At 39.8% G+C, this 265,903-nt stretch overlaps 2 protein-coding genes, 2 non-coding genes and 4 pseudogenes across 9 annotated transcripts; 3 read left to right on the forward strand and 5 right to left on the reverse strand.

The window, feature by feature from the left end:
* Positions 1-14,549: 14,549 nt before the first annotated feature.
* LOC142442413 (small ribosomal subunit protein uS11-like) lies at positions 14,550-16,071 on the forward strand (annotated as a pseudogene).
* Positions 16,072-22,090: 6,019 nt separating this feature from the next.
* LOC142444022 (U6 spliceosomal RNA) lies at positions 22,091-22,194 on the reverse strand. Its single transcript, XR_012783713.1, has one exon. It is a non-coding gene; the product is annotated as a U6 spliceosomal RNA (small nuclear RNA).
* A 7,316-nt stretch (positions 22,195-29,510) lies between these two features.
* On the reverse strand, positions 29,511-35,158 carry LOC142442840 (melanoma antigen preferentially expressed in tumors pseudogene; annotated as a pseudogene).
* On the forward strand, positions 34,887-193,346 carry ANKRD17 (ankyrin repeat domain 17). 5 transcript variants are annotated; one of them, XM_075544211.1, is made up of 34 exons: positions 34,887-35,820; positions 103,993-104,146; positions 112,549-112,705; positions 115,592-115,739; positions 115,914-116,061; positions 117,003-117,236; positions 120,260-120,354; positions 122,904-123,141; positions 124,674-124,865; positions 125,193-125,302; positions 128,073-128,160; positions 130,175-130,302; positions 130,542-130,685; positions 130,895-130,997; positions 132,466-133,218; positions 137,314-137,462; positions 141,730-141,841; positions 141,973-142,118; positions 142,725-142,867; positions 143,339-143,552; positions 144,459-144,634; positions 145,497-145,659; positions 151,628-151,723; positions 155,393-155,509; positions 165,997-166,168; positions 167,679-168,126; positions 168,942-169,097; positions 170,133-170,282; positions 171,670-173,303; positions 177,644-177,841; positions 189,981-190,229; positions 190,689-190,867; positions 191,620-191,784; positions 192,508-193,346. In XM_075544211.1, the coding sequence occupies exons 1-34, from the start codon at positions 35,419-35,421 to the stop codon at positions 192,565-192,567; spliced, it is 7,821 nt and encodes a 2,606-aa protein (XP_075400326.1). In that variant the 5' UTR covers positions 34,887-35,418; the 3' UTR covers positions 192,568-193,346. The 5 variants fall into 5 exon arrangements, with proteins under 5 accessions (XP_075400326.1, XP_075400325.1, XP_075400328.1 ...); XM_075544210.1 differs by having other exon boundaries at positions 34,905-35,820; positions 137,317-137,462; XM_075544212.1 differs by lacking the exon at positions 34,887-35,820 and adding an exon at positions 67,843-67,961.
* On the reverse strand, positions 139,939-139,990 carry LOC142444051 (U7 small nuclear RNA; annotated as a pseudogene).
* Positions 152,783-153,697, reverse strand: LOC142443624 (non-selective voltage-gated ion channel VDAC1 pseudogene; annotated as a pseudogene).
* A 6,806-nt stretch (positions 193,347-200,152) lies between the features above and the next one.
* On the forward strand, positions 200,153-216,212 carry COX18 (cytochrome c oxidase assembly factor COX18). Of its 2 annotated transcripts, none has more exons than XM_075544215.1 (6): positions 200,153-200,554; positions 203,756-203,856; positions 205,675-205,838; positions 206,717-206,838; positions 208,274-208,381; positions 211,930-216,212. In XM_075544215.1, the coding sequence occupies exons 1-6, from the start codon at positions 200,213-200,215 to the stop codon at positions 212,101-212,103; spliced, it is 1,011 nt and encodes a 336-aa protein (XP_075400330.1). In that variant the 5' UTR covers positions 200,153-200,212; the 3' UTR covers positions 212,104-216,212. The 2 variants fall into 2 exon arrangements, with proteins under 2 accessions (XP_075400330.1, XP_075400331.1); XM_075544216.1 differs by lacking the exon at positions 200,153-200,554 and adding an exon at positions 200,638-200,854 and having other exon boundaries at positions 203,752-203,856.
* On the reverse strand, positions 215,815-215,926 carry LOC142443963 (U5 spliceosomal RNA). Its single transcript, XR_012783660.1, has one exon. It is a non-coding gene; the product is annotated as a U5 spliceosomal RNA (small nuclear RNA).
* Positions 216,213-265,903: the final 49,691 nt, after the last annotated feature.

Below are 265,903 nucleotides of genomic sequence, written 5' to 3' on the forward strand. Positions count from 1 at the left end.
CAGTCCTCTGTGTATAAGAAAGCCATCTTAGAAGCAGAGAAAGAGAATTCCAGGGACCAAGTGAATGAGACAGCAGAGGCCATGCCACAGTCTTGGGAGTCCAGGAGAGAGAGAGAGAGAGAGAGAGAGAGAGAGAGAGAGAGAGAGAGAGAGAGAGAGAGAGAGAGAGAGAGAGAGAGAGAGAGAGAGATTCCAGGGACCACGTGAATGAGACAGCAGAGGCCACACCACAGTCTTGGGAGTCCAGAAATACCAAAGCCCTGGTGATGAGACCAGAGGTAGAGAGACTGTGAGGCTGTGGTAGGCTTCTTTGGGGCCCATGGAACAAAACAGAGGCCAGGGACCACATGAATCAGAGTCTAGAGGATCAGAAAGACACAGCTGCCGTCTGAGGAGAGGTGGTGCTTTGCAGCAAAGACTACCCGTAATGTTGTGTGATCCTGAATTGTGGTAGCCTAATAAACTCCCGTAATCATGACTATTGTCTGTGAGTTGTGTGTGGCTGTTACAATGGGTTGTGGAACCTAGCAGAGAAGTGCTGTGTGAGGAATGGTTGTGTCAAAACAGAGAAGAAGAGGAATGGAGGGTGGAGGCAGGGCTGATTTCTGCCTTTTGGCAATAGGCCATGGGCTGCCTTTTGGAGACGGATGCATCTTCCTTTTGGAGCCCAAAGAGGCAAGATGTGGTCTCCATATCATTTGCACAGATCTATCTATCTCTCTATATATATTTATGAATTTTTAAAGTATACACTACCAATATGTATAGTCGATATACATCAATATATCTGTTTTGAAATTGGAAATGGCTCTTTATGGGGACTGTGCAGGCAATGTGCTAGAAGACTGACAGGAAGAAAGAGCATGCGGAGCTGAATTGGAAAGGGGTTCAGGGGGCCAGGCTGGAAGTACTGTTTTCTTTAGGCAAGTAATGTGTTTGCTTTACCTGTTGTCTCCTCCACCCCCAAACAGCACACCTCTCTATTTTCCTTTGTTGCTGTAGGTACATTATAGTTGTGAAATAATGTACATGGAAAATTTGTATGTAAAAAAATAGGGTAGTGACAGCTAAGTCTTAAGCAATGGCAAAAGGAAAAAGAAGCACATTAACTATTTTAAGGAAGACCTTGAACATAAAATTGATAGATTTGATTATTGACTAGAGACGAAGGATCATATTCACATTTCTGGTGGGCACATGTCCTGAGTTAAGAAATCTTAAAGGAGAACCTATGTTTTCAGAGACTAAGAGTTTCATTTTAAAGAAACTTCAATGTAAAGTTTGAGATCACGGAGAGACCTACGGAATAGGCAGTCAGCTACATGGCTTTGAAGATCAAAGGCGATCGCTCTGCTGGAGGGATTTGCTTTGGAATTATTAGGTTCCAGGTAGCAAATTCAAACTATGCAACTAGAAGAGATAATTAGAACGAGAAGAGAGGAAAGCCTGGGATCAGACTATGAAGAACTTTGATATTAAAATATCAGGCTGATCAATATGAGCCAGTGAAAGGAGTTGTATTCATTTCCTAAGACTACAATGACAAAATACCACAAATTAGGTGGCTTTAAACAATAACAATGCACTGTTTTACAATTATAGAGGCATTGTCTAAGGTCTCTGGTTGTTGGCCATCTTGACTCCTTCTGAGGCGTGGAAGAAGGATCTGTTTCATAGCTCTGACCTGGTTTCTGGTCGCTCCATACGTGCTTTGTCCTGCAGCTGCAGCACCACATGCCTTCCTGTCTCTGAATATCTTCTCTTTTCTAAGGAGTCCAATCATATATAAGATTCCAGCCACCATGCTCCCACTGCAACGTACATTTCTGGGGACACAGCTCAACTTACAACAGGAAGTTAAAAGAGGATTCCAGGTGAAAAAGCAGTATAACAGGGAATTAAAGGGAAGAGTAATTTCAAGCGTTGTCAACAATGTCAAGCAAACTGAGGATAGAGAAGTAGTTCCTGGATTTATTAATTAGAAATAGTTGGTGACCTTTGTAGAAGTTTCAGATGAGAAGTGAGTGCAAGATGAAGAAACAAAAGAATAGGAGAAAAATGGGCATGGGATAAGTCAGCATTTGTGCCCACCCCCCAAAACAAACAAACAAGAAAAGCGCAGTGGCATCTTGTAGATTCTGATTTATAACTGGAAGGGATATAACTGAAGGAGCTTTTCTTTCTTTCTTTTAAGATGACAAAGCTCCACGCTGTGTTTTAAGCTGTTCCGAAGAGCAACCAGAGAGAGAGGGATTATGACATAAAACAACAACAGAAAGAGGAACTCACAGTATGTTTCCTGAAAGGGCAGAAAGGACACTAGTGAATGGGTAGAGAGAACTTGAGCTTGGATAAAAGAAAAGAGGTAGCTGGAAATGGGACTGAGTAAGATGAGAGAAAGAGAGAGATAAGTGTCATAATGTTGAGTCCCTAACTAACTGCTTAGACTTGTTCATGAAATTAGGTTCCTGAACACATTAGACAAAAGGTTGGTCTGAACTTACCCCGTGGTGCTGATGACTTGCTTCCATAAAGGTCAGAGCAGAGAAACCAAATGAAGCAGTTACAATGTGTGACCATGGAATCTCCATGAGTTCGAATCAACTTGGTGCTGCGGTTTTCTGTTTACAGAATCAGAGCTTAGCCGTTGCCAGGCCACAAGGACAGGTCCAAGTTGGAGGTGCAAGAAGAGTGGAGAAGGAATGAAGTTATCTTTAAGTGAAATAGTTTTCAAAGGACTTGCCCATAGGATGGTTGAACCTTTGGGTTACTGTGAATACTTCTGCAATAAACCTTGCTATCTGAAACGTTTTACACTCTCAAATATTTTGGGGATTTACCTATGAACTGGAAATGAATTGCTGTCACATGGGAGTTCTAAAGAAGCCCTGTCTGCACAATTTTTAAGCACTGGGGTCACAAACTCAAAGTCAGTAGTTAGAACACACAACTCTGAGAAATAAATATGCGACAGCTTTCTTCTGTAGAGTATCATCTTGACAATCTTATGGGTAGTTCTACTCTGTTTCATAGAGGCGTCATAAGTTCGCATTAACTGGACAGCAACAGGTATGGTACATATATGTATATATATACATACAAGGGAGTACCCCACAAAAAGCAGATTTTTTTTACAAAACAACCTTATCATTTTCATAGTACTCTCCATTACACTTAGTACATTTGTCAAACCAATTCTATTCTTGGAAACGTTTCTCAAACTCATCTGTTTGGATGGCTGACAGCACCTTCCTCATTTTTTTCTTCACCTCTTTGTCATCAAATCCCTGTCCTTTTGTGTCCCGCTTTATTCACAGAAACAAAAAGAAGTCGCACAGAGCGAGGTCAGGTGCTTGGAGTAAGAGAGTTATCCTGCTTTTTGCCAAAAACTGGCGCACTGAGATGGCTGTTTGAGTAGGTCCATGTCGTCGTGGCAAAACCAATCCTTCCTCTGCCACAAGTCAGGCCTTTTATATTGCACACTGTTAGGCAATCTTTTCAGAAACTCTAAATAGAAAGCTTGCTTAACAGTCTGACCTGGTGGAATGAACTCCAGATGCACTATTGCCCTTTTATCCAGGGTTTTCTTGAATACATATATAAAACTGTCACACTATTTTCCACAATAGTTGTACTTTGTATTCTCACCAACAGTAGACAAAGGTTACCATTTCCCCACATCCTTGCCAATATTTGTTGGTTTCTGTTTTGTTTTTTAACTTACTTGTCTTAGTGGAAATGAAATGATATCTTATTTGGGTTTTAATTTGCCTTTCTCTGACTAATGATGTTGAATATTTTTCATGTGTCCAGTGGCTATTTGAATGTCTTCTACGTAAAATATTCAAGTCCTTTGCCCATTTTATGACAGGGTTATGTCTATATGAGCAAAACATTCCATTCTTGTAAGGCCCAATTTATTTATTTTCCTTGCTGCTTCTGCTTTTATTATTATATTAGATAATTCATTCTTGAAAGCTAGCTCTGACAATGTTGCTTCTGCTTGTTTTTCTAAGAAATGTTTGCTTTTAGTTTACATATTAAGTCTTTAGCCCACTTTGGATTGTTTTCTGTGTTAGGTATGATGTATGAAGCACAGTTTTCCTACATGTGGAAATCTACATGCAGAAGCAGATGGAAATCCAAATTTCCTAGCAGCATTTATGGAGGAAACTTCATTTTCCATAGAATGAACTTAACCCTTGTCAAAAATCAATTGGCTATAAATGTGTGTATGTTTATTTCTGTATTCTTAACTCCAGTATGTTGGTCTATGTATCTACTGTTATATCGGTACCACAATGTTTTATTATTGTAACTGGATGACCAACCCACTACCATAAAGTAGATTTCAGCTCATAGTGACTCTATCGATATAACGTCCAAGATGTTACAAGAGTTGACAGCAGAATCTTTCGTCCTCGAAGCAGCTGGTAGATGTGAATTATCAACCTATGTTTACACCATACCCCACCAAGTTGCCTTCTGTAGACGGATTGTTGTTGAGGTGCTGTCCTGGATACGGTTTCAATTCATAGCAGCCCTATTTGCAAAAGACTAAAACACTGCCCCTCCTGTACCATCCCCATTGTTTCTTTGAGCCCACTGCTGCAGCTCTATCGCTGGCAGGCTGCACCGTTTTCTTTTCTTTCTTTTTAACAATTTATTGGGGCTCATACAACTCTTATCACAGTTCATACATATACATACATCAATTGTATAAAGCACATCTGTACAGTCTTTGCCCTAATCATTTTTTTTCTCCTCTTTTCTTTTTTTACATTTTATTAGGGACTCATACAACTCTTATCACAATCCATACATATACATACATCAATTGTATAAAGCACATCCATACATTTCCTGCCCCACTCATTCTCAAAGCATTTGCTCTCCACTTAAGCCCCTTGCATCAGGTCCTCTTTTTTTTTTTCCCCTCCCTCCTGCACCGTTTTCTTTCTTTCTTTTTTTATTAATCATCTTACTGGAGCGCTCTTACAAATCATATGACAATCCGTCATTCAATGGTATTAAACACACTTATACAGATGTTGCCATCAACATGTGCTTTCTACTTGAGCCCTTGGTATCATTCCCACTCCATTCTTGTGAATCCTTGATCAATTACATATTATTGTTGTTATTTTGTGTCTTACACGCGTTCCATTGTCTCCCTTCACCCACATTTCTGCTATCCGTCCCCTTAGGGAGTGGGCTATAGATCCAACCTTGTGATGGGGTCCCTCTTTCTCCCTCTTCCCTTCCCCCACCCCACACCCTCATGATATCGCTACTCCCACTACGTTCCTGAGGGTTTTAGCTGTCCTGAATTCCATGTGTCCAGATCTCTTATCTGTACCAATGTGTGTACTCCAGTCTAGCCGGATTTGTAAGGTAGTATTGGGTCATGGCAGTGGGGGCGGGGAGGAGGAAACATTCAGGAACTAGAGGAATGCTTATGTATTTTGCATCCTGGTTGAAATGTCCTTTCCTTGTAACTCTTTTGGGCAGTGAGTGGGGGAATGGCTGATTGTCTAAAGATGGGCTTTGGGTATCCACTCCAATCCCCCTCATTCACATGATATAATTACTTGTTTGGGATCTTTTGATACTTGAAACCTAATCTCATGATTACACAGGCCGGTGTGCTTCTTCCATGTGGGCTTATTTGCTTCCCTGCTACATGGAGTGTGCATCTTTTTCAATGACCTTCTATTCTACCAAATACGGTGTGCTTTTCTAGAGACTTGTCTCTCCTGATTACAGTGCCAAAATACTTAAGACAAAAGTCTCACCACCCTAGCTTTGTTAGATCTCTCAGGGGGAGAGATAGAGCTCTGTCCTTGGCACAGCATGAGAAAGAATTCACGCTGAAGCCTTTTTTTGTGATCCAAATTAGTTTTATGAGAGTTAGAAGTTTCAGGTTTACACAGGCGCCCACAGGGCTCCTCAGGAACGTGCAACCTGCCTGGAAACTGCTCGCAAAGTCATGTGGTCAACACCAGGCTCCTGCCTTTTCAAACAACCCCTGGTCGACCCCATGGGCTAAATTGAACTGGGTGGGCCAATCCAGGTGCAGCGCCCACCCATGCATACCTGGTGGGGAAACCTGAACCTCTGAGCATGTGCAGTGCGCCACTCCTTTGTTTCCGTAGCTTGGCCCTCGGGGCATGCGTTATGGACGCCTCAGCACCTATGCTAGACTACTTAACAGCTTCTAAAGGGCAATCAGTCTGTACTACCTCTAGGACATATTTGTTCTTTATGACAGTTTGTGGTACTTCCAATACTTTTTGCCAACCCTAAAATTTAGATGCATAGGAGCCCCAGTGTCATAGCGATTAACACATGAGGCTGCTAACTGTAAAGTCAGCAATTCAAAACCACCAGCCACTTCTCAGGAGAAAGATGAGACTTTCTATTCCTGTAAGAAGTGACAGATGGTCTCAGAAACCCACAGGGGCATTTCTGTCCTATTGAGTTGCTGTGAATCAGAATTGACTCAGTGGCAGTGAGTTATTTTGTTTGTTTTGAGTTAATTCTCAGGTCTTCCTTATTCACTGTCCAGCTTCCTCATGCATACATGATGCTTGAAAATACCATGGCTTGGACTTAAGTAGAGAGCAAATGGTTTGAGAATGATGAGGGCAGTAAATGTACAAATGTGCTTTATACAATTGATGTATGGATTGTGATAAGAGTTGTATAACCCCCTAATTAAATGATTTAAAAAGAAAATACCATAGCTTGATTCTGGTGCACTGTGTTGTCTAGAGATACAAATCCAGTGACATTTACATATGTTTAAGAAAGAACTTTATCTTCTTTTTTTATTTTGTTTAAAAAAAGATAAACAAGTGGCCATCTAGCTCAGAAGCAACTAGCACACATGGAAGAAACACACCAGCCTGTGTGACCATGAGCTGTCGAAGGGATCAGGTATCAAGCATCAAGGAACAAAAAATCATATCATTGTGAAATACGGGTGAGGCAGAGTGGAGACTCAAAGCCCATTGGTAACCAACCAGACACCCCTGACTGAAGGGTTGTGGGAGGAGATGAGCCAGTCAGGTGCAGGGTAGCAATGATGAAACATATAACTTTCCTCTAGTTCTTAAATGTTTCCTCCACCCCCCCACTATCATGTTCCCAATTCTACCTTACAAATCTGGCTAGACCAGAGGGTGTGCACAGGTACAGATAGCAACTGGAAACACAGGGAATCCAGGACAGATGGCTCCTTCAGGGCCAGTGGTGAGAGTGGCAAAGCCTGGAGGGCGGAGAGAATGTGGGGTAGGAAGGGGGAACTGATTACAAGAATCTATGTATAACCTCCTCCCTGGGGGATGGACAGCAGAGAAGAAGGCAGGGGGGGGGATGTCAGACAGTGTAATATATAATAAAATAATAATTATTTATGAATGATGAAGGGTTCATGAGGTAGGAGGTAGTGGGGAGGGAGGGGGAAATGAGCAGCAGATATTAAGGCCTCAAGTAGAAGGCAAATGTTTTGAGAATGATGATGGCAACAAATGTACATATATTCTTGACACAATTGATAATGTATGGATTGTGATAAGAATTGTACGAACCCCCAATAAAATGATTTTTTTTAAAGAGCTTTATATCAAGAAGTAATTATATATAAAGAAACTATCCCAGCCCCACTCAACTCAAGTCGCTCTTGAGACTCACACAGCCTCTTCAATAATGCAGAGTGAAGGAAATTCACAGGCGGGTGGATGCAGAGTTGTGTGGATCCCTGCACAGTGGAAACAAGGCAGGGCTCAGGCTGCTCTCAGGGTCAGGGCAGAGTCCCAGCAAGCAGAAAGGAAAAAGGGGGAGAGAGAGAAGTTTCTAGTTCTCACATTTTTATGTCAAGGAGTTATCAAGCTGTGACTTGATTGACAAGTTAGACTCCACCCTCAGCCAGGAATGTCTAGTTGACATAAAATCATCTAACCTATCATATGCAGCTTAATACTTAAAATGACATCTTTGCTCTCTAATATTTTAAATCAGTGGTTCTCAACCTTCCTAATGCTGCAACCCTTTAATACAGTTCCTCACGTTGTGGTGGCCCCCAACCACAAAATTATTTTCATTGTTACTTCACAACTGTAATTTTGCTACTTTTATGTAATGTAAATATCTGATAGGCAGGATGTATTTTCATTGTTACAAATTGAACATAATTAAAGCATAGTGATGAATCATAAAAGCAATATGTAATTATATATTGTGAAATATTTATTTCTAATGACAAGTAAGTGACATTTTGTCTTGTAGCCTGGGTAACAGTCTTCACGCCGGGTACTCATATGTGAGCATATGTGCATGTGGGCAGACCCGCCTGGAGACGGGTAGAGGAGCGGTGTTCTCATTTCCAAAGACCATTGGAAATATGTGTTTTCTGATGTTCTTAGGTGACCCCTGTGAAAGGGTCATTCAACCCCCAAAGGGGTTGCGACCCACATGAAAACTGCTGCTTTAAATAGATCTTGTGCAATAAAATTTGCGAAATGCAATATGCCATTTGACTTCTTGACAGCTGCTTCCATGAGCTTTGCTTGTGGAACAAAGTAGAATGAAATTCTTGACATGTTCAATTATTTCTCCATATATCACGATGCTCTAGTGACGAGGATTTGGTTTTCTTTACATTGGGTTGTAATCTAGACTGTATTCATTACATGCTTCATGTCTTCTTTGCTTTCAGCAAGCACGGTTTTGTCATTTGTGTAAGTCTGTTAATAAGCCTTCTTCCAAACACCAGCCTGTGTGATCGCGTGGTCCCGAAGGGATCAGTTATCAGGCATCAAAGAACAAAAAATCATATCATTGGCTGCACACCTCCATGATACGATTGCCGAAGACAAACGGGTACATAAGCAAATGTGGCGAAGAAAGCTGATGGTGCCCGGCTATCGAAAGAGATAGTGTCTGGGGTCTTAAAGGCTTAAAGGTGAACAAGCGGCCATCTAGCTCAGAAGCAAAAAAGCCCACATGGAAGAAGCACACCAGCCTGTGTGATCACGAGGTGCCAAAGGGACCAGGTATAAGGCATCATGCAAAAAAAATTATATATATATGTGTGTGTGTGTACATGTGTATATATATATATATATATATATATATATATATATATATATATATATATATACACACCATAGTGAATGAAGGGGGAAGTGCAGAGAGTGGAGACCCAAGGTCCATTTATCGGCCACTGAAGATCCCCTCATAGAAGGGTTTAGGAGAGGAGATGGGTCAGTCAGGGTGCGATGTAGTACCGATGAAGAACACAGCTTTCTCCCAGATCCTGGATGCTTCCTCCCAACTACCATGATCTGAATTCTACCTTGCAGGACTGGATAGGGCAGAGGTTGTACACTGGTGCATATGGGGGCTGGAGGCACAGGGAATCCAGGATGGACGATACCTTCAGGACCAGGGGTGTGAGGGGTGATACTGGGAGAGTAGAGGGTGAGTGGGTTCGGAAGGGGGAACTGATTACAAGGATCCACATGTGACCTCCTCCCTGGGAGATGGACGGCATAGAAGGGGGGAAGGGAGACTCCCGATAGGGCAAGATATGACAAAATAACAATCTATAAATTATCAAGGGCTCATGAAGGAGGGGGGAGCGGGGAGGGAGGGGAAAAAAAGAGGACCTGATGCAAAGGGCTTAAGTGGAGAACAAATGCTTTGAAAATGGTTAGGGCAAAGACTGTAAAGATATGCTTTATACAATTGATGTATGTATATGTATGGATTGTGATAAGAGTTGTATGAGCCCCTAATAAAATGTAATAAAAAGAAAAGAAAGAAAATGAAAAAAAAATAAGCCTTCTTCCAATACTGATGCTGCATTCTTCATCTAATTCAGCTTCTTCGACTATTTACTCACTGTACAGATTGAATAAATATTATAAAAATATAAACTAGGGTGCACACCTTTTCTGATTTTAAACCCTACAAAATCTTCTTGTACTTTTTGAACAGTTCCCTCTTGATCTATGCACAGGTTCTGTGCATAGTACAGTTAAGTGCTCTGGGATCCCCATGTTTTGCAATGTAAATACGTGCTTTGTTATGACCTACCCTGTTGAATACCTTTGCACAGTCTATAAGACACAAGGAAACATCTCTCTGGTATTCTCTGCTTTCAGACAAGATCTAGCTGACCTAAGTAGTAATATCCTTCATTCCGCATCATCTTGAGAGCCTATTTAGAATTTCTGGTAGTTCCATGTTGATGTGTTTTTGCAAACCTTTATGAATTATCTTAAGAAAAGGTGCACGTGGTATTACTCACTAATTTTCACATTCTATTGGGTCACCTATCTTTGGGATGTGTGCCAATATGGATCTCTTCCAGTCAGTTGTCAGGTACTGTCTTCTAAATTTGTTGACAGAGACTAGTGGGTCTTTCCAGTGCTGGATCGGTTGACATTGGTGTCCTGCTGATTCTTGTAGCTTTGTTTTCCAGTCATGCCTTCAGTGCAGCTTGCATCTCTTCCTTTGACACCACAGATTTAAAAAAAGAACTGTCATATGCCACCTTTTGAAATGGTTAAATGGTGACTCTTTTTTGTACAGTGACTCTATATTGCTTCAGTCTTCTTTGGATGCGTCCTGGATTCAATATTTCACCTATGCTCATGTTGTTAGGTGCCGTCTAGTTAATTCTGACGTATAGAAACCCTGTGGGCATAGGAAGTTACCCATTGGACTGAAAATTTCAGGGTGAACAGTTTAAATCCACCCTCAGCTCCTCAGTAGAAAGGTGAGGCTTTATATTTCCATAATGATTTACAGACCCAGAAACCTACAAGGGCAGTTCGACTTTGTCATAAAGGGTTACTCTAAGTCAGAACCACGTCAATGGAAATGAGTTTGAGTTTCTGAAATGCTGCCTGATTCTGTGCCATTCTCATAATTTTTGTTTATGGAGGTTATTTATTTTTACCTGTGGTTTTTTTAATTAAAAGATTCATTTTGGAGGGCTCTTACAGGTCTTATAACAACCCATACATCAATCGTATCAAGCATATTTGTACATATGTTGCCATCATTCTCTTCTAACCATTTACTTTCTATTGGGACCTTGATATCAGCACCTCTCCCCCCCGCCCACTTCGTGACCCATTGATAAATGATAAATTATTGCTTTCATCTCTTACCCCGACTTCTGTCTCCCTTCCCCTACAGTTTCTGTCGTTCGTCCCCCTGGGTGAGGGGTAGGGTGGTTATGTGTCGATCATTGCTATCGGTGTCCCCTTCTTCCCCTCCTGTCCCCACCTTCCCCCTGCCCTCCTGGTATTGCTACTCCTTCATGAATCCTTGATGATTTAGAAATTATTATTATTTTGTCATATTTTACACTGTCTGATGTCTCCCTTCACCCACTTTTCTGTTGTCCATCACCCACGGAGGAGGTTATATGTAGATCCAAGTAATTGGTTCCCCCTTTCCACCCCACCTTCCCTCCACACTCCCAGTATCACCACTCTCACCACTGGTCCTGAAGGGATCATCTGTCCTGGATTCTCTGTGTTTCTGGTTCCTATCTGTTCCAGTGTACATCCTCTGGCCTAGCTGGATTTGTAAGGTAGAATTGGGATCATGATAGTCGAGTAGGGGGGGTTGCAGTGGGGGGAGAGGAAGCATTTAAGAACTAGAGGAAAGTTGTGTGTTTCATCGTTGCTACACTGCACCCTGACTAACTCATCTCCCCACGACCTTTCTGTAAGGAGATGTCCAGTTATCTACAGATGGGTCTTGGGTCCCCAATCTGCACTCCCCTTCATTCACAATGATTTGATTTTTTTGTTCTTTGATGCTTCATATCTGATCCCATTGATACCTCGTGATCACACAGGCTGGTGTCCTTCTTCCATGTGGGCTTTGTTGCTTCCCTGCTAGATAGCCACTTGTTTACCTTCAAGTCTTTAAGACCCTAGAGGCTACATCTTTTGAATTCCAGGCACCATCAGCTTTCTTCACCACATTTGCCTATGCACCTGCTTTGTCTTTAGTGATTGTGTGGGGAAGGTGAGCATCTTGGAATGCCAATTAAATAGAAAAAAGTGTTCTTGCATTGAGGCTGTACTTGAGTGAATGCCCAATATCCATCTTCTACTTTTCTATTAAACTGATAAATATATGCACATAGATCTATTTCCCCATAACCATATATAAATATATTTACACATGTACACACCTGTATTTAGACCTCTATAGATGTCCCTCACTGATCCATGGCCCTATGAGGGACAACACTGGAGACACGGTGTCGGGTTTGACCCGGGTTGACCCTACCACACCGAGGCAAAACACTAAAGGTGTAAAGCAGAGCGGCGTGGGGAGCAGAGGTCCCAAGGGAGTGCCAAGGATAGACTTTGAGGATAGGGCATGGCACCCCATCAGACTCGACTAGAGGACACCCCTAGAGGTCAACAAACAGACCTTGAACTATTTACAAGTTTTTCTTTTTAAAATTATTTATTTATTTTGTCATTGTTTTTTTGTTATCGTCATCATTTTGCTTTCTTTTGTCGCTTTGATTTTGCTCTGTCTTGTTTTTTGTGTGTGTGCATATTATATCTCTGCAGGTCTATCTAGATAAGATAGGCTGGATGAACAGTCTGGAGGAGAAAAGGAGACCAATGGTTCCAGGGGAACATGGGAGAAGGGGAGCTGGGGGTAAGGAGGTGCTGTAGACCAACCCAGGGACAAGAGAATAATAAGTGATCCAAAATCAGTGGCAAGGAGGATGTGAGAGGCCTGGTAGGGATTGATGAAGGGCAATGTAACTGAGAGAAATTACTGAAACACAAATGAAGGCTGAGCATGATAGTGGGACAAAAGGAAATAGAGGAAAGAACTAGGAGGCAAAGGCTATTTATAGAGGTCTGAATATTGACTGTATATTCTTAAGAGAAAACAGCTTATGATTTTCTTGTGGTTTGTCTCATCAGACATATTGGGGTTATGTTTGCTTCATAGAATAAATTAGGTATTTTTCCATATTTCCCTATCTTTTAGAAGAGTGGAGGGAGGAAAAAAATGAACTGATATTAAGGGCTCAAGCAGAAAGCATATGTTTTGAGAATGATGAGGGCAACAAATGTACAAATGTGCTTGACACAATGGATGTATGTATGGATTGTGATAAGAATTATATGAGCCCCCAATAAAATGATTTTTTTAAAGAAAGAAATATTTCACAACATATAACAAATATTTACAGTTTTGGAATCCCACAGGAGTAGTTTTACTCTGTCTTATAGGATCACTATGAATCAGAATTGACTCAATAGCAGTGCAGCAATTTGTCAGTAAATACTACCTAAACTTAAGTGCTTTAAATACTACATGACACTCTTAAATTGTCCCAGTTTAGACTAAATTATATAGTCACTTTAGTCACTAGTATAACATTTGCAGAGCCATTCCATTACAGCCCCTTCATTCTCAGACTTAAATATTCTAGATATTAGGGGGGAGGGGAGCATCAGAATCATAGAAGATAAGATTTCCCAACTCATATTTTGCATACTTGATCATGGCACCATGTCATGCCATAGCTTGACAATTCAGTAATTACATGGATGATATAAATCAATGATTGCATGTTGCTAGTATGTTGCCTTAGTTCACTTACATAAAAGTGAGTGCTTCGGTCAGATGCAATGTTCTGTGAGGTTCGTGATGCTGAACAAGGCATTCCACAACTATAGCAGGCAAGAAATACATATAGCCCTACAGTAGTTATTTACTCTTTGAGGTCAAATTGATGCCACCTTCATGATAACTCAAACCACTGCCATTGAGCTAGTTGACAGGCCCATCAGGGTTCCTACTTCTGTATTGGAAGAGGTCTAATGCAATTGACCTGACATGGGATGTCTGGCTGGTCCCCTGATTTATGGTGATACTGCAAGAGTTCTGCAGCTGACAGATTGGGTTCTCAGCTATAATAGTAGAGAGATCAGTCTGCAGACAAGAAATTGTGTTCTGAAATCATACATAACATGATATCTCTGACATCATGATCCTTTGTTTAATAGCCATTGATCTGTCACTGAAAAGCATTGGTCAACTGGTAATTACAGGAGCGGTCATGTTTGCCCACATACTGATATGATAGTCTTCTCAGAGATGGTCCTTTTCTTTAGCGTTTGGGAGAGACACAATTGTCCTCACACTCTGAAATCATTCAGGAGGTCTGCTCACATATGACTTCCCCAAACTTACCAAAATCTTGAACATTATTTTTCCCAAGTCCTTGTCCATCAAGTCTGAACATTAATCCACAATGCACCATAAGTGGCTTTGTCCCACCAAGCAAATTGGAAATAAGATATACAAATCTTGTGCCTTGGGAGGATTTCTCCTCCTACATGCATTTCAGTACACGTCTGCAATGAGATAATGGTACAGTAGTTTGCTTCTGGCGCAGACGGACTCAGATGCCAGATTTATCTGCAAATCAGGCATGGCATGGCATTTTTAGTGCCTAATCAACTGGTGATAGAGAATTCATCATGAGCTCATTTCATATCCTACTATCATTAGGACCAACTGGAGTCTCTGGCAAAGATGAGGTAAGTTAATTAGTGATCAACTACAGAATTAGACCCATCCAGTGATGCTGTTGAAGGGAAGTCCTGCCAGTCTGCTTCTGTAAAGATTATTGTTGTTATGAGTCAATTCTGACTCATAATGACCCAACACAACAGAATAGAACTGAGTTCCCTAGCCTGGAATTTTCATGGGAGTGGATCACTGAGTCTCTTCCTTCTTTAGGGAATCTTTGAGTTCAAACTTCAGACCTTACTGTTAGCAGCCACGTGTAACTATTACATCACCAAGACTCCTTCTTAATCATCGTCTAGGAAATGTCTACTTTGAAACACATAGGATTGGCAAGCCACTTGTCAGCAAAGGGTTTTGATATTGGATTGAAGTCCCTAGGTGGGACAAATTGTTAACCTACTCAGCTGTTAACCGCAAATTGGAGCGCTGAGTCCACGCACATATTCAGAAGAAGAAAGGTCTGGCCCTCAATCAGTGATGACTCTTTGTAGCACAGTTCTATTCCAACATAAATGGCACTGTCATGAGTTGGATCAACGAGACAGCAAGAAATGGGGAGCTGATACCAGGGCCTCAAGTGAGAAGAGAATGCTTTGACAATGATGGTGGCGGCATATGTGCAAATGTGCTTGACACATTGGATGAATGTATGGATTGTAATAAGAGATGTAAAAGCCCTCAATAAAAGTATTAAGAGAAAATAGAAGACCTTGTGGAACATTATAAGAGCTGTAATAGGCCTCAATAAAATTATTTTTTTAAGATCAACTTTATTAAATTTTCCATGTATTACTTCCAAGTAATATTAGAGTGCTTTGGGTATATACAACCTTATAGCTTGTTGGATTAGATCAAGCATAGTTTATAATGGCCTGCCAAAATCTTATGTCCTTAAATTCTCAAGGTAATGTCTCTCTCAGAGCCTGGAAGACAAGTGAAGAATTTCTTCTCAAAAGGAGCGCTTAAAGGCGGTTGATTCAGCTTTTTCCGGTGGGAGTCTAGAGGAGACGCGCAGACGTGGCGCCTCGCAAGGGGAAGGCAAAGAAGGGAGAGCAGGTCATCGCCTCGGCCCTCAGGTGCTGAAGGAGAGAATGGCTTTGGTGTCTGCCACATTTTTGCCTCCTTCAACGACACTTTTGTCCATGTCACTGACCTCTCTGGCAAGGAAACCATCTGTCGAGTGACGGGTGGGATGAAGGTGAAGGCTGATCAAGTTGAATCGTCACCCTACGCCTCCAGGTTGGCTGCCCAGGATGTGGCCCAGAGGTGCAAGGAGCTGGGCATCACGGCCCTACACATCAAACTCCGAGCCACTGCAGGAAACTGGACCAAGACCCCTGGCCCTGGGGCCCAGTCTGCGCTCCGAGCCCTTGCCCGCTCAGGGATGAAGATGGGCGGATTGAGGATGTCACCCCCAGCCCCTCCGACAGCACTCGCAGGAAGGGAGGTCGCCGTGGTCGCCGGCTGTGAACGGGACTCCTCAAATTATTTTCTGTCAATTAATTACCTTCGAGTAAAAAAAAAAAAAGGCAGTTGATTCAACATTCTGGATTACTTTGTGATCTTCTTATTGGGACCTGCCACCGGCTTCAATTAGCATTGAAGCATTGGTATATCATAGCAACTTCATCACATCAATGATCAAGCAAGCCTACTGACAAGCCAACTTAAACCAGTCTCTTCCTTTGAGGTTACTTAAGTAAAGCTGTTAATTTGCATTAAATAGATTACAGTAACACTTCTACATGTGATATATGTTCCTTACAAAATTAAAAAAAAAACTTATCAAGTGTTATTTGGTGCCCCGGTGGCACTGTTGGGTAAACATTGGACTGCTAACCACAATCCTTGGTTCAAATCCATCAGCCGCTCTGAGGGAGAAAAATGAGGTTGTCTGCACCCATAAAGATGTGTAGCTTCAGAAACCCTTGGCCACTAGAAATCACAATCAGCAACATGGTAGTGGGTTGGTATTCTGTGATGCTTGAGAACAACCGATCCGCAGAAATTTCTTTGAGGTCAGATTTACTTGGATTTTCATTAAAATATTTAACCCACTCTCTGAAACTTAGTTCTATGAGTATATCATCAACTAGCTGGGCAGTTTGTTGTTCTGTGTGGTTATGAAATGGTAAGATGGTAAAGCTTTCTGAAGATTTTAGCAACCCTGAGCGTCAGAGCTGAAATGGATCATTGAAAATATGTTCGTGTTCCCATGAGATAAAAGCAAACACCTTCTGAGTCCCTCTTCTGGGCAACATAGACACAAACAAAGCTCTTGCTAGATTCGTAGCCATATTCTAAGTGCTAGCAAGTGGGTTGATTGGCTTGATTAAAGAGACTACAGCTGGATTGGCAGCTGTTACTAGAGTCAGTATCTGATCGTATCTATAGTAACATACTATTGTTCCCAAAGACTCATCTGTTTTAAACTCGGTCAAAGGGAACAGACAAAGCAGAAAGGAAAGCAATCCGGACCACTGCCATTGTCAAGTCTTTCACGGCAGCACTAATTTCTGCAGTGTCCCCAGGCGCACAGCACTACTTTTGCTTTACTAATTTTTTAGGGAAGAGTAGCCACAGAGACTTCCACCTGACCCTTCCAGTTATAGACATCCTTGTTCCACGGTTATGAGAGCAGCACAGGCAGGGCAACAATGCACGAGTGAACGGAGAGAGAACGAGAGAATGGGTTTATGAGCCATTAAGAGGCAGACTCTGGCCAAGCCTTCATTTATCGGCTGGCAGCCATAAACAACCATTCTTACTGGTGGATGGCAATGGCATTCTGAGTTCTTGGAGTTCAAATATGCCACAAACCAATGATCAATACCTTTCCCCAGGACATAGATACAATATTGGTTTTAACTATTGATCAGTAACAAATGACTTCAATTTTCAGTGGTTTACTACAATCATGTACTATCGGTTACACACTTATGGATCAGTTGAGCTATACTGGGTTAAATAGGTTAGATCAACATATCCAAATGCCATATGTGTTACTATCAAAAGTCAAGAGACTCACCAGGTTGCCCTTTTTCTTTACTTGTAGTGGGTGAAAGGACATACCTGGATAGATCTATTGATTTTATCTGCCCACACTATATCAAACAGTGTTCCACTGCAACCATAATGTTTTCAGGATCTAATTCCTTACATGTGTACCACCTAGTCCTTCTTCATAATCCAGGGCCCTGGTAGTGCAATGGTTACTCACTGGACTGTAACTGCCAGGTCAGTAGTACAAAAGCATCTGGTGCTCAGTGCGGGGAAGACCAGGCTTTCTACTATGATGAAGAGTTACAGTCTTAGAGACCCACAGGGATGGCTTTGCACTGTACGATAGAGTTGCTGTGAGTATAACCCATTCAATGCAGAGAGCCTTAGATTGAAAGCTCCACTGAAATCTGTCCCCCAAGGGAGGGAGGCCTTGCTGGTATTTCAAATACTATAGCATAGCTTCCAGCGTCAGATCCAACTACTTCGGCATGAAAAATTCTCAGGTTGTGGATAAGCCTTGGGCAATCTGCAAATTCAACCTTCACTGTAGTTCTGCAATTTGAAAAGACCAGACTCTGCATATTATTTTAAGTTATGATTTCCTAAAGGTGCCAAGAGCTTCTTCCAGGCAACTACGGAAGTTCCCTGATTCTCTGACCAGGTCTGGAGTCTAGTTCTAAAAATCCTCAGTTGTCATCTTCTTTATGTAAGCTATTGGGGGGAGGGGCTGGTGGTGGTGGCGGTGGTGGACATAATTAGAAGCGCACAGCTCACTCCATAAACCTTAAATTCCTCATTCGCACCATAGCCACATGATTGGCAAAATGAGTCCTATCCTCCGATGCTAGAAAGCATTCTATTTCTCTAAACCCTCCCAGGTCAGATAAGCAAGGACACATTGTCATTTTCTTTAGAAGATGTTGTCTGTGGCCTGCAAGTACTGATCTACTGGTGGGCTTAAACTGCACACACTAGAATTTACTCTAGTTTAAGCAGAAAGGATTCTGTTACAGGGCATTAAATGGTGAAAAGAATCGAAGAATGCACGGAATGGCTTTAAGTGAGTTTCCAGAATCAATGCTCAGAGCCACACCTCAGAACTGAGCCACCAGAGGAGCGCTTGCTCTTGCCAAGACCAGGAAAATGACCGTCAGATTTCAGTTGTAGCTAGAACATGTGCCTCCAACAACCATTTCATCTTTGTTGCTAGTGTTTGCGTGAAAAACCATGCCACCTCTACTACAAGTCTATGTTTCAGAGATTTCTACCCAAACCTGTACCAGTAAAATGGATATCTCCCACATCATGCCAGGCTTTTGTGTCTTACATCTGATCAAAAGGAATTCATATCAAATAAAGCTGGACTCATAGAAGCAGCCAAGCTCGAAATAGAAGTTTTTAGGTTTGCACTATCTTGGTGGCATAGTGGTTACTCGTTGGACTGCAATCTGCCTGTTTGATAGTTTGAAACCACCAGCAGCCCTGTGGGAGAAAGACTGGACTTTCTACTTAGTCTTGGAAACTCACAGGGAGTCATTATGAGGCAGCTACAGTGAGCTTTGGTTTGGAGTTTCTAGATAGGAAGGCACACTTGTAAGCAGTAGTGGCCTTCCGCTCCTCTGCTTGAATTGTGTGTCCCCCTGGGTACTACTTGCATGCCTGTAGCATCGAAACCTACAAGCCTCCACCGATGGGTACCAAAACCAACTCACGGCCATCGAGTCAATGCAGACTCATAGTGACCGAGGGTAGAACTGCCGCTCAGAGTTTTGGAGACTGTAACTCTTTACGACAGTAGAAAGCCCCCATCTTTGTCCTGCAGCTGATGGTTTCCAGCTGCAGGTCCCAGCACAATCAGAGGTACGATTCAGGTGATTCCTACAGGTTGCTTAGAACCAATACCTAGTCTTTTGTTGAGCTTTATGAACCTATTGTTAAAATGGCACTCGTAATCAGGGTTCTCCCCACACAACAGCATATTCTAAGTGCCTTTAGTAATGTTCATACTATTCATAAGTATAAAAAACAATCCTTATAATATTTATTTGTTTCATAAAATTTGGTATACCTTTGATGAGGCACTACATTTTTATTGCGTTGTGTTTGTTCTTCAGCAAAGAAACATAGACCGTAAAGAGACAAAGTGCCAGACAACGAGATGGTGGCACACCGCCATTCTTTTCAGCTTTCTGTCATGCTCCAAGATCCCATGAGCTATGAGGACTGAATTATGCAATCCCTGAAAGTGTTCAAAGAGCTAAAATTATTATCAGCACAGTTGCTATTAGTTCAGCAGAAGCAGAAAGAGGTTTTTGTCAGTGGCAAAATTACAACTATAAAGTAGCAATGAAAATAATTTTATGGGAGGGAGGGGGGAAAAAAAGAGGACCTGATGCAAAGGGCTTAAGTGGAGAGCGAATGCTTTGAGAATGATTGGGGCAGGGAATGTATGGATGTGCTTCATACAATTGATGTATGTATATGTATGGATTGTGATAAGAGTTGTGTGAGTCCCTAATAGAATGTAAAAAAGAAAATGATGAGGACAATGAATGTACAGATGTGCTTTACACAATTGATGTATGTATGCATTGTGATAAACATTGTATGAGCCCCTAATAAAATGTTTTAAAAAAAGAAAGAAAATAATTTTATGGTTGGGGGGGCACCACAACATGAGGAACTCTATTAAAGGGTTGCGGCATTAGGAAGGTTGAGAACCGCTGCCTTAAACCCTTTCAATCAGGACACAGCCTAATGACGTCTCCTTGGCGATGTGGCCTATTGATAAGAAATGCTATGGAGGACTGATCTCTTGCTCCTCTCCTTCCGTCTTGCTTGGATCCTGCTTGCTTGGCTGCTTTGACTGGCCACCATTGCGACCCGCCTATCCTGGGAGCTGTTAGTACCCTGTCCAGTTTTTTCTACTGACTTTGCAGGCATTAAACTCTGCACCTACGAGACCATAATCTCCCAGCCGCTTGATTCGTCTTCCTGCTTCATTGGCCAGCAGCTGCAATGGTCTGGAGGGGGCTCCAGCTAGCATCTGACCCATAGACTTGAGTATATATATAGTTTGTTTCTCAAGAAAGCTCAGCCTAACACAGTTGGGTTTTCCAGAGAAGCAATACCAGTTACATATACACATAAGAAAGAACTTTATATCAAGAGAAAGGCCCCTACTCCACAGATTGACCAGCCCCGTCTAGCTCAAGTGTGGGGGTCAGATGCTAAACTGGAGTCCCATTTAAACCCAAGCAGATCCTGAGGCTGGGAAGCAGAAAGTAAGATGAACCTGATTGGCAAGAAGATGAAGTAGGAAGACCACAGTTGATAGATGCAGAAGCATAGGGACTGGTCAGACGATAGGCTGGGCTGGCTCCTAGGGTCAGTAAGTGTTATGGCGTACAAAGCACTGGCGGTAGATGCAAAGATGCAGCATCCACTAGCAAGGAGAGAGAGAGTGTTCTCCACAGCATCTATTTCTATATATGAACTAAGCCACACTCTCAGGGAGACATCATCTGAGACCTGAATAAGGGGTTGCTATGCTACACAGGACAGCCTGGGGTTTATGTTCAGTACTTCTAAGGATCTGGGCCCAGCCAAGTTGACACAAAACCTAATTATCGAGTATGTTGAGCATATCTGTTCATGTCCTATGTCTATTTTAAAAAATTGGATTTTTGTCTGTTTGTTGTTGAGGTGTTGACGTGTTCAGTAAATTGTAGCACTTTGTCCCTTGTCAACTCTGCTATCGCAAACTTTATTCCCGGCTGTAGGGTCTCTCTATTCTTTTGGAGAACTATTTTGATGAGTATAAGTGTTTAGTTTTCTGGAGGTTCCAGCTGTCTGATGTATCTTCTGCTGTTTGGAAATTTGCAGTTATAGATGACATACTACTTATACCATTAATTATAGCTTCTACGTTTTCCTCATGCTTTTTATTTCATGATCATTAAAGTTTTAGACGCTACATTTAGGTCTTTGATCCATACGGAGCTGGTTTTTGTATACAGTGCCAAGTATGAATCCTGTTTCACTTTTCCGCAAATAGATATCCCGTTTGGCCAACACTACTAGTTAAAGAGACGATCTTTTCACCATTTAATGGATTTAAGCTCTTTGTTGAAGATCAGCTGTCCACAAGTAGATTAATTTACTTCTGGGTTCTCACTTCCCTCCCAGTGATCTGTGCGTCTGTTATTATACCAATACTAGACTGTTCTGACGATCATGGATGCACAGGAGGCTCTGAGGGCAACAAGTGTGAGGTCGACTACTTGGTTCTTCAATCACTGTTGTGGCTGCAGTGTTACACATCTATATCACAGTGGGGAGTACTGGCATTTTCAGGGTGAAGTCTTCCCATGAGCATGGTATGTTCTTCTATTTATTCAGGGCTCACTGGTATGTTGCAGTAATTTTTGTAGTTTTCTTTGTGTAAGTCTTTTACTTACCTACGTTGGTTTATTCTTTTTTTAAAAAAAATAGAGAGCGCTTCATGAATTTGGTGTCGTCCTTGTGGAGGGGCCATGCTAATCTTCTCTGTATCATCCCATCTTTTTTTTCTTTTAATGTGCTGCCTAAGTGAGCACAAGCATTGGTTTATTCGTGAGGACTTCATCTTTCCAAGAGATGTTCCAAAGGCTCATCTGAAAAGCAAAAATTTCAGGAAAACTCACATATCACTATTGGAGGAGTTTACTTTACTTTTGGTGGTCCAAACAAACAAGGATAAATGACCAAACTAATTAACACAAAATGCAATGGTAAATTGTGGGTGGGTTTTTTTATTTTTGTAGTCACTAAGAGTACAGGCACTTGTTATTTGTAGATTATTCTTAGCATATTTTCAACCCCTGGCTTTCTATTATTATTTTTTCTTCCATTTTTTCCACACCTAGTAGTACACTTAGAAAAATCATACTGATTTTAATTTGAGCTTAATTAAACTGTAAGTGGTGAGATATATTTTTGAGCAGAAGAAAATCCAACCATAAAGATAAATTTATTATCCAAATGATATAACCTGATTGTGAATTATTTATGCAGCAACTTTGTACTACTGAAGTGGTCAATAGTTCATTATTAGTTATTCTAGGCTGCCAACTCCTTTGCCCTCAGCTTATCCATCTCTTTCTTGGCTCTGCTTCCAGAACAAAGGACTGAAAAAAATATTAAATAACACAGAAGGGCTAGTGTGTCTTTGTTACCTATTAACGAATAGATTATTGATAATAGAATATGTGAAAGATGATAGAAACTAAATTAAGACAATGTCTGTGGGGGCAAAGATAAGGAAGTGATTACTTATAGATATATGAATGAACCTAGAACAAACAAAATTTGCTAAGTGTGGATCTATTTAGGTTGGATATAAAAGTTAAAAAAAAACATTAGCGAGGGTGGGGTGGAAAGGGGGAACTGATTACAAGGATCTACATATAACCTCCTCTGGGGGATGGACAACAGAAAAGTGGGTGAAGGGAGACATTGGGCAGTGTAAGACATGACAAAATAATAATACTTTATAAATTATCAAGGGTTCGTGAGAGGGGGAGGGAGGGAAATAATGAGGAACTGATACCAAGGGCTCAAGTAGCAAGCAAATGTTTTGAGAATGATGATGGCAACAAATGTACAAATGTGCTTGACACAATGGATGTATGTATGGATTGTGATGAGTTGCACATGCCCCCAATAAAATTATTTTTAAAAATAAAATAAAACTTCCCTACTAAAAAACAAAAACATTAGCATTAAAATTGTGATTGAATTGGTCATCCTGAAGATCCTGGGTGTAAGACAGTAGATTGTTAGCTTAACAATGGTAACTGGAAATTAGATTTTTAGGGAGAATATATCAAAGTGGTGTTGCTACATGCCTCTGACTCATAGATACTATAAGCTGTAGTATCATAGACACAGAACAAAATCAGTGCCCAGTCCTGTGCCATCCTGACAGGTGTTATGCTTGAGCCCACCCTTATAACCACTGTGTCAATCTCTCTTGTCCTGACAAACCATGCTTTCTTCTAAGGAACATTCTGGCTATACTTGGTTCAAGAGAGAGCTGTGTGTTCTTTTGGCAGTCCGTGATATTTTCCATCTTTTTTTGTCAACACCATAATTCAAATGTGTTGATTCTTCTTTGGTCTTCCTTGTTCATTGTCCAACTTTCACCTGTATATGAGGCAATTGAAAATATGTGGGTTGGATCAGGTGCACATTTGTCCTGAAAGTAACATCCTTGTTATTCAACACTTTAAAGATGATGGTACAACAGATTTACACAATGCGATGTGTACTTTGATCTCTTGACTGCTGCTTTTACGAGCATTGATCGTCAAGGGAAACTTCAACCCTTTCTGCATTTGTCATGATGTGACCTATTGGTCCAGTTGTGAGGACTCTGGTCTTCTTTACACGGAGTCACAATCCATACTGAAGGCTGTAATCCTGGGTCTCCATCAGCAAGCATTTCTTATTTTTTTCTTTTTAAATCATTTTATTGGGTCTCTTACATCTCTTATAACAATCCAATCATCAATTGTATCAAGCACATTTGTACATATGTTGCCATCATCCTTTCCAAAACATTTTTTTCCTACTTGAGCTCTTGGTATCAGCTCCTCATTTTCCCCTCCCTCCCCATATTTCCACCCTCTTGAACCCTTGATAACTTATAAATTAATATTATTTTCATATTTTATACCGACTGGTTTCCTTTCCCCCATGGTTTCTGTTGTTCATCCCCCTCGGGAGGGTGGTTATGTGTTGATGATTGGGATCGGTTCCCCCTTCCTCCCCTCCTCTCCCCATCTTCACCCTGCCCTCGTGGTTTCACTGTTTCCATGGATGTTCCTGGATTCCGTGTAGATGCTGTATCTTGTAGCAGTCAGGAACCATAGGCTTTCTTCACATGAGCGTATGCTCCCGTTTGGTCTTCAGTGATAGTGCTGGGAAGGTGAGCATCGCATCACAGAACGCCAGATTATTAGAACAAAGTGTTCTTTCCTTGAGGGAGGACATGAATAGAGGCCCCATGTCTGTCTGCTATCCTAATGCTTCACCTATAAATATATGTATGTAGACCTATATCCCTATCATTATATTAATATATTTACTTATGTATTTTATACCTCTATAAAGGTCTTTTGCCTCTGAGTTCTTCCCTCTTTCCTTTGGTCCCACTATCATGTCTGACCTTCATTCAGCTCTCTGTACTTCTTCCAGGCTATATTACACTTGATCGAACCCAACTAGACATTGTACGTCCTCCTCGCCATCAATTCTAGATCTCTTGTTGCCTTGTCCCTGGTTTTGTTGTCTCCCCACTCTCTTTCACCCACCTCCTCCTCTACTCTGTCCTGACAGGAACCATCGGTGCTGTTGTTTTCTACTAGGGATTGTTTCTCCTGCCCATATTATGTAGACATGAAAAAAAAACCCAAAAGATTAAAACAAAAAAATAGCCTACGAGTATTCTGGGTCTGTCTGCTGATTCTCAATATATATTTGTGTAAGGAGTAAATTACATTAGGAATGATGGTGCACACAATTAGTGGTATATACAAGGAATGAAGAGCTTAAGGGCGCCCTAGTTGATAAGGTCCTTGGTCAATTAGTTTGGTGGTTTGGTTCCTGGAAAGCTCCCCTCCATTTTTCACTTGCCAACACTAGAGGATACTGGAATCATAAATCTTTGTTGACAAAGATGGTGTTTCTGTTAGTATAATTCTTAGTTGACTGCTGGTCACTTTGCATTTCAATAACTATAGTTTGGAAACCGAAAAAAAATGACTTCTTTACTCCCTCAATGTAAGAACCACTTGGTTCTATTAAACTGGAATTCCAAGATGCTCACTTTCCTGATAAGACTGCTGAAGACACATGGGTGCATAAGCAAATATGGTGAAGAAAGCTGATGGTGCCCAGCTATTAAAAGATATAGTGTCTGGGGTCTTAAAGGTTTGAAGATAAACAAGCGGCCATCTAGCTGAGAGGCAACCAAGCCCACATGGAAGAAGCACACCAGCCTGTGTGATCACGAGGCATCGAAGGGATCAGGTTTCAGGCATCAAAGAAGGAAAAAAATCATATTATTGTGTCCTCGCCTTCCTGATACAATCGCTGAGGACAAATGGGGGCATAAGCAAGTATGGTGAAGAAAGCTGATGGTGCCAGCTATCAAAAGATATAGCGTCTGTGGTCTTAAAGGCCTGAAGGTAAGCAAGCAGCCATCTAGCACAGAAGCAACAAAACCCACATAAAAGAAGCACACTAGCCTGCGTGATCACGAAGTGTTGAAAGGATCAGGTATCTAGCATCAAGGAACAAAAATCACATCATTTTGAATGAGGTGGAGTGTACAGTGGGGATCCAACGGCCATTTGTGGGCAACTGGACATCCACTTACAGAAGGGTAGTGGGGAGGAGATGAGCTGGTCAGGGTGCAATGTAGCAACAATGAAACATACAACTTTCCTCTAGTTCTTAAATGCTCACCCCCACCACACACCCACTATCATGATCCAGTTGCTCCTTACAAATCTGGCTAGACCAGAGGATGTACACTGGTACAGATGGGAACTGGAAACACAGAGAATACAAGATAGATGAACCCCTCAGGATCAGTGGTGATACCAGGAGGGTAGAGTGAAGGTGGGGTAGAAAGGGGGAACCGATTACAGTGATCTATATATAATCCACTCTCTGGAGGTTGGACAACAGAAAAGTGGGTGAAGAGAAACGCTGAATAGTCTAAGCTATGGCAAAATAATAATGACTTGTAAATTATTCAGGGTCGATGAAAGAGGGAGGAATGGGAAGGGAGGGGAAAAATGAGGAGCTGATGCCAGGGGCTCAAGTGGAAAGTAAATGTTTTGAGAATGATGAGGGAAACAAATGTGCAAATGTGCTTGATACAATGGGTGGATGGATGGATTGTGAGAAGTGTTGTACTAGCCCCCAATAAAATGATTTAAAAAATGATTTGTAAATCTGTTTTCTGCCCCTTAGCAGTGGGTTGCGATATAGTGTCTAGGCTCTGCCCCAAACAAACATGTGTTTCTATTTTAGCCTTTGTAGCCACGATTTTAAGAAATGAGTATGAGGGCGACGCTGCCGGATCATCTCTTTCCCCTTCTTTCAATTTGTGTATAAGTGGTGGTTGTTGGTGTCAGGTGCTCTCAGGTTGGGTCCAGCCTTAAGAACTACCAGGCACTGCCTGGTTCCAGCCGTCTTTACAATTGTTGTCGTGTGTGAGCCCATTGTTGCAGCCACCGTGTCCAGCCGTCTCCTTGAGGGCCTTCATCTTTTTCATGCTTCTGTACTGTACAAAGCATCATGTCCTTCCCCAGGAACTGGTCTCCACTGACAACAGGTCTGAAGTCGTAAAGACTAAGTCTTGCCATCCTTGCTTTTAAGGAGCACTCCATGTATCTGTGGCTGAAATGCCCATGATTGACAGAATTTAATCTATTATCTCAGTGTGGTCAAAGGTTCTTCTCTCAGAACCTGTGAATAGTGTCTTTTTCTCAAGAGCTTTCTCCATCCAATTCATGAACTTATACCAAAGCTTCTGCCATGCACTTCCCTCACTCTGTATGGCAGAGGGGGGAGGGGGAAAGTCCCAGGAAAGCAATTAGACTTTTATACTACAAGCCATATTTAAGTCCCTCTTAAGGGAATATTTCTGTAACAACTTTTTCCCTGTACTCTGGTTGTGTTCTGGCTCAAACAGCATTCTCTTCATTTTCATTTAGGTTCTCATATTCAGTGCACTGGCCACACGGAATTCACAGACTATATTCAGGATTAAAGGGTTTATTAAGGAAGTTAACAAGTTGCAATGCAGGTGGAAAATGCTCAGGATATAGTTATTGAGTCAGGATATGTTCTACAATCCTTCGGGGCTGCTAATAAATTCCCAAAGGCCATGCCACTCCATTCTAAGTCTCAACATGAAGGCATTCAACTCAAGTTCGATGGTCAGTGACACCCCTCCCGAATTAAATGCCCAGAGGCACCCCACTCCAGGAAGCCGCAAACTGAAGGCACACAGCGCCACTTCCTTGGGTCAGTGAGCCAACCCCCCCACCCCTCCAATTAAATGTCCAGAGGCACCTCACTCCACGGAAGCCAGCCTACTGGCTTGTGCAAGGAGCATGTAAAGCTGTTTTACTTGATGTGTGGCCTGGGGAGCCCACCACTGACTCATGCTCTGATTCAGGCTTCTCCTCTCCTCTTGCCACCGTGGTTTCCTAGATCACAGTTCACTGTACAGGAACCCTGGAGTACAGAGGACCAGTTCCTTTCCTGGCTCTTGCTGATAGTGAGAACCTTCTTGTCCCCAAAGGGTTCCTTTTTATAACCAAACAGGATAGCAATTCAGTGAAGCCTGTTAACAAGGATACAGGTGAATCCTATCAGTGTCTTCTCCCACCTTGTTACCCAGATCCATGCAGGAAAAAAGGTCATTTGGTGGGAGCTACAGAGACATTGGCTAGAAGAAACATAATAAGTAATTCACTGCCCCTGCAATGGTGAGACGGCCTGAACATCTCTGCTTAAACGCAATCTGCTGTCATTTTAACTTGCTACTAGCTTCCCATGTTACACAGACTTCCAAGCGGGGGAAAGGGAACAAGCTGCAAGCTCCTCCTGTTTTCAGATCCCTAAATATTCTAGCAGTTTCTATCCCTTACCCCTTGGGGATTCAGCCCTGAGGAGAGAACCAGGAAATTTCACTCAATTCATGAGCTATGAGTTTGGCAGTAGTTTTGTTTTTGAAGTTTTTCCTCCTCTTGTAAGAGAATGTGTCTGTTTTCCTATAATAATTTATTTTCAGGCAGGTTCTGTCACACAGTGAGAAAAGGTCAAAGGCAATTTGTCTTTGCTTATAATTCCAGAGTCTGTGTCACTTTCTCCATACTTGGCATTAAGCTGTTAACTGCCAGGTCAGCTGTTTAAACCCACCAGGAGCTCTGAAGACGATGTTGTTTTCTGCTTCCAGAAAGACTTACAGCCTCAGAAACATTAAGGATCAGCTCTACTCTGCCTGCAGGGTCACTCACTATGTGTCAGGATCCACTTGATGGCAGTGAATTTGGTTTTGGAGTTTTGTTTTCCATACTGCTGGCTAAAACTGAGAATGGCATTGATGCCATGACTTTGTTAACCTGTCCATATACCTGAACCCCATTACTGTGACTGGGGAGTAAGGGTCCTTTGTGGCCTAGCAAATTATGGTAAGGTAATGAATGGATAGCTGCAGCAAGAGGAAGGGGTCAGGGCCATTTAGTTAGGATAGACCCTCAGACCCCAGGGCCTTAACTCTAAAGAATGCAGGTGTACTCCACAGGTGTACCTAATCTGCATTTTAAAAAAAATCAGTACTTCCAGCTTCTGGCTTCCCTAGCACAGACAGATCTTTCCAGGTTGCAGTGGAGAGGAGAGAGCTTGGAGGACTGCTCATGTAGTTTTTACAGGTCAGATCTGGATTAGAAGCCCATCACATTTCATATTCCCCTGGTTAGGACTTAATGGAGACATCTAACTGGTCCCCCTATTTGCAAAGGAGAATCGGGAATCGAGTCATACTCTGTGCCCAGGAAGAAGAATCTCATCTGCAAGAATACACTATTCTGGCCATTAAATATTTTCCCTCTTCCCACACATATAACTCATTCTACCCAAGAGAGACAATAGAAAATTCCATCTCCTCACTGGATCAGGCTAAAAGTTATGGATTTGGAAGCAGTGTGCAATTGTCTTGGTTAGATCCAGGTGCAACCTACAAACACAAAGTGTCTCTATTACTATTCCCTGAAGGAGTCCTGGTGGTGTAGGGAGTTACAGACTGGACTGTAAACCACAAGGTCAGCAATTCAAATCCACAAGCTGCACTGAAGGAGAAAGGACAATTTCTGCTCCCTTAGACTTAAACCCATGGAAACCAAAGGATCAGTTCTACTCTCTTCTATAGGGTGGCTATGGACCAGAATGAGTTTTGGGGTGGGGAGCTGTTCTCTTCAAACCCAATGGCACATTAAAGGCAAGATAGCTTTAATATTCACTCCCTCATGGGAGTGATAAATGACTGACACTAAGCATTACTGATTCATAATAATGATAAAATACCGAGCATCTGAAAAGTGGAGGAAGTGTTGATGGGATCTCAATTCAACTCTTTATCAGGAACACCTTTGTCCATTATTCTGAATGGCGCGATCGATACCAACCTCTGAAATGTTCTTATTTGTTTATTTTTCTCCATGACCACATCATGTGTATTAGGAAGCTTATTTTACACTCAATTTTCTATATATTAAAACTTGGGTGCCTAACAGTTGTTTTAATATGTGAATAAAGATATTTCACCTTGTCTCATGGTTTGTGTACTAATAAAATTTCTTACATTTCCGACATATTTGTTTCTAGTAAAAATACCCCAAACTCTTGTAAATTTGATGTCTGATTTACTTCCTTGTTTCATGCCAGTTTCCTTCAAAATGTATTTTGGCCACCTTGAAGCCACCTGAAATAAATGAACTTGGATCTAATATTTGTTGCTGTATTAAATCATAAAGGGAACTGTATTCAGGTCTCCTCGTTTCAGTTTTACTGTTCATGTCTAGAAATTCAGCTTTTTCAATTCTTCCACATACACGTCCCTGTATACTTTCTAGTCCCTCTATTTCTGCCAATCCTTTCCTGAGTGTATTACTAACTTGTAAAACCTTCTTAAAGGTAAAATGCAAACGGCAACAAAATACCACTTGGCTATTTTCAAGCATTTCCTTGGCACTTCCCTTATCAACAGATATGTGGTCTCCTTGTCAGTAATCTTAGGTGACAGAGTTACCAATTACTTTGTCCCCAGTATGCAGTTTTCTTTGTTTTTTTGTTTCCCTACCACTCAATTTCCAGAGAAGTTACAGTCGTTCTCTCTCTTTTTTTTTTTTTTTTGCTTTGGAAACAGACGTTTATTGTCCCCTATTGCAAGTGGTAGGAAGCAGAAGTGCAGGGCACAGTGATGGGCAGTGGGTTTCTCTCAGAAGGCGGGGGAAGGTCTTGCTGGGATGCCACTCCAGGAGCCTGCAGTACTAGAAGACCTCCACTTTTCCTGACCTCTCTGTTACGTCCTTCTTGCATGTGCCCCGGGCAGGGGCCTTGGTTTATATGGATACGCTGTGCTCTTGGCTGTTGGATCTTGATGGGGATCCCCATGGCCCTTGCCTGATGGTTGATTGGCCTTTGCATCCCTTGTCGACTATGGATGGAAGGCAACCAAGGGTGGACTTCAGTCATGCAGGTCACATCAGATATATTCTTTAAGACATGCCCCCAACGTCCCTCTTATTCCTAGCAAACATGACCTAATCCTCAGGGACCCAACCAGAACCTCAAGGATATAGGAAATACTAGTCTTTCAAAAATGGCACTTAGATACAGAAGCCAAAGGTAGGGCTGAATTGACCAAGAAGAAGCTTGTGGCATTAACTGTCCAGATGAACACAGATTACATCACAAACTTCATGACACAGTCTGTAAGTAAATCCTACTGAGTGGGATTTGTTGGGTGGCAAGCTCAGCCTCAGCTCCTCCATCACCTCTTCAAGTGCAGCCTGCTGCAGTGTTCCTTGGGGGCCCACATAGCAATGCAGAGGGACGGGAAGCTGGAGAAAGGTAAACTTGCACCTTGGGACAGTGTGAACCAGCAGGTCCTGCAGGACAGCCATGGACACTGGGTTTCCGCAGAGCTTCAAGGTTCTCAGCTGAGAGCAGGCACTCAGAGCAGGCAGCAAGTCTCTGAGGTCAGAATCCTGGATGCCAGAGTCAGCTAAATCCAGGTGGACCAAGGTGGCTGAGACCCTGGTCAGCAGAACCGAGAGGAATGCATAACTGAGACCATCCCTGAGCACGCCACTGAAATCCAGGGACATTAGCTGGCTGGTGCAGGGACATCAGCACAGGTAGGTCAAGTCGTCATCCAACAGCATGCAGTGACTCAGGCAGAGCGTCTCCAAGGGGGTCTGCAAGCGTCTGAGCAGCTGGTGGAGGCGGTTATTGAAGAAAACGACAGAGTACAGGCTGAGGTGCTGGAGCTGAGGGAGCCTGAGGAGCTGAGAGGTGAATTGGTCAAGTAGGTTCTCCACCTCGTCCTCCTCCCTGGGGAGTGTGCAATACAGGCTGCATTCAGAGAGAAAGAGTGTTTGTATCTGGATCATCCGGGCCAGGTAAGGAGCCAGCCAGGTGAGGCTGTGCAGGTCCCATCTGCCATGCACTTCCACCTCCTGCACAGAGTCCAGAGGCACCATTTCCAGGATCTTCCCAATGACAGGAAGTTGCGGTGCATCCCCAACAAACTCCACCTTGCTACAGCACAGGAGAAGCAAATCCTGCCTCTGCTTGACTCTTTCAATAATGAAAGTGAGGAATTCACCTGGGAGTCCTTCCTGAAAGCACAGGTCTATGAGCACCTGCACAGCGGTCAAGTGCTGAGGCTGCTCCACCAACATGGATTTGTTCCCCTTGTGAGCCTGAATTCTTGGCCGGGTGACCTCTGACTCTTGTGGTGAGGTCACGGAGGCACTAGACTGGGTTCCTGCCCACACATTCCAGAAGTTGGTGCCGGTATTCATGCGTAAATCCAGCACTTTCAGTTTGCATCTCCTGGGTCGAAAATTGTGGGCAAGCAAGATATCCACCCCATCCAGTGCAGCCTTTAAGATGTCGTGGGGAGACTTACACCCCTCCAATAGAGTCCCCAGGGGAAGGCACATGAAGGGCCAGGCTCCCACCATGGCCTTCACCGTCTCTCTGTGTCCCCCGAGAACAGCTTCCACGAACAGGGGTGGGAAGAGTTCTCGAAGCAGCCAGTCCACAGCATCGATGGCTGAGGCCTCATCCTGCAACACACCCTGTATGGCCAGGTCCAGGAGCCTGGGTGGGTTCCTGCTGCTCATGCTGATGAATCTGCTCCAAGAGCGATCCTGACCTGTGTCTGGGAACTGGGTCTGGGAAGCGGGCACAAACTGCAGGTCCACAGAAGCACGTCTGTCCTGCTCAGCTCTCCAGGTTGTAGTCCAGTTGTTCTAGCTCTTGTAACAGATAAACCCTCAAATTTTTCTCTCATTTAAAAAAAAGTGTTCCTAATTGCTGGGTAGCTTGTTTCCAAGTAGCTCTTCAGTCACTTGGCTTATTCTCTCTTCAACATTTAGTTTATATGGCCACCAAAATCACTGGTACAGTTGATGGAAAAAAATAAGGAAAATACTATATGGGAGAATTTTATGAAGTCTGGAAATGAGCACATCACGTCCATTTGCTTTTTATTTGGTAGCATGCAAGCACGTGGCCACATGTAATTAATTGCAAGGGAAAGGAGAATTTGGTCGAGCTGTGTGCAATTGTGGAGCACGGTGGCTTAGTGGTTACAGGTTGGGCTGCTAACCATAAGTCCAGCAGTTCAAAACTATCAGCTGTCTGGTGAAAGAAAGATGGGACTTTCTACTCTGGTCAAGAGTTACAGTCTCAGAACTCACAGGGGCAACTGTCCTATAGGATTGCAATTAGTTGGTGTGCAAAAGGGGCACTATAAATCAGAGGCAATGATATGGCAAAGAGCTTGGTACGTGCAAAATAACCTGAACTCACTTTCTTACGAGCAGTGGGGTTACTTCAAAGAGAGCCTTGTCTATGGAGTGATAAGTACAAAAGTTAGACTGCAGGGAATTGACAGGTGAACTCAGGTTAACAAAACAAGCAACAAAATCTTCAAATAAACTTGGTTATACACTTGCCCGTTACAGGCAGATAAGCTAAAGAAGAACACACATGAAGGGCTGAAGATAGAAAAGATAATTAATGGAGGAAAAAGAGGGGGGGATTGAACTAGATAGGAATGGTGAGTTAATCTTACATAAGAGGAGAGAGTTTCTTCTGATATTGGGAAAAAGAAAGACTAGGGAGTATTTGCTTTCAGCATTCGGAGAATTGAGTTTTGTACCTAGTAGTCTCAATCTTCTGTAAAGCACTAAGATGATATGGGGCTACGGTTAAATGCTGTAAGGATTCTGCTGGAGCAGGAACAAGAGGTGTTTAAGGATATACAAAGCAGAATGGAGGGATCCAGGTTAGGTTATAGAATGTAAATCCGCAGTGGTTAGGATACACAGTGATATTGTTTTACCCTGGAACTCAGCAACTACTGCAGGAGATAACAGGCAGGTGGTTAACATTTTGATTTTTCCATAGCACCCAATACACTACAAAGCTGCTGAATGCCAAGATTTTGATTTCATGAAGTACTTTACACACAGTAGGCGCATGATGAGTATTTCCTTGAATGAATTTATTCAGTCATTGCCAATTCGGTCATGGTACTCTGCAGAATACGGGCAGCTGCCCACAGTTTTGATGAGAATGCCAGAAGAAAAAAAAAACCCAAACCTACAAAACACATAGTTAAACTTAACATTCTTGCAATCATGTTAACTGTGACATACTCTTTAACAAAAAATTTATGTCTCCGCCAGTACATCTGCTCTTCAGTTTGCTTCATTTCCCTTATGCTCCTGGGTTTGGACTTGACGAAAAAGGAGCATTTCTGAGCTCAATAAACAATAGCACCATTCCAAAGTCTTGGAAGTCTTTCGGACACTAAAAGGGAGCCTGCAATTCCTGCATGACAGTGTCACTTTCCAGAGATTAATAAAGACAACGATGATTGTGAGGATTACATCAGACAAACATTGAGGCAACAAGAGCTAAATCAGAATCATTCGGTGAATCGTAGGCCACCCATCCTTCTTCTCCTTTGTAAACTTTAGAGCCGCAGTGTTTTAAAATATCGATTCCAACTCCTTTGTATCACACACCAGGAACCCCAGTTTCTGGAAGTCTAACATCCAAAGGCTCGTTCCTTTACAAGATCAGATCTTTGGAAACCCAAAGCCTTGATTTATGGTTTGGAAAAGGCCAGGAATTCAACGAGAACTCCGTGCAGCAGCCCAAGAGGCCCCAGACTCCCGGATCTGGTCGATCCAGCCTCCAGCTAACAAAGTATGGACCGCGCTTCAGCAGCAACTTCCTACACGTGGCCCGAGACCAGCTCTCCCCGGCGTCCGAGCCCGCTTCTTTCCGGTCGCGCGGCCATCCCCACCCGCTTGACTAGGCTAGCCTGCCCTGGGGCCGCCGCCGCCTCCAGCCGCCTGCGCCTGCCAACCACCTGCGCGCCACCGCGCGGGCGCCGGCGGATGACGTCACCCACTTCCGCCGGCGGCGGCGTTCTCGGGACCAGCGAGGAAGGGAGCAGAGAGGGCTGGAGAGTTAGCTGGGTGTGCTGAGGGGAGGGCCAGGGGAAGTAGCTCGGAACGTGAAGCGGTCCCGGAGCTGGCCGGCGCTGGGGCCGTCCCCGCGGCCCCCACTGTCCCTCGGTGCCGCTCCCTCCCCGAGCGGAGGCCACCCGAGGCCCACCTCTTCTCTTTCCAGGCTCTGCTCCTTTGGGACTGCCGACACCCACGTCGGCTTCCACTCCTCTCCCCTCCGCCCCCCCAACCTTTGCTCTCTCACGCTCCTTCCCTCCCTCCCGTCGTCAGGCTCCCCGCCCTTAGTATCGCGAGACGAGGTGAGAGCTGGCGGAGCGGCGGCGGCGGCGGCGGCGGCAGTAGAGGTGACCGAGGCGGTGGCGGCAGAGGCGGCCCCGAGCGCTGTGTCGGCCCCGGTGCGGCCGAAGTCGCGGCAGAGCGTAGCCCCACACTCCCCCCTTCCCCCCCCGCTCGCACCCACCCTCTTTCCCTGGGGATGGAGAAGGCGACGGTTCCGGCGGCGGCGGCAGCGGCAGGAGCAGCAGCGGCAGGAGCTGCAGCGGCGGAGGGAGAAGCGAGCCCCCCGGCGGCGGTAGCGGCCCCCCCCGGGGTGGCGGCGGAGGTCGGCGTTGGCGGCGGGGCGCGCTCGGCCCCGTCTCCTCGTGGGATGGTGCGAGTGTGCGACCTGCTCCTGAAGAAGAAGTCGCCGCCGCCGCCGCAGCAGCAGCAGCAGCACCACAAGGCCAAGCGTAACCGGACTTGCCGACCCCCCAGCAGCAGCGAAAGCGACAGCGACAACAGCGGTGGCGGCGGCGGCGGAGGAGGAGGCGGCGGCGGCACGAGCAGTAACAACAGCGAGGAAGAAGAGGACGACGACGAGGAAGAGGAGGTTTCCGAGGCAAGGGCCTGGTTTCCCAGGAAGGAGGGAGGAAGGGACTGTGCAGGGTAGGGCTGTGGGTGGGAGGGGATCGCGGTGGGACTGATGGCAGTGGGCTGATCCTTCTTAGGGCCCGGGCTTTCGACTGCCCCCATTCTTTCCCCGGCCTTCTCCGCGAAGCGTGGGAACGTGGGGGAGGGTAGCTGACACGTGGGGGTGGGCGGACCGTCCGCAGAGTCCACCGAGTTGGTGAGCAGCACGTTATTCAGAGCTGGCTCACATGGTTAGACGGATGGAGGAAACTGGTTAGATTCCCGGCTTGCACACTCGGGATCCGGGGAGCCGCCTGGGCCACCTTATTCCTGAGCCTGGGGCGGGACCAAAGCTGGCGGGGTAAGATAATAGGAAGAGGAGTCTCGTGGGGCCACGACTAGGGTGATACATTTCTCCCCGTTGTGAGCTGGAGAGGAACATGGTTTTTTAAATTTTTTTTTTTTTGCGGTGGGAAGGTTGTAATAGACTCAGCCAACTATTTGTGTATGAGAGACACGTGAGAGGCTGTACTTTTCCATACTGTGCTCCGCTGCAATTTGTGGGGTAGCTTATCCATTGTGGCTGCTGAAGTAGCCTTCATTTTCGATCTCTGAGGGATTTCAGGTGAATTGGCCTTATATCCCAGTACGACTATAAATAGCTCAATAAACGAGACAAATATAATAGATTGCTACTTGTCCCCACATGCACGTATTCAAATGGCCCCTGAATGAAGAAGAATTGAGCCAGGACTTCTAGTTTTCCAGATAATATGGGAGAACTACAGAGGCTCCTGTGGAATCAGGGTTGGCTGTGCTGAGTTGGCCTAGGAAGGCCTCTTGGTTTGTCCTAGTGCTCTGGTTTCATAATTGTTTATAATTTTTCCTGGGTCCACAGACAGGCGGCGTTGCAGGACCTTACTCCTCAAAGGCAGCCAGCCATACTGCCCCAAAGCTTAGCTAAACATCATGCTGACAGCAAAGTAAGAGTTAGCCATACTAGTTAACTATTTTGTTCACTCCCTGCAATGGAAGTTAAAAAAAATCTTACCTGGGGAAGGAAATACCGGTAGTATAAAGTAGCAGAAGGGAAACAGCTTTGTAGGATGATTATGAAATTATAACAAGGGCTAACCGAGTTATCTAGAAGCACTTACCCTTTATTCTCTTCTACAGACAGATCTCTCTTAGATACAGGACTGTGTTTCTGAAAACTGCCACGTATTTGAACCTGGGCTCTGTTATACTTGTTAGTTGAAGACCATATTTTCTTTTACCCCAGACTGGAATATTGTTATATAAATAGAAATATAGTCACTTTAGTATGCCTACTAAAAAGACGGACATTTCTTGGTATTACTATTTAGGTGATTAGCCTCTAAGGATAGATTTGTATTGATGGATTTATATTGGTTTAGTTGGATATTTCAGGAGAATAATGTATTGCTCAGGTTACATTTGAAGTAGCGCAGAAAAAGGCCGTGGTCCTTAGAACCATCAGCACCTCCTACAGTACTTAGACTCATTCACAAAGGAGAAGCACTTTAGAAATAACCTATGTAGTTCAACCACTTTATTTTAAAAAGCAACAAAACCAATGATTAGAGGAAATTGATTGTGGGGGGTAGTAGCAGCAGTACTAGTAATTTTTAAAATGGCTCAGGCCAGTGCACTTTTAATGATACTTTGTCATTGTATCCCCTTCTTCCCCTTTCAAAAAATAGATGGTGAGTGGCAATGTAACACACTGATGGCAACTATGGGCAAAATACCAAGTTTTTCTCCAATGTAACAGGTTTTGATTTGGAACAAAATCATAATAGTTGATTGTAGTATTTAATGGAATATTCTTCAGTAAAGTTAGGATACTTAAGTAGTTTTCTTCATTGGAATTTGACCGAGTGAGTAATATTTTTAGTAATTAAGTTGTGTATGTTAGGCTTGAATTAGATTAGTTGTTTTTGGAAAATAGCAATGGTATATGTAGACTTTGACCACCTAGGGGACCGTTTTGTTTTCATTGTCTTTTTCTCAGTGGCATAAAGAATGGGTTTGTCATTTGTTATGAAGATGAATGAGTCAGGAGAAATAGTGTAATAAAGTATAGCTCTTCAAAAATAATCTATATTGGTTTATGATGAGAGATGAACAGACTGTACAGTGTGTCTTTACATACACCTCTATCCCTTTACCCAAATAAATGAACTCTTTCACCCAGTCACTGTGCATTATAAGGTGAATGGGTAAATTTTGCAGTACATCTGTTAATAACCACTTTACTTGTATGTCTGCATAAATTTAAATTTCTAGGAAATCTTATGGCAAATACTCATAGTATGTAAATCTTTTGAAGTTCTTCACTGAGGCTCTACACACACACACACACACACACACACACACACACACACGATAACATGATCCTTGAGATTCTTTGAACTCAAACTTTAAAAGATATATGAAAGCAAGTGAAGGGTAATTTAGCAAAAATATGTTTACCATGAGTAATTGAAAATGGGATACTATAAATCTGTTAAGAAAAAGATGAGTCCATTTAAGTAGAAGATTTGCAACATAAAGATCAATGTAGTTCTTTACTGTTAGAGTAGGTTATTAAGAGTTTGATTTTCTCTTTGAGAATTAGAGAAAGATTTTGTTTTTTTTTAGTCTGATTCTAATAACACGATATACCTGGAAACAAAAGGACACCAAGAGTTCTTCCTCGTCCCCTCTAGTTGACTCAATACCTAAGGTCTAAAATTGAAAACATAATTTTCTTGGCTTTCAGTGGGAGACTGACTAATATTGAAAATAGAAGTGTGTTTTCCTCACATAAAGGTTGTTATGCATGTCTGTGTGGATTGGTGAATCTATTTAAGAAATACGGAATTCTACTGGATGCAGATTTTAAATATACCGTATATACTCGTGTATAAGCCGACCAGAATATGAGCAGAGGCACCTAATTTTACCACAAAAGCGGCATAGAAATGGCCAGCATTAGTATTTTCTAAAGCAGAATGCAAAGAAAAATATCATTTATATTCAAAAGTAATATTTTTATTTAAAGATGTGTAAAAGGCAGCAGGAGTTGATCAGAATTCCCATCTATTTGTGAGCCTTAAAGTGACAAACCTAGTGAAGAAGTTCTAGACTAAGGGAACCAGTAACAAATCAGTACTGACTTAACGGTAATCAATATTGAAAGACTATGCAAGGCCAGGAAGGACTTTATTTAATAGCAAAACAGTAGAATTGAGAATGAGCTAAAATTAGGGAAAAAGAAAAATTACTTCACAATTAGGCTATGTTTGGCATGTTTTTTTCTGTTTTTGTTGTTGTTTTCCAATGGAAAAATGCCTTTAAAATTCCTGTTGCAATGGTTAGGATCCCAGGTTAGCCCAGAGAAAGTTGCTTGCTTCCTCAGTATCATCTCTCAATTGATGAATCAACATTTGTGAATTAAATATTAAGAGATTTGAAGCAATAGTTCTGTCCTAATGATGTATTTCTTTGTTGGCTATGCTTAACAGCATGATACTTAGTAGAAAATATCTTAAATGAATAACTGGTTTATGCTCAACTACTCTCGGAAAGGTTGACTATTTCCCTGAGCAGCACTGCACAAGAAAGGCCTGGTGTTCTACCTTTGTAAAGACTCAGCCAAGATAATAACCCCGTGGAGCAGTGCTGCTCTGTCACACATGGGATTGTCATGAGTTGAATAGCTTCGGTGGAAGAATCCAGAACTCATTCAGAAATACAGGATAGAGTTTCATCTTTCTGGATGCTTAAGTTTAGATTTCTGCATTTTTCAGTTTCTTAGTTATTTCTCTGAAAGATGCTAGTTCTATAGGTATGAAAGGAAAAGCAGGTTTAACCGGCTGGCAGTGATTGTTGAATGTGTGTTAAGTTCCCTAAAATCCTTAGCTATGTTTGTTTTAAAAACACTGAAAATTAATATATGTAGTGGCTTCTTTGTCAATCACCACAACTTGTCTGGCAGTTTGTCCTGTTGTGGGTTGGTGAAGGGGTGGGACAGCAAAAAAGACGAGATGGATTGACAGTGGCTGTATTGATGGGTTTAAACACAAGGCCCGTGGTGAGGATGGCACAGGACCCGGCAGTGTTTCCTTCTGTGGTGAACAGGGTCGGTAAGAGTCAGAAGTGACTTGATGGCACCTAACACCAGCAACACCAGCAACTGTGTATCAAGCCTAACGGATAAGAGCATGCACTCAGGTGTCTGGGTTCACCTTCTTGATCCATCAACGTACTAGCATTGTGATATAGCCAAGGTATTTCTATTTAACCTCTTAACCTTGGTTTCCTTGTATATAAATGGTGATCATAGTACGTCCTCTTACAAAATTCTTAACAAATGTGTTAATCCAGTTTTCCTATGTTCTTTATTCTCAACATAACCCTATGAAGTAGCTATTAACATGTTCACCTCACTATTCAACAAATGTTTGAGTTCATATGTTACTTGCTAGACATTGTGCTCTGTTGAGGAGCTAACAGTAGACAAAACTGCCCCACCCCACCAAATTTATTGGCACACCGTTTACATGCCCTACAATTCAGTTGTTCAATCATATCAAGAATTGTACAATCATTACCACATCTATTTTAGAACATTCTCTTACCCCCATGGCTAAATCGCTGTTAAAATGAGTTCAATCACAATCAGTTCTAGTGCTCCCCCTTCATTATTTGCCCTTGAAACTCACTTTCCCTCCCTATTACCTACCCCCCATCCCTACATCCTCTATAAACCTGTGTATCAGTTATCACTGCAACCACTCCTGTGCTTCACAAACTGGGAAAACCAACAGTAATAAAAAACAAAATCAAGATAAGGTGGTAAGGATAAAATAATAATAATAAAGACAGAAAAAGAAAACACCCCCATCAATATTTTAAAAGCCAGAAAAGAAATTTTTGTCATGGAACAAGTAAGAGATACTTGTACCTAGAACAAATTCTGGTTGGGTCTACTGGGAGGTCAACTCACCAAGTGTTGGATCCAGCATAATTAAGATTACAATGGTCTCTGCCTGATAAAAACTGTTGTGGACCCTTGCCTGTGGCTAGAGGGGATTTGCCATCAGCCCAGTCTGACTAGATACTCTGTTGATGAGCTTGGGCCCCCACTGCCCTCTGTAGCCTTCCACAAGTTGGGTGGTCATAATTTTAGCTCTTTTCTCTTTGTCATATTCTAATTTTGTAATTGTCATCCCTAAGCTGGTGTGCTTATTCCTTGTGGATTTAGTTGACTCCTTTAGATGGCTGCTAAAACGGTTTCTCAGACATGTTTATTTTACAATCACTGATAGTTAGATAAAGGTTTTTGGTAGGTATGGGAGTGAGGTCAAATGGTAAAATGTGTATCCTGAATAAGATGGATCTTAGTTTCAGGCTCCAATACATACTGTGTGGATACATGGAAGCAGCATTCATTTTACAGGTAAAGATACTGTCTCATACTGGTGTTCAGTAACTTCACCAGTGTCCCTCAGTGGCATCATAGGGAGTTTACCTGAATCAGTTTGATTAAAAGTCTGCTCATTTATTGGTAGTATGCTGTATGATGTTGAATGCAACATAACAGATATTGGCATTTCAGATAATAAAATAACTTTAGAAGAGTTGTAAGAGCCCTCATTAAAATGACTTAAAAAATCAAACAAATTTAGATGATGTAGGATGAGGATTTTTTTCTTTTTTCTAAATACAATTAATTTTTTTAGCGAAAGTTTACACAGCAACTTAGGTCTTCATTAAAAAATTTCTATATAACTGATTACGGTTACTGATTCAGTTTATTTCCAGTCCAAAATTGCAGCAGAAAATAATTAAAAGAACAAATTAAGAAGGTTAAAAAGGAAGACAACTAGGACATTAAATTTTAACTCTATCTGCAATAATGCTCTTTCTGATGCACAGGACTTTTCACATCCCTAGTCAGTGAACCGAGTGTATTCCCTGTGGGAAATAAGCAAATGGATTGTGGGCTTTCACCATCATCCATAACCAGCTACCAACCAGGTGTTCAGAATTTAAGCTCTCATACAATTCCCTCTGATCTTGGATTTTGTTATTTACAACTCTTGGATCACAAAGACTGATAGGCATATTTCTTTCTTATGGTTTTAGCTGTCACTTCACTTAGATGGCTGCTTATTGTAAGACAAGCTTTTAAGACTCTCGATGCTGTTCTTTCTGATAGGCACCACCAGATTTCTAAAGCGCACTTTGCTCGGGCACGCTTACAGGATGAATTTCTTTTTGGGTAGCAGGGCAACAACTACTTGACAAGACTTAACTGGCTACTCCCAATTTTTCTTGTTCTGAAAATTTATTTTTAAAACTGCAGAAAATTACAGGTAAATATAATGTACCCATGATAGAGAATTAGCAATTGTTAACAAAATGAAACTCTATAGGAAAAGCTGCAAGTCCCTGTTTAATACTGCTCCATTCTCATTGGTCTTCATTCTTCTCCGGAGGCAATCTATTGCTTTTCCTCCTTTTCCTCAAGACTTACAGGTTTTCATGCTTGTTATCTTCTTTTGTTAAACTAAGAAAAGAATATATATATTTTAAAAAAGGATATGTTAAATCTTTTGAAGGTACTTAGTAGGTTTTTAAAATGTTCCTTTTTCCCTTCTGCTACCACGATGGTCGGGGAGCTCTGATTGCTACCTCTTCTTTTACCTCCCCTTCTTATTTTGAAACACCACAACAGTTATAGTGGGAAATGTGGCATTCATTTTATTTAGATGATTGATATGTGATAACAGTGAAGGCCTGTTTGAAGTAAGGGGTTCTAGGCTGATGCCCGCCCCCCTTTTTAAAATCATTTTATTGGAGGCTCATACAATTCAACACAATCCATATATACATCAATTGTATAAAAAGCACATTTGTACATTCGTTGCCCTCATCATTCTCAAAACAGTTGCTCTCCACGTACCCACCCTATTTCTTAACTTTCTCCTCATGTCTATATTACTGTGCTAAATCGGTGTTATTGCCATCTAATCCACTATATGCTGTCAGACCTGAAGGCAGAAACTGCCTTGTTTATGTCTCCTAGCACAGAACCACATGCATTATGTAAGCAGAAATTTCTTACCATTGCTAGGTAACTATGAAGTCATATATTCGAAGGAAAAACATTTCACCAAAATTTCTTTATTAGCCATTATTGTGAGCAAATTATTAGGATTCTAAATCTTATAGTATTACCTATTACGAACTTCTATTACGAAGTTCTATTACGAACTTCTGGTTGCAGATATTGACGACTGATGCCTGTAAGATTTTTAAGTTGAATCATAATTCTCAGATTAGTCTAGTTGGAATTAGTGGAATATTGTGAAAGTTTTCAATAGTGAGCAATCAGTAAAGCAGAAACTCACTGGTCTATTCAGATGGTTTCTACTAGCATCTAATGGTGTGATCTAATTGGCTAAGAAAACAGGTTAGGTGCTTGTGGTAGAGTAGTAGCTATGTTTGGTGGTTTAGAGCTGCTGATGGTGGGTTTAGCCAAATAAGAGATTATGTCAGGTAATATTAATTCAGTCTTGAAATACATTTTTCGTTTTTAAAAACTTGATAGTATAACCTCATGAAAAACCAAACTCCCTACCAGCCAGTCAATTCTGACTTAAAATGACCCTATTGGACAGGCTAGAGCTGGTCCCACGAGTGCCACAGATTTGTGACACTTCACTGGCGTGGAAACCCTCATCTCTCTCCCATGGCTGGTGGTTTCAAAATGCGAACTGTGAACAGCCCAAGGCTTAGCCCACTATACCTCCATGGCTCTAGGCATGGCAAATTACAGAACTAATCTTACAGCCGTGTTTCTCTTATGCCCTCACTCATTGAGTAGATTCCAACTCATTGAGTCCCCATAGGACAAAGTAGAACTGCCCTTGTGGGGTTCTGAGGTTAATCTTTACAGGAGTAGAATGCCTCGTCTTTTCCCTAAAGCACCCAGTAGTTTTGATCTGCTGACTATGTGTTTAGCAGCCCAACCCACTATGCCACCAGGGCATTTAACCTTAATTTTTTTAAATTGCAAAACAGCTAATTGGCCGATCTAATTTAATTACCAACCCCCCACCTCTCCAGAAGTGAAGAAAGACCTGTCCTTAAATTCTCTGTTGAGTTCCACCCCTCAAAGCATCATGTTAATTAGTTTAAGGATATTTACTTGAAAAATATGTTCTGTATAAAGATTGGTTTCCTTCTGATTTTGCATTAAGTATGCACTAATACGGGTTCTTTATTCCTTTCTTTGATGTCTCCCTCAATTTGAACTTTATAAGGAAAGGAAGATTTTTTTTCTTATATTACTCATTTTATCGGGGGCTCTTACAGTTCTTGCAACAATCCATACACATTTGTACATTTGCCATCATCGTTTTCAAAACATTTTCTTTTCGCTTGAGCCCTTGGTATCAGCTCCTCTTTTTTCCCCACCCCCTCTCCCAACCTCATGGACCCCCTGATAAGTTATAAATTATTATTTTCACATTTTATACCGTCCACTGTCTCCCTTCACCCACATTTCTGTTGTTTTTTAGTGGGGAGGGGGTTATGTTGATCATTATAGTCGTTCCCTCTTTCTCCTCCTTTCCCTACCCTCATGGTGTTGATACCCCCATTACTATTCTTCAGGGGTTTCTCCGCCCTGGACTCCCTGTGTTTCTAGCTTGTATCTATACCAGTGTACTGGATTCCCTTTGTTTCCAGCTCATATCTGTGCCAGTGTACATGCTCTGGCCCAGCCAGATTTGTAAGGTAGAACTGGGGTCATGATAGTGGGTGAGGAAACATTAAAGAACTAGAGGACTGTTGTCTGTTCCATCAGTACTATGCTGACTGACTTGTCCCTTCCTTGTGACCCTTCTGTGAGGGAATAGCCAATGATCTACAGATGGGCTTTGAAACTCCACTCCAACAACCATCATTTGCATCGGTTTATTTGTTTTGGGTCTTCTGATACCTGATCCTGTCGACACCTAATGATCACACAGGCTGATGTGCTTCTTCCATGTGGACTTTATTTCTTTCCTTCCTTGATGGCCTCATACCTTTTAATAGCCAGGCATCATCAGCTTTCTTCACATTTGCTTATGTACCTATTTGACTTCAGCGATCCTGTCAGGAAGATGATCATCACAAAATGCCAGGTTATTAGAACAAAGTGTTCTTGCATTGAGGGGAGTACTTGAGTAGAGACCCAATGCCAGTCTGCTACCTTATTACTTAGCATTTCAATATATGTACATAGACCTATATCTTTTAATATATATATATGTGCATGCCTATAAACCTCTATAAATGTCTTTTGCTTCCTAGTACTTTGCTCTATTTCTCTTTCCTTTTGTCCCACTGTCATGTTTGATCTTCATTTGACTCTTAGTATTTTCTCTCGGCTACATTGGACTTGCTCAAACCCCATTAGGCATTCTATGCCCTCCTTGCCATCGATTTTAGATCTCTTGGTGTTCCCTGGGTTTGTTAGCACCCACCCCCCCCTTCCTTTCTCCCAGTTCCTCCTGAAACCTCCTGAAAAAGGAAGGTTTATTTTGCACCAACGCTATTTCCAGGTTATTTTTTGGCCCCATTATTTCTTTTCTCTTTATCTATGCCACATGTCCTTATTATTTTCTCTATAGAAATAGCAACAATCGTGTTGTTGCAAAGTTGCTATTGTAGCTCTTACCTAGTGTGAGATGCAGTGTAGGAGTTAGTGGTTTTACTTGACAAACATTTGTGGAGAATTTCCTATGTGGGGTTATTTTGGAAACCTGTTAGTTCCCTAACCAGTTATTGTAATAGGCCTTGTTCAGTTTATTCTGACTCATATTGAACCTGTTTATAGTAGAATGATACATTATCCTGTGCCATCCTCAAAATCATTCTTATGTTTGAGCTTTTTGTTGAAGTCACTGTGCATTCTGTCTCATTGAGGGCTTTCCTCTTTCTGCGACCCTCACTTTACCAAGCAGAATGGCCTTCTTCAGGAACTGCTTTATCCTAATTAACAAGGTATGTGAAATGAAGTCTTGCCATCAACTTTCCTAAGGACTGTTCTGGCTATATTTCTTCAAACACAGATTTATTTGTTCATTCACTGGTACATTATTCTAATCAGATTTATTTACTTATTAAAGTATCATTTTATTAGGGGTTCTGACCACTCTTAACAAACAGTACATCAATTGTATCAAGCATATTTGTGCATAGTATGCCATCATTATTTTCTAAACATTGACTTTCTATTTGAGCCCTTTATCAGCTCCTCTTTTTCCCGCCCTCCTCTTCCCTTCCCCCTCGTGATCACCTGATAAATTATAAATTATTATTTTCATATCTGACACCCACTGCTGGCTCCCATCCCCCATGGTTTCTGTTGTTCATCCCACTGGGGGTGGTGGTGGTTATGTGTCAATCAATTGTGATCGGTTCCCTCTTCCTCCATTCTTCTCCCACCTTCCCCCTACCTATTGTAGTTCCTGGATTCTGTGTGTCGTGTGTGAACCCTTATCTTAACTGTACCTGTGAACATGCTCCAGTCTAGCCGCAGTGACAGACAAGATTGGTGCCATGACAGTGGGGGGTGTGGAAGCTTTAAGGAACCAGAGGAATATTGTTTTTCATCGGTGCTATACTGTGCCCTCTAACCAGATTTATTTAAAGAGTATTACTTAGTTTTGGGCAGGAGCCCTGGTGGCATTAGGGCCGTTAATCACTTGGCCAGTAGTTCAAATCCACTAGGCATTTCATAGGAGAAAGATGAGGCTTTTTACTCCTATAGTTCCAGTGTTGGCACAGGGGCAGTTCTACCCTGTTCTGCAGGGCCTACGAGTTTAAGGGTTGTTGTTGTTGATTTTTACAGATTAAGTGTGTAGTAGCATCATGGAAATATTTCAAATATTGTGAGAATTACCAAAATGTGACATAGCTATAGTAAGTATCCACAAGCTGATGAGAAATGACATCGATAGAGTTGCTTGATGCAAAGGTTGCCACAAACCGTCAATTTAAAAAAAAAGTGTCTGCAAAGCACAATAAAACGAGGTATGCCTGTACTTTTATGGAGGTCATTTGGAATGTTCACTAATCTTTGGTATTTTGTTTCTGTAACGGGCATTTTATCTGCTTTTTTGGGTTGTTGTTTTAAGATGAGGTCTGTGCAGGATAGTTTTTTAAGAGTGCCCTTGACAAATAAATTGCATTAACTAATACCTTTCCTAACTTTACCCTGAAGATTTTGTAGCAGGAAAGGAACTATTAGTTTAAGGATCATCGGTGGAAAAGTGGTCAAATGCTTAGTTGTTAACCAAAAACTTAGTGGTTTGAATCGACCAACTGCTCCTTGGAGGAAGGACAGGGCGGTCTATTTGCAAAAAGGCTCTCAGCCCTGGGAACCGTATGGGTCATTTCCGCTTTGTCTTGTAGTGTAGCTATAGGGGCACGTGACAGGAGGACTATGGCAGGTTTAAAAATTACTTAAATGTGATCCTTGCAGGTGAATATAAGTTGAATGATAATTACATATTTGTAGAAGCACATAACGTTTTATAGAAAATTTGATAATGTCAAAAGATACAAAAATCTCCTGTCACTTTGTCCATTAGATGATACTTTTTTGTTAACTTTTTAAACTTTGGACCACACTGAGTGGATGTTAGAGAGTGTGACATCCTAAACTGCTTTTTTTAATTGCCTTCCAATCATGTTGGTGTAAATTATAGGGACTAGCTGGCTACTGGTAAGTTTTGTTGGCCTGTGATATTATTTGGATTTAAAACTATGTGGTACTCATTTTATGAGAAGAGCTCTCAAAGCCATAATTTCAAACTCACAGATTCTCTTATTTGCTGATCTTTGTGCTAAGCCCATTGCTCCGTGTTTCATGGCTTCCTTGATGGTATCTGAAACAGTAGACTAGGTGGTGGTGTGTCAGTCATAGTTCAGCTGGAGAAGCCTAACTGCCTAAGCAAGTTCAGGTAAGATCTGGGGGCAGGCTTTAGCCCAAGGGGACACACCTAAGCTGTTCTCCACAGGCAGCCTGGAAGGGAATATCTCATGAGGGCAGGGCTTTTGTTCACTTAGTTGCTACTTGGAGTTCCTTGATCAGGGGGAATCCAAGGCTTATTTGATTATGTGTATATCCCAAAGTCAGCTGATTAGGGGCTTTCATTACATTGACTGCGTTTTCAATATAGTAGCTCCTAGGTTTGTATGAGAAAATGACACTGAACAAGAAAAGTATTTATATGCTACATTTGGCCCACTGCCACCTTTTCAGGGAAAATAAAGCACTCAGCACCCCTCTGGCAGTTAATTAAAAACTTGTGCTATGATGGTCTGTAAAAGTGTAGGGTGTCCATTAGATGATTCTTTTATCCTAATCAAGTTGACACACCTAAAATCTTCTCATGTAGGAAAACAGCACACTAAATCTGTTTTTTTTTTTTTTGGTGCTGCTATCTGGCAAAGAGCTCTTGGGGGTCATAGGTTTATCTCCTGTAGGCACAGAAGCATATGCACTTCTCACCCACCATATGGGCCACAGATTACTGGAGTGTTACAGGCTGGAGCTTGCTTGAAGAGCTCGGTATAGCACTGTTTTCATGTTAATCTATGCTTGCAAATTGCATTTAAAATTTTTATATTTTAAAACTTTAATTTTAATATTAAAAAATAGGTTTTACTCATGTTGAGGATGTACACAGCAAAACATACAGCATCAACATTTTCTACATGTGGAATGGATTGCATGCTTTGTGTTAGGTAATTTAATGTATTCTCACCTTCTTTTTGATTGGTTTTCCCTCATGACAAATTCACTGTCCCCAGCGCTCCTTAGATGGTCACTGTGAGTCAGGATACACTCCATAGCGATACAGAGAGAGAGAGAGAGAGAGAGAGAGAGAGAGAGAGAGAGAGAGAGAGAGAGAGACTATTTTTAAGAAGACTTAAAGGACTCTTTTTGGTTTATGTTTAATTCAGGGCAGTAGTAGTTTCATGGGGTTATTCAAGTCTTCATGGTTCTAGGAAGTCTACGGTCTGTTGCATTTATCCCTCTTTCATTAGGGTTATTCTCTAGAATCTCTGATAAAAGTAGGAGCCCTAGTGGTGACGTGGTTACTCATTGGGCTGCGATACATATAGAGTGACAGTCTCGAAAACTCAGCAGGGCCATGTCTACCCTGCCTTACACTTGCTATGTGATAGCAGTCAGCTTTTCAAATCAAAATGTCCCCGATTGGTAGGCAGGGACGATCCAGTTTCTTTGAAAGGAGGTAAGGACCCACATAATCTCTACCCTTCTCTTCCTGAATCCCTTCCTTTGTTGCTCCAGACAAAAAGAGACAACTGGTGCCTTGGATAATTGCTTGCAAACTGCTTGACTCTTACCTGAGATTTTGTGGTTGATCAGAGTACATACCAGTATTCTGAGTTTTTCTAAGAGTCACAGGTTTGGTAGGCATGTCATATGCTTTCCGACTATTGCAGGTAAGCATTCTCATCACTGTACAAGAGTCATTAGCTTTCCGGCCTGACCTTTATGTCTTATTAGACTTTGTGAGTTTGTTGTGGCAGCACATTTGATTCATTATATTAGTTAAGGCACTCTAAAATACAATTGACTCCAAAAAGATAGAAGTTCCTCTTATATGGTGTTTCAGAAATGGTCTTTCACATCTTTGCATGGATCTTAATTACTACTATCATACTGCTACAGCTTCTCTTGAGCTAAGGATCTAAATTCTTAGTATTAGTTTAACTATTGGTACATGGCTATTGGCTACTGTATAGGATAGTGCATTATAGAACACTTCTGTCATCATAAAGTTTTATTGGAGAGCTGCATTAGAATGTTGACCACCATCTGCAAGTTATAGCCCACTTTATCAGCATCATGTCCATGTTCTAGTCCTTGAGAAATAAGCAGAAAGGTGAGCACTAATAATATTTTTTCAGGTATTGACCCAGAAGTTGTAAATATCATTTCTTACATCTCATTGGTCAGACCTTCAGTAGGTATAAGACTATACTTAAAAACTGCATTGTTTTGCAGGTTAGTAACATACCCAGAATAAATAAGCTACTTATTTCTTGTTCCAGAAATAATTTTGTTTGCCTCGTTTGGGTCATGTGTCGGTTGGTGCCTGAACCAGCCACCGTCGTCATTATGGATGCATTGTGCATGCACCCATGTTGATGCATTGTTTGCGCCTGCTGTTGTTAGGTGCTGTAAGTCAGTTCAGACCCATGGTGACCCTGTGTAGAACCAAAGGAAGTGCTGTCTACCCCTGGACCCTGCTCACAGTTGTTGCTTTGTTTGTGCTTATTGTTACAGTCATTGCGTCTGTTCATCTGTTTGAGGGTCTTTTTCACTAACTCGTCTGCTAAGTGTGATCTCCATCTCCAGGGACTGGTCCTTGAATAACATTCAGAGTAGGGGAGAGAATCTTTCCCTTCGCACTTCTTAGGAGCGTTCGGGCTATATAGCTTTTCCTAGGCAGAGGATACGCGGTGTTCATTGGCATTTGTTCTCCAGTTTTCCTTACTGTCTAGCTTTCAAGTGCATATGAAGGGCTTGGGAGTCTTTGCTTTCTAACCCTTTACTGGAGTCTTCTGCAGCTGATGTGCCCAGTGCAGTAAGTTTTTTGATTTCTTGACTGCTGCGTCCATGGGCATTGATTGTGAATCCAAGTAAAACAAAATCCATGACAAACTTTAATCTCTTCTCGATCATGACACTGCTTATTTGTGAAGATAATTGCTTTTTGTGGGTTGAATGTAAGGTCTAGGTTATGCAAGAAGTAGACCAGGAAAGGCCATGCCGATTTGAGCCTCATGGAAGAGTTTTAGAAAGAAAAGTAGGCTCCCGTTGTTGCAAGAGGAATGTGAGGGTGGACTGGAAAGTGTTGGGCATTCTTATAATCGCTGTAATTAATATTTAACGAGTACTTGCTACGGGTGCTGGAGTCATTCTCATGCTTTGCATACGTTCTCCTTAATCCTCACAGTTACTCCTAAGTGGTAGTGTTTTCCAACACTGTAGGGTTTAAAAAAAAAAGTAAAGACTAAGATTTTCCAGTTCACCATAAATGATAGAAATGGAATAGACAGTAGACAGTCTCACATAAATATCTATTTTTACTCTCGATTTCCTCTGCCTCCTTTTATGACTCCCTAATAATTTCATCTTGCTTGGATTCAAAATCAGTGTTCGTGAAAGCAGCAGTCAAGAAGCAAAGGATGTACTGCATTGGGCAAAGCTACTTTACCAGGTCTCTTTAAAGTGCTGAGGAGCACAGATGGCTCTGAGGACTAAACTGCCGACCACAAGGCACGTGGTAGTTTTAGTTGCTTCATATGCGTGTGAAAGTTGGACAATGAATAAAGAAGATCGTAGAGGAACTGATGCCTTTGAATTGTGGTGTTGGCAAAATAATGAAAATAGCACAGACTGCCAGAAGAACAAACAAACCGTCTTGGAAGAGTCACAACCAGAATATTTCTTAAAAGTGAGGGTGGCCACTCTCAGGCAAAACACAAAGGGGGTGCAACAGAACAGCAAGGGAACGGAGTGGTGAGGTCCCCAGGGAATGCTGAAGGTGGACTTCGGGGCCAGGGCGTGGGGCCCCAACAGATTGGACTGGAAAACACTCCTAAAGGCCAACAAACAGTCCTTGAACTAATAAAACAAAACAAAAAGTAAGGGTGATGAAACTGCGTCTCAAACTTTGGAGAGACCGGTCCTATAAAAGGACATTATGCTGGTAAGGTAGAAGGGCAGTGAGGAAGATGAAGACCCTTGATGAGATGGATTGACACAGTGGGTGCAACTACGGACTCTGAAGATGCCCCAGGACCAGGCAGTGTTTCTTTCCATCGTACATGGGACCAAAACGAGTGGGATCCAACTACAATAACAGTGATTGCTTAAGAAATATGTTTTGAGGATAGGGGTAGAGTTTGGATTAGGGTTAGGGTTAGAAAATAAAATAAAAATTAAGAAAAGAAATAAGGGTTGCATACATTTTAAGCACATCAATTCATGCCATAGTCTAAACTTCTATTTACAGATTTGCATGAATGGCATTTTACTCTAATTTACTTGTGACATTTCTACATAGTGACCAAATATGACACCCAACCCCCTAGTGACTTATTCCAAAGGCAGTCAATTAACACTGTTCTATTATATCACCATTTGCTGTTTCTCTAATCATCTTAAGAAAATTCATATGATGGCCTCGGATTGTGAGTATGTCAGTTACTTACCATTTTGGAGCACCAAATCAAAATCTGTATAAATGCCCTTTCATTATACTTATTGCTCAAAATGTGAGGAAAGGCTGTTGTAGATCCTGATATCTAAGCTGAAACAGAATTTTATAGGAAGGGGACATGATCATATCTTCTTCCACAGGGTTAGATGACACAATGTGTGAGAAAACATTTTATGGGCTGTAGGATCTCTGTAAAGATTAGTTATAACCAAAATAGGAAAAAGGAGGCCTTTCATGAAAACGGGGTTATTGAGTAGTGTGATGATTGGTTGTTTTTTCATATGACATCTCCTGTCATTTAGAAAACTTCACTCTTTGATTTTCCTTCTGAATTTTTCTTAATTTTGTTTTCTGGATTGCCAGCAAAACTTTTCAGCTGCAGTTGTACACGTAATTTATTTTGGGTGGAGGTAATCTGTTTTATGAATGCAATTAGTTCTTATGGAGTAGACTGAAATTAAAGTTTTGTTTTCTTTATGGATGTGATTGCTTAGGTTGTTACTTTTCATATGTGAAAGGACTTCCTGATATTTTTGGTTAAATGAGTTACAAATTTTATACTTTTTAATACTGTTAAATACTATATAATTTTTATACTATCAATATTAGATTATTAAATAATAAATTGAATGTTAACTGAATTACCCTTCTTTCTCTTGCTGTTTGTTTCAACCTTTACATCGTTTGTTTTAAGCAAAAGTTCAAAATGATACATGATCCTAGAACCACAACCACATTCAAAGTGTACTTTGGAATACAGAGACTTTTCCCCACAATATTGTGTTGTTACGTTTTTTATAATAAAACAGATAAATTCTTTTTACCATTTCTCATCCATATGTGCTTTACTAAACTCATCAAGCTACTGCGGTGAGGTATGCTAGGGAGTTGGGTACATAAAGGTGTATAAATGTGCGTGATGACATTATAGAGTTAAAAGTGCTAGTGATGGAGACAGGCATGTAAAATGGGGAGTGTGTGGTTCAGTTATGAAAACAAAACAAGACAAACCTTGAACTAAGCAGTATTTACACACGGGGAAGAAGACAGATCACAAGCTATAGAACGAGAAACACAATCCTGGGAAATAAATATTTCAGACAGGATTTTAAAGACATGGTTTGTGAACATCTTAATAAGGGCTTGGAACATTTTTCCAAATATGGGATAATAAAGATATTTTTTACTTTTGCATTTGAGTATACACGAGGAATAAATTGAGTTATATATTGTCCACATGAATATTATTATAGAGTTTAAAAGACAAGTGTGAATATGTCTGTGAGGACAGTGAGAAGACTTTTAGAATGTGTGTGTGTGAAAATGCGGAATGAGCAGAGGATGCTCTCCATGCAGTTGGGAAGACTCCATAATCTTCTCATCATATTCACTTTTATTATGACAGTGGGCACTTTCTGATCCTCTTAAATGAGTATAACTATGATTGTTAGATGGAAACAGTGGGTGAGATATTTGGGGCCAGTTTTTGAAACGTTTCCTAGAGTGTTGGTTTTTAAATCACATGTGATGTGCAAGTATGGGTTGAGGGTTTGAAGTTCTGAGGGTATGAAGATATCAATAAAGCATAATTTTTTCCTCTTTGGATTAGATACCCTTTTAGGATTAATTTGTGCTGTATGCAGTGTATGTAGTCCAGATGTTAATCCATTTATTCTGGATTAAATATTTGATATTTAAATAGAATATCTACTGGTTCTTAAATTTCTCTAGAATTATACAGTTTACATTACTTTAGATAAGATTAGTGGGGAATGCATACTTTGTATCCCCTTCTGTCTCCTCTGGGAATGATGAACTAAATTGGTTCTGTGGCTTTTCTGCTGTGTGAGGGCTTACCGATGCTGCTGGAATTCTAAGTAATGGTAAAGCATCAAGGATTTGAATGGCTATCTCTTAAAAATTAGGACCTTTCAAAACATTTCTAAATCGCTTTGTGCAGTGCTCTTTCATTTCTACCAGTTCTCTCTCTTTTTTTTTTTTTTGGCCACATAGCCATCTTAAAAGACTCAAAACCAATCTCAGCTGCCACTGAAGTTAATTGTTACAGGGCAAAGTAAATGACCCTATACCACTAAATAGAGCTGGTCCTGTGTGTTTCCAAAACCATACATCTTTCCATGAGCAAAACGCCTCAACTCTCTCCAGTGAGGTCACTCTTCCCCATGGCCCACCTTTCTGGGCGACCTGAGCTCGGCAGTACCTGAGTCCTTTTAACTACATCTAAGTGCTCTAGTAGGCAAAAAGTTTGCTGGAAAATGGCATTAAAAGATCAAGGAATTTTCTCCACAAACTCTTTGAAGCCCCTACTTTAGTCTTATCATTGGATCTTGTCTTTTATGCCAATGCATAAAAACCAAAAGCAATGTGTGATTGATACTGTCTTTGATGAAGGAGCATGTTTGTGCTGTGTCCAGATGTTAATCCATTTATTTTGCTTAGGTAGACTTGAATGTTAAAGTCCTCTTGACCTTGCTATCATAAGCAGAAGTTTTCCTGGAAATCTTAATTAAGGACAAGTAGGTGAAGGACCATTTTCCAATTTCATTAAACCACAGTCATATTTGCTTATGTGACAATTTCTATAACTGACTCTAATATATTCCATTTTGAAAATAACCCACTGCCTGCATATTTATTTTCTTACCAATATTTCTCTAGGGTTGGGGGTGGGGCGGTGGCATGGTGAGAGGAATGAGTTTAAAGCTGAGTTGGGCAATTTGGTTTTGGGCCCTTTTTTTACTATTGTGTAACTAGAAAAGTTACTCCATTTACATCTTCCACAGTAGATTTCCATTTTAGCAGATTCCCTTCAAATAGAAATCTTACGAAGAATGGAAATACTCTATATATTCCATTGCCTTACCCATTGAAGACATTCATTATTACATGTCTGGAAGTTTTTAAAACTCTGGGATGATTGTTGTTGGTGTACCTTCAAGTTGACTTTAAATTACAGTGACCACCCTATAGGACAGAATTACCCTGTTAGGTTTCATGGGTTATAGTGTTTAAAGGAGCAGGTTGCCAGGTTTTCACTCCCATGGAGTGCCTAGGGGTTTAAACCATTGGCCTTTTTAGATTAGCAGTGTAGCACTTGATCATTGTACTCTATTAAAGATAGAAAAGTTTAGGGGGTAGATTTACTCTTTGAACTGTGTTAAGAGTTGTAATTGTCTTCTGTAACACTTTAAGCCAGGAGTGGTTCTCTCATTCATCCTGTTTTTGGTCACATTTTGGTTAAATTCCATTGAAATATGTGAACCTGTTCTCTGTTGAAATCTACAAATAGCCTTTTGCTATTTGTTTCAGAGTGTTGTAGTGTTTCGGAGGCATACATCCATGGATCATGCATTTTAGATTAAGATTTACATCAATGAACTAGGAAATTCATTAACTCTTAACATTAAAAACTAAATAACTCTTTCCAGATTTTTTACCTCAACAATCAGTCACACCAACAACCACTGACAAAATTTTCTTTGGGTGATAATTTTTTAGGAAATTCTAAATCATTGTTAATAACCTTTATTCAGTCTTAAAACCATTGTATTCTTGACTTGGGGGAAAATAAAACTAATTAAAATAGCATTGGCGTTTAGGGCTGTCTTTGATTTTTTTTTTTCTTGGGAATAGAACAGAAAGAAATATAAATACTAAATATTCAGCAAACTATGAAGCTATAACTGGGTTTCTTCAGGCTTAGTTATTGACCATATTTCTTTTAACTTTCTTTCTTCAGGTCCTAGTGGTATTTTCAAAAGATGGTCATATGTTACAATTGGGCAAAGAAGGAAAACATGTTATTAATGAAACTTCCTTGAGGAGGAGCAAAATTACTTGAATAGTTCTATAACTTTTGTGTCTGTATATGCTGAGAGGAAGTCTAACTTGGGTATGGATGGATCCAGATTTAAATAATGTCATCTACCATTTCTCTCAATGTCTTTGGCCTCCATCCCCTCCCCATTGGCTTTATTTTCAGTCTTGCAGAGATGGTTGCTACTTAGTGGAGATGGGCATCTAATATTCTAGCCCGACCAGGGTTTCGTAGTCCCTGCTGTGGTGGCTGGGGAGGATCACCTTTGTCCAAACCAGATGGAATAGCTTCTGCACCCAAAAAGAGGGATTGTGTTCCTTGAACTAGGGGGTGGGGGAAAAACATCTTGAGCAGTAAAATTACAGTTCACAGCCCACTACAGGTACCATCAGAGGACCAGAAATTTTGAAGAGGATAGATCACGGGATCAGATTGACAGCAAAATTCCCAGAGGAAACAGCAAGCCAAGATACCAGAGGTAAGCACAGGTTTTACCAGGGGAACATCAGAAAGACTCCAAGTTTGGAGTAAAAAAAGTACAAAGAATAGTAGTGGGCAGTTGGGTAATGATCAAGAATATTTTTTAAAGAATTATTTTCAAAGGTGCTGTGTCAGTTGGGCCTTATTTCTGACCTTTCTCCTGCCTAAATCATTTTGGTGGCTGTGGTGTGTGCCCCTAGGCTTGAAGTGTCAATTCTTAGGAAAGTAGGTCAGTGGTTCACTGGGGTACCTCCTGAGGTGTGTCGTTGGAGGCTGGCAGAGAAGCTCAGGCGTGCAGGCACGCTCCCTCAGCGAAGCCATTTCACTGGTTGCCAACCTGCGCTGCTTCCTAGCTACGTCGCTTACTGGGAGGGCTGCTTATCCGTATGCTCCACTTTCACTTAAGGAGTATTCACTCTAAACCCTTCTATTTAAGGGAGAATCCATCTAGACAGACAAACCCAGATAACTTGAGAGAAGGTGTACATTTATTTCCTATACTCTTAAATCTTTCATTTGTAAGTATTAAAAGAATTGAAAGAATGGAAGGTTAAAATGAATTTAAAAAAGACCTGATGGCAGTTATAATTCAGATAACAGAAGAAAATGTCAAAAAATAATTACTATGTCATTTAAGATTGATGAAGCCATGATTGAATATAGCTGTTCTGAAAAAGTGGCAGAAGATGAGAAAAGATTATGAAAATGACAAAAGAAAATTTTCTTTACATTACCAAATACAGTTTAGCATAAATTAAGACTGAGCTAGTGATGTGGAACCAAAGATGTGGACCTCCTTGTATGCGGACCAGGTGTGGAGTGTCTTTCACAAAGTTTCTGAATCCATAAATGATTTCTAGAAGTAGATAATGCCATTGAGAAAACAATGAAAGAAATAATTGAAGAACATGTTCTAGCTTGGAGAGATTAAATTTCCAGATTGAGAGAGCATCTGCTACTACTAAGCCGGATGAACGAAAAAAAACACGTGTAGAAATATTCGGTAAACTTTCAGAACTCGAACGATCAAAAGATAGGAATTCCTGCTTTCATAGTGAAATTTCTGTTGGGCAGGCACCTAACTACATGCTCAGCAGTTTGAAACCACCAGGTGCTCGGCAGGAGAAAGCTAAGGTTTTCTGTTCCTTTCAAGACTTAGCCTTGCCAATCCTGGGGCAGTTCTACTCTGCCCTGAATGGTGGCTATTACTCAAACCTGACTCAGTGGCAGTGAATTTGGTTTGGAGGGATGGATAAAAGGCAAGTTCTGAAATTACTGCCAGAGAAAGAGACTGTTATTAGGTGCTGTTGAGTTGGGTCTGACTCGTGTACAACGGAACAAAACACTTCTTCATCTTGGGCCTCTGGAGTGACTGTTAATATGTTTAGTCCATTGCTGCAGCCACCGTGTCAGTCCATCCTGCCTTTCTCTTTTTCTATGACCTATTATATTAAACACACCAGTCCGGAGTACGTGAGGCACAGTCTCTACCCGAATCCTTGCTTCTAAGGCTCATTTCGGCTGTGCTTCCAAGATAAAATTTGTTTTTGTTTTGGGCAGGCCTTAGAACTTTTAGTCTTCTTAGTCAACACTGTGATTCAAATGTATTCATTCTGTACTGTGGTGTACCTTATTCATGGTCCAGCTTTCACATGTATGTAAGGTGATGGGATGTCATGGCTATGGTCAGGTGCACAGTGGTCTTCAAAGTGACATTCTGGCTCTTCAAAGCCGTAAGAGGTGCTGTGCAGTAAATACGCATGATGTTATGGCATTTGCTTTCTTGATCTGCTTCCGTTAGCATTGATTGTGGATCCAGGCAAATTGAAATCCTTGATAACTTCAATCTTTCCTTCATTTATCCTTATTTTGTCTATTGTTCCAATTGTGTGAAGTTTGTTTTTGCACTGAGTTATTATACTCTATACTTAAAAGTCTGTAGTCACTGATTGTTCTACTGCAGGTGAGTTCGAACTGCTTACTGTGTAGTTAGCAGCTCAGTTTGTAACCCACAAAGCCACCAGCGCGCCTTCAGAAAGGGTATAAAACAGTCAAAAACAAACTCAAACTCACTGCCACCGAGTCAATTCTGATTCATAGCTACCCTATGTGATAGGGTCCAATTGTCCTGTAGTGCTTCCCGGGAGTAGAAAGCCTGCCTGTCTGTAACCGATTGTGTCCAACTGCTGCCCTTGCTGCAGTTAGCAACTCAGTATGTAACCACTGCACCACCAGGCCCCGGAGAAAGGGAATGAAATATGGGAAATTGAAGGAATGGCCATGCTGAGTGCTTAAGGGTAGTGGAACAGGGTTTCCACTATTAGTTTTGCACCTACATTTTCTTTGTGCTGCTTATATGTCTCTCTAAGATATAACACAAGGAAAAAATAAAATAAGATTGAGGATGTGGTAGTGGATCTTAAACCACCAAGAAGAAGCAGAAAAGCTAGAGCAACATGTACATGTTACAATTCTAGAATACCTGATCCTTTTAATGATAAATACTTAGTCTTTGTCTAAAGTAATGAGTGTATTCTGGAAAATTTGGAAGTAAGAAATTCTGAGCCCTTTTCCCTCTTACACCTTTACATAAAATTATATATTTATATGTATATATTTATTTTAATGTTTCTTCAGTGACATTAGAAACAGCCTAGAAGATATGTCAAATGGACTTAAAGCTGTAGGTAGAGTAAAATGTTATAAACTATTATAAGATGAAATAATGTGATCTGAAAAATTAAAGAGAGAGTGGCAAGAGAAGGGTAAGTGCCCATTAGTGGATAACACCTGAAGTTAATGAATCAAGAGTCAGAAGTGACTGGTGCTAAGGTCTAGCTGATCACTACAAGCAGAAGTCTGTCAGTGCTACAATTGACTGCCATGTTGATACAGGAGAGTAACAGAAAAGACTCATGTTCATCCTGTTCATTTGAAAAAGTCATACAGGAATTACATCTGATACTAGTGCGGTACATTTGTCAAGCTAGATCATTCTATCTATGAAGCCAGGGCAACATGGCTTTAGGACAGGGGTCGCCCGATTCATAACAGCAGAAAAATGACAGTGATGAAGTAGCAACGGAAAGAATGTTATGGTTGGGGCTCACCACCACATGAGGAACTGTATGAAAGGGTCGCGGCATGAGGAAGGTTGAGAACCACTGCTTTAGTAACCATCTGAGGTTAGAAATAGAGGTTGCAAGAGGATTAATTTCATGAATTGGGAAGTTGTATAGAATAAAATGTTACTTTTATATGACCCATAACTATATTATGACTGGATCAGACTCTTGACTATCTGTTACTTCCTGATCCTTTTAATAATAAATACATTAAAGTCGTTGTCTGAAGTAATGAGTGTATTGTTGAAAATTTGGAACTAAGAAATATTGAGCTCTTTTTCCTCGTATGCCTTTACATAAGATTTTATATATATGTGTGTGTAGTCTATATAGTAATGTTCTGATGGTCATGTCTTAGCGATGTATTTTCTCTAGATAATTCCTTAAGAGAAAAGTTATGTGGTCATGAAGAGCCACACCTCCTAGAATAGAGGCCTTCCTGCTGTGGGAAGCTGGAAGATAGAAATTGAAGTGGCTTTTTTTCCCTCCTGTTAACGATTAGGTGGATTTGTATGTGCCAGCTTTCCCATCTGTAGATTGAAATAAGTAGTTTCTATAATGCATGTCAGGAGAAAGATGAGATACTCCAATTAAAGTCTCAGAAACCCTAGGTAGACTTGTTAAGAGGTGGAATTAATTCGATGGCAGTGTTTGGTTATAATGTATGTACTTGTTTTTACTTTTAGAAAAATGAGTGTGATTGTGACCTAAACGACTCTGCTATAATCTTCTACATTCTGTATTACATTGAAGCAGTATTTGTTGACTGGAAGAGTCTTTCTTTGACCACTATGGATCCCTGATGGCACAGAGTTGCTGTGGTTTTGATGGCATTGTGGGTTATGCATTGAGCAGCTCATTGCACTTTGAACCCACCAACCTCTTGGTGGGAGAAAGATAAGCCTTTTTGCTCCAATAAATAGTTAAAGCCCCAGAAATCCAAAAGGGCAGTTCTACTCTGTGCTTTGTGGACCTTCTGAGTTGGAATTGACTCGATGGCAGTGAGGTGGGGTTTTTTGTTTGTGTTTTGTGAACTAGAGAAATTTGGTATCCTGTTTATGTTCTACATGGGTATAATGTTTTTTGAAATCTTAGTTTTCCTAGTGTTAAGTTCAGAAACAGATATTTTGGGAAATAATTTTTTTTAGAATTTGATTTTAAAGGTACAAAAATCTTACGATATTGCACATATTAGAGGTGTAAGCTGCAAAAGTCTCTTAAGGTCAAAATATACCTTTATAATGATTCTACTGGAATTGTATATCGTTTTGTAAATAAGCTAGAGTATTGATAAAGCAGTTTTGCAAATGTTTGACCCTAAAGTAGTTTGAGCTGTAACAAACGTTCAAAACTTAATTATCTTATTACTAATTAATGACTGTGAAAGGGAGAAATGGTTTCTTCAAGCACATAAAGGCAAGGTTTTAAGGTAGAATTGTACTTGGCTGATCACTCATGCTACTTTTATTGAGAGGAGTTGGCAAATATGTTCTTGGGGAGTTTCTAAAAATTGTCTCAAGGCATTGGTGATGGGTGAGCTGTGTTGAGTGTGGTCTAAACTTTATTTCATAGGTAGTTATTTACATAAAGATTTAGAAGACACTGCTTTCTGGTTCCTATTGTTAGAGTTTTTGTTGAGGATTTGGCAGTAATTGAGTATCTTGAGAGTTTTGAAATGTCAAATGGTGTGATGTCCTCTTTCTGCGATGATCCCCAGAGATTGTCTGTTCTTTGTCAGGATCAGGTTAGTCGAAAAGGACATTGTGCCCCCTGCAGCAGTTTCTGGGCTAGCCCTTGAAGAGCCAATTAAATGCCATGCATTTCTTAGTTGATGGATTTGAGTTTAAAGGAGTAGTCTGGCAGTGCAGGCTCTTCAAGGGTCGTCATTAGAGTAGGCTACAAGTAGTAAAGTGGTAACAGGCAGCTTGTGAGTCTAGACTGGTTGGAACTTCTAGATTTCTAGAACCAGAGGAGAAGGGCAAGTGACAGAAATTCCAAGGTTCTTTGGGCAGTTTCCTTAACAGCTCGTTTTCTTTCATTCTTTCTCATACTGTGCCTTTATTTTCTTCAGCCTCCCATATTCGTGTATTTATTTGTCTTTCGGATGGGCTAGAACTGGGTGACTCAGAAAATTAATGATGAACTTCTTTTCTTGTCGTGTGTTTTCCCGTCTTCCTGCTATGTGTATCGGTTGTACAAGGAAATAATTAAAAGGTAATGGGATTTTTGCACGAATTCTTTGAAATGCTCTTGTGTATGTCTTTTGATTTGGACCAGAGGTTAATGTGTTGCTCACCCTGTTTAGCCTGGTGCTGTACTATTAATCGAGTTAGCCTATTTAAAAAATAAAATAAAACAGAACTTAACCAACAAACCAACCAATAACACAAATAACCAATTTCAATCATATATACATTTATTTTATTTTAAAATATAATAGAGAATTTGAACTAAAACCAACTATTTTGATCAGATTTGCATACATAGAACTGTTGTAGAATACTAGCAATAGATTAATTAGAATGTGAACCATTGTGGGTGGAGAGACACGTGCAGATGTCCAGCAGGCACAAGAGTTACAGGAGATGTGAACAGGACAAGCTTCTGTCTCTTAAGGCTGCTTACTTACATTTGGACAAGAACAGTGCTTCTAGTTCATTCGTATATACAACATCTGGGTAAAATATTTTATACTTCTTGTTTGTACATTTTTGTTGTCTGTTTTGTTCTATGTGTATGTTCCACCTAAAATGTTCTGTGTTTCTGTTTTGTTCTAGGTTTTATTTGTTAGTTAGGTTTGAAAATGGAAAATAACTCAGTGAAAAGAAAAGCATTGGAGATTTTGATGTTAAACTCAGAATCAATAATGAGTTCTGTTATAGATTCCTGGAGGCAGACTTCTTTTATTTGCCATTCTATTGTATAAAGTTTTTACCTATCTTATTGATATACACTGGATTTGTTTGTAATAATGGAAAGCGTATTATAGCTTTGAAAATACGCTGGAAAATAAGTATAGAGGGTATATACATTTCAACAGTTCTTTTGTTACTTTTGTTAGAATAAACCCAGATCTTTCCCAAAGAAATTTAGAATATTAAATTCTAGCAGCAATGCATTCCTGTTTACAGTTTACTCCTAAAAACTCAGTTGAACTTTGGCTAGAACTTGTGTTAGCAGAGATACATTTTTAAAAAGTCAAATGTTATGATTCTCCATCCTTTCTTCTTCATAAAGATCATTGTTGAGGTTTTTTTTTAATGGCTTTTTAAAAAATAATAAACTGAACTTAAGCAAATTTGAGAATTCTTAAAGTGACGATGAACTAAGGATAAATATTAAAATTACTGATTTCTGATCTAGATTTTAAAATGTTTATAGATTTGTGTTGATAATACTCTTATGGGAAAAACTGCTGTTATAGATTGAATTCCGTCCTCCAGACATAATGGTTCCGCTTCTTAACCTCTGTGGTTATCCCATTTGGGAATGGGTGGTTATGTTAATTATTCATGATCAGTGGGAGGTATATCTTGAAGTCTTATCTCTTGAGATAAAATAATGTTTGTTAAAAATCTTCCATTTTGTCTCCTTTCTATTATAGCATTACTAGATATCTAGAAAAACACGTCATGCCATCTCTTTCACCGCAAGTGTATAAATCAGTTTGACTTTTTAATAGGAAAATGTGGTGCCATCTTAACACTTTAAGTATACCCTATATTCTCTTGTACAAGTAGAGTTTTTCTGTACGTTTTTAATGCAGTTTTGTGGTAAAATTAGGTGCCTCAGCTGATAAAGGGTTGGCTTAAACTGAAGTCTACACGGTATCCACCCACTAAGAAATTTACGATACAATTAATGCTCAGACATGTGCAGAAGATGTATGTATACCCAAAGATGCTCACTGAAGTACTTTGAAAAGTTAGAAATAGCAAATACCCATCCATATAGGATCAGTAAATTATGATACGGTTCTTTGGTGTTAAATAGAGCAACATCTTTTTTTTCAATCGCTTTATTAGGGGCTCATTCAACTCATCACAATCCATACATACATCAACTGTGTAAAGCACATCTGTACATTCATTGCCCTAACGCAACATCGTAAAGAGAGATCTCTCTGTGCTAACATGGAGGGCTTCGAGGAATATTAAATTTAAAAGATGGGAACATAGGAAAGTATATACACAATACGTTTATATAAGAAGAGCTTACAATAAGATGTGCTTAGGACTGTGCATTGTTTGATGCAGTGTTTTCTTTCATTGTGCGTAGGGTCATGGGTTGGAACCAACTCGGTAACAAAGATAACGTGTTATTTTATGTATACATGTGTGTTATAAGTGTTGATATATGTCTGTTTATTTATGCACATGTTACTTGTACAGTAATACACTAGTTGGGCTTCCTAGAGTCTAGAGAGGTAGATTTACTATCCCTGTGTTGTCTTTGAAACTGAAAGTTTTCTATCTACATAGTTAGTTATATGTAAAATCATAATTAAAAGGAAAAATTATGGTGGTAATGGAGAGAGTTATGGTAATGGAGAGAATTAGTGTATATTTCATGTGCATCTAGAACCCCAAGTCATTTTCTAGTATTGCTAGTTTATGAGAAATAAAAGGTACAAAATCATGAGGATAATGCTAAATGTGAGCTTTCTGAATATCCAAAATTCTATATTTAATTAACTTTTAATTAAAATCAACTCTTTTCAAGCTGTCTTTATACTGAATTCCAGCTACTTCATATTTGTGCTTCATAGTTTTATTGAAATAAAATAGACAAATAGTGGCACTATAAAGTAATACCAAATCTCATATAGTTGGAGAGGTGAAGCGTCATCTGCTTGGTTTTCTACTAATTTGTCTAAATGTAGGTGGATGAAGCAATTGAGTTTGCTCTACCACTGGTATCCATTCTTGTTTTGTTTGAAAATGTGGATATTGTCATCTTGCCTTTCCCTAAATAGATTAAAAAACTTTTTCATGAGGATAAAACTTTACAAGGAAATTTTGAAAAAGAGATTTTTATGAGGGTCAAACATCATTAATGAGGCCTGCTTACTTGTTAAATATGTCTTGATTTGATTTACGGTGTATCTTCAAGGAAATCAGTGCTGACCTTAAATAAAAATTTAAATTGCAGCCAATTCCTTCGGCCAAACTATTATTGAATCTCTTAGGTTCTGTTTCTCTTTTTTCACTTTGGACGTTTGAATTTTTTAAGTCAGTATTTTCCTTCATAATTTTATGAGTGCTGGTTTACATTTGCTAGTGTGTTGACTATTTATACCTTTATGCTTTTGCCATTTGATTATGAAGTGAAAGGTTTTGTACCATTGAACTGTAATTTAGGCAAATTGAAAGACAATATGTCTGGTCTACAAAACTAAGAGAAAATGAATATTCTAAGATTATATGGTAAAGAAGTGCATACACTCTGAAATGTAGATGATGTAGAGTATTTCCAATATTTTATTTCAGGTACCTAAAGTCAGAGAACTTATTCCCTCTCTTATACATCTGCTTATGTAACAGAAACACTGCTCTGGCCTTGTGTGTGCATTGTGTGTAAGGAAGACAGATGATCAATTCATAATTCTGTTGCAAAGCCAAAAACCGAACCCATTGCCATAAAGTAAATTGTTGCTCATAGCAATTCTATTGGGCAGAGTAAAACTCCTTGTGGTTGCTGACATTACATCTTTAAGGAAGCAGAGAGCGTAATTTTCTCCCAAGGAACACCTGCTGTGTTTGAACCTAGCAGATAATAGCCCAGTGCAAATCACACTAATAGATATCAGAACATATAAAAATTTCACCCATAATTTAATGACGGAAAGGAGTAAGTCAGTGATTGATTTAGACTGTTTTGAATCTGAGAGACCTGTGAGTTGGAGTCTACTTGATGGCAGTGAGTTTGGGTGTTTTGGTTGGGAAGGTGGAATGCCTATTTCTGTCTTAGGTGAAAGAAGACTCCATCCAGCCGATGAGCTCGTTCTTCAAACCCAAACCCCTTTTTCCTTGCATTCATTGGGGTACAGTTTGAGAAAAAGAGACCTTGTTGATAGATTTTTTTCAATTAAAGGGCGAAGCAAGAAAGAAGATAACACGTTTGTTGGGTCCTATGTAGGAACAGCAGAAATTAGTGTGAACAACAGAAATTAGCGTGTGAGCTGAGGGAAACAGTATATTATCATTTGTTCTTGTTGATCCCACACAGTGGGAGTCATGGTCATCATGCGTTTGAATCCCAGTTTGCTACTGTGTGACTGTTTGAGATGCCGCTGTAAAATTTTTTAAAAAGAAGAAAGAGACTTAGTTTCTTTGTAAAATGAGATCACCACTTGCGGGAAGTACATGTAAAAGATGGCTCAGAGGTAGTCTCTAATCAGTTGCCTGGGTTTTAAGTTTAAATCTTGGCTCCACAACTTAACTGTCAGTAAGCTGGAGAAGTTGCTTAATTTCTCTATATCAGATTCCGTGTGCAAAAGTGGGGATAATAATAGTGCCTGCCTTTTAGGAATAGTATGATTAAGATAATGCAAACAAAGCACTTTAAATAATGTCAGCTACTGTGCATCATTTTTAATTATTATCACTTTTCAGGGTTTTGGGGGAAAATACGAATTGTCAAGGACTATAAGAGTAGTCTATCCCAAATAAGAGAAACTGTACATAGCGGATACTTTAAAGAAGACTTCGGTCTTTTTGTTCACTGCAATAAGAATAGATTCTGAGACATTTGATGTAGAGTTGAGTGAATGACATCCCACTTTATAAGTTAGTAAACAGGCACAAGATAATGCTAATTTTTTTAACTAAACCATGACTTTCCTTTCAAGAACTCTTACTGCCAATGCCATTTAAATCATCATTTCTCGCAATTTAGGTTTGACAGTATGCATTAATGCCTTATTTTCCCCTTACCTGTTACGAATTCTTCTTTACAGGGAAATTTAGATTAGCAAAACTCTTCGTGATAGAAATAAAATTGGATTGATTAACCTGCACTTTGAGAGATGACTTCACATTCACTTTGTACAGCTTTTACCTAGGACAGGTTTATTATAATGTCACAGAGCACAGCCATACCTTTCCATTGCATTTTTCATATTCCAGATTGCAATAAAGAAAATCTAAAATTTTACTACATGGAGGATCAGTCATAGCAATATTATATAAATTGACTCTTCCACTCAAACTGTCTCTTATTTGATGATCCAGGTCATGGTCTCCAAATAATCCTTCTTAGGGCTCTTTTGGAGCATTGGTGGCAAAGTGGTTGTGAGCTAGGCTGTTGATGCAAGGTCAAAGCCACTGAGTACTTCTCCGGACAAAGATGAGGCAGTCTGCTCCTTGTAGAGTATTAGTTTTTAAAAAACGCACATGGGCATCAACCTCATAATAGGGAGTTTGGTTTGGGGCTATTTTAGGCCCTTTTTTATGGTAAGGATTAGAAGATAAAAATGGATTTTCAGTTAGTAAGTGAAATTAAACATGCTTCTAAAAGATAACCTACGAGGGCATGTTATATCTTGCTTACCCAAACCCGTTGCTATCCGCTGATGTCCACTCACATGGCCCCTACAGTTCCGAGGAGACCTGCCCCTGTCCCCTTGGGTTCCTGGTATTTTAAATCTCTTTCCTAAGAGAACTGGTGACTTTGAACCGCCTGCTGTGTGGATAATAGCTCAGTGCATAGCCCACTATGCCATCAGAGCGCAAGTCAGTGTTGATATTTCCAGGCAAATTAGTTTAAAGATAAAAACAACAACAACCCTACATTAGGATAACGATTTAAAGACATCTTCAAGTTTGCAAGTAACTATCACAGATGCCTCATAAAGCAAAATTTCCAATTTGGCTTCTTTTTTGTTAGTGCAGCTGTTAATGCCACGAAGCTTACTATGGATCAATTGCTATGTAACCCTTTTTCACCTCTTTTGTTCAACCAGGAAAATAGACATGTTAAGTATCTTTGAAAACTATGTAATTATTTCTCATGAAGTTTTAGCATTTTTATTTTGAAATAGAAAAATAAGAGACTTTTATCTCTCGTGTGTGAAATTACTTGAGAAAAGTTTGCTTTGGAATAGAGCTTCTGTTTCTTTAAAAAATGCACAGTGAGTCACCCCTGCTCTTTTGGTAGATGCCTGGCTAGTGAACAGCTAAGCTGCTTTAGGCATGTAATAGAACATTCCATTTCCTGTTCCCTTGCTGACACAGAGGAGTGCTCCTGCTGGCAATGATCTAATCATAGTGCAGTAAGAAACATGGCAGTTTGATAAAACATGGTGGAGACAGCGGCTGAGATGGAAGCATATGTTCTAGAAGACATTCTTGAGGTAGGGCTAGGTTTGTAACTGAAATGAAAGTTGAAATCTGAACAAAGAAATGTTATCTGCCGGAATTATTTTGCAGATGAATAGATTCGTGGAGAGAGCAAATAGAGGGAAAGAATAAAAGCAAGACACAGGCAGACCTTTTTCCGTGTAAGAATGTGCCAGTCTGGTTCACATGATTATTATACAAGTCTATAATTATCTTGTTTAAAATTAATATTTTTATAAATTTTAGGTTTAGTTTGGCAAGGAAAAAGAAGGGATCTCAGGCTTCATAAAAAGCCTTGTGCTGGTGGTGACCTTTAGATTAACTCATTAGAAGGTGGGGTCTGCAAAGCAGCTCCGAGGAGATGTAGTATCATATGTTTTAGAATCATTTACATATCTAAGCCGAAAGCTTCGCTTGCAGGGACTATTAAAAACAGCTGATTATTTTAGCATAAAATTAAGCATGCATTTCAAGCTGAAAGCTTAATTAACTGGTTACACTTTGGTCCTAGATTTTTTGTGACTTCAATAAAAGATTAAGTTATTCAGTTAAAAAATTCAAAATCACTAACATGTAAGGCACCGATGTTAGAGACCTAACAATGAATTTTTTTGGTGAGTCAATTTCAAAATATATATTACTGCTTGTACCAATTTTATTAAGAACTTGAATATAAATCAGTGTAAGGAAATGCATGTTAAAAGACTATAATCGATTTGGTCATTGGGTGTAGTATGCTGTCAAGCATCTGTATTTTTAGGTACTGCTATTTAAATCCCATTATTTTTTATCTTTGAGGATTTTTACTTTGTTTTTCCCTCCATAAATTAAGATCCCCCCCCCAACCCCCACCCCCGGGCTAATTGACAGAGGCTTCAGGGTGATGAGTGCTATTCCTAATATGAACGGTTAAGATAATTTATTAAATATTTCAGTGTCTTCAGGAAGGAAATTCACTGGACAGAGATCTTGAGAGAAGCTGCAAAGGGAAGCTAGGCGGGGTTAGCAGCAGAAAAAAGCCTATGCGCATTCAAAAGTGCTGCATGATCAATGAGCATTTTCTGGAGGTTCTCGGTGTGTGCTTGGGAGCTGACATTGCAGCACGTCTCATGGTGGTTCTGCAGAATGAAAGCGGATTCAGTTGTGTGATCCAGCTCCTTGCAGACACCTGCTCATAGGCTCTTAGCTCTTGTTCTGAAAGCGTATTGTTTGAGCTGAATCATATGATTAATTTCCACTTGGTTTTTTTTTGCCTCTCTTCAGTTTGCTACTATTAATTCCTTAGAAATGGTTTGGTGAACTCACCTGCTTAAAACTAGTGGTATACCCTTTCATAAAGGGACAATGATTTGAAATGGTTATGTGCTTTTTGTAGTGGCTCAGGTTAAACAAATTGATTAGATTTTGAAGTTCTAGTGGTACTTTTGAATTTCCTTTACCTTTTAGTCTTCCTTATAGATTTAAAAATGGAGTTTTCCTTGTCAAAATCTTATGGAGAAAAAACTATTTTGAGCTTAATTTTATATGTCAAGTATAGGTTACTTTAATGCTACTTTGATAATAGGCTTTTAGTCATTTTATTAAAATTATATGTATTAAGGCTTTAATTACCTAAGTTACTTATTTTTCCTAGTATTGAAATCAGGTCTCCATTTTAATAATCTCAATTTAGTCTTTCTTAATTGATCCCTATATACAAAGACCTGTTGCACTAACCCATACTAAATAAGTAATCCCCCCCTTATTTAAAATGTGATTTGATTTAGTTATATTTGTTAATAGTTATAAGAGTAGAGTTGAAAATTTCCAAACAACGATAAATAAAGACACTGAACATTATTTTACTGACCTAATGTCAAAAGTAAAAGGCAAAGAAAATACAATTGTTAAGTTGAACCTAAATATCCTTTTAATAAAAGTTCATACTGTATGTAAATAGGTATGTATTATATACCACGAGCTGCCCTAAAATACTTTTTTCCCTTTAAGGGATATTTCCTGGCATGTTGTTAAGATACTGTCATGTCTATTTTGACTGATGTAGATCTCATTTGACAGAATACATTGCCCCATAGGGTTTTCTTGGCTATAATCTTTACAGAGACCTATCAACGAGGTCTTTATTTCATGGAGCCACTGGGTAGGCCCAAATTACCCACTCTTAGTTACCAGCTGAGTATCTATTGTAGCACCGTGGGTGTTTATTTAATAATGGAAGGAAGCTCATCAACATACTATTGCAACAATTTTATTTCAGTATTTAGTACTTATCTGGCTTTCTGTTTTTATAAACTGTTACAGTCTTGAAAACTCATGGGATTAGTGAGTTTGGTTTTGGTTTGAGTACTAACCAGAGTCCCCTGGGTAGTGCAAACTGTTAGCATGATTAAATGCCAACTGAAAGGTTGGAAAGTTCTAATCCATCCAGAGGCGTCTGGGAAAAGAAGCGTGCTTGCCGATCTGAGCATCATGTGCAACTCTGTCGAGCACATAGACTCACTTGTGAAAACTGGCAACATTAAGCTATTTGAATTTTGTCAACATAATTTTACTTTGGTGATGTTATATTTGAGAATCTGGAATTTTATGTAGATAATGGTATACAATAAATATTGAAACATACCCCGACTCCACTCCCCACTAATATATGCTCTCTTGGAAACACCTTTCCAAAGGTGATCTATTTTATTTGCTGTTTATGAATTTTCCTATTAATGATCATTTAGATTTTATTCATAATAAAATATTTTGATTACTTTGAAATGTTTTTATAAAGTGAAATTGTTAGGTCACTATAACATCTAGTTTGCGTGACTGGGAAGCTTTGTGAAGGCTTAAGTTACTAGAGACTTTCAAAGAATGCTGCTAGAAAGGGTTATAAGTGCCATGTTTTTTTGTCTGTGTCAGAAAGTTATAAACGATGCTATAATTCTGACCATAAGCTTTGCAATTTAAAACACAGAACAGTTTAAATATAATAATTGAGCAGCATAAGAAGGAACTGTGGAGTAGACGACAAACTTAGTTCCATTTGTCAGATGAATAAAACTCTAGTTGTTAAAACCCAGAAAACACTACCATTGGGTTGATTCTAACTCGCAGTGACCCCTATATAAGTTTTAAGCCAACAGCTTTGCAGTTTGTGACAACCTTACCTGGCAGCAACGCCAGTGCGCCTTTATACACCTGCTAGGTCCTTGATGCTGTATGGTGTGTGTGTGTGTGTGTGTGTGTGCGCGCGCGCGCGCGCGGGCGGAGGTAGGGGGGTATCTAAAGGGTAGGTTGGGGGCGGAGCTCTAGAGACAATTATTTTCCTATCTGAATTTATTTCCTTATGTGTGTGGGTGGTGGTGGTGGAAGATTTAAAAATATCTTTTGAATTGAGGCATATTTACTGAAGTTGTTAGATGGCATCAAGTGGGTTTCGATTTTCAGAAACTGAGTGGTAGAACAAAACACTATCTGGTCTTGGGGATCCTTAACAGTTTGTTATATTTGAGCTCATAGTTGCAGACACTATGTCACTACATCTTGGCAAGGGTTTGCCATTTTTGCTGCCTTTTTTACCAAGCATGATGTCTTTTTTCTAGGTACTCATTTCTCCTGATAACATGTTCGAAGTTACGTGTGATGAAGTCTCCTCATCCTCGCTTTTAAGGAGGATTCTGTCTGTTCTTTAAAGACAGATTAGTTAGTTTGGCATTCCATAGCCTTAAAGCCCACCAGTACCTGGTTTGCCAACTCTATAATGCAAATGTATCAATAATTCTTAAATATTCATTATTAGCTGTCCAACTTTCACATACATTTGGGGTGATCAAAAATATGGTGAGGGTCAGGTACTCCTTGAAGGAGAAATTCTTAAGAAAATAAAATGTTGAGTATAACTTGGTCCTTTGAATCATGATTTTTTTTAAGGGCTTTGATTGAATTGTACTTGAAGGAAAATTTAAAATAGTACCGTTAATGCATAGTGTGCACAATAAACATTATGTTCTAGCTTACCTTTTAAATTCATGATATGTCAACATTTTCATCTACCTCTTAGTTCTGTTACCAGTAATAATTTATCTCTGCCCTCTTTCTCATCTTTGCTTCAGAGTGCATGCTAAGCACATGGTCTCATAAGATAATTTTAAAAGTGCAGTAGTCGTTGGGGCTTTTAAAATCTTATTTTAGTAAACAATCTTTTAAAAAAACGCATTTATTCTTCATTTTCCTTCTATTTAGATAAATCTATTGTGAGCCTGTTGGCCTCGTTGGGTAAGCATTGGACTATTAATCATAAGGTTGATGTTTCAAACCCACCAGCTGCTACATTTTCTGCTGGAGAAAGATGAGGCTAGCTACTTCTGTAAAGATTTGCAAAACTTTAAAAAAAGGACTTTGTGTGCAGGCAGAGAGAGAGAGATGTGGGGTGGGGGTGGGGGTAGCATTGTGGCCCTGTTCAGAACGGTTATATGTGGTAGCCTAGCCCCATTGTTGTTCTGGTCTGAGTAGATGTGGCTATGGTTTATGTAAGATACTTGTCCTGTAGACTGTTTTCTTCTTGAGTGTATGGTTTCCTTTTTCTTCTGTGCTCAATGAGTAAGTGCTAATAGTTGTAACTTAGATGGTTGCTCCTAAGCTTTTAAGACCCCAGACATTACTACTAAACTAGCGTGTAGCGCATCGGCTTTATGAACTATAATATCCCATCTGACAGAGAGGGCTCATGAAACTGTTTGTTTTAGCCTGCAAACCTAGTAAACCACTCTTGATAGGTTTTTGATTATGCCTATTAAGTAGCTGTACCTGTGCCTCACGTTTCATTTTCAATGTACATGCATATGTGTATATGTGTGTGTATATAATTTAAAAGATATGTATGCATACTTATGTATACTTACATATCTACTTATGTAATCGTGCATTTTGTTGTTGCTGGTACAACATTTTTTTAAAACATTAAAAAAATCATTTTATTGGGGGCTCGTACAATTCTTATCACAATCCATACATCCATCTATTTTGTCAAGCACATTTGAACATTTGTTGCCATCATCATTCTCAAAACATTTGCTTTCTACTTGAGCCCTTAATATCAGCTCCTCATTTTTCCCCCCACCCTCCCCCGCTCCCCCAGCCCTAATAAACCCTTGATAATATGTAAATTCTTATTATTTTGTCATATCTTACACTGTCCGACATCTCCCTTCACCTTTTTTGTTGTCCATCCCCCAGGGAGGAGGCTATATGTAGAGTAACGTTTCATATACTCTCATTAAGTGATAGTCAATTTTCAATCATTGCTACAACAGAATGAAATATTGCTAGGTCTCAGGCCATTGTCATTATGCTTGAAACCATTGTTGCAGACACTGTCAGTGGTCCGTCCCCTTGAGAATCTTCTTCTTTATGGCTCACATTCTGTTTTAGCAGACAGATGTCCTTCTCTGGAAACTGGTTCCTCCTGATAACATCCATATGAAATGAAGTCTTACCATCCTTGTTTGTAAGGAATAACCTTGTTCTTCCTCTAGGACACATTTGTTTATTCTAGCATTCTATGGTAGTTCCATTATTTTTTACCAATACCATAATTCAAATATGTCAATTCTTTGGTTTTTATTCATTGACCAAGCATATTCATTTGAGTTGATTGAAAATAACATGATTTGGGTCAGGTGCATCTTAGTCCCTAAAGTGATACTTTTGCTTTTCAACCCTCTAAGAAAGTCTTTTTTTGCAGCAGATTTGCCCAATGCAATGTGTTTCTTGAGTTCTTGATTAATGTTCTTCAATAATAGGTGCTTCAAATCATCTTGGTTTCTGACAAGCAAGTTTGTATCATCTCCAAATTGCAGGCTGCTAATGAGCCTTCCTCCAGTTCTGATGCCACATCTTCTTTAAGTGGTCTAGTTTCTGGGATGATTTGGATAACATTCTGATTGAATAAGGAGGGTGAAAGGATAGAATCCTGACAAACACCTTTCCTGATTATAAACTACATGGCATTCCCTTCTTCTTGGTGTGTACATGCTGCTCTTGATCAGTGAAGTGTTTTAGGACTCTGATTCTTTGTCGTGGTCTTCATCTTTTGTGTTTAACACCCTATCACAGACACCTTGTATTTCATCATAGATCTGGGAATACTCATTGACAATGAATGTGATGCCATTCCTCATTGAACAGTATTTGTCCATTTCAGCTCACTAATGCGTTGTTACCTTTGATTTGTTATGATACACACAGTGGAAGGCTGCCTTTGCATGATCAGTAATAAACACAAATAGACATCTTTCTGGTGTTTTTTATTTTCAGGCAGGAACTGTCTGATGTTAACAATGATATGCCTGATTAAATTTTCTCTTCCCAAGTTGGATTGATTTTTATGATAGCTTCCTGTTCATGTACTACTGCAACTGTTTTTGAATGAACAGCCTCAGTAAAATTTTACTTGCATGTGATGTCATTGACATTGATTGATACTTTCTCTTGCTGTTTCCATTGTCATAAACAGTTACAGCTTCAGATAGGGCAGTTACACTCTGTCCTATAGGGTTACCATGAATCAAAATGGATGTGATGGCAGTGAGTTTGGTTTTGGTTAGTTTTTGACTAACACCTTCATTGCAGATTGTATTCCTTCTTTCGGTACCATAAGCTACCACTGGAAATGGTTGAATGTTGGCTTGTTCTCTTTCGGACTCTGGATAGTCTTTCCATCTTTTTTAGATAGTTCTGGCATTGTTCAGTATTTACCTGTAGAATCATTTAATACTGCCACCCAAGGCTTGAGTTTTCCCCTTCTTTCAGCTTGTGATGTGCTCTTCACTTTAATTTTTCTAATACAGGTCTTTGAACATTTCATTTTAATGCTTTATTGTCTCTCCTCACGCTACCTTTGGGAATTTTCTGGTCAGCTCTTTTGCTTCATCATTTCTTCCAGTCACATTAGAAAGCAGGTTTTAGAACCTCTACTGATAACCACGGTGGTTTTTCTTTATTCTCTTTTTATTGACCATTTGGTTTTTTCATATAATGCTTTTGGTGTCATCACGTAAGTCATGAGATCTGTCTTTAGTGTTCAGTGTGTCAAATCTGTACCTGAGATGTTCTCTAAATTTAGATGTTACATATTTATGGTCTTTCCCAGCTTTAGCCTGATCTTGCGTTTCAACAAGATGCTCTTGCCTCTGCTGGTTTGTTCTACAGTTGGTCCTTGACTTTGTTTTATTTGATGAGATTGACCTCCTTTGTGCGGGGAGGTCTATGTCTGTTGCCACTGTGCATGTTACTGAAAAACAGCAACATGTTTTTCTCCTTTGTACATCAAAAATATCCTTTGTTTTTGTACATCATTCACCTTGATGAAGCTGTACTCATATTTGGCATTACTGAGCCCGTCACTGAAAATAACACCTGTCTGTTTGAGAGTGAATGATTCCCCTTTGAGTTACTGGTAACTATCAATCCATGATGAATTCTATATGTACACTCAGCTTTATAAAAATAGCATCATGCAATAATTTTTCTCTTGAGATTAACTTCACTCGACTGTCCTCTTGATACATACACATCGTTTTAAGAGCTTATCATTATTCTATATGGCTGTTAAACATTCCATTGTTTGTATGTGCTCTACTATATTTTTGTTTATCCGTCTATCTATGGGTACTTGTTTTTTTCTCCAGCTCTTGTGAGTAGTGCTGCACATACGTGAAAAATGCACGTCTGTTCATTTCTCTTCTTGTAGATCTCTCGGGTATGTACCTGGCGGTAGACTTGCTGTACCATTAGGTAGGTTTATTGTATCAGTACCGTTTTAGCAGGGTTGAGATGGTGTGTCATTGCAGTTTCAATTTCCATCTTGAATGGGTGGTGGTTACCAGTCTCTGCATGTGTATTAGCTGCTGAAGTGCCCTGTTTGGGGACGTGGCGGCCATATTCTTTTGCCTACTTTTAAATTGTGTTTGTGCTTGTCTTTTGGTTGCCACCAGGCACTCTTACTGGTATTTTAAACATTTCTAATTTCAGGATGTGTACAAATGCGCAATTGAGTACTAGTATTTTACTTCATTGCTTTCATCCACGTAATTTTAAAGTTTTCAGCACTAACCTTCATGGATTTTGAATTTTTTTTGTAAGTAGATATTTTCTTTTATTTAGGTACTTTCAGGTGCTTTATCTCGATCTCTGTTTAATGGCCATGTTTATGAATATGTGTCAAGAAAATTGTCTGAAAGCCATTTCAGCTTTTTAATATTTATCTTTTGTTGACTTTAAAAATAAGAATATATGTATAAATACAGCACACTTCATAGAAGTGTGGAGCTTCTGAAAGTTCAAAAAATTATATTATCTTTCAAGTCTCATATATATACTATATATACTCATGTATAAGCCAAGTTTTTCAGCACAAAACACTGGGGTTCGGCTTATACACATGGGTCAGTGGTGCCCCAGCGAGGTGTAACATCTCAGGGGTGATTGCCTTTCCTCTGCTGTTCATTCAAAGCCCGCTGACACTGCAGGGCTTTGAATGTTTGTTTACTCACATCTAACTAATCAGCCGTCCTATGACGTGGATGGCTCCAATTCGCAGAAGCACCCCTAGTGATTCACTTACACCTACTTACACCGGCAGCTGAACTGGTAAGGACGTGTCTGGCTGTGCTCCGTCTCTCCTCTCTGGTCTCTGTGTTAATTCCCATCATGCATTGCCCACCCTAGGCTTATACTTGAGTCAATCAGTTTTTCTGGTTTTCCACGTAATAATTAGGTACTTCGGCTTTTACTTGGATCGGTTTATATTCAAGTATATACGGTATGTCCTTACTTTGGCATCTCTTGGTGTCACAAACAATTGCCCAACTACTGTAAGCTGACATATTCAGGTTTGAACTTATCCAGAGGTACTACCAGAAGACAGGCCTGATAATCTGCCTTCAAAACCATACTATTCAACCTGTTCTGCACATAGGTGTTGCCAGGAATCAACACAGAATCCTTGCATTTACTACTTTTATATGCAAACACATAACATGTTATTACCATTCTACACTGTATGAACATAAACTACCTGATTTTATTTTGCAAACAGCTTTGGTAGCATGGTGGGTTATGTGTTAGGCTCCTAGCTACAAGGTCAGCAAGTTCTAAACCACCGATGGCTTCCCTAGAGAAAAATGAGGCCTTTTACTCCCATTAGAATTGATAACGTCAGACTCACATGGGGCAGTTCTGTGTCCTGTAGAGTTGCTATGGATTGGCTTGATGGCGATGAATTTGAGTTTACTGCTCTGTTGTACTCCACAGATACTGCATTGTTTTATAAATTGAAAGTGTGTTGTAAACCTGCTTTGAGCAAGTCTATCAGTGCCATTTTTCTAACAGGATGTACATGTTTTGTGGTTTTGAATTACTGGGGGGTGTCTTTGTTCTGACACAAGACCTAATAATTCCTCTTGATATGAGGTGACTTGATTGATCAGCATCACAATTCTCCTTAGCCACTGATTTTGTCAAATATATATTTATATATATAACAAATTTACATATCATATGTGAGGTGTTAGCCTTTAGTTTCTTGAGTACTTGCATTATTAATATTGGCCATTAACAGTTTGGTCTTGGATGAAATCAGGAATCTAGCTAACTGAATATGTGTTGTAAATATGATTCTCATATAAGTTTATGTTGGCATGGATTGTGATAAGAGTTGTATGAGCCCCAATAAAATGATTAAAAATAGAATGAGGAAACTTTCAAAGATTGATCATGGTGATAATTACACAACTCTCCAAATATATTTAAACTATTTAATTATATGATATGTGAATTATAAATCAATAAAACGGTTAAGAAAAAAGTTTATGTTGACAATAATAAGCTACTATATATTGAGTATTACATAGAGGAGCTGGGCTAAGTTGCATTTTCGTCCTCTGAGTCACTCTGAGGAGATGTGCACCTACTTATCAAAGGTCTTGTAAGAAAAACACTGAAAGTACTGTAAATAACCCCCCACCCCACCCCCTGTTTCACAGATGAAGAAAATTAGACTCTTGGGATGATTAGCATAGCAGTCCTCAAATTTTTTCGTCTTAGAACCGGAAAAGAATGAAAAAGGGGTTTTCCCCGCTTTTTGCCACTTGGATATAGCTCTTAATACATATCAGATTAAAAATTTAAATTAAGAAATTTAAAAGTATTCACTTAAAATAATATTAAATTTGCCACACATTGACATTTTTATATATACTTTTAGTGAAAACTGTGAGAAAAGAATAGTACTATTTTATATACCCTCTCCCCAATATGTGCAGTATTATCAATATTATCAATAAGTATTATATACTTATCGATTGAATCTGCTGTCTTGAACTATGTACTGAAAGTTTGGTAGGGTTCAGACCCCCTCAGGAAGACAGGCTTGATAAATTGTTTCCAAAATGGTCACTGCCTTGAAAACACATTGAGTAATTGTGCTCTTCGCACCTGGGCTTGCCCTGAATGAGAATTACCAGCCTGGGAACAAACAGTCACAACATGGGGTACTTATTTTAGAAACCAGAGAGACAAGATATCTGGAGAAATGCATAGGCAATTAGAGTGTTCACTCCCCCCCCCTTCTAATGACTGTTTGCTTTTTTCATGTATGATATTCGTCATATGACACAAAATGTCATATTTCATTTGTGTTCAGCACATCAAAGGTGTTCTTCAGATGCTGTGCACATTGATGGGTCTTATTTTGAGGCTTTCACGGAAGTTTTGCATTTTCTTTGCTTTGAACATGAACAATTAATGGTGTGTTCTATCAGCCTCTGGCCTTATTCTGGCTGGTGATAGTGACATCCTCCATTGTTTCCTCCCACAGATACAGTCAGGTTGAATCCTGGATATTCCATCTGTCAGGTCCACAAGTAGAGTTGCCTTTTTTGTTGTTGGAAAAGAGCATTTGCAATGATGAAGTCATTGGTCTTGAAAAGTTCTGTGCTCTCCAGTTTAACTCTGTCACTAATGCCGTATTTTCCAATCATTGATCCTTCCTGTTTTGTATAACCCACATCATAATTGGTAGCATGGTGAACATGTAGAGCTTCGTTCATGTATCTTTTCTTTCCCGAGCAGTTCAATGTAGTTTTCACTGTTCCAGTCTTGTAAATATTTCGTTAAATTTACTCCTGTGATTTTTTTTAATAATGTCTTTTCTTAAATGTTACTGTAATGCTAATCACTTTTATTTTAATTTTCACTTGTTTGTTGAGTTATATACAGGAATACAATACTTATTAATATATTGACCGTACATTCTTCAGGCTTATGCTTATGATTAAGTTTACCATTTTCATATTTATGTTTGTCTCAATTAATGTACTATTCATTTTTATTTTTTCTTGTTTATGTATTACCTTTTCATTTTGTCATGTTTGACTGTCTTACTATTATGCTTGTGGGTTCTGAGGTTTGCGATATACAGTTTTTAGTTTATGGCCTTTTACATAATGGCGTACTACTTTGTATGAGGGTAAACAAAAAAGTAATACTATAAAGTCATAATGTTTATTACACAGAAATATAGAATGTGAAGCTACTATTTCTTGACATAACCACTGTCTTTGTCTTTACTTTTGAAAAGGTGTTTCCTTAACTCTTCCCTAAAGGATTTTGGTCCTCTTGATTTACACCACATCCAAATGGCAGTTATGGCTTCTGTAAGGGACTCAGATCTGTTCTTTTAAAATGTTTTTTTTTTATATAACTTGAAGAACAGAAGTGTCATGGGACAAGATAGGTGTGGTAAGGCTTTCCGACAAAATTCTTGTAGGACAGTTTGTGCTCTCCTAGAAGAATGATCCTCCTGTGCCCTCTGAGACAATCTTAGCAAAATTGCCTCCTTGGAGGGCCCCCAAATAGTTGTAGTACCTGTCAGAGCTGACCTCTGCCATGAATTTAGCTGGCATCCGTTTTGACGGCACCTTGCTCTTTAGGTCCCGTTAGTAAATCCATGACATGACCCAGTTAAGATTTGTGCTATGAAATCATCTTCATGAGATCCCATATTGTTTTATAAAGCTGCCTTTAGAACCTCTTAAAGCCTGCTAAGGCCAAGATACTTGCAGAAAATTGATAGTGTCAGACCATGTTAAAGCCCAGTGTCAGCTATGCCGTCCTGTTTCCCCAGAGTCTGTGGCTCCACGGAGGCTTCTTCATTTCTTGAATTGATGCTTTGTAGCCACCCTATAGGATAGAATAGAACGGGTCCCTACAGATTCTGAAGTTGTAAATGTTGATGGGAGCAGAAAGCCTCATGGTGCAGTTGGATTTGAATTGCTGACTTTGAGGTTAGTAGACAAAATAACCAAAAAGACACCGATTAGGCCTCATCATAACGCTTTCAAGGCTATAGGTCTGTACTTTCTACCACAGAGCAGCTAAGCCAGTGGCTGTCAGCCTTCCTAATGCCAGGACCCTTTAATACAGTTCCTCATGATGTGGTGAACCCCAACTGTAAAATTATTTTCCTTGTTACTTCATCACTATAATTTTGCTACTGTTATGAATCATAATGTACCGGTAAATATCTGATATGCAGGATGTATTTTCATCCTTACAAATTGAACATAATTAAAGCATAGTGATTAACCACAAAACAATATGTAATTATATATTGTGAAATATGTGTTTTCCAATGGTCTTAGGTGACCCCTGTGAAGGGGTCATTTGATCCCCAAGGGGTTGCGACCCACAGGTTGAGAACCGTTGAGATAATGGTTTAGCATTCCAATATGAATTCTCTCTGCTGCCAGGACTACTTGTTTCCCTCATCTTTTAGGCTATTTATATCAAGAATTACTTTGGAGATGTTAATGTTGAACCATGTTGCTGTCTATTCAAATCATCTACCGTATATAGTCTAAGTCTAGTTTTTGAGCACATTTTTAATGCAGTTTTTGTGGTAAAATTAGGTGCCTCGGCAGATATTTGGGTCAATTTATACTCGAGTATATATGGTACTTTTATAAAAAGAGTTTTGGCATGGAATTTTGTCCATGGTTATATCAAAATCATTTTGCTATCATAGCATGAATTTATCACGAGTTCTTAAGATTTTGTGTGTTATATTGACAGAGCCTTAAATAATTAAAGTACTTAGGATTAGGTTTCCTTTCCTTTTTTAAAAAAACAAACAAAAATAAAGATACACTACTTTATACCTTTAAATGTGCTAATATTTTCTTTTTTTATATATATCATTTTATTAGGAGCTCATACAACTCTTAAACCACAATCCATATATACATCAATTGTGTAAAGCACATTTGTACATTCATTGTCCTCATCATTCTCAAAACATTTGCTCTCCACCTAAGCCCCTGGCATCAGCTCATTTTTCCCCTCCCCCCTCCCCCCTCCCACATGAACCCTTGATAATTCACTTTTCTGTTGTCACTCTGCCAGGTAGGAGGTCACATGTAGATCCTTGTAATTGGTTCCCCCTTTCCAACCCACCCTCCCAAGTATTGCCACTCACACCACTGGTCCTGAAGGGATCATCTACCCTGCATTCCCTGTGTTTCCAGTTCATATCTGTAGCAGTGTACATCCTCTGGTCTAGACAGATTTGTAAGGTAGAATTGGGATCATGGTAGTGGGTGGTGAGGGGGGGGGTAGAGAGGGGGTAGGAAGCATTTAGGAACTAGAGGAAAGTTGTACTTTTCATCGTACCCTGACTGATTCATCTTTTAACCGAGACTCTTCTTTAAGGGGATGTCCAGTGGCCAACAAATGGGCTTTGGGTCTCCACTCCATACTCCACCACTCATTGACAATGATATGATTTTTTGTTCTGATGATGCCTGATACCTGATCCCTTTGACACCTTGTAATAGCACAGGCTGGTTTGCTTCTTACATGTGGGCTTTGTTGCTTCTGAGCTAGATGGCTGCTTGTTTACCTTCAAGCCTTTAAGACCCCAGATGCTATATCTTTAGATAGCCGGGCACCATCAGCTTTCTTTACCACATTTGCTTATGCACCCGCTTTGTCTTCAGCGATTGTGCCAGGAAGGTAAGCATCATAGAATACCAATTTAATAGAAGAAAGTCTTCTTGCATTGAGGGAGTACTTGAGTGGAGGCCCAAGGTATTCTGCTACCTTAATACTAAACGTATAAATATATTCACATAGATCTATTTCCCCATCCTCATATATAAGTATATTTACATATGTACATGCCTTTATTTAGACCTCTATAAATGCTCTTTGCCTCTTTGCTCTTTACTGTATTTCCTTTGACTTTCCTCTGGTCCTGCTATCATGCTCAGTCTTCATTTGGGTTTCAGTAATTCCTCTTGGTTACATTACCCTTGATCACACCTTACCAGGCCTCCTATAACCTCCTCAACACCAATTTGGATCACTTGTTGTTCCTTTGTTCCTGGATTTGTTAATACCACTACCTTGCTTCCATCCCCTTCCTGTCTCCCACGTCTCCCGGAACTGTCGGTCCCGTCTTTTTCTCCTCCAGATTTTCCATCCAGCCTATCTTATTTAGACAAACCTGCGGAGATAATAACATAAGTTGCTAATATTTTCATCCTGATTATTATTTTTTTTTGCCTAATCATTTTTTTTCTCTTTTCTTCTTTTACATTTTATTAGGGACTCATACAACTCTTATCACCATCCATACATATACATACATCAATTGTATAAAGCACATCCATACATTCCCTGCCCCAATCATTCTCAAGGCATTTGCTCTCCACTTAAGCCCCTTGCATCAGGTCCTCTTTTTTTTTCCCCTCCCTCCCCATTCCCTCCTCCCTCATGTGACCTTGGTAATTTATACATCGTTATTTTGTCATATCTTGCCCTATCCGGAGTCTCCCTTACCCCCTTCTCTGCTGTCCCTCTCCCAGGGAAGAGGTCACATGTGGATCCTTGTAATCAGTTCCCCCTTTCCAACCCACTCACCCTCCACTCTCCCAGCATCGTCCCTCACACCCTTGGTCCTGAAGGTATCATCCACCCTGGATTCCCTGTACCTCCAGCCCTCATATGTACCAGTGTACAGCCTCTGCCCTATCCAGTCCTGCAAGGTAGAATTCGGATCATGGTTGTTGGGAGGAAGCATCCAGGATCTGGGGGAAAGCTGTGTTCTTCATCGATACTACCTCACACCCTAATTAACCCATCTCCTCTCCTAAACCCCTCTATGAGGGGATCTCCATTGGCCGACACTTGGGCCTTGGGTCTCCACTCTGCACTTCCCCCTTCATTTAATATGATATATATACATATATACAGATACATATATACATATATACACATACATAAACACACACTTATCTCTTTTTTTTTTTGCATGATGCCTTATACCTGGTCCCTTGGGCACCTCGTGATCGCACTGGCCGGTGTGCTTCTTCCATGTGGGCTTATTTGCTTCTGAGCTAGATGGCCGCTTGTTCACCTTCAAGCCTTTAAGACCCCAGACACTATCTCTTTTGATAGCCGGGCACCATCAGCTTTCTTCACCACATTTGCTTATGCACCCATTTGTCTTCAGCGATCCTATCATGGAGGTGTGCAGTCAATGATATGATTTTTTGTTCTTTGATGCCTGGTAAATGATCCCTTTGGGACCACTCGATCACACAGGCTGGTGTGTTCTTCCTGATTATTTTTTAAAAATTTTATTGTGTTCTATTTATAGTTAGTTTTACAAGTGTTTAGTATGGTGATTAGTTTTTCTACTGTCTACTACCAGATCTCTTCTCGTTGTACCAGAAGACTGTTAATTAGCACAGCATCTAACAAGTATTTTAGTGTTTTAGTTTAGAATGATTGTTGGCTCAGGGTTCAAATAGCTAAGCAGACAAATATTTATGTTAATTGGAGACTTTGAATAAAACTCACCCTCTCTCTGGAAATTAAATATAGTAATTTTTTCCAGGAATTTTAAATTTAGGAAATAATGTTCATCATTCTCCCTGTCTTCCCCAGAGTGAGGTACAGCTTTTTTTAATAAAAGAGATGACAGTGCAGGTGCTCCAGTGGCGCAATCGGTTAGCGTGCGGTACTTATAAGAGATGACGGTTCATTGGGGAAAAGGAAACATTCAGGCATTCAGGGAATTATTGGATACTGGCTCAGAATTGACACTATTTCCAGAACACCCAAAACATTTCAAAGGCCCGCCATCTGAATGGAATATCTAAGGAGATCCAGTTATTAATGGAGTCTTAGCTCAGGTTCCCTCACAGTGGGCCCCAAACCCTCTGTAGCGATTTCTACAGTCACAGATTTTGTAGTTGGAATAGACATAATCAGCAAGAAGACCTCACTCACTGCCACTGAGTGAATGGTGACTTCTAGTGACTGTTTTGGAATAGTATGGAACTACCCTTGTGAGTTATCGAGAGTGTCGCTCTTGAAAGGAGTAAAATAGCCCCATCCTTTTTCCAAGGAGTGGCTGGTGATTTCAAACTGCAGACCTTATGGTTGACAATCTAACCTGTCACTACTATGCTACCGGAACTCCTTCATTAACTGGCACACGACCGCCCCCATCCTCATATTGGATAACGGGAAATTTAAGCAATGTTCATCTTTGATGCAGAAAGTGCTTGGAGTTAAAAGAGATGAGTAAGGTATAGCTGTTCCTAACTAGAAGTTACTGATCTCGTGGAGAAATGTATTAAGTTAATTATATACATAATGCAATAGTTCTCTCATAATTACCAAAATAATTATACACATGGTAGTTAATTTTAAATTTTATTTGAGATCTTTTAATTTCATATTTTCTTAAACTAGAAAATAAGGGGAAGATTTTACAGTAATTGCAAAACACTTTTCTAAACTCATTATATTTCTTTGTCTTCAAATTATACATGTGTTTTTACCTTTCTCTAATTCCTCTTGGATTGGATATACAAATATTCTAGTCACTATTGCCCCACAAAGCTTAGTATTTTGAACCTCGTGAATATAAAAGCAAGCATAAGCATCAGATTCTTGGTATGGGGCACAAAATGTTATTATTTAGGTACTATCTTCAGATGAAAACTGGTGGTCGGAGAAAAGTTTGTTATGTTTTACAGCAGGTATGTGAGATTTGATATGTCGCAAACTTATCAAATAAAAGCACTGTCATTTGAAGTTAACATCTAATGAGTGTCATTTACTTCTGTCTGCCAATATTTGATACACCTAGAGCATTTTTTTCTGTTGCTTGCACCTCATAATTGGAAATTTCTTTCATTCTGCAATTATGTTATTGAGCACCAATACATTCTTGGTGTTTGGGTTTCACAGATAACCCAAATACAAGAAAACATTTGCCATTTTTGGACATAATCATATTTCAGTGGTTGTGAAGTATGGTGTCTGATTTACCTTATAAAGTTAATTAAAATACTTAAGAAATTTCATTATTTGAGCTTAGGTTTTAGGTTTTACATATATTACTTTATATGTGGGTATTTATGATCTAGACCTCGTGTAACTATTTCTGTGTATGTCAGTCTGTGACGTTGTAGTTAGGTTTGTCTATCCATCTATATGCTGTTATTGGCTTTGACTCAAGAGCAACTTTATGTTTAATAGAATGAAATGTTGCCTGATCCTATGATATCCTCTCAATTGCTGCTAAGTTTGAGCCCGCCGATACAGCCCTTGTGTTAGTATATCATGGTCAAGCTTTTGCTCTTTTTCACGGATCATGTACTTTGTCTAGCCAGCATAATGTCCTTTCTAGGTACTGGGCCTTGTCCCAAGTACAAGAGATGAAGTCTTCTTGACTCTCTCCCAAGGAGCACTGTGCCCGTACCTTTTCTTTCTCTTTGTCCCCTAGTATTTTTAATCGATATAAACTCCACATATCACTTACTTCTATAGTTAAGCTGCTTTTAAAAAGAGTTGTATACACCTCCTTACAATAAATTCTAGTGCACCCTCCCCCTCCCATATTCATTATTTCCTCTCCAACACCCTGAACCTCTTCCTCCACCTTGTATCCTTGATAAGTGAATACATTAGTTATTGTCTATATACATTGTCTAGTATACATATTGTCTATTATACTTCTGCTCCTCTGTGTCTCATAAACATAGCAGAAACTATTTAAAAATACAATAAAACATTTTAAAAAGAAAAAAAGCCACTGGCAGTAATAAAATAAGCCAGAGTGAAGATTTCTGAAAAGGAACCTGTGAGAAATATTTAAACATAATTCAGGATGGGTAAAGAGGGAGGTCAGCTGAACAGGTATCATTTTACTGTAATTCCGTCCATCATAGCAAGTTTACAATCTTTGGTAGTAAAACTCTCTTCTCCCTCATTGTGGCCAGAGGGAATCTGCCAGAGGCTTAATCCAAGTCAATGGATTTGGGGCTCCCACCATCCTCCAGAGCCTCCTCCAAATTGGATGGTCACAATTTCATCACATACACTTTTCCCGTCATCATATTTGGATGTTATTAATCGTCATCTTTGGCTCACACACTGGCTGTACCTTTTGTAGGACTGGTTTCTTCATGCTTGCCTATTTTTGGGTGCCATTGAGTTGGCTTTGACCTATAATGTCCGTCATACAACAGAACAAAACACTATCTGGTCCTGAGTCATCCTCACAGGTGAGTCCTGTGTTGTAGTCACTGTGACAGTCTAACCTGTCCAGCACCTTCCACATTTTCTCTGTCCCCTACTTTACCAACCATGATGCACTTCTCCAGGAACTAACCTGTCTCACCATCCTGGCCTCTTAGGAGCATTCTGGTTGTAGTTTTTTTTCCTGGTTGTAGTTCTTCCAAGATATAGCTCCTGGTTATTTTGGCAGTGCATGGACGATACTTTGAATATTCTTCACCAGCACCAAAATTCCAGTGCATTGATTCTTTTTCAGGCTTCCTTTTTCAGTGTCAAACTGCTTTTAAAACAATGCAGTATCCCCTTGTTGTGTTTCTATAACTGCCTCTCGACCACCCATGTACAGGTTCCACATGAGCACCATGAAGTGCTTTAGAAATGCCATTCTTGTCAAGGCTACCCATGGTTTGTTCTGATCCACACATTTCATTACCGTGGCATAGGCAACAAAACAAGTAAATATCTTTCTGGTATTCTCTGCTTTCATCGAAGATATACCTGGCATCAGCATTGATAACCTTTGTTTCACGATCTCTCCTGAATCCCGCCTGAGCTCTTGGCAAGGCTTTGTCAATATTCTGCAGTAACCTTTGTTAGATGACCTTCAGCCAAATTTTAGTTGCATGTGGTCGTAATGATATCCTACAATTGGAGCATGCTGCTGAGTCCCTTTCTTTGTAGTTGGTACAAATATGAGCCAAGTAACTGTCTTCCAAGTTTCCTGGCAGAGACTAGTAGTGAGTGCTTCCTCAGCTTGTGGAAGCAGTTCTGTTGGCGTTCCATCAATTTCTGGATCCTCGTTTTCACTAAATCTCCCAGTGTAGCTTGAACTTCTGCAGTATCATTGGTTCTTCCTCATGGGCTCCCTTCTGAAATGATTTATTTTAGAATTATTTTTGGTATAGTGTATCCTATCTTGTAATGTTTCCTGCATCATTCAAGAATTTGCCTTTAGAATATTTCAAGATTGCAACTTGAGGTTTGAGTTTTTCTTGAGTTTTCTTGAGTTTAAGATGCTGAATATGTCCTCCCTTTTTTACGTTCTGACATTCTTGTGAGTCGGTGTTAGTGTTCTCACCAGTACCATTTGATACGTGTGTGTATGTAAACAAGGGAGCTCCTAAAATGTCTTGGAGAAATTCAGTTAAAAAATAAGGGAAATTTTCTATATACTTTGGAATCCCCTTGTATGTGTGTATGTTTTTACCAAACATACGAAATTAAAATTTATGTGTAGGAGTTTCTAGAATAAGCAGACCAGTTTGAAAATCAAGGACAATATTGTCAAATTTCAAGATAACTTATAAAATTATGTTAGCCATGATTATGATACTAATTCAAGGATAGCCTTGAGGAGGTAGGTACCCCAATAAAATTGGAATTTTTACCCCCAAAGCTACTCTACGTATTAAATTATTTTACAAAACAACCATATCACCTTCAAAGTACTCTGCGCTACACTTCATGCATTTGTCAGGTCTGCGGTTCTGCCTTGGAAACCGTTTTCAGACTCATCTGTGCGGGCGGCCTCTTTTCCTCTTCTAAGTCGTCAGGTCTCGGTCCTTTGAGCAGCTGCATGGTTGTGGTGGCAAAACCAGTCCCTCATTAGTCACCAGTCAGGACCCGCCCCTTTTAAATAATTTTATTGGGGGTTTGTACAACTCATATCACAATCTGTACATCCATCCATGTATCTAGCACGTTTGTATATTTGTTGCCATCATTTCATTTATATTTGAGCCCTTGTTATCAGTTTCTCATTCCCCGCCCCACCCTCTCTCATGAACCCTTGATAATTTATAAATTATTATTTTGTCATGTCTTAGAAATCAGGCCCTTTTTGTCGCATGCTGTTACATAATCTTCTCAGAAGCTGTACATAGAAACCTCGATTAACAATCTGACCTGGTGGGATGAACATCAAATGTACTTCCCCCCTCACAGCAAAAAAGCAAAAAAACATCATCTTGATCCTTGACAAGCTTCTTTTGGGCAAAGGGACATTGCCGTCTTCCACTGGCTTCCTTGGTGCTTTTTGGCTTTTGGTCCATAAGCACAGCACCATGTCTTTTACCAGTAATGACCTTGGACAAAAACTGAGTCACTTTGGAGCTGTGCATATCTTGTTTTGTTTTCCTATTGTCAATATTGTAGTGAAAATCCTTGTAATTTTTCTGGTCTTATGCAAATATTTTTGTTGACGAAATTCTCTAAAGGAAAAATTCACATTTAAAATTTGATTTTGAGATTCTTTCAAAGTATCCTTCAAAACATCAGGCATTATCCGTCAAAGGATTATAAATGCATCAGCATGACATCTTTCATTTTTCACTTTCATATTTTCAAGATCTAGCTGTTGTTTCCTTTTTAGTTTCTAGGTTTTATCTTTCCAGAAAGACCTCATGTGTGGTATTATTTGTTCTCTCTCTCTCTCTCTCACACACACACACTCACACACACACACGTACACACACACGTACACAGTTTCTATTAGATTTTAATTAATCGGAATATTTTAAGTTTTCTGTGATACGCAGTTGATGTTTATTTAGCTTTGTAGCCATTCTCCCCAAATAATTTGATAATATGTCCTTTCCCTCACTGATTTGAAATACCACCAGTATCCAATTCGAAGTCCCAGTTATTTATATTTTATAAACAATTTCACTTCTCCCTCTTCGTTATCCAACATTTTGCATGTAACATGGCCATAGCAAAAAATTTATTATCCAACTATTTTGTGCACAAACAATGGACATCCGGTGATAGCAAGCACTGAGGTGCAAGACAAGAGTAGTGCTGGCTGTGATGGTGTGTGTGTCGCTTGCCTGGGCCGTGGTTCACAGTGGTTTGGCAGTTAATGGAATTGTATTGATTTGACAGGTGTTTATAGTCTTCCTCCATTGGGTTACCTTATGTGGTCATCTTCCCGTTTCACATGATTCCCATTTTTATACAAATGACCTGGACTTTGAAACCTAACCTTATCATTAAGCTAGGAGTGGGTGAATTATCTTTTTATATTATGTGTGATATCTAATAGGACACCCTTCTTCATTGTCTTTTCAAAAATTTCTTGGCAATTCTTGTGTATTTTCTCTTCCAGATGAACTTTAGAATCAACATGTCAAGTTCCATTAAAAATCCCTTTGGGATTTTGATTGGAAGTGCATTGAATTTACAGATTAATATGGGGAGAACTGACATCTTTACACTATTGAGTCTTCCCTTCCAAGATCATGGTATGCCTCTCCATTTCTTCAGGTGTTTTATATGGCTTTCAGTACATTTAGAGTTTTCTTCATGTAGGTCTTAAACTTAAAACAAGTTTCTTATGAAATTTATTCCTGAGTATTTTGTAGTTTTTCTTATGATTGTGAATTACATCCCTAACTTCTATTTCCTATTTTATTTTCTATCTGACTGTTGCTTCTTTGTAGGAAGTAAGGCTGCCCTGCCAGTTCCCCTAAAGATTTAGAATCTTGGAAACTATGGAACAATTTTACTCTGTTTCTCTTTGCTTGAAATGTTTTTAAAAAGTTATTTATTTTTAAAGACTGTGATCTCTTCATAATGTACTAAATTGTGTTATTATTAAATATAAATGTCCCAAACCCACTACCCTTGAGTTGATTTCAATTCACAACGACCCTGCAGGACAGAGTAAAACTGCCCCTTTGGGTTTCTGAAAGTGTAAATCTTTATAGGAGGAGACAGTCTCATCTTTTTCCACAGAGTAACTTAGGGTTTGAACAGCTGACCTTGTGGTAGAAAGTTCCGTGCATAAACCACTATGTTATCAGGCTCTACATAGAAGGATAGTTCATTAAGGCTATATTTACATTTTCTTATATCATTGTTTAATCTATTTGGGTCACTTTTTAGGATAATAGGGATGTAGACTGTTTCCCATTGAATTATGTTGGTTTTTCAATTGCTTATATGTTTTCCATAAAGTAGATTTTCTGCTCATTTTAACCTTGTGTATACTAATGTTATATTGTTAAATACGTAAGGTTGTATACCTAGGCACTCTTGGTGTAGTATGCATATATTATTATAAAACTTGCTAATTCTTTTTGCTTTGACTTCTTTTTTGTGTGATATAATAATGGCACTCTTGAATGATACTTAAAATTTTTTTCCTGCTTAAAAGTTTTAGGTGTTTTTCTTATAACTGTATATGTTATTAAGTCAGTTCCTTCCTTTCCCTTCCCCTCCTAATCCAAGTGAATCTTATTGTTAGTAGGATCTTACCACTTACTTTTATATTAACTTGTTTTATTCCCTAATTCTTGAGGGTTATTCCTCTTTCTTATTGTTTTGTTTTTGTTTTTTTCATTTAATTTCTTAGTTTCTTTCATTTGCCTTACTGCTTTAAAATTATATCTTATTCCTGATTATCTGCAGGAGTTGAATTGGGTTAAACCACATTTGTAATTTATTTCCCTGGCATGTGAACCTTTTGTTGATAGGTCTTTGTCATGATTTTGTTCAGTTCCAGCTTTTCAGTAATCTGAAAATTTGCTGGCTTGTTAACAGCACACCATTTTTTTAAGTGAATTGCTTAACTGTTGCCAGAGATGTTAAAAGACAAATTGTATTTTACTGGTTTCTTTTCTAACTACTTAGTTTTGTAGTTTAATGGTATCCTTTTCTTAGGTTCATTCTTCTTTTAGAAGTAATTTCTCCAGTTCAGATCACGTTTGTTTACAAATCTAGGAATTTATTTTATCTTCCAGTTTGAAATTTTACTTTCAAAATAGTTTTATATCAGAATTTTTATTTGGTTGTTCGGTCTTTAGCATACTGTTGTATTTGAGAAGTCTAGTATTAATCTAAGGTCCTGGTTGTCCAGTTTTTAGACCTCTGTTACCTGAAGGTTTAGTGACATGAATCCTTGCAGCAGCTCTGTCAGCGAAAAGACCTGGTGATCTGGTCCCTTCACACACAGTTTAGAAAACCCTGTGGGCGGAGGGACTCCGTCCTATATGGTGGCTAACAGTGGAATTCACTTGTGTGGCAGTTGGTTTTGTGTAGCTTGATGGGTGCTCAACTAAAGGTCAGTGGCTTAAGCCCACCACCTGCTAAGCAGAGATGTGTCAGTCTGCTTTTGTAATACTCTTGGAAATTTCATGGCGGGGTGAGACCCTATCTTACAGGTTTGTGTGAAGCCTGGTTAACTAGAAAACCAAATCCAGTGACACTCGCATATGTTAGAGCTTTATGTCAAAAAGTATTATATAAAGAGAACACACTGCAGCCCAGTCCAACTCAAGTCCATCATTCAGATAATAATCCATAAGTCCCTCTTCAGAGGCACACAGTCACATGCAATGATGCAGAATGTGGGAATATCATAGGCTGATGGGTGAAAGGCATATGGATCCAATGTCCATGGAAACATGGCAGTGCTCCAGCAGTCCCGCAGGTTCATCCTTCAGGAAGTGAAGGTAGAGAGAGAAGGGACTGGTCCTCCTGATGAGAAGGCCACACCCACAAGGAGGCAATATCAGACTGTGACCTAATTGATAGGATGTATACCACCCCTACCTTTATGTATCTTCAAGGTGACATAAAACTATCTATCACAAGACTTACATTGGTGGCAAAGGGTTTTTCGGGAGTTCTGGGTGGGATAAGCAGTTAACACCCTTGAATGTCAACTGGGAGGTTGAAGTTCACTCAGGGAAGCCTCACAAGGAAAGGCTGGTGATCTTTAAAAAACAAGCCATTGAAAAGCCATTTTGCTCTCATACACATGGAGAGCCTCCATGAGTTAGGATCAATTACATGGTATCTGGTTTAGTAACAATCTAATTTTCTTTTTCTACATGAGGGGATTTTTTTTGCTCGTCACTCTGGCATCTTTATATACTTGATATATCTGAATTATGCTTTAAAGCCATCTTACAGGAATCATTTTTGAGGCTGTTTTATGATAATTGCAAACCTCAGAAACAATGAATTTGTAATTAGTTGCACCCTACACTTTGGCTTCTAGGGAATTTTTTGAACATACTCTGCTTTAGTTATGTTACCAAAACTTTGCTCCTGGAGATCCAACTGTTCTTAGGTGCCGAAGAATTATCTCATAGCAACTATATGTGCAATAAAATTAAACGCTGCAAAATCTTGCAACATTTTCATGATTCCGTTTAACATTTTATTAGGGACTCATACAATTCTTATCACCATACATACATCAATTGTGTAAAGCACATCTGTACATTCTTTGCTCTCATCATTTTCAAAGCATTTACTCTCCACTTTGCATCAAGTCCTCTTTTTCCTCTCCCTCCCCGCTCCACCCTCCCTCCTGAGCCCTTGATAATTTATAAATTATTATTTTGTCATCTCTTGCCCTATCCGGCATCTCCCTTCACCCCCTTTTCTGTTGTCACCCCCAGGGAGGAGGTCACATGTAAATCCTTGTAATCAGTTCTTCCTTTGCAACCCACTCACCCTCTACCCTCCCAGTATCGCCCCTCACACCCCTGGTCGTGAAGGTATCATCCACCCTGGATTCCCTGTGCCTCCAGCTCCTATTTGCATCAGTGTACAACCTCTGCTCTATCCAGGCTTGCAAGGTAGAATTCGGATCATGGTAGTTGGGGGGTGGGGGGTGGGGGGAGAAGAAGCATTTAGGAACTGGAGGACAGCTTTATTCTTCATCGGTGATACGTCCCACCCTGACTGACTCATCTCCTCCTCTAGACCCCTCTGTGAGGGGATCTCCAGTAGCCGACTAATGGGCTTTGGGTCTCTACTCTGCACTGCCCGCTTCACTCACTCTGGTATGTGTATATTTGCATTATACCTGGTCCCTTCTACACTTCGTGATCACACAGGCTGGTGTGCTTCTTCCACGTGGGCTTCGTTGCTTCTGAGCTAGATGGCCGCTTGTTCACCTTCAAGCCTTTAAGACCCCAGACGCTATCTCTTTTGATAGCCGGGCACCATCAGCTTTCTTCACCACATTTGCTTGTTTACCCGCTTTGGCTTCAGCAGTTGTGTCGGGAGGGTGAGCATCATAGAATGCCAATTTAATAGAAGAAATTATTCATGCATTGAAGGAGTGCTTGAGTAGAGGCCCAAGGCCCTTCCGCCACCTTAATACTAAACCTATAAATATAGGCACATAGATCTATTTCCCCATCTTCATATATATATTTACATGTACATGCCTTTATCTAGACCTCTATAAATTCCCTTTGACTCCTAGCTCTTTACTCTATTTCCCTTGACTTTCCTCCTGCCCCACTATCTTGCTCCGTCCCCACCTGCGTTACAGCTTTACCTCTTCTTTACATTACCTTACCCTTGATCATTCCCTACCAGGCCTGCCACTCCCTCCTCACCACCAATATGGATCCCATGTTGTTCCCTTGTCCCTGGGTTAGTTAACACCACTTCCTTACCCCCCACCTCCCCCTATCCCAAGTCCCCCCGGAACTGTCGGTCCCCTTGTTTTTCCTCCAAATAGTTCATCCAGCCTATCTTATTTAGACAGACCTGCAAAGATAATAACAGGCACAAAAACAAGACAGGAAAACAAAGCAACAGTATATAACAAAACAACAACAAACCACTGACAAAGAACAAAACAAAATACATCAAGAAAGAAAAGTTTGTAGTTAGTTCAAGGATCTTTTGTTGGCCTTTAGGAGTGTTTTCCAGTCCAGTCTGTTGGGGCACCACGCCCTGGCCCCAAAGTCCACTTTCAGCATTCGCTGGGGACCTTGCCACTCCATTCCCTTGCTGTTCCGCTGCACTCCCCCAGTGCTTTGCCTCGGTGTGGTGGGATCAGGTCAGGTGCAATTCCCACACTGTGTCTCCGGTGCTTTCCCCTGTAGCACCATGGGTCAGTGAGGGGCATCATGTCTCATAGTGAGGGCAGCCATGTTGTCCTCTCTGTGGACTGGCTGCTCTAATCAGGAACATCATCCTCACGGCCTGGTGGGCCAGGCTGTGTTCCACTCTCTCCTCTTCCCCCTTCATCTGCTCCTGTGTGCATCCCCCGGAGCTGCAGAATCAGTGTTGTTTTTGAAACAAATTCTTCTTGGGGGAGAGGTAGGAATCCACTTAATTTTTGGTACTGGGGCCAGCCTCCCAGACCTCTCCACTGGTTCCCTACTCCACGCCTGACTGTTCCATTCACACCTTGCTGCACTGGGTTGAAGCCTGGTCCCTCTTTCACCTCTGGAGATATAAACAATACCCTCCCCTTGGGTCGGTTAGTGCCCCATGCCCCCGCTCCCCTTTTCTTCCTTATATTCATCCTTTTATTTTTCTTTCCCCACCTCCTCCCCTGTTGTCTAACATGTGCATCCCTGGATTTGATCTGGTCTCTGCCATACTACACAGTCCTTACCCCAAAAATGTTTGTATACAGTAGCTTTTTCCCTATGCCTCTTTTACATATATTTTTTTAATACTTTCCTTAGCGGGCTCATGTTTTACTTGTCCTTTTGTGCCTGACTTACTTCGCTTAGCATGATTATTATGCTAGAATCATTGTTTAAGCTCTACTCTGTCAGTCCATCTCATCAAGGACCTTTAACTTCATCACTGTCCTTGTCCTTTACCCAGTATGATATCCTTCTAAAATTGCTCTCGCCATCCTTGCTTACAATTTTATTAGTACAGCCGTTAGGCTATACTTTTTCCAAAACAGATTTGTTTGTTTTTGTGGCATGCCAAGGCACTATCAGTGTTCTTTCCCAGTACTTGTAATTCAGATGCATCAATTCTTTGCTCTTTCTTATTCATTATCCATCTTTCACTTGCATATGAGGTGATGATGCAGTTAGTCTGGCACACTTTAACACTTTGTATGGTCTTGTACAAAAGATTTGTCTAGTGCAGTATGTCATTTGATCTCTTGACTGTTGCTTCCATAGATGCTGAATGTGGATCCAAGTAAAACGAAATCCTTGAAAACATTAATTTTTATTCCGTTTATTATGATGCTGTCTGTTAGTGTAGTGGTGAAGATTTTGATTTTTGCCACATGGAGTTGCAGTTTATACCGATAACTTTGATTTTCATCAACCAGTACTTCGTGTCCTCCTGTGAGTAAACCATGAGCGCATAACTGTTTGCATGTTCCAGGAACATGACACAAACACGGAGTGATCAGGAGATCGCTTGGTGTAGACAGAAGGAAATTCATCAGGTCAAAATGTGCTTGTGTATGAGAATGTTTGTTAGTGTGAGAGTGTTTGCTAATTGTGAATCATGAAGACCCCTTGGGCCTCAAGTCATGGTGCCCTAGTATTGGCCCTGCATTGGAATGTTTGTTACCTTGCGTCTGTGCTGTTCAAATAAAAACTGGTGGGCGAAGGAGCTCTGGAGTGTCATCTCTTTGATGGATTCCTCACTGGGCTTTGTTTTGTCTGGGGTGCCTTGTCTGAAATATTTGTACCATTTCTATTTTATAAAGGTTAAAATATAAAATTTCATGTTCAATTATTAGTAATTTCATACTGAGTTGTTATAGACAATGGGGTACGACATGTAAGACAGGAAGTCAACTTATTTGTTGTAGGCTTCATGAGAGCTAAATGGTATTAATGATTATCACCATTCCTTAGGAAATTTCTAGATTATAGGCAGTAGTTAATAATTGTTACATGGCAAGATGGGCATGAACAAATGAAGAGTGAGCTCTTTTGTATGAATTGAATTTTTGAAAAGCTATGTTATCTTCATTTAGGTTACTGTAGTATTAATAGCCTTTTCCTCAAAATACCATAAGACAGATACATTAATTTTCTTATTACATTATGGTATTTGTTTTTCATAATTGGATTTTTGTTTATTTGTATTTGTCTATACATTGGTTAGTGGTTATGTGGCTTTCCTAAAGACTGCCGTAATTTGTAAAGATAAAATATTCTAGTTATATAATTTAAAAATAATTTTCTATTTAAGATTTCAGTAGTTTTTTTTGAAGTTTATGATTTCAAAATCTACAAGCAAGGAAATTTTGTCAGGTTTTAGTCTATGTGCAAAAGAATACATATGTGAATCTATAATTGTGAATGTTTATCGGCGTTCTCCTGAACTAGGAAGACTAAACGTACTTGTTAAGGAGATAATGAAACACCTATTTAGAACTTCTATACACTCATCTGAGATCCACATTGATTTCTTAACTTTTAAAGTATCTTTCATTATATAAAGTAGGTGACAGATATTTTCATGATTATGTCAAGATTTGGAAAATATTCCTTGAGTTACGTTTATGCAGCTGGTCGTTGAACATCCCCTGAATAAGTGACACAGGAGTTGTTACATAATTTAGTTCATTATGACAGTCTCAAGTCAGGTTATTCTAATCTCAGTATTAATTTTGGGGGTAAGTGAAATGATATCAGGATCTGTATCTGTCAGCCTAATTTATGTTATTGAAATGACAAAGTAGATCACATAAATCCAGCGTTAATTTTACTTATTTATGAACAAATGAAATTCAGGAAAATTAAAATAAAAATCATCATAAACATTGTTTTGGAGAGATTTTTCTGTGTGGGTTGTAATGACTTAAGAGATCTTACAGTTTAATTGTGAAGGAACACTCTCTTTTTTATAATGGGGCCACATTGCTGCTTGGAAACTCTTTTATTAGCACTCTCGACTCAGATTCCTGATTTTGAAATGCAGTTTATCAGCTTTAAAGATTCAAAGATAAATAGCAGTTTCTAGAACAGCAGAAGTTTTAGATTGGTAGACAAAAGTGGGTTAGAGAAGTAGGTGATGTTTAAAGCCAAGAAGTCGATATTATGGATTTTCCAGTGTTTTCATTTTATAACAATGTTAAATGCTCGTGATTAGGTCCATTTCCCCTATCCCCAACTGAAAATCATGGATGTAATGTGTTTAAAATGAATCCCTAAATGATTTCTTTTTATCCGCTATTACTGCTAGTGAAAGCCATTTTTCATATGGCTTCTTCATTTTCTTCCTAAAACACTGGTCATGTGCTTGCCATGTTTCAGTAACCTGTCACATACATTCTGAACCTAGTAACTTAGCACTACTATTTGAAAACCCTCTCCTATCTTCCTTAAGTTTCCCCAAGCATCTTTCCTTGTGTCATCCTTATTCCAGATTGTTCTAGAAAATGACTTGATTAGTATCTATTTAGTATTGTTTTTCAGTCATCCATGATTAGTAGTAAGTTGCACTAAAAGTTGCTTTTTCATCTTACATAGAAGACATTGGTACATTGTTTATAAGTAGTATGGTAATTTCTTTTTTAAAATAGTATCCACATTCAACATTTACCAAGAATTTGCTGCATTACCTTGTGTTTCTAATATTTGAAGACAAATCACCCGTAACCGACCTTGTCTCAAAAATGTAGTTTAAATAGTTGGTTTGCTTGAGTTAGTATGACACTAAAGTCTGTATAATATCACTGGTTTAGCCTACGGTTCCTTAGTTCCAAGTAGCCTCCCTCTTCCTTCCTCTCTTCCTTTCTTCCTTTTCGATCTTGATGGGATATTACTGGCAAGTTGTACTATGAACATTCCATATTTTAGATTCTGTCTATGCTCCCATTCATTTTTGTTTCCTTATTATGATATCATTTTACCTCTCAGAGAGACATTGCAGAGACTGCACTTGGCTTTCATTTTCACAATCTAGAAATTAATGAGTTTTGAGATGATGTCAAACATCCAAAAATGCACAGGTAACCCCTCAAACGAATGATTTGGTCTAAAATGTCAGTAGCCTCAGGATTAGGAAATCCTGCCTTATGTTTTTATTGGTTAAAAGTTATCTTTAAGGCTCATTAGTTTATGGTGTGATGGTTTTTGGCAGGAATACTTAATAAGCAGTCTGTGTACTATGCTGCATAACAGAGGTGCATAGTGTTTGATTGTCCCACTTGTTCAATTGTCTACTTGTACTGTTTAAAGTTGTAGGTTCAGGTATTACTGCCTGGTCCCAAATTACAGAATTTAAAGGTAGTGTGAAAGGTCAATCTAAGCAATGTCATACTCTTGGTATTGGAGCGTTGGATTTTCTAGTAGAAAGTATGTTGAAATAAATTGTGTATCTATTTTATCAAATCTTTAGAAACCTGTTATATTTTTGAAACACAAAACGAGCTGCTTTTTAATATATAAAATGAATTTAACTTGGTTATTCTAAAGCCTTTATATATATACATATATACATACATATATATTTATTAAACTGCCTTCATGGCATGGTAAGGTATGTGTTGGGGTGTTAATTACAAGGCCAGCAGTTTGAACACAAAGATGGGACTTTCTGCTCCCCTAAAGATTTGTAGACTTGGAGCCCCGTAGAGACAGTTCTACTCTGTCCATAGGGTCTCTGTGAGTCAGAGTTGATATCCAAAATAATTTAGATATAACTTAAATTACCATGCTTTAAATATTGGCAAATGCTTATAATGCTTGTTAGTTTCATTACTTAGTGAGTAAATTTAATAGGAACCTCCCCCTTTTCTCTCGCCCCTTCATGAAAATCACTTACTCTATTAAGTGTTTTAAAATATTTATTTGAATTTTTTTCCAGAATTTGCTTGTTTGGAATTTTAATACCCAATTTCCCCCCATAAAAATGAATTGGATTTCCCTGTGAATATGCAGTTTCAAATGTGAATGACCTCCACTGAAAATGTGTTGAGACACATGTGCCCATTACTTGTTTGTACTGGAATAAAGGATGCATTCTTTTTGTATTTCTATTACATGTCCTTACATCCCTCCTGATTACTCTTTCTCATTAGCTTAGCCCTTTGTACCGTTTTGTTATTGTTCATTTGTACACATACGAACACTTTGGCTTTCAGAAAAATAAGCTTCTAGGTGGTTTCATGCATTTCTCTTTATGCCCCATGGTGCAAAGGAATATCTCTTAAGCATAACATATTCTCAGTAAAAGAAACAAAATAAGCTAGAGTAAGGATATAGAGATGGCCAAGATTTGGTGAGGCCATACATCTAGTGGTGAAGCAAGACTGGTTCTTACCTTACAGAAGTATCTTTGAAAATATCTTCCTTTAAATTCAGTCTTAAACAGAGAGTGGGCAGGGAAATAATAGATACCTATCCCTTTTCTTTCCTCCTGTTACCTTTGTTTTAAAAAAAGCTCTAGAAGATGACAGTTGCTTACATATCCGGTTCTATTTTAGGAATGGTTATGAATCATGGAAACACCAGTGTGCCAGGCATACCTTGTTTGTATGGTGCTTTCCAATTACTGTATTATGAAGTGGAGAATTGTGGCAACCCCAGCGCCCAGTAGGTCTCCCAGCATGTTTTCCAACAGCCTGTGCTCTCTTTGTGTCTCTATGTCACAGTAATTCTCACAACACTCAACACTGTTGCATCTTGGTAGATTACTGTATAATGTAAGCATATATGCACTAGGTGTAGAACTGAAAAATTCCTCTGGCTTGCTTTATTGTGGTCTGAAACTGAAGCCTCAATGTCCCTGACTTATGCCTAAAGTGTTTATTTAATGGGTTTAAGTATTTCATTTCTCAGTCTTGTGGCTTATTGATGATAATGAAGGCGAGTTTTCCTTCAGGTCATTTTTTGTTGTTGTCGAGTTGTCCTCTTTGGCTGCAGACATTCACATTTTGGTAAATTCACCTAGTAGTAATACTAATCTTTGGAGAGAAACTTTTTGGACATTTATTTATTAGTTAACTAATAATACTTTAAGAATCTCTGGGTGGTACGGCTAATACCTGAAAAGTTGGTTGTTTGAATCGATTTGGAGGAAAGGCCTGGTAGTCTGCTTGTGAAAGGTCACTGCTGTTGAAAGCCCTGGGGTGTGCAGAATGTACTCCCAATCAGCCGGCTTTTGTGTTTTGTTTTTTTTAAGTTCTCAACCGAGGTAAAAACAGGATTTAAAATCAACATAACTTTGGCGGACAAGTTTAAACTTCATTAGAATAGATATTTCTGTTCTTTTGTTTCACTTATTTTGGCTTAATTTGCCATTTTTTAGTAATAGTTTTAGTTATGAAACAAGGGGACTTTGTGTGAGAAAATAGCTACTGATCCAAATTTATACCTTCCATGCTGTAAGTTAACTTCCCATCTCTTTTGTTGTAGCATATTGCATCTTTGCTTCTCCGAGTGCCATGTCTTTTTGGTCTTCTTTTGTAGCTCTATTCTTTGGTCAAAGGTGTCTCTTTTTACTTCCTACAAGCAGCTTCTCCTTTGAACAAGTTACTTACTGTCTTATCTTTGATTTGGCAGTTAGTTAGCTGTAGTCTCTTTGAGGTTGTTGCCTTTTACATCTCATCTTATTGAACTTTTTATCTGTTTATTTTATCTGTGTGTATTCCCTTTATGTCCTCCGTCTTAGAATGATTGTAGTTACCTCAGTGGAGAACATTTCATGGAGATAAAAAATAGCCTTTTCTTTAGAGACACTCATTTTATGGGCCATGTTTGGCGATAGGAAGACATGTTTTATTTTTTTACCAGTTATAATCTTGAACCACACCCTGGTATAGCCAAACCAACCTAAATGTCTCCTTGCTAAAAACATAACGAGTTTTTTTTTAAAGATTCTTGCTTTATCATGCTTTCCTGCTTTGATAAAATAGTTTGAATTACATCTTTTTCTTCTATTGTATTCTTCACACTGTAGAATCTTAGCCGTTGTCCTCGAGGGGTTAAAGTTAATGTACTCCATGCAGCGTGCTGTCAGCGTTTTCACATATTGACCGACTGTTTCTGCATCTGTCTGGATTCGAAATAATAAAACTCTCACATGGAATAAACCCTGAGAAACTCACTGCCATCAGAATGAAGTCAGTTATGACTCATAGTGACTCTAAGACCGAGTAGAATTGCACTTACAGGATTCCAAAAATCGTAAATCTTTACAGGAGGAACGAGCCTCCTCTCCCTCTGATGGAGCAGCTGGTGGATTTGAGCAGTGGATCATTCCCCCTTGCCAGCAAGGCGCCTTCCCTGTGCAGATTACTCAGCCACAGTGAGCAATAGAAGTCCTGATGATGCTGCAACAGGATGACTCTTGAAAACGTCATACTAAAAGTAGTTGTAGGATTGCATTTATATAAAACATCTGATACACAAGTAGAAAGAGACCACTGGAGAATGGGAGGGAGAGGAAAATGGGATTCACTTGTTAGAACTGGGGGAGCTTTTGATAAATGAGAATGAAATGTATAATAGAGAATTAATAAGCTGGATGTTTTTAAAGTTTTGAATGATGAGAGAGCATCCAATTGAAAAGCAATATTAAGAAAAATTGAACCCTTAATGGTTATAAAAGCTTACAAAGAAAAGAGGAGAAATAGTAATGAAACGAAGGTATGGAAATATTTGCAAAGTACGTATCCAAAGAACTAAAATCAAGAATACATCGCCCAGTTTTCTTTGCAACACTTAACCCTTTAACCCAAACATTGAAACTCTTCATGTGATCATCATATAAGAATAAATGTGGTACATACATACTCTGTCATATTTTTAAACCCAAAGGCAAACTTACTACACTAAGTCTTCTTCGACTCATCAACCGTGTAGGATAGAGTAGAGCTGTCTGGGCTTCTGTGGCTGTAAACCTTTACAGCAGAAGCTAACCTGATCTTGCTCCCCTGGAGCAGCAGTTCGTGGGTTTGAACTATTAACCTGGTGGCGAACAGCCTAGCATATGGGTAGCAGCCAAACACTATGCCATCTTTTCATCTAATGTAACAAATATGTGGACTAAATATAATAATTATAACTGTCTACTAGTAAGCGATCTTCAGAGATAAAGTGATGGAGAATTTTTTGCTGTTAGTAGGTAGTAATGTGTTCCTTAAGACAACTGTTCTTATGGATCTGACTGAATCCTATGCATCGGGATAATTTTATTCTAGACCACTAATTATTTTTAACTTTGTCTCTTTTTTTGTTTTATGAGTACTTTTTATTTGTGAAATATATGTATTCTGATGTTATGGATTATTTTAGGAACCGTTACCATTTGGGGGGGGGGCAGCAAATGGAAAATAATCTGTTTTCTGCCTTAAAACAGTGACCCAGTGTTTTTATGCATTGGGGTTGACTAGCTAGTTTGTTTTTGGTATTTGTGTTTTGACACAATGGCTACACCGAATGATTTCCAACATATCCGTGATGGTGGCACAGGCCAGAGCAGTGTTTTCTTCTGTCCTACAGAGGGTTGTTGTGAGACTGCAGCTACTCCTAACAACTATACAACAAACTTGTGGGTTATCTTATAATAGGGAATACCCAAAACAAAAAATGCTTCCGATGTTTTAGGAGCTTGCAATTTTGTAACAAAAATTTTAAATGGAATCTGGCAATAAGCCAATGATTCTGAATTTATAGTATATAGACCTGGAGAGGATTCAGAGACCAACCATTTTTTTAAAGTTGTAGAGGTAAAGCTGTTTTCATCTTAGTGCTAAGATGTTACTTGCCTCTTTTACTGTACTGACTTTTCTACTAGTTATAGCCAGTAATTAAGAAGAATCAAGACCATGGTACCAAACTGTACCAATATAACTTTCATTCTTCATAGTTAAAATAAGTGAAGCCCTTTTTACTTTATGATTGTCTTTGATGAAGCAATTAAAAAAAACAATTGATATTATGAGATTTCTACTTTTAATCACATAAAAAACTTTCTAATATTAGTATTATTCTCTGGGCAGAACAGGGAAGTGCAGCATTGACGACTTGGCAAACAACTTCAAAACTGAAACAAGTCTTATTTTAATTGAAACAATTGATAATATTTGTTGCTAGTGATAAATTTTGCTTTCAAGCAAAAATTAAAATGCTGGAAGACCCATATCTGCGTCACTTTTAACAGCTTCTCTGTCAATACTGAATTTTCTCATTAAACTAGGTGATGAAGGTCATTTTAAAAAAGTTGCAGCTCAATTTCAATTCCTAAAATTCTATACATTAATGGAACCATTTTATGAAGATCTTGCAGCCTCAACTCTCCTAATTCCCTTCAAAAAAGGAAATTAAAAGATACTGGAATTTTTGCACAGAATTTTGGAGTTCTTTTATATAGCTATTAGAAGCAAACTGCCGATGTAGGTCTTCTATTAAGTTCAAAGGGTACCTCCCTCTTCTTGAGTTAAAGTTAAGAATATACACGATTTCAAAAGCCAGAAATTAGGACTGTACATGAATAATAATCTTGATTTTCCCCCCCAACAGTGTGAATAATTTTGTTTTCTTCTAATTAGACTATGGATTTAGAAATTTAATTGCAGTTATTTAAGATTGCCTGGTATTTATCAATGGTAATTCTAAAATATTTTTCTCTTCCTTTTGTATCTCTTCCCTCTTTTCTTCTCCATTCCTCTCATTTTTCCTCCCTTCCTTTTCTGTTTGTGTTTTCTAGGTGGAGTCTTTCATTTTGGATCAAGATGATTTGGAAAATCCCATGCTGGAAACTGCTTCCAAGCTGCTCTTGTCAGGAACTGCTGATGGTGCAGACCTCAGGACAGTAGATCCAGAAACACAGGCTCGACTGGAAGCTTTACTAGAAGCTGCAGGTATGTCTGTAAACTCTCCATATGTAATATGCCCACATTGGTATTCAAAGTTGCCTATAATCTAATAATACTTATAAGGTCTTAGATATTTATTTAGTATGAGACAACTCATAAGAAAATGTTAGGGTAAATTCTCATAAAAATTATACCCAGCATTTTCATGAACAGATAATTTTGATTTTTATTACCAGAGTAAAATTCACACACCACGGTTGCCTATATGTAGAGGGACTTGGTACATGTATAAAGGAGCTTGGTCCTGAAGTGGTTATGCATTGGGCTGTGATGTACATGCTCAGCAGTTCGAAACCACCAGGTGCTCCACAGGGGAAGCACTGGGCTTTCTGTTCCCATAAATAGTTATAATCTCAGAAACATAAATAGTTATAATCTCAGAAAGCCCACAAGGGGTCCTGTGAGTTTGCTTGACTCTTTGGTTTTGAGTTTGGTTATGTATAAACCCCTGTACCTCCTTTAATAGGCCATTCATTGAAACCTTCTTGTGAAGTGAATCATCATTTTATTTAAGTAAAGTGCATCATTGTTCTAGGGGAACAGTGTTTTAATTAGAAACTATATACATAATCAAACTTTTGTTATTGTTGAGCACCACGAGTGAACCTGACTCATCGGGACCCCTAATCGTAATGGAAGCAGACTGCTGGGCATTTCTTGCATGGAGCTGTTGGACTGGCTCCCACTGCTGTTCTTGCCTTTAGTAGCCCAGGGCTAATCATTGCGTCAGTGTTGGGGATCAAAGATGTAGTCTCATCTATTGAGACTTTTAAAATAAAGAAGTAAGTAAATCTTTTACTAGCATTTAAACTAGTCAGTACTTTCTAAAGTTTTCCAAATTAAACATAAATATATTGTGGACATTAATTATTCATGGTTTAAGAGTTCTAGGGCATGTAAACTGCTACCCTCTTGTAGAATGAATAAGCCTGACCTATTACTATTTGATAAATATAAAAATAACTTAAAATACAGCACGAAGAATATTAAGGGCATGTGGATTTTTTTTTTATTTCTATCCTGGGCAAAAATCTAGTTGCATTTAAAGAAACAAAAATCCCCCAGAACAATAAGTATATCTTGAGGGTGAGAATTGTTTTGTCCACCTGCCTCCCCCATTTCATGAACCCTTGATAATTTATAAATTTTTATTTTGATATTTTATACTGTCTGCTGTCTCCCTTCACCCACGATTCTGTTGTTCGTCCCCCGAGGGTTGAGGGTGGTAAATTGATCATTGTGACTGGTTTCCCCATTCTCCTCTTCTAGCTCCACCTTCCACCTACCCTCATGCTATTCTCATTGGTCCTGAGGGTTTTATCTGTCCTGGATTCTGTCTTGAGAGCTCTTATATGTATCAGTGTATATGCTCTGGTTTCGCCGGATTTGTAATGTAGACTTGGGGTAATGATAGTTGGGGGGAGCGCATTAAAGAAGGAGAGGAACATTGTGTGTTTCATCGGTGCTATACTACACCCTGACTGCCTCATCTCTTCCTTGTGAGCTTTCTGTGAGACGATGTCCTATTGTCAACGGATGGACTTTTGAGTCTTCACTCCCCTGGTTAGCATTGATAGGATTATTTGTTTTGGGTTTTCTGATGCCTGACACCTGATCCTGTTGACCCCTCGTCATCACACAGGCTGGTGTGCTTCTTCCATGTGGACTTCGTTGCTTCTCCGCTAGATGATCACGTGTTTATCTTCAAGCCTTTAAGGCCCCACACACTCTATCTTGGAATAGCCAGTCACCATCAGCTTTCTTCACCACATTTGCTTATACACCCACTTTGTCTTCAGCGATCCCTATTGTTATATATTAATACTAACATGTTTATAACTCTATAAATGTCTTGTTGCCTTGTTCTTCTATTTTCTTTTCCTTTCCTCCTGTCTTTCTATCATATTCTACTTTCATTTGGCATTATGTGCTTCCTCTTGGCTACATTGCATTTGATCGAATCCCCTCCAGACATTCTGTGGCCTCCTCACCATCGACTTTAGATCTCTTGTTGTTTCTTTGTAGGACTTGGTTTTAATACTGATATTTTTCTGTGATTCTAAGAGAAAGAAAAACCTGGTTAAAAAATAACTGTATGGAGAAGTAGCATTAGTTGAAAGGTGCTTCTGTACTTTCGAAACTTTATTAAAGCACTTTATTAAAGGATAGCAACTGATTAGCTTTATTTTGTCATGTCCTCCCTCCCTACCCCCCCCCCCCCTATTTTGTTAACGTAACTAGCAGGCTAACTTCCCCCAATTAACCTTCCTCATTTCTTCTCCTTTTCTCTACATTATTTTCTTCCTATTTATGATTAAATTGCTTACATATAAACTTTCAAAGAATAACTGTAGCAGAGTAACTTTCGAATAGCCATTCACTTACTTCAGTGTAGGACTCGTCTCATTTCATCTCTCGCATTACTACTGCCCAGCTAACCACTACTGCTCCGTTTATTTAAAGCAAATCTCAGCGTCCTAGTAATGCATATGTAAGACATTTGGCATGTATTTCTACATTAAAAACCAGCCATAATACCACTATGCATCTATAGAAAAAGTTGTAGTAAAGCTTTAACTTATTACATATCCTTTCAATATTGTGATTGCCGTAATTCTTTCATAATGTCTTTGATTTTGGTTTGTTTGTAGTTGTCCATAATGCTTTTTTATAATTTTCATAGTTATTTTGATTAAATTTTAAGAATTTTAAAAGAACAACTCACTGCCATCAAGTTGATTCTGACTCATTTCACCATAACTGTATGTGTTAGGTTCCTATTGCAGTAAATGTAATAGTTTACCATAAAGCAGAACCTTATTTTTGCTTAGTCTATCTAGGTAGGTAGGTTAGGTACAGTGTAGTTGGATTTTCTTACTTAATGCTTCACTAGGCTGAAATAAAGTTATCAGTTAAGTTCACTTTCAAGTTTATTCTTATTGTAAGCAGAATTTAGTTCTTTGTAGTTGCAGGACTGAGATCCTGGATTTGTTGTAGTTAGTTGTCCAGGTTAACTCTCACTTCATAGAGGCTGTCTGTGTTCCTGGACTTGTGGCCTTTCTCTACGTTCAGGTCAGCAACAGTAAATTTAATCTTAACTCAAGATACCCTATTGAATAAGTCCGACTTTCACAATGGGTTAAATCGCCTTTATTCTATTACTTAACAAATAGACATCTAAATAACCTTTCAATGTGCCTTTTGTTGAAGTTTTGTTGAGCAATTGATTAAATCTCAGAGTTTTAGAAAAATAATTTGGCCTCTTTGATCCTCACTGATTAAAATCCAGGTATGGATAGAATAGCTTTTATAACTGTTCTTTAACTTGAAAGGTTTCCATCTATATACTCCTTTCTGTATTAATATGTGTAATTATGAAAGTGTGAGGCATGCAACTCCATGTTTTTCCTTTAAAAAATTTTTTTGTAATGATCCAGATATGCCCACATTACTATTTCCTGTTGCTACAAATAACAAATATTTGTTATATAGCTGATGTAAGTTAGCTGAAACAAAATGAACCAGTTTCTTCTTGTGGAGTCATTTCTGTGACTTTCCTTTCTATAGTGCCTCAGTATACTGACCTAACCCCAAGTATCTTATTGAATAAATCCTATAGTTTCAGTTTAAGACTGTGACATGGCTTGCAATGTCAGTAACATAAATTATACAGCAGATACCAGCTTTACCAGCCTAAGTATGTTTTTATTCTCTGGTCCTTTTGATTATAGCAGACAGTAAGTTCCAAAAGTCTATACCAGATTTATTTTTCGTTTTGTAAAAGCTAACATTTTTACTCTGATGATTATTCAGAAAGACAACAGGTAATATTTTTTTCATAAACTTTAAATGGAAATCTGTATATTTATGATCCGGTTTATTGTTATAATGCTGTATAAACATATTTACCATCATTGCTGATCGGTATTTTTGGATGTGTCTTATGTAGTTTATTCTAAACTCTATAATAATAATGTTTTTTAATCATTTGAAGATCTTGTTAAAAATGCATAATATGAAGCCAGTAAGTCTTGTGTAGGGCTTTAGTTTCTAAATTGTGTGTGTGTGTGTGTGTAAATTTTTTTCTTGACTTTTTATAGTAGCAGTCTCATACAATATCATATAGTGTTTTTCCTTTTGAGATTGACTAATTTTACCCATCCATAGGTTTATCCGTGTTATAACATTTTTCTCTTTTAAAAAATTTATTTATATTTTAATCGTTTTATTAGGGGCTCATACAACTCTGTCACAGTCGATACCTTCATCAACTGTGTAAAGCACATTTATACATTCATTGCCCTCATCATTCTCAAAACACTTGGTCTCCACCTAAGCCCCTGGCATCAGCGCCTCATTTGTCCCCTCCCTCCGGGACCCTTGTTAATTTACAAATTATTGTTTTGTCATATCTTACCCTGTCCGACGTCTCCCTTCACCCACCTTTCTGTTGTCCGTCCCCAGGTAGGAGGTCACATGCAGATCCTTGTAATCGGTTTCCCCTTTCCAACCCACCCTCCCTTCCTACCATTATTGCCACTCACACCACTGGTCTTCAAGGGATTATCCGCCCTGGATTCCCTGTGTTTCTAGTTCCTACCTGTACCAGTGTACATCCTCTGGTCTAGCCAGATTTGTAAGGTAGAATTGGGATCATAATAGTGGGGGTGGGGAAAGATTTAGGAACTAGAGGAAAGTTGTATGTTTCATTGTTGCTACATCACACCCTGATTGGCTCCTCTCCTCCCTGAGACCCTGCTGTAAGGGGATGTCCAGTGGCCTGCAAATGGGCTTTGGGTCTCCATTCCACTCCCTTCCCCTCCCCCCAATTCACTATGATAGGTGATAAAGGACACCCTGGCCTGGGTTCCTGATAGCAAGAGGAATGTCTGTCTCTATTGAGAATATTGGCTGATATCTGTTGTATATCACTCAATTATGTTATGTCATTTCACTTCTATTTTTATTTTGCCAAGCATTTTTATAAATAATTGCATTTTCAGATTTTAAATGCCTCTTCTGCATCAACGGATAGTATCACACGGTTTGTCTTATTTATTTTGTGGATTATGTTGATTATTTCTAATATTGAAATATTCTTGTATATCTAGTATGAGGGTTTTTTTTTTTAAACATGGGCCTTTGGTTTATGTTGACTTGGAATTTATTGAGAATTTTTCATGTGTTCATGAGAGATCAGTGTGTAATTTTCTGTTTTAGAAACATGTTTACCTCTTTTCTGAGAAACCCTAGTGATGTGTAGTAGATTACACTTTGGGCTGCTAACTCTGAGCTTGGCAATTAAGGAACACCAGCTGCTCTGTGGGGGAAAGAGCCTTCTACCTAATCCCTTCAAGAGTTACGGTCTCAGAAACCCACTGGGGCATCTCTACCTTTTCCCTTAGGATTATCGTGAATCAGAATTGACCTGGCAATAAGTTTGGTTTTAGTTTTGGTTTTCATTAATTGTGTTGCTATTATGATTATTCCCCCTTGTTGAATTAAATTTAGCAATTTAATTGTTAAATAACTTTTGTAATTATGTAATTGTATAATATTTCTAGTCTTGCTGTTTTTGCCTTTAAGATCTTATTTTATCAGAATTAATATCCTTGTGGTTACCATTTGCTTGCTATTACAATTATCCGCCATGTGGTTATTGACTTTTTTTCTAAAGTATGTCTCTCGTAGACAACATGTTCATGGGTCAGTCAAGTTTTCTTATCAGTTTTGGTACTTTCTCTTGACTGGTATATTCAGTGTAATTATCTGCTGTTAGGTGTCCTGACCCATGGGAACTTCAACACGGACCCTGAAGGAGGGAGTGGGAATTGGGACAAGAGGCAGGAGAAATGGAGACAAGACAATAGCCTGATCAAGCCTCTTTTATTGAGTAAAAGGCTACAGCTTATATAGGCCAGGGAAAGGGAAACAAGCCACAGGTGTTTCCCTGAGAACAATAAATGGGGGATGCAAGCCCAGGTGTTTCCCTGAGAACAATGACTGTAGAAAAACAGTTCCTGTGGAAAGTTACAGAGCTCAGGCAATAAAGATCAAGACAATGGCCTGGCCTCCTGACAATGGCTCCGGACAGTGAGGTGCTAGGGAGTTACTGCCAACTCTTAGTAACTGTATGTTTAACAGAATGAAACACCATTCAGTCCTGAACCATTGTCACATTTGTTACAATGTTTGAGCCCATTGTAGCCACTGAGTCAGTTGTATCAAGGGCCTTCTGCCAATCACTGCCCCTCTCCATTAGCAAGCTTGGTGTCCTTTTCCAGGGACTGCTCTACAATTATCTACTGGTATGGCTTCACCGCAGTTGTTTTTTTGGTGATGTTCGTGATTTTATTGTTAAAAATATTTTGCTTTGCTGAGTTTATTTTGGTTACAGATTTTCTCTTTATTTCCTTAGTTGCATTGTTTTAGTTTTCAGTAATACTTGACTTTCTTTTATTTGATGAAGAGGTTTATTACTTTCGTTTGAGGCTACCCTGTAAATGAATTATTATTTTCTTAAGTGTAAAACAGTTTATTTTACCATGAAATTTTCTTGACTTTCTGTGGGTATGGAATTTCTGTCACCATGTCAGTCAATCCTTCTTTTGTAGTTACCATTTTACATAGTTATTATCTCTAGTTCCCTCTTGCCAGTCTTGGAGGTTTATTGTATTTTTGACGCTTCAATACCTGGGTTGGTTTCCAGATGACATTGTTCTCTGTGTCAGTCTCTGATTGTTGTCTAGGGTGTTGAGTCTCTATTCCAAGAACTTGCTTTAGTATTTCTTAAGAGGTTGATTTGATTTCTACAAATTCAAATTCAGATTTCTACAAATGGACAGTTTGTCTGCGTTTATAATTCTTGGTCTGTAATTTTTTCCTTTTAGAGTTTCAGATGTGTCATCATTCCATTGCCTCTCTGCTTGCATTTTTTGGGGTTTTTTTGCTGAGCAGTAAGCGTAGGCTCATTGCTCTTTGTTAGGTAGCTGTCTTTGGTTTTGGACGGTTTGATTATGAATTGTCTTAATAATTTTCTTTGGAGTCTGTCCTACTTGGGATTTGTTGAAATCCTTGAATCCATATCTTCTCATGATTTTAGGGAATAACAGCCCTTTGGCAACTTTTTCAGTACTTGTTTTGTTTTTGTCTCGCTCTTCTGAATTGCGATTATGCTCAGGTGATTCCTCGTGATGATGTTCCACTTAATTCTTAGGCTTTCTTAATTTTTTTCTATTTTTTCCCCGATTATTTCTCTAGCAGATGACTGTTAGGAAATTTGCCCTCCATCTTATTAATTTTTTCATCCATTGATTTAGATCTATTGTTTTGCTCTTCAATGGATTATCTATGCATGAAATTTTAGTGTTAATCTTCTGGGTTTTTATTTATTGTTTTTGTTTGATTTCAAAATTTGTGTATTTTGTCGGTCTGTTGTATATATATTCTTCTGTCTTTTCCTTGATTTTGTATGGATTTTTAAAATATGGCTACTTTAGATGAATTTTGAATATATAAATTGACATCATAGTAGAAATAAGAGATAATCATATAGGTTAATCTCTCTGTATCACTAAAATGTTTTTAAGCCATATTTTTGTCAAAATTAATAGTAGCTCAACTTAAACTTTTTTAAGGAAGAATAAGCATTTGCTAAATTATTACCAAAAAAAGATATTGATGGCGTTAGTATTACCAACAACAGGGAAGCAAAAATGTAACAGGCTCCTTTTAAGGAGCTTTTTGGCACAGTGGGTTAACTATTAGGTTTCTCATAGAAAGTACTAGGTTTCAAGAGACTGGCAGCTCTGCCTGAGAAAGATGAGGCCTCTGCTTTCCATAGAGATGAATAGCTTGGAGACCCTCTGGAGGCAGCTTGCCATGCGTCAGAAATGAGCTCAGCTCTCCTCTGTGTCTGTGCTCTTCCCTACCTTCACTTTAACTAAGGACGCGCTTTCTCTCTCTGGTAATAAAAATGGCCAAAACATTTAAGACTCATCTTTTACTAATTTAGCAAACTTTGAACATAGATTCTTCGGTTGCTAAAGCAAAAGTTTAAGGTGAGAACTAATAATTGTCTCAGCCTGGGTCAGTGACCCATTTTTGACATCAGGGAATCACTTACGAACTTCATGGAGGAATGCAATTATTGATATCTTCAGAAATGCTAGGCTGACCATATGCGGATACTTAATAAAGTTTATGTAAAACCATTATCTTTTAATTCCCATGAACTTTTGAAGCCTCTTGGCATATATGTTTGCCGTACAATTTGCATGTTGTTTCTGAATATTGTTCGTGTATTATACTTGAACCTGAGTAACTTCAGTTACCCTTTGTTTTTCCTTTTGGGCATATCCATCTTGGTGTGACAACCACCCACCTAGGAATTGGCAAACTATCCACAGCTGACGGCAAAGCCTTTGCAGACCCTGAAGTGCTTCGGAGATTGACGTCGTCTGTTAGCTGTGCGTTGGATGAAGCTGCTGCTGCACTTACTCGGATGAGAGCTGAAAGCACAGCGAATGCAGGGCAGTCGGACAAGTAAGTGAATTTCTCTCTGACCAATATGCACATGAAAGCATTATGTTAAAAACTAGCATTGACAGCATTTGTTGTGTGCATAACACTATGCTAAAAGCCACTTGGCATGTGATATTTATAATGACAATCTCTAAAGCGTAGACTTTTAAAAAAGGGTTATCCCCATTTTAAAGACGGAATCACTGAAGAGATGTTAGTAAATCATTCAAGATCAAACAGATGCTGACTAACAGAGCTGGGACATCAGTATGTATTTATCCGATTACAAGTCTGAGTTCAGAATCAGTAATCAATCAATCAGCTTATTTAAGTTTTGTTTCCTTTTAATGTTTTGTTGACAAACACTACATTTATACTTGTCCAGTTGGTCATGCCATTTTCAGTGGGCAATTTTTGTATTTGTATTAACTAGCTGTATCATTTTCCTTGTAGATTGACCCTCCTTTAGGTAACTTGACACTCTGGTCTTTAACATTCAGTTTGTAAGGTCTCTCTCTCCGGCCTACATTTCAGCCTCGGTCCTTGGCTCTGCGCTAGAAAGATTTCACGCCAAAGCCGGGCTCGTGATCCAAGTGGATTTAATGAGAGTTAAAAGAAGTTTCAGGTTTTGCGCCGCACCCATAGGATTCCTTTGACCATGCGGCCTGGCAGAGACTGCCCCAGGTCACGCAAGGATCTCTCTCCTCCCAAGAAGATGACCAGACCAGCCCTTCTCCATTCTGGTCTAGGTTTCAAGGGTTCCTGGGGGAGGCGTGGTCGCTCCCATTGGCTGAATTGCAATCACCTGTCCCAGGTGGGCTGCTCCAGGTATAACGAGTGGGCGGGAAAATCCAGCCTTGTCCTATGCTGGCTCTACTGGGCCTGCGTAAATGGACTTCCCAATTCCCTAGGCTAAGCTGCCTAACAAATTCTGGTTGATGTTCTCCAGAAAAAAATTTTGTATGTTGCCTGGTTTGTCAGGCAGGAGGGTAAATTAAAAATGCTCAAAGAATATATTAAGTCTATATAAAGCAGGAACTAGGGGTGAGGAAAGTCCTAGGATGCGTGGCAGTGGAAATACTGGAAGCTGTCATCTAAATAACAGAGTGTTTCAGACAATCATGTACTCAGGCAAAACTTGAGAAATATGGTAGTGTAAGTGCAGTGCTGTGTATTGAATCTTACTTAGGCACAGTGCCACACACCAAATGGACGTGTCCTCAGTATAGGTTGTAAAATTTGCCTGTTGATAGATTGGTTTTGTAAGTTTGTTTTAAATCTTGCATACCCACAGGAAAATAAACTAATTCAAATGCAAGCAGAGAAGCATGTGGAAGATTAGGAGAGGCTTCAGTCATGTTGAAGAAAAAAGTATACGTTCTCATACAGAAAACGTCTTGTGAAAAGACTTTATCTTAAAGTTGCTTAAAAGTGACAACGGACTGAATCTAGGAATTGCTTGTCATTTTCCTAACAAATGAGAGATAAGGAACTTTACAAGACAGGTTTACTGAGTTTTGATTTTATAGTGGGAGAATACTTAAAAGTTAATAAAGCACTTGATATGAACTGGAAAAAGTTGCACAAGGAAGTGCCTTGACAGCTTTTGAGGGTTAAAGGTCACATTGCATTAATACTGTGAGGGAATTTTTTACTTAGAAGGTGACTTTTTGGCAGAGACCTGAAATCTATGAGGAGCAGAGCAGCTTCTGGCAAGGTGGAGAAAGTGGGAGAAGTCAGCGTAAAAGTGAAGGTCGTGAAACAGCCTTTCACTTTAGAACTTACACTGAGGACATGGAAGTGTGCTGTATAGCACTGCCACTGGGGGGTCTGTTAAGGCCTCGGGCTTTTACTCCGACTGATTAGAGACCCACGGAGGGTTCTGAGCCAGGCAGTGCCATCATTCCTTCTTCTAAACAGAGCCTCTCTGCCTGTGGCGTATTGACAAGCGACTGAACTGAAACAAAAGTAAAAGCAGAGAGACTGGTTAGGAGACTTTGCGATAATCTGGGCAAAAGGTTTTGGTCTTGAAACCTGGTTGATGTTAATAATAGAGATGTTGTCCATAGTCCTGGAAATCCAAAGTGTCAGGGCCCTCTTTCAAGAGGGTGTTACATGGATTGAGTTATATTTCAAAGAAACAGTGTATTAATAACTTTAGGTGTATAGTTTTTCTTTAAAGAATGGATTCTATTCAAAAGAGAATGTTTAAGACACTTAAATTATTTGGGGAGGGTTACAGGACACAAACTTTTTTCTCAACTTTATTTTTCAAAACCAACCTTTCTCACTCCTTTGCTTGCTCTCTTTCACCTTTTACCTTGCCTAGGTATTTTTTAAGACTATTCAAAAACATGATATAAGTAAATACTTCAGGAAAAAATTCTCCTTGTCAGTTACTCACGTATTTATCAAAATTGCATGCCCTCATCTTTTCTAATTTCCTTTTACATGATTTCTAATGAGTTCAAACTATTTTAAATTAAAATTTAAAAATTGTGCTTCAGTAACAAAATTTTCAATAGAACCTTTATGTTGTCCAGGTACAAGAGGATTTTTTAAAGGTTTATAGAAACTGGAGTTAAAAGATAATAGATTTTTTAAATGAATCTCTTGAACCCCCCTCAAAATTTCTACAAATATTTTAATCAAAATGGTATAGTAATTTCTTTACTCCTCGTAATTTATACCTTCCTTTTTCCTCCTGCTATTGCATTACTGAAAACATTTTGGGACTTCAGAATTTTTAATTCAATGACTTTTAACTATAAATTCTAAAAACTCAATGGAATGAAGCATTGACTCACATTTTCTTTTTTTGCTTTGGATCCCACTGAAATAATTATTCTAGTTTAATACTGCTATGCAGTTTCTTCTGTACTTATATTATGATATTCTTCCCCATAGCCGAAGTTTAGCAGAAGCTTGTTCTGAAGGAGACGTAAATGCTGTGCGCAAGTTGCTCATTGAAGGTCGAAGTGTAAATGAACACACAGAAGAAGGGGAGAGCCTCCTTTGTCTAGCTTGTTCTGCTGGATATTATGAGCTTGCACAGGTGTGTATTTTCCAAATAAAAGTTGTCTTTTATTCCATGGGCTGCTTGGGAACGAGATTAAAAAACAAAAACAATCTTACACCATTCTGCAATAAATTCATTCTGCTGTTCTATTTGTATTGGACCTTTATGTCATCAATATTTGCTAGTATTGTGACTTGTCTTTTTCATCAGGTTTTGTTAGCAATGCACGCAAACGTGGAAGATAGGGGAATCAAAGGTGACATTACGCCTTTAATGGCTGCTGCTAATGGGGGACATGTCAAAATTGTGAAGTTGCTGCTAGCTCATAAAGCTGATGTCAATGCACAGTCTTCAACAGGTAATGCATATTTATTTGTTATATAGGAACGCCTTTTATAAATAGACATTTCATATGAAAATGATCATTAACGATGCTTTGGCCAAAAGGGCTGCGCATTTTGTGAGTGTGTTGGGGTTTGGAAGGGAAGGAGGAGAGCAGGAACTGCTGGAACAAAGGCCAGGCCCAGTGTTCTCTGTCACGATTAAAGATAAATAAACACAGGCAAAGAGAAACATCCCTTTAATCATTCTTGAGACTGGATAGAATTTTGTGAAACTCAAAAAATGGCATTAAAATGTATTTTGTATTTCTCTTCTAAAAGACTTTAAGCTTTAACTTTTTTATGGTTTACAATACAAGGCTAAAGGATTTATAAATTATTGTGTAATCTAAAAGGTTTATTGTCTTCTTATATGACTGATTTTTATTAAGCATGTGGAAGAACTCAACTTTGATTAGTTAACTGATTTTGTAAAGTAATGATGTAACATATAGAGAGGTAAAGGAAAAAATTATAGGTCTGGATGCATTCACATATTTTTGGATCAAAAAGATTGTGAAAATGAAAGTATGAAGCATTTCTGATTAATGGTAGAATGAATTTAACACCCCACCCCCAATAAATTTGTATTTTCAGGGTGTTATTTCCTCATTTTAATTGAAAAATAGCCCTAATCTTTAAAATTATATCTGATTTTCCACATGTATTGGGCCATGATTTTCAATGGAGAGCGAGACTAGGGAGTAGAAAATGGGTTTAAATGTAAACATGTATACATATATGGGGGACTTCAAAAGTTTATGGAAACACTCTTAAATTCCTGTTCCAGGGAGCGAGTGAGAGAGAGAGAAAGAAGACTTAGTGTCCATTTTCTTTTTCTTCTTAATGCTCAGAGGCTTTGTTTAAATGGAAACCTCTATTTTCATGTGAATACCTTTTGTGTTTGCTCATGAAACAGGCAATACAGCACTCACATATGCTTGTGCTGGGGGCTATGTAGACGTTGTCAAGGTGCTCTTGGACTCTGGTGCTAGTATTGAGGACCACAATGAAAACGGCCACACTCCTCTGATGGAAGCTGGAAGCGCTGGACACGTGGAAGTAGCCAGGTTGCTGCTAGAAAATGGGGCCGGCATCAATACCCATTCCAACGAATTCAAAGAGAGTGCACTTACACTGGCTTGTTACAAAGGTGAAGTACAAAATCCTTTAGAAACAGCTCTCGTTACATTGTTTTAGGATCAAAAGTAAGGGTGAAAGATGAGTAATTGTATATAGTGTGTAGTTAAATAGTATGCAGTATGTAATTAAATAGTAACCAAGACTGGTAAAACAATGTTTCAGTTTTAAAATATAGACTTATGAAATATCATAGAAAATAGATATTATCTACAGAAAAGGATGATGAGACTTTGTCTCACATACTTTAGACATCTTGTCAGGAGAGACCAGTCCCTGAAAAGGACATTATTCTTGATAAAGTAGAGGGGAGCTAAGGAGAGGAAGGCCATTGACAAGGTGGACGGACACAGTGGCTGCAGCAGTGGGCTCAAACGTAAGACCAGTTGTAAGGATGGCACAGGACGGGCACTGTTTTTCTCAGTTGTTCATAGGTTTGCTATGAGTTGGAATCGACTTGCTGGCATCTAACAACAACCTAGAAAATTACTTAATTATTCTATTAATTTTTCCTAAGGCAGGGGCTTTCATCCTGTGGGTCGGGACCCGTTTGGGGGTTGAAGTACACTTTCACAGGGGTCGCCTGGTTCATAACAGTAGCAAAATGACAGTGATGAAGTAGCAAAGTGAAAATAATGTTATGGTTGGGGGTCACTATATGAAAGGGCCTGGGCGTGAGGAAGGCGTAGAACCACTGCTCTAAGGAGATTGTTAGTCTTAATGTGTTTTGTTCTTCCTAATAGTCTTACATGTGAATATCTTGTCGCCATTTTTGCAAAAAAAAAATTATTTGTAAATCCAGAAAGTATTTAACTGGCAAGTTTAAAAATAAGCAATGAAAATAGCCAGCTATTCTTAGGATACGAAAATAACTGAAAAAAATAAAGAGAATGGAGAAGACAAGTACTTGAAAGATTTTAAATGACATCAACAATTATGACCTCAACTAATATGTATTATTAAGATATTGGTAATACAGATGGATAGTCTCTCATGAAGAACAAGACAATTACTTGTAAATGTGTGCTTGGTCTTAGAATAATTAATGGTCAAATTCTAAACAAAGTTGGAGATTTTTTTTTGATTCAGTGGCAGATAATTGCTATTTTTTAAAAGTGAATTTCCTCCATATCTTGTACCTGTATATCAATTTATTCATTCTTTTATACCACCTGCGTCTCTATTTGTATTGCAAAATAACAGATAAATTCATACCCTGAGGTATCATGAAAAGGTTCAAAGGAAGCACTTTATGGGAGCCTGAGAGAGAGTGAATTTCACCTTTAGAGTAAACCCTGAAAAACAAAAACCACTGCCATCGATTCTAACTTATATCAACCCTTTACAGAATTTCTTTTTGAAATTTTAATAACTCACTTTATTGGGGGTCTTATAGCTCTTATAAGAATCCATATATCAGTTGTCTGCAGCGTTTCCGACACAGCAGATCTTTATGGAGTTGCATGGCCAGCCTTGTAGTTAGCTGCCGCCACCAAACCACAGTGCCACTCACTCTCTGGGAGCGTCGTTTGCATGAGACTGGGTGTTTGTTTCACTTTAGGTTACTAGGGCTTCAGTTAGGCCATCCTATTGTTTTGTTCCATTAGGTTTTTAAAAGTTGTCAAGGAAGTGTCATTTGTTTGGGATAGCTTCTTTAAAATAACATGGTTCAAATAAGGTTGGATGTCAGAATGATTAAAATTTAGAACTTAAATTTGAAAATGTGCTTTGATTGTCTGCCTTTGAATGAGCAGATTTTCAGAATGATGAACTTTTAGGAAGTGCTGCTGAGATCCTTTGTTACCCAAGGTTGGCTGCTAATGAGGCCAAGGCTGATCTTTATTGGGGGGAAGGGGGAAACAAAGCCTTCGGGCAGCCTCTTCTTGGCTGTCTGATTAGGTGGCTTTTTTACCTATGCATTTGAACCTGGATCTGATAGTGTTGGCCAGAGAACTTATTTTGAGATAGAGCCTAAGTATAATGACTCTTACCTCTCCCTTTTGCTTCTAGCCCCACCCTGCTTTCCACAAGGGGCAACTGTGGTTGGGTCTTGCAGGCTTTAATTAGAAGCTGGACCTAGACCTGACCTGGTGGAGAGCATCTACCACCAGGGATCCATGGCACCTCTCCCCTTCCTCTGCTTCTGGTGAGGTTTCCTAGGGAGAAGATGAGATGGGGAAGGGGTAGAACTCATGCTGAGACTAAATGACAGGGAAAGGGAGGTAGATGATTAGCAGAAGAAGATGTAATAGATGTAAGAAGGTTGGTTTTAGTGTACTTATATTTTAATGGTTCCTCTCACTCTCTCATTCATCCTTCCCTACCTTTCTGTTCCAGTTGATTAAGAATGAATTATAGCTCATTTCAAATAAAACCAGGGCGGGGAAACCTTGTTTGTTTCTTTTTTGCATAGTATCTGAGGTCCTTTTTAAAATACAATTTGTCTTCTGTATTTAACCACTAATAAGGCGTCTTTATCTAAACAATAGAATATTTTAGAATGCATAAATGTGTGTGTGTATCTGTAAATAAACAATATAAATCAAATAATGTTTTAGGTACGTTTTGTATGTGCAGTTTTTTTAATTTGGAAGAAGATTGTTCCCCAAAATACATGCATTCCTTCTGATAGTGAAATACACTTTCTCATAGAAATAACTCGAACTGTTGTTAGCACTTTAGACTAGTAGTTCATGAAAGCTGATTTAACCCACAGCATAAGTAAATTGGTAAATACAGCATGACTTGGCTCTTAGAGGTTCTAGAGGGATGTCCTGGGTTCTGGAGTTTGAAACCGTGTGTTGCAGCAGGCATTGTAGTACTCGTCATTTCTAGGGTAAGTTGATCAGTGCAGGACAGAAAAGATCACTTCTGTAGTTTGTGCTCAGTAGTTGGGGGGTGGCATTTAGTTGACCTTTGTATTTTGTTATAAATGAAATGCTAGAAGTTAAATTGAACCATTTTGAGATTATAATGTTTTTCTTAAACTAAACTCTGAAATAAGATTTTAAATAATCTTATATACTTTTGATTTAGGACATCTAGAGATGGTGCGATTTCTTTTGGCAGCAGGCGCAGATCAAGAGCATAAAACCGATGAAATGCATACTGCGCTAATGGAGGCTTGCATGGTAAGATTGGGGAAATAATATACATACACTTTATCTGCATATTAGATAAAGAGCGATTGCATTGGTGTATAATGCATATCTTCTTTAGTGCAAAGATTTTATTTATCATGATCTTACTGCGGAGCAAGAGTCTCAGCCGTTTATGGAAAACCTTGGAAAGTTTTCAGATCTGGTTATGTAATGTTAACTTCTATCAGAGTTGCTTACTGAAGTTTACACTTCCACTTTCCCTTTCTTATTCTCACATAGTGGCTTTACTTCTTGGTTTTTCATAGTTGGTAGTTAGAGTGTTGTCTTTCGCCATGGTGGTGACGTGTGGTTTGCAAGTTGGGCTGCCACGTAAGGGTTCCTCGGGAAGGATGAAGCTTTTCCCTTTAAGAGTTACAGTCTCAAGAGTCACGTGGAAGCAGTTTTTCTCTGCCCTGTAGAGTTGTTGTGAGTCAGAATTGTCTTGATGGCAGTGAGTTTTCGCTGAAATATATTGATGAGAACACTGTTGTGTTTACTAAAAAACTATTTTTAAAAAACTAAAAATTGTGACATAGTTTGTGTTGAAAATTTCCTCCGTGTCATGGCCCTTTTTTGACCCCTGGATTCTTTTTAAAGAGTTCCTTTTGAGTCTTTACTTGGTAAAGAGTTATAACATTAATAACATTATGGGCAAATACAGAAAAAAGGATCTACCGTATATACTCGAATATAAGCCGACACGAGTATAAGCCGAGGTACCTAATTATTACCTGGGAAACCAGAAAAACTGATTGACTCCAGTGTAAGCCTAGGGTGGGAAATACAAGATGAGAATTAACACAGAGACCAGAGAGACGGAGCGCAGCCACAGACACATCCTTACCAGTTCAGCTGCTGGGCATAAGTGGATCACTCGGGGTGCTTCTGCGGATTGGAGCTGGCCATGTCATAGGATGGCTTTGATTGGTTAGATGTGAGTAAACAAACATTCAAAGCCCTGCAGCGTCAGTGGGGTTCTGAATAGCAGAGGAACGGCAGTCCCCACAAGATGTTACACCTCACTTGGGTACCACTGACTCATGTATAAGCCGAACCTCAGTGTTTCAGCACATTTTTTTGTGCTGAAAAACTCGGCTTATACACTAGTATATATGGTTAGTACCTTGAAGTTTCTTTTCTTTTCAGAGAATTAGTATTAAAATGTTAAATTTTATTCACTTAACTTTCAACATACGTGGTGGCCATTTAAAACGAGTTACCTGTTTGCTTATCGCCATTGCTTGCTATATAGTAAATTGTTACGTTGGACCTTTCTCCTCTACGCTTCTTGGTTTTGCATCTGTAAATTGATGAGGTTAGCTTTCTATGGGGATGGTCTGAGGATTAAATGATGTTGCAAAGACCACTAAAAATATCACTATTATTAACAGCAATGTGTGCATTACTGCTTCGGATAAAGTCCTTATAACACCCTGTTGTCAGAACCCATTTGTAAATTTTGTAAAATTTGTAAATTTTATATGTACCATGTTATAAGTAGATGGGGTTATTGGGACCGAATTTTGTAGTACTTGCCCCCAAACAAAACAAAATAAGAAAAACTGGAGGGTCTAAAGTCAACTTTAAAAGAAACTTAGAAGTTGAGTATTTATGCAGAAGAGGGTGCTGTGAACCGACAGAATAACCAGAATAATCAGACATGACAGTTACATGATGTAGTCAGCATGGAGGCAAAAATCCGCATGGCATACTCAAAAAAGAATGAAATGTTTGTGCAGGAGGGTAACAGGAGGAAAATGAAGACAGGAGAGAGCAGAACCTTGATGTTGCCAAATAGATACTTTTCAAGAAAGAATTCCAACTAAGAGTGAACTTCTTTCCACTTACCGTATATACTTGTAGAAGCCGAGTTTTCCAGCACATTTTAATGCAGTTTTTGTGGTAAAATTAGGTGCCTCGGCTAATATTCGGGTAGGCTTATACATGAGTATATATATGGTGTTTTTCCTTGTAATTTGAATGGTGTTCAGCAAAGAAAATGGATGTACACAAAGGGACGTATCAAACAGTCCCTGGAGAAATGGAATGAAATGATAAGGAATTTTTCTAGGAACTTTTTGAAATTCCATCATTGTGTTCCTATTTCCACAGTCCATCTTAAATGCTATCCTGCATTTCCAAATGTACTACCCTTTTTTCTCACTTTGAACTTAATCAGAATCCTTACTGTGATTAGGAATTTTGCAAAGGTTTTACTTTTCTCAAACCTTCTCTGATCTTTACCTTCTGTAGTAAACAGTATCCTTTCAGCATTCGATCAATAGATACCCTTTAGAATTGGTTTTAAATATGATCTCCTAAAAGGCTCTTGTTTTATATACTTCCTGTTTCCTCAACTTCTATTTGCAACTCTCTTACTAAGGAAATATAGACAAGCTTATAAATACTGATTTACTTTCTAAATGTAGGTTTATTAAACATTTAAATGCTGTTTAATAATTTCATTACCTAGTAATGGAGTCTTCAAAAGAGAAGTCTTTGAATTTTCACCTTATTTTTACTTTTTTGAAAAAATTTAGGATGGCCATGTTGAAGTAGCAAGGTTGCTTCTTGACAGTGGTGCCCAAGTGAACATGCCTGCTGATTCTTTTGAATCACCATTGACTTTGGCTGCATGTGGTGGGCATGTGGAACTTGCTGCTTTACTTATTGAAAGAGGAGCTAGCCTAGAAGAGGTCAATGATGAAGGTTATACACCACTGATGGAAGCAGCTCGAGAAGGACATGAAGAGATGGTGGCATTACTTCTAGGCCAAGGTAAGCTATATCACTCAAGGCACCGAAGCGTAAATGTGAGTAGAACTAAAGATGCCAATGATAAAAAATTTAATTTCAGTCTATCATCTTTGCAGTATATTTTTTTATGGGATGTTGTTACCCAAGCTATTGATCAAAAAATGACTCTCTTGCTGTCCTTAAAAAAAAAAAAATCAGAGTTCTTGAACATAGAGCATTTTGAGCTACTCTTTGCTCTGTGGATGAAATCAGGAAGGACTAGGATATGGCTATATGGAATTGAATGCTTCTCAAGTTCAGGTAATTCCTTAGGGGCAGACTGCCTTGTCAGAAGCATTTGAGAATGCTAGGTTTCATGAAACTCAGTATGGGAGACCCTGTAAGGATACACCTGGTAAGAATGCTAAAATTCAAAGTAGAAGTGATCACATAGCACAGCATACATTGAGTTCTCTTCTGGGAAATGTGAAACAATTATATTATGATATTTCAGGTTTAGATATTGTCTCCCTCCTATCTCCGTATTTATAGGTCTTTTATTTTTCTTTTAATGATAATGTTTTAATTTCAGTAAATTTAAGAGGAACAGCATGTTTAAAACACTATTTTCTCTTTATTGAGAGAATGATCCATTTGAATTTTAAATGCATACCATTTGGAGCCAGGCTTCTTGTATATGAATCACAACTCCACTGTTTACCAATTTTGTGAAATTAGAAACAAGTTTCTAATCTCTCCGTGCTGCAGTTTTGTCAGTTCTAGGGTTTTGAGGTGAGCTTACATATGTGTATGAAATTCTTGGAGCTGCATGCTGTGGATAAAGGCACGGTGAACGTGTCAGCTCTGAGATTGGTGGCATTGGTGACGATGATGTAATTGCAGTATTCTCACTGCCATATCTAGTCAGACAGAAAATGCCAATGCGCTAAATAATATATAAAGTGTTTTGAATATTACTGGGCACTTAGTAAAAGCTCATTAAGTGTTATTTTCATAATGTTATCATCATCAATCTATTGTAATTTGGGAATTCTTAAAATGAGAGGCTGTGGCATATTTTTCAAAGTCTCCGTATTACCTGATATGTACTTTCTGGCTTCAGTTTCTCAAGTTCCAGCTATGTACACCAATTCTGGAATATGTAATTGGTATTATTAATAGTAGTTACATGTGGACTGATAACTGCTGGATCAGCAGTTCAAAATACCTGCTGCTCCACAGGGAAAGATGAAGCTTTTTCCTACTGTAAGAAGGTGTGGTCTTAGAAACCCATAGGGGCAGTTCTATCCTGTTCTGGTGGGTCGCTATGAGTTAGAATTGACTCAATGGTAGTGAGTTTGTGGGTGTGTATTTTGAGCGTGGTTTGTTTTACTTAATTATATACTTACTTGCTTATTTATTTATGCCACCAGTAGTAGGGGGATACATTCTGATTTAGTGTAATAATGCAAACACTTTATTTTTCAGACATAGTTTATTAGGAAACAATCGTGTGTGCCTATCTCTGGAATAAGTAAATTACTTTTGTTGACTAATTAGAATCTTTATTTTAGGAGCCAATATCAATGCACAGACTGAAGAAACTCAAGAAACTGCCTTGACTCTGGCCTGCTGTGGAGGCTTTCTGGAAGTAGCAGACTTTCTTATTAAGGCAGGAGCTGATATAGAACTAGGCTGTTCTACCCCTTTAATGGAAGCTGCTCAAGAGGGTCATTTGGAGTTAGTTAAATACTTATTAACTGCAGGTAGGCATTTTTTATGTTTTGCATATTTTTATAGCATTAATTTAAGTGAAAATAGTTTAATGATTTTTTTCCTGAGATTTTTATTTACTTGAATGTGTTAAGGAAAAAAATATAATGTATTCCTAATAAATGATTTGCTTCATAACTGTTGGAAATAGCTGGAGCTTTGATCAGTGTCTCCCTCCGTTTTCCCTTTCTTTTATGAATAAAAAACAACTATTTAAAGAAACATCTATTTTAATAGTGGATATAGGGTTGTTTGTGCCCATATTTATGCTTTATGGTTTTTTTTGGTAAAGTCTGCATTGTTTGTTGACACTGTTACAGGAGCTAATGTGCACGCAACCACAGCAACAGGGGATACAGCCCTGACATATGCCTGTGAAAATGGTCATACCGATGTGGCTGATGTGTTGCTTCAGGCAGGAGCAGATCTGGTAAGCTAGGTCACTTTTCAAACCCTAGTCTTTCAAAATAAGACAATTGATATAATAGTGTGGAAAGCATGTATAAAAGGTATTTCTTTACTTCTTTATGTTATTCTTTCCATGGCCTTTGGTAACTTCTCCCTGTCACTATTTGGTGCCTGCTCTGTCTTGTCTTATTAATCCAGCGCCTTAGACCGCTTGGCCACACTACAACGCATAGTGTCTTTCCTTTAGTAAGTAAGATTAGCCAGTCTACTTCTCTACATTCCAACACAAAAGGACTATTTGATGGTTGAGATGTTAATATGAGTTCATTACCCCTTGAATATTTATGTAACTTTTTAGCAGCTTTCTGATATTATCGTAAAGGAAAATGTGGTGTCGCGGTATTTCTGAACAGCCTAGGCACCGATAACGGTGACCACCCTGTCCCTGGTGTTACACAAGGTACGTCAGAAACTTCCTATGAGGGCTCCTGTGCGTTTATTGTTGGGCTTATTGAAGCAAAGCATGTTTAAACATGTTTCTGTCTCAATGTTTTATCTTAAAAACCTAATAAAAAACGCAGTGGCTTCTAGTTACAAGCTAATGGTGACTAGACTGGGGTGCGTTTGTATGAGAGAGATTCTGAGGGTATGATCTTAATCGGTTTTCTTTAAAGACACAGGATGCACATTAGGGCTTATTGTGAAAAGGTTTAATGAAAGCTGTTGTAGTGAGCAAAAGACCCATCTTCGTCCCCCTTCACACACGGTACCCATTGATTCTTAAGGATCACAAGGGCTGTCCTACGAGAGCTCTTACCCAGCACCATGCAAGTCTGAAAGAGGCCCTTTAGCTTCTCTCTAGTCCCCGAACTCTTTCAGAGGCACCTGGTCAGAGTATCTAGAGGATGACAGAACTTACTGTGTTGACATAGTGTAAATTGGAAGGCATGACATTCTTCAGAGAAGGCTTAAAGAGATGTGTGTAGACCTAGAGGGAAGATAGGAGGAGAATTGAGAGTTTCACATTTTCATACTTGTCTTTAATTATCGTTTCTGTACAATGATGTCTAGCTTACTCTCGTATTTATGACAAAGACATTTAAAAATGAATATTTAATAAGTAGTCTTGGTCTTTAGAGGGCTGGTGAAGCATAAGGATGCTGAAATAAATACTGGTGGGTTCACACGGCCCTCCTTTTCCTTAGTATTTCAGTGCTTGAGCCACTGGGTCACCAGAGCTCCTTGGGTCATCTGGATAAAAATTGTAAAAGGTACATTTGAAAACGTGATAAGATATTTTAGTGGGAGATGGTATAGGAGCTTAACCTGAGAGGTAGGGAAGCATGGAGCAAAAACGCTTTATGTGTGTATGGAATATCTAATCTTCTACCATAGCTTTTGTGGCTTGGGAGAGAAAAGGAAAAGGCACGTTTAGTTCAAATGTTGTTGAAGTACATGGTTAAATGCTCAGCTGCTTTGCTAACTGAATGCTTGGTAGTTGAAATCCACCTAACAGATTCATGGGAGAGAGGCCTGGTGGTCTGCTTCCACATCCTATGCAGCAGTTGACTCTTTGTCACATGGTGCTGCTGTGAGTCAGCATTGTTTCAACAACACCCAACAACAGCATATTTTCATGGCCTCAGATTCTGAAATTAAAAAGCGGGTGTGAGCTCTAGAAATTCATAGTTTTATGGCAAAAAGTCATATGCAGATAAAAACAGGCTCCTTTAATAACTTGTTCTATTGATGTACCTTTGTCATTTTGAATTGCCAACTAAAACTCTCCATTGAATCAATTCTGACTTAGAGCATGCCTATGAGACAGGGTAGAACTGCCCTTGTGGGTTTCCAAGGTCATATACCTTTACAAGATCAGACAGCTTTGTCTTTCTACTGCAGTGACTGCCGAGTTCAAACCGCTGTTCCAGTGTCAGTGGATTTGAAGCTGAAGCACAGTGAGCTCATAGGACAGACTAGAAGTGCCCCATGGGGTATTTAATATGAAGCTGCCACATTTTCCCCCTGGATTCCAATTGCTGACCATTTAGCTAGCAGCAAGCATTTAACCACTACCAATTGTTACGCTTGTATAAGTCATATCTGACTTGGTCTGTGTGTCTCTCCCTTGTTAGACTCTGAGCTTCTGTAACTAGGGAAGCATGTTTAGATCACTTATCTCAATGACCGTGAAATATGCAGCAACGTAGCCTTTAATGTTTGCTTATTCGTAGTTAAATCCCTGTTTGGATTAAGAAAAATAAAATTTCATCAACTGTGAATGCTTACAAATAGAAGTGTGGAATGCATTACAGAAGGTAGTGTTCTCAGATGTGTTATGTTCTCAGAACCCAACAACTATAGGAATTCTATAGTTTATCCTTTGAGATACAGAAAACTAGTAGCATCTTAAAATAGATTTTTTTTAAAGTAATGTCATGTTATATTCATATTAAGCCTACCAGGGAAATGATGTGCTTGCAGAAATTCATACACATAGGATTCGAATTAGTGAAAGGAAAAGAACGTGAAGTAAATGAAGATGATGGTAATGATAATTGGTATTTTTATATGAGGGGGTTGTGGTTGCATTAATGTAACCACCAGTTAAAGGTTTTTTCATGACACATGTTTTTAAATCTAAGCGTGTTTTTAAATTTGCTTTAAAATTGATACTTAATATATATAGATTTAGAATTTGAGCCAGTGGTTTTCCTTTTTTCCCTCTTTATCACAAGAATAATTATTCATCAGTAATTGTATATCAGTTAAGGTTGTATTTGTTTATACAGGAACATGAATCTGAGGGTGGACGAACTCCTTTAATGAAAGCGGCGAGAGCGGGTCATGTTTGTACTGTTCAGTTCTTAATTAGCAAAGGTGGGTTTATTTAAAGCATTTGTTTGTCCCCAAATATGTACGATGCACTGCCTGTAGACATACAGAGATTGAGGTATAGGTGCGTGCTTTGGGTAGGGTGTTGGTGATGAAGCAATGCCCGGTACTTAGTGAAGGGAGTGTTTGATAAACATCCTGCAGTGCACAGAAGCAGCACACTGTAGCACCACACTTGATGAGCAAAGAGCTAGGTAGTTTAAAGTCTGCTCTGTTGGCTATTTATGGTATTTCTGCCACTCAGTAATGTGGAATAAGTCAACTTTATATTTTCTTGAGCCTAAATTGGCTTCTTTGTAAAACATAAGAAATATATACCCAGACCAAAAAATTAACATTGATCTAAGTATGAGAAAATGCTTGGAGATTTGTTATTTTCTGTCTTGTTTTGTTTTTACAAAATAATTTTATTGGGAGCTATTACAGACATAATATTTTTGCTTCCACAAACGGTTTCAAAACATTTTCTTCCATCTTGAATTCCTTGATATCATCAGCTCCCTTTACCACCCCACCTGCCTCCCCTTCCGAACCCCACCATTCCATCCCACCCCAGCGAACCCTTACTCTACTTCTCTGTATAGGTGCATCAGTCCTGGGTTTCATTTACCTAAAAACATACCAGCTATTCAAGAGAGCTACCCACAATCAAAAAATACATCAAGAGATAAACCCCAATATGGGAAAAGGAAAAAAAAATCCTTAATGGAGACATTAAAATGCATATTAACCTAACCTGTGGTTATTGAGTCAATTCTTGACTCAGTGATCTAAGATAGAATGCATATTATTTTCTTTACATGTTTCTTAACTGTATACAGATATGCATGTCAGTTTAAATAACTTTTTCATTCTTGGTTCACCATATTCTTAAATATAGATTAAATTCATTTGGAGTCAATAATTATTTTTTTAATTTAATGTTGAATTTTTACAAAGAAAAGTAAACAAAAACCAAACTCACTTCCATTGACTAATGGTGACTTACAGTGATTCTGTAGGATAGCATAGAACTGCCCTTTTGGATTTCTGATGACTTTACAGTATTAGAAAGCCTCTTCTTTATCAGGAGGAGTGTCTTGTGGTTTCAAACTTCTGACTCTGGCATTAGCTGCCCAACTTGTAACCACTATGCTACCATGGCTGTTCTCAATTGTTAATAGATAAAAAAAAATGTCATACACAACTCACTGATCAACTTCAGGCAATTTAAGCACTTGCTACGTGTATTTATAACTTAGTATTCTCCAGAGTGGACTTATTTACATAACCACCATCCCTTTTCTTCCTTGGCTTGTTTTTAATAGATTTGATTCTTGTTTTCATTTTACTTCCATTTTTCCCAATGCCTAGCACAGGGAAATAAATATGAATTGATTCTCAGGTATTTCTTAAAAAGTGATGGTACTGCTCTTCTGTTTCATGTGAAGTCTAAAATGCTTAGCTCATCATATATGGGAGTGTGAATTATATTCACAAGTTTGCCTGCTCAGAAAATGTAGATGAATTTCACAGTCTACTCTTTTAAATAAAAGATTATAGCCAGAACAAAACACACTTCCCCCCTTTATATTACTGATAACCAAAAAACAAACCCACCTTTTGATTCTGACTCATGGCGTCCATAGAGTAGAATTGATCCGCTTGATATTCCAGACTAAAATCTTTTGCACAAGCAGACAGCCCAATTTTCCTCCTGTGGAGAGCCTAGAGAATTTGAGCCAGCAACATGTTGGTTGGTAGCCCAATACACCACCACGGCTTCTTATCTTAAACCGACTGAAATGTATAAGGATGCTGTTAGCATGACTTCTCTGGCATTTGCTTTAGAGTGATTTAATGCGACAGAGTTGTGAAACAAGATTTACTGAGAGCTTATAACTGTTGAAGTTGGATAATATAATAGGACTTAATTTTTCTGTCTCAACATTTAATCATTATTCCAAGAAGGGGAGAAAAAAGATACTAACCAGATTTTCCCCTACCTTTCTTATTTCAGGAGCCAATGTGAATCGAACCACAGCTAATAACGACCATACGGTGCTGTCCCTGGCTTGTGCAGGGGGCCATCTTGCAGTGGTGGAACTACTGCTGGCCCATGGGGCAGATCCTACTCACCGTTTAAAAGTATGCAATTTGCATATTTCAGGAAGCATTCTGCATTTTCCAAATTGTAAAGTGATCCCTATATATCCCATTTATAATAATAGCATCTTAAATGTAGTTTTGATTTTTTTTGGTTTGGTTAGAAGTATTTCATACAACTCATAATTTCAGTGTATCTAGTTGTTGTTTGCTTTATCTTCTTCAGGATTCCGTGAACTAATAATATCTTCCATTTTCTCCTGTTCCATAACCACTTTTAGGATGGTTCAACTATGTTGATAGAAGCAGCAAAAGGTGGCCACACGAGTGTAGTTTGCTATCTTTTGGACTACCCTAACAACTTACTTTCAGCCCCTCCACCGGATGTCACTCAGTTAACACCCCCATCCCATGATTTAAATAGGGTAAGATTTAAAGCTTATTTCTTCTTTACTCCCTGTTCATGCATAGTTATACCTTAAACTAGTGATCATTTTTTGTTGTAACTTCTGTCTTTTATAGAAATGGTTACTTGTTATGGTTGATGAACACATTTTAATATTCATAGGATAAAATATTTATAATTCTTCATTAAAGCTCATGAAATAGAATCAATTAGTGTTATTTGTCATAGGCTCCTCGTGTACCAGTTCAAGCACTGCCCATGGTTGTCCCACCTCAGGAGCCTGACAAACCGCCTGCCAACGTTGCTACTACACTTCCCATCAGGAATAAAGGTCAGTTGCACTTCTAAAGACTATGGTTTACAAGTGGTTCAGGTGAAACTGATAAGGTTGCCAAAACCTAGTCATTCTAAGTTAGTTTTTTCATAAAATATGAAATTTATTAAGTTGACATAACTAATTTTTGCAATAGTTTTTGCAAGAGAACATAGTTTAAAGTTGTATGTTTTTAATAGAGATTAGACAGTTAGATGCTCATCTATGATGCAATTCTGATTCTTCATGATTTCCACTAGTAACTACTAAGTTCTGCACATTTAAAAATGGTAGGGTGGGTATAATTGGGTTATATTTTTCTAAATTATTTTCTCACATGTCTATATTTTGTAAGGCATAATATTAATAACTTGGATCAGATATTAAAATATATTTTAGAATAACTGGTTTAATGCAGATTTTATATCTGGGATCTCTTAACCAATAATTCAAAGTTACTACAGTTATGCTTGTTTGTTCCTCTAGAATTTTGAGGTCCATATTTGATTTGTGAATTTTCTACCATGCATGTTATAAATTTTGTCCCCAAACTTTACAGTAACAGTTTGAATCAGGTTTTTCTTGTGTTTTTGTTTGTTTTTTCTTCTTTTTGAAAGTTTTATCTGAAGATCCATTACGGTTTTAATTTTTTTTTTTTTAGTTTTGGTCTATCTATATTCTTTTACAGACAAGAATACTAAGTATTTTCAGTAATCACTACTACCAGTCTAGAGCCTTGGTAACTTTTTCAGTTGGCATAGAAAACAACTGATTATTACACCTGTAGCCAGATCTGTTTATTTACCTGGCTGCTAGAAGATATAATGGATGGTGTAGTCCAGCATCTTTTCTTCCAATGAAACCAAATCCCAATTCTCTACAGTCTAGGTAGTTGTGTGAAGGTGTGAATTTACATCTTGCCTTTATGAGTCTTGAATATGATAGGCCCCAGCAAAGACCTATATTTAGTTGGATTTTAATTTCTTGGTACTTCTCAGAGGTGTGGGGGGTACTCTTAGTGTATATGTTTGTTAAAAAGGCACAGACTATTGAATGTGGAAAAACCTTGACTTATATGTCTAAATAATCCCTTCATCTTAATAATTTACATTATTTTTCTGTTCTTTTGAGTTTCTACACCTTTATGACCAGATGAAGTATCTACACATAGCACCAGATTTTGATTTTATTGTACCACTTAGATAATCACAAGCCTGCATTCCTCTATTGTCTAATTTTAGCCTTGTGATATTTTTAAAATCCTAAAACTTCTATCCATAGCTTACTCTATGCACATAAAATCCCCACATTTTATATTTATGATAAAGAAGGTGGATTTGCTTTTAATTCCTTAGCATAGTGCATTTCCGCCTTCTGTGGATTTGCTAACTTGGTGCATAACTGTTGGCACCAACCCTCCCAACAGTAACTCTGTAATGAGGATGCCATTCACGTGCACTTCTGAGGGGGTTTCTTTTTTACACAGCTGCTTCTAAACAAAAGTCCAGCAGCCATTTGCCAGCAAACAGCCAGGATGTACAGGGTTACATCACCAATCAGTCTCCAGAGAGCATTGTAGAAGAGGCTCAGGGAAAGTTGACAGAACTGGAGCAGAGGATCAAAGAAGCCATAGAGAAGAATGCGCAGCTGCAGTCCTTGGAACTGGCACACGCTGACCAACTCACCAAGGAGAAGATCGAGGAGCTGAACAAAACCAGGGAGGAGCAAATTCAGAAGAAACAAAAGATCTTGGAGGAACTGCAGAAAGTAGAAAGAGAATTACAACTGAAAACTCAACAGCAGCTAAAAAAGCAGTATCTAGAGGTTAAAGCTCAAAGAATCCAACTTCAGCAGCAGCAACAACAATCTTGCCACCACCTGGGACTACTAACTCCTGTTGGAGTTGGAGAGCAACTTTCCGAGGGAGACTATGCACGCTTACAGCAAGTGGAACCCATTTTACTTAAAGATGAATCCCAGCAGACTGCTGCTCAGATGGGTTTTGCACCAATCCAGCCTCTGGCGATGCCTCAAGCTTTGCCCCTGGCTGCAGGTCCCCTGCCTCCAGGGTCCATCGCAAATCTTACAGAACTGCAAGGAGTGATAGTTGGACAGCCAGTACTGGGCCAAGCACAGTTGGCAGGGCTGGGGCAAGGAATTCTGACAGAAACACAACAAGGGTTAATGGTAGCCAGCCCTGCTCAGACCCTCAATGACACGCTGGATGACATCATGGCAGGTGGGTTTATATTGTTATGAGCAGGTATCAAATATGATTTGCTTAAGGCGAATAAGAGTGTGCCACGATTTTTTGCCATTACCCAACTTGAGAACTGCTTTTGGACTCTTGATATATTGTATATCTTAGAAACAGTATTTTATTCTCAGAAGTTCCCAGGTGGACCCAGGTCAAATTGAACATATTAGTTTACTGAGAAAAAGAAATGACCGAAGCTTTCTGGCATAGCTGGGTAGGCTGGGTATCAGGTTTTTTAGAAGTGGAATTGGTTTTTGTTTTTTCCCTTTTATGGTGAAAATACTAAGACTGAATTTTGGCCTTTTAGCTTTTTTATTTACACCAGTATCCTAGGAAACTAATAGAAGTTGAAGTTCAAAACTGGTAGCATGCATCAGGAAACTTGTGAACAGAAATAACTTTATTTTAATGGTTCAGACTTCAGACCTGGTGAATATTGAAAAAAGAACCTAAACACCTTTACGACAGTAATACAGGAACAACCCAAGTGGGGTTTGAGTTACTGTACTATGACTGTTCATGTCTAGTCTCTTAAAGCAGTAAGGGAAGGCGCGATCCCCTGACAGTATTATAAAAGGTGTATTTTAAAATGTGTAGCCAGAGAAACTTCATTGAATTATGATTAGTTTCATCAAAAGAAGAACTATTTTGTAAGCGTGTTTTGGGACTTATCTTTTGTGAGTTCTGTAACAAAGTAGAAAGATTGGAGTTATGGGGCCATAAGTCCTTAGGACAGCCATAAAAAGAAGGACTGTTTGTTCTATTCAAAAACAAAAAGAAAGAAAACTTCAAGGGAGGAAAGAGAGAAAACAAATAAATACTACTATATTTTGACACTTAATTAAGTTCTAAAAAATTAATTTTCCTCCTAAGTCTATGCTTATGCAAGAAAACTGAATTCATAATAATTATAAGGCTACCTCGTCTTTGAGTTGTTTCCCATACAGTTTCTCTTTCCTTCATTATTTTTTCTATTAACTAAGTGGTAGATTTACTTTTTTTACTCTTTATAAATTTTAGTGCCATTGCATGTAATAATGAGAGCATAGGCAAAATTTAACTTTCGTCTTTTAAAAGAGTAAAACTAAATTCTATAGTATTTAGATATGTAGCTAACATTCAGAAACTAAGGAATCGGCTAAGGAGATCTTACAGATGGCCCCACAATCCCTCAGTTGTCTTTTAATATCAGCAAGAGTAAATGAATGCACACCAAGAGATACATGGAATGAATAGAAGGTATAGTGACTAAATTGGAATAATGGTAAATATGTGAAGATTCTATGGAGTTTTAAATTACTGCTAATTACTAATGGAGGTTATGGTAATTTTGAAATTCTATTGAAAAAGTCATGAAAACCGGAGAATAGTAGTTATAAACTCCAAATTTGAAATTAATCTAGATCAGTGGTTCTCAACCTTCCTAATGCCACAACCCTTTAATACAGTTCCTCATGTTGTGATCACCCCCAACCATAAAATTATTTTAGTTACGACTTCATAACTGTAATTTTGCTGCTGTTAAGAATCGGGCGACCCCTATAAAAGGATTGGTCGACCCCAAAAGGGGTCACGACCCATAGGTTGAGAACCACTGATGTAGGTTATAATGTTGCCCTTTTTATTAGGCAAATCAAAGCACTAAAGATTGCATAGTTTTTCAATTTAATGAATAGTAGACATCAATATTTGATATACTATCAAAGTTTACCTGATGTGTTTGAGCAAAGCTACCAACAATGATTGTGCAATTTTTGTACTGATTTTAAGAGGATTTAAAGCAGCTTTTCTATTGATACATAAGAACAAAAACAGTAAAATTCTACATATGTGTGTTCCAAGTGCTCACATTCAAGACAATTTAGAAAATTTCTTTATCATACTCATTTTTATCGGAAAGGAGGAAAAGGGCAAGAAGGAAGAACTGAGTAAAAGCATCCAGCTGCCTACTTGCAGCCCCTCCCTCTCACCGTGCATGTGCACATGCACGGCATCCAGACGCTTATTTCTGGGACTGTATTCTTAAGATGGTAATGGTAGTGCTTGCTCTTCAGTTCACTAGGAGCCACTTTCGTTTCCTTCTTTGGATTTCTTAAACTGTCACGCCTGTGAAACACATATACTTCCTTCCCTTCCTTCCATTGCACTTTATTTCTCGACCCCAATTGTTAGCCTGCTCTTTTATTGTTTGTTTGTACTGGCCAAAATCTTCTGCCTTCCCTGTTCCTTTTACTTATTAAAGCAAAATCAATTCACTGTTTAACTAGTCTTAGCACTTTGCTTTTCTTAAGGTCTCCAGTTCCCATTTTTTTATCTTGATCTTAAACCTTTCCTGAGCACCTTGTTCTCCTCCTCTAAATATCTAAACCTAAAATGACAGCCTCCCTGTAAATATGTTTCTCGAGAAATCGACATATTTTTCAGTTTTTCCCTATAGCTGTAGAGAATGTATGAGTGTCAGATAGTTATTTCTTAGATACCCCAAAGGAAAAGGGGGAGTTGTTTTTTGTGATCAAAATTTTAAAAGTCTCTAATATTAAAATACTGTAAAAGAAACTACCCCAATTGAAATGTAGAAAGTAACTTAGTCATGAAATAAACCGTGTTTTGGACCTCCTGTTTCAGCTGCTTTTTGCTGTTAGCATTTGCACGTGTGTAAATCCAATCAGGAGAATCTGGAGTCTACTTTTAAGGGCTATAGATGCTATGTGAATATCTTGATTATTAACATACAAAGCTATGGACTAACATTATCAAAGCCACTAAATTGTCATTTCAATATATAAGTATATTCCCTTTTCTAGTGGTTTGGATCCCTAATAGTTCAGTGTTTTTGTTTCTTCATTTTCCCTTTGACTTTTGATTGGACTTCAAATGTGCAGTTGTAGAATGTGCGTTGCTCTAATGGATACAGTGTGTGTGTGTGCGCCTGAATCAAGGATTTCATGTAAAAGCGGTTTCCTCATTTGGCATCATGTTTATAATTGTTATAACAAGATCAATTGCAGTTTTGTTTTTGGCAGGATTATAACCTTTTTTGCTGATAATGCTGGTTTCAGATCCAGTTGTGAATCATGATGGTTTTCTCTCTGATATAGTTTATAACTTTATTTGTAGCACACTTCCACACTATTGTGGATCATTTGAAGACAAGTACCCATACTTCCTTTACTAGTATAACATGTTTAAAGGAGAGGAAGTATTAGAATTGGCATTCACATTATCATTCTCAACTCTAGAAGTGAGTTGAGGAGGGAATGGTAGGGTCCCCTTAACTGAATCTATCGTACGCTCCACCTTTGGAAATCTTCCATTCAAACACTGACCCATTTAAGCCCCTTCTTAAGTTGCATATATTGCTGAAAACAGTAACGTGGCAAAATTTTACAAAGAAGGACCAACAGTAATCGATATTCTAAATATGATTGTGTGAAATACATTTAAATCCACACTGATTTTGAAATTTTGTCTGAGGTAATTAATGTGACTGCTGGATTGATTGCTGAGCATTTACCCACTATAGAATAATCTTTCGTGTGAGAAACTACATTTCTGTGACAGGATCGAATCTTTATATTTGGATAAGCTTTCATTCTCAGAGCTGTGATGCAGAATTTTTCTTCAAATCTACAGTTAATCATACAGGAGAAGGTGCCTTCAATAACATTAATAGTTAAAGTACATAAAGTAGGATATTGGCAAGTAAAAGTACATTTTTTCCATTTCTGAAATTAACTGCTATACCTTTCATGCTTTTCCTAATTAGAACATAACTTTGCATATTTAATTTTAGTATATGAATATCTGTTTTCTATTTTGCAGTAAGGTTCTTTTGACTACAGGTTATTAAGGGATTTTTTTTGAGCCCCAAAGAGATTATTATTTAGAAGATGCACTACACTCAATATTTTGGATTGCTGTCCAAGATCAGAAATAAATAGGAAGTTGAATGATTAGTTCTATGGTAATCTCCTTGTAGAGATTCTGTATTAAAATTCTGTAAATATTTTCTAATAAATTCTTAATGTGACCTAACCATGTTTCACCCTTATTAAGTGCAGTTATTTTATTCAACAGCAGTCAGTGGAAGAACATCTGCAATGCCAAACACTCCTACCCACAGTTCCGCGGCTTCCATTTCCCAGCCTCAGACTCCAGCTCCCAGTCCTATCATCTCTCCTTCAGCCATGCTCCCTATCTACCCCGCCATTGATATTGATGCACAGGTAAGCCCCATACTCCGGAGAGATGGTTCTTATTTGGACTGATACCATCAGAAAAGTAATGCTGACCTTCAGTGACTTAAAGCATCTAAAATGACCTTTTCTTCAGGCAGTTATGATAGTTATAAATAAAAATCCACATTAAAAGGAAATAAAATACCAAGTTCACATTATTGCTGACAAGTACACCACAGAGATCTTGTTTCCAGGGGTCATCATAAACTTTTTTTAAAAGCTTTTTTAATTTCGGAGATATAGAAAATAATTTACTTGAGGTTATTTTTTAATAATCTTACATCAGAAGATATGCTTTAAATACATAATGGATGGCGTACTTCTGTAAAAGGAGCATTTTTATTCTATATCATATCCATTTAATTGCATATGTATTTTCTTTGGAAATTCTTATCTTGTTGATCAAAGTATATGGCTCCATGCTCTGTATCTGTAGAATTTAGTTGCCAAAGCCCTCCAAGGGAATGAAAGGCAATTTTTATCTCCAGATTATCTGAATATGAGAACTTTTACATTTTGGAAAGCTTATGAGTTATTACTGTAATTTAATTTAAAAAAAATTTTTTTTACTGTAATTAAATTTAAAAATAAATATATTAACTGAAATCTTAGAACAAGAGTAAAATTTAAGTGGATAGTTTACTTTCTGAAACAATTGCCTTAAGAGGCCTAACGTAGAACAGGCATACAATACAATCTTAATTTATTTTTTAAATTAACCAAGGGACAGTACATTATAATGCTGTTTCTTTTGTAAATGATCAGGTCCTAATAAACAAAAGTCTTTGAAAAAAACGAGGGTGTGTGTGTGTGTGTGTGTGTGTGTGTGTGTGTGTGTGCGCGCGCGCGCGTGTTGTATGGACCATTTAGGGGATGTTCTCTTAACCTATGAAATAAACTCTTATTGTTTCTTGTGGAAAAGGAATTGATTTCTGTCTTTAAATATGTTATTTTATAGATGCTAACATATTCTTTGGAGCATTTATATATATGGAACCTATAGTTGAACCTAAGTTTGTCCCACACAGTTGTTGTCAGTGAGCTCCAGGTGAATGGGAACTGTATTTCCTCATTCAGCCTCCAGTTGAGTAACTAGTAGAGTCTCTGAGGAGTGCAGATAGTTATGCCTTTGGCTGCTAACTGCCAACTGGTTTGAATCTATCCAGAAGTACCTAAGAAGAAAAGCCTTGGCAATTTACTTCTGAACAATAAACCACTGAAAACCTTACAGAACATCGTTCTACCCTGACACCCACCAGGTGGCCTGTGTTTCAGAATTGACTGATGGAGGTTGGTACTGATCCTACTAGAATACCTGGCAGAGTGCATCAAATTTAAAGGTGCTTCATAAATGTTTATTGAATTGATGTTCTATAATGTAAAGAGAAACAAAACCCTATATAATAATTTAGCAGTCCTCTAAGATGTCCCTTGCTCATCTTTTGCAAAAAGTTTTTTTTTTTCCTTCATTTTTTCACTTAAAGTTGGCACAGCTTTCCCGAATAATTCTCTTTAGTAAAGATCATTTTATTGGGGCCCTTATAACAATCCCTACATCAGTTGTATCTTGCACATTTGTGCATATGGCATCATTGTTTTCTAAACATTTGCTTTCTATTTGAGCCGGTAGTATCAGCTCCTCTCTCCCCCACCCTTGTCACCTTCATGACCTTCTTATGATAAGAAACTGCATCACAGACTTTTTGCTGATACAGAAATACACGAGTACAGAAACAACCTAAGGCAGATGTATCTAACATTCTGCTGTATCCCTAAAGGGATACTGGGGTGTGTGGGGAGAGCAGGGTTTTTGTAATCAAGGAAATCCTTGTTTGCTTTTTAAGTCCATCTTACTAGTTATTAGTTGGGTGATCCTTGGAAAGTTAATTCTGAACTTCTGTCTTCTTTTTTCTGAATCAGGCAATGATCGCTTTATAAATCTGAAAAGAAGTTCAAATACTATGGAAGCCATCAGAGCGGTCACTCATTTAAGTGTTCATGTCCTTCTCCATTGTTGTAGTTGGTGCATCTCTTCCTTGTGGGCATCCCTGATACCTGCAGTCAGTGGCTCTGCTCTCTAGCAGCCTCTTCTGCAGAGCAGCTTTTGCCGTCTCCCTTCATCACCAACTAGTAGGCTTTTTCTTATTTCTTCACTCTCATTGATTCTGCTTTTTGTCTTGTTACACATTTTTTAATAATGGAGATTAGTTGGGTTAGTATTACTGGCATTCAGATACCATTCCTCTTTATATTTATCACATAATGCAATAATAATTATTAGTATATAGTATCATAGTATATATGTACAGGAAACAAATACAGCAAGCACAAAAACTTTTATAGATGTAGTATAGTAACGGTCTCTGGACCTATTATTCATAGCTGTTGTCATTCGGCGGTAATTGTCATTCATTTCTTTTGCAGAGCATCATGTGTAGGTGGAATATAGAATCTTTTTTTTTAAAGGGGTTTTCCAGAAAACCTGCTAGACAAATTCTAAAAGAGCTGTAACACTGGAATATAGAATCTTAAATAAGACATGTTCCTTGTCTTGTATTACGTTATAGTGTTCTACAGGTGACACACACCCAAACCTAGCACAAAGCAGATTGCCATTGTAGTGGTGAGTCATGTGAATGGGAGGGCAGAAAGGGAGGTTTCAAACAATTTTAAATATTGCCTTCCTTTTATCATTAAAGGTAATTTTATATATTCTAAAAGTTAAAAAAATTCAGAGACAGAGTACATTTTAAGATAATGTATTAGTTAATATATCCATGAAATTGTTTCAACATGCAGTCAATACATAAAAATTACTCATGAGATATGCTTTGAGTACTAGAAGTGTTCAAAATCTAGTGTGGCTATTACTTTTACAGTCAGGGTGAGCCAGTCATCATCTTGTTTTGCCCAGGGCAGACTTCACTTTTACACCAAAAGTTCTACATCTCTGGATGAAGAGATAGCCTAGTCCCAAGCAAATCTGGGATACTTTGTCACCCTAATGAGCATATTTCAATTGGGACTTCCTTAGAAATTGTAGGTCTGGATTTGGATGTATTAAGTGTACAATTGGGAAAATAGATTCACGTAACAAATAGTCTTCCAATAACTGAATTGACATAGTGAAATTTAAATATGATTAATCATTCAATTCCTAAGTTGGAATAGCCAAGTTTCAAGTCTTCTCTATGGACACAAGTGTAGAAGACTGAAAGGATTCAGGTTAAATTAGTTTACTGTGTTACAGCTTAATCTGCTCTTACCACTGTTAGATCTAGTATCAGTCATTATGAAAAGTCAGAAGTAAGTTGTATATTTACTGTGTTGCTAGTTGTCTAGCCTACTGTAGTATCTTAATTATGATTTAAATAAACTCTGTCTTTCAAAATTCATTGTTGGATATTCGGAGTATTTTCTCTAGAAGGCAGCAGTTGTATTCCTTGGGAAATAATTTCGTTTAAGCCCAGCTCTTTTGCATGGCTAGACAGTTCAACATCTATTTTGGCCTTGCTATTGAGGCTTCTGTGTAATGTCTGGAGTGGGAGAATGTTTTTCCATCTGACTAATGGGTCTAGAATTATTCCTGCTTCTTAGTGAGCTGTGGGTGCTGTTCAGCCTGGGTTTTTGCTTGCCCTCAATTTTTTTTAGAACACATCTTACTCAGCTGCATACTTGAAACCTTCTCCAGAGTACTTTCTCTGGGCATCTCCTCTCCATAGACAATCTTGACCTCTTGAAACTTATCTTCTCAACTTAGTGACTGCAAGCCCGTTTGCTGCAACCTGGAAATGCTCCAGGAATTCAGTTTGACCGATCATTTCTATTCTTAGGAATTGCTTTCACTGTCTATTCGAACACCATCATTTCAAATGGTTTGGCCATTTTTTAGTTGTTTGCAGCAGAATGGTAAATTTGGTCTATGTAGCTATATTATAGCTGGAAGTTGAAAGTGAACCCATGTTATTTCTCCTAATTATGCTGTCAAGCACAACATATGGTTGAAGAAGTAGCATTTCCCCCTGTAATTATTTTTTAAATTACCCATGGAGCTTATTTGTAGTCTATATGTATATGTTTAAATAAATCATTATAGGTTGGCCACTAAGCTTTAAAAAAAAATCTGTTAGCCAACTTATGATTTAAGTGTTTGATCTATCAAAGAGTATTTAAGAATTTGGTCTAGGTGCAGATAATATAGTTTATATTAATATTTTAAATTTCCTAACAAGCTAATCAAAATCCTCTCTTGCAGACCGAGAGTAACCATGACACAGCACTAACCCTTGCCTGTGCTGGTGGCCATGAGGAACTGGTTCAAACACTGCTAGAGCGAGGAGCTAGTATTGAGCACCGAGACAAGAAAGGTAGACCTCAGTGTTAACCTTTGTCCAAAGATACTCCTATTGTGCGGACTACTACTTTTTTAAGCCCTCTTCTGATACTTAGTATTCTTCCTTTTCTCAGCATGTAGTGAAAGATAATTATTTCTCTTCAGGTTTTACTCCACTCATTTTGGCTGCTACAGCCGGTCATGTTGGTGTTGTGGAAATATTGCTGGACAATGGCGCAGACATTGAAGCCCAGTCAGAAAGAACCAAGGACACACCACTGTCCTTGGCTTGTTCTGGTGGAAGACAGGAGGTAACAATTTCTCCTTGTATAATCATCTTCATCATGTTGTTTAACAGTTATACTTTTTGACTTCAAAATGATTCTATTTTTCAAAGTAAGGGATTTATTACATTTAGATTTATGAATCCAAACATATTCAAGCTACTCATTCAATAAAAATTTTTTAAAAACTTTTCTGTATATTTAAAACTTTATATTCAAATACTGATGAAAAAACTTGTTAAATAAACATTTAGTTGTTGATTGCGTTTATAAACATATAGGTATAAATGAAAAAAATTTGTCCCATAATCTGTTTAAACACTATGTGGTAATATAATATGTAAATAATAATTTCCAAATTTGATCAAGACAATATGTGAAGTCCTGAACATGGACTCCCATGGACACACTATTCCCATTTTCAACACATGAATAAATGAGTTTTACTTAACAAGTTATATCTTCATTGACTTCTAGACTCCTTTTAGGAGAGACTAGTTTTGCACAGAGAAGAAAATAGCTTGTCCCTTCTGTTACACAGTATACCAGGAATAAAAAGAAAAGAGAGTACACACCCCAAATAGTCTCGCTGTAGGAAGAAGCAAACGCATGGATTTCATTTTTTCTTTGCAGGTCGTGGAGCTGCTCTTAGCTCGAGGAGCAAATAAAGAGCACAGGAATGTTTCTGATTACACACCTCTGAGCCTGGCTGCTTCCGGTGGCTATGTGAACATCATCAAAATATTACTGAATGCAGGAGCTGAGATTAACTCTAGGCAAGCGGAATCATTTAATTAGTATATGAGTTGACGATATTTGTACAGACCCTCTTTTGATGCTTTATTTAGAAAATGTCTTTGAAAAAGTTAGAATCCAAATTGTTGTGTGTTTTTAAAGCTTAGTATTTAAATATTTAAAACCACATAGGATTTGAAAAGTGGATTTTTCTTATGGTAGTGATAGGGAAATATAATCTTGTTCACAAGTGTTTGTCAAAGGCAAGCAAATGTGTATGTTAGGGTACAAAGTCCAGCCTACATTGTGTGAAAAGTTTTAGGCAATAAAAGATTTCTTATGGACTGTTGTTAATATCTCAGAGAATTAGGCTGAGAAAAAGATAGTTATTTTAAATGATCAAGTAAAATAAAAATCTTAAATAGAATATTATGTTACCTTTTTTTCCCTGGTTCATTTAAAATATGTATGTATTTTTGTTTTGTTTGTTTTCTCCATACCTATACTCTTAGAACTGGTAGCAAATTGGGCATTTCTCCACTGATGCTAGCAGCTATGAATGGGCACACAGCTGCTGTTAAGCTCCTGTTAGACATGGGCTCTGACATAAATGCTCAAATAGAAACCAATCGGAACACTGCCCTTACCTTAGCCTGCTTCCAGGGAAGAACTGAAGTGGTTAGTCTGCTGCTTGATAGAAAAGCAAACGTTGAACACAGAGCTAAGGTAAGAAAAAGTCAGAGATTTATACAAGGATTTAATTACTTTGATATTTAAGGTATATAGTACGGTAACTATAATTAAAGTACTTTCTAGTAGCATTTATCTCCTACATATACTTGTAATTTTAATAAAATAATTTAGTATTTGATTAAAGCATTTACTGTAGAAAATATTTCAGTAAATTTTTTTCCTTACAGGCAGTACTGACACTAGAACCCATTCTTTTGCCCAGCCAAACCTGCTGTTTTGGCCAACCAAGCCGCCGACCCTATTGTCTAAATTTATCCCGACTTGTGGTGACCTATAGGACAGTAGAACTGCCCCATAGAGTTTCCAAAGCTGGGGTTGCTACGGAAGCGGCCCGTTTCATCTTTCTTCTATGAAGACGGGCTGAAACTGTCAACTTTCACGTTCCCAGTGTTTAGAGAGTGAGCCGCCAGTTCTGTCTTTACCCCTGACCAATTCTTATTGATTGAAATCAACTTGTTAGCAACAGGTCTATGACACAAGGGTTATCGAGGGGGGGAGGAACTGTTAGGAAAGTGAAGGGAAGAGAACACTTACTGAGTGTCGGTTTATATGCCATGTGCTTGAATTTTATAAAATTTTATTCATAGCAGTACCATTGAAAATAGGTAGAATTTGCTAACCTACACTATAACTAAGCAAACCTTAACCCTATAGTGCCTGAATTTTTAATTTCAGGCAAAAAATTGTTTTTATTCTTTCATAGTTATCAATATTTATATGTAGAGAGATATACATTTAATGAAATGTTATGAGACTATCATGCTTGGCATTATAGGGTTAATCAACCAGGTAGTTAATTAAGGATTGCTTCCTCAGGTTGTTGATGTTATAACTCTTTCTAGTCTATTATGTATTCTTTTTATTTCCCAATAAACTTAGACTGGCCTCACACCACTAATGGAAGCTGCCTCTGGTGGATATGCAGAGGTGGGCCGAGTTCTTCTGGATAAAGGTGCTGATGTTAATGCCCCTCCGGTGCCCTCCTCAAGAGACACAGCTTTAACCATAGCAGCAGATAAAGGGCATTATAAATTCTGTGAGCTGCTGATTGGCAGGTATTTCGCTACCCTTCATCTATGAACACAATATTGTTACCAAAGATTACCAATTTCTCTGAGCAGTTGTATTTCTATAAACTACAGGTATGCTCTTTGAAACATTATTTTGCTATTTTCTACCTGTACAGTACTATATAACATTGTCTGATCTATGTTTAATGTAAATAAAAAACAGTTCTTGTCTTGCTCTGTTATATGTATATATACATTTAATTTACTATAATAAGAGATCTATCCATTGTTCTCACACTCAATTGTAAACATTAGGCAATGATTTATGTCTTGGTTTTTTCTTTTTCTTAGTATCGGTATCGGTATTTTTTGGTATAGGTATCGATATCGTTGGGTATAGGTATCGGTATCTTTGGGTATAGGTATCAATATCGTTGAGTATAGGTATTGGACAAGGTCTAGGAGTTTCTGCTTTCCTTCTCTTAAGACATTGTCTACTTGTCTTTGGAAAATGCTCCTTTGCTTTTATTGGTTTTACTAAACATTCTTATCGATCCTTGGATTCTGTTAACTTAAGCAGTAGCTGCTCTTAATTGCTGTTCACAATGAGACTTAATATTTAACTTGTGGGCCTCACAAGTTAATTGATGCATTTCTAGGGTGCAGTTTATTTTACATATTGATTGAGGTTACTTTTATTAAATAAAATCGCACATTTTCAGAGTCTTTGAAACTCAAATGATATAAAAAGGGTCATTATTCAAATAATTCTGAAGGAGAAAAATTTAGTTTGGTCCTTGAATAATGCAAGTTTTCATTTGTATCGTATATTTTGAGAAACGAATAGTGATTTTACCTTTGTTGTTCCATTTAAGTCAGTGCTGGTCTTTTTTCAACTCATTTTCAGGGGAGCTCACATTGATGTGCGGAACAAGAAGGGGAACACTCCACTGTGGCTGGCTGCAAATGGCGGACACTTAGATGTGGTTCAGTTACTGGTACAAGCAGGTGCCGATGTTGATGCAGCAGATAACCGCAAGATCACTCCTCTAATGGCAGCATTCAGAAAGGTAGCAGGTTTCATTGCCCCTTGATGTTTAACACTAGCCCCAGGAAGTGCATACTTTAGTGATAACTGCAGTTTCATTTTAAAACTTAACAGCTGTCAAGAAAGCAATAATAAAATGTATAAAATTTTAAACTGGTGACAGCATTGAACACCACTGAACATTGACATAGAGTAAAGCCAGACTCAGGGCAGAGCAGAACTCTGCCATTGGGTAGCCAGGGCCGTGGATCTCTGTGGAAGCCACCACCTCATCTTTGTGCTGTGCAGCAGCAGTTGGTGGACCGCAAATATTGGCCACTGGCTTGCCAAGCTAGTGCTTACATGATGTGCCACCAAGAGTCCTCACAACATTGGAAAGTAGTCAAAAATCCCAGATAAATATATATTTTTTAATTAATCATTTTATTGGTCATTGATTAAATGATTAATCAAATCAATCATTTTATTTAATGAATCATTTTACAGCTCTTAGAACAATCCATACGTCAATAGTATCAAACACATTTGTGCGTATGTTGCCGTCATTTTATTTCTATTTGAGCCCTTGGTATCAGCTCCTCTTTTTACCTTCTCTCCTTACTCTGCCAGCCTCATAAACTCTTGAAGTATAAATTATGATTTTTCTTTTTTTTTAAATCGTATTATTAGGGGCTCATACAACTCTTATCACAATCCATACATACATCAATTGTATAAAGCACATGTGCACATTCATTGCCCTCATCAGTCTCAAAACATTTGCTCTCCACTTTAGCCCCTGGCCTCAGTTTCTCATTTTTCCCCTCCCTCCCCATTAGCCCCTCCCTCATGAACCCTTGATAATTTATAAATTATTATTTTGTCATATCTTGCCCTGTCCGACGTCTCCCTTCACCCACATTATTGGTGTCCGTCCCTCAGTGAGGAGGTGACATGTAGATCCTTGTAATCGGTCCCCCTCTCCAACCCAACCTCCCTCTACATTCCCAGTATTGCCACTCACACCACTGGTCCTGAAAGGATCATTCGACCTGGATTCCCTGTGTTTCTGGTTCCTATCGGTACCATTTTCCATCCTCTGGTCTAGCCTGACTTGGTAGAATTGGGATCAGGATAGTGGGGGAGGAGGAAGCATATAGGAACTAGAGGAAAGTTGTATTTTTCATCATTGCACCCTGTCTGGCTCATCTCCTCCCCGAGACCCCTCTGCAAGGGGATCTCCAGTGGCCTACACATGGGCTTTGGGTCTCCACTCCATACTCCCTCCTCATTCACTATGGTAAGATTTTTTGTTCTGATTTTGCCTGGTACCTTGTCCCTTCGGCACCTTGTGATCACACAGGCTGGTATGCTTCTTCCATGTGGGCTTTGTTGCCTCTGCGCTAGATGACTATGGTTTACCTTCAAGCCTTTAAGACCCCAGATGCTATATCTTTTGATAGCCGGGCACCATCAGCTTTCTTTGCCACATTTGCTTATGCACCCATTTGTGTTCAGCGATTGTGTCATGGAGGTGAGCACACAATGATATGATTTTTTTATTCTTTGATGTATGGTAACCGATCCCTTAGGCACCTTGTAATCACACAGGCTGGTGTGCTTCTTCCTTGTGGGCTTTGTTGCTTCTGAGCTAGATGGCCGCTTGTTTACCTTCAAGCCTTTAAGACCCCGGGCACTATCTTTTTTCATAGCTGGGCACCATCAGCTTTCTTCACCAAATTTGCTTACTCAGCCACTTTGTCTTCAGCAGTTGTGTCTGGAAGGTGAGCATCATAGAATGCCAATTTATGGTTAGTATCCCCACTCATAACCACTTCGCCACCAGGGCTCCAGAATGCCAATTTAATAGAAGAAAGTATTCTTGCATTGAGGGAGTACTTGAGTGGGGGCCCAATGTCCTTCTGCTACCTTAATACTAAACCTATAAATATGTGCACAAAGAGCTATTTCCCTATCCTCATATATAAATATATTTGCATATGTATGTGTCTTTATTTAGACCTCTATAAATGCCCTTTGCCTCCTAGCTCTTTCCTCAATTTCCTTTGACTTTCCTCCTGTCCCACTATCATCTCAACCCCTACCAGGGTTTCAGCAATTTCTCTTGGTTACATTACCCTTGATCATGCCCTACCAGGCCTCCCACACCCTCCTCACCACTGATTTGGATAACTTGTTCCCTTGTCCCTAGGTTTATTAACACCATTACCTTTCTCCCCCACCTCCCCCTCTCCCATGCCCCCTGGAACTGGCTGCCCTTTTGTTTCTGCTCCAGATTGTTCATGCAGCCTATCTTATTTAGACAGACCTGTGGAGATAATAACATGCACAAAAACAAAACAGAGCAAAACCCAGCAACAATATACAACAAAACAGCAACCATAACAAACCAATGACAAAGAACAAAACAAAAAACAAGATAGAAAAGCCTGTAGTTAGTTCAAGGACTATTTGTTGGCCTTTAGGAATGTTTTCTAGTCCAGTCTGTTGGGGCACCATGCCCTGGCCCCAAAGTCCTCCTTCAGCATTCCCTGGGGATCTCGCCATTTTATTCCCTTGTTGTTAATTATTATGATTTTCATATCTAACACTGACCACTCACCCACGTTTCTGTAATTCATCCCCCTGTAGGAGGTAGAAGGGGGAGAAAGGTATATGTCAATCACTGCAGTCGAGTCCCAATATATCTTTAATGTTACACTTACTGGGCATTAAAAAAGTTTTATAAATAGTCTTTTCAAAGTCTAGTTGTATTAGTAACCTTTCAAAGAATGTAGATAGAGTTAAGGCTAGTGATAGGGAAGACCTGGTTGATCCTTAGCCAGTGCCTAGAACCTTGCTGATTGCTGTGATTCTGGATTTTCCGTTGGATCGTACCGATTTAGACTACGAGGAAAGGCCTGGTGGTGTACTTCATAAACCCTACAGCGCATCAAGTGGTGCCACTTGGACCCATTTGGTGTTCTGGTCTGCTTGCATGGCAGTTAATTGGACAATAGCAGCAGTTGGAGAAAATAACTTGTATATAAATAAAGGTTTTTTTCAAGCATAAATTAAATAAATTTCTTTGAAATTGTTTTATTGAGAAAAAGAATGAAAACTATTTTGGATTATTCAGAGTTAGTATACTGCAATTAGAAGTAAAAAATATGAACCTAATGAAAATAAGAATTTCCTTGTTTTTCTTTCTCCGTTACATAGTTGTACAGACAATGCCTAAGTTATTTTATATAATAATTTGGTGAATTTTCTAAATAAAATTATTTTAATTGGCAAGACCAGATTATATTCAGAGATCATAATTTGAGTGTGTCATTCTAATAGATGTTTTTGGATGTTGTTTTAAGGTGACATTGAGTCAGTGCCGACCCATTGTTACCCTACCACACACAACAGCTTGAAACACACTGCCTGGTTCAGCATCATCCTCACAACTCCTGTGCTTGAGCCTATTGTTACAGCCACCATGTCAGTCCATCTTCTTGAGGGCTGTCCTCTTTTTCCCTGCCCCTCTAATTTACCAAACACGATGAATCTTCTCTAACTTATCTCTCCTGATAACATGTCCAACGTAATTCGTTCAGATGAAGTCTCGCCATTTTTGCCTCTCGGGGCACACTTCTTAGACAGATCGGTGTGTCCTTTCAGCAGTCCATGATACTTTCAAGATTCTTTGCTAACACCACAATTCAAATGCATCTATTCTTCTTCAGTTTGCTTTATCCAGTGCCCCACTTTGACAGGTACTATGGTTTGGGTCAGGCACACTTTAGTTAGACCTTAAAGTGACCTCCTTGCTTTCAACACTACAAACAGACCTTGTGCAGGAGATTGACTCAGTGCAGTACTTTTTTAGGTATCTCTCTCTGTCTCTCTCTCTCTCTCTCTCTCTCTCTCTCTCTCGATCGCTGTTTCCATGAGCAATTGATTATAGATCCAAGAAAGATAAAATCCTCGACAACTTCAACTTTTTCTCACTTATTGGTCCAGTTGGGAAGATGTTGGTCTTCCTATTTGAATTGTAATTCATACTGAAGGGTGCAATACCTTTATGTTCCATATGGTTTTATTGTATTGAAACTTTTTATTTTGTGAATTACAAGAAATAGTCTTTATTTTCTCTTACTTTGGGTTTCGTTAGGCTGCCAATTGACTGTGATTTTTTTTTTCCCCTACCAATCAAACGTATTTCTCACAGGCTTTTTCACACAAGGTAGTACATTATTAGATCAGTTTTTCTTCTTTTTTCATTCTTTTACTATGTATTCAATGCATGAATGTGTTCCTGACCCCCAATATCTGAAATCACTTGGAATATAATTCTAATTTGATTTTCAAGCTCCTGTTATGAGTTCCTAATGTGAACAGTCTTCTTACTGTTTATTTTCTTCCGTGGTCCTTTGTTCCTAGCTCCTGGAGTGCTGGCACTTTCTCAAAATGTAGTTTAGGATTTAGCTTATGTCTCCCTTGCTACACAAGCTCTTTTCAATTTACTTTTAGTTTACATGGAAATCACTATTTTATCTTTATTAATTGACTAAGAAACATATCTGTCATAGTCTTGGTATTTACTCTTAAAATTTTTGTATTACTAAGTCCCATATGCAGCTGCAATGGCTGTGTGTACAAGGGTTCCCTCTCTTCCACGTGTTTAATAGGGAAGACACGATCCAAGATGCAGCCTCAAAGCCAGATAATATTTGGGTTAGAAACCTATAATTCGATAAATTTTGGGAGAAATCATCAAAAGAATAATGCAAACAGTAAGCTGCTGGTTAAAATATGTTATACCTGTTAGTTGCCAACACATTGATCTGATGTGGCAGTAGAGCTGTCTCAGAAGGTTTCCTAGCTTGTAACCAGCAAACAAGCCCCCCGGGTGGAGACACATGCTGGTAAAGGGACAGTGAATGAGCATCGCTTGGTTCTCTTTTAGGTTGGGCCACTGAGTGAAACCCTGCTTAATGGCGTCTTAACACACAAGTCTTTTACAGAAGCAGATAGTCGGTCCTTCTTGAGAACCTGCCTCTGGAGAGGTTCAAAACTAACCACGTGCATGTTCGTGGCCATGCACTTAGCAGTTGCACCACCACGGCTCCCAATACAAGGCAGTTGCAGTTTAAAATGGTGTTCAGGTCTTCCTCAACCTAAGTATTTGAGTTATTAGAAACCACACCATCGCCTTCTGATTATCGCTTCTGTACATTTAAAATTACATATCTTATTGTTAGTATGTGCTGAATACAGTGTTAAAGTAGACCTGTAACTTGATATGTAATGCTTTCCACTTCAGAAGCGAAATTAAGGTCAGATTCATACATAAAAACATCATGAACAACAGTGATAATGGACACTGAAAAAGAAAATACATATTCTAACCAATTTGCTTGACAAGGAAGACCTGAAGGCAAACGAGGAAAAGCTTAAAACATTTAATAGCCGTTTATCCATACGGATTGACTATGTCAAAGAACTATAGGAGAAAGCATATTGGAGACAAATGGGAAGCCTCTTGAGTAAATCTTTAAAGGTACTGAAATTTAAGCCAGTAGTTCATTGTACTACAATGAAAATGAAATACACCTCATGCTTTAGGAGAGTACGTATAATCTCTTTCATTCTATATAGTACAGTCCTAGGTACTCACTATTTTTCTGAAAGAACACTTGCAATAAGAATCTTTAATGACTTAGCGTGGAATAAGTTGTTTTTCTTCTTCTTTAGACATTTCTTTAGTTTTCCTGAATAATGATTTTGGTTTATTGTTTTGTTCAAAGTGAATTAAAATTTTAGGTTATTGGTATCAGTTCTGTTATTTTTCGTGGGTAGGTGTGTGTGTAGATTTAATTTTTCGAACACAGGCCTCTTGTGTTTGCAGTATGCAATTAGTCTTTTTGACCCAATTAATAGGACTCTTACTTAGGACTGACTATGGGTTTAACAATCAGTTATATTTTGTTTCCCACCTGACATTGATACCTGTTTTTCAGGGTCATGTGAAGGTGGTACGCTATTTAGTCAAAGAAGTCAATCAATTTCCATCAGATTCTGAATGTATGAGATATATTGCAACCATCACTGATAAGGTAAGATACTGTTTGAATCCATCCAACTGTGTTAGCTTTGGGTTTCATTTAGTTTAAAATATGTATTTATAGTCCATATTAAGAAGAATTAAATTGAGGTTGAGGAAGAAAGGGTGGTTGGTATACAGTAATTTTTATTTATGTAAAGGGGCTTCAAGAAAAGAAGTACCTTAAAATGTTTGTTGTTTTTAGTTCCATATTTTTTTGAGGTTTCAATATTTCGTTCAAGTTTTATTTTAAGTGATGTTAATTACAGCATTTGATGGGGGAGGATCTAATTCCACACAAAATGGAAGACTCTAAAATGTACCCATGACACGGCTAAAAAACAAATTGAGTGGTGAAGACACCACCAGCCCGATTGAGATTCTGGGTGCTGTCACCGTGTGGTTCCGGTTACTGACACGGCCGGCCGGGGGGCTGTTGGTGTTGGGAGCTAGTCCACACTCCGGGGCAAGGACACAAAACCACACTTGAGAGGGGTTAAAAGTCCTGGGTTATTGGCTTCATCACACACCTTCTTCACCCCAAAATGGCACACGCGCACACACAAATCAGCTACCACAGCAGCAGAGGACTTTTGGTGTAAAGAGGTGATGGACCAGAGTGGAAACAGGTCATGAAGATGGGTCTTCAAAAGCCCCTTTCGGCTGGGTGTGCCCACACCATCAAGCAGTGAGCGCTCAGGTTAGGAAAGCAAGGTTCGATTCTCAAGAAGTCACAATTTCATTCCTGACTCACTGTGAAGTTACAAAGTGCCTACACATGAGCAGCTTCCACTTGCAGTCATTTCTAGATCAAAAAGAAACCTGGAATCTCTAGAAGGGGTCACCAAGTCCACCATCCCGCCCCCCAAAGTCTACAGCTGAAAGACCTTTGGAGCTGGGTCTCTTCTGTGCCTCAGAGAGGGGAACACGTTAAAGCGGAATCAGCTGTCACCTGGAGGTCTAACATGGTATTGAGCACTGCTTGCATCCCAAACATACAACAGTAACAGGTACACTAGAATTCTGAAGGTAGCTATGCTGCAAAATAGTTTAAAGTTTGATGATTGTACAGTATTCATTTAAGCTTGGAATTCCAGTCCTAGACCAAGCTTGTGGCCACCGGCGTTGACGTTCTTGCCGTCCAGCAGAGCAGACGGTGTCAGTTTGATGCCTGGCTTTAGGGTCTGAGTGTAGCCTAAGCTGATCAGGCTGGAGTTGTTCACCTTGGCCGAGAAGCAGGCGTCAGGGTCGAGCTGGTACTTGGCTGCTATTCCAAAGCGGGTGTTGCTATTCCAGCTGTCCAGGCGAGATTGACCGCAGTCTCCAACTTCTTGTTCACCTTCTGGAAAATGGAGCCGCCAAACTGTCCCGTCATTCACATTGGTGTGAAGCTGGAATTCATCCGTCTTATAGCCAACCGCAAAGTTGCTCTGGGTCACCTGGGACTTGGCTGTCTCAAAGTTCATCTGGTAGCCGGCCAGCCAGCCCTTGTAGTCCAGCACCAGAGCCCCACGGATGGCAGGCCCGGAGATGTCGAAATCCACGTCGCAGCCCAGGTTGACATGCTCCCTCTTGTACGCCGTCTTGATTTTGGCGTTCTTGTTCCCAGTGTTCGTGTAGAAGGACGAGTCAAAGGTCAGCTTCAGTCCACGGGTCAGCTGGTCTTCCACGGTGATCTCAGTGCCAAGGGTGTTGTCCGTGTTCCACTTCTCTGTGAACGTCAGCCCATACTCGGCGCACCGGTACTTGGTTTCCAGACTGCCCGTGACTTTGTTGGTCTCGGTGTTAGCTGAGCCGGAGTAAATTGCAGTCCATTCTTGGATTTTGTTTTCAAATCCAGTTTTATGAGGCCAAACCCATAGCCCTTGGTGAAGACATCCCGAGCAGGTTTGCCAAGGTCAATGTACGTGGGAGGGACAGCCATCCTCTGCTTGGAGGCGGTAGCAGCGGGCTTGGCGGTGGCCACGGCGTGGGCTGCGCCGCAGAGGAACCGCTAGTTCCATATTTTTGATGAACTTTTTGAAGCCCCTTTACCATGTATTTGGCCTTGATGTATGTATGCCATTGAAGAGGTTTTTGAAGACATTTAAAAAATCTCCAATAGAATTACTTTATCTTACAGATTTGTGCTTGTTAACTTTTGTTAACTTTTATGTGAGCACTAAATGTGAAAAAAAATAGTTTTGTTATATATTTGTGCTGTCATTTATGAATTTTACTCTAGACAAGTAATCTGTTCTGAGAGAATAATAAGATTCATGAATTCTCATTAGTGTTGTTCCTGAGCATGAATGAACATGGTCAGTTAAAGTTATTGGCAAGAAAACATTTTTTAAAAAGTGCTTAATATTTTATAATAGTTGGGTAGCACAGCTTAAAAGAGCGCTCAGACTGGTCGTATTTTGATTCATAATTTATACTAATAATTGAATGCCACATCTCTTCAAGTTGTTTGACCAGAATGAAAGGCATGTCTCTGAAAATGCAAAGCTAGTTCTTAATACAAAAATAGAACTACTTACAGTGTCCTCTGAACAGTTAATACACAGTAGTCATTAGCTTTGTGTCTAGAATTGAACACAAGTCATGAAGTTCTTGTCTCTAAATTACTCTGGACACCACTCTTTAGTGTGCAGTGGGTGTCAGGGCAGAAGGGTGAGGGAGGGCTTCTTACCAATAGTGGCTTTTGGAAGTTTTAAGTAATTCTGCCTGCCACCTGTGGGCATGCACCAAACATATAGGTAAAAAATTAAAAAACCGTCAGCAAACCCTTCTCGGGCGTGAGCGGTGGGGTGGGCTGGCGACTTCTGTCTTTAACACTAGGTTTACAGGATGTTTCATTTGCATGCATTTCCATTTACTCACCAAAACGGCTTACGTTTGCCCGCTACCATTAATGCTGACTCTTATCCATCTCGTGAGATAAATACACATCCCAATTCATTTTGTAAACATAGCATGTGAAAGCACGCAATGTAGCACAGGTGGTCCTGCCCGCACAAGCGACCCTTACTAAGCTGTTGGCCCCAGTATCTCACTACTGAATAATACGTGTGAAAAATGTTACATAAATGCATAGAACACATATCTCGGCTAATTGTACATGACTATATTGTTTTTAAATAGCTTTTTAAAAGAAAATGGGTGGTTTTGTTCACATGTGAATTTGACATGTGTCCATAGTGAAAGGTATATAAGAAAGGACTATAAATCTGGTATTAATGAAGAACTACCCATTACTCTCCTGAAAGATATTTATATCTATGATTCCTGTACACACGTTTCTTGTTCCTGCAGTTGTGGCAAATAGCTTAAATATATGAGAACAGTTCTTTTCACAATTTCAGATCCTTTTTGTTGTTACTATTGTGGATCCTTGATCATGTCGTAAATTCCTATGGTTGCTTATGGTTAAAATTTTTCTATTTTTTAATTATGGTAAGTAATTTCCATATTCAATGTGCCAGCCAATATTACTTTTCAGGCTAGCAGGAACTCTTTCTTTGAGCTTTGTTTTTAGTGTTCTATATAAATGATTTCCTCCTGTACCCCTTCTTTTACCTTTTCTTCCCTGCTACTGATCCATCATTGCTTATATGTTAGTAAAGGTCTGCATGGGTGTGGAAATCACCCAGTGTAAATTGTGTTTTGAAGCTGGAAACACCTTAATTTCTCATTTTAGGAGATGCTGAAGAAGTGCCATCTCTGCATGGAATCCATCGTACAAGCCAAAGACAGACAGGCTGCTGAAGCAAACAAAAACGCCAGCATTTTGTTAGAGGAGCTAGACTTGGAAAAGGTAATGATAATCTTTACATCGGAAAACAGCCCACTTTCCCTTCAAGTTTTTGTCTTCCCTTGATATGTAATCTATTAGGGGCTTTCTTTTTGTTGTTTAATTTTGTATTGTTCTTTTTAAAAAATTCATTTTATTGAGGGCACGTACAACTCATCACAATCCATATGTCCATCCATTGTGTCAAGCACATTTGTACACTTTTTGCCACACCATTCTCAAAACATTTGCTTTCTACTTGAGCCCTTGGTATTAGCTCATTACCCCCCCCCCCCTTTGTTTGTTTTAAAGTATAAGACTACTTTAGAAGTCCTTAAGAGCATTTCCTTTGTGGTTAAAATTTTGTTTTAGGAAGATACTGATATATGGAAGGCAGAAAACATCTCATTCTACATTTTAATTTTTATATTACTCGACCCTGAATCCCCATCTAAATGCTTAGTTATTTGTTCCGGGGCCTTGTTATTTCTTGCTGACAGATTTGTCAGAAGTGCCTAATGTACTCACTAGCATGGCATTAACCAGCTAGTGAAACGCAACCTCGTCATGGGATCGTTACTTTAAATGGGTAACTTTCATACTTTTCTCTTTCAGGATGACTGCAGCATCACTCCCAAGTCCCGTAGGGAGTAGACTCCTCCATCCTATACTTTGAACATAGGCCCCTCCTTGCTTCTAGCTGACTCGCCCAGTAACTAGATGAACTATAACTACAAACCATACAAGGAAAAGAATTGGCTAGCATTGAAAGAATACAAATTAAGAAGCGAAATTCTTCACTTTAATATTCTGATTAAATTATACTTACTCATTTATTGACTATCCGATTCACATTTATGAAACTAGTAAACAATATACTTCTCGATTATTAACTATAAGATGTGTAGCAGAATTGAATGCCAAAGTCCCTGACTGAGAAGCCCCAAGTGCACATAGACAGGAAACTTGTGTTTCATAATATTTCAATTCCTGGGAGTGGAGAGGGCGTGTTGTTTCGCATGGGGCGGTGGTACTGGAGTGGGCCCAGTGAGAGCATGGGACACTGTCCCCGGCTCCCTAGTGCCCCCCAGGGACTGAAGCCAGGAGCGCAGTCGCTGATGCCAGAAGGTGGTCTATGCTTGTCTGTGAGGAGGAAGTGGGAAACGCCCCTTCCCCTGATTATGAAATGTTAAAGAATGTGTTGCAAGAGGAGATTTTGGTTACTACTACTTGCCCATTTTCATTTCCCTATGAAACTATCATCGCCCTCATTCTACAGATGAAGGAAACCTGAGAGGGGACACTGCTCACATAAACAAGGCTAAGATGTAGGCCCAAAGCCCTGTTTCCTCCTGCCCACACACACATTAACTATCTCATCTTTATTTCATAATGCTTCCCTTATCTTGTTAAAATAAATGTAGAAAAGCGTGATTCTATAGCTAAGACATAGACATTATTTAATAGTAAGTTCTTAAGATGCTTATAAAAGGAAAGAGATCTGGTGGCTCTGTTGGGTACATGTTAGACTGCTAGTTAACTGCAAGGTTGGAAGTTCAAGCCCACTAGCTGCTCCGTCTGAGAAAGATGAGGCTCTCTGCTCCCCTGAATGTTTAGTCTTTGAACTCAGAACCTATATATAGTTACTCTGATTAGGAATTGGCTGAATGAAGGGGGTGTGGTATTTCTGAATTACGGTGCTTATGAATGACGTTAAATTTATTTGGGGTTTTACTGTGAATTAAAAACGGAGTGGGTACCCTCGTGACATGGTGGTTAAATACTTCATTTCTAACCAGAGGCCTGGGGCTTGAGCCCCCCAGCAGCTCCCTGGGAGACAAGACCTAGTGATGAGATCCTTTAAAGATTACAGCTAGGCCATGCTACGCTGCCCTATAGAGTAGCTGTGGGTAGGCATGTGCTTGGTGTCAAACAACAGCGTGGATTACAAGAATAGGCTGTACCTTTTAGGGGATACCCTTTCCTTAGCTCTGTAGGACATGCATGGAGAAATAAAGAGAAATCACCATAATTACAAGTAACTGAACTTACTAACAACCCTGGTGGTACAGTAGTGATATGTTGCTGCTGACCAAGATCTGAGAAAACCACCAGCTGCTTTGTGACACAAACATCTATCACCTTGCATAAGGATAACACAGTTGTGGGTGTCCTGTTGGGCAGCTCTACCCTGTCTTACAGGGTCACTGAATGGGAACCAATCAATGGGGAGGCCAAAGGGTTGGTTTGTTTAAATGTTTATACTGACTGATGGCCTTAGCTCTACTACGTTTGTTGGTAAGCTCTTACCACAGCTTACTTGACCAGGCCACCAGAGTTGTTTTCTCCGATATTATCTCTTGTTAGTCTTCCTCTTGGTTACTTTATTTTTCAAAACAGAGATGCCCTTGAGAATTTTTTGTCTTTGGTATGCCCTCTGCCTTGAATGTCTCAGGGTCTCACACTCTTCCTATTCTCCTGCTTTTTTACTTTACAAATGATTATATCATACTTGGTTGCCCTATTTGTAATTAGGATATTATACTTAGTTATTCTGATGTCTCTACCATTAGAAGGTGTGCCACACAAATCTGGGTCTGCCACACAGTAGGCACTCAATAAATGTTCCTTGGATGAATAAATATATTAATGAGGGTGGTATACTTTTCAAAAAATGGTATAGAAGAATATTACTTTACTACTTGCTTTTATCCCTTAATGACTGGTGCATATTGTCAATAAATTCTGATCTAAATAGCTGTCTCCGATTTTGTCACTATAATGTTGCAGTAAACATTCTTACACAAATTTCCCTATATTTTATTGCTTTTATTTTACCAATTATTACACATGGGTCAATATATTTTTAATTTAAAGGTTAACATTCCCACCAGCATTATGTGAATGTCACTTCTTCAACTACTTACTTATATTTCCTTCCCCGGTCATTCATGATTTTAAGAACCCTCCAGCTCAAGGGAAGTCAATAGAAACTTCCTTAGAGATGTTTATTTTTCCATAAATATTAAAACTCAAGGGTGGTACTTATTTCCTAATGCTATATCATTTGGATATAAATCAGTTCTCCCATATGGGCTGTATATTTCCCTAAAGTTCATGAGAAAATAGGTTAAAAGATAATGGAATTTTTTTGGCTAACTTGTTTAAGCTTTTCATATATACAACAGTTTCTTTGCCTTTTAAACATTCTTCTTGTGTAATATTGGAAACCGTTGCCCACTCCAAAATTTCTCCAAGACCCTTCACAGATGTTGGCTGCGCCCTAATTTGTAGTCCAGCTTCCCCTCCCTGCCATTCCCCCCTGGGGAACCACCGTTATACTTTGGTCTCTGTGTACTAGTATTTTAGGTACTCTGATTGAGTGGAATCGTAATATTAGTGCATGTGTGGCTAATAACATTTTCGAGAATCGTATGTGTGCCGCGTATGTCAGGAGCTCCTTTATCTTGTTGAGCAATATGCCATTATGTGCATGTACCTCATTTATTTATTGTGTGAGGAACATACGGGTCTCCACCTTTTGGTTAATGTAGTGGTGCTGCAGAGAACTTTTAAGGGCATGTGTTTGTATTCATGTTTTAAGTTCTTTTAATAGGTGCATTGCCTATACTTCCCATCATTTCATTACTGTTCTCCAGGTCTGATCGTAAATTTTTGTTTTAAAAATCATTTTATTGGGGGATCGTACAACTCATCACAATCCATACATCCTTCCATTGTGGAAAGCACGTTTGTACATTTGTTGCCATCATTGTTCTTAAAACATTTTCCTTCTACTTGAGCCCTTGGGATCAGCTCCTCATTTTTCCCCTCCCTCCCCGACCCTCTTTCTCCCAAACCCTTGATAATTTATAAATTGTTATTTTGTCATGTCTTACACTGTCTGATGTCTCCCTTCACTCACTTTTCTGTTGTCCGTTCTCCCCCTCTCCCCCACTTTACCTCTGTGTTTCCAGCTCTGATCTATACCAGTGTATATCCTTTGGATCTAGCCGGATTTGTGTGGTAGAATTGGGATGATGATAGTGGAGGGAAGGAAGCATTAAAGAACCAAAGGAAAGTTGTATGTTTCATTGGTGCTATACTGCACCCTTACTGGCTCATCTCCTCCCTGAGAGACTTCTGTAAGGGGATGTCCAGTTGCCTACAGATGGGTTTTGGGTATCTACTCCGCACTCCCCCCCTCCCCCATTCACAATGATATGATTTTTTTCTTTGATGCCTGATAACTGATCCCTCATGATCGGTCACGGTGTGGTGTACCTCTTCCATGTGGGCTTTTTAGTTTCTGAGGCTAGATGGCTGCTTGTTTATCTTCAAGCCTTTAAGACCCCATATGCTATAACTTTTGATATATGGGCACCATCAGCTTTCTTCACCACATTTGCTTTTGTCTTCAGCGATCATGTCGCGAAGGTGAGCATCATGGAATGCCAGTTCAATTGAACAGTGTTCTTGCACTGAGGGAGTACTTGAGTAGAGGCCCAGTGTCCTTCTGCTACCTTAATACTAAACTGGTTGTAAATTTTATAACCGTTTTGAGTTTAATTTTTAAAATTTCTTAGTAACTCTTTTCAATTGGATCTGGTGCCATCGTCTGAAACTCACTCTAGCCATCCCACTATTAGGCAGTTAAGTTTCTGATTATCCTCCCCTATGTTTTCCAGCTGCACTCTAAATTCCCACTCCAACAATCCTGTAATCCACTGGTTCTCCACCTTCCTAATGCTGTGGCACTTTGATACACTTCCACATGTCGTGGTGACACCCCCCCCCCCCAACCATAACATTATTTTTGTTGCTACTACATAACTGTACTTGTTGTGAATCATCATGTAAATATCTGATGTGCAGGATGTACTTTCATTGTTACAAACTGAACATAATTAAACCATAGTGAATAATCACAAAACAAAGTGTAATTACATATTGTGAACTATTTGTGTTTTCCAATTGTCTTAGGAGACCCCTGGGACAGAGTCGTTTGACCCCCAGGTGGAGAGCCGCTGCTCTTATTCTTTGAACCGACCACCTTTTCTTTGCCCATTCCTCCTCTGGTCTCATTTCTTTCTCTCCTTTTTCCGTACACCATTGGAGCTCAGTTTGTTTTGGAGAAAACCTTTGACCTTTAGACCAATTTTTAACTATATGACAAATGAGTTTCTTAGTACTGTTTAGTTAATAGTCATATTTTCCCTAATGCAATATTAGTATACCGATCTTATTGGGACCACTATTTCTTGTGCTCTCAGGTCTGTTCCAACCCTGTGGACAACAGACTAAAATATTGACTGGTCCTACACCATTCTTACAATTGTTACTGCGTTTGAATTCGTAGCTGCAGCCAAAGTATCCATCTTCTTTTTTCCCTTGACCTGCTTTAACCAAACATCATGCCCTTCTCCAGGAATTGGTTTCTCTTGTCATTATAACCCAAGTCTGTGAGATAAATTAGTACTGATAGCCTCCTTTCAAAGGAGGATTCTGGCTATATTTCTTCCAAGACAGATGTGTTGGTTCTTTTGACAGCCCATAGTATATTCATATTTTCTCCTTTGTGCTCAGACTTCTGCCTCTTGCTTTTATTCTTGCTTCCTATATCAGTGAGAAAATCAAAGGATAAGAAGAAAAATCCCATTGCCGTTACTCCCACTTGTACCCACCATCGTAAACCAAAAAACAAACTCGGTGCTATCTAATCCATTTTGACACATAGTGACGCCGTGGGATGTGGGGAACTACCCTTTTGGGTTTCAAGATTGTAATTCTTTATGGGAAGCTGGTGGTTCCAAACTGCTGACCTGGTGGCTAGCAGTCCAACTCGTACCTACCAGCTGCCAGGGTGCCTTCACCCATGATAATTAATAAAGGTTGAAATTAGTCCCTCCATTTGTATATACACTGTGTCCTCTCTTCTCTCTCCCAAGAACATTGTAAGGGCAATTTTGTTTCTTTACCATTTCCAGGGATCATTCTTACTAAATTATTTCTCCAAATTAAGCATTCAGCAACAACAAACCTGCCTTTTGGTACGTTCATCTCTAGCTACTGACCCAGTTCTCTCCTCTGCTTGGCTATCTCAAATTCTTTTAAATGGAATTTATGGTGCTCTTGCACAATTCCATAAAACCCAATCTTAAAAAAAAATCATTTTACTAGGGGCTCATACAACTCTTATCACCATCCATCCATCCATTGTGTCAAATACTTGTGTACATTTGTTGCCATCAACATTCTCAAAACATTGTTTCTACTTGAGCCCTTGGTATCAGCTACTCATTTTCCTCCCTCCTTCACAAACCCTTGATAATACATAAGTTATTTTTTCATGTCTTACAGCTGTCCGATGTCTCCCTTCACTCTGTTGTCTATTGTCTAGGTAACTTACTGCATGGAGCTAAATACAATGGTTAATTCTCCCCTCTTCCCTTAATATAATACCCAATAACAAATGAACTGATGTCTGACCTTGCACTGATGCTTAATTCCTGGGCTGGTAACCAAAGATGAGCTCTTAAAACCACCAAAGGAAGGTGAAGTTGCCTGTACCCCTAAGACTGACTGTCTCAGAAACCCAGGGTAAAGCTGCTGAGTTACAACTGACTTGTTTGCAAGTGGGTTTGGTGTTTTGAAAGTTTTATGTCTCTGATGAATCATTGGTCCTTAACTTAAAGTATATACCAACTAATTCCAAAATTTGCAGTTCCAGCCCAGATCTCGCCCCTTAGTTCCAGTGGCATATCCTGGCTTACTTTTCAGCATATCCATTTATATATCTAAGTAAACATCGCATACTTGCTGTGTTTTTATCTCAACCGATCCCTTTTTTTGCAAAAGTGGCAAAAGAAGTTTATTTACTAGCTCGAGCTAGGGCTTCCTCCCTCTGCTGCCCGACACAGGGAGGAACCAGCATCCAAAAGGGAATCAGCCTCAACTGATCTTTAGTCACCCTTGATTCCTCAGTATTTTCCATTGTGCTGAAACATGGCGGCCTGGTGGCATTGTGGTTACATGTTATGCTGTGTTCCACAAGGTTGGCAGGAAACCACCAGCCTCTTCTCCGGAGAAAGATGGAGCTGTTGGAATGCACAGGGGCAGTCTGCCCTGCCCTAGGGGCTGCTGTGAGTCCCGCATGGACTCCAGGCCAGGGAGTTGAGTGTCAAAAGGAGCTGCTGTATTTGCATGAAAGCAGCATACGGATGTCATCTCTTCCCGCCCTGTATGACTGCAGTCGCCTTTTAATTAGTCTCCCGGTTTCTACATTGCCTACGGCTTGTTTTCTACATAGCAGGCAGAGCGATCATTTCAAAGTTACTTACCAGGGATTTTAAGAAAGTTAGTGGAAAATCTAATTGATAGGTGGCTATTTCCATAAACTTTTGAAACTATTCACCTATTAAAGTATATCATTCTTGTGCTCAAAAAGTGGACTACCTTATTTACCTCAGAGAAAGAGATAATCTTTAAAATGCCCTCCCCAGGCCTACTTGATCCAGTCCCCAGATAAAACATGTTCTGAGGAGCTCTGGAGTTCACATGCACCTTAGGTGATTTAAGAGCCAGGTCAAAGGTTCCAAGGAGTCTTTCTCTTCCAGTAAAGATTTGTAGCCTCCAACCCCCCCAGGGCATTTCTCCCTGTCCCTGTTGGGCTGCCATAGGTGAGACTCAACTAGGCTCTTAGAGGACCTAGGAGACACACCTTTTAGAGAGCTCTAACCAAACCAAACCTCTTGCCAAGGTACTTGTTACGAAGTTTCCCAGGCTGAGAATCTGTAAGTTTCTAGATTGCCTAATCTAAGGAAGTGTAGATGCCAGCTCATACCAAGAGCCTACTCTATAGGACAGGATAGATTTGCCCCTGTGAATCTTTAAGGCTGCAACTCTTCAGAAGAGGGTAAAGCCAGTCTTTGTCAGAGCGGCTGATGGTTTCAAACTTCAGACCATGCCCATAGCAGCAGCACAGTGCATATCTAGAGCAAGCCACCAGAGGTCCTGGAGGAATAAGGAAAACACCCATTTTTGTCCTTCAAAATTTAAGAGACAATGTAATAAATACCTTTCTTAGGGTTGATCTGCAAAGCAAGATAACCCAGACATTGCCTCAGGGCCAGACTCAGCAGACAAACGTTTTTAAACTTGCCTATGTAAAGTTCGTCCACCCACTATAGCCTGGAGTCCGTTGCCCCCAGTGAAACAGGCCAGTTTATAGGCCACACCTAAACCCAGGACTACTTTCCAGGTTTAAGCTTTTTCTATTTCTTTTTTTAAAGTCACTTTATTGGGGGTTCTTACATCTCATCACAATCCACCCATCCATCCATTGTGTCAAGCACATTTGTACATATGTTGCCATCATCATTTTCAAAACATTTTCTATTTAAGCCCTCAGATTTTAACTCTTAAACAGTTTAGCGAAATCCATTGTGTCTAACCCCAAAGCCTCACACTTCATTTGCTATTTTGGTTGCCAAAATTTATTTCCTGTACCTTTCTTCTTAAGGCTGTTCTGCTTATTCAGCTATGGAGATAAAAACAATTTCATCATTTCAAATTCTTAACGAGAAGATTTCTATAGTTCTACCCGTTACTAAGCTCAGCCCCTTTGGTTCAGCCTTTACCCTGTTTTTACTCCAGTTCTCATTGTACTTACATTCTGTTAGAGCTGAGTGGGCTATCCATAGGCTTCCCTTGGGACTGCAGGCAGGGAAGAAAGCAGAGAGCAGGTTTTCTGTGGACAGGCAGAAAGAGACACAAAAACAAGGAGCTCTAATAGGCTGAATCACGCATGCTCAATTTCGTTTTCAAACTGGCCAATCAGATACTAGACCTCCTCCCCTGCACTCAGGGAGTGGACCTCACCAATTCTAGTTTCTTGATCCAGCCAGTACTTGAGAAAGGGCTCCAAATGGGAATCTGCGTCTTTTGCAGTGTACTATGCAGGGGAAATATCTATATCTTCAACATTTATCTGTTGTATTATTTCCCAAAATGAATTTGCCTTTTTTAAAAAGGCAGTTCTCATAAAACCTTTTCAGACCCAAGGCTTTTTTCTTACCTCACAATGTAACTGCAGTGCAGTGCCCCAAGGTGTACAGCATTTCAGTTGCCAGGAACAGTTTCCCCAGTAAACCTTGGAAGCCTGTGGAACAGGTCTGTTCCTTTGGGGGCTTATGGCATAAGGCAGACTGGACTAGACAGCTACCAACAATTCTGGTTTTACTTATGAAATTGGTAAACACTAATATTAACAGAATAAAGTAAGAACCCTTGGTGCCGCTGTTGGGTAAGCATTAGATGGTTAACCACAAAGTAGGAGGTTCACATCCACTAAATCCTCCAGGGAAGAAGATGAGGCGTCTACTACTGTAATGATTGGCAGCCTCAGAAACATGTTTGTAGGTTCACTTGGAGTCAGAATTAACTCAGCAATAGGTGCAGTAAGGTAAAATAGAAATACTCTGAAGATACTCACCTTTAAACCTTTGATTTATACCTTTTCAGCATTTCTTTTACAAAGAACCAAAATCACAAGTCCGTTTCATTGCTTGGAGTTGCTTCTGACTCAGAATCACATAAAGGATTTTCTCGCAGTGTAATTTTGTAACACATGTAAATTGTGCCTAGTCCCCATAATATGTAGAGATTTATGCTACTTTCAATGAATGACGGCCTAGTATTCTGTTGAACTTGTACTACTGTTAATTTTATCTCTCCTCTATGATTTTGTTTTTCTTTATTGCTACTGTAGTCAATTTTCTAGAAAGTGTTACTGTCATTTTTCACTGCATGGAGTCATTTTCTTTAGCAAGTTCTTAGGATAAGCTGTTTTGTTTTTTCCATTTTAATAAATGACTTTCATATGATCTTCGCCAAAATGTGAGATGCCCACCAGCACAAAAGAACTCATTTGCCCAAATTTTGCCAATCTGTAGTCTTTGTTTAGTAATAATAATTAAAAAAAAAGAAGCTCTCACTCACTGCCAGTGAGTCAGTTCTGACGTATGCATCAAGTGTCAGGGACAGAGTAGAGCTGTCCGTCCGTGGTTTCTGAGGCTGCAAGGCGTTCTGGGGTCAGACAGCCTCAACGCTTCCCCTTGCAGCCCTTGGTGGGTTCTACGCACTGCCCTTCCATTCTGCCACTGGCAGCCCCACGTGTCGCCCATCACGAGAGTGGAGCACCTAACAAAATGTAATGCCTTGTTACTGTAATTGATATTTCCTAAATGGTTATATGACTTTATATCTGTTTATTATTTTCCTGTTTTAAATTTAGAGTGCATTTTTATCATTGACTGGATCTTGGTATATGAAAAATATTGTCTCTTTGGCGTATTTTGAATCTGATCTTGATCAAATGGTGAAGTAAACTAGTTGGATTTTAATTTTATGGTATCCTGGTTCCCTGGTTCCCTGGTGACAAAATGACATTATGTGACAATTGTTTTAACCATTGGCATATTCCAGTGACTATTATATTGATCCTTTAACAGTTAAGGGAAGAAAGCCGGAGGCTGGCTTTGGCTGCCAAAAGGGAAAAGAGAAAGGAGAAAAGAAGAAAGAAAAAGGAGGAACAAAGGAGAAAACTAGAGGAGATTGAAGCGAAAAATAAAGAGAACTTTGAACTCCAAGCTGCTCAAGAAAAACAAAAGCTTAAAGTTGAAGGTATTTTTTTAAACAACTATTACTTTCTAGGGCAAATTATATTTGTTTAACTATCCAGTCAATTAAAGGGGAAATGGATTTCTAAAAGAGTCTAAAAATAAGTAACTACAGACTTTTCCCCCCTCATAAGAAGATTTCAATCCTACAGGTAAATCGAAAGAAAGATAAACCAGCACTTCAGTATCCTCCCTTATTGTTAACATCTTCCTATGTTTTTACTTTTTCTCACAAATATACATACACATTTTATGAGGCATTTGAAAGTAAACCCTGATAGCCTCACAGTCCTCTGTAAATATTTCAACATGCATACATACACAGCATGACATTTGTTTTCATAATTATGATGCCATTTATGATTCTTAAAAATGACAGCAATTCTGTAGTATCGTGTATAATCCAGACCACATTTAGAAGTGCCTATTTATTTACTTTGTTTTTACTATATTCAATATATTTTTCAACTGATTAATACAGCTTACCAACTGCCCTCCAGTCAATCCCAACCCACAGAGACCCTATGGGATAGAGGAGAATTGCTTCATATGGGTTCTGTGGTGGAGGCTTGCCTATTTTTAGGCTGTCATTAAAAGATGATTTGACACCTAAGTTCAGTGAAGCTTTGAATTATATCTGTGAACCTTTGGGTAGTTTCCATTGGTGCACGAATGAGTTTCTTATGATTGTAACGGAATGCGGTGGGGTGGTGGTGGTGTGATTTTAGGTGGGATTGGTGTGGGGAGGAACTATTGCCATTAAATCACCAAATAGGTATGTACTTTGGTTGTTGTTGTTGTTAATGAAAACCCGTTGTCACTTAAATACTTACCCAAGAACATCTGATGCATTTGTGGCATCTCCTTTTTAATCCTTCCCTCTCCCCTTTCCATTCTCCCCTCTTGCATTTGGAAGAATTTGCTTGTAAGCTATATCTGTCATGCAGAATCAACCCTAAACATTTGATCATGCATTTCTCAGTATTAGGGGCCTTATTTGGTACAACTAGAATAACATTATTATATCGTAGCACTTACATTATCTCAGAAATATTCTTTACAATCTACCTGCTGTGCTGTGGACAGGACTTAGGAATAGAGATTTGAGAACATATCACTCATAACTAACTCATTACCAATGAATGCCGAAATGACTAACGATTTTATATCTTAGCCATTATGTATCTGCCTGGTTTTTAAATTTTGCCTGTTTTTCCCCCCCTCAAAATTGTGGGGATTTATCAGGGAGTTACAACAAACCAGGATCAGGATATAATTGGAATTGTATCAATTCCTGGAGTCTTGTTTTTGGCTGATGCTTTCAGTGCAGCTTGAACTTTCTTCCTTTAGCATCATTAGTTCTTGCTCATGTGCTGCCTTCTGAAATGGTTGAAAGTCAGCTAGTTCTTTTTGGTTCAGTCACTCTGGAGAATCTTGCTTGTTTCAAATACCCAGTGCCACGTATATTCTGGGAGTGGTTAACACTTGCTAATTCAATGTTGCTAATTTTACAGATGAGCCTGAAGTCTTGACAGAGCCTCCAAGTGCCACAACCACTACTACTATAGGTATATCTGCAACCTGGACAACGTTGGCAGGTGCCCACGGTAAAAGGAATAACACCATAACTACAACCAGTTCAAAGAGGAAAAGCAGGAAAAACAAGATTACTCCAGAGAATGTTCAAATTATATTTGATGATCCACTACCAATTTCATACACTCAGCCAGAAAAAGCTAATGGAGACTCCAAAAGCAGCAGTACCAGTGAGAGCGGGGACAGTGATAACATGAGGATTTCCAGCTGCAGCGATGAAAGCAGCAACAGCAACAGCAGCCGGAAGAGTGACAGTCAGTCACCAGCTGTGGTTGCCGCCACTGTGAGCAGCAAGAAGCAGCCATCGGTTCTGGTTACATTTCCAAAGGAGGAGAGAAAGTCAATTTCTGGCAAAACATCAATAAAGTTAGTTCTAATGTTTGTTTTCCTGTGCACAGTGCTCCCCGACTGCTACCCGAAAGGTCTCCACTGGAGAAAGCTAGGGCAGTCTGCTGCTGCCTTGGAGACCCGCCAGGGCAGTTCTACTCTGCCCCCTCGCCGCCCCCTCCCCCCTCCTCCCGAGGTCCCCTGTGGCTTAGAATCGACTAGATGGACCTGGGCTCAAATGTCTTCATTAAAATTTTGTTGCCAAATTTGTTAGTAATACAACCAAATTAGCAATTTGCATTGGCTTTTTTTTGGAAAAGATTTTCATTTATGCCAATGAAGACACAATTTTAATTAGACAGTTATTCCTAGAGATTTTATTTATGAATATTGAATGATTTCTGCTATATAATTTCTCTTTGACTGATAAATTTAGGTATTGAAAGTATTGATTTTGGTTGTTGAAGGTTTCAATTTTGTGATTCAACTTTGGTAAATTTGATCCTCAGATAGAGCTGTGCATTAGATTGCTAACCAAATGGTCAGCTGTTGGAAACCACTAGCCACTGCGCTGGAGGAAAATGGGGCTTTCTGCTTCCCTAAGTTTACAGGCTCAGAAACCCACAGCTGCAGTCCTCCTCTGCCCTGCAGGGTCACTAGGAGTTGGCATGAGCTCTGTGGCAGTGAGGGGGGGTGGAGGGAGATAGTACCTCTTTACACTGGCCTTTCAAATCCTGAAGAAAAGTGAAAACTTGGCCCTCACCTCACCATGTATAATCTAAATATAAAAGGATAAAAATCAATTAACTACATCTGTTCAGTATTTAATGTACTTTTCCTACCCTCCTGTAAAGATTGTCGGAGACCATCAGTGAAGTGACCAGTAATTCTCTGTCCACTTGCACAAAATCTGGGCCATCTCCCCTTTCCTCCCCAAATGGGAAGTTAACAGTAGCAAGCCCTAAGCGTGGACAAAAGCGGGAAGAAGGATGGAAAGAAGTGGTCAGAAGGTCAGTGACTGTTCTTCTGATGGTTTTCCTTACTCTTTGTGGACTGAACTCTCCTTCTGGTCTGGTGGTTACTAGCCGATTGGTGGGAGCCCAGCTGAGGTGGCACTGCGATTTAGACGGGGGGGGGGGGGGTGTGTGGAGGGAGTGGTGTCATTACTTTCTAATTCGGAGAATGAACATTAAAAGTTTGGTACTTATGGTAGCTTATTGGACCACACAGGTATTGTGATTCTTTTAAGACTGTAGATTAAAAAAAAGAAAAAGACTAGATTGTTATCTTATGCAACTTTGAATTTTGGAGCCCAATATGTATGTAGTAGGCATCTAAGGAATGCTTAATGGATTTTAACCGAGAGTTCTCTTAATATGGTATCCAGCTAGTCCATATATGAGAGGGATTCAATAAGTTAATGGAAAAATGGAATTAAAAGGTAATAGAATTTTCCCACGGACTTTTTGAAGCCCCCTCACATGTGCGTAGGAACCCAGGCCTACCTTCTTTACCATTATTAATGTTTGCATTAGCACAGTACATGTCTACCTATTAGGCACTTTACAGATGTTGTGAGAGATGCAACACAATACGTACTGTTTTAAAAATACAAATTCTTTATGTTGCCTAAGGAAGTGGTCAGTCAACTAATAATGTATTTAAGGTCCCTTTGGCAGGGATGATAAATTGTTCTGAAAGTAGATTGTGGTAATGGTTGTACAGATCTGAAAATATACTTGAAGCCATTAAATTGTATGCTTAATATAGGTGAACTTTATGGAATGTAAGTGATAACTCGGTAAAGGTGTTTTTAAAAAAGGTAAGAGTGAATTGCAGGAAAGCAAACAAGGTTTGGTAATCAGTTAGAAATGTATTTATTTATATATTTGTTAATTTTATTTATTTCTCTCAGTTGCTCTCTGTTCACCCCGGTGGACTAGTTGGAAGACGTGACATTTTAGTATTACTTTTTCCTTATTTTAATTATAGCCACTGTATTAGTGATTTATCTAAGTTCATCTTTACTGCTTTTGTTTTAAAAGGTCAAAGAAAGTGTCTGTTCCATCTACTGTGATTTCCAGAGTGATTGGAAGAGGAGGCTGTAATATCAATGCCATTCGAGAGTTCACTGGTGCACACATAGATATTGATAAGCAGAAAGACAAGACGGGAGACCGGATAATAACTATAAGGCAAAACTTGTCTCTTATATGTTCTTCCTTTCTGTCTTATTGCCCTGTGGTTTGAGGAAATAGAACCATTTGAGTTTTTAGTGGAGCTTTACATTTAATAACACATAAACAGGGTTAGTACTATGCACTTGTGAAGTGTTTTAAACAAATCTTGTTACGTGTAGGTGGAGTAAGGGCCTAGCGTATTCTTAAAAATATATCTGAGATTTTTCTGAATGAATGTAGTTTTGTCAAGTTGTCTCTGGGTGGCGCACACAGTGAAGAACTAGATGACCAGCTGAAAGGTTGGGGTGAACGAGCTGGGGGTGCTTTGGAGGAAAGCCCTGGCCATCTCCAGAGGGGGCACAGAAGGGGTTGCCGTGAGTCAGAATTGTCGCAACCGCAACTGGTTTGTTTTTTAAATGATCATATTTTAAGCTGGCTTCCATCTTTCTCTGAAATTAGTATTTGAGATTTGTTTGATCTGAGATTGTGGCCATAGGATATGAACTTAGTAGTTTAAATTTGAAGTGAAAATAAAGTTATTTTGAGTAAATCATGAAAGGGTCTGTACTGAATGTCCTCAAAGATGATAGCCTAAATAAGACTGTATGAAGCTATTATTCAGTGACGTTAGTGGAATCTAAATCCTGTTGAAATGATCTGATCTGCTTGGGGATGACAAGTAGGAGAGAGAAATGCCTTTGCAAAGGTTGGTAGTTATAGCCTGCTCTAGAGGGAAGGAGGCAGTTAGCCACCCATATTTTCTACTCGTCCTCTGCCCCCCTGCCCTGTGATCGTGGGCTAGCTACAGCCCACCTTCTCTAGGAAAGAGGGAAGAAGATACTTAAAATCAGTCAGCCGCTTCCCTGATGATCCGTCGTGAGGTTTATGGACATTATTGACATTATCAGGATCATTTCCTCAGATTGAGACATTTTTCCAGGGGAAGTAACAACATGTATTTTACTAACAGAGAAATCACTAGTGAATATATAGATGAGATTATCTCAGGAACCATGTTTTAAGTTAAAATACTCCTAGAAATATACTGCTTTCTTTGATTAACTGTATTTAAATATTTAAATTTATGGCAACATGGACTACAGAGTCTTTCAAATGCAGTGGTTTTTCTAACTAATATATATTACTGTGGAAAATGGCTTCTTAATGGAAGTGTCAAGGAGTTTTGAGGATTTACTATATCCTTGGAAAACAGTAATTGTGGACATTTATTACTTTGCTTGCAGAATGTTTCAAGAATGAGTAGAAGATTGCTGCATAATTCTTGTTATCTGTACTCTGTGGATATATTCACAGTCCACACACAGAAATGAATTTAGGCTGTATGTGTTAAAACATAGAGGAAATTTGGCCTATTTTAATTTGTTTTTAAAATTACTTTTAGGGGTGGCACTGAATCAACAAGACAGGCAACCCAGTTGATCAATGCTCTGATCAAGGACCCCGACAAAGAAATTGATGAACTTATTCCAAAGAACCGCTTGAAGAGCTCCTCTGCAAATTCCAAAATAGGGCCGTCCGCTCCTGCCACCACTGCTGCTAGCAGTTCCTTGATGGGAATAAAAATGACCACGGTCGCCCTCTCATCCACATCCCAAACTGCCGCAGCACTCACCGTGCCCGCACTTTCCTCTGCAGCCGCTCATAAAGCCATGAAGAACCCTGTGAATAATGTCAGGCCTGGTTTTCCAGTTTCGCTTCCATTAGCGTATCCTCCTCCACAGTTGGCACATGCTTTGCTTGCGCAGACTTTCCAGCAGATCCGTCCACCAAGGTTGCCCATGACCCACTTTGGAGGGACTTTTCCACCAGCTCAGTCCACTTGGGGTCCCTTTCCTGTCAGGCCGTTGAGCCCTGCCAGAGCTACTAACTCGCCTAAGCCTCACATGGTGCCTCGCCATAGCAATCAGAATAGCAGTGGTTCTCAGGTGAATCCAGCAGGTCCTTTAACTTCAAGTCCAACAACTACAACCAGTTCATCAGCTTCAACGGTGCCTGGCACAAATACAAATGGCAGTCCAAGTTCACCTTCGGTCAGAAGGCAGCTTTTCGTTACAGTTGTGAAGACATCCAATGCCACCACCACAACAGTTACAACCACAGCTAGCAACAACAGCACTGCACCCACAAATGCCACATACCCCATGCCTACTGCCAAAGAACACTACCCAGTATCATCCCCATCTTCCCCATCTCCACCAGCTCAGCCAGGAGGGGTTTCTGGAAGTAGCCCTTTGGATTGTGGAACAGCATCTCCAAACAAAGGAGCAGCTTCCTCTGAACAAGAAGCAGGTAGTCCACCAGTGGTAGAAACAGCAAACAATAGACCTCCAAAGAACAGCAGTTCTTCTGGGACTTCATCAGTCCATTCTGCTCCACAGCAGCCTCTGGGATCTGTTTCTCAGGGGCCAAGACCACCTCCCCCACAGTCTCAGGTTCCTCCCCCAGAAGTTAGAATGACTGTTCCTCCGTTAACAGCCCCAAGTTCTGCTCCAGTGGCGGTGCCTTCTACTGCCCCAGTGACTTACCCTATGCCTCAGACACAGGGGGGATGCCCCCAGCCTGCTCCTAAAGTGGAAACCCCTGCTATTAGACCACCTTCTCATGGCACAACTGCCCCTCACAAGAATCCAGCTCCAGTGCAAAATTCATCTGTTGCAGTCCTCAGTGTCAATCACATTAAAAGACCTCACAGTGTTCCCTCTTCTGTCCAGCTACCTTCGACCTTAAGTACACAAAGTGCTTGCCAGAATTCAATACATCCAGCAAATAAGCCTATCGCTCCCAATTTCAGTGCCCCCTTACCATTTGGGCCCTTTAGCACATTATTTGAGAACAACCCTACTTCTGCTCATGCCTTCTGGGGAGGATCTGTTCTTTCATCTCAGTCAACACCAGAATCTATGCTATCAGGAAAATCCTCGTATTTGCCAAATTCAGATCCTTTACATCAGCCTGATACTTCCAAAGCTCCAGGTTTCAGGCCGCCATTACAGAGACCTGCTCCAAGCCCCTCAGGTGAGTTTGTGTTTTCTGCTATTTTGCGGTTATGCAGTTAGTTATATAGGTTTTATAAGAACCCCTGCCCATTTTCTAATATTTTTGCTCCGGGACTGAACCTTAGGGACACAGATTCTTGTCATTGGTTAACACAAATGCTACTGTATTATGTATGTTTACGGCAATACTGTTACTATGTTTTTGGCTCTTTTTGAAAAACTGTTTTGGATTTTAGCTTGAATTTCTAATAGTTAAATTTCATCAGGCCTTTTTCTCACCCTCAAAAAAAATCCCTTACTGTAGATATTACAGTAGTCGAGTTGATGGGTGTATTCCAGAGCCAGCATATTGAAACCTGTCTCTGCAATTGTGGATGACTGTAGGCGAGTTCTTTCAGTAATATACTTGTCTTAGTCTTATTAGGGTGCCTTCAAAGTAAAGAGCCAATAAAAACAGAGACTTCTGAGGGATATGGTGCCAGTTAAATTCAAGACAGAGCTCAGCTCAGAAGGTTATGGTGATTGTTTGGTGAGTTCCCAAGGGTGTAATCTTTTTGATAGTTTCTTGAAGCAAATGGGATGGTCACAAGACCTTGTCATGAAGCAGTTTTAAGAAAATTAAAAACTGTATTGGTAAGAAAAGGTCAGGAAAGTTGCACAAAGGAGGTTTTGTGGGGTTTTTTTTGTTTTTATATATCTCAGCTATAGCATGTTTGTCCTATGAGTGTAGCCAGGGCTGTCTTTTAAGGACTTCATTAGAACATCTTTCCTCATTTTCTACCATCCTGATTTTGTCCCTTTGAACTGCTTTTTTATTCCCCAAGAAGAGCATTGAAAAAGAATATGATTTGAGTCCCTTGAACATGGCAAATTAATTTTGATGTGGTATCAATTAAAGAATGCAGAATTCTCTGGGGAAGGTGTAGAGAGATAGAAATACCACTTTAAAGAGGCGATCTTGAGTAGTAGTAGCCTCACATCTCGATTCTGTATCATAAATGATTCTATGGGTTTTTAATACTACCTGTTGATTTCCTCTTGTGTGCTTATACTTTAGTGAGACAGTGGCTCCCAGACTGAAACCTACTGCTATTGAATTGTTTCTTGTTCATAGTGTGACCCTTTAGGACTAAACAGAACTGCCCCACAGGGTTTTTTGAGGGTTTAAATCTGTAAGGAAACAAAAGGCCACATTTTTGTCCCATAGTGTTACTGAGTGGTTCAAACTGTCAACCTTTTGAGTAGCAGCTGAGCAGTTAGCTATTGTACAACCTGTGCTGTTTAATGACACCAGAAGTTTGCTTTTACAAATACAAATTATTGGGAAAGGTTTTAAAAATTGGATTTTTATACCTGTTTTAAAAACACAATTAAAGCATAATGCAGTAACCACTAGCCATACATGTTGATTAAATTTAAATCAGTTAAAATTCAGTGAAATTTAAAATTCCTTCAGTCATACTCACTGTATTACAAGAGGTATTCAGGCATGTTTGGACAAAGAACTACTGTCTTAAATAACACTGCACACATACCCCTGCAAAACATAATTAAACTTATGCCATCAAGTCAATTCTGACTCCTAGCCACTGTTCTAAGACAAGGTAGAGCTGCCGTGGGGTTTTGTGAGACTGTAACTTGATAGGAGTAGAACTCTAGTCTTTCTCCTGCAGAGCAGCTTGTGATTTTGAATTGTTCTCCTCCGACTTGAGAGAGCAATGCATAGCCACGACACCACCCAGGGTCCTCCATCTAAGAAAGTTGAAATTTGAGCGATGTTGATGTATACAGTTTTTGCTTTGTTTTGGTTTTGTTTGTTTCCTTTCAACTTTTCATTTTTTAAATAGTTGTAGTCTATTGAAGAATAACTGTATTCACCTCTCTGCTTCCCCCAATGAAAATATAATGTGTAGCATGCTATGTTGATCAAAAGGAAGAACTTAACGTAGACGCAGTACCTCAAACTAGTTTCTCAGATTGCAACAGTTTCTCCAGTAATGTTCTTTATCTGTGGCAGGAGCCAGTCCATAAGACCAAGTTGCAGTTAGAATAATTGATTTTTAGTAAGAGCATTTCAAGTAATTCAAAATTACCTGTGCTAGAGATTGACACACTGTGGCCCACCGGTCAAATCTAGTTTACTGTCTGTTTTTTCCATTTTTAACTTGTTGCGGGGAAGGAAAATCTAAAGAAAAATATTTTTTGACACACAAAAAATTAATTTGAAATTCAGATTTCAGTGTCCATAAAATTTAGTTGGAATACAGCTATCCCTGCTCATGTACAGAAATTGTATATGGATATTTTCATGATGAAATTTCAAAGTTAAGTAATTGTGAGAACAGCTATCCCAAACCTAAAATTCTATCTAGTATTTGAAACTTTATACAAAGGTTGCCAATCTTTGGTCTGTGATGTTGTGACGATCACATTCTGGGTTTTAGTTTCCTAAGTTTATGAGAATTGTGTGTTATGTCTTGTATTTCTGTTTATTACATGCAGCAGATAGAATATAATGCACATGATCAGTAAATATTTCTGTAATGAGAATCGATTGACATATTCTTGTATGCTTTTTTTTCTTGTATACTTTCAAAAACATTTTTTGAGTACCAAAAACTTGTACTATACAATTAACATTTTAAAAAATCTTCATAATTTTTATTATGATAAAAATTGAATGGTGATACTTCATTCAAAACTGTGATAGTGTATGATGTGATTTTAGAAAGGCGGTAGTGGAAGTTTCAAGGTTAAGAGGTCATAGATGTGCTCTGCTGGGTTGGTTGGAGTAAAGTCCGCATTGATGACGTCAGTGTCTTATCAGAGGGAAGTGTTGCTAGATTTAGGTCATCTGTACGGAGGCAGCATCTCTTATCTTCTTAACTTCTTTAAAGTATTAATTATTTTGACTTTTTTTCCCCTTAAATTGTTTTGGGTTCCATACATACTTTACATAATTTATATTTTAGACACACCTACTTTTAGTTTTTATTTATTTTTATTGATAAATCATTTTATTGGGGCCTCTTACAGCTCTTATAACAATCCATATGTTAATTGTATCAAACACATTTATACATATGTTGCCATCATCATTTTCAAAACATTTTCTTTCTGCTTGAGTCCTTCCTATTAGCTTCTTTTTCCCTCCCCCCTTAGATAGTTTCTATTTTTAATAAAATGTGAACCACATAAAAATTTAAGGAGTAGATAAACCAAATTTTTACCACTTGTGTACATCCTGCCTTTATATTTTCCAATCCCTAACATATTTTTAAACCTTCCTCTCTTCTGTATCTTCATATATCTTTCCCTTGGTCCCTGCTCTTCTCCTCTCTGTCTCCATTTCTTCATTACAATTTACCAAATAACGGGAAAGTAGATTTCTTACATTATAATTCTCACCCCCATTTTAGCATACATATTCCCTAAAAATGATCTCGGCTTTCATAGTTATGCTACTGTTACTGCACACAAGGCAATCAACGTTAATTCAGCAACAGTGTGGAATATGCCTTAGTCTTATCCTGCATATGTACTTTAGGACTGTGTGAACTTTTACATTGATCATTTTCTTCTTATGACCCCAAATCTACTGAAGGCTCATATGAGTGTAATGCTTTTGACTGAACTGCCTATTGGGTTTCCCCCTGTTTTAAAGCGTCTCGGCATCTCCTCAGCTCGTCTTGATGTTTGTTAATCCTTTTAGGAGCCCAGTTGCCCTGCATAGTGCCTCATACTTCTGATGTGCTACATTTTAGAATAGTGTCATTTCCACATGGTTAGAGTCAGTTGAAGCGTGCTAGGGAGGACCATAAGTTGGTGATGTTTTGAACTTCATAATGCCTTCCACCGGAAGTCAGTTGATGAACGTTCCACTATGGGCTAGAGAATGGTAGTCGTCAGATGTCTCCATAATTGAGATGTATTAAATTACTTGATCATTGATTATTTAACCAGTAAGTTCAACTCAGAACTATTTAAATCCAGCATTGCTGTTAACTTCACATATGTTCTGCAATGGCCAGTAACCCGCTGCGGTGAATTGGGCCACTCACAGTGGCCCTCAGCCCCAGGAGGCCAGAAGCCACACTGCCTCATCCTTCTCCTGCAGAGTAGCTGATGAATTTGAACTGTTACCTTTCAGAATACACTAAAATTAAGTATGAAGAGATATTCCCTGTTAATAGGTCCCCATCCCACCACCCCCATCTTTAAAAAAGGGGAAATAGGTCTCAACAGAATGAGGAGGAAATGCCATTGGGACATTTCTTTTAAAATAATCTAAAATATTTTGTGGGCCTCTCAAGATTTTCTTTGGAGTGTAACTATTGTAAATTACGATCTCCATTATAGGTATTGTTAACGTGGATTCACCATATGGTTCAGTAACACCTTCTTCTACACATTTGGGAAACTTTGCCTCAAATCTGTCAGGAGGACAAATGTATGGACCTGGGGCACCCCTGGGAGGAGCACCCGCCGCTGCTAATTTTAACAGACAACATTTTTCCCCACTCAGTTTGTTGACTCCATGTTCATCAGCATCAAACGGTGAGTGCCATATGGTATAATTCTTTATTAAAGTTGGCATATGTTTCTTAAACATGAAATATTTTTCGAGTGAATTCAGGGTTTGGGATTTCTAAATTTTAAAGCGGCATCATGATTTTACTATGATGCAGTGTAATTTTTACCCTTGGTAATCTGTGAAATCAGGAGAGATTTGTAGAGGATTTTCAAATTTTAAACTTATTAAAATGTGTAGGTTATATGAAACCTAGATTTTTTTTGAAACCTAGATTTTATAACAAAGCTATTTCAAGCTAATAGCTTGAAAACTTAAAAAAAAAAACCCACTTGTACTTCCTATTAATGTTTGGTTACTTGGAGATTATGTACTGTATATATGTACTGAGGAGAATGTGTAATGATCATGTGCTAGGTAGGTTTTTAATTTTTTTAATTTGCCCAATACTTATTTTAATAACTATAAACAAAAACATCACTAACATTTGTGCAAACTTGCTCTTTGCTAAATAAATACTCCTGAAGTGCTTTGTACTGATTAGTCATATGAATTCAATTTGATTCATATTAATAATAAAATGAAACCTAAAACACCCAAGTGTAGGGGTATAGCTAAGTGGGACTTGGAAGCTTCATAAAATAGGATTGAAATTATTCATGTGTGTTCAAGCATGGGACATTTCAAAATGAATACTTGTTTGTTTAAGTGTACTGTAAAATATACCATTCTAGGAATGTATATCTTTTTGTATATTGAAAAGCATCTGGAATGTACACCAAATTGATAGCAGTGGTTATATGTGAGTGGTGAGATTGTATTTTATTATTTATTAGGTTTACTTGTTCATATTTTATTTTAAACTTTTTGTGAACTACGTGAAGGTTAACAGCAAATCAGTTTGGTTTAAAAAAAAATCATTTTATTGAGAGCTCTTACAGCTCTTATCACAATCCATACATCCATCCATTATGCCAAGCACATTTGTACATATGTTGCCATCATCATTCTCAAAACATTTTCTTCCTACTTGAGCCCTTGGTAACAGCTTCTGCTTTTTTCCCCCCTCCCTCCCAAACCCTTGATAATTTATAAATTATTATTTTTTTCATGTCTTAACTGGCCACTGTCTCCCTTCACCCACTTTTCTATTGTCCATCTCCATGGGGGGGGGTTATTATGTAGATCATTGTGATCAGTTCCCCTTTTCTCCCCCCGTCCCCCCATATCACTACTGTCATTATTGGTTCTGAGGGATTTATCTGTTCTGGATTCCTTGTGTTGAGAGAGCTTATCTATTCCAGTGTACATGCTCTGATCTAACCCGATTTGTAAGACAGAATTGGGGTCATGGTGGGGCGGGGCGTGAGGGGAGAAGCATTAAAGAACTAGAGGAAAGTTGTATGTTTCCTCAGTGCCATACTGTAACTGGCTTGTCCCTTCCTTGTGGCCCTTCTGTAAGGGCATGCCCAAGTTTCTACAGATGGACTTCCGGTCTCCACTCTACCCCTCATTCACAGCAAATGAATTTCTAACTCAGTAGGTCTTACATATTTTGTTTCCTGTTATTGAGTGCAATCTCTACAAGGGAGCGGCCCTTACCTCACTCTGCCCCTTGTTTCCAGTTTCCATCCCTCCTCCTTTCCCAACCCTTAGTAAGTTTTTCCTTGGATAAATGCTGCTCTCATCTCAAATGTTGCTGATTCCAAGGAATCCCTAACGCCTTACTGCTATAGACCTATCCATTCTTTGACTAATAGAATCCCTGGTGGCTGAAACCACTAGTCCCTAACCTTGGGGAAATGTGAAACTTTCTAGTCATGTGAAGAGTCACAGTCTCAGAATTCCACAGGTACAATTCCACCCTGTTCTGTAGGGCCACCAGGAGTCGTTATCGACTTGTTGTCTGGGAATGTTCTTCTATTACTGTCTGACTGAAAACTGAGCAAGTTTCAGTTCCAGTCCTGGAGTTGCCACCAATCTATCTGATCAGTCAGCCTGGTGGTGTTTTTTGTTTTTTTTTTTAATTTATGATTTTGAGTTTTGTTCCTAATTAGAGATACCTTTCGGAGTGGTTGTTAGTGATACATGGACATCATCTAATTCTTTAGGTCTCAGGGTTCTGGGGTCTAGTGTTCATGACATACATGTGGCTCTGAAGTAAAATAGAAAAAATCTGTAGAATGTTATTCAGATAATGGTGATTTCATTTGTATGTAAAAATATATTTATGGCTCTCAAATGATTTTTAAATTCTTGTCTCTCTGTATCAAAACCTTGCCCACCCTTGGACTATACTAATTGTTTCTATGTGTCTTTGGTTTTCTTAGTTTTCTTTCCTCCAGAAAAGGAGAGACCACTTCTAAGGCGTTGCAACTTACATTAGTGCTCCTGAGTTTCAAGACCCCCAATTTCTGGTCACCAAAGTAGAACTTAGAACATTGTCTTCATGGATGATGTTATGTCCAATGACTTTGGTTTCCCCAAGGTCATTATTTTGAGGCCCCTCCTCCCTAGGCCTAATGACTAATTCTTTCAAGGTGTTTGATTATATCTAAGACGTTTTTACAGCTTTGTACCCTGTGTGCTCCACTATCTAGGGAAATAAGAGCCACAAATCATACAGACATATACATATTCTTGTTCATTACACCACCATTCCACAATAGCAAAAAGATATCCTAAACAAACCATAGTACATGGCAGGGTTTTTGTCAGATCTTTCCATCTCATCTACATAATACAACACATAACCATGAATTTTTAATCATAGTGTGTCAACTCTCATACAGAGAAGGTTTTTTTAGGGGCATTCAATGGTTATTATGGGAATTAGATATTGGAATCTTTTCTTAACAATCAAATTTCTTCCACTTACCAACATTGTAATAGATAATAGTGAATGCAGTCAACTGACATAAAGCAGGAAATTAAAAAACTTAAATAATTGAAAGACAGTTATGAGAGTAAATTGCCAGTTTAAAAATGCAGTAGTTGGTGGTCTAGAAAAGATTTATATATTGCTGTGTCAGTCTGGGTGTACTAGAGAAATAAATTCATAGACACTCATGTGTATAAGAAAGAGCTTTTTATAAAGAGCAAGTGTACATTAAGGAAACATCCCAGCCCAGTTCCAAGCAAGTCTACAAGTCCAATATTACCCCATAGGTGGGTACTAGTCCAAAAATCCCTCCTTAGACTCATGCAGCATGCAATGATGCTGAATACAGGAAGACCATAAGCCAGTGGGTGGAACGTCTTACGGATCCAGTGGTGGTGGAAGCATCTCATTGCTGGCGTGGTACTACACGTGGCTTCTCCAGCTCCAGGGCTCTGGCTCTATCAGTGTCGCTCCATTTGACTAGTCAGCAGGAGTACCTTGCAGGGAGAGAGAGAGACTCTCCCACCTCCAGGGAGGGAGGTAGGAGTTCCCTGGATCCTCAGGAGAAGATCATGCCTACATAGAGGTCTTATTGGCTATGATCTGATTGACAGGCTAGACTCCACCCCTTCACAAATTGACAGATTATGTAACTACCACAATGTTATAAGTTTTTTAAATGCTTGCCAAATAAGGATAGACACATAGAAGGAATATTAGTAAGCCTTATGTAGCATTAAATGATAGTGGTTTAAGAATCATTAGAATTCCAAATTAGAAATGTGCCAGACTAATAGGTATGAAAACAATATACAAACAGAAATTCACAGTTTCCACCTGAAGCGCTTTATTTGTTTGTTTGTTTTGTTTATTTATTAAAGATCAAATCTATTAGGCAGGCACCTTAAATGGGATGAAGGGAATATAGTTGAACGGTATTATTTAACCTGGATTATTTAAACATAAGGCCAGGAGATGTCCTTGTGGTTCGGTCTCATTGAGTTGGTTCCAACTCAGACCAGCCCCATGTACAGCAGAATACAACACTGCCAGAGTCTGTGACCGTTGTCCTTAGAATATTTCATAAAGGAAGAGCTCAGTATCACGTTTTGGTCTCAACTGTATGGTTTACAATGAAAAATTAAAGTACCTTATTATTCAAAGCTGTATTCTATGAAAAACAGTTTTTTTAAAGCTGACGAGAAGGAGCCCTGGTGGTATAGTGGGTTACATGTTACTCTGCAAACCACAAGGTCAACAGTTTGGAACCACCAGCCACTCCTCAGGTAGAAGATGAGACTTTGTGCTTCTGTGAAGTTACAGTCTTGGAAACCCACAGCAGCAGTTCTACCTTGTTTTATACGATCTCTGTGATTCAGAAGTACATCCACCATCCCCAGCAGAAGAATACGGCTTTTGAAAAAAATATATAAGGAAGAAAAATATAATGAAGATTGGAAAGTAATGGTCAGGAGTTCGAGACTACCAGCAGCTTTGTGGAAAAAAGATTGGGCTTTCTACTCCTGTAAACAGTTATTACAGTTTTGAAAATGTGTGCGTGGAGGGGGGATGGGGGGGTGTTTGACATTGTGTCCATTGACTTGATACAATCGAAGATGTATAAAATAGAAAAAATAGGATGACGAAAGAATTCCTTTTATAATACACCCAGTGGCCATGTATTAAACTTAATAATTAACAATAATTAATTTTTTTCTTGAGGCTCTATTGAAATTAATTTTCCTACCTGCTTTTGTCACCAGGCAAGCAATTAATAATTTGCTTCAGTGAACTTTTATTTTTTCGATCAGTAAAATTGAATTTAATCCCCACCACTCAAGATGAGTCTAAGAAGTAAATGAGACCATGTATCTGGTTGCTACTGCTTGCCACTGCTGTTTGTTTTGTTTTGAAGAATGGTATGAATGATTGAGAATGATACTGATAAGAAGCACTAATTCTATTTTCCCATTGCTTTAGAAATGAGACTCTAGGCGGTGGGGTGGGGTGGGGTGAGGGGATCTTAAAAATATGAGACTCCATAGTGAAACTTGGGAAATTTGATTTAATTACTATAGGTAAATTTTGACTATATGCTAATGAGTGTTAAGAGATACAAACATTTTAAAATTGTCAATGACCAAAAGTTTTGAAATATTTTATATTTTTCAAAAGATTTTATATGTTTTTACTTGAACTTCTCTGGATCTCTAAATATTTACTGGCTCTGACAGTGTTTTCTGAGCATAAAGATAAATATTTTGATTTATTTATTTTTTAAAAATAGTTTTCTTAAAATGTCTGTATCTACCAATTTATAGGTATAAAAACAAAGATGGCTTTTAATTTCCTTGTTCATAAAAATGTGAAAGAAATGTGCTTGACCATTCATTGAAATGCTCTGGTTAAATGAATTCTCAGAAGAAGAGAAATTAATAATAATAAGAGTGGATTTTTAAGCTTTACTTTAGATAATACAGTGTTTTAAGAACTCTTGAATAAAATTTATATAAAGTTTTAAATTTATTGTTTTGCTCAGATTTGTTGGCTTGTTTGTAGATCATTTTAGACCGGATTTAAAGATTTGTACCAAAAAAAAACCAAAACAAACAAAAAAAAGATTTGTACCTTTTGATATATACTGCTATCTTGCTGATGATACTCATTATCATTGAGGCCACTAAATTCTTTCATTGGTGTAGTTCAACAATTTTTTGTTTTGAAACCTTTACAGATCTGCAGAAAAGTGAAATACCCAGTTTTCCTCATTTAAATCTACTAGTCAGTTTTTAAAAACATTTTACTTCGTTTACTTTTATGTGTTTGCTTTTAGAAAGCAGATGCAGATAGCACAACAGACCTAAAAAAGTTCAATTTGCATCATGTAAGACTAAAGATATATTCCCTTACATAATGACAAGGCCACTGCTACATTCCTAATTTGTCAGCATAATCCAAAAATATATCGACATACAACCCACATTCATGTGAACCCAGTTGAGCCCAAACATCATTTCAGTCTTCTCCCTTTTCATTCAGGTCTAAACAAGGGTCACACATTGCTGCTTGATTATTTCTCTTCAATCTAACCTCTTTCTTTTTACAATTTAAGCTGGTAGAGAGAGAATAGCTTAAGTAACTCTTGCATATTTTCCGCAGAATAAGCCATTGATAACATGTTAAACCACGTTCCTCTTCCCTAGTGTATCTGTCTGTGTACATGCTCCTACATTGTCTTTTTCTGAATTATTTGAAATTAAGTTGGAGACATATGACCATTTTACCTGGGAATGCTTCAGATTTTATTTCCTACTCTTACTTTTGAGTAATTCAGTTTGATTTGTCTGACTTCTGATACTTCTTTTGATGAACAAATAATCTCTGTTCTTAAGTATTTTTTATCTTGGTTTATGGTACGCACTTATAATTTTATTTTCATTATTTAGATATTCTTCTGAAAAGTTGCTATTCTGAATGCTGTATGGAACCAGTAGTAGAAACATGACTTATTTCACAGTATACTTAGCTGGATTTAAATATTTGCCAAAGATAAGGGAATTAAAAGTCTTTTTGGTATTTTTAATGAACTTTTGCAGCCTAAAATTGATTAACAATCCGGATGCATTGATGCTTACTGGTGATTAGAATGTGGAAGTTAGAAATAAAGAAAAATCTGTAGTTGCCTTGGTGACAGAAACAACTCTGGACATGTTATTACAAAATCTTTCAGGACCAACATAGTCATTGGAAATGCCTTCTTGCAACAATATAAATAGTGAAATACCCTGGACTTAGCTAGAGGGAATATGCACAAATCAAATCTGTAGGACATTTTGGAAAAGTTTGGTGTCATTTTTCAGAACACATCTAGGTGCAACTGCAGAGCACTAAATTGCTTATATGTTAATTAAAGTTGATACTGATGAAAATTAAAACAAGCTCATGAGAGCCAAAGGAGGACCCTAAGTATATCTATTCTACCTGAATTTAGAGACCATCTCATGAAAAATTTGACATGTTGAAAACTAATGGCGGAAGACCCAGATGTGTGTGGAATTACATCAAAGACATCATACATAAAACAAAAACATTAACAAAAATGATATCAGGAGAGACACTGAAACTTGCTCTTCAGCATAGAAGCTGAACAGAAGATTTAAAAGGGCAACTGAGGATGGCAAAGTATTAAATTGACCTGTGCAGTGATCTGGAATTAAAACATCAAAAAGAAAAAAAAGGAAGAGCAAACACATTCAGTATTTTTCAAGCTAAAAGAGCTGAAGAAAAAATACTCAAGCCACGAATTTCAGTATTGACGGATTCTGTGCGCATGTGACAGTTGAACATTGAATAAGTAGAAAAATAGATGGTTTGAATTGTAGTCCTGGAGAAGAATATTGAAAGTGCCATGGACTGCTAAAAGGATAGAGCCATCTGTATTGGAAGAAGGCAGCCCAGTGGGCTCTCCTTAGAGAGGCATGTATGGCAAGACTCTGTCTTCAGTATTTGGGGCATATTATCAGGAGAGACTAGTCCCTGGAGATGGATTATCATGTTTGGTGAAGTGGAGAGGCAGTGAAAAAGAGGAAAGCCCTCGGTGAGATGGATTGACACTGTCTGTATCAATGGGCTCAGGCATGGAAACAATTGTCAGGGATGGTGCGTGGCTGTGCAGAGTTTTGTTGTGTTGGGCATAGGTTGCTAAGGGTCAGAGTTGACTCGATGGAACCTACCAGTAACAACATGGGGAAAACATTGAACCGCTACAGGAAGCTTCACAAGAAGGTAGAAGGAATACACGAAGTTACTCTTCTAAAAAGTCAATGGACAGACATTTGAGGTGGTTGTTTATGATTATGAATTGATGGTGTTAAAAGATGAAGTTTAAGCTGCATTGGGGGAAAATAAGGCTCTAGGAATTGATGGGATACCAATTGAGATGTTTCAACAAGCATGCCATGCTGGTAGCCTTCTTTATGTCAACAATTTTAAACAGACTGGCAGAACTCCGTATTTGTGCCCATTCTTTAAAAAAAATCCAAATCTGATATCGCAAGTAAAATTTAGTTGATAACTTGGAGCAGTACATTGATGGGTAACTTCCAAAGATTCAACTCAGATTTAGAGGAATACGGAATATCGTTGCTTATGTCAGATTGATCCTGACTGAAAGCAGAAAACACCAGAGAGATGTCTACCTGTCTTTTAGTTACTATGCCAGGGCATTCAAGTGTGTGGATCATAACAAATATCATTGCAAAGAGTAGTCATTTGGCAACACTTGGTTGCGGTATTGTGGATCTGTACATAAACCAAGAGGCAGTTGTTCAAATAGAACAAGGAGGTGCTGTGTGGTTTAAATCAGGAAAACTGTCAGAGTTATATCTCTTCACCCTATTTATTCAGTCTTGTTTGCTGAAGAAATAATCTTAGAAGCTGGACTTTATTGCAGAAAAAGTGACACATCAAGATTGGAGGAAGGCTTAGCAACAATCTGAAAAAAGGCAGATGACACAGCCGTACGTGCTGAAGGTGAGAAGGACATGAAGCATTTATTGATGGAAGATGAAGTGCTGTAGCCTTTAGTATAAATCATATTTCCAGGTAAAGAAAAATTCTCTCAACTGGTCCGATAAAGCACATCATCAGTGGAGAAAGCACTTGTGTTGTCAAAGAATTCACTTTGCTTGAGTCCACAATCAACAGCCATGGACTTGGCAGCCCAGAAGTCAAAAACCCACCCCTCTTGCATTGTTTTTCAGTGTTAAGACGTGAGCATGTCATTTCAAGAACAAGCTGCTGCTTGCCCTGGCGTTTATATGCATGCGAAAACATATAAAAGTGAATAGAGGAGATTGAAGAGTTGATAACTTTGAATTATGTTATCGATAAAGAATATTGATTAAGCTATGGCCTGCCAGAAGAACAAAGAAATCTGTCCTAGGAGAAGTTATTCTTTGGTTCCCTCAAGTAGATTCCAACTCAGAGCAACCCTGGTTGGAACCAAAGGGAACACTGTCTCATCCTGCAGTGTTCTCACATTTACTCCTGTGCGTGAGCCCTTCGCAGCAGCCACTGTGCCAGTCCCCCCTTTGAATGCCAGCCTCTTGGCTGCCCTCTGCTGTAATAATCGGGATGTCCTCCAGGGACTGATCTCTCCTGGTAAAAATTCCCAAAATATGGGAGAGGAAGTTTCACCATCCTCACTTCCAAGGCGCATTCCATTTGTACTTCTTCCAAGACAGATTTGTTTGTTCTTCTGGCTGTTCGTGGCATATTCAGCATTCTTTATTAATACCAAACTCAACATTCAAATACACCCCCCTTTTTTTCATCTTCTCTATTCATTACCCACTTTCACATGCACGTGAGGCACTTGAAAATATCTTGGTTTGGGTCAAGCTCACCTTAATCCTCCAAATGTGACATCTCTGATCCTTAATACTTTGAAGAAACCTGTACCACAAATTTGCGCCATGTAATATGTTACTTGATTTGTTGACTGATGCTTCCATGAATGTTTGTGGATCCAAGTAAGTTGGAATGCCTGACAATACGAATCTTTGATCCATTCATCATGCTGTGGTCTTTTTGGTCCAGTTGTGAGGATTTTGGTTTTCTTTGCATTGAATTGCAACCTATGCTGAAGAAATGCAGCACGAATACTCTTTAGAAGTCAGGAAAGTGAGACGATACTTCATATGCTTTGGTCGCGTTAAGAGGGACCTCAGAGAACGACCTCATACATGCTTAGGTCAGCAAAAAGAGCCCCTTAATGAGATGGCTTGACACATTGAACTCAAACAGGGCAGTGGTTATTATTGTGAAGAAGGCACTGGGTGGGGTTCTGTTCATTCTGTTGCACACAGTTACTTGTAGTTGGAATGGAGCTGAAGTAGGTGCCTACCGAGAACAACAACAATGTGCTTGAATATATCTTCTATATCCCAACTCTCCTCTGCATCCTCATTTGGATCATCAGGACATCAAATATTAAAACCTTAGAGAACAAAGTTGGAATGTGAGGAACACAGGATCTTTTCTTTTAAAAAGAAAAGAAAGAAAGACTCCGGTCTTGCGGCCCAAGAATTACAGAATAACCGTGCTTAAGGTCCCAGCAACAGTAAATGCCTCACTGGAGCCGTTACCTACGTCAGACTGCCGAGTCTAGCCTCCCCTTGGTTGGCCTCTGGTAACTGGTTTGTGGATTTAGCCTTTGGCAAATGTGGCCAGTGGACCATTGTTGCACTCAGTGTTATAAAAAACCTTTAAATGAAGGATCAAAAACCTTTCAAGTAAAACAAGCATTGTCATTTTGAAAAGATGATCCTGATATTTTGACTTGAATTTTTTTACTATGATCCACTAAGCACTACACATAGTTATCAGTACACACATTATGTGGACTTGCCTGTGTGCTTCTGTTTGTATATGTGCTAGAAATAAGATGTATATTTAACCCTCACGGTCTATTTTTCATGGATATTTTCTATTTCATTTTCTTTAAACTTTCTGCTGGTCATGACAAACCACATTGGTCTTGTGATCCACTGTAGTTTAAAAAGCACTAAACTAAGGCATATACTAAGGTTTTTGTCCCATTACTCCTTCAGTTTTAACTCAGGATTCGGTTATTATTTCTGAACTGAGGTGACTTTACCACTGAGCTACCGAAGCATAACTTGAAGCATCTCATTAGTTTGAGTCTCTTCCATGGTCTTCAGCCTATCTGTATTCCCCACAAATAAAGCCCCAACATTTTATTGGTAGCTTATACAGATAGTATAATCATTCCATAGTTCCACTACATCAATTGCTGTTGTACAATTGCTACCACAATCAATTTTAAAACATTATTTTCCTTCTTGAACTCCTCTTTGGTATCAGCTCTAATTTTAAACTTGATATACAAGAAGTTCTCAAAAAAAAAAAAAGTTCTCCCAAAATGTAAAAACTTCTGGTCCCACAAAACCTGAACCTGCCCTATCATTTAAAGCCTTTTTCTTCTCTAATACAGATGGGACATATTTCAAATAACATGGTTCTGAAGGAGTCCCTGTTCTCCCCCTCCCCACCTATTAAAGAAATCATGATTAGAGATGAGAAAAGTAGTTTAGTGAATTCATCTAAGATTGCTAGGGTATAGTCTTTTTGTGTTTTTAGATCATTATGAGGTCATAGATGTTTCACTTTGGTGTGAGAACTCCCTGGTGGTGAGTGAAGTGTGCTCACTGGAAGGTTGGCGTTTTGAACCCACTAGCGCTCCATGAGAGAGAGGCGAGACTGACTTGCTTCCAAACAGGGTGGCAGTTGTGTCCCCCTGGAGCAGTTCTCTGCCCTGTAAGGGTTTGAATCGACTCGGTGGCAGTGGGTGTAGGTCTTTTGGGCTCTGCGCACATTGCCATCTTTGAAAATGTGTGGAAAATCGTGGAATACCCACAAGATACCACTCACAGAAGTTGAGAATGAACCAGGCCTTCTCTTAGTGTATTGATGGTTCTGTCCTGACTTAAATGGTTTTTGGTTCTTTGGGGTTTTTTAAACTTTAAGCTAGATTTTCTAAATTTATTAGGCAATTGAATCGCTTTGTCTTATCATCCCAAGACATCAAATAACCAGTGTTCCCTAGGAATGCAGTTCACGAACTCAGTAACCCAGACCCACTGCCATCGAGTCAGTCCTTCCTCATAGTGACCTACAGCATCCTAAGAGGCAGCGGTACTTTCCTTTGCCTCCCTTTGTTGTTGTTTGCAACTTCAACAATGCCTTTGTTTATGCCCTGGGATAAGTCACTTAGATATTAGTGTAATTACAAATGGTGGTGATTGTGTTTTGTGCCATTGGGTTGATTCTGGTTCATAAGGACATAAGACAGAGCAGACAAGGCTGCAATCTTTCAGGAGCAAAACACCTGGTGTTTTTCTCTACGAGCAGCTGGTGGGTTTAATCTGCTGACCTTTCAGTTAGTTGAGTGCTTAACCATTGCACACTCGAGCTCCTTATTAAACATGCAGAGGCGACCACTTTGCAGAATGATATTTTCATATCCTGTTACCATGAAACTAACTAAATGGAAAAATTGTGAGCCATGATTTAAAATGATTACAAGGTATTGAAATTTTAACCAATTGATTTACATTTTTATTTTGACATTTTGTTAACTATTTTTGCACTTCTTGCACATCATCCTTTTATTTCATTTTTCCTCAGAGAATGGATATTTTTCTTCAGAATATAAGGCTTGTAGATGACTTATCTTAAAATTTCAAATATCTTTTCTCTAGATTCCCCTGCACAGTCAGTATCCTCTGGAGTACGCGCACCATCTCCTGCCCCATCATCAGTACCTTTAGGGTCAGAAAAACCCAGCAATGTCTCTCAGGACAGGAAAGTTCCAGTCCCTATTGGGACTGAACGTTCGGCTCGAATCAGGCAAACTGGAACTTCGGCTCCATCTGTTATTGGGAGTAATTTGTCCACATCAGTAGGACATAGCGGCATCTGGTCCTTTGAAGGGATTGGTGGCAATCAAGGTATGATATGTTACCCTACTTCTAGAAATTAAGTTTATGCATTTTTAAGAGTGAACGCATTTTTTTTAACTTTCATACCACTTTTTATTTAAGAACTAGGAAATGCTGTGTTCCTAAGTGATCTTTCATTGAATTTATTGTTTTCTGAAGTTATTCTAATACAAGTGTACTCTCTATCTTTTTAAGAAGATGTTAATATTTCCTTTGAGCCCTTTTAGTTTTTTTCTTAAACATTTTTCTTGTTTGTAACAAACGCTAAGTATTTAGCTACTTTAGTGGGCTATTATAAACCTATAAATATAAAATTACTGAAATAAATACACAAAAGTAGGTCATTTTTATAAAAAGCATTTATTGTTCGAGTTGAAAAATGTTATGTAGAAATGTTTTACTCTCCTGTCCTTCATTTTTTTTTTTTTAGTATCATTATTTTCTTTCTTCCTACCTGTTTTCCTGCAGATAAAGTAGACTGGTGTAACCCTGGCATGGGAAACCCAATGATCCATAGGCCGATGTCTGACCCAGGAGTGTTTTCACAGCACCAAGCCATGGAGCGAGACAGCACAGGCATTGTAGCTCCCTCGGGCACATTCCATCAGCATGTTCCTGCAGGATACATGGACTTTCCGAAAGTTGGGGTACGTTGCTTTAAATTAGTATTTTCCTTATATCTAAGAAATCTTGATGGTCCGGTAGTTAAGTTATTGGCCTTAACCCGAAGAATACCCATTTGAGTCCACTTATGTGAGAGAAAAATGCCACAATCTTTTTTTGTAAAGCAGTTTTACTCTGTCCTGGAAGTTCATTATGAATTGGAATTGTTTCAGTGGCAATGAGTCTGGTTTTTTATTTTTACATATTTTTTTCTTAGTTTTCTTTCGCTTCTGAGTGGGAAAAGATATCTGCAATGAGGCTGACACTTAGGATAAGCACTGAATTTGACCCAATATTTACATGAGTTTTGTCTTTTTTTTAAACTAAGTAATTTCAATGTGGTAGGCTTATTTATCGGGAGAAAGATGGGGTTTTCTATCCCCATAAAATTACAATCTCATAAACCCACAGTGGGCTTAGTGTGAGTGGGCATCAACTAGATGGCAGTGAGTGAGGCTTACTTATAATCTGATGTTAGAAGGAAGCTTACATTGGAAACGGATGTTTATATTCCTCAGATGCCTAATGAGGTGAAGGTTCAGCTGCCAATTTCATGACTGTCAGCTACCGTATATACTCGTGTATAAGCCAAGTTTTTCAGCACATTTTGTACTGCAGTTTTTGTGGTAAAATTAGGTGCCTCGGCTGGTCATTGACTTAGACTTGAGTATATACGGTGCATCAGTGGATGTTAACACTGAGAGGACTGTCTAATCTTTGTTTCTTACTTCTTAAGGGCATGCCCTTTTCTGTGTATGGAAACGCAATGGTTCCTCCAGTAGCACCTATCCCTGATGGTCCTGGGGGACCCATATTTAATGGCCCTCATGCTGCAGACCCCTCTTGGAACTCACTGATAAAGATGGTATCAAACTCCACGGAAAACAATGGCCCGCAAACGGTAAAGTTGCTCCTTGAGTGAACGACTGTTTATTGTTTGTTTGCTTGTTTATTGGTGGAATGGCATGACAAATAGGGTAGAGGTAAATCAGGGCAGTGAGAAAGTATGCTGAGTATTGAAATTTGAGTTAGTTGAGAGAAATTTGAAAGAGTAAAAATAATAGTTTTATTGATGTGATAAACGGTAACAGACATGGGAAAAGTTTTACCTAGTCATTTGGGTGTTGGATGGCACTGAAAGGCTTTAAGTTGATAAATAATTTTCATGAAATAGAATTCAGTGGTGGTGTGAAAAGGATCACCCAGAGCATCGGTCCCCAAACTTCCTTCCCTGTCTGACAACGAAAGCCTTTGGCACCGTCACCCACGGTGCAGCATAAACTGACGTTCTCTGCTTCCACAGAGCCATAATGAGCTCTGACAATTCACCAAAGAGGTTATATATTTTAGCTTATTTTGATCAGTGGTCAATATCCCTGAGTTTTTCTGTAACTATAAATGTTCGTACTGGGGTAGTGGTTAACAAAAGTGAGGTTGGGGGAGCAAATGAGATCCTGTTTTGAGGTACATGAGGAGAGGGTAGGAAACAACAGACAAAAGTAGTTGCATCGTTTGTGTCTCCATTATGTTCTAGCCTATTATCAATCTAGTGAGACTCTACTAGCATGTCTTTGTTGTGTATGTTCAGTGCTTATTTAATCAGATGTGTGCTCTTTCTACGTAGGTTTGGACTGGACCCTGGGCACCTCACATGAACAGTGTACACATGAACCAGCTGGGCTAATGAAGAACAATTTGTTAGCCTGCAGATCCATTTCATTCAGAGGAAATCAAAAGTGGCCGGAAAAATGTTATGCTCCCAAATCATTCTACTGATGTGCTTGACTGAAGTGTGTAGGCTTTTTGCAGAAGAACTTACTAACTGACCTATTTTCTGTGAACATTTGTGACTGCCCATTCCCCACCTCATCTGTTTTATCTTAGTTAGCATTTTTCTTATTTTACTTTTTTTCTTCTCCCTCTTCCCCCTTTGGACATAACTTTCTGTTGAAGCTGTTCTTTGGCTGGTTGGTTTTAGTACTGTAAACTGCTTCTGAGCAAACACGGAAATTTAGCGAAATTATGTAAACTTGATTCTGAAGTTTTAGAATGGCAAATAAATGTACAATTGTTTACATAACAGAAAAGGCTAAGCAGAAAGTAAATTTCACTATGTCAGTATAGAGGCTCTACTTTATGTAGACTTAAATTAATGTGAGATATGTACCTTCATATTCAGAAATCTGGATGTTTCCTTCATACATTAAACTATTAATAAGCATAACTTTTCTACTTGTGTAATTTAAGTATAAAGTGAAGAAAAATTGGGCATTATCAGTGGACATTTCCCTCAGTTGGTTTCTAAAATACCCACCTTGCTTTCGTTTGTGGGCTTGCTTTTTCAGGCAGGCACACACGAAGACGTGTCTTCCTTTCCTAAGCCTCTTTATTACCTTTCACTCTTGAAACATAATACACATTTCTCTCTTGCGCTTGGCTTCTCTCTCCTCCCCCCCCCCCCCCATTACCACTAACACCAGTAAGATTCTTTTGCTGATAGTGAAATTATTCTGTCCAGATTTTCACTTGAATGGCTGCTACAAAGAAAGGATTTTCATCGTCATCTAACCTTAACTTGCTTAGACTTTGAAAGTTTATAAAGCTACTTCTTATTCCCAGTAAGCCTATCAGATACAGACAGTCTTAATGATTAATTCTTATTAAATAATTCACCGTATTATTTTATATTGGAAAATATTCTTAACATTGGCTTTCAAAAGTCAGCAAAAAGTTTACAATTTTCAGTTACTTAGTAGAAAATAATTTCTTTTCTTTTTTCCCCCTCCAATTTTAGAGGCTATTGCTTTCTACTCATGCACACCATCAGCGAAAGGGATTAGCAGCTGACCTGGCCAAGTCAAAGAAATGTTCATTTGCTATTAAGATAATTTCTTATAGGTCTATAAATATTCACATTACAGTCTAAAGTTTCCATTTAACCTGTTTATATAAGATACAGGACCACACTACACTACTCAGTGAGATTTATATCTTCCATCTACTTTAAACAATAAATAATAGCCTTTCCAAAAATATGTGTCCTATCTCACATGGAAAAACAATATGGTTGAAATCTAAAAGAAAATGAACATAAAAGTGAAATGCTTATATCAATTTGTCTTTTTTTTTTTCTCCTCCCCCTCCCAATTTGACACTAGTAAAACTTAGAAACTAAATAAAATCCTGGTAAAATTACCCAGAGTTGATTTTATAGTTCCCTGGCTGATCATGTAAATAATTTCATTACTCCAGCAGAGTGAGGAAAGATAAAAGATGATTTCTCAAATGTATCCCGAAGTTTATAAACAACTTAATATCGTTTAATTTACATGGTGGTCTATGATTAATATGCACAAATTTAAAGGAAAAACTAGATACCCTACAAAATAAATATAGCAATGAAATAAATGTATAGCACTTTACTTAGAAAAAGCTGTAATGCTATTAACAGAGTATTTTATATATGACTTTTGCCACTATCCTATATTTTTTGCTTAATTCTTTCCTGTGTTAAGGAGGGTTATTTTCTATTTAAAATAATCCTGTTGGATAACATATACTACTCAATATTTATTATAACAAAATGAGTTGTTGTTTCACAAAACATTTTCTTACGAGGAGGTTTCTTAACAAATGCGATGAATGAGGGGGAAAAAGCAACCTATATTTTCTTGATTTTAAAACTGTGGGCAGGGGACTACAGATTGGAATGCCCCATGTTTAGTTTGGGGAAATCAGGCTTGTTAAATACAGTACCATGGTTTTAGAAGTCTGTATTAGGAACATTTTCCAGATACAATTTTTATATTACAGGTGTAATGCAGTGCATTTTTATTTGAACAATAAAAAAAGAACATAACCTTTTGAGACCATGCAGGTCTTTTTTCTTTCCTTTTTGAAAATATGTGGTATGTGTATATACAGACTACATGTGTTTCTTTCCTCTCATTCTTTTAAAACATGCCGCAACTCTTGAAGGAACACTTGGGTTAGTTCATACCTTACACACCAAACAGAATATTTCAAATAATATGTAATCTGTTTATACCAACCATTCTAATTGTTTATCAGACTCTAAAAAGAAAAGTTTCTCATTGCTTTTCAATCAAATAGATGTTTATTCATCCAAAATTGAACTTCGTATTTGTGTGGAAGACATTTACCTCTTCTGTTTCCCATTCCTTTTCTACATTAGTCATTTTCATTTTAATAACAAATTGAAAATTAACCTCCTTGGTAAATTACTGTGCTTATTTAATATGTAATTTTCCCCTAAGGAGAACACAATTTTAAATAGCTTATTAATTCCATCTTGTTATTCCTAAATAGGTACCCTGGCTTTTGATTTAGATTATATAAAATAATTTCCTGCCATATTACTCATTTTATTTTAAATGTAAAGGTACAAAGTATTGGAGCAAACAGGGACACTCAGATTCCAGATTTATTCACTGTGGTGTTTTTAGAAAATACCCTGACTCTTGCAGAGCTGGCACTGCACACCACAAGACCATACCAGAACGTTTAAGTGAACAACATTTTAAATTGGAATTATTTCAAAATGATTACATGTCAAAGAGAAATTTCACTTGTTATTTTTTTAATTCAGTGTCCCATTTTCTCAATTTTTAACTTTATATATTTGGATCTACCCAAATGTCTTAGGCTTTTAGTATTAATATTTACTATACTTATGTTGTACTTTGTAAATTGTGGATGCTCCTGAATCTCTTTGCAAATATACATCCATTAAAAAAGACGCACTTTGACTGGGTAGGGAGGGGGACCTGGGAGCCAAAAAACTCTGGGATGAGGGAATAATAAGAGATGTGAATATGGTGGCAAGGAAGCCTGATGGGGTTGGATCAAGGGCAATATATCCACGAGGGAATTGATAGTCGATTGGAGGGTGAGCATGATAGTGGGACAGGAGGAAGGTGAAAGGAAATACAGGAAAGGAGTAGGAAGCAAAAGCTATTTATAGAGGTAGCTATAGGCATGTATATATATGTAAATATATTAATTTATAATGAAAGAGGTAGAGGCCAATGCACATACGTTTATATGTGAAGTATTAAGATAGCAGGTGGAGTTTGGGCCTCTACTCAAGGGCTCCCTAAACACAAGAAGACTTTGTTCTAATCACATGGCACCACTCTTTGATACCCACCTTCCTGACGCACTCAATGAAGACAAAATGGGTGCCTAAAGAAATGTGAAGAAAGTGGTGGTGCCTAGCTATCAAGAGATAGCATCTGGGGTCTTAAAGATGAGGTTAAACAAGCAGCCATCTAGCAGGGTAGCAGATAAGCCCACATATACCAGCCTGTGTGATGAGGTGTCGACAGGATCAGATACCAGGTATCAAAAGATCCGAAACAAGCAATTATCAATGTAAATGAGGTTTGAAGTGGAGACCCAAAGCCCATCTGTGGACAATTGGACATCCACCCCCCACAGAAGGGCTACAAGGAAGAGTCAACTCTACCAGGGTGCAGCCTAGCAACAACGAAACACATCATTCCTCTAGTTCCTGAATGCTTCTGTGTTGCCCTCGTGCCCCCCTCCCCACTTCATTTTGACCCAGTTCTGCCTTAGAAGTCCAGCTAGACTGGAGTACACACATTGGTATGGAGAAGAGCTCTTGACTCAGGGATGGAGGGCAGATAAAGCCCTCAGAAACCAATATGTGTAGAGGGATGGTGGGGTGTGTGAAGGGGGAGTCCATCACAAGGTTGGATATATAGCCCACCCTCCAGGAGGATGACTAACAGAAATGTAGGAGTAAGACTATATAAGACATGAGATAATTGATCAAGGATTCACAAGGGTGGGAGGGTAGGGAGTAAAAAGCTGATACCAAGGGATCAAGTAGAAAGAAAATGCTTTGGAAATGTCGATGGCAACATATATACAAGTGTGCTTAATACTATTGAATGATGGGTTTCATAAGATTTGTAAGATTTTTAAAAAATTAAAAATAACTCCCAAATGAAAAAAGGCTTCCAACACTCAGTAAAGTGGACAGTAAGATAAATGTGTTAGTACGTTATCACTGTTGCACATTTTTATTATAAAAATACCATTTCTTTGGGTAAGTGAATACAGAGAAAATGTGCCACTGTGACTTTGAAGTAATGATTCCTTTGTAATGCTATAGTTGTACGACTGGGCTAACAGCTGGATATTAGCTTAGACTTCCACCTTTACGTGAGTTCACACCTCCGAAAAAAAAGACCAACTTTATACGCTCAGTACTGCAGTCCAATGTTACGAGGTGTGGAGTGGTGGTGGTGGTGTGTGTGTGTGTGTTTAGTGAAGAATTAAAAAATGAAAATTTTACCTGATGTAACTAAACAAGAGATACCCTAAGTATGATTCTGGGGATAAAGAACTCCAGGAGTATCATTTATCTTGTAAAGATTCTCATGTCAAAATATTTCACAAGTCATATTTGAGCAGCAAGACATCTGAACGATTCTACAAAGGTCGGTCAAAAAGTATTGTGACGAGGGTTTCAGTTCATACGTACATAAGTTTATCTTCAACAAAACACGTAAGCCTGTCTCTGTCCCCTGGCTAGCTGCACTTAGTCTTGTGAGGGAGCCTTCCAGACAAAGGTCCAAGCCCAGAGGGGATGCACTGGGCAAATGAAATGCCAATTTTGGACCTCCAAACGGGTAATCTTGATAAACACTTCTCAGAAGACAGGAAAATTATGTAGGCGTATTAGGAAGAAGTAGTTAGAAAACTGGAAATTGGCGGGGAGAAATTAGTTGTTTGCCATCATCACAAAGCACCTGGCCCTTCTTTGAGGGCAGTAAATGCTGTCCTATTACAATTGGGAAGGCTGCAGAAAAGAGCATGTATGAACTGCCTGACTGTACAAATTGCCCCAACTAAAAATCTAATCCCAAGAAATACCGATTTTTGACTAAGACAACAGCCTCAAATATTTGGAGAAAACTTGTTATCGATAACATGCTTCCTTTGCAAGGCTTGATATTGTAATAAAGATCTTAACACAAAAAAATTGGGAAGTCTTTATCTATCCCATTGCCGTGATTGTACCCCGCTCAGGCCTATGTGTTCCCTGAACGAAGCATGTACTTTGAAAGGTGTCCAGTTTGATCGCCTGGAAAAATGTCAGCACTGCTATTTGATGTGGTGTAAATTGACTGAACTTCTTCAGGCAAAGGTTACATGGCTGGAAACCACACGTAAATGTACAGACTTTGATGGAAGCTATGTCAACCAACAGTAACTCCATACTTGGAAGTTATGATAAAGGCTTATTGATTTGTAGCAATACTTTTTGATTCACCATCCTACGTGTCTGACAATAGCCTATATTCAAATTCCAAGCTCAATGACTTCATTTAGCACCATAATGGGTCAAAATTTCCAAAGGCTTCAAAACCGATGGTATATAATTCCTATTTGTAAGACGTTTTAATAAAGTGGCAAAGTAACAAAATTGGATTGACTTGAATATTGGGAACAAGCTAATAACCAAACATTTTAAACGATGGCATACAAGTTCATTTGCAAGTGAAGGTTGATATATAAATGATTTTAATTGGTTTGATCAATAGTTACCCATTTTTTATTGTACTCTGCCACTCAGAAGATACAAGATTACCAGTATGTACACATTAATGATAACAATTTACTAAGAGCTTTTCATTGATAAAGGCTTGTGTGTGCTTAAACTGAATTTCCATATCAAAGCAGTAGAAAGATAGCTTTTCAGTAAATTGGTAAGAGAAATATATTGCTGGGCTTTTTTTAAAAAAACCAAAACATTGTATTACAGCTCTGGTAACAATCCATATATCAATTTGTATCCTTTATAATTATAATTGTATCAATTATATCAATATGTACATTTGTACATATGTTGCCATCATTTTCTAGGCATTTACTTTCTATTGAGCTCTTGGTGTTAGCTTCCCCCATCCCTTTTCCCCACACTTTTCTTAATAGGAAAAGCATACAGCATATTTGTGTGTGTGTGTGTGTACAGATTGAAATTTATGTACCAGGCGGTTTTGAAGAAAGTTGACAGCAGATTGAAGAGCATCTGCCACCTTGCTCAGAAAGGCAGGGCAAACTGCCGCTGCTGGCAGTTACTCATCGATGGAGCTCCCTTCAATTGACCCCCAACCCACGACCACTCCAAGCACAAGGGAATGAATGCTGCCCTGACCTGTGCCATCACTCGGATACATTAGTGACCGGATCGCTATGTTCTAGAGGGTTTTCATTGGCAAGCTTGTGGAAGTGCATCAGGGCTTCCTAATCTGGAAGTTCAGCTGCAACCTACTCAATGCAAACACAAGTTTTCATTGACAGAACTGGTGGCTGTGCAAGAGGTGGGTTGTCCAGAAATCATTTGGATACTTAATTAGGTCAACACACATTTTGTCCTGTTTCGCCCCCAACAATGTAACTACAGTCTGTCATTCCTGTATGGTGTTGCCAAAAACACTAGTGAGAACTGAGTTCATATAGATGCAGCCAGGTTCCTTATCTGATGGTATCCAATGCTGCTGGCTGCTGTTTGAGGCTTATATAAGATACATGCTTATCCTAGTTAATTCACTCTTAACAGTGAAAATATCTTTTAAATCCGGAGATGGTTCTTTACCCTTAATGAAAGAACTTTGGTTGTGTGAATAGAAGACAAAACATTCGAGACAACTCAGTTCGCCGGCGTAGGTGAAAAGGAAATACTAATTGGAACAGGCAGTCAAGGAGACAGCAGATGGAACTACGTCCAGTGCATGCAGAAGAGCTGATTAAAACTCAGGGTCAGCCAGAAGTACCTGCCCTCCAAACCTAGATTGACACGGGCCTTCCTCAACGCTTGGTAGTGTAACTCATAATAATCCTGGCGGAAGCGATCAGGGTTACAGAACCCACCTACCAAGCTTGGTACCTCCACAAATGACACAACTCCTTTGGAGGAAAAAAATTTAAAAGAGAAAAGCACACACTGAAGGCTAACTTTACAGATGCTGAAGCTCCCAAGAGAACGCCCCGCCCCGCCCAGGGTTCTAGGGCTTCCCTGGGCATCTGCAATTCCTACGCCGTCTCTCATGCGTGCGTGCGCGTGCGCGCCCACGCGCGCCAGCCCACTGCCGCGTGTGAAAGGCGGGATTTCCGTCAACTCTGCGTCATTTACCGCGCGACGGAAGAAGTCAGCGGTTTAAAGAGGAAGGTCAAATGTAGTTCTGGGCAGAGGAGCGCGTGCGCACGATAAGCCCAGGCGCGTCGGCGCATGCGCGCGGCAACTTAAAGGCGAGGCGTTCCGCCCTCGCTCCAAAATGCTGTGCCGGCTGGCTCGTCGGCGTCTGCTGCCGCTGTCTGTCCTGCGGCTCGGGACCCATGGCTCGCCGCTGGCGCCTCCGCCCGCGGGCGGCTCGGAACGCCTGGCGGTCCCCGCGCGGGCAGTGGCTTCAGCCTCCGCGGGTGGGCCTGGCGGCGGCGGCGGCTGGTACGAGGCCCTGGCGGCGTCGACCCCGGTCCGAGGCGCGGAGGAACTGCTACTTACGGCGCACGCCGCCACGGGCCTGCCCTGGTGGGGCAGCATCCTCCTCACGACCGTGGCCGTGCGCGGCGCCGTCACGCTGCCCCTGGCCGTCTACCAGCACTACATCTTAGCCAAGGTGAGGGTCGCCATGCGCGCGAGCACCCTGCGCGGCGCGCGTGCGTCCTGGGCCTGCGTCTCCCGGACACGCCTCAACTGCCCACGTGACCACGTTTTGTCGTGAGGTTCTGGTCGAGTCGGTTTGGACTCATGGCGAACGGAACACCGTCCAGCACTGCTACGTTTGAGCCCGTTGTTGCAGCCAATCTAGTCGAGGGTCCTACCGTTTCTCGCTGACCTCTTACCGTACCAGACAGGGTGTCCATCTCCAGCGACTGGTCTCGCCTGATAACACCGTGAACTGTAATCCGTGTACTAGGTAGGCACGCTAGGCGACACAGGCACCTGTCATTCACCAGTCCTGCTGGGTTTGCGGTCAGAACGCAAGCGGTTGCTGAATTTGCAGACCTATAAAAATTACCTTTTTCCTCTTTCATTCCCAATTCTTGTTGCTTCCTAGAAAACAACTACAATGTTAGCGATTTGCCAACTTGGTTCCTCATCTGGGCTTTGCCATCACTGGCAAGGCTGCCCAGCTATTCATTGGCTTCCGCCTTTTTTCTGCAGAGCAGTGCTGGGGCATTGATAGTCATGGTGTTCTCTCAGATCTGAGAATTTGCATTAAAGGGCTTTGAAAATGAAGTATGAGGCTTCAAAGACAGAGGCTCGCCTGTTTTAGGATTGTTATCACCGGGGAAAGGAAACTAGGAACAAAACAAAGGATCATAAATACTAAGCCCAGGAGCTACATTATGGAAACATAAACACAGATCCCCGAAAGAAATCATTTTTGCTGGTTTTTTTTGTGACGATGGTAAAGTTTATTTTTGTCAGCCGCCGTTGAACTGCCCCTAGGGCCCTGTAGGGTAGCTTACCACTGGTGGGTTATCAGGCTGCCTGAAGTTTTTCAGAAGCTCCAGGTCATGGCGTTTTCAGCTGTAGAGCCGAAGCCAACCTGTGAGGCCCGACATGCAGTTTTCTACTTCCCTTCAAGAAGCAGATCTCAGAAGGCCTGCTTTCTGAGCACCTTTGGGTGGATTTGAACCTTTAGGCTGAGAGCTGAGCACTTAACTGCTCCACCCAGGGACTTCTAGCTCACTGAACCTGCTAGCAGTTTCCTACCTGGATATGAATGAGGGCTGGTGCTTCGAGTGCATAGGCTCGATGTTCATTGAAGTGAGTTCCCACATCGGAGAATTCTGTCACCGAGCTACTGGTGCCTTCTCCACACAGTGAAGATTAATAATTAATAAGTGACTAATTCTTCATTTACTTGGAAATCTAAGGATGAAATAATATGTTTTCCGATGGTTTTAGGCAAATCACAGGTTCAGAACCGCTGCCCTAGGTAATTATTAATCCAGGTAATTACTTTATCTAGGTAATTACTTTCCCTACAGATTTGCTTATTCTGCATTTCATACACAGAAAACCATGCAAAGCAAAACAGGAAGCAAACAATGAAAACCGATAATAATGACAAGTCAAAAACAGAAAACCCTCTAGAAAAAAAGGGAGAAAATATTAAAAATCAACTTTAAAGTGGATCACAGGGGAGATCATATGATAAAATATTACATTTTGACCTACCGTATATACTTGAATATAAGTCGACCTGAGTATAAGCCGAGGTACCTAATTACCTGGGAAACCAGAAAAACTGATTGACTTGAGTATAAGCCTAGGGTGGGAAATGCAGGACGTGAATTAACGCAGACCAGAGGGGAGAGGCGGAGCGCAGCCACAGACACATCCTTACCAGTTCAGCTGCCGGCATAAGTGAATCACTATGGGTGCTTCTGCGAATTGGAGCCATCCACGTCATAGGACGGCCCTGATTGGTTAGATGTGAGTAAACAAACATTCAAAGCCCTGCAGTGTCAGCGGGGCTTTGAATGAACAGTGGAGGAACAGCAGTCACCCGCGGGATGTTAGACCTCGCTGTGGTACCACTGACCTGTGTATAAGCCGAACCCCGGCTTTTCAGCACATTTTGTGTATTGAAAAACTCAGCTTTTACATGAGTATATACGGCAATTACATCTGCTGCTGTTGAATTTAAAGTGCTCTCTGATATCAAAGCTGTTTACTTCCCTGGGCTATGGTTAGAGGGTTGGTACCTACAGAAGGAATTGGGGCTTCCGCTGTTTCTGTAGCCTTGTGCAAATCAGGTATTGAGAATTTAAAGCATGATACGTACACTCTAATTTGGATTTTATTATTTACAATCCTTGGATCACACAGGTTTCCTCCATGTGGACTTAGTTGATGTGTAACTTCCATGACTGCGTTAGATGAACCTTGAAGAGCCACTGTTCTTAAGCTGGGCACCATCTGGTTTCTTCATTTCCTGTAGAGCGCTGTCTTCAGTGATTTCTTCCTGAGGTCAAGAATTGAGTTAGGGCATGTCATAAGAACTAATTTGGGGGATGGGATTTTAGAGGTTAAGTAACTTGCTTAGGTACATCAAGCTAAGTGTACGTGCTGGATTTGGATTTTGTTGGAACTGAAGCGATCTTAAGCAAATTCACATACTTTACATGCAAAACTTCTACAGATGATAAAACACCCTTTTAGGTCACAAAGAAGGGAGGAGTCAACCAGGGAACAGTATAACACTGATGAAACACAATATTCCTCTGGTTCTTTGAGGCTTCCCCACCCCCCACTATCATGACCCCAGTCCTGCCTTTCAGTTCTGGCTAGACTGTGGAATATGTACACAGGTACAGATAAGAGATCACGACATAGATAATCCAGGTCACATAAACCCCTCGGGAACAGAAATGGAAGTAGTGATACCAGGAGGGTAAAGGGAGAGGTGAAGAGAAGAAGGGGAAACATTGCAATAATTGACGCATAGCCCTCTCTCCTGCTGGGGCGGAATGAACAACAGAAACGTGGGTGAAGGGAGACAGCAGTCAGTATAAGACATGAAAACAATTTATCAAGGGGTCATGGGGGTAGGAGGGAGGGAAAAAAAGAGTAGTTGATACAAAGGGCTCAAATAGAAAGTAAAATGTTTAGAAAGTGATGATGCCAACATATGTACAAATATGCTTGATACAACTGTCATAAGAGCTGTAAGAGTCCCCAATAAAATGATCTTTAAAAACACCCTTTTAAATGATTTGAGCGAACATAAAGTAAAAGAAACTGAGTAGTTTTGAATGAAAATACTTTTTTGTGCTCATCACACATTCTACTTTTCTTCAGATAGGTGGAAAATTTGCAGCCAGAAATTAAAAATATTGCCAGGCATCTTAACCAAGAAGTTTCAGTTCGTGCAAATCAGTTGGGATGGTCCAAAAGGGTTGCCAGGTAAGCAAATTCAATGCATTTACCACCTTGAGTGCATCTGTTAAGCGATGATGTTAACTATAAGTTTGGACTTTTTGTGATCTCGGTAAACAAGTATTTACTCTTTCATATTTTAATACGTTTCTGTAACATGCTACTTTCATGTACTAGATTTAGAGCAAAGAATTGGAGACTAAATCGAGGATTAGAATGACTGCTTGTGTGTACTGTGAGTCCAACTCATCAAAGAGCCCTGTAGTCAGATAGCAGGGCAGTTAATTAAGTGCTGTCTCAAACTTATGCCCTGCGAGGAGCTAAGCCATGGTGGAAAGTCCATAGAGTGCTTACGGAGGAGGAAGATGCTGGATATGATGGTCAACATGCAGCAGTTAATAGCCCCCAAGGATGGGGAAGTAGAAGACGTGGGCTCAGTGATCAAGGCATGTGGACATCCTTCATGGTTACCCTATGCAGTTGTCCCCTTGGGGTCTTAGAAAGCCCTCAGTCAAGGGTGCTTGCCATGCTGTGAGTTTCTGACTCGCGCTTTCAGCTGGGAACTTTCTACTCCCATAAACAGTCTCAGAAACCCACAGGGCAGTCCTGCAGTGGGTTCCTGTGACCTGGACTCAACTTGATGGCATGCGTAGCAAATAGAATCTAAAATATTTGTGAGAGAGTTGATAGATGAGAGATGATTTTGTCAAGCTAATAGCAAATGGGGTACAATAGCATCTACAAGGGGGTTCTAAAAAGTTTGTGGGCAAATGGAATTAAAGGATAATACAATTGACTTGTGTTATGACTTGTGATTTAAGTCAAGGCTTTACAGAGCATATCGTAGTTTTACATTTGACAATTCATACACATTCTTCAATTTCTTGTATATACCATCACTTAGCCTGCGTCCTCCCTGTTTCTCCTATTCTCTTTCTCCCTAACCCTCTGAACTTTGTGCTTGGGCAAATGTTCTCCTTTTGATTTGAAATGGTTGATTATTCTGAGGAGGAGGTGAACTCCATCCCAGACCTGAAGGGGAAGGACCATAATCTTGGGGGTTCCACCAGTCTTCATCCAACCAGTGATTTTGGTCTCCAATGATTTTGAGTTCTGTTCCACGTTTTTTTCCACTCTGTTCAAGGCCTTCTGATGTACTTTTGGAGTAGTTGTTATCGGTGGGGGGCACCATCTAAATGTAGTCTCAGGGTTGTGGAGACTTAAGCTTGCATGGTCCATTAGACGAATTGTTTCCATGTGTCTTTTCTGTTGGTCTCACTTTTCTTTTCCTGTGAAAATCTGTTCTTCACTTTTATAGTAGGGGTGTCGTACAGTGTTTGCCCTGGTGTGTTTGACTAATTTCCCTCAGCACAATATCCTTTAGGTTCGTCAATTTTATACGCTATTTTGCAGATTCATTGTTACGCTTCAGATCATGGGATTTTTGCACGAATATTTTGAAGCTCTCTTGTAGCTGAGAAAGGCGTGTTCAGGCATCAACTAATCAAGTTTGGTTAGAATGTAGGGATTTGAGTAAAATGTGTTTTCACTTTTAGTATTTCTCTTATAAGTCATGGTCAGGCCATGTCAGTAGTGAGATGGATACTGTTAAAGTCTAATTGACCAAAGATGCCAAGAGCTGAAACTTGTCATTTGACTGGGTCTTGGGATGTTCTGTTCATTGCTGGAGAATTGTCCATTTTTGACTCGCTTGTGACCACATAAAGCCATACTCAAATCCTACAGCCAGAAAACCAAGCCACTGCAAGTGTGTGCGATGGGGATGGCACGCTCTTAGTAATCAAATGATGTGTTTCCTTTCCCTTTGCCCTTCCCTCCATCCAGGCTCACGTATCTCAGGCATATGCGGAAACTTGTTTCAGAGCTCTATGTCCGGGATAACTGCCACCCTTTTAAAGCTACTCTGCTGGTCTGGATTCAGCTTCCCATGTGGATCTGCATCTCTGTTGCCCTGCGAAATTTTAGCATCGGGGCAACACACTCAGAAGGCAATTGTCATTAAAGTTTGTTTTTCTCGGCGCGTCCCCCCTCCCCCAGTTAAGCTTTTCATTATTAGAATGCTTTCACCATCTCCTTTACAAAGGTATGGGACTTAAAATCTTGAATGTAAACAGGCTGTGCTTAGCAAGACAGAAATCTAGGAAAGATAGTCAATACTGCTACCTGGGATTAAACATAATATAATGAAATTAATTGGATTTATTAAAATTAATTTTAGTAATAGAAAATTAATTAATAAAATTTATTTATAGTTCCATAATTTTGTTTCCTAGCCACTTTTTTAATTTATAAAATTGAGATGAGAAAAGTTTCACTGGTAATAAATGTTAATATGAATTAAGAAATGGAATAGATTAAAGCAGTCATTTGGTACTTGTATTTCAAAGCATGGCTACCAGAAAGTCATCAAAGTAGACTTGAAAAAAAGCAGCTGTGGGGAAGCAAGTATTGACAGTTAGAAGAGTGCTGCTACTTACTTTAGACCACCCCAGGGCTTTCGCTATATACAAGAAGCTATATGTATATTGCGGAATGAGTTACCTTGGTAAAACCAATGCCGATCTGTAGTGTGAAGAGCTCCTTATCAGATTTATCAAAACCTGTGCCTCATGGGAGCCCTCAGGTTGTAGTGGTTCAGAGTCGGGCTGCTAACCGCAGGCTCAGCAGTTCAAAACTCTCAGCCCCTCTGCCAGGAGAGACGGGGCTTTACAGTCTCCGAAACCCACAGGGCCGGTTCTATTCTGCCCTACAGGGTCGCTATGAATCAGAATCAACTCGATGCTAATGGGTTTGGTCTTTCTGGGCCTTAGCTATATCTGCTGTGCTTAAGAATTCTGTTGTTTTGTTTATAACACTGTTTCAGCAGGTTTTTCTGTTCAGGAGCAGTTAGCTGCAGGTGGGGTTCTCTGGTTTCCTGACCTCACTGCATTGGATTCCACTTGGATTCTGCCCATATCTGTTGGTGTCACCAATTTATTAATAGTGGAGGTTAGTGGTTTAAATTATTGGAATTGTTATTGTCATGGCATCACATATCAGCGTGTTAGCATTGGAGTTAACTCTGAGTTATAATTGAATCCTCATGGTTTCTGGTCCCAAATCAATCTGTTAAGCTGTCTTGTTTACCTGAGGCCAGCCCCCAAACCTCTTGAGCATCAGATCTTTCCTAACTATTACATAAAAACAGAATCAGAACGTTTCCAAGGTTTTCTTTCAGCTTTAAATTACATGATTCTACAATGTATAATTTTGTGATTTACTTCTTCAAAGACAAAATGTTAGGTCAACATTTTGTTCATACAATAGAGTGGTGTTTTGTGTGTGTTTAAAACATGAACTTGTAGGCAGTGAACACATTCTGTACATTGCACTTGTTTTTTTGTTTATAAGCTAGATGACCTTAGATCATTGAATTTTACTGTACAATGGAGAAGAAAGAAAGCATGTGTGCAAATTATGACCCCTCCAGCATGTCTTACCCTGATCCTATGTTGAACTCAAGAACAGTACCACATAGACTCTTTGAGAGAAAATAAACTGAAGCAATGGTCTACCTTAGTTGCAGTTGCACTGACATTAAGGCCACTGATTCTGTTTGGGAAATTGAGTACACCTTTTAATTTTGGGATGAGAAAAATGAGAGCGATAGACTCAGCGGTCTGGGGTGAAGTGTCTCAGAGATGGGGCCCATGTACAAGCATTTCTCAGGTGCTGCATGTAGCAGAGGCCTGGAATGTGGTTGGCACTCTGATTTTGTTCGAAGGAATGGACAGGCATGAAGTCACAGTGAGCTAGTGCTTAAAGGGTAGGACTGGTTATCAGTTCTCTTGTCTTTCCTCTGCTTGTTCTACCGCCCACTGGCTGAGCGTGGACGCTGCTTCTTACTGAACATGTAGTCTGTGGCAGGCACAGACATCAGCAGTTGATAGGAATGAACTCTCAATAGTGGACCTGTGGTGTAAGTACTATTGCCCCTAATTCTCTTTGCTCTTTGTGGTAGAGAGTGAGGCAGAGGAAGGTTAGGTGACTTGTCCAGTGTCACGCAGCTACTAAATGCACAGCCTCCAGATGAGCCTAGTTTGGCTCTTGATCATTACCCTGTGCTTCCGGTTGAATAAGTCATTCATAAATCATAACTTTTTCCTGGCTTTGGTTCCTGTCTTTAGTCCATGTAGCCAGATCACAAACCTTTGAGATAACTGTTGAGTGCTTTCTCTATGCCAGGGCCAGCACGCCAGGGTAACAGTTCTTACATGGCACTTCAAAGAGGTTTCGTCTTAATAGACTAAATTAAAAAATCACGACTTCAAAAATTCTAAAACTTATGTTTTGGCTTTAAGTGTTTACAAATTTACAATGTGAAAAGTCAATTTGTTTATCTAAATAACATTTTAATACTTGTGTGTATATATTTACTCTTCAGATTTTTGCTCTGCAAAAAAATGGAATGACTCATTTTCAGAAGTATGTTACATACTTTGTCCGTGGAATATCCGTGTTGATGATCCCAATTGCTGCCACAGTACCTTCAGTGAGTAAATACCAGTGTTGGGGTGGCGGGGGCGGTGGTTAGGTGCTACTGAGGTGGGACTCACTCGCAGAGACTATGTATAGCAGAACGAAACAGGCCTGGTCCTGTGTCACCACACAGTTGTTGATGTGTTCGAGCCACTGTGTCCGTCCATCTCATTGAGGACCTCTCCTTTACCACCGTACGTGGAGGTGGTTTTGCCCCCTGATGACACATCCAAGTTCCTGAGGCGACGTCTTGCCTCCTGAGGCGATGTCTTGTCTCCTTGCTTCTGAGGAGCATTCTAGCTTTACTTTTGCCGACGGAGAATTTTTCATTCTTTTGGCAGTCTGTGATATATTTAATTGTCTTCAACACCTTCATTCAAAGCTGTGACTGTTTAATGTTTCTTACTCATTGTGCAGCTTTCACGTGTACTTGAGGTGGTGGAGAAGTGTGTTTAGCATGTGTTACATTCTGTCTGGTCTTAGTTGGGACCCCACCTGTTCGTTGCATTTCTGATGGCTGCCTCCCTTACTGATTGTGGGGTTTCTGTGGCAATACTTCCACCATCCTTATCACCAAGTGACATTTAAATTGTACTTAAGGTTGGTCTATACTTGATGTCCTGTATCTCTCCGACATCAAACACCTTTTTCTTCAAATGGGCAAAGTACCTTGTAAAATACCATGAACATAGTGTTTATTCTGCCTCATTAGTTAATATGTTGAATTCCTTTTGCCTACATGTTATGCACCACCAAAGTTAGTATTTAAGAAATATAACTTTAAGTCAAGCCCATAGTTGCTTCAAGTGTGATATTTAGCCTCAAAACAACCCTGAGATATGTTCACATGTCCCTGTATATACATGATTAAATTTTTGATAGAGATAGAAAAAAATTCTTGCATGTATTGTATATTTTTCTTCTTTTGCTTACATACTTCATAAGTTGCTTCAAGAGAAAAAACTCACAGCTAGATCTTTGTTTGCCTCAGAACCAACACACAGACCATCATGTAGGACTCAGTTGTTGCTGGTAGTTAGGGCTATACTAACGTAGGTGAGAGTTCTTTACCTCGGTTGCTTTAGTGATCAGAAACGATACGTTTTCAGCACCAAAATGTGACTTGTCACTCTCTGTATTGGACATGACACTTTCACTGATCCTGTCCAAAGTCAGTCAGCGTCTTCACCTCAAATAGATATACTGTCTGTGACGGTAATTTTCATATAACACTGTTAACAAATTACCTGTGAAAAGAGAACAACACAGATTCATTACATTTCAGGGGAAATAATAGCAATTATAACTGAGCAAACCCTCAGATTAAATAAAATAAGAACAGTGACTGTTTATTGAATAATTGGATTCAGTGTGAATGACAGATTTAATTGTTGTTTTAAATGTTCCAAAGTGGAGGCTCTCAAATTAGAAGACATCCCGAGGCAAGCATTTCAGGGATGATGTGGCCGCTTTATGAGACACGCAGCCTGCTCTTCTCTTTTTGTTCCCTCCTCCACAACCTGTGTTTGTCATCCTCAAGGTCATGGTGTAATCGTGACTGATGCGGGAGCTGGCCAGTCAAAGCCTCTTCCTTTTAAGTAGTCTTGGCAGATGCCCGCCACACAGTTTATATCTTACTAATGTGACCACACTTCGTTGCAGAATAGGATGGAGAACATTGTCGCTTGTGGGGGTAGGTGGTGTGTATGTAGCCAAGCATTAAAATTTTGTTTACATGGTAAGAAAGGAGAAGTAGTGATACCTAGTAGGCAGGTTGCAGCCTGCCACAGATGGATTCAGGGTAATTTAAAACAAGATGATGCTCATAGTTAGCATTTATTGAGCATTGGCTTTGTGCTTGGCACTGTTCTGAAAAGGTTACATCTCTTACCTTACGTAATCATCAGAGTACGCAGTGGAATCCCTGGGTGGTGCAAGTAGTTCACGTGTGTGGTCATTTGGAGTCCACAGAGGCACCCTGGAAGAACCAGCCAGTGATCTGCTTCCAGAAAGTCAGCCATTAAAAGGCCACATGGAGCACAGTTCTTTGACACCCAGGGTACTGCGTCTTAGAGTTGACTTGCTAGCAATGGGTTTTAACAGTGCAGTGAGGTGGAGGTACTGCTACGTTCTCCGCTTTAGAGATGAGGTGAATGAAGCCCATGGAGATTAAGCTTATCCTCCAAGGTCACTTGGCTATTACATTTCAGAGTTGTGACACTCATCCTGGCAGGTTGACTCCTTAGCTACTATACCAACCTGGTTTGGGGACCATTACTTTTGCTCTGAAATAAACACGTGATTAAAAGGGGCTACCTATTGTGCTTACTAACACATGAATTGTATCAGTTATTTCTCATAGCAACCTTGTGAAAAGTGGGCACAATTACTGTCCTCATTTTCTAGATGCAGAACATGAAACAAACAACAACCAAGGTCAAATAAGTAGGAACCGGTATTGAAACTCAGGTAATAGAACACCAGGATGTCGACTCAGCCGCCAGGTGATCTTGCCTCTGAGGTCTGATTAACTTTCTCTTGCCAAAGAAAATTTGGCAGCAAATACATGTCTGCATATTGATGGGCTGTGGAACTTAGTCACTGATCTGAAAAAGTCAGTCCGGATGGTAATTCAAAAGAACATTGAAAATTATGGCTGACACTTTCTTAGAAGAAAAAGAGGCAAAGACAATGCATTTCCAACTGCACTGGAAAGTAAATACTAGGTGAAAAGAAGATACCGTATATATTTGAGTACACGCTGAGTTTTTCAGCACATTTTTAGTGCAGTTTGTGTGGTAAAATTAGGTGCCTCGGCCGATAGCCGGGTTGGCTTGTACTTGAGTATATACGGAAAATGATTACAGGAGGGGATGTAAGCTCTAAAGTGCCGTCATAAGTGATTATACGCCTTCCATGTAAGCAGTCTGTCAGGACTTTGAAGGGGACAAAAAGTATGCTTGCTTACACCGAAGAGGACAGGTGACCTCTCATGGGCCTTGTCTGGGAAGTGCTTTATCATCCTTCAACCTGAATACCTTTCCGTTTTTTGTTCTTCCTTTCAACCTCCTTCCACACATATCTATTAGATACATTGCCGTCATCTAATAGCTGCTTGGTTGTGTTACAGAGATTAATTTTTATTTGGTCTATTACGGCGGTGCTCAACCTGTGGGTTGCGACCCCTTAGATAGTCAAATGAACCTTTCACAGGGGTCACCCATTTCATAACTAGCAAAATTACAGTTCTGAAGTAGCAACGAAAATAATGTTATGGTTGGGTTATCACCACAAACACGAGGAAGTGTACGGAAGCATCGTGGCATTAGGAAGGTGAGACTCACTGGTCTATTATGACCTACCTGTATGTGGACCTTGAGAGAAATGTTGGCTCCTGTAAGGATTTGCAGTCTCTGGAGCCCTAAGGAGCAGTTCGACTCTGACCTGTAGGATTGTTTTGAGTCAGAATCAACTCGTTGGCAGTGTGTCAGATGGTTAGTATGTGGATGTGGTGTCCTTGAGGAAGAGACAGGTGCTAACACCCATGTGATCTCTTTACAGTCGATTGTGCTTTACTGGTTGTGCTCCAGCTTGATGGGCCTCTCACAGAACTTGCTGCTGCGTTCACCTGGATTTCGCCAGCTTTGCCATATTCCATCGACTAAGTCAGCTTCACCCACTCCTTACAAAGACCTCATTGCTGCCTTGTGTGCCAAGTTCATTACCAAAAAATAGCATACTTTTCAGTAATTTTGAAACAAGTGTCATCACATCAACTTGGAGAAGTTATAAATGCAGCTGTTATTTAAGTACTGTGGGTTAAGATGTAAGCCAGCTATTCAACAATTTAAGTTTTTGAGTGTTAAGAAATAACATATATTTAATTGTATACTAAGAATATAAAATAAGAAGTAAAGTGTCTAGTCCTTTGTACAAAACTGCAACCTACTTGGGGTGCTAGAACTTGGGAAAACAGAATTAGATACTGAGTGATAATCACAGGACATACAGCACATTAAATTTTTTAAAATAAGAGAATCTAATGTGGTAGCTTGTGACATTTTAATGGTGGAAAATATTTATAAAAGCCGTGATTTTCTCTTCAGGAAACTGCTCAGACTCAACTTGGGAGCTACCTATGAGGCCTTGAAGTCCTGCGGGACTTGGGTTCAGAAGTCTTTTCCTAATGGACCATAGGATGCGTGATGAATGACTGTGTGTGTGTAAAGTAACTTGAAATATAGACAGGAAAGTAGCTCGTGTGTTTTAAAAGACACCTAATATGGTAGGTAATTTTGCTTTCCAACTCTGTTCTGAAAGGACACAAAGAGTGAACATGAATTTTCCTATAGTTGTGACATCTGGATTATTGGATTTAGTTGAATGGAGAAAGTTAGAAGGGCCGCTGTGTATTATGGAGGTCATTTCAGACGTCATTCTTTGAGAATAACACGGGTCGGGCTCTAGGAGTGGTGCAGTATGGACATTTTGGTAGGGACTGCCGGTCACTGACAGAGCCTTGTTTAATTTGGAAAGATACGATGAACTCTGGTGAGATACAAATAGATTTCACACACATTTGGAAAGCTTATGCGTTGCTATTGAGTTGGAATGTAGATCCATACCTGAGAGTCCCTGCCCCTTATAATGTTTTGTAGTGAAATAAAAACTAAAGCGAAATCAATTACTTACTTGAGTGGTACCTGCTCCATGCTAGTTGTCTTATTTTATAAAGTTTTTTCTATTAAAAAATTATGTACCAATAAGAACTTTGGTTGTGACATTACTGCAGCTAAGTGAGAATTTAGAGATAGAGGGTGACGGTTGAAACAAGGCCATTGTTCTCTTGACTGCTTCCCAACACCAGCAAAAGAATCTAGACTTCTGTTTCCATATATGTACACTCAAAAGAGCAGGGATTCGGGGAGAGTGGCGCGTCTGTCCGGACCACATGGGTGCAAACTAGGAGGGCAAGAAAGAGTGGATGGCATCCTAGCCCACCTAGCCTCCAGGACGACATTCTTGCTCTGAGCAGCCAATGCATAGAGAGGACCTTAAGGCCACAGAATACGATCATACAGAAGACCACAGAATGCGACGCCCCTCACTGACCCACAGTGCTAAGGGGGACAGCACTGGAGACAAAATGTGGGAATTGTCTCTGGTCTGATACCCTCCCCTCCCCCAAACACACACATCTCTGGGCTAAACAAAGGGAGTGCAGCAGAAAAGCAAGGGGAGCAAAGCAATGAAGTCCCAGAGGAATCCCCAAAATAGACTAGTGGGCAGGGCTTGCCACCTCATCAGACCCGATCAGAAAACATTCATAGGGGTAAGCTGACAAACCTGGAACTATTTATAGGCTTTTTTTTCCATGTCTATATAAAATACATTGGATTATTTATAATCTTGAGAAAACAATGGGATTGACAGTTCAAAGGGAGCTAACAAACCCAGGGACAATGGGACAACAAGAGGTCTAAAATTGATGGTAGGGTGTAGAATAGAGTTTGATCAAGTGCACTAAGGTGAAAAATGTATAAACACAGGCATGTATATGTGCAAAAATTAATATATAACAATAGGGATATAGGCCTATGTACAAATATTTATATGTTAAGTATTAAGGGGCCTCTAATCAGTTCTCATTCAATTCAAGAACACTGCTAATAAACTGGCCTGAGATACCTTCCTGACAAGACAAAATGGATGCGTAAGCAAATGTGAAGAAAACTAATGATTCCCAGCTAGGCAATTACAAGATAAGGTACCTGGGGTCTTAAAGGCATGAAGCTAAACAAGTGGTCTTATAGCAGGTAAGCAACAAAACCCACATGAAAGAAGCACACCAGTCTGATCATGAGGTGATGGGATCAGGCGTCAGGAGACCCAAAGTAATATCAATGTGAATGAAGTGTGACGGAGTGCAGTCCCAAAGCCCCTCTGGACATCCCCTTACAGAAGGGGTCACAAGGAAGAGACGAGTCAGCTAGGGTGAAGTATAGCACTGATGAAACACATTCCTCTGGATCATTAATGCTCCCACTGCCACCCCCACTGTCATGACCCCGGTTCTAATTTAAAAATCTGGCTAGACCAGAGCACGTACACTTTTACAGTTAAGAGCTCTTGATACACAGAATTTGGGACAGATAAACCCCTCAGGGATGGTAATAGGAGTAGTGATACCATGAGGATAGGGGAAGGTGGAGAGAGTGAGGGGGGAAAAGGAGGAACTGAGCACAATGTGATCAGCAATGCTGGCCCACCCTCTAGGGGGAAACAACAGAAATGTGGGTGAAAGGAGACAGCAGATGGTATAAGATAAAAATGACAATTTATCAAGGATTCACAAAAGCCAGTGGGGGAAGGAAGGAAAAAAGGTGATACCAACGGCTCAAGGAGAAAATGTTTTGGAAATTATGGCAACATGTACAAATGTGCTTGATACAATTTATGTATGGATTGTTACAGAGCTGTAAGGGCCTCCAATAAAATAACTTACTTTAATAAAATAATGATTTACTTAAAATTTATTTCTGATTTGAATTGGTATTGCATTGTATCTGTAGATTATTTTAGGTCACATTTCCATTTTCACGATACCGTCTGCTTACCAATAAGCATGGGATAGTCTTCCATTTATATAGGTCCTTTCAAACTTTTTTGGAAGATAAGTAAATATGTTTATTAGGAAATATTGAAAGTACTAGAGGATCTGTTTTTAAAAAAAAACATTTTATTAGGGGCTCAAACAACTCTTCACAATCCATACATACATCAATTGTATAAAGCACATCTGTATATTCTTTGCCCTAATCATTTTCAAAGCATTTGCTCTCCACTTAAACCCTTTGCATCAGGGTCCTCTTTTTTTCCCCCTCCCTCCCCACTCCCCCCTCCCTCATGAGCCCTTGATAATTTATAAATTATTATTTTAGCTTATCTTGCCCTATCCGGCATCTCCCTTCACCCCCTTTTCTGATGTCCGTCCCCCAGGGAGGAGGTCACATGTAGATCCTTGTAATCGATTCCCCCTTTCCAACCCACTCACCCTCTGCTCTCCCAGTATTGCCCCTCACACCCCTGGTCCTGAAGGTATCATTCGCCCTGGATTCCCTGTGCCTCCAGCCCTCATATGTACCAGTGTACAACCTCTGCCCTATCCAGCCCTGCAAGGTAGAATTCGGATCATGGTAGTTGGGGGGGAGGAAGCATCCAGGATGTGGGAGAAAGCTGTATTCTTCATCGGTGCTAGATCGCACCCTGACTGACTCATCTCCTCCCCTAGACCCCTCTACAAGGGGATCTCCAGTGGCCAACAAATGGGCTTTGGGTCTCCACTCTGCACTGTCCCCTTCACTCACTACCTTTCAAGCTTCTTATGGTAATATTCTGTTGTTTCTCTGTATAGTTCATTTGTTTCTTAAGTGTATTCCTAAGTATTTCATCATGGGTGTGGTTATTGTAAATGGTATTGCTTTTTACTTGTTCCTCTCCATGGAAATCTTTAGTAAAAGGTGAAAGATTTATATGATTTGAAGAGAAACCAGAGCATGTTATTGCTTTCTTAATGTCTTTTTTGTAGTTCTCTGCTGACATAAGGGAATCTGATTGATTTCTGGTTGCTAACTTTGTATCCTGCTACCTTACTGAATTCCTCAATTGTTTCTGAGGAGTTCACAGTTTTTCATGATAAATAGTAAAACGTTTTGTGACTCCACTTTCAAATAGCTGAATCTTTTCTTTTTTTGTACAAATGTGCTTGGCATAGTGGATGGATGGACAGATGAATGGATTTTGATAAGAGTTGTGTGAGCCTCCAATAAAATGCTTTTTAAAAATATTAGATGGCTTTCCTTTTGACTTGGATGTGCTCTTATCTACCAGAGGTCTTCCAGGTGTCTTGTCCTTTTCTGCTCACTCCCCAGGGCCAACGGACTTTTGTGTGAGGACTGACTTCCTCAGACCTGCCTGCCCAGCCACATTGCTGAATCTAATCCAGCTGAATCTTCTTTCATGTGCTAAATTTACCTGATTTGCTACGATTGCTCCTATCTTCAAAATGTATATTTGGATTGCTTTTCAAATGATTAAGTTGGGGAATACAAGCATTTCCTTACCTCTCCGATCCCAAAATTCTGGGATTCCCAACTATAAAGGTCACCTTGCATTAGACTTGAGATAAAATAGCCACTTGATTTCATGATGGTACGTACATTTCACTCACTGACATGTTTTAAAAAGCAGCAAGATATGTTAACATTTTTCAATTCTGTGGTGGTCGAATTTCATGAAGTGTTTTTCATAGTTTGCAGTAGTACCAAAAGTCAAAGAAGGTATGCTACTGGATGGGACGCAGGATACACATGTCTTGTCCATTCCTCAGTCTTTCCTCATTGCTGAGTGCCTCTGGAACAGCTTGATGATGGGCCCTGAGATAGTAGATTGTGCCAACCTGGTTAATAAACACATGTGGGCTTAATTGAAGGGCAGAGAAATAAATGGCTTGGTGAGCCTTGCCTTTCTAGTTCTCTGGTCTCTTGCTTTGTGATGGTTAGACCAGGGTGCACCTGCCTTAGCCAGTTCCCTGCTTCAGCTGGCAAGGCCTACTTCCTGCAAGGCATTCCAACGAGAAGCCACATGGACCTACCCTGAGGCAGACCTTGGTGTGGGAGCAACCATATGGAGACCCCTGAGATGCTTACACGTTTACTGATTCGGCTTTCCTCCCGCAGTCTGCATCATTGCGTGTGCTTGGTGAAACGGAGGAGGACTTTGTGGATTGGTGTCTGACATGGGTTAATGGTGGCCTTGGGCAGCTCTGGGTTGGATGTTTTCAAGATGTGCACTTACCCTTTATATAAAACTCTCTTACACATGTGGGTTTCTGTGGACTTGTTTCTCCAAAGTACACAGACTAATGCAGGCCTATAGACTGTTTTAGTCACCCTTCCATAAAGTGAAGCAATTACCATTGATTTATAAAGGAAAAAAATTTATTCAACTCCTTTAAATAAAGTAGTTTTAAGAGCATATACTTCACATCTCATACAATTTAATCATTCAGTCATATTCAAGAAGAGCTGTGCGATCATCACAATAAATTACAGAATATTTTCTTTTGGAACACATTGTTAGCTCCGTTTCCCCTGTCCTCCTCTGCCATGCCCCTAGGTAATTATTAATCCAGCTGTTTTCCCTATGGGTTTACATATCCTGGATTTCATATACCAAAAAACAGAAAAAACACTAGAAGCAAACAAACAAAAAATGACTAGACATAACCAAAACCTTAAACAAAAAGAAAGCAGAAAATATTAAAAATGGAAACAACTTTTAAAAGACTCAAAAAAGGATATCAAATGATAATACATTTTAAGCCAACTACATTGACCATCATTGACTTTACAATCCTCTTTGTCTGAAAGCAAGACCATTCAACTCCCTGGCCTGTTCAGAGTGAATTTGTGGGAGGCTCAATCCATGTGGGCACACTGCAGATGGATTTGAGGCTTCTCCAATATGTCATCCAGAGCCTTTTGAAAACGGTGTTCACAACTGAAACTCTGATACCACTTTCTCCGGATTTAGATTTCATTATTTGCAACCCCTGCATTACACAGGCTGGTGTGCTACTTCTGTGTGGACTTGATTGACACCTTACTTAGATCGCTCCTTGTTTTAAAACTTTGTGGCAGTTACATTATCTCTTATCAACTTGCCAAGGGGTAGAGTCTAGCCTGTCAATCAGGTTGCATCTTGATGACCTCATTTGGGAGGCACCATGGAGATTAATTGCTCACTTGAGGCCAGATACAGACAGACTCTCCTTTGTCGTCCTGCTGACAAGACACATGGAGCTACGCTAGACCCCTGGAGCTGGAGGAGCCACATGCCAGCTCTGAGATGCTTCCACCCCCACTGGATCCAAAAGACTTTCCACCCACTGGCCAGTGATCTTCCTGAATTTGGTGTTATTACATGTGTTGCATAAGTTTGCAGAGGAATTTATGGATTAGTGTTGGACATATGGGTTAATATCGGACTTAAGGATTTCATCTGGGCTGGGATGTTCTCTCAATATACAATTGCTCTTTTATATATAGCTCTTTCTTAGACACCTATGAGTGTCTCTGGATTTGTTTTTCTAGTCAACCCCGTCTAACACAGTCTTTAAAACTTCAGATGCTAGTTTTTCTGTTAGCCGAGCAGCATCTGGTTTCTTCACCACACTTTACTATAGCACCTAGATCTTCATTGATCTTTTCATGAGGGCAAGTGTCAATTAGGACCATGTCACAAGAACTATTTGTTCTTGGATGGGGCCTAGATTAAGTGGTAGTCCCAAATCCATTCATTTATGTATGGTTTATATGTGTCTGGTTCATTTTGGAGACATTATTTTATGATAAAGAACATTATAAATCATCCCCTTGGAGCACAGGTATTTCTATGGATAATGTCATATAGCCAATGGTATAGAATTTAAAACTGATAAGAAAGGGAAATTATACAATTGCAGGCCAGCTTCAGACCTCAACACTCAGCTCTTTGTGATGAATTAGGTGAAGGTTTGCAGGACAGGTCTTCAGTTTCGCACTCAACCATTGGCTGAGCTCCCCTCAGGGGACCCTCACTTGTCTCACTTCCTCCCTGCGCTTCCTGTATGCCTCCCTCCTTTCCTCGGTCTAAACTTTGTCCTTGAGTAAATGCTGCCTTTTTCATCTTAAATGGCTGATAATTCTAACACGGGTGAGTTCCGTTTCAGACCTGAAGGATGACTGAGGGTCATTGTCTTGCGTGTCCCAGCAGTCTCTGTCCAATGAGTAATCTGTCTCTTAAGATTTTGAGTTGTGTGCCACGTTATTTTCCCACCCTATCTAGGACCTCGTAAAGTCATCCTTTTCAGAGCAGCTGGTGGTGATAGTTGGGTACCATCTAGTTTCAGGATGGTGGAGATGGGTGTTCGTGTGGTCTTCTAGTCCACCAGACTAATTGCTTCTAAATGTCTTTTCGTTTTCGTCACTCTTTTTCCCTCCAGATGGAGAGAGACCAAGCATTAGATGACTGTTCATAAGCCTTTAAAACCTGGTCACTACTCCTAGAATGATGTAGAACATTATCTTTGTAAACTCTGCAATGTCAATTTTCTTGGTGTCCACCAAGTCTATGGCCCTCATCATGTGAGAAAGAATTGTGAACACTCCTAGACTCAAAACCTAACCCACCCTACATAGAATTCCAAATAGCACAGAGAGCCAAAATAGCGCTGACAGTGCTCCCTTGTACAGGTAAAATCCGCGATAACTTGATGCTACCATGCTGGTGTAGTTCCAGGAAGGAACTTGGTAATTCCATTCTTGTTTGGAAGAAGATTCTATGCATTTGAATTTTGGCACTGGTGAGAGTTTTGAAAATATGGATTGGCAAAAGGACAAATACATGTGCCTTGGGAGAAGTACAGCCCAGATTGCTCTTTAAAGGCAAGGATGGGGAAACTTAGTTTCAAGTACTTCGGTTGTGTTGTCAGGAGTGAGTCCCTGGAGAAGGACACATGTTTGATAATGTAGAGGAGCAGCCATAAAGGATGGACCTCAACAAGATGGATCCACGCAGCGGCTACAACAATGGGTTCAAATATAAGAACAATTGTGAGAATGCCACAGGACCACGGAATATGTGGGCAGAGTTTAATCAGGTTGCAGCTTGATTGGAGGGCTATGAGATAAATGGCTTGCCAAGACCCACCCCCTTCTCTCTTTCTCCCTGGTGAGTGGACCAGCACTCTGTTGCCTGAGCTAGTCCTTTGCACACCTGCCCTGCCTCTAAACTGGTCACACAACTGCTTTTTGATCCATGTACACGTTCCACTTGAGCACAACAAAGTGCTCTGGAATGCCTATTCTTTTCAAGGTTATCCATAATGCTTTATGCCTTAGCATAGTTAGTAAAACACAAGAAAATATCGTTAAGGTCTCCTCCGCTTTCAGCCAAGATCCATCGGACATCAGCATGACATCCCTTTTTCATGCCCTCTTCTGAACACAGCCGGAACCCCCGTCAATGTCCTGCTGCAAACGAAGTTGGATGCTCTTCAGCAGCATTTTACTTGCAGGTGATATCAAGGCTATTCTATAAGTTGAGCACTCTTTGGGTCACCTTTCTTTGGAATGGGTACACATGTGCCTATCTTCGAGTCAGTCGGCCAAACAGCGGTCTTGCAGATTTCCTGGATCAGACACGTTCTTCCAGTGCTTCCTCAGCTTGTTGAAACATTTCAATTGCACGGAGTAGTAGTGGCACGGCCTTTGGATGATGCGCACATTGGAATCGGCATTTTTATTACCAGTGTATATCCAAACCAAAAGGAAAGAGTAAACTTCAAATTCTGTGCTGTTCGGGCTCAGTGGTTCCTTGCCTGTCATGTCAGTTTTAGCAGTCTGTGAATGCAGAGTAAAATGGTTCTGTGTAGTCCTGAGTCTGACCATGGAAAAGCACGCCACCACGAGCGACTTCTGAAACACTTTGGGTGGAATCTGAACCACCAGCGATTGAGCAAGCAGTTGAATGCTTAATTTTTGGGGCCAGCCAGAGGCTCCAGAACGTACAGTAAGTTAGGATCCATGTTGCATAACAACCAAACCTCTTGCCCACAGACTGGAAAACTATGCCTGGATCAAAGATGGTTATATATATATATATATAAACAAGGTAGCCAACTGTGGCAGTTACATAATCTCCTGCCAACTTGCAAGGGTGGGGTCTAGCCTGTCAATCAGGCCATAGCCAAGGAGAACTCTGTGTGCACATAGCCTTCTCCTAAGATTCTGTGGACTCCAGTCATCCTCCCTGGAGGCTGGACACACTCCCTCCCTGTGGGACATTCCTGTTGAGAAGCCTCATGGAGTTACACTGATGGAGCCAGAGCCCTGGAGCTGGAGGAGCAGCATAGAGACCCACGCCAGTGTGGAGATGTTTCTACTGTCAACGGGGCCACAAGACTCTACCCACTGCCCTGTGATCTTCCTGCATTCAGCATCATTGCATGTGTTGCATGAGTCTGAAGAGGAATTTATTGACTGGTTGTGGGGGGAGGCCAGATGCTCACAGGGATCCTCCCTGAGGGCGATCAGTTGCCAGACTGCAGGGGGCCCCACTCCCTGCTGTTAAGGACAATGGAGGCCTGCAGTCATCTATTTGGTTCCAGTAGGTGGGGTTTACACCTACTGATAATGGTTCTATGGAGATCTAGAGAATAGGTCAAAGTTAAGCCGCCATCCTAAACCTAGGATCCACCCATCTTGTCACATGTATAACCCCATTCCCTCCTCTTCCTATTGTGTATATGTCCCTAGACCACCCCCCTCTCATTACTGTATCACCTATAGCAGAGCCCTTTCCTTTGACTTATGTCCTCACCTGTAATTAGGGGGCTTGCATGTCCCCAGAGAATATAAAAAACCTGGCCTAGCAGCAAAGATATCTCTCTCCCTCCACGTGGACCATCAAGTGGGACTGAGGTGAGCATGCTACCACGAGTCGTGTCTGACTCCATTTATTTCAATACTTCTATCTCTCATGCTCTCTACAACTTTACTATGATCTTTACTTAGTATCGCTGTACAATTGCGCCTACCGGACCCATAATGATGTGTTAGGGGCCGGCTTCCCCTGACAACTGGTATCAGCCATATGGGCTAATATTGCACTATGGACTTGATCTGGACTGGGCTGGGATGTTTTCTTAATATACAATTACTCTTTTATGTAAAGCTCTCACACATATAAGTCTCCCTAGATTTGTTTCTCTAGTCTACCCAGACTAACACACCAACTATTTTTTGCCAATGATCCAGTCTCCTGTTTCAGATCTGAAAGGGCTCATTATGCCTCTTCTAAATCTTTCATTCCTGGATTTCAACCTGTAATTTTTCCTGTCTCAGTTACCATTCTGATTCACTCATATTTTAGAAGCTTGGCTCTCTTCCAGTATTGTTTTGTTGGCCGTCACGGAACTAGTGGAAACTGGTTTGAAGCCCTAGCCTGATCCTACGAGTTAGGAAGCAATCTTTACGGCAAAGCCTCAATGCACAGCTAGTGCTAAATTGTTGGGAACCTGTGGCCGGCCGAATCTAGTGTGTCTGATCACTGGTCCTTCTTATCCTCTCTTCTCATCTGAGCTCTCCTCAGTGTAATCAATGTTCCCCTTTGCTTTCCTGAGCTTTCCAGTATACCCCAACCCCCAAGCCTTTCTATTCTGTTCTCCATCCTTGTAAGTCCCAGGTATGGCTTGGCATTTCTTGGACTGTAGAAGGTTCCTTACATGACCTGTTTCCACAGTAAATGTGTTTGTGTCTATTTTATTTTCTTGATAAGATACCACTCCTCAGGAATTGGTGTTAAGACCCACTTAGGTATAGCCTCAGTAACATAATAACAGAAAACCCTATTTTCAAACAGGGTCGTATTTAGACATCTAATAAGGGCTAGGACTTCAACATAACTTTTAAAGTGTCAGGGGCAGGAATTCAATTATAATTTTCTCTAACAGATTATTTTCCTACCGGTAGGTAAAAATAACTTTCTCTTGATACATATTAACTGATCTACCTCCATCTCCTTTTGTAGTTATTGTTGAGTGTATTCACAGCAAAACATGCACCGATTCAGCCATGCCTATTGGTACAGTCACCCACGTCTATCGGTATAGTCAACCATGTTTGTCATGGGTACAGTCAACCACGTCTATCGGTACAGTTCATGAGTACATGGGTGGAGATGTGCAGCCATTCTCACTCGCCCTTTCTGCGCTGTTCTTTCCTCTGGAACATAGCGTCGGTGCCCTGTGAATGTCCTAGCTTTTCCTTTACTTGTGGTTACCACGTTCATCCAAAGTGGAGAGTAGGATGCTCAAGGTAAACATTTTTTTTACTCAGGTGACACTATCATTTGGTTCTAAGATAACTTCCGGGGATGTTGCTATTAGGTGCTATCCAGGCGGTTCAGACCCGAAGCAACCCTGTGCACAACAGAATGAAACACTGCACAGTCCTGTGCCATGCTCGAATTGTTTCTGTTCTTGATCCCAATGTTTCAGCCACTGGGTCAATCATTCTTTTACAGGACTTTCCTCTTTTTTGCTGCCTGTCTACTTTACCAAGCATGATGGCTTTCTTCTTCCTGATTCAAAGTATGTGAGAAGAATATCTTCATCCTTGCCTGTAAGGAGCTCTCTGGCCATATTTCTTTCAAGACAGATTTTCTCTTCTGGCAGTTTACGGTACTTCAATATTCTTTGTCAGACCCTCGACTCAAACACATCAATTCTTCTTCATCTTCCTTATTCAATGGGAAACAGTCACATGCATTAGAGGGATTTGAAAATATCATGGTTTGGGTCAGATACACCTTAGTCCCCAAAGTAACATCCTTGATTTTCAAGACTTTAAAGAGTACTTGTGCAGTAGATTTACCTGACATAATGCATCCTTTGGTCTCTTGATTGCTGCTTCTATAAGCAAGACAAAATCCTGAACAACTTCAACCTATTCTCCATTTATTATGATGCTACATATTGGTCCATATTAAAGAAACTGAAAAATTCCTTTGGACTTGAAGTTGAAACACCATCATGAGAGAAGGCAGATGACTACTATCCCAAGGTATGGATTGGGAAATCATTGGACTTTGCCTCAAATCTCTTGCTATTGAAGTTGTTCAATAATTGGGAACTTAAGGCTATCGTATATTTGCTATTTTCTTTCCTTTTTGTGACATGTCTTAGTTCTGCAGGCATAGTCTTGCCTTAGTGAACGAATTATTGAATTTCTTGACCTTTGTTTAACCCTCACTGTATTTTTAAACAGGGTTAAGTCACTTAAGCTTTTCATTTGAATAAGTAAAAATCCCATGTATTTTATTCTAAAAGCCTTCCTATATATGTATATTGTCCGTTTCTCAATAATATTTTAAATTCTATACCATTAGCTGGATTAATGATATGATTACTGGAGTTACCAATGGTCCCATGGAGGCTACACATATTATCTCTCAAGAAACTGAAAATGCTACTTCCAAAGTGGGCCAAAGCTATCTATAAAACTTATAAATGTGAATGGATTTTGAGGTCATAATCATAAATTCTAATCTAAGAACAATTCGTTCTTTGAGGTGGCCCTCCTTGATACTTACCCTTATGAAGTCATCCTTGGAAATATGAGTGTAACCCACAGGGGCAGTTCTACCCTGTTCAGGGTCACTGTGAGATATAATTGACTTGATGGCAGTGAGTTGCTTTTGTATAGTAAAGTGTGGTGAAAAAAATAGATTATGCTTGGCTATCAGAAAGAACAGAATATGGGGCTTAAATGATTGTCTTAAAATAAGCAGCCATCTAATTGAGGTGCCAGCAAAGTCCACATGGGAGAAACATACCAGCCTGTGTGATCCAAGGATTGTAAATAGTAAAATCCATGATAAGAGGAGGGGCTTTTATTGGACCTTAAATTCTGAGTCTACAGAAGGTTATAGGTGACAGTGAAAACCCCAAATCCAGTTGCAGTGTCCCCACGTGGATTGAGCCTCCATTGAATTCCGTTGGATCATCAACCAGGTATGTAAAGAGTTTTGCCCCTAGGTAGAGTGCATTCGAAAGTAGTCTGCCTCCACCCCTCTATCCAGCCCAGGGAGGGGCAGTGTCCCTTAGCGGCTTGCTTGGATGTGTCCTTGATGGAGATCTGTGTACTGCGGGCTGCATAGTTATGAGTTTTTCCTTGACTGCCTTGAGGAGACCCCTGAACCACTCTTGTAAGCTTCTTTGCTACAATGTGCATATATCAATAGTAGCCCTGTTCTGCTCTAGTAATCCTACCTGTGTAATCCATCAGTACAATGATGTATGGATCTACTGCCAACGATGCACTTATGACAGACAAGGTTCTTGACCTCGTATGTCCCAGTGAAAGCTCTGTATATTAGCAAACCCTTGGACATCTCACATGAATGGTCTCCCTCTGGAAAAAATAACAAATAAAACATTTATACCTTTGACAACAAAAATTACTTTAAGTTGTCGGAAAATAAAATATAGGAAATGGAAAAGTCAGAGAAGATGTCAGAAGAGACTCTGAAATTTGCTTTGGATCCTCAAGTAGCTAGAGCAAATGGAAGAAATGATGAAGTCATAGAGCTGAACAGAAAATATCAAGGACAGCTTGAGAAGATAAAGTATTATGAAATGTGCAAAGACCTGGGGTTAGAAAACCAAAAAGGAAGACAGCTACCTGGCCAACCGACTGGAAGAGATCCATATTTGTGCCCATTCCAAAGAAAGGTGACTCAATAGAATAAGGAAATAATCTAACAATATCACGTATAAGTAGAATTTTACAGAAGATAATTCAATAACAGTTGCAGCAGCACATTGACAGGGAGATGCTAGAAATGGAAGCTGGGTCCAGAAGAGGACACAGCACAGGGGATATTGCTGATGTCAGCTGGATGAAAGAGAGGATACCAGAATATGTTTACTTGTATGTTATTGACTGCACAAAAACATTTGTGTGGATCCTCACAAACTATACATATACATAGTTCTGAGAAGAATGGTGTCTCCAGAACCCTTACATGTTCTCATGCAGAATCCATGCACGGCTCTCATTTGACAAGGGCATGTTTTGGGTGACAAATTAGGAAAGGTGTGCATCAGAATTATATCTTTTCACCACACTTATTCATTCTGTATGCCGAGTAAATAATCTGAGAAAATGGATTATATGAATAACTCCGCATCAGAGTTGAAGAAAGGCTTATTAACAACCTGCAATATGCAGATGACATATATGTATATGTATATATATATAAAATATTTTAGCAATCTGGGTTTGTCTCTCTAGAGAATCCTGTCTAATACAAAGATCAAGGACTCCAGCTTTCACTATGGACTATACCTCAATGTAAAGAAGGCACAACTCTACTCAAGTACTCCCTCAATGCAAGAACACTTTTCAAACAACCCGGTATTCTGTGATGCTCACCTTCCCGACACCACCACTGAAGACAAAATGGGTGCATAAGCGAATGTGGTGAAGAAATATGATGGTGCCTGGCTATCAAAAAGTATACCATCTGCGGTCTTAAAGGCTTGAAGTTAAACAAGCAGCCATCTAGCTCAGAAGCAACAACACCCACATGGAAGAAGCACACCAGCCTGTGTGATCATGAGGTGTTGATGGGATCAGGTATCAGGCATCAAAGAACAAAAAATCATACCATTGTGAATGAGGAGGAGTGCGGACTGCAGACCTGTAGGCAACTGGACAGAAGGGTTGCAGGGAGGAGATGAGCCAATTAGGGTGCAGTGTAGCAACATTGAAACATTAAACCTTCCTCTCCCCTCCAACTATCATGATCCCAATTCTACCTCGCAAACCTGGTTAGACCAGAGGATGCACAGCGGTACAGTTGGGGTCTGGAAACAAGGAATCTAGGTCAGATGAACCCCTCAGGAACAACGGTGAGAGTGGCGACACCGGGAGGGGAGGGGGTATAGAAAGGGGGAGGAACCGATCTCGGGGATCTACATATAACCTCCTCTCTGGGGGATGGGCAACAGGAAAGTGGGTGAAGGGAGAACGCAGGGCAGTATAACACAAAACAATAATTTATAAATTATTAAGTGTTCATGAGGGAGCAGGGAGGGCGGGGGAGGGAAAAAAGGAAAATGAGCTGATTCCAGGAACCCAAATAGAAGGCGAATTTTGAGAATGATGAGGGCAATGAATGTATAAGGGTGCTTTACTCAATTGATGTATGTATGGATTGTGATAAGAGTTGTATGAGCCCCAATAAAATGATTTTTTTAAAAAAAAACCCAACACTTTCCTCTTGTTCTTTAATGCTTCTTCTCCCCCACTATCATGATCCCGATTCTGCTTTACAAATCTGGCTAGACCAGAGGATGTACACTGGTACAGAAAGGAACTGAAAACACAGGAACTCTAGGACAGGGACTTCAGGGCCAGTGGTGAGAGTGGCAATACCAGGAGGGTGGAGGGAAGGTGGGGGAGAAAGAGGGAACTGATTACAAGGATCTACATATAACTCCCTCCCTGAGGGACGGACAAGAGAAAAGTGAGTGAAAGGAGACGTCGGACAGAGTAAGACATGACAAAATGATAATTTATAATTATTAAGGGTTCTTGAGGGATGGTGGAGTGGGGATGGAGGGGGGAAAATGAGCTGATACCAAGGGCTCAAGAGGAAAGCCAATGTTTTGAGAATGATGAGGGCAACAAATGTACAAATGTGCTTGACACAATGGATGTATTTATGGATTGTGATAAGAGTTTTATGAGTCCCAAAAAATGATTAAAAAAAAAAAGATACAGCGTCTGGGGTCTTAAAGGCTTGAAGATACACAAGTGGTCATCTACCTGAGAAGCAACAAAGTCCACATAGAAGCAGTACACCAGCCTGTGTGATCATGAGGTGTTAATGGGATCGGGTATCAGGCATCAAAGACCCAGAACAAAAAATCATATCAATGTGAATGAGGGGGGAATGCATAGTGGAGACCAAAAGTCTATCTGTAGACAATTGGACATCCCCTTCCAGAAGGGTCACAAGGAAGAGACGAGCCAGTCAGGGTGCAGTATAACACTGATGAAACAAAACTTTCCTCTAATTCTTTAATGCCCCCCCCACTATCATGACCCCAATTATACCTTACAAAACTGACTAGAGCAGAGCATGTACACTGGTACAACTAAGAGCTCACAACACAGGGAATCCAGGACAGATAGACCCCTCAGGACCAATAATGGGAATAGAGATATGAGGAGGGGAAGAGGAAGGTGAGGGGCGAAAGGAGAACTGATCATAATGGTCTACATATGACTCCTTTCCAGAGGACAGACAACAGAAAGTGGGTGAAGGGAGACAGTGGTTGGTATAAGACATGAAGAAAAAAATTATAAACTCGGGTTCATGAGGGAGGAAAAGTGGGGGGAGGGGGAAAAGCTGATACCAAGGGCTCAAGAAGAAAGAAAATGTTTTGGTTTTTAAAAAAAATTTTTTTAAAACATTTTATTAGGGGCTCATACAACTCTTATCAAAATCCATATATATATACATACATCAATTGTATAAAGCACATCTGTACATTCTTTGCCCTAATCATTTTCAAAACATTTGCTCTCCACTTAAGCCCTTTGCATCAGGTCCTCTTTTTTTCCCCCTCCCTCCCCGCTCCCCTCTCCCTCATATGCCCTTGGTAATTTATACATTGTTATTTTGTCATATCTTGCCCTATCTGGAGTCTCCCTTCCCCACCTTCTCTTCCGTCCATCTCCCAGGGAGGAGGTCACATGTGGATCCTTGTAATCAGTTCCCCCTTTCCAACCCACTCACCCTCCACTCTCCCAGCATCGCCCCTCACACCCTTGGTCCTGAAGGTATCATCCACCCTGGATTCCCTGTGCCTCCAGCCCCCATATGTACCAGTGTACAACCTCTGCCCTATCCAGCCCTGCATGGTAGAATTCAGATCATGATAGTTGGGGGGAGGAAGCATCCAGGATCTGGGGGAAAGCTGTGTTCTTCATTGGTATTACCTCGCACCCTGACTGATCCATCTCCTCTCCTAAACCCCTCTATGAGGGGATCTCCAGTGGCCGCCGACACTTGGGCCTTGGGTCTCCACTCTGCACTTCCCCCTTCATTCAATATGGCATATAGATATATACATACACACACACACATATATCTTTTTGTTGTTGTTGCATGATGCCTTATACCTGGTCCCTTTGGCACCTCGTGATCGCACTGGCTAGTATTACATATATCTTTGGATAAATCCAGAACCTGGGAAGGGTTTTCAGTAAATATAATCCTAAGTCTTACTTGAATAACTATCTTGTTAAACAAATTGACATGAACAATCAGGTAATGAAAGACTGAACTAAAAATGATTTCCGTGAGAGTGAGGCCCAAGTGTCCACTTGATAGTGAAAACGAAACAAAATCTAATTATGTCCAAACCTACTTGGATGGAGTGTCTTAGAGAACATACGGGTCCATAGCAACGGGCAGGGGGCTTGCAGACGATTATGGGAAGTGTAGGGCAGCGGTTATTTTTCAGCAGTAGGACAGCCTTGCGCAGTGTGTCTTAGGCGCGTGGTCCACCATTGCCCTCTTGTGGCACGTAGAAAGAAAACATCAGTGTTATTCCAGGGTCCCTTCCACCGAGGGCTTGCAGACGCCGGGCGACCCTTAGGGCAGAGTTGAAAGGCTCCTGTGTATTTGTGTGCCTGTGACTGTGATGACGCCCGAGAAAGCCCGGCCTCTCTCCCACGCTGCGTAACCACTGCGCCTGCAGGGCAACGGGCGGCGGCGGCGGACACCAGCTGCCCAAGGGTGGACTCCCATAAGAATGGCTGATCTTTTGGAAGTAAATCGCCTGGCTACCTTCTAAGGCCCTCTGGCTGAACGCCAACCTTTAACCTTTCAGCTAGCAATCAAACACGGTAACTGTTGGCACCACCCAAGGACTCAGCGCCAATAAAGGGGTGGTGTCTGTCGTGGTGAGGCTGCTAATTCAAGGTCAGCAGTTTGAAACCACCAGCGGCTCTGCTGAAGAAAGACAAGACTTCGACTCCCTCAAAGAGCTAAGTCCAGGTAGCTCCCAACGAGAGCTCCGCCATGTTTCATAGGGCCACGATGAGTCAGAATCGATTTCTTATAAAGGAACCCCGGGGCCACAGTGGCGAAGGGCTTGGCGCTAACGGAAAGGTTGGTAGTTTGAACCCACCAGCTGCTCCGTGAGACAAGGGGAACAGCCTCGGGACGGAGCGCTGTGACTCAGTTCTACGCTGCGCTCTCGGGTCACTACGCAGTGAGGTTAGCTGGGCGACGCTGGGTTTGGCTTGGGGTCGCTCTTCTAGGTTTTTATTACACGTAGGGTTTTCAATGGCATCCCGCCTCCCTCACCCCCGTGACTAGGACTCAAGAAACTCGGGAGGTGAAATAAACAGCCCTAGATCCTACAGCGAAATAGTGAGCGTTGGGGGCTACACCAGGGGGCCCTTACGTTTCCGTGCTAACATGCTTTTTCTCAAGTTGAGATGCCTTCTAAATTCAGTTGCTCATTTCCCGTAAAGCAAAAGTATTTGTAACACATAATCCTGCCTTATGGACTCATTTATTCAGTACAAGTTCATACCTTGTTTTTGTGTGCTTTTCTTGGCTTTTCATGGGGATGGTGTCGGCAGATCTTGGGAACCTTTCCTTTGATGCCAGCTGCGTTATACATGCAGTTAAAATAGCATGTGCTTAACTTACAGTGTTGATCAGATATTCTGTTGCCCCTGAAGAGGTAACAGAGCTGGCACTTGAAGGCTGAACCTCGTAGGAAAATGCTTCCGATCCTTCCTAACGATACCTGAAGGGTAACTGGTGACAGTGCCCTCGAGCCGTTGCAGCCGCTGTGCCAACCACCGTGTGGAGAGTCTACCTCCCTTTCCTAGTCCCGCTGCTTGACTGCGCTCGCTGTCCTTCTCCAGGGACTCGGCGCTCCAGACGACTTGTCCAAACTAAGTGAGCCCTGAGTGTCGCCATTTTTGTTTCAAAGGCGTGTCCTGGCTGTACCTCTTTGGAGACAGAGCTATTGGCTCTTTACACAGTTCACGGTACTTTCAAAATCCTTCGCCAGCACCGTAATTCAAACACACGATTCTTCTTTGGTCGTCCTTATTCAATCCAACAGTCGCACTCATGTGAAGTGACTGTCAACAGTGTGGCTTTGGTCAGGTGCACCTTAGTACTCAAGCTAAACAGCTTGCTTTGCAATCCTTTAAAGAGATCCCGCGCAGCAGATTTACCCAGTGGATCCCGTCCTTTGATCTCATGACTCTTTCTGTGTGCATTGGCTTTGGATCTAAGATAAAATCCTTCACAACTTCAATCTTTTCTGCATTTATTGGTCCAGTTGTGTGGCTTTGGGTGTTCGTTACGCTGGGTGGTAATCCACGCTGCAGGCTGCACTCCTTGACCTTCATCAGCAAGTGCTTCCATCCCCCCGCCCCCTATTCAGCAAACAAGGTTGTGTCATCTGCATATGGGGGTTGTTATAAGAAGCATTCCTTCAATCCTGATACCATACACACTGGTAGTAACTCTAATATCATTTATTGTAGACATATTTTCAATATTAAAAGGACAAGTAGTTGCTTTTTAAAAAATTTAGACTGAGGCCTGTTTGGAATTATTGTGGTTTCAGTTTCAATATCTATTGACATCCTGGACCTAGTATTTTGACCCTTAGGATGTCGATATTTCTTGTTCCATAGGCAGCAGTCAAACCCACAAAGGTGTTATTTAATGAGACGGTGACACATATGAGTGTAATGATTTTACAAACTATAGGTATTTGAATGTCTCCTGTTCTTGATAGGGGCACTTTACTAGATTTACTCATTTTAAGCTGTGCTGCTGGATTTCGAGACAGATTCATTGAAAGAGAAGTATGATTAATGCCACTAGGTGGTGCCTGCGGCCTAGATATAGCAGAAGTAAGGCAGAACACCATAGACAAAGAAAGGGCTTTGTAATGCACACCCCCCACCTTCCTCCTCCCAAGTTATAGGAGAGGCAGTGTTAAGGAACAAAAGGGTGAATTTGGGGGACCCTATATGGTTATTAATTTTTATTTTTTCTAGTTTCCCTGTTCCCCTCTCTCATTGGAGAGAGAATTCACAAATTTTGGGAAAATACCTTTTCCCAGGAGGGGAAAATTTGAATATTAAAAATGTCTGCTCCATAGATAATTTTTACCGTGACGTTCATTCCAAGTCCCAGTGAACCTAGAGGACAGAGTGGGCCTGCTTCGTAGGGTGTCCAGGGCTGGAAAGCAGACCTGGGGCTGGAGTGGGTTATGCGTGGGGCAGCTGACTACAAAGTCAGCTGCTAACTACAAAGTCAGCAGTTTGAAGCCACCAGCTGCTCTGCCAGAGAAAGGTAAGGTTTGCTGCTCCTTAAAGACTCACAGTCTCGGAAGCTCACAGAGAAAGTTCTCCTCTGCCATCTCTTTGAATTGAAATGGACTTGATGGCTGTGCGCTTGCTTTTTTTACTTCTAATCTTTATGAAAGCAGACCGCATGTCTTCCTCCCACAGAGCAACTAGTGGGTTTGAACTGCCAACCCTTTGGTAGCAGTCAGATGCTTAACACTGCATTACCAGTGGTTCATTATGTTTTTAAGGCTGATGAAGTCACTGCTTTATATGTCTATTAGTATATGAGTACATTGTGTCATAAAGTTATACACAGGCATCCTAATATCTAATATGCTATATCTAATATGCTAATACCTTCTTCTGAAGGTGTTGTGGTTTACTCATTGGGCTGTTTACCGCAACGTAAGATGAGGCTTTCTGCTCCCATGAAGATGTACAGCCTTGGAAATCCAAACCCAAAGGGGCTCTGACTCGATGGCAGTGGGTTTGGGGACTTTAGTGATGCTTGTGCCTAGCTTGTTCCTCTCTTCCTTTGTTTTTCAGCTTGAGACACATAGACTTTCTTTTGTGCCTAACTTTTAAAGGTTGATTTTTTAAATCATAAGTCCCCCTCACCCCCTAGTTTCTGTCATACTTGGTTGTAGGTACATGCGTGTGTCATAGTGTAACTGGGGTGATTGTCCATGTATTGGGCTAGAGAGCGGGGATGACGAAAGTTCTAGATCTTTGGCACAGGAAGCCTAATCCCCTCCTGGGGCTAAAAGACTAAGTAAAGTGCATATGGTCCCATAGTCTACAAGGACCAGAGTCTGGATGAAAGCCTCGAGGTTCCATGGTCCTTCTACCCTATTCGCTCTTTGAGTGGATTTCAATGGCGTTTCACTGATCTCACAAACAAAAAGTGGAGAGTGGGGTCAACTTAGTTTCAGCAATATTCTACTAAGGAAAATAAAACTACCCTTAAAATCTAAACTCTCAATCATTTCATTACTGTTTCATTATAAAAATAAAGATGATATAGAATAGATATATAATATGCAACATAGCAATATATAATATCATACATACTTTACATAATTCAATGTATTATATAATAAAAATATAGGTGGTGGTTGTTGTTCAGCGCCATCAAATTGGCTCTGACCCATAGCGACCTTTTGCACAACAGAAGCAAACACTGCACCGTCCTGAGTGCCATCTCACAATTGTTCCTCTGCCGGAGCCCACTGATGTAGCCACTGTGTCCATCCATCTCGTTAAGTACCTTTCTCTTTGTCTCCATCCTTCCACTTTACGAAGCATGATGCCCTTCTTCAGGGACTGGTTTCTCTTGACAACATGTCCAAAGTATGTAGCAAGAAGTCTTGTCATCCATCATAGCAACCCTATATAGAATTTGTGAGAATAAATATTTATGGGGCAGACAGCCTCATCTTTCTCCCACGGAGCCACTGAATGATTGGTGGGTTTGAACCTACAACCTTTTGGTTAGCAACCCAAGGTCTAACCTACCACAGCAATAGAGTTCCTTAAGGCAACGACCATCTTTTTAAAAACAGCGTCATTGAGAACTAATGCACCATTTAAAGTATACAGTGCAATGGCTTGTTGTTCAGTGTTTCCCAAAGTGGGTGATGCCACTCCTGGAGCCACAGGAATGATCCCAGGGGCCTGCAAAAGCAGATACCTGCACTTTCTCCTGGATTCTGGGCTATAGTACAAACATTTTTGAATTTGGGGGTGGAGAGGGTTGCTTGGTAATTTTTTTTTCTGAAAAGGAGGCTGTCGGCCAAATAGTTTGTATATTCACAGATATGTACAACCATCACCGATGTTAATTTTGGCACGTTTTCATCCCCTCAAAAAGAAATGCATTTCCTTTAGCTAGGAGGGGGGTTGATGGGTGTCAATGACAGTCTTCATTTACCGGTAACAATTTCTCTTAATGGTGAGTCTCTCATAATTCTTTCTCCTTTTCAGCTGTTGTTAAGTGAAGCACACACACACACACACACACACACAGAGAGAGAGAGAGAGAGAGAGAGAGAGAGAGAGAGAGAGAGAGAGAGAGAGAGAGAGAGAGAGAGAAAAGGCAGCACAGGTAAGCATGAAGTAGATTCCGCAATAAACCTTGGGATCCCGTATTATTATGACACTTTATTTCCTGCAAATCCACTTTGTTTCTGAACCCCAGGCAGAAGTTTGCGAGCAGTTGTTTGGGGTAAAGGAACACTGGTTACTGAATGCTTGTTCTATGATCGGCGCGGTACTAAGTCTTCTGTGAACTGCTTGACCTTAACGACAGCTCAGCTTTACAGATGGGAAAATGTCTTGGAGATTTAGTCTCTCTCTCTTTTTTTTTTTCTTAAAATCTCACAGTAAGATTTTATGAATCTAGATTTGTATGAATATAATTAAACTCCTAAGCTTTCCACGTCATTGAATTCTATCAAGTGTCTGGTGTTTTCTTCAGAGATTCAGAATGACCTGTTCTTGTCATTTGGAATTAACTGTATTCTTGCCCATATAGGCTTTATATTCTTGATCGCTCTTTGATTTACAATAGCTGTGATCAAAGGAGGGGCTTTTTAGAAGGAGCAAAAATAGAATTGGGGAGGAGAGGAATAAATCAAGGTTAGCTGCACTTGTGTGCATATTAATAAAGGGGTTGGATGAAGATTCAGGACAATAACACGTTTCATCTCTTAGGATCATTCCCCAGACAGAAACCAAGGCTAGCCAATTTTTAATAAAAATGGCCACCAGAGGGAGCTCAACACTCAGAATGAATTTACAGCTCTAGCCTGGGGGTACTATTTTGTAATTATATCTTATCTCATTCGTTTTTCTTCAGAATGGATCCATTAGACCCGTGTTGGTTCCCCCCGCCCCCCCCCGCCTTAGATGTCTTCTTTTTTACACAGTTTTTAATATGGTTCCTAAATAGTTCTTTTATGGAATTAGACTATATAGTCTATGGTCTAATATCAGTTTGTCTGTATAAATATAGTCTATATGAAATATCGACCTTGTTGTCTTGACCATTGCTTCTTGGGATAATTTATCTACAACTTTCTGTGAAGATGTTTTGGGATAAAAATAATAAGAAGAAAGCTGTTGGAATTTGGCCAGTTGACCGCCCTCTTGACCCAACCTGAATTTGTTCTAGGTGTATTTCTTGCTTGTTCCAGGACAAAAATTTCTTCCCTGCCTTTCAAAATATTCATGGTAGTATTTCTTTTCTTACTCATCGTTTGTATTTTTATCTTTATATTATTATTTTATTCTTACCAAAAAAAAAAAAAGCTGCTGAAATACGCCTAACTCTCACCTCCAGTTCTCCTTTTATCGGTTCCAGCTAATCCTCTAGAACAAAATCTAAATTAATGAAGCATCTGGAACCTTGGTGTTGCTGTGGATTATGTGTTGGTTGAGGAAATACAACATATAATGAAAGTTCAGGAGGATGACTCCCCAATGACATAACACATCTGAGATAGCCCCAATATGAAGACACACAAACAAACAAAAAATACAGAAAATGTTGAAAACCAGATTAGGCCTAACATGTATCAACCGTCAGGATTTTAACCATTCAAGTCAGGTTTCTCATTCTGATTCCCTATAGTCGTCTCTCCAATGTACTCTATTTGGTAACCACTTCCCTCATCCCTCTATTAGGGAGAGAGAGAAATAACCAGAGGCTTAGTTACTGTATAGATCCCACCAATGTACTTTGGGCTGTCATCCAGAGCTTTCTGCAAACCAGATTATAGAATTTTTAAAAAGTAATAATATATATTTTTGCTTGTAAAATTAATAATATATTATCAATGAATTATGTTCAAATGTTTTCATCTTGTTCCTTGCAAAAGTATGACTAATCATGAATATTTAAGTATTTTTACATGATTTATATTTTTGAAAACATACACAAAAAACATATGCCTGCACAAGTTTCTACATACATGGATCAATGCTACTGATTACCTTCTTCACATTGTCTCACCATTCTCATGATCTCTACTCGTCCCTTTGGAAGTTACACAACCTGTTGACGACTTGAGGATTAAGGGTGAAGGGGTGGCGTCTAGCTTGTCAATCAGGTCGTAGCTTGATGATCTCATTTGGATGCACTAAGGAAATAAATAGCCCCCTGGACACTCGCTCAGTCCCAGTGAGACATTTCTGACAAGAAGCCACATGAAGATACCCTGATGGAGCCAGAACCCTGGGAGCTGAGGAGCCACATGGAGACCCCTGCCAGCGCTGAGATACTTATAATGCTACCGGATCCACAAGACTTCCCCCAGCCACTGGCCTGTGATGTTCCTGCATTCAGCGACTTTGCATGTGTTTCGTGAGTCTGAAGAGGAATGTATAGATTGATATCAGATATAGGGGCTAATACCAGACTAATGGACTTGATCTGGGCTGGGCTTGAATGAGTTTTCAATATTCAATTGCTCTTGTATGTAAACTTCTTTCTAATATACGTATTAGTGTCTATGAATTTGTTTCTCTAGTCCACCCAGTCTAACATGGTCCCCTTAAAGTTCTCAGCTGTGGTTTACAGTTACTACTGGCAACTTGATGGAATATTCAGTAAAATATTCGATGCCAACACGATTAACTGAGTTAAGCGATGGTCTCATTTGAGATGGTTCTTGAGACAGTTTTGATTTAAGAATTAAATATTATTTCGGGATGATAAATTCGGGAGATTCCCTAGTCCCAAGGTTTCCTGTAAGTCTTGTTTCGGGTTACTTTTGCATTCTTGCTCATTCGGATCGGACCTGCCTACTGGGTCTTTGCTCAAACACTCAGGGATAGCTGACTGTTATCCTTACTTCCTGCCTGCGGCCCAGGGCGCAGTCGCACAGGGAGGAAGGGAGACCCATGGAGCATTTCCTGTCCCTCTTCCTAGCCGTCCTTTTCCTTCCACGGATCACTTCCACACGATGCCCTTTTCCACAGACTTCTCCCTCCTGACACCCGGCCCAGCACAGGAGACTTCCAAGGAGCATTACGGCCGGCCGCGCTTCCTCCAAGGCAGGCAGTTTCATTGTAGAGTCTGTGGGCTGCAAGGCCCACCACCCTGCTTCACGCGCTGGCTCCTGGTTCTACTGCTGCTCCTCTGCTGCCGCAGCTGGCTTCTGGCTCGAGGAGGCTAGTTGTGCCTTCTTTTCGGTCATTGTTGTAAATGATATTTTCACACACTTCTTTTTACCAATTCAGCCTTGTGTTGATGTTCTTATTCAGTGTGCCGAGTCTGTTCTGACTCCCAGTGACCTGAAATACAAGGGGAGAACCGGCCAGTCCTGTACCATAGTCACAGCCTTGGCTGTGCTTGAGCTGCTGAAGACGCTGCGTCCATCTACCGCCACATGGATGGCCTTCCTCTTTTATGCCAACCTCAGTGGAATAGAGGGCTGTGCATTTTAGGTGCTAACTATCAGGTGAGCAGTTCGAACCTACTAGCTACTCCTGGAGACACAGATGAAGACTGATCGTCTCAGAAACCCCAGGGAGCAGATCGACTCTCTCCTCTGAGTCAGAATTGGACTTGACGGCTGGGAACAGCCCTCCCCGATAACATGTCTCAAGTACACAAGATGAAGGTTCGCCATCCTTGCTTCTAAGGAGCAGTCCGACTGTCCATCTGAGGAGGACTTTCATTCCTGTTGTTGCTGGGTGTTGTGGAGTCGGGCCTGAAGTCTAGATTCCTGTGTGCAGCCGGACAGAACAGAAGCACAGTGAGACCTTGGTTATGGAACTCAGTTTGTTCCCAAGTTATGTTTGGATCCCGGGAGGTTTGAGCAGGGATCATCTGTTTTTCCATAAGAAAAAGTAGAATACCAAATAATTGTTTCTCAGGCCTGCAGATTGCACTTATAAATTCATTTTTCCTGGCCCTTAACAAAGTTAACAGCTATAGGCTGTGGAAATACCTGCAAAACATCTAAACGCAATACATACAATCCATTACATATCAAAATGCAGTACAGTGAATACAATTAAATAAAATGATATTTTTTGCAAATAAAGCACAAACAAAAGTCACCATGCTGAATATGCTTTAACACACTACCCCAAGCGAGAGGCGATGCCTGATTCACCCCCAGCAGTACAGGCTTTTCAAGTTGGATTTTCGTTTGCCTATCGAGTGAAGTTACGAACACAGCAGACTTTTTCCCGTTTTGCTGTCGGGATAGTGGAGTGTTAGACCTTGGATTCGTTCAACAACTGAGCGATCACTGTGTTGATGTTGTGAGATGTCCTCCCGGTTGTTATGTTTGAACCCATTGTTGCAGCGACGGTGTCAAGCTGCGTCTCCACGCAGCATGTTCTGCTGGCTCTCTCTGCAGCACGATGGCCTTTGCCAGGAGTGGTCTTTCTTGAGACCGTGTCAAAGTACTTGAGGCAAAGTCTTGTCATCTTCCCTTTGAAAGTGCATCCTGGCTGCATTTTTTTCCAAGATTTTTTTTCCTGTAGTGCACAATACTCTCAACATTTTTTCACCAAAACCACAATTTGGATGCATAAAAATTTCTGTAGTCTTCCTTATTTACTGTCCAACATTCGCATGCACATGAGGCAATTGAAAATATCATGGCTTGGGTCAGGTATACCTTAGTCTTTAAAGAAGCATTGTGAATCAGATTTATCAAATGCAATGCATCTTTGATTTCTTGACTGCTACTTCTGTAAGCATAGATTGTGGATTCAAGCACAGTGAAATTACCTGCAATCTTTTCTCCACTTGTGCAATCAGGAGGAGAAAACATCAAGAGCTAAGATTGGCGTGGGGGCGTGGGGGCGGGGAGGATATGGGAGAGGAGGGAAGGAAGTGAGTGTTAAGGACTCACTCACTTTCCATGGACAAGGAAACAAGTGAGCCAAAATTGATGGCGAGGAGGGTGTAGGAGACCTGGTAAGGCTTGATCAAGGTCAAAGTAACTGAGAGGAATTACCAAAACCCAAATGAAGGCTGAGCATGATAGTGGGACAAGAGGAAAATAAAAGGAAATGGAGGAAAGAACTAGGAGCCAAAGGGCATTTATAGAGGTCTAAATACAGCCATGTACATATATAAATATATTTATATATGACGATGGGGAAATATATCTATGTGCATATATTTATAGGTTTAGTATTAAGTTAGCAGATGGACATTGGGCCTCTACTCAAGTACTTCCTCAATGCAAGAACACTTGGTTCTATTAACATGGCATTCCATAATGCTCACCTTCCTGACACGATTTCAGAAGACAAAATGGGTGCATAAGCAAATGTGGTGAAGAAAGTTGATGGTGCCTGGCTATCAAAAGATATAGCATCTGGAGTCTTAAAGGCTTGAAGATAAACAAGCGGCCATCTAGCTCAGAAATCACACCAACTTGTGTGATCATGAGCTGTCGGTAGAATCAGGTACCAGGCATCAAAGAACAAAAAAATCATATCATTGTGAATGAGGGGGAGTGCAGAGTAGGGACCCAAAGCCCATCTGTAGGCAACTGGACATCCCCTTACAGAAGGGTCGTGGGGAGGAGACGAGCCAGTCAGGGTACAGTGTAGCAACGATGAAACATACAACTTTCCTCTAGTTCTTTAATGGTTCCTCCCCCCAACTATTATGACCCCAATTCTAATTTACAAATATGGTTTCATCAGAGCATGTACAAGGGTACAGATAAGAGCTAGAAAAACAGGGATTCCAGGACATATAAACCCCTCAGGACCAATACTGAGATTAGTGATAACAGGAGGGTAAGGGTAAGATGGGGTAAAAGGGGGAACCGATCATAATGGTCTACATATAACCACCTCCCTGGGGAAAAGTGGGTGAAGGGAGAACTCGGACAGTGTAAGACATGACAAAATAATAATAATTTAAAAAGTATTAAGGGTTCATGAGGGAGGGGACAAATGAGGAGCTGATGATACCAAGGGCTCAAGTAGAAAGCAAATGTTTTGAGAATGCTGATGGCAACAAATGTGCTTGACACAATGGAAGTATGTCTGGATTGTCATAAGAGTTGTATGAGCCCCCAATAAAATGATTTAAAGAAAACAAAGATGAAAGAAGGACAATACCAAGATGGATGCATTGAATGCACTTGAATTATGTTCGTGGTAAGGAATATCCAAATTACCACGGGCTGCCAGAAAGCACGTCTGTCTTGAAAGAGGCACAAGCAGACTGCTCCATTGAAGCACGGATGGCAAGGCTTTCTCTCACATATTTTGGATGTGCTGTCGGAAAAGGCCAGCCCCGGGAAGAGAGCTGGTTGGTAAGGCAGTAGGCTTGTGTTGTTAGGTGCCACCCAGTCGGTGCAAACTCCGAGAAAGCTTCTGAACAACAGAACAAAACACTGCTCAGCTAATAACACAAGGGTTTTTGTCCCTGCCAGTCTTCTTCTTGACCATGCATTCAAGTATACACATTGTGAACTTGGGCCTAGTGGTGAAGTTGAGTTTTGGATATATGTGGGTGCTAAAGTTGACAGGATCTGCCGATGATTCCTAGGGTCTAAGTAAGTGGGTATATATATCAGTGCATTGATTAAGCAGCCCCAAACGCAAAGCAAACTCACTGATGTCAGGTTAATTCTAACAGGGATCCTGTGTGGGCATCCTCAAACTACGGTCCGCGACAATTTGTTCATAGGTTTTTTTTAAACTACAGTCCGCCCTCCAATGGGTCTGAGGGACAGTGTACTGGTCTCTGTTAAAAAAGTTTGAGGGCCCCGGCGAGGGTTTCTCAGACCATATATATCATTACAGGAGCGGACATTTTCCCTTTGTGCTGTGGAGCAATCGGTTTGAAGCACCAAACTCGCAGTTAGCGTCCACAGTAGTCTAGGGCTCCCTTTGGCAGTGGGCGTGTAGAAGTAGCATGGCAATGAGAACCAATCACACTGTGTATATGAGTGCCAAGAAAGGATTATGTCTACTGTCCATATGAATGTGAAGAACTGGAAATGCTTTCAAACTTATATCTACGTAACTAATTGTTAATCAGTTGAAGAGTTAGAGTTAACAGTCTCTATCATCAGCTCATCCTGTGCTTCCCACAGGATTTCCTAAATACACTGCTTTCTGAGTAGTGATGGATGAATTTATTAAAAAAAAATAGTCATTCTAGAAGTTTGTATTTTTTGGCACAAGATTGTCATGAAAGAATATTTTTGAAAGAATAGAGGCTTTCTTTTGGGGCAAGAATATTTAGATCCTTAATGCTTCCCTTGGTCATAGTATATAACCCTAAAATAGCTATTTCCTAGGGATGGTGAGTTCTTCTCAGACCGAACCTTAGCATCTGCTTCCCTGCGGTAGAAAAGGGGCATGATGCTCCTCTGGGGAACTCTCTCAACCAGTGCACTTGAGTGATAGCGTCCGTGTTCCTTCCTGAGCACTCCAGATGTGAAATGCCAAGAAATATCTGAGTTTACAAGGCATTTGAAAAAATTTATTAATGATTGTTCAAAAGCCTACTTCCTACTGCAAAGGAATCTTTTTATTTTCCCATCACAGAGGAGTGGGAGGACTTAATTATTTTTTCAACACATGGCTTGCTTGGAACAATTCAGACGGGAGTCAGAGAATTTTGAGAATGTAAGCCAAGATACTTATTTCATCTTTATTAGGTTGTGATTTGATGTTTATTTTACCAGTAAATATTCTCATAAGTACCACGTAATGGGGCTTTATTCTATGGCCTGAAGGCCAAAATTCCTGAATTGGTGAAGCCAATGAAAAAGTGAATTCCAAAAGTGGAATGTCTCCATGGAAAATGTGTTGCTTCCAGCCCTTGGTATTCACACCTAAGGCCTCTTGGCATTAGTTCTTTGGCTGGCTTAAACCTGCTGGTGGTACATAAAGGCAGTTTCTATGGAAACCCAAGCCCAAAGGGTTTTAGGGCTTTGGAGGTCAGAAGGCAACATCCTGAATTGTTTGGAGGGCCCCGTGAAGTTTCAGAGCTTTGTCTCCACAGAAAACTTGAAAGCCAAAATTGATTTGGGCATATTTTCTATTCTATTTGCACTATGTGCACAATACCAATAAAACTTGTGTAGAAGCTTGTGTAGTTTGCTTGTGAATTTATCTCTTCTACTTATTTCATCAGCTTTGGGGGGGGGGCAACATATATTTCTGTCACAATAAAAGTTGTCATTTTCCATTTTTACTTTCTCAGCTTTATTTTATCAACTAGGCAATGCAATATGCTGAGCTCGTAAATTTGGTAGCAGACAATCATACTTACTTTTAATAAGTCAAGAATAAGCTATCGGTGTATAATTTCCTCCAATGTGCTCACAGCTGGAGTGAAGTTCTGCCTGTGAACAAGGCTGTGACCTACCAGACTCTTCTCTGGTGTTACGTGTAGACTTCACACCGACTCTTTGCTTTGGATTGTTCACGCTGACTCCATTGTCACAGCGTTAGAAGAATTCAAGAAGCAACTACTTTGTCATACATGTCTTCCTCTGAGTACATTTCAGTTTCCTTTTGTGAATCTCGATGCCTATCTTTTGACAGGCTTCCACCTTATTAAAGTCAGCGAATCCTGAAGAATGGCAGTGGGACAATTTCCCCTTGGATGACAGAGATGGTCCCTATAAAAGAACTCAGTGTGCTGCCTTTGCCTGGGGGATTTACATCTGGGGTTCCAAGGCCATTGTCGAGCTGGCAGGATGGACTGGACCTCGTCCCAGTATTTCAAAAAGCATCATGTCCACCACGAAGTAATGAAGTACAGACGGCCAGCTCTGTTTTGCTGAAAGTTATTATTGTGTTAGTCTATGAAGATGAAATATGGACAGAGGGAATGGCACAGTTTGAAGAAGCTCTCTATCAAGTATTTACTTAACCTTTCATAGTCTCTACTTCTCATAAATTTCCGGACCCAAGCATAATCAAGGCTACTTGTACCACATTTACTTATTTTAAAAAATCATTTTATTGGGGGCTCATACAGCTCTTATCACAATCCATACATATATCCATTGTGTCAAGTACATTTGTACATAGTTGCTATCATAATCTTCAAAACATTTTCATTCTGCTTGAGCCCTTGGTATTCCTCCCCCACCTACCCTCCCTCATGAACCCATGATACTTTATAAAATTTTTTCATGTCTTACACTTACCAGTGTTTCCTTTCATCCATTTTTCTGTTGTCAGTTCTCCTGGGAGGGAGGAGTATGTATAGATCATTGTGATCGCTTCCCTCTTTCTCCCCCCACCTTCCTCTTACCCTCCTGGTATCACCACTCTTGTTTTTGGAACTGGTACAGATTAGAGCTGGAAACTCAAGGAGTCCAGGACAGATATTGCAGGTTTAAAAAACATTCTGTAAGACAAAATGCTTCTTTTACATCACAAGGGCAACTCCTCAGCTCCTATGTGGGACCTGCTTTCAACCCTTTCTGGTGGAGAATCAGGTGCAGGCTTTCCAGAATATTATCTCACTATTTCTCCTCTTTCTTTTTTTGTCTACCATCAAAAGACAACATGTGGTTCTGGATTATGATATACCGTTATCTAGAATTATAAATACCATCCTAAGGTTTTTGCTTATATAATAAGGTCTACTATTGTTTAAAGCAACTTACCAAGAGTTTTATATAAAAGAGCAATTGCATATTTAGAAAACACCCCAGCCCTGTCCAGATCAAGTCCATAAGTCTGATATTAGCCCATATGTCCAATACCAGTCTGTAAATTCCTCTTCAGACTCACACAACACATGCAATGCACCGAATGCAGGATGATCACAGGTCAGTGGGTGGAAAGTCTTGCGGATCCAGTGGTGATGGAAGCATCTCAGCCCTGGCAGCGGTCTTCATTTGGCTTCTCCAGCTCCAGGATTCTAGCTCCATTGGTGTAGCTTCCATGCGTCTTGTCAACAGGAAGACCAAGCACAGAGTGAGTGTGGGTCTGGCCTCCAGTGAGCTATTTATCTCCATAGCACCTCCAAATGGGGTCATCAAGCTGTGACCTGATTGACATCCCTTTACTAAAATCAACCCCTTCACTCTTAATAATCTAGTTGGCACCAGATTGTGTAACTACCACAACCATAATACCAATCAAGTGTAGATACTCTAAGTAACAAGGCATATATAAGGAACAAATCTTAATAATTGTCTCTCTTAGGTAAGAGTAAAGAATTATGGCTCAAAACCCCCAAGCATATCCACTATGAAAAGAAGAAAAAAAAAGAATTATGGCTCTTTTACTTAGTTAAATCAACTCTTAATGGGTGCTGATTATGTGAATGCATTCATTCAATACTTGTGAACTGTGCAAGACACCAACTTGGTGCCAGAGACTTGGCAGAAGGTGTAAATGTCATCCGTGCCCCCATTTTAAAAATCACTGTAGTGGGAAGCAACTTCTTGAATAATTAACCATAGTTTAGTAGAATAAACAAATTTCATCTTAGTTCTCTAAATAATAAAGCATCTAATAAGTGGATAATGTATGGAAGATGAATTGAATAGGCTTTCATAGAGAACATGAGTTAAATAGAAGGTGTGGTTGCCCGATGATTTTATGTCAACTAGACAATCCTGGCTGAAGATGGAGTCAAACCTGTGAATCAGGTCACAGCCCAACACTGTCTCCTTGGGGGTGTGGCCTTCTTTCCTCTCTCTTACCCTCCACCTTCTTGCTGGTTGAGCACCTGAGAGTGGCCAGAACCCTGCTATGTTTTCATCTAATTTGGATCTACATGACTCTGCACCCACCAACCTGTGATCTTCCCGTAGTCTGCATCATTGTAGGTGGCTGTGTGAGTCTGAAGAAGGACTTATGGATAAGCATTTGATTTATGGACTTGAGTTGGACTGGACTGGGATGCTTTCTTGACATAGCATCACTTCTTGATGAAAAGCTCTTATTCATATATGAGTGCCACTGGATTTGTTTCTCTTGTCAACACAGAAGAATATGGATTTCCCTCCCAGGAAAAAATGGAAAAGATATTCTGCAAGGAGGCAAAGCAAGGGCAAGATGAGGAAAGGGACAAAGTGATACGATGTATGGGGAAATGGTAAGGAGAAAAAGCAAGTCCAAGTCCAGTTCACATTGAGAAGAACACTCAGTGCATTTGGGAGAAAACCCAAATTTTTTCAGCTAAGAAATCGCTTGATTGGATATGGGTTTTTAAAAATGATATCTCTAACTAGAACTTGTATAAATGGTTGTGGTGGGATAAGTTAAAACATTTTTTTTTTTTTACTAATTCTAAAGTAAGACTTTCAAAATTCAAAAACCCACTGCAACTGAGTCAATTCTGACTAAAGTGAATCTATAGGAATCAGAAGAACTGTCCCTCTGGGATTCCAAGCCTATGAATCTTTACAGGAATAGAAAGCTCCATCTTTCTCCCTTGGAGCATCTGGTGGTTTCAAACTGCTCAATCTTACCATTAGCAGCCCAACACAAGACACGTGCACTAGGTCTCCTGTGAAGGAAAGCTGTCTTGTTGGTAGGTGCCATCAAGTTGTGTGACAGCTAGGTTTATTGTGGCAATCTGGCCAATGAACACATGTGGGATTAATTGAAGGGCAGTTTAATTGAAGGGCAGAGAGTTAAATGGCTTGGTGAGCCTCACCATTTTTGTCTCTTGCTCTTTGATGATCAGACCAGTGTGTGGCTGCCTTAGTTGGTTCTTTGCCTCAACTTGCAATCTACCCTACTTGTGGGACACCCAACCCGTGGACTGTGTCACTGTAGTTTGAGGTTCCTTCAAGACCTGCTTTTTCATGCTACTGGAGTATATATCGCTTGAGCTAGGGACTGTTGGACCCTGTCATCTGGCTAACTGTTAGTGAGCTGCCTTGCTGTTTGCTGCCTGTGACTGGATTTCCTGAATTGCTCTACAGAGGACTTAGCTGTCTGCGTCCTTGACTTGTACCCGGCAGCCCTCAAGACTTGAAGGACTGCCGGTGTATTAGCTGTCTCATGGAACTGAGTTACACGGAGCCATTTATACAGCTCTATAGACTAAGTAGCTGTTTATTTCTTATGTTGTTTATATCTCTCTATATATCTCTAGAGAACCCTGTCTAACACAAGTTGGTAACATAGTGACCCTATGTACAACAGAAGGAACGATTGCCAGGTCCTGTGCCATTCTCACAATTGTTCTTATATTTGAGCCCATTGTTGCAGTCACAGTGTCACTCCATCTTGTCATTAACTTTTGGTCAAATTCAATCTCCTGAAATAGCTGAATGGCAAGTTGTTTTTCTAGTTCTCTGATTTCTTCCCATTTTCTTTTGATGCTTCCTGCATGGTTCAATATATTGCCCTTAACATCTTTCAATAGTGAAACCTTGAGTTTGAATTTTCCTTCAGTTCTTTGAGCTTGAAGAATGCTACGTGTGTTCTTCCCCCTTTGTTTTCTAACTCTAGGTCTATGTATTTTTCATAATATTTTGTACCTTTTCTCCTCCTATCCTTTCAAGTTTTCTCTCCAGTCTTAAACTTCTTCGGCTGTCACAGTTACTTTAGCTACTCTGCAATCAAGAATAGGTTTCAAAGTTTCTTTTGCCATCCGTTTTGGTCCATTCCTTCCTATCATTCCATTGACTTTTGCTTTCTTTCTTTATGATGTTCTGCGTGTCATTCTATAACTCTTCTGTTCAGTTTCTTCTTTTGTTGTGGGTTTGTTCAGGTTTCCAACTTCAGTCCATATTAGTTTAGGTAGGTCATGTATTCCTAGTAACTTGCCCACTTCATCAAGGTTTTCAAATTTGTTGAAGTGCTGTTCTTCAGAGGATCCTGTTGTTATCCTTTTTATTTGCAGTGCTTTTGCTGTGATATCATCTATTTCATTTCTTGTTTGTGATATTTTTCTTTTCCCTTTCTTAGATTTGCCAGTGGTTTGTCAATTTTGTTATTGCTTTCAAAGAGCCGATTTCTTGTCTTGTTGATTCTTTCTATGCTTCTTCTGTTTCATTGATTTTTGTTCTAATCTTTATTATTATTTCTTTTCTTCTGTTTTTTTTAGGTGTATTTTGCAGCTCTTTTTCTAATTGTTGGAGATGTTGGGTTAAGGTGTTGATTTTGGTTCTTCCTGTTTTTTTTAACTGATGGTGGTAACAATTGTACAATTATGCTTGATTTAATTGAATTATGGGTTGTTATAACATCTGTAAGAGCTCCTGTGTTATTCTGCGTAGAATAGAGAAACAAATCCATGGACATACATATGTGCATAAGAAAGAGATTTATATACAAGAGCAATTGAACATTGAGAAAACATCCCAACCCAGTCCAGATCAAGTCCATAAGTCTGACATTAGCCCATATTTCTGATATCAATCTACAAGGTCCTCTTCAGACTCACGAAACACATGCAATGAAGCCAAATGCAGGATAATCACAAGCCAGTGGGTAGGAAGTCTTTGGGTTCAGTGGTGTTGTAAGCATCTTAGCGCTGGCAGGGGTCTCTCTGTGGCTTCTCTGGCTTCCGAGGTCTGGTTGCATCCATGTGACTTGTCTTCTGCAATGTCTCTCAGGGAGTAGCAGAGAGAGAGGGAGAGAGCGAGGCGTCTTCTGCCTCCAAGGAGGAAGTCCCAGATTTCCCAGAATTCTCAGGAGAAGGCCATGCCCACACAGAAGTCTCATTGGCTATCTCCAGTTTGACAGCCTGACTCCACCCCTACACTTTTAATCCTTAAATTGACACCAGATTAGGTGACTACCACAGCTCCCAATGACATGATTAAAAAAGTATTATCAGGACTTCTCTTTGAAGAGGTTCTCCAATACTGCTGAGGGAAACCAATCAACTAACTAGCTAACTAACTGTAGTGATTAATGGAGTTTAATTGAGCTAGTACTCAGATAATTAATATATAATTATTGAGATTAACTGAGCTAGACACTCATGAATATATAGTTTTCTGAATGTAGCTTGGCTTGGATGTAGTCTACATCAAAATAGAGAGTTCTTTGGGATTGACAGACATACACTGGGGTAGAGCATTTAGAGAAGAGACAAATATTCCCAGCAAAAACATAGCCAAAGATAGCTGACAACTGGCTCTACAGCTTGGGATATTGTTTGATTGTTCCTAGAAAACTGGAATGTTGTGTTTATATTACAAAATTTAAATTATATTTTTTGGTTCAGGAATATGCCATATTTTTACTCAGACAACATGCACCTTGTGTATTTTCTTGCCAATTGCTCCTTTCCTCATTCCTTAGTTGTAAGTGCTGCTATGTATTTTTTACATGTTCTCATAAAAAATTATCATGTTGACTTAATATTCTGTAATTTATCTCTAGGTTCTAATATCCATTGCAATGGCTATGCTGAACTCACAGACAAAATTCAAGATGAAAGGGTTTATTAAGGAAGGTAACAAATTGTAATGTAAGGGAGAAATGCCCAGGGTAGTTTTGTACCAGCACATGTTACAAAGTTTCAGACCTGCTAAGAAATGCCCAAAGGGGCATACCACTGTGCTGAAAACCTCACTTGAAGGCATTCAGCTCAAGCTCTGTGGTTCAGCAAGCTCAACTTCCTGAAGTAGGTGCCCAGAGACATCCCACTTCAGTAAGCCTCAGCCTCGAGGCCCTCAGCTCCACTTCTGTGGGTCATGCCCATCTTTCCTAGTGAAGTGGCCATAGGCACACCACTCCACCAGCCAGCCTCTTGCACAAAAGCACTCATCTGAATTTGCTACTTGGGTTGGGAAATCTATCACTCTGTTTCATTCTCTGCATTCTGATTCTGCTACTGATCCTCTGATCCTAGATCCAGGTTGCCCTCTGGATCTAGGGGGTTCACTGCACAGGGATCTTGGGTCCAGAGGATGAGCTCCACTCTTGGCTCTTTCTAATAATGAGATCCTTCCTCCTGATACTTAGTGGGCTTAATTTATATACAGTGGAATGTCACTCCAGGGAATCCTGTTTGCAATTATGCACAGGTGAATTCTGTCAGTATCTTCCCCCACTTTCTTTCTTGACACATGCAGGGAAAGGTCGTTTGAAGGGAGCCTTTGGCTACAAGAACCATCTTAAATTATTTATTGCCCCTGAAATTATCATAGCATATTTACAAGAATAGCCCTGAGGGTAGGGAGGACTTGACAAAAAATATAGGAGATATGTGTTTATATTAAAATTAGAGTACACAGCACAACATACATGCATTCAACAACTTCTATGTACAATTAAATAACTTGGTTACTGCCTTCCAGCTTTGCAATGATTCTCATCTTCCCTTTCCAGTTGTTAATATGGTCTTGCCCTAGTGAAACTTGGGGCACAGTGAAACCCAGAATTAAGCTAGAGAACATTTAAAGGACATCCTCTTCAGTAACATGTACTCACTGCCACTAGCTTTCCTGTCTAACTTTCCAGCTGCTGTTGGCAGTTGGATCCACATTGTGTCCTTTAAAAAACACAACTCTCGCGCCCTCCCCACCCCTAATTCAGTTGTCTTTAAAAGAGTTATATATACATCACCACAACCAGTTCCATGCATCTTCCCTCTTCCAGTATTCACCATGTGCTTCCCAACTCTCCTCCATCTCCCCTCGTCTCCAAGCCACTGCAGCAACCATTGTCGCTACACATGTGCTCCATGTTGTGCTTCACACACTAAGAAACACACTAAAGACTGAAAATCAGGCAAGGAAAAGACCACTGGTAATATTAAAATAAGCCAGAGAGAAAACCTTTGTTGAGAAACAAATGAGAAATATTTAAACCTAGAACAAATCCAGAATGGATCAAGAGGGATGTCAGCTAACTAGATAGCCAATTATACCATAATTCCATCCACCATAATCTTTATAGTAACCTTTGTCTGATAGTAGGCCTATTTACTTCCCTTGACTGTGGTCAGAGGTGATCTGCCAGAGGCTTAATCTGCATAGGTATCTGCAGCTGGATTTGGGGCTCCCACTGTCCTCCATAGCCTTCTAAAAGTTGGGTGTTCACAAATTTGAGCTTTGGTACCTTTCCCTTCATTGTATTTGGATATCATTCTTTGTCATCTTTGGATCACATAGGGCTGGTGTGATTTTTCCATGTGGTGTAAGTTGATGCCTCACTTAAGTAGCTGCTTGTTTGAATAAAATCCTTTAAGATCCCAGATGCTATTCTTATTGCTATCCAGGCACTATCTGCTTTCTCTACCACACTTTGCTGTAGCACCGTTATCTTAAATGATCACCTCAGAAAGATGAGTGCGGAGCAGGGCCATGTGATAAGAACAAAGTGTTCTTGGATTGGTGCTAGGATTAAGTCAGAGCCCAGATTCCATTCCCTTGTCCATGGATTATGTATGGCTCTGGTTTAATTTAGCAGTTTCGTTACCTTTTTATAACAAACAACAATGTCAACCACCCCCCTGGGGCATAAGCAGTTCCACTGATAGCATCAATCATTTATCCAATGGCATAAAATTTGAGATACTGTTAAGAAAATGAGGTTATGTAAGTATGCCCCAGCTGTGAATTGAAATCCACAAGTTGTTGCGTTGCACAGATTTCATTCTTAAATGATTGAGCCCTGTTTACATTGACTGTGGGGGTTGTTGGTGTTAGGAGAAAATATCCAGTAACATTCCTTTACAAGAGCAGATCTTTGCCTATCAGATCAGTACACATCGTTTTAAAGCAAGGAGAGCATTCAGGTAGTAAATATATAGTGGTTCTGGACCACTTTTCATTGGACACCCACCAAACCAGAGATCCTAACCAAGTTCCAAAGACTGCCAACCAACCCCCCAGTCTTGCAGTGGCTGTCATTTAAAGACATAATGCTCTTTTAAGCTAAACTTTTGTTTGATTCAAATAGGACTTCAGATGATAATTTGATATAATATTTAAATACTATCTTAGGGTAATATTTGGAAGGTTTATCTAAGCTTTACAGATCCACAATGTCTGGATTCTATGAGAGTTTGAGATTCTGTTCTGTAGAATCTCCCTTTTGATCAAAGTTTCTCTTATAGAATTTTTTTTAATCAAAATGTTCAATAATGGTTGTCTTTGAGAACTAAGATGCACCTAACCCAAACCATGGTGTTTTCCATTGCCACATATGCGTGTAAAATTTAGACAGTAAATAAAACCCAAATTACAGTTGATGCATTTGAATCATGGGGTTTGTGAAAAATATCGAAAGTGGTGTGAACTGCCATAAGTACTGGAAGAACTACAGCCAGAATGCTCCCTAGAAGCTACAGTGGCAAGGCTTTGTAATGTTAGGGTGTCGTCCAGCGAGACCCTCACGCAGTGACCCAGAGGGGCAATGAATCTGGATGAGAAAAAGAAAGAGAGACATGGGGCAAGACAAGTGCTGATCAAGCCCATTTATTTTGCCAAAACTCTGCGTATATATTCACAACAGAGAAGGAAGTGGGAGGCACATATTCCAATGAAGCACACTGTACAACAACCAATCAGTCACATGTTCCCAATAAGGTACAAAGGGTGCGCAACAGTACTCAAAGACATCGTGGTGACGTACGGGTGAACTTATAACTATGTTCCTAATATGGTATATCTGCAGTTCAAGGGGTGCTCAGTACTTTGACTAATGGCAACAAGGTCAGTTATCGGAACTGCCCATGGTACAGTAGCTTGGAATATGGGGGCGAAGTTGGGCAGGAAACAAAGCCTTGCTGTTACAAAGCGGCCAAGTTTCTGCTACGTGTCTGAGGCCAGGATCTTAATGGCTATTGGCTCCCAACATTGTAAAACTCAAGAACTTTGAACATGTTTTAAGAGAGACCCTGGAAAAGGACATCAGGTTTGGTAAAGTAGAAGTTTGGCAAAACAGAAGATGCAGTGACACAGTGGCTACAACAATGGGCTCAAGTATAACAATCATGAGGATGGTGCATGGCGGTGTTTCATTCTGTCGTACATAAGGTCATACCTCGTCAAAACTGACTCAGTGGTGCCTAGCAGTAACTGCAAGATACCATCCAGTTCTTCTGATCTTATGACAATGAGACAGTTTCTGATAGAACCAGTTAGCCACATATTTCATTTCTTCCTCCTATTCCTGACTCTCAGAAGAAGTGTTTCCGAGAACATCACTTACAAATATTTGTTAATACATCTCAGGTGTCAGTGCATCCTAAGTGCTTTAAGAGAGGATCATACAAAGCGAAATAAGAATTTGTCCTTGTCAAATAAATACTTATAAACTTGGAGGTAGATGATTGTGCTCTTGGGGCAAAAACCCCAGCAAGGATGAAATCTAATGATTAGTTAAAAGAAGGGCAGCACTGTTGGAGCAAAGTCAGTCTAATAAGATCACTGGGAAAAGACTGGAAGTGACAGCACTAATAAGGGAATTGGATGGAGACCATAATCCAAGAGGAACCAGACTCCTCCAGGAATCAGTGAAATAGATAGGAGCTTTGGGGATTTAAAATCTGAGGCTTGAATATCCAAACATTACTACTCACTCTCTTGATTCAGCCTGCAAACTCCTTTCCTCCTTTACTCTAACACTCCACATACAATTGATTAGCAAATATATGTGTCATTTTCTTATTTCCATTTCAATTCTCGTAAAATCTTGGTTATTTAAACTGGAATGAGTTCAGGAAATAAGGTTTATGTTTAAAATGAAAGCAGCTGGATGTGGAGCACCGTGGGGACCGCTAATCAAAAAGTCTGCCATTGAAATCAAGCAGCGCTTTTTCTAGAGAAAGAGGAGGCTGTCCACCACAGTAAAGACTTACAGCACACAAACCTTACAGAGAGTTGCTATGGATCAGAAGAGATTTAATGGCCGGGTGTTCCATTTGGTTCAGAATGTGATCTGCTCACAGCAAGGTTGACCTTCAACCAAGATGTAGCATATGATCAGTGATCCTGAAAGAAGAAATCCAATCAGCACTGAAGGCATTCGTGAAAAACAAGGCTTCAGGAATTGATGGAATACCAACCGAAATGTTTCAATAGGCTGCCAAAGCTCTAGAATTGCTCACATTTCAATGCCAACACGTTTCGAAAACACTTACTTGGGAAATAGACTGGAAGAGTTCCATGTATATATATTTCACAGAAATGCGACCCAACAGAATGTGGAAATTATCAAACAATATTATTAATATCACAATATTATTAATATCACAAGCACATAAAAGGTTGTTTATTACAGGTAACTAAAAAAATGGTTACAGCAGTTCATTGGTGTAGAGCTGCCAGAAAGCAAAATTTAGGAGATAATATGGCATAAGAGATATTGTATTATATCAGGTGGACTAGAGAAACAAATCCAGAGATACTCATATATGTATAAGAAAGAGCTTTATATTAAAGAGTAATTGTATATTAAAAACATCCCAGCCAAGTCCAGATGAAGTCCTTAAGTCTGATATTAGTTCATAAGTCCAATACTGTAAATCCTTTTCAGACTCACGCAGCCATATGCAATGATGCAAAATGCAGGAAGAGCACAGGCTGGTGGATGCAAAGTCTTGTGGATCTGATGGTGGTGGAAGCATCTCAGCTGTCGTGCGGTTCTCCACGTGGCTCCTCCAGCTCTTGAGTGTGGCAAGGTGAAAGCAGAGAGAGAGAGCTAGAGGAAATTCTCAGAATCCTCATGAGAAGGCCACACCCACAAGGAGACCTGTGACCTGAGTGACAGCCTAGACCCGGCATCCTCAAATTACGACCCGTGGGCCACATCCCGCGAGGACATTTATCCAGCCCACTGGGTGATTTTGCCCCGTTTGTTTTTTAACTTCAAAGTAAGATATGTGCAGTGTGCATAGGAATTTGTTAACAGTTGTTTTTTTTTTTTAACTATAGTCCGGCCCTCCAATGGGTTTGAGGGACAGTGAACTGGCCCCCTGTTTAAAAAGTTTGAGGACCCCAGGTAGACTCCACCCCTACACTTATGTATCAAGTTGACATGAAATTATGTAACTACCACAGGTATCATTGCTGTTATCAGGTGGATTTTGGTTGAAAGCAAAACATATAAGGAAAATATTTACTTGTTTTATTGACAAGACATTTGACTGTATGGACCATAAAAAACCATGGCGAGCGTTGAGAAGAATAGACATTCCAGAACACTGAATTCTGCTCATGTGGAACCTATGCATGGATCAAGAGGTAGTCATTAGAACAGAACAAGGCAATGCTATGTGTCTTAAAATCAGGAAAAGTGTGTGCCGGGGTTGTATCCTCTCTCCATAATTCCGTCTGCATGCGGAGTAAACAATCTGAGAAATTGGACAACATGAAGAAGAACTTAGCATCAGGTTTGGAGGAAGGTTTATTAACAACTTTAGGTATGTAGACAGCACTACATTGCTTTCTGAAAGCAGGGAGAACTTGAAACACTTGCTCATGAACATCAAAGGCAACAGCCTTTAGTATGGATTGCAACTCAGTGTAAAGAAACCCATAAAAATAAACGGAGAAAAGACTGAAATTGTGATAGGGAGAGACCAAAAAAAAAAGACTGAAATTGTTATGAATTTCCTTTTACTTGGATCCACAATCAATTCTCATGGAAGGAGCAGTCAAGAAATTAAATGACACAATTCAGTGGACAAATCTGCTGCACAAGACCTATTTAAAATTTTGAAAAATAAAGATGTCCCTTTGAGGACTAAGGTGGGCCTGACCCAAGCCAAGTTTCTCTTAAAAAAATCATTTTGGGGGGCTCTTACAGCTCTTATCACAATCCATCCATCCATTGTGTTAAGCACATTTGGACATATATTGCATTATCATTTTCAAAACATTTTCTCTCTACTTGAGCCTTTGATATCAGGTCCTCATTTCCCCCCTTTCCAACCCTCCCTCCCTCATGAGCTTTTGATAATTTATAAATTTTATTTTCATGTCTTACAGTAATCACTCTCTTTACCGACTTTTCTGTTGTCTGTCCCCGTGGGAAGGGGTTGTACGTAGACTGTTGCGATTGGTTCCCCCTTTCTCCCCCTACCTTCCTCTTCCCCTCTTGATATTGCTACTCTCATTATTGGACCTGAGGGGTTTATTTGTCATGGATTCTCTGTGTTTCCAGATCTTATATGCACCAGTGTATGTGCTTTACTCTAGCCAGATTTGTTAGAATTGAGGTTAAAAAACTAGTGGAAAGTTGTATGTTTCATTGGTGCTCTACTGCACCCTGACTGGCTCGTCTCTTCCTTGTGACCCTTCTGTAAGGGGATGTCCAATTGTCTATAGATGGGTTTTGGGTCTCCACTCCACTCTTTTTCTCATGCAGATTGAAATGATTTTGTTTTGGGTCTTTGATGCCTGATACCTGATCCCATCGACACCTCATGATCACACAGGCTGGCGTGCTTCTTCCATGTGAGCTTTGTTGCTATTTAGCTACATGGCCACTTGTTTATCTTCAAACCTTTAAGACCCCAGAGGCTATATCTTTTCATAGGCGGGTATCATCAGCTTTCTTCACCACATTTGCTTATGCACCTATTTTGTCTTCAGTGATTGTGTAGGGAAAGTGAGCATCACTGAATACCGGGTTATTAGAGCAAAGTGTTCTTGCATTGAGGGAGTACTTGAATAGAGGCCCAATGTACATCTGCTACCTTAATAATTAACATATAAATATATGTACATAGATCTGTTTCCCTATCATTATATAAAAATATATTTACATATGTGTATGCCTGTACGTAGACTTCTATAAGTGTCCTTCACCTCCTAGTTCTTTCCTCTATTTCCTTTTACTTTCCTCCTGTCCCACATTCATGTTCGGCCTTCATTTGGGTTTTAGTAATCCCTTTCAGCTACATTGCCCTTGAGGGCATCCTGTTCCCTCAACGCCATCGATTTTAGATCACTTGTTGTTCCCTTGACCCTGGGTTTGTTTACACCCGCCTCCTTTCCCCTGCCTCCTCCTCTTCTGTGTTCCCCGGAATGGTCGGTCCCATTGTTTTCTCCTCTAAATTGTTTATCTGGCCTATCTTATCTAGACAGATATTCAGAGACAATAACAAGCACAAAATCAAGGCAAAGAGAAACAGAACAATAAAAGAAAACAAACAAACAAGCAAAATACTGCTAAAACAACAACAAAAACCAATGACAAAAAAAGAAAAGCCTATAAATAGTTCCAGGTCAGTTTGCTGAACTTTAGGAGTGTTTTCTAAATGAGTCTTATGGGACGCCATGCCCTGGCCTTAGTGTCTATTTTTGGTATTCCCTGGGGACTTCATTGTTTTGCTCTGTTGCATGATCTTAGTGTTTTTGCCTTAGTGTGGTTGGGTCAGATCAGGCATAATTCCTACACTCTGTCTCCAGTCTTGTCCTCCATGCACTATGGGTCAGTGAGGGACATTGTGTCTGTGTCTTGTGGTGAAGCCTGCCCTATAGATCTCTCTGTGCATTGGCTGCTCTGAGCAGGAATATCATCCTCGGGGCTTGGTGGGCCAGGATGTGTTCCACTCTCTTTCCTTCCTTCTTCATTTGCTCCTGTGTGCTCTGATCAGATGTGCCCCTCTACCAGGATGTAGTTTCAGTGCTATCCTCTGAAGTGCATTCTTCATTCGGGGAGGGTGGGGTCCATGTAGGTAGGATTGGGGCCAGTCCCACAGACTTCTTTATGGTTCCCTGCTTCATGTTGATATTTTGTATTCATGTCTAGGCCAAGGCATTAAAAAAATCAATTTTATTAGGGGCTCATACAACTTTTATCACAATCCATACATACATCAATTGTGTAAAGCACATTTGTATATTCATTTCCCTCATCATTCTCAAAACATTTGCTCTCCACTTAAGCCCCTCACGTCACCTCCTCATTTTTCTCCTCCCTCCCCACTCTCCCCTCCTTCCTAAATCCTTGATATTTTATAAATTATTATTTTGTCATAGCTTGCCCTGTCCGACATCTCCCTCCATTCACTTTTCTGTTGTCTATCCCCCAGGGAGGAGGTCATATGTAGATCATTGTAATCTGGTCCCCCTTTGTAACCCACCTTCCCTCTATGTTCCCAGTATCGCCACTCACACCACTGGTCCCGAAGGGATCATCTACCCTGGATTCCCTGTGTTTCTGGTTCCTATCTGTACCAGTGTCCATACTCGGGTCTAGCCAGACTTGCAAGGTAGAATTGGGATCATGATAGTGGGGGTGGGGGAGGAAGCATTTAGGAACCAGAGGAAAGTTGTATTTTTCATCGTTGCTACATTGCACCCTGTCTGGCTCATCTCCTCCCCGAGACTCCTCTGCAAGGGGATGTCCATTGGCCTACAAATGGGCTTTGGGTCTCCACTGCGCACTCCTCCTCCCATTCACTATGGTAAGATTTTTTTGTTCTGATGATGCCTGATACCTGATTCCTTCAACACCTCGTGATCACACAGGCTGGTGTGCTTCTTCCATGTGGGCTTTGTTCCTTCTGAGCCAGATGGCTGCTTGTTTACCTTCAAGCCTTTAAGACCCCAGATGCTATATCTTTTGATAGCCAGGCACTATCAGCTTTCTTCACTACATTTGCTATTCACCCACTTTGTCTTCAGTGGTTGTGTTAGGAAGGTGAGCATCATAGAATGACAATTTAATAGAAGAAAGTATTCTTGTATTGAGGGAGTATTTGAGTGGAGGCCCAATGTCCTTCTGCTACCTTAATACTATACTTATAAATATATGCACATATATCTATTTCCCCATTCTCATATATAAATATATCTGCATATATACATGGCTTTATCTAGACCTCTATAAATGCCCTTTGCCTCCATGCTCTTTCCTCTATTTCCTTGGCTTTCCTCCTGTCCCACTATCATGCTCAGTCCACACCAGGGTTTCAGCAATTCCTCCTTGTTACAATATCCTTGATCATCCCCTACCAGGCTTCCCACACCCTCCTCACCACCAATTTGGATCACTTGTTGTTCCCCTGTCCCTGGGTTTGTTAACACCACTTCCTTTCCCCTCGCCTCCCCCTCTCCCATGTCCCCCCGGAACTGTCCTGCCCGTTGTTTTCTCCTCCAGATTGTTCATCAAGCCTATCTTATTTAGACAGATCTGCAGAGATAATAACATGCACAAAAACAAGACAGAGCAAAATCCAGCAACAATATACAACAAAACATCAACAACAAACCAATGACAAAAAACCCCACAAAACGCAACAAGAAAAAAAAGCTTGTAGTTAGTTCAAGGATAGTTTCTTGGCCTTTAGGAGTGTTTTCCAATCCAGTCTGTTGGAGCACCACGCCTTGGCCCCAAAGTTGTCCTTCAGCATTCTCTGGGGACCTTGCCGCTCCATTCCCTTTGCTGTTCTGTTGCACCCCCTTAGTGTTTTGCCTCAGTGTGGCAAGATCATATCGGGCGCAATTCCCACACTGTGTCTCCGGTGTTGTCCTTTGTAGAGCTATGGGTCAGTGAGGGCGTCATGTCTCATAGTGGGGCTGGTCATGTGGTCTTCTCTGTGGACTGGATGCTCTAATTGGGGACATCGTCCTCAAGGCCTGGTGGGCCAGGATGTGCTCCACTCTCTCCTCTTCCCCCTTCATCAGCACCCATGTGCTCTGATCAGATATGTCCCTCTCCTGGAGCTGCAGATTCAATGCCGTCTTTTGAAATAAATTCTTTTGGGGGGAGGAGCAGGTGTCCACTTAGTAGTTGGGATTGGTGCCGGCTCCCCAGACCTCTCCACTGGTTCCCTACTCCATGCTGGCATGTTGCTTTCACATTTTGGAGCACTGTGTTGAAGCCTGGTCCCTCTTTCCTTGTGGAGATATAAACAATACCCTCCCCTTGGGTGGTTTAGTGCCCTTTGCCCCAGCTACCCATTTCTTTATTATTATTTCCTTCCCCCACCTCCTTTTTAGTTGTCTACCATGTGTATGACCACTATGGAAATCAATCTGGCGATATCTAAAACAGATGGAAATTGAGTTACCCTATGATCCAGCAATCCCCCTACTGGGCATATACCCAGAAGAGGCAAGAAACAAACCACGACCAGACATCTGTGCTCCAATGTTCATTGCGGCACAGTTCACAATTGCAAGGAGTTGGATGATTGGATTAAAAACCTGTGGTATATACATACAATGGCGTACTACGCATCGCTTAAAAGCAGTGATGCACGTATGAAGCACATCGCTGCATGGGAAGAACTGGAGGAAATCATGCTAAGCAAAGTAAGTCAAGCACAAAAGGACAAGTACAACATGAGTCCACTGAGGTAATCTTTTAAAAAATGCAAAAGGGGCTTAGGGAAAAAGATACTATATACAAACAATCCTGGGGTGAGGACCAGGTAATATGGCAGGAACCAGGCCAACGTATTTTTTAATGACTTCTGATTCATGTTAATGTTGCATAATGAATAAAGAAGACCACAAAAAGTTTGATGCATTTTAATTATAGTGCTGGTAAAGAATATTAAAAGTATCATGGTGTGCCAGAACTACTATTATTCTGTTTGGATCATAACAAACTATGGATAACCTTGAGAAGAATGGGAATTCTACTATTGTATTCATGAGGAACTTGTACATGGATCAGGAGGCAGCTGTGGGAACAGAACTAGGGGATAATTCATGGTTTAAAATAAAAAAAGTTGTGTATCAGGGATGTATCCTCTCACCATACTTATTCAATCACTATGCTGAGCAACTAATCAGGAAGGCTGACTTAAATGAAGAAGAATGTGGGATCAGGATCGGAGGATAGCTTATTAACAAACTATGATTTGCAGATTGTAAAACCCTCTTGCTGAGAGTGAGGAAGAAATTATGCACTTACTGATGAATATGCAGGACTGAAGCCTTCAGTATAGATTACAAGTCAGTGTAAAGAAGACTAAAATCCTCACAACTGGAGCAATATGTTAAGAGCATAATGATACATGGAGAAAAGGTCGATGCTATCAAGAATTTTATCTTGCTTGGATCCTCAATCAATGCTCATCGAAGTAGCAGTCAGGAGATCAAAAGACGCGTTACATTCGTAAATTTGCTGCAGAAGACTTCTTTAGAGTATTGAAAAGCAAAGACATTACTTTGAGGACTAAGATGTACCTGACCCAAGTCATAGTGTTTTCAATTGCCATATATATGCATGTGAAAGTTGGATATTGAATAAGAAAGATGGAAGAAGAATTGATGCATTTAAATTGTGCTAGAGGAGATAATTGAAAGTTCTATGGACTGCTAAAAAGACAAAGAGGGCCTCTTCGAGGCAAGGATGATGAACTGAGTGTTACATACTGTGAATATGTTGTCAGGAGAGACCAATCACTGGAGAAGGACATCGTGTTTGGTAGAGTGGAGGAGCAGTGAGAAAGAGAAGTGCCCTCAATGAAATGGATTGACACAGTGGCTGCAACAGTGGGCTCAAGCAGGACGTGTCTCTGTTATGTATAAGCCCACTCTGGGTCGGAAGTGACTCCATGGTACCTAGCAACAACTATTAATTGCATTTAACATATTTTTATCTGCTTATTATCCATTTGGATATGTTTTTGGTAAAAGGCTTATTAAAGTCCTTTGCCTATTTTTATTTGTTTTGTCTCTTTGTTGGTAAGCTGGATATTATACCCTTACATATGGTTACCAACAATTTTCTATCAGTCTGTATTTGCCTTTAACTTTGTTTATAAAGTGCTTTGATGCATAAAATATAAAGATTTTTATTTTGTATTTTCATTCTCATATCTATGAATTCATTATAAAAACCAAGGTATTTAACTTCTATTCGTATCCTCCATTCCCCATATAGCTTTATAATTAGTTCTTTTTTTTAACGTTCTATTAGGGGCTCATACAACTCTTATCACAATCCATACATATCTCATTGTGTAAAGCACATCTGTACATTCATTGCTCTCATCATTTTCAAAGCATTTGCTCTCCACTTAAGCCCTTGGCATCAGGTCCTCTTTTTTCCCCCTCCCTCCCCGCTCCCCCCTACTCCCACCCTCATGAGCCCTTGATAATTTATAAATTATTATTTTATTATATCTTGCCCTGTCTGATGTCTCCCTTCACCCACTTTTCTGTTGTCCGTTCCCCAGGGAGGTGATCACATGTAGATCCTTGTAATCAGTTCCCTCTTTCCAACCCCCTCTCCCTCTACCCTCCCAGTATCACCACTCACACCCCTGGTCCTGAAGGTATCATCCACCCTGTATTCCCTGTGCCTCCAGCTTCTAGCTGCACCAGTGTACATCCTCTGGTCTAGCCAGACTTGCAAGTTAGAATTCGGACCATGACAGTGGGGGGTGGGCTTGGGGTGGGGTGAGGAAGAATGTAGGAACTATAGGAAAGCTGTATTCTTCATTGGTGTTACATCGCACCCTGACTGAATTATCTCCTCCCCTAGACGCCTCTGCAAAGGGAATCTCCAGTGGCTGATAAATGGGCTTTGGGTCTCCACTCTGCACTTTCCCCTTCATTCACTGTGGTAAGATTTTTTTTCTGATAATGCCTTATACCTGATCCCTTGACAGTGGTGGTGGTGGGGGGGGGGGGAAGGTGAGGAAGCATGTAGGAACTATAGGAAAGCTGTATTCTTCATTGGTGCTACATCACACCCTAACTGAATCATCTACTCCCCTAGACCCCTCTGCAAGGGGATCTCCAGTGGCCGACAAATGGGCTTTGGGTCTCCACTCTGCACTTCCTCCTTCATTTACTGTGGTAAGATTTTTTTTTTCTGATGATGCCTTATACCTGATCCCTTCGACACCTCGTGATTGCACAGGCTGGTGTGCTTCTTCCATGTGGGCTTTGTTCCTTCTGAGCTAGATGGCCACTTGTTTATTTCAAACCTTTAAGACCCCTGAGGCTATACCTTTTGGTAGCTGGGCACCATCAGCTCCCTTCGCCACATTTACTTATGCACCCATTTGTCCTCAGTGATTGTATCATGGAGGTATAATTAGTTCTTATATTTAGATTACTGATAAATTTGGAGGCAAGCCCAGGTGTCTAGGTTACATGTAGGGCTGAGAGCTTCAAGAGCAGCAGTTTGAATTTTACTAGTAAATAGTTGCAGAAACTCGCAGGGGCAGTTCTACCTGTCCTGTAGGTCACTATGAGTTAGCATCACTGGATGGAAATGAATGAGATCAATTTTGAATTAATTTTTTATGTGATTGGTTGCATAAGTATAACTTTATTCTTTCACTTGTGGAAATCTAGTTGTTCCAGTACAATTTATTAAAGAGACTATTCTTTCCCCCATTAAATGGATGTGTCACCCTTGTACAAAAGCTGTTGACCATAGATGAATAGTTTATTTCTGGACCTCAATTCTATTCTATTGGTCTGTATGTCAGTCCTTATCCCTGTGCTACATTGTTACTACAGTAGTTTTATAATATTTTTAAAATGGGAAAGTAATGTTTTTATTACTTTTCTTTTTTTCAAAATTGATTGGGCTACTGAAGCCATTTCAATCCCATATGATTTTGAGGATTGGCCTTTCCAATTCTATAAAAAAAGATGTTAGAATTTTGAGAAGGATTGTATTAAATCTATAGGTTGCTTAACAGTATTAAGTCTTCCAATCCATAAACATGTGATATCTTTCCACTTATTTAGTTCTTGAGTTCTTCAAAGCATGGCAAAACTTTTACCAAGATAATGGCAAAAAAAAGTAGAGGTGGCAATATTAATCTCTGACAAAATAGGCATCAAAGTACACAAAATAATGTTCATAATATTCAAGGGATCAATAGACCAAGAGCACATAACCATGATAAACATGTATGTGCCGAACAAAAGATCCTCAAAATTCATTAACCATATCCTCAAAGAGTAGAAGAGAGAAATCTCCAGATCAACAATAGCAGTAGGAAACTTTAATACACTGCTCTCAAAGATCAACAGGTAAAAAAACTAAATAAAGATACAGAAGAGCTGAACAACACAATTGACAGCTCAACCTCCTAGATTTTTCCAGAGCTTTTCAACGAAAGGACAAAAAAAAACCCCAAAAACCAAACAAACCAAAAAACTCTCTTCTCTAATGCACATGGCTCATATTCTAAAACAGACCACATGCTGGTCCCTAAAGTGAGCCTGAACAAATTCAAACACAAAGAGCTCATTCAAACCATCTTCTCTGACTACAGTGCTATAAAGTTGGAAACCAATGGTAGAAAGAATAAAAACAAACAAACACATGGAGATTCAATAGCACACTACTCAAAACAGACTGGGTATTATCCCAGATATATCAAAGGAAGCACACTCCATGGAAGACAAACTAGGTAAATGGGACTATTGAAAAATAAACACTTGTATACATTGAAAGATTTTATTTAAAGACTGAAAAGATAGCCCCCAGGTTGGGAAAGCTTTTTAGCAATAACATAATGAGCAAAGGACTAATTACTAAAATCTGCAGAATTTTACTAGCCTACAAAAAGCAAAAATTAACAACCCTTTGAGAAGGTAGGCAAAGGATCTAGACAGATGATTCACAACGGATGGCAATTGAATGGCTAATAAACACACAAGGAAATGCTCCTGTTCATTAGGAGAAATGCAAGTCAAAACAACCATGAGTTACTCTCTCACACCCATAACTGATCCAATTAAAAAAACCCCAAGAACAACAAATTCTGGAGAGTGTATGGTGAAATCGGAGCTCTTATTCACTGCTGGTTGGCTTGTAAATATGTGCAGCCACTGTGGAAAGTGATATGAGATTCCTAAAACAGATGGCAATTAAAACTACCAGCTGACCTAACAATACCATTACTGGCCATATACCCCAAAGAAATGAGAATCAGATCACCTACAGACATATGCTCCCCCATGTTCATTGCAGCACAGTACACAATAGCAAGAAATTGGAAACAGTCAAAATTCGAATCAGTAGAAGATTCGATAAAAATCCTCTCGTATATACACAGAATGGAACACTATGCATTAAAAAAAAAGGCGATGAGAACATGAAACACCTCATTCCATGGAGGGATCTGGAAACATTATGTTGAATAAAGTTAGTCAATCACAAAAGGGCAAATACTGTATGAGTGCACTGGGGTAGGAACAAGCCACAGGGCAAACACAAGCTCAGGTTTGCAGGACATCCGGTCTGATGGCCAAGGTGGCCAGAAAGCGTGGTAGAGCCTGACGGGTGCAGTGAACCATACGCCGTCTTCTTTAGGTGTGTACCTTGAAGGTTATTTTGCCAGAGGGAACCTCACGTCAGTTGGGATTAAATTGTTGAGTAGGGGAGGGGCTGTTGTCTACCAAGTGCTGCCATGCAAACCTATGATGAGGTCCTCCCCGACAGGTGGATAGCCCTTCAGAGGGGTGAAGGTTACCAAGAGGAAAGTCAAGTCAGGAGGGGAAAGGAATCAAACATGTCTGGGGGCACAAATGCATGACTCTTGCTAGGAAAAGCAGGAGGACTGACCTCCAGTTTGGGGGAAGAATGACTGAAAATGCTTTGGGGGACCCTAGGCAGAGGGTGAATGAGGTGGAGTGGGGGGGGATGTCCCTGGGGGTATGTACCGAATGGATCACATTGGCCTGGGCTTCTGGGCACATCCTGGGGACACAAGGCGGGTGCTGTGGAACGATGAGGCACTGAATCCTGGATCATCAGTGAGATAATGATGTGGAAAATCCACTGGGTGAACTAGACTCTACCTCAGGCAAACTTGTAAGACTGAAAATTCATGGTATCTGAGGAAGCAGAAGACAGCTGGACCAAGACTGATGAACTGTTGGTAGGCGGTCAGTTATATTCTTGCTATATCAATGCCTTATGTTGCGGTATTAAGATTACTTTATTCTGGCAAACCTGTGATTGACATTCTCAGTGTATATTGTTGTAAATTTTCCTGGAAAATTAACTCCAATTGTTTGTGTAAATAGCGTCCAGCCATATAAAGATTGATTCTGGACAAGTGAATAATTCAGGTACTGCGATATGGAGTTAGCTTATATTGGCCCAATACCCCTCTCTGAACAGGGCTTTAAAAATTAGTACCAGGGGTTAATCAAAGACAACATTAATGGAAGATCATTATGCCCTATGGAGATGATCAATAAAACTCTCTTCCATAAATTAACAAGGAAGTTTTGAAAGGAAGCCAAAGGCAGATTAAAAAAACCAACACATTCAGGAATAGGTTTTTGGCAGGCAATAAATCCTAGCTCCAATTTAAGAACAATTATTTCTTACATCATGACCCTGCTCAATACTTGCCCTTAGGAAGGGAACATAGAAGATATGGGTGCTAAGAAATGTGTGGTGAAGAAATCAAATGGTGCCGAGCTAACAGATAAAATAGCATCTGGGGTCTTGGGCTTGTTTCCAAACAAGCAGCCATCTAAGTGAGATGTTGTGTTAATTACATAATCTGGTGTTAATTTGAGACTTGAGAGAATTAAGGGTGAATTCTTAATTCTCCTGTCTATCCTGTCAATCAGGTGATAGCCTCTATGTGGGCATGGCCTTCTCCCAAGGATTCTGGGAACTCCGGTATTCCTCCTGGAGGCAGGACACACACACACACACACACACACACACACACACACACACAC

Source organism: Tenrec ecaudatus, chromosome 3, assembly GCF_050624435.1.
Source record: "Tenrec ecaudatus isolate mTenEca1 chromosome 3, mTenEca1.hap1, whole genome shotgun sequence".
Taxonomy (NCBI): domain Eukaryota; kingdom Metazoa; phylum Chordata; class Mammalia; order Afrosoricida; family Tenrecidae; genus Tenrec; species Tenrec ecaudatus.

Coding starts and splice junctions, on each gene's coding strand:
- ANKRD17 (XM_075544211.1), top strand. CDS start 35,419: ATGGAGAAGGCGACGGTTCCGGCGGCGGCGGCAGCGGCAGGAGCAGCA. Junction 151,724..155,392: donor TTGCAACCATCACTGATAAG/GTAAGATACTGT, acceptor TTCTCATTTTAG/GAGATGCTGAAGAAGTGCCA. Junction 170,283..171,669: donor GACCGGATAATAACTATAAG/GCAAAACTTGTC, acceptor AATTACTTTTAG/GGGTGGCACTGAATCAACAA.
- COX18 (XM_075544215.1), top strand. CDS start 200,213: ATGCTGTGCCGGCTGGCTCGTCGGCGTCTGCTGCCGCTGTCTGTCCTG. Junction 200,555..203,755: donor AGCACTACATCTTAGCCAAG/GTGAGGGTCGCC, acceptor TTCTTCAGATAG/GTGGAAAATTTGCAGCCAGA. Junction 206,839..208,273: donor CCAATTTATTAATAGTGGAG/GTTAGTGGTTTA, acceptor TTTACTCTTCAG/ATTTTTGCTCTGCAAAAAAA.